General features: G+C 45.8%; 9 protein-coding genes, 1 non-coding gene and 1 pseudogene across 36 annotated transcripts; 5 read left to right on the top strand and 6 right to left on the bottom strand.

Annotated features, from left to right (window-relative positions):
* Positions 1–4,519: 4,519 nt before the first annotated feature.
* Positions 4,520–23,761, bottom strand: PROX2 (prospero homeobox 2). Its single transcript, XM_012498193.2, has 4 exons — positions 23,676–23,761; positions 14,727–15,477; positions 8,467–8,661; positions 4,520–6,970 (listed from the first exon to the last, which is right to left on the bottom strand). Exons 1-4 carry the CDS (start codon positions 23,759–23,761, stop codon positions 6,800–6,802), a joined length of 1,203 nt encoding a protein of 400 aa, XP_012353647.2. The 3' UTR covers positions 4,520–6,799.
* A 1,787-nt stretch (positions 23,762–25,548) lies between these two features.
* On the top strand, positions 25,549–26,482 carry LOC100582458 (annotated as a pseudogene).
* Positions 26,483–33,159: 6,677 nt separating this feature from the next.
* DLST (dihydrolipoamide S-succinyltransferase) lies at positions 33,160–55,312 on the top strand. The gene is made up of 15 exons (XM_003260759.4): positions 33,160–33,277; positions 33,864–33,897; positions 36,845–36,893; positions 40,356–40,408; positions 40,536–40,610; positions 41,160–41,215; positions 42,324–42,435; positions 44,104–44,256; positions 44,612–44,688; positions 45,544–45,641; positions 49,609–49,739; positions 51,169–51,242; positions 51,852–51,935; positions 52,627–52,794; positions 53,769–55,312. Exons 1-15 carry the CDS (start codon positions 33,215–33,217, stop codon positions 53,901–53,903), a joined length of 1,362 nt encoding a protein of 453 aa, XP_003260807.1. The 5' UTR covers positions 33,160–33,214; the 3' UTR covers positions 53,904–55,312.
* On the bottom strand, positions 54,285–74,106 carry RPS6KL1 (ribosomal protein S6 kinase like 1). 17 transcript variants are annotated; one of them, XM_030802637.1, is made up of 14 exons: positions 73,890–74,106; positions 72,691–73,198; positions 71,996–72,280; positions 70,564–70,688; positions 69,224–69,316; positions 62,601–62,648; positions 62,059–62,191; positions 60,349–60,954; positions 59,905–59,994; positions 59,653–59,735; positions 58,237–58,332; positions 57,820–57,926; positions 56,404–56,514; positions 54,285–55,804 (listed from the first exon to the last, which is right to left on the bottom strand). In XM_030802637.1, the coding sequence occupies exons 3-14, from the start codon at positions 72,258–72,260 to the stop codon at positions 55,675–55,677; spliced, it is 1,887 nt and encodes a 628-aa protein (XP_030658497.1). In that variant the 5' UTR covers positions 72,261–72,280; positions 72,691–73,198; positions 73,890–74,106; the 3' UTR covers positions 54,285–55,674. The 17 variants fall into 17 exon arrangements, with proteins under 17 accessions (XP_030658497.1, XP_030658503.1, XP_030658501.1 ...); XM_030802643.1 differs by having other exon boundaries at positions 55,713–55,804; positions 58,232–58,332; XM_030802641.1 differs by having other exon boundaries at positions 55,713–55,804; positions 56,404–56,558.
* A 17,594-nt stretch (positions 74,107–91,700) lies between these two features.
* PGF (placental growth factor) lies at positions 91,701–105,635 on the bottom strand. Of its 2 annotated transcripts, XM_030803551.1 has the most exons (7): positions 105,041–105,635; positions 103,780–103,822; positions 99,219–99,415; positions 98,369–98,445; positions 96,237–96,266; positions 96,071–96,133; positions 91,701–92,597 (listed from the first exon to the last, which is right to left on the bottom strand). In XM_030803551.1, exons 1-7 carry the CDS (start codon positions 105,113–105,115, stop codon positions 92,570–92,572), a joined length of 513 nt encoding a protein of 170 aa, XP_030659411.1. In that variant the 5' UTR covers positions 105,116–105,635; the 3' UTR covers positions 91,701–92,569. The 2 variants fall into 2 exon arrangements, with proteins under 2 accessions (XP_030659411.1, XP_030659412.1); XM_030803552.1 differs by lacking the exon at positions 96,071–96,133.
* Positions 105,636–149,772: 44,137 nt separating this feature from the next.
* EIF2B2 (eukaryotic translation initiation factor 2B subunit beta) lies at positions 149,773–156,467 on the top strand. Its single transcript, XM_030803386.1, has 8 exons — positions 149,773–150,017; positions 150,139–150,259; positions 150,418–150,566; positions 151,600–151,763; positions 152,745–152,840; positions 153,455–153,592; positions 154,599–154,665; positions 155,906–156,467. Exons 1-8 carry the CDS (start codon positions 149,855–149,857, stop codon positions 156,061–156,063), a joined length of 1,056 nt encoding a protein of 351 aa, XP_030659246.1. The 5' UTR covers positions 149,773–149,854; the 3' UTR covers positions 156,064–156,467.
* Positions 156,468–160,645: 4,178 nt separating this feature from the next.
* MLH3 (mutL homolog 3) lies at positions 160,646–198,617 on the bottom strand. 4 transcript variants are annotated; one of them, XM_003260762.2, is made up of 13 exons: positions 198,470–198,617; positions 193,471–196,813; positions 189,120–189,218; positions 188,355–188,440; positions 186,681–186,785; positions 185,155–185,227; positions 180,231–180,302; positions 178,869–178,980; positions 177,344–177,503; positions 169,836–169,859; positions 169,655–169,733; positions 165,699–165,850; positions 160,646–164,070 (listed from the first exon to the last, which is right to left on the bottom strand). In XM_003260762.2, the coding sequence occupies exons 2-13, from the start codon at positions 196,748–196,750 to the stop codon at positions 163,951–163,953; spliced, it is 4,362 nt and encodes a 1,453-aa protein (XP_003260810.2). In that variant the 5' UTR covers positions 196,751–196,813; positions 198,470–198,617; the 3' UTR covers positions 160,646–163,950. The 4 variants fall into 4 exon arrangements, with proteins under 4 accessions (XP_003260810.2, XP_003260811.2, XP_030659006.1 ...); XM_003260763.2 differs by lacking the exon at positions 180,231–180,302 and having other exon boundaries at positions 161,980–164,070; positions 198,470–198,557; XM_030803146.1 differs by lacking the exon at positions 186,681–186,785 and having other exon boundaries at positions 163,652–164,070; positions 198,470–198,547.
* On the top strand, positions 167,607–167,713 carry LOC115832541. The gene has a single exon (XR_004028073.1). It is a non-coding gene; the product is annotated as a U6 spliceosomal RNA (small nuclear RNA).
* A 2,017-nt stretch (positions 198,618–200,634) lies between the features above and the next one.
* On the bottom strand, positions 200,635–217,204 carry ACYP1 (acylphosphatase 1). Of its 4 annotated transcripts, none has more exons than XM_004091877.3 (3): positions 216,972–217,204; positions 211,288–211,379; positions 200,635–201,052 (listed from the first exon to the last, which is right to left on the bottom strand). In XM_004091877.3, exons 1-3 carry the CDS (start codon positions 217,051–217,053, stop codon positions 200,837–200,839), a joined length of 390 nt encoding a protein of 129 aa, XP_004091925.1. In that variant the 5' UTR covers positions 217,054–217,204; the 3' UTR covers positions 200,635–200,836. The 4 variants fall into 4 exon arrangements, with proteins under 4 accessions (XP_004091925.1, XP_004091924.1, XP_030659316.1 ...); XM_004091876.3 differs by lacking the exon at positions 216,972–217,204 and adding an exon at positions 211,771–212,358; XM_030803456.1 differs by lacking the exon at positions 216,972–217,204 and adding an exon at positions 211,832–212,358.
* Positions 217,205–217,367: 163 nt separating this feature from the next.
* ZC2HC1C (zinc finger C2HC-type containing 1C) lies at positions 217,368–226,066 on the top strand. Its single transcript, XM_030803454.1, is given in 3 exon segments — positions 217,368–217,451; positions 218,315–219,671; positions 225,502–226,066. Coding segments are annotated over 2 exon segments (1,602 nt in total). The 5' UTR covers positions 217,368–217,451; positions 218,315–218,333; the 3' UTR covers positions 225,766–226,066.
* Positions 226,067–229,612: 3,546 nt separating this feature from the next.
* On the bottom strand, positions 229,613–275,935 carry NEK9 (NIMA related kinase 9). 4 transcript variants are annotated; one of them, XM_030803450.1, is made up of 22 exons: positions 275,558–275,935; positions 272,931–273,108; positions 270,019–270,074; positions 269,425–269,495; positions 267,466–267,571; positions 265,825–265,956; positions 262,876–262,986; positions 261,713–261,777; positions 258,686–258,736; positions 258,052–258,244; positions 255,772–255,916; positions 254,901–255,137; positions 254,407–254,453; positions 252,300–252,455; positions 250,116–250,224; positions 249,458–249,619; positions 245,556–245,726; positions 243,864–243,923; positions 239,766–239,974; positions 236,668–236,829; positions 235,210–235,422; positions 229,613–232,917 (listed from the first exon to the last, which is right to left on the bottom strand). In XM_030803450.1, exons 1-22 carry the CDS (start codon positions 275,774–275,776, stop codon positions 232,795–232,797), a joined length of 2,976 nt encoding a protein of 991 aa, XP_030659310.1. In that variant the 5' UTR covers positions 275,777–275,935; the 3' UTR covers positions 229,613–232,794. The 4 variants fall into 4 exon arrangements, with proteins under 4 accessions (XP_030659310.1, XP_030659311.1, XP_030659312.1 ...); XM_030803451.1 differs by having other exon boundaries at positions 254,937–255,137; XM_030803452.1 differs by lacking the exons at positions 243,864–243,923; positions 245,556–245,726 and having other exon boundaries at positions 230,349–232,917.
* Between the last annotated feature and the right edge of the window lie 1,136 nt (positions 275,936–277,071).

Here is a 277,071-nt window from a genome sequence, read left to right as displayed (position 1 = left end):
AACCCACACTCATGGAAGAGCAGAGGAGAAGATAATCAACATTAGTGACTATAAATGAAAAGAACCAGAAAGGAGGCTGGATTACTTTCAATCAAAAAAAGTAGGTTGGGTGTGGTGCCTCATGCCTGGAATCCCAGTGCTAGGAGGCTGAGGTGGGCGGATCTCTTGAGCCCAGGAGTTCCACACCAAACTGGGCAACATGGTGAGACCCCATCTCTACAAAAAATAGCCAGGCATGGTGGTGCATGCCTGTAGTCTCAGCTACTTGGGAGGTTGAGGTGGGAGGATCCCTTGAGCTCAGGAGGTGGCAGTTGCAGTGACCCAAGATTTTGCCACTGCACTCCAGCCTGGGTGACAGAGCAAGACCCTGTATGCAAAAAAAAAAAAAAAAACCTATATGAAAAAATAATCCTGAATATAGATTTAACTGTTTTAAGAGGGGGGAAAGCCAGGATTCCAGTTATGTTTCCCTCTCCACTCCTGACCCATTCAAGAAGGCAATGAACCAGCCCCTTTTAACAAGTGGAACAACTACAGAGATGTTTTGAATAACTGTACAGAAGTTAAGAAAATATTCAAGCCAAAACTAGTCTACTCAATGAACATAGATAGAGCCCCAAAAAGCAGTGGTTAGAGATGGCAAGTTGCATAATTTTAGAAATACACATTAGTCACTGAGCTTTTAATTAAGAGGATGTCAAAAATGCAGTGTAGGCCGGGCGCAGTGGCTCACTCTTGTAATCCCAGCACTTTGGGAGGCAGAGGTGGGTGGATCACAAGGTCAGGAGTTCAACACCAGCCTGACCAATATGGTGAAACCCGTCTCTACTAAAAATACAAAAATTAGCCAGGCGTGGTGGCATGCGCCTGTAGTCCCAGCTACTCAGGAGACTGAGGCAGGAGGATCACTTGAACCTGGGAGGCAGAGCTTGCAGTGAGCCGAGATTGCACCACTGCACTCCAGCCTGGGCCACAGAGCAAGACTCTGTCTCAAAAAAAAAAAAAAGAAAGAAAATGCAGTGTATCCCCCTGTGTAAGGAAAAAGCAGGTCAGCGTCTGAGCAACCAACCAAGAAACAGCAACAGTCGTAATGCCATTTGTCAAGTAAACATGTCAACGTGGGATTGTAGTTAAAAAGTAAATGACGAAATGCATATAAACTTTATAGCACAAAGGTTTTTAGCTGGGTTTTCTTCTCAAACTATATTAACATAGTTTAAAGCTAAGTTTTATGGTTGCGTCAGTGTTACATGTCAGTGATGTTCTTAAGCTAAGAATTCTTTTTCACTGTGAAGCAGTGCAAATTCATGACTTTGCTAACAATTTATGACTGCTGAGCAGTAATACAGCTAACATTTACTGAGCACATACTATGCTGTAGAAATGTGTTGAGCATTTCACATGTATGGTTTTACCTGAACCTTAGAACAATATTATGACGTAGGTGCTATATTATTATCTCTGTTTTACAGATGGCCAAGCTGAGGCCAAAAAGAGTAAGTAATTTAGAGAGATCCGTAGCTGATAGGTGGTTGAGCCCAGATGAAAACACACCCCAAAGCCCATGCACCTAACAAACTACTCGACTTGGGAAAGGTATTAGGTGAGGTGGAAAGCAAATAGGGTGGGGGAAGCATTGTCAGATCAGATACCTGAGGATAAAGTGGGAAAAAGGTAAAGGGAGGAACAACATTCTTGCCGACAGCTGAAGCTCCAGTCCAGAAGCAGTAACTGAGGTCATGAAAGTCAGAGCCACAGAAATCAGTAAATAGGGGAAAGAGAAAGGTTTTCCTAAGGGAAGAAAAGGAATTGACATTTGTTTGAGGTGTGACTGGAGAATTGGAAATGGCAAAACAAGACTTTCTGAGCATGAAGGGAAGAGATCGTGAGAAATGAAATCACCCTGAAAAACTCTTGATGAAAGAAAAGCAGACCCCTAGTGAGCAGATGGACATGTAAAACTGGTGACAGTTTGGGTTGTTCCTTTACTGTGTTCATTGTTCACCTGCCTTCAACATTTCATCAGACACTCCCTTCCTCTGGAGGCTAGCATCTGTTTTGCTTTTTTTTTTTTTTTTAAATAGGACTGAGCATTCAACTCTTAGGCACATGGTTATATATAGTACTTAGGTTATTGAAAAGAGGGCCAGGTGTGGTGGCTCATGCCTGTAATCCTGGCACTTTTGGAGGCCAAGGCAGGCGGATCACCTGAGGTCAGGAGTTTAAGACCAGCCTGGCCAACATGGCGAGACCCCGTCTCTACTAAAAATACAAATATTAGCTGGGCATGGTGGTGTGCACCTATAATCCCAGTTACTTGGGAGACTGAGGCACAAGGATCACTTGAACCCAGAAGGTAGAGGCTGCAGTAAGCCAAGATCGCATCACTGCACTCCAGCCTGGGTGACAGAGCGAGACTCCATCTCAAAAAAAAAAAGCTTTTTCTTTGTGTAGGAATTGTCTAATCCTGAAAAATACTCTTTTCATGAATCATCTTCTTCCACAGGTGAGTGCTTAGTAACTCTTTGTAAATGTAGATACCATGATCTACTTCAAAGGTACAGCATGCATTATTAATACTCTAAAAGTGGATCATCTGAACTCGTACTTTACAGGTGTATGTGTGTATACTTGTGGTAAATCTGACCAAGAATATTTTATACAATACTTTCATGAAAAGCATTATATTTGCCATATTGTCACAAGTTCATTTCTATCCACCCCAAAGGTTCAATCCCTAAAGCAGTTAAGACTTGTACAGAACTCAAATTCAAATGAATATAATCCTCAGCCTGATAGAGCTATATTGTTCTAGCTAAAGTATTCAGTATCTCTTTCATGCCCATCACTGTTTCATTATCTTGTCTGATGATCTTGCTTTATGTGAACTCTGTGCAATATTTAACAGTTTGTGTAAAAACATCAAAGGATTTTTAAAATTTCTGTTTTGTTTTGATTGTATATATTATCAAACTGTGATCTGCTTTACAGAGCAAAGGATCAAAACTGTAAATCAAAGGACTAGAATCAATTACAAAAATCTGGACTATTTAGGACTTCAGAAAACTGGTTACCAAAATGTTGGCTAATTTTGTAAGGACTTTTTTCTTTTTTTGAGACGGAGTTTTGCTCTTGTTGCCCAGGCTGGAGTGCAATGGTGCAATCTCGGCTCACCACAACCTCTGCCTCCTGGGCTTAGGTGATTCTCCTGTCTTAGCATCCCGAGTAGCTGGGATTTACAGGCATATGCCACCATGTCTGACTAATTTTGTATTTTTAGTAGAGATGGGGTTTCTCCATGTTGGTCAGGCTGGTCTCGAACTCCCAACCTCAGGTGATCTGCCCGCCTCGGCCTCCCAAAGTGCTGGGATTACAGGTGTGAGCCACCGCGTCCGGCCTTTAGGACTTTTAAAAGAAATATTTTTTATCTTTTTCTTTCTTTTTTTTATTTTTTTATTTTTTTTATTTTAGACAAGGTCTCACTCTATCGCCTAGGGCTGTGCGGTAGCATGATTGCCAGCTCACTGCAGCCTCAACCTCCTGGGCTCAAATGATCCTCACCTTAGCCTCCCAAGTATCTGGGACTACAGGCACACGCCATTACACTGGCTCATTTTTGTATTTTCTTTTTTGGTAGAGATGGGGCCTCACCACATTGCCCAGGCTAGTCTCAAACCCCTGGGCTCAAGTGATCCTCCCACCTCAGCCTTCCAAAGTGCTGGGATTACAGGCATGAGCTATCGTGCCCAGCCAAAGATGTATTTTCAAAAGACACTTGTAAAATTAGGTTAGGGAAGTGCAATTTTAAATTTTTTTTTCTGAGGATTCTATATTTTGTCATTGAAAGCAAAGACAACATTTTAAAAGTGGACCTACGTAAGAGGGCTGGGTGTAGAGCTTTATTAAAGAGTGCTGTGCTGTTTGCTGTTTATGCTTTGCTCATTCTCTGATGGAAAATAAATTGTTTAGGTACCCCTTACATGTCCAGGAGATGCCTTCAGCGTCTCACCATTTTGAGTCTGGTTTGGGATTTGTGTACTATATGAAACCGTGTTTGAAATAAAGGTTCCTAATGAACATTTTCCTCCATGTGATACCGATCAACTACCTGCTTTTAATTGATAATTGGACATTAACTCCTCAGTAGTGCCATCATCATAAACCACAGTGCAGACCCTATAGTCCACCATTGAAAAAATTAGACAATTATGCAATATTTGAACTTGTCTAATCTAGGAGAGGGTAGCACCCAAGGCCGGGCACAGTGGCTCATGCCTATAATTCCAGCACTTTGGGAGGCTGAGGTGGGAGAATTGCTTGAGCCCAGCAGTTCAAGACCAGCCTGGGCAACATAGTGAGACCCCCATCGCTACAGAAAAACTTTAAAAAATTAGCTGGGCATGGTGACATGTGCCTGTAGTCCTGGCTACTCGAGAGGCAGAGGTGGGAGTATCACTTGATCCTGGGAGATCAAGGCTACTGTGAGCATGGCACTGTGCTCCAGCCTGAGTGAGAGAGACCCTGTCTCAAAAAAATAAAAGAATAGTGCCTTCATACACCTTAGTGGAAAAAATGACCAGATCTTTGGCAAAGTATGATTGCTAAAATAATAACCCACTCAGCTTACACTCCATGTGTTTCCAACAGAGAGGGATACGCACTTGGTAGAAACAGAAAATTGTAATCAAATAGAATTCTTCTGTTGGCAGAGCATATATATTTATACATTCTTCTGTGTTTAGCTCAGTGGTTAGAGAACACTTCCTGGAAAGATTGCAGTACACAAATGTTTTCAATTTGAGCTTGTACATTTCATCTAATTGGTCTCTGAGACAAGGTTCACTGCCCTGGAGGTGACTTGGCTCAGTCTTTAAAGACACACTAATGAATTTCAGGTTTGGGACAGAAGAAGGGCTGCTCTCTATTGGACAGTCATGTGAACTTGTTTCCCCTGTATGTCTAACTTAGGTATGTAATGTCACTCTGGATAGAGGGTTCTTCTACTGTGTCCAGACACAGAAAACTGATTGCTCTTGCTCAGAGCACTCCATGCTTGCCTGTGTTTAAAACTTAGGTTTGGCAGATTCCTTCATTTTTGTGAAAATAGGGCAAAGATCTTCTGAGTGCAATTGGATGTATTGGAGGGCACTTAACCTTTAGCCTGTAAAGATGGGTTTGGGCTAAGTCTGTTTTGTTTTTCCTTTCAGCTGTTTGAAGAGAAAATTCAAAGGAAAATTCATCTTTCATACTTTTTATGCTGATAGTTCTAGTAATAGTTTAGGGATTTTATCTCCTCTGTTCCAGCAGCACCCCACCAGAAAAATTATGGAAGTTGAGTAGCCGAATATGAAACTTGTTTTATATAGACAGGATAGAAGCTAATGAACTCACAGACACCCCTTATCAGGACTACAGAGCCCGAGCTGTGTATTACCCCCACCCCACCCCACCCCGCGTACCTTTGGCAGTGCTTACAAAGACTTGATCCTGACTAGCTTAGAAGACAGATGCAGTTACTTAGCTTTGTACATGTCTTGCCTATATGCTCAAGATTGGGTCACAATTGTGTTGGGCCAGCAGGGGGGGAAATGTTGATTTCAGGAATTCCTTCATCAGTGGAAGGTCAGCCATGGACTGTAATTTTGTTATGGAGTGGGAGAATTTCCATTTCTGTGTGATGCTGCATTTGTCCCAGTTATGCCATTTATCATCTGCAAAGCTGTGCACAGCCTGTGCAAGGCTCCTGCTGAACTGTGGTTCTTCCTCCCTCATTTAAGCAGCATGGGCCAGATGATCTCCTAAGGCCCTTTCTACCTTTCACAGTCTGAAGTTCAGCTTCTGCATATATGAGGTTGGGGCACCAATTGCAATGGTCAGCTGGAGACTATTTGCATTATCCAGCTGATAAACTCTTCCAGCAGACAAATGTGAATAAACAGCAACACTCAAGTCCTGCAGAAAGTTTGTCTTGAGTTTGCTGAAATGATCAGCAGAAATCTTGGGCGATGAAGTGCTCCTAAGTGCTGGGCAGGAGTTGTCAGGTGATGGTGCCCTGTCAGCGCTGGATGCTTACTAGGGGTGGGGTCCTGCTTGAGATCCTGAGTTAGCTGCAGGAGATGGGTCCAGCATGCGGTTGGGCATCAGAAAGTCTTGGTTCCCCCGGGCTCCTGACTGTCCCTATCAACCCAGATGTCCTACCCTCATAGGCTTTGGCGAGTTACCTTGCAGTTCTAAAGCTTCTGTTTGGTCATTTTTAAAATGATGGTAATAACTACTTTTCAGGGTGAAAAGCTTAAAGTATGTGAAAGTATCTAGCAAATAGATGGCGCTTTAATAAGTAGGTGACTAAAAACAGCAATTTGTAAAAACCCCAAATAAGATAACCTTATCTGAAAGAGGGACTCAAAAAACTGACATTTGTGTGTGAATAACATTGCATAGGACATACTGTCCTTTAATCCTTAACAACCTCATTTTACAGATACAGAGATACCAGGAAGGTCCCAGGGTCACAACACCTGGAAACAATGGAGTTGAGCTTCAAGTCTTCTGATTGGAAACTTGTGTTCCTTTTACAATATACTACCAATACACCAATATAGTTAGTACATTTTATAGTTAAATTTCTGATGATTCTGGAAAGGGAAATAAATGATCAAAATGGTAATAGTGCCTATTTTGGTAGAGGAGATTTCCTTGTGCCCTTTTTATATGACTACAACTAAATTGCCTTTTAAGACAAACCCAGGAAACCCTAGCCAGTCACTCCTCACGTTGTGGGATCTTAACTCCGAAACAGCTACGGGGGATAGCTGGAAGATTTGAATATCTCTGGGATGTCACTGTCCAGTTTCGAAATAATTTTATAAATGGGTTTCTTCCAGGAAGGATCTGAGTCTCTCCCTGCGGAGACAGCCCTGAAGAACTCCTGTAACGTCAAGCTGGCAATTTCCAAGAAGCAATCTGGAACCTGGATTTCCAAAGAGACCCACAAGAAAGAAAAGACGTGAGGTTGGGAAGCACTGGTGCCAGAGCCCTCACTAGCGGATGCTGCCTGTTTCTTAGGTAGTGGGCTAGGAGCATCCCTGCTCTACTGGCCCCTGATTCTGCAACCCTAGGAATCCTCTGCTCCCTCATCAGACACAAACCTTGATAAGACAGCTCCAATGAGAAAGCCCTGGGAGAAGGTGAATTAAGGACACTTCATTTGTAGGAGGAGCTGATCCCGCTAATGGGTGACTTTTTACTAAGCAGGTCAGAAAATCTTACTGAAAGTAAATCTGTGGCTCAAAGAGACTTTGGTATTATTTTCCCTAGTACTAACTGTGGAAAGGAGTGCCCCCAAGCTTCTGACTGTCATACCTCATTCCACTGCCTTTTAGGGCTGGGTCTGAAGAGCTTACACTCCTGCTTTCAGAGTTGGTTGACGGGGGTGCTGTTCTAGAATCCTAACCCAGACTGGCACCATGAATGATGGGTTGCCCCACTGCCAAGCTCCAGACCCAGCTTGGCCTGGGGCTTGCTGCCACTGCAGGTCAAATGACCACCCTATGTGGAAAGATGCAGCAGTGCTGCCTGTCCCATACTGGCCCTGACCCCTTGACCCTCAGAAAGGGAGACATGGACAATTTTCCCCACAGGTAGTCTTAGCTTTCCAAACATATTCTGACTGACCAGTCAACCAGTGGATGACCACAGTTCTTGTATTTTTTGGAGGTATCAATAAACCACTCTTTGTGATCACAGTCAAGGGAGAAATCAAGAAAAGGGAAGTGTAATCTGTGACCAGATATACCTGGCACCTGCAGAATCAGATGCCAGTCTAACAGCTGTCAGCTGTGCATGAGGCAACACGCGTCTCTTGATTAGGAATGTGCACCAGTGACACCTAGGCTCACCCTTCACTGATGCTTTACCTCTGAGGTGCCACCAGTGTGCCTTCATAGGGATCCCCGAGGGACTGAGCTTGAGTGTCGTTTATTGTTATTTCCAGGAAGGATTTGAGGTGACTTGCTATGGAAGGCCCACTGATACATTTTCAAGGGAAAATACAGATAAGAATCAAATCATGAAAAGCGTAGAAATTGTTGAGAAAACCTAGGCCAAGACTAGGTGCCACAACTGAGCTCAGCATTCAGTCCTGAGCCTCCTGCACTAAGGCAAAAAGGTCAGTAAGTTATGTAACTTGATAATGACAGGGGGGTATTCAGTCTAAGATGTAACACCTGGCAGACCTCTCACTAAGCTTCAGAATGAAGACTGGCTGTAGACTCAGTTTGCTGCTTCCACCTGTTGCCTAAGTGAAGCTGTTGAGGCTGTAATCTTTGTGGATGTTACAGAGATTGGCCCAGGCTGCCCTGGCTCTCAGTAACTTAAGGAGACACAGAAGGGGGATCTTTCCTACAACTCGAATCACGTAGGGAAGACACTCATCAGATCTCATGGGAACGCAGTACATGGTCTTACCTCAAAGTCATTTCCCTTGTTATAGTGCATATTGAGAGCTCGAAAAAGTTCTGAATTGCGGAGAACCACCAGCATTTTGGGATTTGTGACACCATCTGAAATTGCTTGCCGGGCAGATTTTTCCATTTGGATGTAATAAAACTCACGAAAGTTGCTGAACCACTTGATCATCTGGGAGGTAATGCAGCGGTTGAACTGTACAAACAAGAGGTCCATCCAGTCAGACATTTGCCACGAAGTGCTCAGAATTAGAACTGTCTGCTTCCAGCTCAGTATAGGGGTTCATATACATGGCTTTAACCAGCATTAACAGGGGCTTCCTTTAAAAAAAAGAAGCGAAGCCACCGCTATTTTCCAAGCCTATTTAGTTATACTCAGAAAAATCTAAATTAGCTACAGTGCCCATTAGAACATAACTTTTTTTTGATATGCTAGATTTATGAGGGTTGTTTTACCCATGAAAAACTTTTTGTGGTGTTTGAGTGGGACTTAGGGGTCAAGACCAGTGTGGTACCAGATTTTGCTGCACCCAGGTGGACTGCATGGCAGGCCTGTGGCCTTCCACCTGGATAAAGGGCCAAGAGAAGGGCAAGGTGTAGGTCAAGGAGCAGTTTATTAGCAACTTTGAATTGTGGAATGAATTGAAATCAAAATCAGAGGTTGCTTCAGGGATCAACCAACCAACTGAATATGAGGGAAAGAAAAGCTTGAATGATGTAGACCGTAAGTATTAACAGCCCCTAACCCAACACCCAAGGTGAAGGAAGCCCTCAGAAACCTTTTATGGGAACAGGAGAGGTCTGGTCCCAACAACTGGTTTGATTTTCCTTATTGTCACACTTCATCTGTATGTACTTTCACTCAGTTTTGAACTATAGCAATTTGAACATAAATTTGACAGTGTCTGACACTCTGTCTCTCCCACTCTCTCTATATATATTTTTTGTTTGTTTGTTTGTTTGTTTGTTTTTGTGTGTTTTTTTTGAGATGGAGTCTCGCTCTGTCGCCCAGGCTGGAGTGCAGTGGTGCGATCTCTGTTCACTGCAACATCCGCCTCCCGGGTTCAAGTGATTCTCCTGCCTCAGCCTCCGAGTAGCTGGGATTACAGGCACGCGCCACCACGCCAGCTAGTTTTTGTATTTTTAGTAGAGACGGGGTTTTACCATGTTGGTCAGGCTGCTCTCGAACTCCTGACCTCAGGTCATCTGCCCACCTTGGCCTCCCAAAGTGCTGGGATTAGAGGCCACTGCGCCCGGCCTGTATTTTCTTTTTCATAGTGTCCCCAGCCAAGGCAGAAAACTAGCCAAAAAGGCCACTAACTAGTGTTTCTGTTTCCCTCTACTTTTCCTGCCCATGTGTTTCTGTTTTGGGGATTATCTACAGCTCAGTATCTTAAGAATTTAGACAGCCAACCTTTCTAGCCTAAAGTTATTCATGGTTATTTGGGTAGTCTCAGCCCAGAACTGGACATTGCACCGCTTCCATCAACAACACTAAGGGGAGCTTGAAGTGCACATATGACGACCTAGGACTTGCCTCACAACCAGGCGAAACACACTGCCACTTGGGAGTTCTGCAGAAGCTGCCATTTAGTTGAGTGACTTTACCTGAACATCAGGAAAATAAGCCTTCAGGAGGTTGGAGCTGGGATATCGTGTGAAGAAAAACATTAGTTTGGCCTTCTTCAAGTGACCAGGGTTTAGACCTTCCTGGATTTATCTCAGTGTCAAGGAAAATGAATACTTTAAAATGCCAGTTTATCAATTAACTAGTGAATTCCTTGTTCCTGTGGTTTCTATTTGATTTCATTTTGTTTTTTTGTTTGGAATTGTGTATTTGCACCATTTTTCTGTCTCTGGAAACTCTGGTCAAATAAGCTGGATGACATATATGCACAGTTAAGTCGCAGAATGTAAAAATCATCTCGATGTGGAAAAGTTATGTAGTATAGATGTCAAATAGTTTGGTGTGTGTGTGTGTGTGTGTGTGTATGTGTGTGTGTGTGCGTGTGTGTTGTCCGAGTGGGATGGGAAGAGATGGCATTTCTATCCCAGATAAACCATTTCAAAGCCCCAGGCAGAGATTTATTTCCCCTCTCTGCCTCAGTTTCCTCAGCTGTAAAGAAGAGTAAACTAGGTGGTCCCCATTCTGGCTGTCACTCTTATCATTGCCTTCGCAGTGTTGCCTTTATAACCAGCAAACATCTAAGCGGGCTGAGTACCAGCTCATATTTTGCTCTTGCTCAAGAAGCTTGAATGATTGGGCGGCACCCGCTCTCCATTTGCCTGGCAGAACTATCCTTCATCCTTCAGGTCTCAGCTCAGAAGCTCCCGCCTCTGTTAAACCCTTCCTTGCCAAATTAGGCCTTCCTTACCCTGGGCTATGAAGACTCTTTGTACAAACTGTTGCAGTGATGACCTTACTGGAATTTTTACTGCATGTTTGTCTCCTTGTCTAGACTGTGAGCTCCTTGAGAGTGAGGACCTTATCTTTTCATCTTTGTGCCTAGCCCAGTGCTAGGAACATAGTAGGTGCTCAATAAATATTTGTTGTGTGAAGGAGTAAGTGAGTGAACGGTCAACCTTAATCCATACACATATATGGAAATTAGATTCCAAACTATACCTCACTCTGGGAACAGACAGATTACTTCCCCTTTAACAAGAGTCGGAGAGTTGTGATGTGACTGCTTAGCACTGGGGCAGGATGGAAATGAAAAAAAGATTCTTACACAAATATGCTTTGCATTTTTAGGGACAGTCCTTAGGCTGGGTGAGAAGCATTACACAGAGTAACCTGGGATCTCAGATCCGAGAGCTGTAGCTTAAGACAGTTAAGACTTCCACATAGGATGAATCTGTTTAACCAAAAGAAACCAGACTAACCGACTATGGTTATAGGTGGCCCAGGCACCTAGTTGCTGCACAGGAGAACCCTCCCTGCTGCCCCATCAGCCCTACTTATCCTTCCTACAGATCCACAAATGCTGTGGAGAGAATCCTGGATTGGGACTCTAAAGGCCCAGTTTCAGACACTGATTTTGCCACCTATTAGCTGTGTGACCTTGGGCAAGCCACTTAACTGCTCTGAGCCTCATTGCTAAGATGTGGAGTATAGTGGTTAAAGCTCGTACTTGGCCATCAGATCCCGGGTTTGAATCCTGGTTGCTTATTAGTGTGTCTTGGGACTTTGGGTGAGTTAGCTCCCTTCTCTGTCTCTGCTTCTCGGATACCCAATCTTAGAGTGGATGCTTGAGAACGGTGAGATAATATAGGTCTAAACCTCTTACCTGAAATGCTGGGCCAAATGGAGTTCGGATTTCAGAATTTGTTAGCTTATAAAGATAATATGATGTGTGTACCACACATTAACATCCACAGCTGAGACAGTCTATAATCCACTACATTAACATTTCTGCAGCAAAATGTATGACTATACTAAGTGGGATAAAATCTATTAATAGCCTCCAATAAGTGCAGGCCAGGTTTTGCTACCGAAAAAAAAAGATTACATCATTCTTGGGGAGGCGGGGAAATCATAGGGCTTTTCAAAGCTTTATGGATTTCAGAATTGTAGCTAAGTGGTAGTGGGCACATATGTGTGAAGTGCTGGTAGCCTGCCACCGAGAAGGTGTTCTGTCAATGCTCCCCTCATGATCTTCACATCTGCCCTACCTATGTCACAGGATATCATGTGAACGTGAACGTTCTTTTTATGCTGTAAAGCAGCTTGCTCTCAGGTGGCTTTCATGGCCCACAGGAATAAATCTCTGGTCTTGGACTATAGGCAGCAGGAATGAGGGAAGAGTTGAGGGGCCAGGGTGCTGCCAGGGGACCCCAAGTCATTCCAAAGATAATCAAGTACTTCACCCATGCAGCCAGTCCTGGCTTAGGTATTTCTTAGGATAGGCCCCAAACCTCCAGAAGCTCTCTGAGCCCAATCCCCAATTTAGGGGGCAGGAACAGGCACATGTAGGTGCTCAACAAATAGCAAATTCTGGGAGACCGTCTGTCTGAGGTGTTTTTGCAGCTGTCTGAATTTAATGGAGAGTCAACTAGTGGTTATCAGAGGCCCAGACAGGTAGCCTTTCTTATAAAGAAAATCTGTCTGTGGTGGAATCTCTGCCTCCAAGAGTGGTGGCAAGTGAAGTGTTCTCAGCATTGCTTTTACAGTTGCTCGTTGACTTCCAGGAAAGCTTTGGGGTGTTTCCAACACTTTTGACCGGCAGGGGGTGCTCATGACATTTAGGACACAAAGACAGGTTCTGGCATGGTAATGAACTGGTCCCACCCCATCCTGCTGCCCTCACAGCAGTTGCCAGGCAAAGGACACGACTATTCCCACTGGATATGCAACTCCACAGACTCATCAGCTTCTGGAGATTCGCCTCAAAGCTGCACACAAGAAGCAGCAGCGTAAGCACATTTATCTTAAAAAGCAACATCCAAAATATATTCTCAAGAACTGAAGTTCTGCAAGATGCTTGTTAGAAGTGGATTATTCTATGGGTCATATGGGTTTGGGGCTGTATACATTCTCCTCTTAGGGCTTCCATTTACTCATGTTAAAGGCTCTTGAGAATTCCTGCAGAAAAGAAACTATCTCAGTATTTCCCCAAGGTACTTTTTCTTCTAATTCAACAATTATTAATATCCTGAGGGTTACTCTGGGAAATACATTAAGAGAGTAGCGTCTACTTAAGGGTTGCAAAGATGATGCAATAAGATCCAGAGCCCTGCAGATCAGCCTGGGCCACTCGGGCCTCCTCATGGGGAGCCTCCTCTCCCTTCATATGCCCAGCCCCTAGTCTCCAGGCACTCCATTGCACCTTGGAAGTTGTTCCTTAAACTGAAGACTTCTGGCCGTTTCCAGCCACCCCTCTGGGTTTAATCCCCGAGGAAAACTCCTTTTCCATCTGGCCCTCTGGGACCAGTTTCTGGTCCCTCATCTGCTCCCCAGGAATTATCTACACAATACAGGATTTTTGCTTGTAGAGCTATGGGGTTGGGGAGGCCATACCTCAGATGACGTCATTCCTTTGACCCTCTCCTCCTAAGTGTATGGGCAGCTGACAACCAAATTATGGATTCTTTCTTTCTTAGGGTATTCACTGTATTTCAGAAGCCTATTTGAGCCTCAAAACAAAACCCTTTTAGACCCAAAGGAATAAGTCAAGTGGCAGAACCCGATGGGTCATAGAAGAAGGTAAGTGAACCTTCCCAGGTCCTTAAATTCCAGAATGTGGTCACCACTTTAAGCTGAAGGCCCAGAGCAACATTAAGAAGACCCTGAGTGATCTGTCCCCCAGCTCCTCTTCAACTTTCAGTTTTCTTGTTTCTCTGCACAGTGTCAATGATATTTTAATTTATTTATTGAGACATTGTCTCTCTCTGTTGCCCAGCTGGAGTGCAGTGGTGCAATCATAGCTCACTGTAACCTCAAACTCCTGGGCTCAGGCAATCCTCGTGCCTCCGCCTCCTGAGTAGCTAGGACTACAGGTGTGGGCCATCATGTGCAGATAATTTTTTATTTTTAGAGATGGGGTCTAGCTATGTTGTGCAGGCTAGTCTTGAACACCTGTCCTGAAGTAATCCTCCCACCTTGGCCTCCCAAAGCACTGGGATTACAAGCATGAGCCACACTGCACCTGGCCAACAATGAGAACTTCAATTGCTATTAAAGGATATGTGGACCGAAGAGAAAGGCAGTGCCTCCGTGACAGCATGCAGGCCTCTCTGTTCCATCTTCACCGAGGGAAGAAGGGGTAGACTTTCCAGATGGGCAGAGGTGAAAGGCAGGGGACACTGATGCTGGCTCAGGACCAATGGTTGCGGTTTAGTAGTTCTCCAAGGTCGTAGGGCAGGCTCTGAGGAGGGGTGCCTCTGGGAAGATGAGTCCTGGGGAGGACTGCTACTCCAATGGTCATTGTTGCATCCATGACCCAGTAGCTGGCTAAGAATCTGACTTTCCTGGACGTGGGAAGGTGCAGTCAAGGGACAGTTTGCTGGGGGATCCTGACAGGGTTTGGGGATCATTCTTGGAGGGATGGGGTACCTAGGAGAATCTAGAGGCTTGGCCAGTGATAAGTTTCCTACTGGGACCCCAGCTTGTAGCTGGACCCTCCTGGGCAAGGAAGCCAAAGCAAGTGGATCTTTACAGGCCCCTCCCACAGGAGGTGAGAGCTCGCTTCTACCCTCTGGCACCTGCCCCTGGAAGCTTCTGCCCAGCTGAGTCAGGCGGCCTGGTGGATCCAACAGTACCTTTTGTAATACCGAGTCCACAGCCTGGGACACTGCCCTGGTCAGCTCTTTCCTCAGAATCTCCAGCGAAGCTGGTGCTCCAGAAGGAAGGAACCTGGGCTCCTCAGACTCTTGGTGTTTTTCTGCCCCAGAGAGGTCCTTGCTGGAACCTTGCTGGTGGTCACTGTCCACAGCCCAGGGACGAGGCCCACAGCCATTCCCCTGCTTTGCACTCAGAGGGCCTTTCCCCGTGCCACAGCCTCCTGGCCCCTGAGCTGTGTCCCTGGGCTTGGCAGCCTGTAGGATGTGCTCTTGCAGATGTCTTAGCTGTTGCTTCAGCAGGTGAAGTTGTTCTCTTACACGAGGGCCCCCCTTCTTGTTGCCCTGGTCCTGGGCAGCGGCTGGCATCAGGAGGCCTTGCTGTGTGGGAAGGCTCTGCTTCCTCTTCCTCCCTCGGGCCTTCTCTGGGCAGCGTGGGCTGTCCCCAGCTTGCACACTGCCTGGCACCAGAGGATTCGGGGAGAGACACATGCCTCGGACGATGGTCTCCACTCTGGCCCTCTTTGCCTGGATGTGCTCATCACCAAACCATTCGGGGTCTGTAGGGCTGGAGCTGGGGACCTGATTCCAGGGCAACAGGAAGTCTCTATCCAGCTCTGGAGGGGATGAGTTTCTCTTGCCTTCCATACAAGCGTTTGCTAGGTGGGAGCAGATCTGGGGCTGAGGAGAAAGCAAGATGGAGTTTGGATCCACCCCAGGCACTTGTTCAGGGCTTCAGGAATTCCTCCTCCTTATTTCCTCAGCTGGAAGTGCACCCAGAATGAGCTGGGCTTCCTCCTGTGCACTTAGAAGGGTGAAGAGCCACTGTCGCTGAGGAAGGATTCAGATTCTGGGATGCCAGGGCTCATGAACCTCCTGGGCAGACTCCTGAAATTAGAGACAGGAAGAAAACAGTACATGTGACTTTGAACAGTCCTTTTTAAATGTGAATGTGCAAACATTCAATGCGGTCTCGTTAAAGTGCAGATTTCAATTCAGTAGATCTGGGGTGGGGCAGAGATTCTCCATTTTAAACCAGCTCCCAGGTAATGCTGATGCTGCTGGTCTCAGAACCCCACTTTGAGGAGATTCCCAGAGTGATCTTACAGGGAGAAAAATCTTCTCCTGCTTGGGCATAACAATAAAATAATAATATCGTAGTGGCAGCCGCCTGAACAACTGGCATTATGCCAAGAACTCTACATCCATTAATTTAATTAATGTGTCATAACAGCTCCATGAGAATGTGGTCATGCCTATTGTCTACAGATAAGGAAACAAGATCAGAGAAGAAGCTACTTCCCTATGGTCATGCAGCTCGTAAGTGACAGACTGGGGTCAAACCAAGCTTTGTCTGATTCGGAGTGACTTTTCTAGTGACTAAGGGCAACAGAATCACCCAAGGCACTTCTAAAAATAGCAATTTCGGCAGGGCACAGTGGCTCACGCCTGTAATCCCAGCACTTTGGGAGGCCGAGGCAGGCGGATCACCTGAGGTTGGGAGTTTGAGACCAGCCTAACCAACATGGAGAAACCCTGTCTCTACCAAAAGTACAAAATTAGCTGGGCGTGGTGGCAGGCGCCTGTAATCCCAGCTACTTGGGAGGCTAAGGCAGGAGAATCACTTGATCCTGGGAGGCGGAGGTTGCCATGAGCCGAGATCGCCCCATTGCACTCCAGCCTGGGTGACAGAGCGAGATTCCATCTCAAAAAAAAAAGCAAATTCAGGCCGGCCACGGTAGCTCATGCCTGTAATCCCAGCACTTTGGGAGGCCAGGGCGAGTGGATCACCTGAGGTCAACAGTTTGAGACCAGCCTGGCCAACATGGTGAAACCCCATCTCTACTAAAAATACAAAAAATTAGCTGGGTGTGGTAGCATGCACCTGTAATCCCAGCTACTTGGGAGGCTGGGGCAGGGGAATCACTTGAACCCGGGAGGTGGAGGTTGCAGTGAGCTGAGATTGTCCCATTGCACTCCAGCCTGGGCGACAGAGGGAAACTCTGTCTTAAGAAAAAAAAGAAAAAGAAAAAAAAAAGCATTGCCTTACCTAACTCTTGGAAAAATCAGATTACACATTCATTGTTCAACTATTTATTGAGCACCTGCTGTGTGTTGGGCCTTCTTCTGGGCTCATGGAGTGAGCAAGATCAGCATAGTCTGCCCTCCTGGAACAGGCAGTCTAGCAGGGAAAGCAGAGAATAAACAAATATATTTTCAGTGTGTGATACCTGCTGTGAAGAGAAAGCACAACAAAGGGTTGGAAACTGGAGAGAGCGGTTGGGGAGAAGGAGGGAGCTATTTCAGGAAAGACTGCCTAAAGCTATTTTATTCCCACAAAGCATCAAAGTACGCTATACTCCAACTACATCACTTGCTTTCTAACTAATAATAATCATTAAACTGGGCAGGGCACGGTGGCTCACACCTGTAATCCCAGCACTTTGGGAGGCCGAGGCGGGGGGATCACAGGTCACCATCCTGGCTAACACGGTGCAACCCTGTCTCTACTGAAAATACAAAAAATTAGCCGGGCGTGGTGGCGGGCGCCTATAGTGCCAGCTACTCGGGAGGCTGAGGCAGGAGAATGGCGTGAACCCGGGGGGCGGAGGTTGCAGTGAGCCGAGATCACACCACTGCCCTCCAGCCTGGGCGAGAGAGCGAGACTCCGTCTAAAAAAAAAAGTCATAATCATAATAATTAAACTGGTGGAATTGATATTTTAACCAACAGGGACACTACAACGATACCCTGGATATGTTAAATTTGATATCAGTACTAGACAGACATCTAAATGTCAAGATGTCAAGAAAGCAATTGGAGGCTGGGTGCAGTGGCTCATGCCTATAATCCCAGCACTTTGGGAGGCAGAGGCAGGTGGATCACGAGGTCAGGAGTTCAAGACCAGCCTGGCCAACATAGTGAAACCTTGTCTCTACTTAAAAAAATACAAAAATTAGCCGAGTGCGGTGGCGGGCATCTGTAGTCCCAGCTACTTGGGAGGCTGAGGCAGGAGAATTGTTTGAATCCAGAAGTTGGAGGTTGCAGTGAGCCAAGATCGCACCACAGCACTCCAGCCTGGGTGACACAGCAAGACTCTGTCTCAAAAAACAAAACAAGCAAACAAACAAAAAACAAACAGAAAGCAATTGTAGAAATAAGCCTGGGGTTCAGTCGGGGAGATCTGGGCTAGAAATATAAAATTGAGGGTGGTCAGCATGTGGCTGGATGAAGTCACGAAGGGAGTAAATGTAGACAGAGAAGGGAGGAGGGCCAAGGTCCAAGTTCTGGGACACAGGGACATGAAGAGGCTGGGGGCATGAGCTGGAGTCAACCAAGGCAACTGAGAAGGAGCAGTCAGAGAGGCAGGGGGAAACCTAGGGGTGTGCGAGGTCCTGGCAACCAAGTGAAGTAAATGTTTCTAGGAGGAGGGAGAGGCCAAGTCACAAAGGGACTGTAAATTGGCCATTTGAATTAGTAATGTGGAGTCACTGGGAATCTTGATCAACAGTTTTGGTGGAGTACAGGAGAAAAAAGCCTGATTGACGTGGATTTAAGGGAAAGGGCAAGAGGATTAGGTGACATTGAATTTGACAACTCTTTCAAGGAGTTTTGTAAAGAGGACAGAAATGAGACAGTGCTGAAAGAGAAAATGGGGTCAATGAGTTTTTCAAGATAGGAATAACAGCATATTTGTAGGCTGATAACAATGATGCTGCAGAAAGATGAAATATGTTAATGTAGGCAAGAGGGGGAGAATTTCTGGAGCCATGTGCTTGAGTAGGAAGGAGGGGAAGAAATCTAGTGCACACAAGGAGGGATTGACTTTAGACAGGGGAACGCTCAGTTCAACCATGCAGCAAGAGGAAGAGCAGTGGAGGTACACCAGTGCAGGCAGGTGGATAAATGTGATGGGAACTGGTGGAAGTTTTCTTTTGATTGTTTCCATTTTCTCAATGACATTGTCACTGGTATTAATCTTCTAAAATGTAGCTAGCTCTGCTTATGCCCCTCTATGGAATCAAAGTCTTTGCTAGCTTCCTGTGGACTAGAAGGTTCAGGTGTCTCAGCTCTTCACAAACATGGTCTCGATCTAACTCCTTTGGAGCCACTACCCTCAACACTTGCCTGTGTCCAGCTGTCCTGGACTTTGTGTTCACTGAACAGGCCAAGTTCCTTCCAGCCTCTGTGTCTTTGCACTTACATTCTCTCGGCCCGACCAGCCCTTCTCCCATTTTTCCACTGACAAACTCTTATTCCTGTTTCAAAATCCAACTGAAATGTCACTTCCTCTCTGAAGTGATCAATGCATCTTCCCTCTTAGACTGTGAGCTCCCTCTTTGTGTCCCCAAGTAGTGCCTGACTGCCAGATGTTACCAGATGTTTGCTAACTCCATTGAATAAATTGTACATAAACACTTCATTTATATTGATTTTTGTCTCCTCAATAGACAATACTTTATTTCAGATCTCTCTAGCACCTAGCATGGAGGCTTGTGTATGGAACAAAATCAATGCAGACAGAAAGACAGACGGGTAGATAGATTCATTGATTAGAAGGGCATAGAACCACTAACATTGCTGAATCTCCCTTGTGGGTTATTCAAGGTATTGTTTCTGAGGTTCCGTGTAGTCTGTGTGCTCCAGAAGACAGATCTACTAGGGTAACAGATGAGACCAGTGTGTTTAATGAAGCAACAGTGAACAGAAATATCTTGAGGCCAGAAACTGGAAATCCAGACAGACTCCACTGTGGTTGGGTGCCCAGAGATGTTTACACCCATGCAATCATGGAAACTCTGCCTCTGGGCTGCTGAGAAACAGGAAATCTCTGTGCTGAGGCTGGCGTGCTGCCCACAGCCCTTTATCTGGGTAAGTGTGCATGAAGCAGTGATACTTGCTGTTTGAAAATTAGCTAGTAGCACTCTCATATTCACTGATGGAGGTAGCAATTGTCACAATCCTTTAAAAATAGCTTTATTGCATCTCTTAGATGATGAAAGTAATGTAGGATCATTTTACTTCCCAAATATAGAAATGTATTAAGAGGAAAAGAAAGACACTCTAATGCTGCTCCCACAGAAAATCAGTTAAAATTTTGGTGTTCATCATTTTTGCCAAACTCTTTTCTCCATGTACAGAGAAGTTTATAATTTCTCGTAATTATATATATATATTGAAAAAAACAAAAATGGTATTATAGATATACAGTTTTATGCCTCCATTTTTTAATCTTTCATGTGGATGAATATCAATCTACAGCAACATTGTGAAAGCTGATAATATTCCATTGTATAGATGTACCCTAATTTACTTAACAAGTTCTCCTTTGATAGATTCCTTCTTCTATTTTCACTATTATAGAAGCATAGACAGGCCTGGCGCGGTGGCTCACGCCTGTAATCCCAGCACTTTGGGAGGCCGAGGTGGGCGGATCACGAGGTCAGGAGATCGAGACCATCCTGGCTAACACGGTGAAACCCCGTCTCTACTAAAAATACAAAAAATTAGCCGAGCGAGGTGGTGGGCGCCTGTAGTCCCAGCTACTCGGGAGGCTGAGGCAGGAGAATGGCGTAAACCCCGGGAGGCGGAGCCTGCAGTGAGCCAAGATCACTCCACTGCACTCCAACCTGGGCGACAGCGAGACTCCGTCTCAAAAAAAAAAAATAGCATAGACAAGATACTACAGAGATGGAGAACATAGACCCACAAGTCAGACTGCCTAGACTTGAATCCCTAGAGCCACTTGGCTAGCTTGGTGACCTCTCCATACCTCAGTTTTCTCATCAGTAAAATGGGCATAACCATAATATCTATGGTTATTGTGGAATTCACATCTGCATCCAATAAGTTAACACATGTTATATTTTTAGAACAGTTCCTGGCACTTAGTTATTGCTGATAAGTTGTAGCTATTGTTATTATGAATAATATTGGGATTAACACTCCTACATACATCTTTGGGGACTACATTTCTAGAAGTGAAAATATTGCATCAAAGGCTAAGACTATGTTAAACTGTTCTACTTCTTTTCTAACTGTCCTCCAGAAATGTACCAACTGATTGGGGGTAGAGAGGAGGGACTGAAGCAGAACCTTCAACTTTTTTTTTTTTTTTGAGATGGAGTTTAGCTCTCGTTGCCCAGGCTGGAGTGCAATGGCGTGATCTCGGCTCACCACAACCTCTGCCTCCCACGTTCAAGCGATTCTCCTGCCTTAGCCTCCCAAGTAGCTGGGATTACAGGCATGCACCACCACGCCCGGCTAATTTTGTATTTTTAGTAGAGATAGGGTTTCCACATGGTGGTCAGGCTGGTCTCGAACTCCCGACCTCAGGTGATCTGCCCACCTTGGCCTCCCAAAGTGCTGGGATTACAAGCGTGAGCCACCATGCCTGACCTCAACTTTTACTCTGTATATTTCTATATTAATTGAATTTTTACAAGAATATATTCATGTGTTGTTTGTATATATATACTTTTAAATAGCCAATTTGTGCTCCTACCAATGTATCTATAAAAGAACATAAATCTCCTTATCTTTATCAACACTGGGCATTGTCTTTTAAATCTTTGCCATTATGATAGGTGACAATGTTACCTCATTATGTGTATTTCTTTGGTTCTCAGTAATCCTGCTCAGTTTTCATATATTTTTTGGAAATATTAATGGATTGTATATTAAGAGACTTAAAAATGTTTATACCATTTGAATCAGTGAGTCTATGTCTATGAAGTTAAGCCAAGGACATGATGGCTAGACTCATAAATTTAAGTCAAAGATGGCCATCCAAGTATTATTAATAAGATTAGGCACAGTTAAAGTATGGCATAATCTACATGATGCCATATTATGCAACCATTTTGAAAAACAGTGTTTAAGTAAAGTTTATGTAACATTATTTTATAAAACTGGAGTGGGGGGTAAGAGAAAATTAGATATTAAAAATACAAAGAAAAATATGAGGCCAGGTATGGTGGCTCATGCCTGTAATCCTAGCACTTTGGGAGGCTAAGGTGGGAGGATCGCTTGAGCTCAGGAGTTTGAGAGTAGCCCAGGCAACATGGCGAAACCCTGTCTCTCCGAAAAAAAATCAGCTGGGCATTGTGGTGGCTTGTGCCAGTAGTCTCAGCTACTAGGGAGGCTGAGGCAGGAGGATCACTGAGACCAAGAAGTTGAGGCTGCAGTGAGCTCTGATTGTGCCACTGCACTCTAGCCTGGGCAACAGAGTGAAAGCCTGCCTCAAAAAAAAAAAAAAAAATAGTACACACACACACACACACACACACACACACACACACATAAATTATAGAGAAAGAAACACATCGGCCGGGCGCAATGGCTCACACCTGTAATCCCAGCACTTTGGGAGGCCGAGGCAGGTGGATCACGAGGTCAGGAGATAGAGACCATCCTGGCTAACACGGTGAAACCCTGTCTCTACTGAAAATACAAAAAATTAGCCGGGCGTGGTGGCGGGCGCCTGTAGTCCCAGCTACTCGGAGAGGCTGAGGCAGGAGAATGGCGTGAACCCGGGAGGCGGAGCTTGCAGTGAGCTGAGACTGCGCCACTGCACTCCAGCCTGGGTGACACAGTGAGAGTCCACCAAAAAAAAAAAAAAAGAAATACATCAAAATGTTGTTTATGGGTGATAGAACCACAGGTAATTTTTTTCTCTATTTTTTCTTTTTATTTTTCTGAATTTTCAATATTTTTAATGGATATGTTTTCAGTTTTGTAATGAAAAAAGGCAATCTTGCCTTTGTTAGTTAAACATTTGCATGTATGGAGAAGGCTATGCATGCATAACCTTGAAGGCAGGGGATATATGGGAAATCTCTGTCTGTACTTTCCATTCAATTTCGCTGTGAACCTAAAACCAATCTAAAAAATAAAGTCTAGGCCAGGCGCAGGGGCTCATGCCTGTAATCCCAGCACACTGGGAGGCCGAGGCGAGTGGTTTGCCTGAGGTCAGGAGTTCGAGACCAGTCTGGCCAACATGGTGAAACCCTGTCTCTACTAAAAATACAAAAAAATTAGCTGAGCGTGGTGGCGTGTGCCTGTAATCCCAGCTACTCGGGAGGCTGAGGCAGGGGAATTGCTTGAACTAGGGGGGTGGAGGTTGCAGAGAGCCGAGATCAAGCCACTGCACTCCAGCCTGGGCAACAGAGCGAGACTCCATCTCAAAAAAATAAATAAATAAATAAAGTCTAGACAGATGTGGTGGTGCTTGCCTGTAGTCTCAGCTACTCAGGAAGCTGAGATGGGAGGACTGCTTGAGCCCAGGAGTTCAATGCTGTAGTGTGCTATGATCACGCCTATGAATAGCCACTGCACTCCAGCCTGGGCAACAAAGTGAGACCCTGTCTCTAAAAAAAAAATAAAATAAATAAAGTCTATTTTTTTAAAAAAAACTGCACTTTTTTCTCATTAACTCTTCCCAGATACATATTCCTAGGTACCAGAAATAAAAAACCCCACTGGAGAAGCAAATTTAGCTACAAACACAAGCATAGAACACAAGGCTTATAAGATAACCGCGAAGGCACATAGGATTTTATAGCTGGAAAATGTAAAATGAGGGTGAGTTTGAATTTCAAGTATATAATGGACGACATAAGGCTGGATGTGGTAGCTCACACCTGTAATCCCACCACTTTGGAAGGCCAAGGCTCAGGGATCGCCTGAGCCCGGGAGTTCGAGACCAGGCTGGGCAACATATCAGATCCAATCTCTGCAAAAAATAAAAAAAATTAACCAGATGCGGTGGCACCTGTCTGTGGTTCCAGCTACTTGGGAGGCTGAGGTGGGAGGACCTCTTGAGCCCAGGAGGTCGAGGCTGTAGTAAGCCATGATGGCACCATTGCACTCAGCCTGGGCAACAGAGCAAGACCCTGTCTCAAACAAACAAACAAACAAACAAGAACATACGAGAGAAGTTGTGTGTTTTCTCCTTTCAGCTTTGTGTTGGAGCACCGGGGCGTGAGCTGAAAAGGAACAGCCAGTGTCTGTGGCATCATCACCTGCACAGATCACCTCCTACATGGCAGCCTTTCTCCCTGTGGGTCTGTGTCCTTCCATGGAATATCCCTGGAGAGCTCCTGAAGCTCTGCCCAAGTGGGACAAAGGGGAAGGGCTGCCTATGGGGCTAGCTGAGGTGAGACTGGCAGCTCACAGGCCGTGTCTCCCCTTCTGTGATGTGTACACATTTAGGGAACAGCAAACACCTTTGATGCGCTTCAGCTGGGTCACGGGAGAACCAATCAATAAAGCAAGGTGGGCTATGGAGAGTCCTTAGGTAAAAGGTACCTCGTGAAGCCCAAGAGATGCTAACTCATTCTCATCACTGTCATTGAAGCTCAAATCGGATTTATACAAGAAGTTTTATGGTTATTTCCTTGATAAAATTCCTGCCTGGTTTTTGTTGGGAAAACATGTTTTTCTTTGCAGTATTTTGTTCATTCATTTCCTAGATTCAGTTGGATTCCAACCGGACCAGACTTGTGCTTAGTAGATGACCGCCCAACATGATTGGAAAGGTATGGAGGAAAATGCCTTATCCTGAAACAGCTGCTTTTACCTTCATCAACACTTATCATGGGCTCTAAGGGCCCACCACTGGCATTTCATAATAATGACGACTTAATCACATCTGTATATGAATACATTTTTGCCTTACCTATTGTACTCCTGAATAGCCTCCCATCCAAATACATGCCAGACAGAGCTAACTTTTGCAACTGATGAAGACTTGTTCAGGGTAGCATATCTCAAAGTCACATAGTGTTTTTATGCTTTACAAAGGCATTTTCATATACAGCCTTGTCCTGTTTTATTCTCTACGATGAGAGGCCCCCTGCACTGTCCCCACTCTGCTGCAGGTCGGAGGCCACCCATCCATCTCCTGTCCAGCCCTGAGCAGCTTTCTTCACTGCACTGGCTAATGACAGAAATGAGGAGAGGGGGTCAGACTGACAGGCCCAGGCCACACAGCCCTGTCCATCCACAGACACAGACACAAAGGAGTCAGAAGTCCTGGTAGTCTGCATCAATGATGGCTGTGAACTATGGAATGATCTACCAGGTATCAGACCTGGGGGGATTTGTGAGCTACTTTTTTTTTCTTTTGAGATGGAGTCTTGCTGTGTCACCCAGGCTGGAGTGCAGTGGTGATCTTGGCTCACTGCAACCTCCACCTCCTGGGTTCAAGTGATTCTCCTGCCTCAGCCTCCCAAGTAGCTGGGACTACAGGCATGTGCCACCATGCCCAGCTAATTTTTTGTATTTTTAGTAGAGGCGGAGTTTCACCATGTTAGCCAGGATGGTCTCGATCTCCTGACCTCATGATCTGCCCGCCTCGGCCTCCCAAAATGCTGGGATTACAGTCGTGAGCTACCGCGCCCAGCCCTTTGTTAGCTCTTATGTAAACTTACACAAATTAGCTCTGCCTTTTCGCCTTCAGTTTCTCTGGCTGTAAAATGGGGTTGATAACAGCCAGTCTCCTAGGATTGTGGTGAGGATCACATGTGGTGGGCCCTGCATTCTCTGGTGCTGGAAATAGGCACTCCTTAAACTGGTTTCCTTTCCTCCTAGGGTGGGTTCAGAAGCCCCCACAGCCATAGAACTCTAGAGCTGGAAAGGGCTTAGGAGCATCTGGTACAGTGGCTGGTCTCCAGATTTTCATATTTTTAGATTTCAACCATTAATAAAATGAAGAGGTCTTCTGGCCCCGGCCAAGGTGCCGGTCGCCTCCTGAGATCCTGTGCCTTCAAACCCTGAGAGTCCATATTTTTAAAAAAACAAAATGAAGGAATTAAGGCTTAAGGAACTAGAGAGTCACCTGAAATAATTGGATGGATTCTAAAAGGCCAAGCTACTTCTAGAACAGTATCCCACCAAGCTTCACATTGCAGCATGTATGCTCTATGCAATCCATAACACTTATGATGACATTGAAAGTGAAGTTTTTGCAGATCTAGGCTGTAGTTGTGGAATGCTTAGCATCAGAACTGCAGTGTTAGGAGCAGGGTTGTGTGTTGGATTTGACAGAGATGAAGATGTATTGGAAATATTTAATAGGAATGTGGAAGAGTTTGAGTTAACAAATATTGACATGGTTCAATGTGATGTGTGCCTGTTATTTAACAGGATGTCAAGTCATTTGATACAGTAATTATGAATCCGCCTTTTGGGACCAAAAATAATAAAGGGATAAATATGGTTTTTCTAAAGACTGCTTTGGAAATGGCAAGAACAGCAGTATATTCTTTACACAAATCCTCCAAGAACATGTTGAAAAGAGAGCTGCAGAATGGGAAATCAAGATAGATATGATTTCAGAGCTTCAGGATGACCTGCCAGTATCATACAAGTTTTTTTTTTTTTTTTTTTTTTGATATGGAGTCTTGCTCTACTGCCAGGCTGGAGTGCAGTGGCATGACCTTGGCTCACTGCAACCTCTGCCTCCCGGGTTCAAGCAATTCTTCTGACTCAGCCTCCCAAGTAGCTGGGATTACAGGCGCCCACCACCACGCCCGGCTAGTTTTTGTATTTGTAGTAGAGACAGGGTTTCACCATCTTGGCCAGGCTGCTCTTGAACTCCTGACCTCGTAATCCACCCGCCTCGGCCTCCCAAAGTGCTGGGATTACAGGCGTGAGCCACTGCGCCCGGCCCATACAAATTTCATAAAAATAAATCAGTGGACATTGGAGTGGACCTAACTCAGTTTTCGTTTTAAAAGCCCCCAGAACAAAAGTAGTTTAAAACTGATTTAAAATGAATAAAAAATTGGTTTACTAAAAATAAAAAATAAAATGAAGAGGAAAGATATTGGACCAGTTTGAGAGTTACTGACATTTTATTTTGCAGGTAAAGGCACAAAAAATAAGTACACAAAAGACTACTATCTACCATCACTTTTATTTTCTCTTTAAAATTTTTTCATCTCCCTTCACTGACACACGATTTTTATTTCTTAAAGAATCTTAGCCGGGCGGGGTGGCTCATGCCTGTCATCCCAGCACTTTGGGAGGCTGAGATGGGTAGATCACCTGAGGTCAGGAGTTCGAGACCATCCTGGCTAACATGGTGAAACCCTGTCTCTACTAAAAATACAAAAATTAGCTGGGCGTGGTGGCACACGCCTGTAATCCCAGCTACTCAGGAGGCTGAGGCAGGGAGAATTGCCTGAACCCGGGAGGTGGAGGTTGCAGTGAGCCGAGACATGCCATTGCACTCCAGCCTGGGCAACAGAGCAAGACTCCATCTCAAATAAAATAAAATAAAATCTTAACCACTTTGTTTTTAAAAGAATAAAAGGGAGAAAGGCATAATATGCAAATAAGTTTAGCTTTGTGAAAAACTCTTTACATTATCTTTTCTCATTTTTCTAAAAACCAAGGGAAATGTTATAGACTGGCGTTAGGGGTCCTAGGATCTTCATGACATGCCTTTACTTTATGGATGAGGAACCAGGAGCCCAGAGAGGTAAGGTGACATGTCCAAGGTCACACAGCAACTGCAATGCCTCCTTGCTCTCTAGGAAAACACCCCTGGACATCAGAGGTCCTTTCATGTGGCTGTCCAAGCACTTGGGCTGGGAGTTAGGAGGTCTGGGCACTACTCCCAGCCATTGGCCCTAAAGCCGCACTTTCTGCATTTCAGCTTTTATAAAATGGAGATGATAATCACTCCTTCACTCAGAACTTGGGTGAGAATCTAATGAAAGAAGAGCTTCAAAAGGGCTCCAGAGATGCATACACTGTATTGTGGAGTGAGGAATTAGGGAGTGAAATGTCTCCATGTCTATAATTTGCCTGAAAGTATTTCAGCTAACAAAAATAAATGAAGCAAATACATATGAACAATTGTTAAATCTAGGTGATGAGTATAGGGGTGGGTATTGCTATGCTACTGTGTCTACTTCTCTGCATATTTGACAATTTTCATAATCTTCCATAATTTTTTAAAAAGTACTCTGGCAAGGTAAATGGAAAGGATGATGTTACTCACAGGGAAGAGGTCCTCCTGGAGGTCCTTGTCTTGGGCTCTGTGGCCAGGTGGGGCCAACCACTCTAGAAGACAGAGCAGCCCACTCTTCACCAGCCCTGGGCAGACAGAGCCATGGTCAGGAAGTGCTTCTTGTTTCCCTGCTACCTCTCCAGGCAGGCCGGGTGCCCGTGGCTGGGTGAGGGGAGCCTCTGGCCCCTTCTTAGCACAAGGCACTGTCTGACAGACTGTCTTGCTGCAGCCGCTGACTCTGGGGACAGTGGGGGCTGCTTAGCGCAGCCAACCAGCATGGGGGGCTTATGAATATGCAAATAGAGGCCAGCTGGTTGGCTGCCCCCATGCCATTTCTCAACGCCACCCCAACTCAAGTGCCCAGAAAAGCCAGCTCAGAGAGGGCCTTCCTGAAATGCCATCTCTTCTGTCCTTGCCTATGGACCACAGAGCCCTTTGAAAACTTGGGGACTGAATCATCCAGCTTCTCTCATTGCTCTGGCCTCCAGCGGGAAGCTCCTGACTTCTGCTTTCAAATTCCCCAGAGAGGCAGCTCCAATATGAACATCTTTCTCCCTGTCCTTCAAGCATCCTGAGAAGACTGGAATCAGCCCAACAGCAAACCATGGCATCTCAGATCTGCAGGAAGGAGAGGCTGCATGGTCCCTCCCTCCCGCAGAGGCCTGAACACTGCTGAGGAAGCTATTGCTGGGCCAAAAGCACCCATCCCTGACAGATCTGGGAGAACTCACTGGCCAAACCCACCTACTCCCGAATGTAACCCAAATTTTGCCCTCCCCTCCTCCTTCAGCTTGGGAAGTGGAGGGGATGTTGTGAAATATAGCAATGAAAATTAGTAAACTACAGCTCAACTCATCAACGTGGACAAATCCTCAAAATACAGTGTTGACTGAAAGAAATAAGTCACAGAGGCTGGGCTCAGTGGCTCACGCCTGTCATTCCGGCACTTTGGGAGGCTGAGGCGGGCAGATCACTTGAGCCCAGGAGTTCAAGACCAACCTGGGCAACATAGAGAGATCGCATCTCTACTAAAAATACAAAAAGAAAAAAAAATTAGCCAGGTGTAGTGGCATGCGTTTTTGGTCCTAGCTACTTGGGAGGCTGAGGTGGGAGGATGAGGATTGCTTGAGCCCGGGAGGCAGAGGTTGCAGTGAGCCGAGATTGCACCACTGCACTCCAGCCTGGGTGATAGAGTGAGACTCCATTAAAAAAAAAAAAAAAAGGATGGGCGCAGTGGCTCACGCCTGTAATCCCAGCACTTTGGGAGGCCGAGGCGGGCGGATCACGAGGTCAGGAGATTGAGACCATCCTGGCTAACACAGTGAAATCCTGTCTCTACTAAAAAACACAAAAAATTAGCCGGGCATGGTGGCGGGCGCCGGTAGTCCCAGCTCTTGGGAGGCTGAGGCAGGACAATGGCATGAATCTGGGAGGCGGAGCTTGTGGTGAGCTGAGATCACACCACTGCACTCCAGCCTGGGTGACAGAGCAGACTCCGTCTCAAAAAAAAAAAAAAAAAAAAAAGAAGAAGTAAGTTACAGAATGATACAGGCACTGTGATTCTATTTCTACTAAGTTAAAAAATAGACCAAAAAAAAAATACCCACACAAAAACATGTCTAGATTTTCATTGTGTATTCATCGGTCCATTATTTTGAATTACAACTGAATGAAGAGATAGATAGATGGAATCTAGGTATCATAGGTAACACAGAGCGAATATAGGGCATAGTCCCTATTTTAAGGAGCCCAAAGATGGAAGCATAGGCTATAGCCCCATCTACTAGCTGGCCAATAATATTCATAAATACATAGGCAAGGATGTGAATGTATGGTTCAGAACACACATAAGAAAACTGGGGGATTTGAGGTAAATGAGCTACTTAATCCTTTCTAAAAACACACCTTTTTTCTTATTTAATTTGAAAGTAAATACATCTTTCATTTTCATTGTTCATTTTTTTCTATATCAGGCCACTGCTGGAGACATCTTTTTCTTAATTTAAAAACATAGGTGAAAATGTGTATAGTTTAGAACATAAGCATATTGAAGCTATAAGGAAAACAAGGGGATGGTTAATATTCAGTATAGTAGTGGCTAACTGGGTGTGATGATGGAGGAGGCCACAGGGAACTTTTCCATTCCTTCAGCTGGGCAGCAAGTATGGGAATTCCTTTTATTATTTTTCTTTTAAACTGAACACATAGATTTTTATATCCTTTTTAATATGTATTTTATAATGATAATATTTTTAAAAATTATCTTTTGGGCCGGGTGCAGTGGATCACGCCTGTAAGCCCAACACTTTGGGAGGCCAAGGCAGGGGGATCACTAGGTCAAGAGATCGAGACCATCCTGGCCAACATGGTGAAACCCCATCTCTATTAAAAATACAGAAATTAGCCAGGTGTGGTGGTGGGCACCTGTAGTCCCAGCTACTCATGAGGCTGAGGCAGGAGAATCACTTGAACCTGGGAGGCAGAGGTTGCAGTGAGCCAAGATTGTGCCACTGCACTCCAGCCTGGTGACAGAGTGAGACTCCACTCAAAAAAAAAAAAAAAATTCTCTTTTGAGCCCTGCCACAATTTATATTCATAAACTCTTGCCCCAGTAGATGGTGCTGTGTCTTGGGAGGCTCTAAATGAAGGAGTGCACTAGCTTATTGCGTTGCAGCTTGGAGTCCATGGAAGCTCATATGTGAATCTCAAGGAAATCAATTTCAACTTTTACCCTCTGAATGGGATTTTGTATGAAACCATGCTCAAGTGTGTGTGTGTGTGTATGTATGTGTGTGTGTGTGTGTGTGTGTGTGGTGTCTTCAGACTGTAATATCTAAGATTAACTTGGGTGATCACTAAAACTCCAGAAGTGCTTTGCCACATTATAACCAGGCTTGAAGCCTTGAAGCCTCTACATCTTTTTTTTTTTTTTTTTTAAGACGGAGTCTAGCTCTGTCACCCAGGCTGGAGTGCAGTGACACGATCTCGGCTCACTGCAAGCTCCACCTCCAGGGTTCACGCCATTCTCCTGCCTCAGCCTCCGGATTAGCTGGGACTACAGGCACCCGCCACCATGCCCGGCTGATTTTTTGTATTTTTAGTAGAGATGGGGTTTCACCGTGTTAGCCAGGATGGTCTTGATCTCCTGACCTCGTGATCCGCCCGCCTCAGCCTCCTAAAATGCCAGAGTGGTCTCTTTCCACCTGCTGCTCTATGCAGCATGGGAGACAGACAGGTAAACAGGACATTACAGTACAATGCAATGTAGAGACCCAGACACAGTGCTTTGGAAGCATAGAAAATGTATCTGTTAACTCTGCCAGAGGGGTTAGGAAGGGATTAAGAAGGAGATTTAAAGGATGACTAGGAGTCCCTAGGCAAATAGGAGGAGGGAACAGCCCATGCAAATAGCTCAGTGAGGCTATGGCCAGTAGTGTGGTTTGACTAAAGCTCACAATCTGTGAGAATGTGGGGAGAGAATCAGAACATAATCAGAGGCCTGATTATCAGGTGCCTGGTCAAGTTGAGGAGTTTGTACTTTATCCTACAAGGGAGATAAACTTTATCTCCCTTGCTTTATCTGACAGGGAGAAGCAATGAAAGACTTTAATCAGGGGAGTGACAGGATTAGGTTTGCATTTCAGAAGGATTTTTTTTTCTTTTCTTTCTTTCTTTCTTTTTTTTTTTTTTTGAGAAGGAGTCTCACTCTGTTGCCCAGGCTGGAGTGCAGTGGTGCAATCTTGGCTCACTGCAACCTCCGTCTCCCAGGTTCAAGCAATTCTCTTGCTTCAGCCTCCCGAGTAGCTGGGATTACAGGCATTCGCTACCACACCCAGCTAATTTTTGTATTTTTAGTAGAGACGGAGTTTCACCATGTTGGCCAGGCTGGTCTTGAACTCCTGATCTCAAGTGATCCACCCACTTCATCCTCCCAAAGTGATGGGATTACAGGCATGAGCTACTGCACCAGGCTCAGAAGGATCTTTGACACAGATATAAAGGATGATGGGCTAGAGAAAGCGAGAGTGGAGGCTTAGAACTGCTTAGGGAGCTTTTCAAATAATTCAGGTGAAAGCTACTGAGGAGTTAATTGTGGGTAGCAGCAGGGCAGAGCTGTTTTCTCTATTTCTAGTTAGGACTTTGGCCCATCCTTCCAGAATTCCAGTGGCAGTGCTTTCAGGGTTCAGGTGAGTGAAGGCACTGTAAAGGCCCTGATGGAGTTTGAGGCCAGCCTGGGCAACATAGTGAGACCCTGTCTCAATTTATATTAAAACATAAATTAATTAGAAAAATAAAAAATAAAGGTCCTGAGGGCCAGGAAAAATGCCTCAGATAAAGAAATCATCATGAACAGGCACCAAGTGGTTAATTCATTCATTCATACATTTATGTGTTACTAATTCAGCCAGAGGTTTAAAGAACATCTTTTTTATTAGGAAGGTGAGCCTTAAAGGTGAATACTCAAGGGGCCTGAATACTTAAGAAGCGGAAGGGGATGCTATGTGCTTTCACGTCAAGTCAGCGGGAAGAATGGCACACTCAAAGTGGGGAGGTCAGCCTGGCATTGTGGCACCTGTAGTCCCAGCTACTCCAGAGGCTGAGGCAGAGGGATCGCTTGAGCCCAGAGTGTTGAGGCTCCAGTGAACTATGACCCGATTTCTTAAAAAAAAAAGCTGGGAGTTTATATTCTCGGGATAGGGTGACAAACGAACAACTTCCAAAATGCACAAGATGTATGAGGAACAATTAGTTTGGCTGGAATTTGCGTAGGGGGGAGATCAGAAGCTGTTGAGAAGTAAGGCTATAGTTGGTGAAGATATCCGGCTGGTAAAAAGGCAATGGGAGCCCTTTAGAAATTCCTGGGATTCTGTTTCTTTGACTCGGGGTTAGGAAGGCAGGGAAGTAACAAGCGCCTTTTTTTTTTTTTTTTTTTAAATAGTTAAGGAACCTGAGACTGGGGATGGGGGGCAATGTCATCTGCCCAAGGCCACACAAGTGTAAGATCAGGCATGCATGTCTGCCAAGGTTTCAGTTCACTGTCCGTGCCCCCCTTTCGCTCTCTTCCCAAGGTACAGAGGCGGAACGGCGCGGTGCCCTCGGGTCCCAAGAGAGAAGGGCGCCAAGCTCAGAGCCAGTTCTGTGGAAGTGTAGGGGAAACCCTGACCCCGGGGGCAATCTGGTGGCGGGACAGTCGTAGACACTTTCAGGAGAACCAGCTCAGGGTGACAGGCAGTGCAGAGGGCCCCGAGAGCGCCTTAGGCTTGCCTGCTCCAGAGAGCGGGACTCCTGGGCTGCAGCCGGGCTACTGGGCGCCGCCGTGCGCCCACCCCCCGCCAGTGGTTCGCTCCGAACACCCCTCGTCGGGCGGCGGGTACTGCGGCCCGCCCCACTTCCGGTTGTTGCCGGGCCCTATATCCGGTGTCCGCCCGCCCTCGGCTCCGCTGCCGTGATGCTGTCCCGGTCCCGGTGTGTGTCCCGGGCGTTCAGCCGCTCGCTCTCCGCCTTCCAGAAGGTACGGTCTGGTAGAGCCGGGGCCCGGACGGGTGAGGAGTCTGTTGGCGGGCGGACCGGCGGCCTGGAAGGCAGGGGCGCGGCGCGCCGGCCGGGCCGGGCACCAAGGGCACTGGGACGCGGAGGCCGCGCTGGCTGGGCGGCCCGGGGCCGTGGTTGCCCTCGGGACCGTTTTGCGGAGCCCAGCGGTCCCCTGCCTTCTTCAGGCAGCCTGCGGGAAACGTTTCCTGCTGTACCCCACCCTCCGCGCGGGAGCTGGGGAGCCGCGCCCGTCCAGATACTTGACACAGAGTTAGGGAGGAGGCGCGGCGGAGTCCTCCGGCGGGATTCGGCGGCCGTCTCCTCTTGCTCTGTTAAAATCAGTGGGTATTAATGAGTCCCGTTGGGAAGTTGAGATAGTTTGGCAGGCCCAGCGTGTTGATTGGGACCGCCAGCACGGTGTGGCTGCATTTACCTTCGGAGTTACGAGATTCACCTGTCACCACCACTGGGACAGCTTTGAGCGTGTACTTAAAAGAAAAAACTGGGTTTTTTTTTTTTTTTTTTCCATCTTGGGTGACGTCGATAAATGTCTTCTTTCTCAACAGGGGAACTGCCCTCTAGGGAGACGTTCCCTGCCTGGTAAGTTCTGCCCTTGCCGTCACCTAAAATGCTGTCCTCCTGGGCAGAGCAGTATGTGAGGAACTCGGGGGTGCCTGTGTTTCTCCTAATATTTAAAGACAGTTCGGTTCAGAGAGTAGTGAGATACAATGCTGCATAATCACGAGCTATCGCTTATTCATTTAGCTCGTAGTTGAGTTTCTACTGTGTTAGGCGCTGTGCTAGACACTAGGGATACAGGAGTGGATACAGAAGTGTACAGTTCTTGCCCTCGTGGAGCTCCTAGGCTAGTTGGATAGTGTCAGTTGCTAAACAAGCGAACAAAGGCAAATTTTTGTAACTGCTGAGAAGGAAACGAGGGTGGACAGAAGAGCCCTTTTTGAGGAGGTGACTTAAAAGTTATGGCCATGGCCGGGCGCGGTGGCTGACGCCTGTAATCCCAGCACTCTGGGAGGCCGAGGCGGGCGGATCACGAAGTCAGGAGATCGAGACCATCCTGGCTAACACGGTGAAACCCCATCTCTACTAAAAAATCCAAAAAATTAGCCGGGCGTAGTGGTGGGCGCCTGTAGTCCCAGCTCCGCGGGAGGCTGAGGCAGGAGAATGGCGTGAAGCCGGGAGGCGGAGCCTGCAGTGAGCCGAGATCGCGCCACTGCACTCCAGCCTGGGCGACAGAGTGAGACTCCGTCTCAAAAAAAAAAAAAAAAAAAAAGTAATGGCCAGCAGAAGGTGACGGAGCTAACCCAGTGAAGCCCAGGAGAAAGAGAATGGCATTCACAAAGACCCTGAGGAAGAAAAGAGGTTGGCAGAACTTAAGAACTGGAAAAAAGGTGATTTGGCCAGAGTATTTTGGTTAAGGGAGAGAGTGGCATGAGATAGAAGATGGTATAGAGACTGAAGGAGTTTAGATTTTATCCTAGTAGTTAAAAAGAAAAAAGTGTCATCCATAGCTTATTTTCTGTTATATGCCTAGCCTAAGTATTTGTTGAATGAGTTGACCTTGTGGGCTTTCTTCGTGCCAAGCATTTATATGAGTGCTTTCTGTGAATTTTTTAGTTAATCATCTCAAAACAATAAAATATTTTCTCTATTTTACAAATGCATAACCCAAGACAAGAGAGCTTAAAAGCCTTGACCATGGTCACCCACCCAGCTGTTGATCAAGCCAGGTCTACCTGACCCAGCCTGAACTCTTAACCCACCTGTTCTCATTTACTCATGGACTCAACAGATCATTTATTGAGTGCTTACTATATGCCAGCCACTGCTCTAGGTAACAGGGGTACAGATGGACTCTAGCCTCGAGATTTTATGGGCTAGCTGGAGAGAGAGCAAATATACAATTATGCTCCGACAAGGGCATAAATTGTGGTTACTACGAGAGAGGAATAAAGGGTGTGATGAGAGGGTGGGATGATGTAGCCCAGCTTGGGAAGGTTGGGAATGTCAGTAAAGGCTTCCCTGAAGAAGTGACATTTAACTGAGACCTGAATATAAAAGAGCCAAGAACATGTATTCCAGGCAAAGGGAATTGCTTGTGCAAAGGTTTTCAGACAGGAAAGGACTTGGCCAGTGATAGACATGGGAAGAAGCCTGTCTGGCAGGAAAGATAGAGCGGGCTGGACGGTACAGGATCGTGTAAAGTGTGGACTTTATCCTAAGAGTTATGAGAACATAAGGCACCTAGCACAATGTCAGCTTGTAGTGGACTCTCAATAACAAACATATTTTTCAAGTGGGAACCCTGAACAATGTCAGTAAACATTTTCTCCATAGGTGGGCAGGACAATGGAAAGAGCCTTGCACTTGGGGATTTGCATTTGGGCTCAAGGATTCACCTTGGGCTAGTCACTTAACCTCCAGAAGTCCTACTTAAAATGGGAATAATGGCAGATGGTTGTTCCACTTCAGAGAGTTGCGAGACTGTAAAATCAAAATGAGGTCATTATGGGAAAGCTTTTTAGAAACCCTAAAGCACTGTACAAATGAAATTTGCTGTAGGATGAACTCTGAATTGGACTCCAGGTTCCCAAAATCAGTGTGAGCCGCCAGCTATTCTAGTTCAAAAACATACTATGCTTAGAATTTGCACTGCATAGTCATTGGCTGCTGGACATAGAGGTGACTGGCTTACCTATCTTGGGGTGCTTGTGAGGAGGTGGGCATAAGAGAGGGCTAGCTCTCATTTGGTGTCTTCTGAGCCCATGGTTCAGAAAGAGTTGTTAATCTGAAAGAAAAAAGACATAAGAAAGAATTCAGAAGAGGCAGCTGTAGTTACTAGTCATCAGTTGGGGAAATGCAGTTAACTATGATAAGGACAGCTGGTGGGCAGAAAGGGTCTCTCACCTTGTTGAGAGTGACCAGGGTGGAAGACTTCAGAAAGGCATGGGAAGTCAATAAACTGAAAGATGGGGACATGATTTTCTCAGCTCTAGGACAAGCTGGAGACCCTGAGCCTAAAGTAGCCAAGTCTTTGCCACTAGGATTCAGGTGATAAGATTTCCAACCCAATCTTTTCAAACCCAGACCAAACGTCCTCCTTGCTTCTCAAATTGGGTTATGTATAGTTACAGGATAAGCCATCCCATGTCTTTCTCAAGCTTCAGTTGTATTTGAAGACTTGGCGAGTAGAGACACTTTATTATGAAAACATACCGGAATAAAGAAAAGTTCCGACTTTTTAAGCTAGATGAGATTATATAATCACTTTGGGCTGTGCCATCAAATTTTTTCTCTTTCCTCCCCAGCCAAACACATAACCACTCAATCTCACATACCCATTTGCTCTCTGCCACTAAGGCTACTTTGGGAAAGTTTGAGAAGCAGGACTCTATGATAAAGATTATATCCGTTGCCGTTGGTCCTGCTCTGTCTCAGGGTTGGGGGTGAGCAGACCTCTTTTCCATTCCCAGCATGTATCCTTTGTGAGATAAGAGTTGTTGGTTAAGAGTTATTTTGTTTCTTGCAGGGGTCTCCTTATGCCAGGGACCAGGTTACCCTAACAGCAGGAAGGTTGTGTAAGTATCACTGGGGAGTACAGATATGTGGCCACGGGTTATTTATTAAGACATGAAGTTCTAAATTTGACCATCTGATTTCTTCACTGGCCTCCAGACCTAGAAATTGAGGAGATTATGTTGAGTCCCTAGACTAACCTCAGTGTTCACTTTTCCCATGTGATGTTCCTTGAGCATCAGCTCCATGTCAGGTGTTGGACTGGGAGTGTGCCGGCTCTCCACAGGTATTTGGATTATAATGAAAGTTAAGTTGGAATCCTCTTTTTATGGGATATAGAAGGGTGCTCCTAGATATTCTATTTGGATGTAAGTGCAGCTGAAAGGCTCGAGGTTACATTTATTGTGGAGATTGAGAGCATCCTCTCAGTAGCATAGTTACTCATTTTTAAAAACAGTAAAAGCATAAAACTGGTTGGGTCCTGGGACTGACTAGTTTGGAGGGAATGCTGTTATTGCATAATGCAGAGTTTGGAGAAAGGCTACCCATGTGTGTTTCAGATTAACTTCTGCGTATGAATGTTGCTTAAATGCTGCTTTGCCTTCCAAGTATTTTCGTGGCAGTGCTAAGAGAATGCTCTCTAGTAACCTGTTCAACAGCTGTCAGGCTGCTTACTCTACAGGGAGAATCCTCAAAGTGAAGAGGTCAGCGGATGAGCTTCTTACTTACTCTACATCACAGTGAGGGTTTTTGTTGTTGTTTTGAGACAGGATCTTGCTCTGCCACTTTGGCTGGAGTGCAGTAGCCTGATCTTGGCTCACTGCATCCTCAGCCTCCTGGGCTCAAGAGATCCTTTCACCTCAGTCTCCTGAGTAGCTGAGACTACAGGTGCATGCCACCATGCCCGGTTGGTTTTTGTATTTTTTGTAGAGATGGGGTTGTTTTGCCATGATACCCGGGCTGGTGTCAAACTCCTGGGCTCAAGCAATCCATCCACTTGCCTTAGCCTCCCAAAGTGGAGGATACAGGTGTGAGCTGTGGTGCCTGGCTGACTGTTTTAAATTGAGTAAATGTTGCACTCAGTACTAGAAATATGAATCCCTGTGTTATTTTGGAGGGCAGTTTGATAGTCATAAGTCTTTGAAGTGTGTGTACCTTTTCTTTTTTTCTTTTTTTCTTTTTTTTTTTTTTTTGAGACGGAGTCTTGCTCAGTCACCCAGGCTGGAGTGCAGTGGTGCGCTATCGGCTCACTGCAGCCTCTGCCTCTCGGGTTCCAGCAATTCTCCTGCCTCAGCCTCCTGGGTAGCTGGGATTACAGGCGCACGCCACCACACCTGGCTAATTTTTGTATTTTTAGTAGAGACGGGGTTTCACCTTGTTGGCCAGGCTGGTCTCTTAAATTCCTGACATCAGGTGATCCGCCCGCCTCAACATCCCAAAGTGCTGGGATTACAAGCATGAGCCACCTCCCGGCCTGTGTGTTCCTTTTCATCTAGCAATTCCATCTCTAGGAATCTATACTGAAGAACTCCTGGTATATTTATCTCAGATTTAATATCTGATAATACAAATATTATAAGATTTATCTCAAAATGACAAAGAGCAAGGGATTGGCTAAACTATAGCATGTTCACATGCTCACACTATGAAAAGTGGGAAAAAGCAGGTTACAAAATGATTGCATTTTCTACTGTGTGGTATGATCCCATTGTAAGTATTCTTTTTGCTATTTCTAATATTCTGTAGTGAACATCTAGTTATTTAGAGATTCAAAATGTATTACTCATCTACAATCAAATGAAAATTGGGGCAATCATGAATCTCTACAATAAATACACTAAATATTTGAAAGTAAATAATGAAGAAAAAGTAAACTTTGTGTGGGATCACCCCTAATCATGTCACCCTAATCCAGTATCTTTGTGTATGTTGTGCCTTTTTTGTGAATAAGATACCCACTTTATTTAATAATCTTTTATTGTAAAACAACTTTTGGTTTTATGTTTTTACTAATAGTATTATATTTACATGATTAAAAATTCAAAAAGTAAAAAGGGTGTCCATGAGAAGACACTTTTTTTATCCTTGTCCTCTAGCCCCCCGAATGCCTCTTGGTAGTGGTGGCCACCGCTCCGGGTTCCCGGATGACTTGCAGAGCAGCCTCTGCACTTGCATGTTACCTGTTAGTTCTTGTCTGTGGGCATGTACTTTACAAGGTTACAAACTATATGTAGAACAATTTGTATTCCTGTAGTTTTTAAATATCTTCATTTTTTCTTGGTTATACATAGACCTTATTTTGACATTATAAAAGTAAAAATACCCAAAGGCAACTTAAATCTCTTACTTTTCTATTATAAAAATGCTTGTTGTAGAATATTCAGACAATCCTGAAGTGTAAAAAGTGAAAGTCCCCATCAATCCAAATCATTCTCCCAAATTGTGTAAGTGTGCAGCACATAACCAGAGATACCATATATGTCTACATCTCTCACCCCTCAGAGGTAACCACTGTTAATGGCTTTGTGCATACAGGGTTCGCTGATTCTCCAGTTTATATTATTTACTGTAAAGGCCATATCAGTAAACGCCTTGGTCTTTGAGGTTCGTTTTGAATGAGTCCGGAATGTATTGATGTGCTGTTTTCTAGCAAGAGAACCGAGTAGGAGATACCACATGGGGTTTGTGTGTGGTTTTTTTGTTTTGGGGTTTTTGTTTTTTTTTGGCATAACACCTTGTTTTACTTCTGAGTTAACCTTGTTAATCTTGCTGCCTTATCTGATCTAAATCTGTTATCTTGAGGGCAGAAATTCCATTATACCTTGCACAATGGCTTGTACCCTGGGCAGGCCGTATATCTATCTTGGATTTAGTTAAGAAAAAGACCTGGCTGGACATGGTGACTCACTCCTGTAATCCCAGCACTTTGGGCAGGATCTTGGAGACCCGTCTGGGCAATGAAATCCATAGTCTACAAAAAGTAATTAAAAAAAATTATCTGGGTGGCATGTGCCTGTAGTCCCAGCTACTCGGGAGGCAGAGGTGGGAGGATCCCTTAAGTCCAGGAGTTTGAGGTTACAGTGAACTATTATCATGCTACTGCACTCCAGCCTGGGTGACAGAGCAAGACTCTATCTCTTGAAAAACAAAAAACCAAATCAAGAAGCTAAGTCCTTTCGGTCTGCAAAGGACCAAGGTGCTTATTTTTTTCTTTAAAGAACCAAATGTAAGTCTGTTTTGTGAGAGCTGGCATTGCATTGCAACACAGGGGCCTGAGCATACTTGGGGAGCTCACCATTTAAGGTACCTGGGTCGTTAGGCTCTACTTCAGACCTGCTGAGTCATAATCGCTGGGGGAGAGGCCTAGACAAGTGAACTTTGAAAAAGTTCCTCCCCAAGTGACACTGATGGACACCCCTGGTCAAGAGTCACTGTTTAAGGGGAAGGTGACCCATGGGGCCTTAACTAGACTAAAATGTGAGTGGTTCACCTGCTAAAGGAGTTAACGTGTGTTTCTTTTGTAGCATTAACAACAGTGTCTTCAATGTTCGCTTTTTCAGAACTACAGCTGTATGCAGTAAGTACCTGCCTTCTTGGGAATGGAATTTTACGGGAAGAGCAACAATTGATTGAGTTTAATTAAAGAAAAATATTAAAAAGGAAAAATGAACTACTTGTGATTTTCTTTTTTGCATTTTTCCTAGAGGATGACTTGGTTACAGTCAAAACCCCAGCGTTTGCAGAATCTGTCACAGAGGGAGATGTCAGGTGGGAGAAAGGTAAGATTTAGTTTAATTTCCTCTTTTTTTTTTTTTTTTTCAGACAGAGTCTTGCTCTGTTCCCAGCCTGGAGTGCAGTGGTATGATCTCGTCTCACTGCAGCCTCTGCCTCCCAGGTTCAAGTGATTCTCCTGCCTCAGCCTCCCAGATAGCTGGGATTACAGGTGCCCACCACCATGCCTGGCTAAGTTTTTTGTATTTTTAGTAGAGATGGGGTTTCACCATGTTGGTCAGGCTGGTCTCAAACTCCTGACCTTAGGTGATCTGCCCACCTCAGCCTGCCACAAAGTGTTGGGATTACAGGCCTGAGCCACTGAGTGAGCCACTGCGCCTGGCTCGTCTCACTTCTTAAGTTTAAGTGCTATCTAAAATTCTCCCCTCCCCCCAGGATAGTTGTAGAATTTATAGCTGTGCCCTTTTCTTTACATATGTACTTTCTGCTGGCCCTGTAGGAAAGGGTTCTTGTAACATACCTGCCAAAATGGGTTTTGTGGCTATTGGAGGCTCCCCGCTAACAGGTAGCCTTGTAGCCTTTGATTGTCTTTTCAGCTGTTGGAGACACAGTTGCAGAAGATGAAGTGGTTTGTGAGATTGAAACTGACAAGGTAGGCTTATCTTATATTCGTACCGGTTTTTCATGGGCTTCCCTTAGTTAACCTAATGAAAGAAACAGGGACTTAACCATTGTTTAGAGATAATTTTTAACTAGCTCTAACGTCAGTTGTAAAATTATTGGATTCGTTCAATTAAAAAAAAAACTTTTTACATTTAACTTTTTTTTTTTTTTTTTTTTTTAAGACATAGACTTGCTCTGTTGCCCAGGCTGGAGTGCAATGGCCTGATCTCAGCTCACTGCAACCTCCTCCTCCTGGGTTCAAGCGATTCTCCTGCCTTAGCCTCCCTAGTAGCTGGGCTTACAGGCACATGCTACCACACTCGGCTAATTTTTGTATTTTTTGTAGAGACAGGGTTTTGCCAGGCTGGTCTCAAACTCCTGACCTCAGGTGATCTGCTCGCCTCGGCCTCCCAAAGTGTTGGGATTACAGGCATGAGCCACCGCCCCTGACCTGCATTTAACTTTAAATTGTTTGCTGTGTGTGTACTATGTACTTCATTTAGTAGCTTTAGTCTTGTAGTATGTGGTGAGGGGGTGGGCAGGGTAAATGAGCTGTTTGCAGTTTTTCCTGTATCACTTGGAAACCTATTAACTGAATATTGCCTGATTGTTTCTGAGAAAGGACAGAAAGAGTGAATCTTCACAATAGCGATGGCTTGTTATCACCCTTGCTCTGAAATTGTGGCCTTAGATGTTTGTGTGCAGGGCCTTATATATTGTGTTGCAGCTTTGTGACTCACTGGAGATTTGTTGTTGTTGTTGTTGTTGTTTTGAGACAGCGTTTTGCTTTATCACCCAGGCTGGAGTGCAATGGTGCGATATCGGCTCCACCTGCCAGGTTCAAGCAATTCTCGTGCCTCAGCCTCCCAAGTAGCTGGGATTACATTTTTGTAGTTTTTAGTAGAGATGGGGTTTCACCATGTTGGCCAGGCTGGTCTTGAACTCCTGACCTTAAGTGATCTGCCTGCCTTGGCCTCCCAATGTGCTGGGACTACAGGCATGAGCCACCGTGCCCAGCTTCATTGGAGATTCTATACAGCTAATTTTCTAATGCTGGATAAACATTTGGACTTCCTCCATCTGTCTTCTTCTTCCAGACATCTGTGCAGGTTCCATCACCAGCAAATGGCGTGATTGAAGCTCTTTTGGTACCTGATGGGGGAAAAGTCGAAGGAGGCACTCCACTTTTCACGCTCAGGAAAACTGGTGGTAAAGAAGTTCTCCTGGTGGTCAAAGTCTCCAGTGTTCCCTCTTGGGATTGGGACTGAGCATAATGTGCTAATTCCCTGATATGTCAAAGACTCTGTCATTCCAGCTGCCCTTAGTTGAGGGAATAAGGGGTAAATTTATATGTAGTGTGAACTTTAAATGTCAAATTCTAAAAGAAAAGTTTATTTTTTAAAAAATAAACCTTATACTCTGTTCTTTCCATGGGTGTTTTTTAGCAGGAGCTGAGAAACTGGACCTTTTCTTATAGATATACAGATTGAGCATACCTAATCTGAAAATTCAAAATCTGAAATGCCCCAAAACTGAAAAATCCAAAATCTGAAATGCTTCAAAACTTTTTGAGCACTGACATAATGCTCAAAGGAAATGCTCATTGTCTTTTATGGGGAATTCAGTGTTGTTTCTTTTCACATCTATTCTCTCATATCTCTAGGAAGGGTTGGTATTTCTTTTGGGAAGAAATGAGAAATAAATTTGTACTGGACCTGATAGGATTAGAGATTAATAACTTCATCTGACTCTTAGTTAAATTTTATAACCACTAAAAAGTCTATTTCTTTTTCCTAAGTGAGAATCGTATCTGTAGACCAACGAGTCACAAAAGTCTATTTCTTTTTCATTGTTACACTAATAAGGCAGATAGACCACATGATTGAGGTTAGTCAGGCAAGACCAGAAGCTCAGAGTTGAAAACATGTATGGTAGAAGGCTGGGAAATAAGGATAGTCTTCCTGTTGCAGAAGTTTGTTTTAGCACTAACCCTGGATATAATGTCCAGATGGGTGAAAAACAGAAACATTTCATTTAAAGTTGTGAGATTATTACTTGGCCACCTCAGTGATTTATGAGTCATCCTGGATGAAGCGCTTTCTTAAGCCTAAGTCAACCCTCGATGACTATTTTATTTTTTGAGACGGAGTTTCACTCTGTCGCCAGGCTGGAGTGCAGTGGCCTAACCTTGATTCACTACAACCTCTGCCTCCGGAGTTCAAGTGATTCTCCTGCCTCAGCCTGCCGAGTAGCTGGGACTATGGGCGCATGCCACCACGCCCAGCTAATTTTTGTATTTTTAGTAGGGACGGGGTTTCACCATGTTGGCCAGGATGGTTTTGGTCTGTTGACCTTGTGATCCGCCTGCCTTGGCTTCCCAAGGGGAGTAATCCCCTGGCCTGTAATCGTGGGATTACAGGCATGAGCAACTGCGCCCAGCCTATTTTTTAATAGTATTCTTGCATATATAATGTTAAAATAGAGGATGGAGAGTATCAGTAATTAGTATATATTATGTTTATGTATGCATTTCAATATTTTAAATTGCCTAGGTGTTTTTTTTTTTCCCTTGGAAGTTTACATTTTCTTGGACTTGATAGGTGCTTTGAAAGTACTTGCTGAATTTATTCAGTAGAAACCTATGAAATTGGGAAGGGAGCTAAATTGAGCCAGTTATCCGATGGACATTTAGGGACCCTGAGGACTAGAGAATAGTGCCTTATGTCATTGTGTGTGTGTCTCATAGTGCTTTGCGTATTGCCGATACCCAGTAGACATTTGTTACTTGATTGGAGCTAGAGTTTTTGCCACTAAATTTTGCTTGGTTGCTTCTCATTTCAGACAGTACCAGTGGCATATACTTTTCTTGTTTTTCAGCTGCTCCTGCTAAGGCCAAGCCGGCTGAAGCTCCTGCTGCTGCAGCCCCAAAAGCAGAACCTACAGCAGCAGCAGTTCCTCCCCCTGCAGCACCCATACCCACTCAGATGCCACTGGTGCCCTCGCCCTCACAACCTCCTTCTGGCAAACCTGGTAGGCTTCCAACTCCCACTTGTCATGTGGGAGAACATCTCGTCTAATATGTTCCCTCACAGGGTAAACTCTAAGACTGATGATGGTTCCGAACAGGCCAGGTTGGCTGCTTTGTAGAAAGAATTCTAGAATTTGTATCCGAAGGCCTGCTTTGCATCTCAGCTTTCTGTTACTAGCTGTGTGTCTTTAGGCTAGTCACTTAATTTATCTGAACAGATTGTTCATCTGTGAAGTTGGAGTGATACTAATATACCTCAGAATATCTTGAATATTAAGTAACAGTACATATGAAAGCACTGGCACAAACTCAGATGTTTCTTTGTCTGATACACCTTTATCCTCTTCTCATTTTCAGTGTCTGCAGTAAAACCCACTGCTGCCCTGCCACTAGCTGAGCCAGGAGCTGGCAAAGGTCTGCGTTCAGAACATCGGGTAAGCCTCTGAGGACCACTTCCAGGAAAGAGGCAGGGGGCAGTGTTGAGATTAGTGGAGTATGGGTGTGGTGGTGCCTCCCTGTGAATGGCTGGCAGCTCATTCCCTCAACCTTGACAAAGGGAGTTTAGGGTATAACTTCTTCATAGTCATATAACCATCAAATGATAGGACTAGAACCTGAGGTCTTCTGAACACTTGTTCAGTGGTTTTCCTACTATATTATGCTACCAGTGAAAGCCTTGGGTAAGTTAAATATTTGTAGGGGGTGGTAGCTTAGTAACTCACCCCCTTCGTCCCACGATGTCACACACTTCAGAGAGGTGGTTTAGTGAGCTCTATTCCTATACTTCCGGGATACTTAGCTGTAGCTAAGGGATAATACTCAGTAGCAATAGCTGTCAGGTGCAGACATAAAACCTCAAGGAAGTATGGTCATAAAATATGATAGCCTCGAAAGTTTGTTGCTCATGAGGTTCTGTTCCACAAATAGCTATTCTCATGCAAGTCTTTATCAATAGAAAGTGCCCTTTTTCTTATGATTCTTATGTTGGCTAGACTACACTACACTGCATTCTTTCATAAATGGGTTTTGGTTTTTAAATCACTGTTTCTGAGCCTTCATTCTTGGTCAAGCTTTAGGCACATCTGAGTGAGTAGTTTTGGCCTGTGTTTGCATGTTTTTGCTTGGAGGAGAAAGGGCCACCACAGGAAAGGGAAGCCTGGAGCTCTTATACTTAGATACTGTAGTCCTTGGCCATCCACTAATGGCAAGCCGTGTTCTTTCTGACTACACGGGGAATGCTTGACCCAGAGAGATCAGATTGTCAATGCTTGTTCCACTTTCGCTTTCAGGAGAAAATGAACAGGATGCGGCAGCGCATTGCTCAGCGTCTGAAGGAGGCCCAGAATACTTGTGCAATGCTGACAACTTTTAATGAGATTGACATGAGGTAGTGTCTCTAGTTCCTCTTATCCCCTAGACCCTTTTTTCTTAGAGAACACGAACTTGCCCCAGTCCTTATCTAGTGCTGATTCTAAAACTAACTTGTCAGGGAAGAGGTATTTATTTGTTTATTGTTTTTTGTTTGTTTTTGTTTTTGTTTTTTGAGATGGAGTCTTGCTGTCTCCCAGGCTGGAGTGCAGTGGCGCAATCTCGGCTCACTGCAAGCTCCACCTCCCAAGTTCACGCCATTCTCCTGCCTCAGCCTCCAGAGTAGCTGGGACTACAGGCGCCCCCCACCACGCCTGGCTAATTTTTTGTATTTTTTTAGTAGAGACGGGGTTTCACCATGTTAGCCAGGATGGTCTCGATCTCCTGACCTCGTGATCTGCCCGCCTCGGCCTCCCAAAGTGCTGGGATTACAGGCATGAGCCACCGCGCCTGGCCTGTTTATTGTTAACTTTCACAGAGTGACCCACTGGCTTCTTCTCTAATTGGCTTTCCTGATACTATGCCTGCCTCCTCCATGACCTTAACCTTAGCCTTGGCTAGGTGTAGGGGCTCACACCTGTAATCCTGGCACTTTGGGAGGCCAAGGCAGGCGGATTGCTTGAGTCCAGGAGTTCAAGACCAGCTGGGTAACAAGGCGAAACCCCACCTCTACAAAAAATACAAAAATTAGCCAGGTGTGGTGGTGCACACTTGTAGCCCCAGCTACTTAGGGGGCTGAGATGGGAGGATCGTTTGAGCCCATCACTTACATATTTTCCTAAGTGATTCAGAATCGAGTAGATGAAAAGGCAAAGATAGGCTGGGCTTGTCTTTCATTTTACCCAGCTTTGATGGTGAAATGGAAAACAAGTTGTGTTTTTAAATAACATTAGAATGTTAACCAAAGGTACTAATTCACTAGGTATGCCCATTTCTGTAGTGAGCTAATTGTTGACTTACCTGTTTTCTTCAAGATTTCGATGTGTTCCAAGTATCAGCACTGTCAGGAAGAGAAATTTGACAAACATGTTTTGAGTGCGTACTGTATACAGAGTACTGTACTGTGGAATTCAGTGGAGATACAGGCTGAGCACCATGGCTCGTGTCTATAATCCCACAGCTTTGGGAGGGTGAGGAAGGAGGATCGCTTGAGCTCAGGAGTTGGAAACCAGCCTGGGCAACATGTATACTGTCTCTACATAAAATTTTAAAATTAGCCAAATGAGGGCTGGGTGCGGTGGCTTGCACTTGTAATCGCAACACTTTAGGAGGCTGAGGTAGGTGGATCACATGAGGCCAGGAGTTCGAGACCAGCCTGGCCAACATGGTGAAACTCTGCCTCTACTAAAAATACAAAAATTACCCAGGCATGGTGGTGCATGCCTGTAATCCCAGCTACTTGGAAGGCTGAGGCACAAGAATTGCTTGAACCCAGGAGGAGGTTGCAGTGGCTGATACCGTGTCACTGCACTCCAGCCTGGGCAACAGAGTGAGACTGTGTCTCAAAAAAAAAAAAAAAAAAAAATTATGTATGGTGGCGTGGACCTATAGTCTCAGCTACTTGGGAGGCTCAAGTGATCCTCCTGCCTCAGCCTCCCAAATGGCTGGGACCACTAGGAACACAGGCGTGTGCCACCAGGCTTGGCCAATTTTTTTAGTTTTTGTAGAGACAAGGTCTCGCTGTGTTGCCCAGGCTGGTCTCCCGAACTTCTAGGGTCAAGCTATCCTCCTGCTTTGGTCTCCAACTGGGATTACAGGCATGAGCCACCATGCCTGGCCAAAAAAGAATTTTTAAACAAGTCTTCAAGAATGACTAGCATTTTGTCAGCCTTGTGGAGAAAGGTCATTCCTGACGATGTTAACAGTATAGACCATGAGATGGGAAAGTAGAAGACACATTTGAGAAATTGTCAAAAATCATTTCTGTTGTGAGGATTTTGTATAGCAAAGAATGGTAAAGAAGGTTGGATCCTTGTTTCAGAATGTTTTGAATGCCAGGGTAGGAGTTTATATTTAATTCAGGAAGCAAATCAAGTCTCAGGTCATCTCTTTGTTTCTTTTTGTCCTGAGGGTTTAGTCTGCGAATCTACTTTTCATTAGAGAAATTTGCTTTTCTTTGGAAAGGGTTTGAAAAATAGGGAGAAGGGAGTGTTTTCTTGATAGTGTGCTGTGGCATTGTTCAGAGTAGGGCTCTGTGACCTGTTTTACTAGATGTCATCCATTCTGTTGGGAAACTTTCTGAAGAGACTCGATGACATTCAAGCCAAAGATTTCTCTCTTGTTCATAGGATGTAGGGGAAGGACCTTGACTGATAAATCACAAAGGCTGCAGCTTATGTTTCAGTGCATTAGGGCCAAATTGTACACAAATTGAATTGGACTTTGAAATTCTACCCAATTTCTTAAGACAAAACATGTAAATATTTGTGGCCCTGAAAGATGCAGTTGGCCCAACAGCTTTGATTGGAAAGTAAGCATAATAGCTGGATCTCCTTTCAGCAGCTAATCAAGGTGTCACTTAACAATGGCCTGCAGTCTTGCTGCAGCCTAATTTGGTTTAGATTGAGTGCCCTCTGGGTCTTGTGCTGATCAGCTAACCCATAAGGGACCTTTCTGAGACCTTCTCCCTTCCTCTATTGTCCCAGCCTTTGCCTCCAAGGGCAGAGCTCTGAAATAGAAAACTACTTAATGACCAGACAATAACATTTGGGCAGGTTTGAGAGCAGAGATGTTTATCACATCTCTTTCCCTCTTCTGCAGCTCTTGTGTCTTGGGAACCAGTAATGTCTTTACAGTGGTAATCCTAGCACTAAATAAGGTTAGAATCAGGAAAACAAGCATTTTAAACCCAATCAGTCCCCCTTGGAAAAACTTCCTTTTTCAAAAACAAAAGATCTGAAGGGGGCTGTTAAAATTGTACCACATCTTACCTTTCATGCTAATGTTGAATTAGGCCATTAGAGGGAGAAAGGGAGAACTGAGCATTTGGCCCTGAGATAAAGTTAAATTCAATTTTCATCGTAGAACTGCATTACTGCATTCCGATAAATACTGAGGTTTCTGCAGCAAAGTGATGGGAAAGCCATTTCCCACTAACTCTGCAATGTGTCATTGAAAAAAACCAGTCCCAAAAGAATAAAGGCTGTTCATGTTGTAAAGGCTTTTCAGAAGACTTGCTGCTTAATCTGAAGGGGACCAGCCTAAACCACAAGTTGCCACTTTTCTAAATACCAAGGAAATCACAGCCATTAAACTAATCTTAAGGGCAAGAACTATGTCTTAATTAGCTTTGTATCTTGGTACCTGGCCCTGACCCTCACATGTAGTAGGTGTTAGTACCTGTTTGAAAGAATAAGTGGATGGAACTGTTAACTCTGGAAAGATGAAGAATGGATATGACTTTCCGTGAGCCTGAAAGAACACTGAGTTATACCCTTCCATGCATAGTCATGACTGCTTTTTCCCACATGGAGCCTCATGTACCCATGAGGTGTTTATTTTAGTCTCCACTACAAGAGATAGGAGGAATATCACATGGGAGTTATACTCGGATTTGGTGTGGTTTTTTTTTTGTATTCTAACAAGAAATAAAAAGAATATTGCTTATTTTGTAGATTTTGTTTATACTTTAAAACATTTTTTTTCAGGATGGATAGCTCAGTTATTCAGGGCAAGGATGTTGGTATGCTGTGTGATCTCTTGTTCATATGATGTGTCACTGAAATCTGTGACTTCTAGACCATGAAGGAGCCCTGTAAAGAGCTCAACCCACCTTAAAGACAGATTGGGCCTGATTCCTTTATATTTCTTTGTAAAAGAACAGAGTTATTGTGTTAACCTCAGGTAGACTATTTCAAAACTTGAACTAAGGTAATGGTCCAGAGTGAGGGAAAAGCTCTCACCTAATTGTGTATATGGAGTGAGAAACCTGTGTGAAGTCAAAATGCAGGCTTTGTGGTCAGTTTGTTTTGTAATGTTTTTCACAGTAACATCCAGGAGATGAGGGCTCGGCACAAAGAGGCTTTTTTGAAGAAACATAACCTCAAACTAGGCTTCATGTCGGCATTTGTGAAGGCCTCAGCTTTTGCCTTGCAGGAACAGCCTGTTGTAAATGCAGGTGAGTTGCTTGTGGCCACAATTGTAGAGGTCCTGGGAGGTACGTGTATGAGCGCAGACCTGTTCCCACATGCAGAGGACCAACAGACCAAGGCTTTTTATTTGCTACCTATAGAAATATCAGTATCTTCCCCAGGGATTTCTTGGTTCACCTTCCTAAAGCAGCATCATGATTACTTTCTCCCCACCAGCTGGGTAGAACAGTTTCTCCTCCCAGTGTACAGCTTGGCAGCTGCTCAGGCAGCAGGCAGTTCTGGGATAGCCCAGCTCTCCAGGCTGTCTCCTGTCAAGGTGGAAGTGCGTGTTCTGGCTTCCTCCCCTCCCCTAGCTCCACAGGCCCTGTTATCTTGGGGCCTGACTTCCACACTTGGTGTAGGCTCCTGACTGACCTTCGATCTTAGGTCGATGGGCCTCACTGGGAGCTTGGGCTTGGCCTCTCATGGACCTGGTGCTTATTTTCTTTCCTTTTTACTTACCTACGTCATTGTAGTGTTGACCTAACAAGCACTTTGTTTTCCTGTTGACACACTTCTCTGTTCCTTGGGAGATTGGAGAGGGGGCAGTGATACTTTTGCCATCCTCAGCAGTGTCAGGGGCCCTAAAGGTCTAGAAGTAGAAGCCCTAGTCCCTCCCGTTGAGTGGTGCTCTAGGGAGGTAGCAGGCCATCTTTGTTCTGCCCAAATGTATACCTCTTCTTGTTTTTCCCATTCTTCTCATGCCTCCCTGACTGGCTCTATCTTTTTCAGTGGCCCCCTTCTGCTTGCCCACACATGTAGGTGGCTCTCAAAAGTTCTCGTGGCCTCTTTTTCATGTTACATGCTTCCTCTGGATGTCTTATCTAACAATACAACATGGACCTTCTGTGGAAATGATTCCCAAGCCTTTATTTTCCCATTAGTGCTAGGTGTACATTTTCAGATGCTGGTTTGCCATCTCTTGAGGTAGCATATTTCAAAGCCAGATCACCCCGCTTACTGTTGGATCTCCCCTCTTCCTCTTGTTGAGAGTTGGAAGCAGAGAATGGGTAGTATCTCTATATCCCTTTTCCTTTGCTAATTTGCCCTTTTTTGGAACATTTGTTAACCCTAGTCATTCTCTGCTAAAGGAGGGCTTGAATAGAGCTACTTAATGAGAATTTAGTGCATACCTATCCTATGTAAGCCAGTGTGTTGAGCCCTTCTTAGGGCTGCCAAAGAAATGGATGCTCCTATGCCCAGGCTCAGTCAGGGGACTTGGGAGATACTCTACTTGGTTGGGATGGGAGTAAGTGGAATGCCAGCTGTCATGCGTAATGCAATGGTGTTCATGGTGGTTGGTCAGCCCACACTGTATCAAGCTCTGCAGATTTTTACTCTGTTAATGCACATATTACCTCATTAGTCTTGACCTTCCTGGGGAGTTGTATGTAACATGTATTTTCTCTCTCATAGTGATTGACGATGCAACCAAAGAGGTGGTGTATAGGGATTATATTGACATCAGTGTTGCAGTGGCCACCCCACGGGTATGTTGGGGCAGGAGGTGGGGAATGTTGGTCTTAGACCCTCACCTTATCTGTGTGAAGGAGATCACACAAGAGAAATCATTTCTTTAATTCTGTATTTTTAGAAGAGAGTTAGTAAAAGTAACCTTTTTTTCTTTTAAACCATGCCACATTGTCTTTTTTTTTTTTTTTTTTTTTTGAGACGTAGTCTTGTTCTGTCACCCAGGCTGAAGGGCAGTGACACGATCTCGGCTCACTGCAAGCTCTGCCTCCCGGGTTCACGCCATTCTCCTGCCTCAGCCTCCTGAGTAGCTGGGACTGCAGGCGCCCGCCACCACGCCCAGCTAATTTTTGTATTTTTAGTAGAGACGGGGTTTCACCGTGTTAGCTAGGATGGTCTCGATCTCCTGATCTTGTGATCCACCCGCCTCGGCCTCCCAAAGTGCTGGGATTACAGGCATGAGCTACACCGCGCCCGGCCCACATTCTTTTATCTTAAGATTTTCTGTTAATCACATTGAGTAATGAAGGTATTCTAGGGAGGGGATACCACTGGTTGAATCAAGAGAGTTGTTAACTATAAAGGGTACTATTAATTTGCAACTGAAAACAGCTCTTCATCCCCTTCAGGGTCTGGTGGTTCCAGTCATCAGGAATGTGGAAGCTATGAATTATGCAGATATTGAACGGACCATCACTGAACTGGGAGAGAAGGTAAAGTAGAAAGATGTATACAAGCTGCTGAGCAGGTGAGGGAAGAGAGCCTTCGGAAGGCTGGGCTCACCAGCAAGCAGTGCTCATGGAAAGTCAAGTGCATAGCCCCAGAGAAAAGCAGTGGCCCATGAGAGCTAAGTATTTTGTATATCTGGTGGAGTTTACCATGCTCTGGTAACTGAAATCTCATCAGATGAGACCTGCTAGAAAAGATCATCTTTGAAGTCTTCAACTATATGAAATTGTGCCTTTTCTGTGGTGGAGCACTGGTCATAGACACCTCAGCCAAACAACTGTCACATGGAAGCTAGCGCTTGTGCCATCGATCTCATGATACAAGCTTTCTGGACTTCCTTCGCTTGTTTTTAGAGGCAGGGTCTCGCTGTGTTGCCCAGGCTGGAGTAGAGTGGTAGAGTCATAGCTTACTGCAGCCTTGCACTCCTGGGCTCAAGCAATTCTCCTGCCTCAGCCTCCTGAGTAGCTGGGACTACAGGTGTGCACCACTATGCCTGGCTAATTCTTAAGTTTTTTATAGAGATGGGGGTCTCGCTGTGTTGCCCAGGTTGGCCTTGAACTCCTGGCCTCAAGCATTCCTCCTGCCTCAGCCTCCCAAAGTGCTGGGATTATGGACTGACTTTAGGTGAAGGAAGCTGGGTTGGCTTAATAGTTCAATGATGAAATCTGTTTTTAGGCCCGAAAGAATGAACTTGCCATTGAAGATATGGATGGCGGTACCTTCACCATTAGCAATGGAGGCGTTTTTGGCTCGCTCTTTGGAACACCCATTATCAACCCCCCTCAGTCTGCCATCCTGGGGATGCATGGCATCTTTGACAGGCCAGTGGCTGTAGGAGGCAAGGTAGGAACCGTCATTTCTAAGGTCCTAGTGGCTAGGTCTTGATGAAAGGGAAATTCAATTAAATGCTAAATGTAAAACATTAACAATAATTTCAGGCCTAAGTTCCATTTCTTAGTTTCTAATAGCTGAGGCACTGATTATCAAATTGTGGTCTGGATCAGCATCATCTGGGACCTTTTTAGAGATGCATATTCTTAGACCCCATCCCAGACTTAAAGAAGAAGTGCAGATGATCCTGATGCATATTCAAGTTTGAGAACCACTGAGCTGAGGCGGCTTGTTTGCTTCTTGTTTGCTTCTATGGAGTGGGGGATATAGTTGGAGACGTGGTCCCTTGCCCCTGGGAAACAGATGACAATTATGCATGTCAGTCTGTGAGCTGCCAAGTTGTATGATAAAGCTTGGAAATTTCCCGGGAGTTCAGAGAATTAAGTATTAAAAGGGGCTTGAGCTGGCCCTTAGAAGATACGTTGGTATCAAAAAGCTTTCTGGGAACTCCTGTGTTTAGAATCCTTTTGAGTTACTGACTCCTGTGTGAAACCACAATCTGTAGATCTTCCTGGGAAATGCCCATACACCCAACTACACATACAATTCCAGAATTTGTAGACCCCAGCTTAATTTTTTTTTTTTTTTAATTCTAACCCCAGAGAGAAGCAAGTACAGGCAGCCAGAACTGAAGGGAAAACTTTCCTTGTAGGCAGCAGATGCGTTAGAGGGCAGAGTATGTTTTTAAAAAATAAAAGGCAGTTGTGAGAAGACAGTTTTCTTGGCAAACTTTGTTTCTGAGTGGGGAAGCGTTGCATTGAGGGTAAGGCCTGGTCTTTGAAAATACTGTAAATATGCAGAGGCAACATCAGTTAGGAAAGGCTCTGGAATTAGGAACTTTGTTATGGGCTGTGCTAAATCTCCTCCTTTAGTGAGACTGGCTGTGGCTTGCTGGAGACAAACCTATTTACCTTTCCTTTCTGTAGGTAGAGGTGCGGCCCATGATGTATGTGGCACTGACCTATGATCACCGGCTGATTGATGGCAGAGAGGCTGTGACTTTCCTCCGCAAAATCAAGGCAGCGGTAGAGGATCCCAGGGTCCTCCTCCTGGATCTTTAGGAGGGACCCACACACTCTACAAGTTGATCATGCAGGAACTGAAAACCAGTCTTCTCCCTGTACCCTCATGGGTCCCGGGTTAGCCTGGTGACAGGCAGGCACATGCTATTGGCCTCAAGCAAGGAAGCAGAGCACTATGTAACCAGCAGTCACAGGTCTTTTCTTGGTGTTCCTGCCAGGCTCTCTCTCTCTGCACCTGTTTCATACCCTCGACTATCTTAATTCCTTAGGCTTGAGAGAGAGAGCCTTAATGGATGCTCATTCTTATTCCTGCCTTTCTTCCATCAGCTCTCTGCAAAGATGATTTTGCTTCTCCCTAGTGCTGGTATACTATAGAGAAACCCCCGGGGACCATGTGATTAAGTTCCTATCTTTTGAAAGTTTGTTCTGCAGAGACTTCTAGGAGGATGCTGTGCCTTCCAAGCTCAGAGCAGCCTCTGTCCTGGCTGTGCACATTCTCCCTTGATTCCACTTGTGTGGAGTGATTGAACACAGGCAAAGAGGTGCTGCTTTGCTTCTTCAGTGGCACCTTCATTCTCCGTTGTCATTGACTTCAAGATGCCTCTTCTACCTCTTCCAGGAAGCACAGGCCAGGGGATCTGGGCGTGTGAGTGGGAGGAGAGGGCAGAGGTCCCCTGAGGTCACGCGTTGTAGTCATCACAGAAGGAGAGCCCAGGCCTGCCCTCACGCTCTCCATCATAGGCTGACACCAAGAAGACTCGTCTTGGCACAATCTCACACAGCTGGGGCTGTAGCAACCCTTTCCAAACTCTTTGCTGGTTGCTGGGCCTCATTCTAGCACCTTGTTCTTAGAGCAGATTCTAGCACATAATGGCAGTGGGACCGAGCGTGGTCCCGAGGAAGGACCAGAGCCTGGTAGAGACTAGGGAAGGGAGGTCTCCTCTAGACTGACTCAGATTGCCTTGAGCTTTTCAATTAAGTTGCTGTAAGCACCTGGGCTGAGGAGGCAGTTTTTGTTCCTTCCTGCGTTATAGCGGGCCCTTGTCTCTTCCTCTGCAGGACGCAGATCTGGAGGACGTGGACTGGGGTAGGAAACCACCCTGAGGGTGTTAGTACATAGTGGTGAAATGGATGAGGTAATTTCTAAGGTGTGTTGCCCGTGGATCTGGGCACGATCATTGGAATTCCTTGGAGCCACTGGGATTAATGGCTTTGTATCCAACTGCATCCAGGCCTGAGGCTGCTGACATTTGACACCAGGGCCAGTAGAGAGTGCCCTTTTGTATCTTGAGCCAAGAAGTGAGGCCTGGGGGTGGGGGAGGGGGGAAGGGGTGGGAGCCAATACTGAGTGCCTGCAGCATCTACTACTCTGTCTTCACTATTCAGAACTTGTAAAGTATTTAAAGAAACTGATTTTAAATGCAAATTAAAGGGCAGATGTTCTCAAACAGGGTTCCTGTATCTGTGTTCCTTTTGGCTGCTGAGGTGGTACAAGTCCCCAGCACTGTTGCACTGAAATTACTGAAAGCCACTCAAGGTCCTGTTGCTTATCTTGTGAAATCAGAAATCCCTTATGTGGAAGTTAACACTGTCCTAATTCGACAGAAGGTAGAACCCTGACTGCCAGCCAGGAAAGTGTTGCCAAAGAGTCAACCTCTGTAAAATATTTGAAGAGATTTATTCTGAGCCAAATGTGACTGATGGCCTGTGACACAACTTTCAGGAGATCCTGAGAACATGTGTCCAGGGTGGTCTGGCTACAGCTTAGTTTTATACACTTAATACATTTTAGGGAGACATGAGACACCAGTCAGTACATGTAAGATGTACAGTGGTTTGGTCTGGAGAGGCAGGACAGCTCAAGGCCTGGGCGTGTTGTCATCGGCAGAATCAAAGATTTTCTGATTGGCAATTGGTTGAAAGAGTTATTATCTAAAGACCTGGAATCAATAGAAAGGAATGTCTGGGTTACAATAAGGGGTTGTGGAGGCTGCAGATGAAGCCTCCAGCCAGCAGGCTTCAGAGAAAATGTAAATGCTTCTCATCAGACTTAAGGAGCCTGTTTTAACAGTAATTCCAAAAGGGAGGGGAGTATAATGAGGCATGGCTGGCTCCCTCTTCCCACCATGGCCCGAACTAGCTTTTCAGGTTAACTTTGGAATACCCTTGACTGAGACAAGGGGTCCATACAGATGGTTGGGGGGGCTTAGGAATTTTTTTTTTTTTTTTTAGTTTCCATAAAGCATCATAGTCTCTTAGTGCCCCAGCTTCCTTGAAACTGTCAAGCTATACTCTAGAGAATTTGGGGTCACCATCTTTGTGAAGCCCTTTCAAAACACCAGTAGACTTGCATTTTTTGTGAGGGCTTACATTATTTCAGTGATGGATTTGGGAGGAGCGGGGGCATCTCATTTCATTTGGATTTGATTGCCTTGTGGACCAAGATGCCCAAGGCATCTTGGGCACACATGAACAGGTGAGGGTTGATGACCTAGGAGCAGTGGTCAGTGAGGGTGAGTGTACAGGGTGGACAGCTAACCTAGACTGCAGGTGGCAGGTGTGATGGATTCCAGGCTTAAACACAGCCTTGTCTTTCCAGAGTCCCTGTCTGCTGAGCTCTCTTGCAGTGAGACCATCCCTCTGTGAAGGTCTGTCACAGGAGGGAAGTGGGTACCAGAGAGTAGAACTAGAGCTCTAGTAGATAGAAAAACAAATTAGGTTGAATGAAAGGAAGAACAGGACTTGGTGTTAGAAGCTTTAATTTATCTGGTAAACCTGCAAAATAGGCATTACTTGCCCCATTTTATCAAAAGGAGGTTGACTGTAAGAGCTGGGACCCACAGTATTCTAAACTCAGGGCCCAACAAAGTGTCAGATGTGTAGCTTTGGGTGGATGAAGCACAGAAGTTCCAGAAGTGACTTGTGCTTCGTGAAGCAGTGGTTGGAAGCAGTGAAGCAGTGGTTTTTCAGAGACCAGAAGCAAGATATTTCTGGCTAAGAGCCATGGATAGTTGTTCCATGCGTTTTGTGGTTTCTTATCCCAAAAGGGCATGAAGTCACAGTAGGCAGTGACATAGTAAACAGCCAAGGCCTGAGAGGGAGTCCTGATGGACACACCTTGTCTCAGCTGCTTTGGCCTGGAGGCTGAATTGCTGTCCTCTTGCACCCCTGGGGCAGGCTGTTCCCCTTCCCCCACACAGATGGGCCCACTGGGGAGGAGGACTCTTGATTCTGGCTTCAGACTTGCTGTAAGGGGCAGAGCCGTGCATTCCTTCCTCCCCCCATTCCTCTTATTTTCTTTCCCTCCCTTTTGCTCTCCCAAGTCTGAAATCACAAGATAGGGGGCATAGTCAGGAATGCGGGGGGGGTCATCCTGTCCCCTGCCTCATCCTTCCCCACACAACAGATGGCATTCCTGCTTCTGGGCCTTCCCAGCTGCAGGAACGGCTTCTGGTGGAAGAGGCCTACTTGCTGTGTGACTAAGAGGACTAGCCAGGACAGTGGTTTGGGTCCACTGAGCCAGTGGGCCAGTGTCCTGAGATGAGTCTCCAGAGATGTCCTGAGTGGGGCACAACATGGCAGTGAGTGAGTCACAGAACCTCACAGTAGGGTGCAGCAGGTGGTCAACAGCTCAGCGCCAGTGCCACAGAAGGCAACCTTTAACATGGTGAGTCCGCATGCTCAACGGGTCTGTTGACTGATGGGTGGAAGGTTCAAGCTGCTTAGCAGGGCAAGCCTTGACTGCCCCCACCTCCAGCTTTTCTAGGAGCTGGCCCTTCCTGGGTGGTGACCATAATTCTGAGGCCCCAGTGGGAGCCCAGCAGGACAGACAGTGCCCTCCATTCCTCGCCCAAAGCCCACTGATAGAGGGCCAGCCCTGGGTTGGGTGTCAGGCAAGGAAGAGAGGCAATCCAGACCAGGCCAGCTGCTTCCGTCACCCGCTCTGCCCTCTTACCCCACCAGTTTGCTCCACTGGATGGTACTGAAAAAGGGATGGGACTTGAGTTTGCTGACACCACCTTCTCCCATGCCCAGGCGCCGGGTAGGCTCGAACTGCAGCAGCTGCAGAGAGAGGCCCAGTCAGCTGGGCCACTCCGGCTGCCAAGGCATGGGGTGACCTCCAGGGACTCCAACCACTATGGCCCCTAGGGGGCCTGCTCCCTGGCAGCCTGGCCCATGGAACCCCCATTTTATCCTGGGGACATTGGTGATGGTTGGCCACCAACATATAGAAATGTGTTGACCCTACTGCGCTCTGCACCCACATCAGACACTGGGCACAAAGCACACGTGGTTCAGACACAGTTCTGCGCCCCTCCCAGCACCTTCCTCAGGCTAGGCAGCTGCTTCCTCTGGCTGGGCTACACCTCACCTCAGTTAGCAGAGAGGCCGCTGGGCGACTGAGCCACTCGGGCAGCTGGAGCTGGGTGTGGGCCTGGATTCCTGAAGGGTGGCTCTGGGACAGTGCCTGGGAGGACACAGGGAAGGGCCTCTGAGGAGGCAACCCCAGGACTGTCTACACTCCAGTGGCAGCCAGGATTTTTTTTTTCCCCATGTCACATCCCATGAGGATGACGACAATAATGATAGTTGCTACAGCCAGACACAGTGCCTGATGGCTAAGCAGTGCCTTTACGTTATCCACAAAAGGCAAGAAACAGGCCCAGAGAGGTAAAGGGACTTGTGCTGAGTTCAGGGTTTGAACCTAGGTCTCTTGGCTCCAAGCTTGCTAGAAGCAACTATCCTGGCTTGCAATCAGGGCAGGCACTCTTGGGAACAGTGATGGAACTTGTCTCCTTATTTTAAAAATCCACATGGGCTATTCATTTGGCAGCAGGCCATGGCATGCTACCATCGGGGCCAAGGCAGGGGTGTGGCAATAAAAGAAAATAGAACCTCTCCACACCCCAGAAAGGCACAGCTTTGGGGAGCAGAGGGTCTGTCTGGAGGGAAGTATGAGTTTCCAGGAACCCCCAGGAAGAAGGCCAAGAGCTCTGGGCTGGAGAGGTGGGAGGAGATAGGAAAGAGAGCCACTCTGGGGGAAACTGCAGCCAGGACTCTCAGGGCCCTGTGCCATGGGACGAAAGCAGGAGGGAGCCTGGATGGACTGGTCAGCTCTGGACTTCAGTTCACGCTGCATCCATTCCGGCTATTTCCTGTTCAAATGCAGTTTGGCCTCCCCCTTGCTGCCTACATAACTGGCCTCAGTTGCGGTGCTCAGCTCATGAGTGGGGAGGACAGAAGGCAGAGCCATCAACTGTTCCCAAGAGTGCCTGCTCTGATTGCAACCTGCAAACACAGGTTCCCAGAGTGTTTGCAGGGGCATCTTTTGAGCTCTTGGTTGAGCCAGGCTGGACAGGGCAGCTGCTTGCGTGGGTGAAAGAGCCCCTCTCTCCCATCCTCCAGCTAAGGTCTGGGGGTGACAGCCCACGAGGTCATGGGTGGGAGGAGTGAACAGTGGGCTCAGGATGATTGAACAGCCTTCCAGGGAAGAAGGGCTGTGTCACATTCTGCGCTTCCTCCAAATCTGACACCACCTGGGCCCAGGCTCTCTGGCAGAAACCTTCCCTGACCATCCCACTCTACTCTCATTCATAGAAGTTGACAGTCTCCTTAGCTATAGCCAACTAATGTGTTGGGAGTGCTAAGTGTGTCCCTGGCTTCGGGGGCAGTTGTGCTGGTAGGACAGCCAGGCAGTCTCTGCCCAGACTGGCTGGATGGACTAAGCCTGTCCCATCCCACACTCAGTGGCACCCACCAGGGCACTACACCCAGCCCAGCCACTCACCATTCCCGTCAGCAGTTCATACAGTAGAGACCCAAAGCTCCACCAGTCACAGGCTTCCGTCAGCTCGGAAATCCCACCCACCTCTGTGGGAACAAGAACACAGGTGTCCCAGCCTCACCTAAAAGGGCCTCTTCCATTCTCCTCAGCCTACCCAGACACCACCCACCCCCTCTGTCATCCTCAGACTCTGGGTGCAACCCACACAAAGGCACCCAGGTGCTAGGGCCCCCACCCTGGCCTCCCCCTTCTTGCCTGGGGCGCTGTAGAGATTGTCCACGGCCTCCCCGCAGCACTGGGGCTCCACTTCTGACCACTGGCCAAAATATGTGAGCCGGATGTGACCTCCAGTGTGTGGGAGGAAAAAGGAGGGGACAAAGATTGAGGACAGCTGATACAGGGGAGGGGGTTGCAGGGCTTCCCCCAACAGTCATGCGGTGGGAGCCAATGGCCTTGCTGGACAGAACCTTGGCAGAGGCACAGCACCCTCCACAGGGGCACAGCACTCTGAGGCCCACAGAGCCCACAGGGTACTCCCAGGAGCCTCGGCCAACAGACTCCAGCCTAGGCCCACTGAAAGGCTCGTTGGGGCCAGGGAGGAGCAGACAACCTTAGAGGTCCGCTCGACTTTGGGGATCTCTTGTCCTCTGCCTGGAGGCTTTGGGGGCCGCCCCCCTGGGGGGCGGGGAAGGCACCTACCTGCCTGGTCCAGGAGCAGGTTCCCGGGGTGGAGGTCCCGGCACAGCACCCCCTGCTCGTGCAGTGCCTCCAGCGCTACCAGCATCTCTGCCGCCCACTGCTTCACCTGCTCCTCTCTCACACTCCAGGTGGCCCTGCCACAGCCCCGGCCGGCCTCATCTGCTGACAGGCAGCTCTGATCCATGCCTCGGCCACAGCCCCCTAGCACCGGGCCGGCCGCCTCAGGAACCCAAGTGAGCCCCCGAGGGGGCCCAGCATCTGAGTTCTGGCCAGCCCGCCTAGCTTGAAGGTGCAGGTGGCCACCTGGGGCCTTTGGAAGGTCCGAGGAGCCAGAGGTGCTGGTCCTGGCTGTGGGTTCACCTTCAGCCTCCCTCTGGGGTCTGGTGGATGGGGCCTCCCCAGCTAGGGGAAGGCTTGGAGAAGTCCTAGGAGGCTCCAGGGCGATTCTGTCCTGGCCAGGGGTATGGCCTGAGGGGAGCCTCGCTGGGGTCAGGAGGTTGAGGTGGGGGTTGAGCTGAGCCTTCATCCTCTCCTGGGTAGAGCCAGAGCTGAGCCCAGAATGTCGGGGGTGCGCCTGGGAGAGCAGGTGGGACCAGAGAGTGCCTCCTGGGCCATGCAGAGGGAGCGGTGAGCGTGGGGACAGGGAGAAAATGAGTATGGATGCCAGGGCCCGCTCCCACTCCTGCCTCCCCTCTGTCTTGGGCACAGACTTTCCGCCTCTGGGTGTCCTGGCCTAGTTCAGCCCCTCTCACCTCTGCTCCTTCCCACCCCTCAGCTTAGAATGCCCTCTGCCCTCCTCTTGACCCACCTAAAGTGGGCCCAGCCTTACAAACTGGCACGCCACCGATAGATGTCCAGCACTATCAGTGTCCGTGGTTTGGGTGGTGGGTTCACTAGTGTGAACACTGTTTTTAGGCAGACTGATATAAAGAAATTTAAAGAAAGTCAGGCACACACTTACGATGACTATGTGTCATGACCCCAGATGTGCACCTTACTTTAAAAAGTCATCAATATAATCATCAGTATCTGCTACGTGGCCCAGTTCCTGTCCTCATAACGTCAGTCACCACCACCCTGTCTGGCCACTCCCAAGGGATCGGCACAGCCCGGAAAAATGAAAAGAGCCAACGCTAGAGGAAACAACGACAGAGGAGACAGCTGTGATTCTCACGCCCACCCACGATGTGGACATCCTCCCCAGGATGTCCCCTGCCCCCTTGGTACCACACAGGGGCCCACAATAGCCTGACTGGCCTCCAGAAAGGCCGGGTCCCCTGGTCTGTGCTGTACATCTGGTGCAAGCTCCGCCCCTCCCCAGGAGTCAGCTTTTTTTTTTTTTTTTTTTTTTTGAGGCGGAGTCTTGCTCTGTTGCCCAGGCTAGAGTGCAGTGGCGTGATCTCGGCTCACTGCAACCTCCACCTCCAGGGTTCAGGCCATTCCCCTGCCTCCACCTCCCAAGTAGCTGGGATTACAGGCACGTGCAAGCACACCTGGCTAGTTTTTGTATTTTTCGTAAAGACGGGGTTTCACCATGTTGGCCAGGCTGGTCTCGAACTCCTGACCTCAGTTGATCTGCCTGCCTTGGCCTCCCAAAGTGCTGGGATTACAGGCGTGAACCACCATGCCCTGCCAGGGCTCCACATTTTAAGGGTTGACGACATACCCCAAAGGCCTGGGGAGCTGACAGGGGGCCCCAGGCCTGCTCACCTTGCACATGCTCTAGGTGCAGGAAGATGGAGTCCTCGCTCACGAAGTACCTGAGCAGCTTCGTCATGTAGGGGACTCCATGTGGGATGATGGTCAGCCGCTCCCTGCTCACCATGTGGCACCTGGGTAGGCTCTGGGAGGGGCAGGGCAGGCAGATCAGCTGGGGACAGGCCAGAGACTGCTGCTGTTAGGGGACCTCCTAGCCCTGGCTTCAGGGGCACCCGAATGAGGGTGCAGCAACTGCCTCCCTCATTTCCTGAACTGTCCTTACCCCCCTTGCCCTTGTAGAATCTGGGTCCTCCACCCTCTAGCCAAAGAGGGGGCAGTGTGTGTGCATGTATGTTTGTGTGTGTGTGTGTATGTGTGTGTGTGTGTGCACGTGCATGTGTGTCCATCTGGAAAGCAGGGCATGCTCAGGCAGAACAAGCAGCTTTTGGGGGAGGGAGTGCAGGCTTCAAATGCAGGTTCTGGGTAGGAGTTTCCAAGAGCCCTGAGAAAGATCCAAGGGGAACGCAGAGTGGCAGGGGCAGGGTGGCACCTGCCTTCACCACGAAGGTCCCTCCGGTTGCCGGGTCCTGGACCAGCTGCACCTGCCAAAGTCCAGGAGGCACTGGTTAAGGCATGTACTAGCTCCTGGGGCTCCGTGACCCCAGCCTGACCCCCTCCCAGGTTCCTCCACTGAGGCTGGCTCACTCCAGTGGCAGGGCAGGGAGGGCGGGCTTTGACGGCACTTCTGAAGTGGACATCGATCCTATCCTGCTCACCCAGCCCTGCTAGACCTGTGGTCTCAGATGCTGCCTCCTCCAGGAAGCCTTCCCAAGATTACAGGGGCTGGGGTCCCTAATCTGTCTCCAATGCTCTCTTAGTTCACCCTTAGGAGACCCTCTTCACACTGTCTAATCTGTCTCCCACTGGACTGTGAGCTCTGTATTGCCGGAGCCCTGCACAGTGCAGGGATATAGTAGGTACTGGACACACGCACTGTGAGCAGCCCGGGCCTTGGCTGTGTGCATGGTGGGCATGCGAGCAGAATGCCCTGCCCTCTCCCTGCCCATGCTAGGCCAGGCCTCACGCCACCTGATGGGAGGGCTGAGAAGCCCTGTTCCACCTGGACCCCAGAGATCAACTGAGAAGCCCTGTTCCACCTGGACCCCCAGAGATCAACCCCTCACCCAAGGCCTTGGCCAAAGCCCCACCATCCTGCAGGGTCTGAGGTGTCATGGCTGGAAGGGACCTCAGAGCCAGTCACTTCCTCTGATCTGTTTTACAATTGAGGAAGCCGCAGCTCCGAGGTGACTCCAGGTCTCCCCAGCGCAGCCATGTTGTGCAGGCTTGGCACGCTGCGTTCAGGCCTTTTTCCCATTCCACTCCACCCCCTTCATTTATACAAACCCCCATGATACAAGTTTATCTATGTGAAAAACCTGCACATGTACTCCTGACTGCAAATAAAAATTTAAAATAAATAAGTAAAGTCCGCTCGAGAGGCTGTCTTTGGACAGCAGCCTCTCCTTCTTGTGTTGGTTTCCATTAGAGGCAGATGCTGTCAATCGCAAGGTCAGGGCCATGTTTGGAGTTGGGCCCCTGACTCATCTGCATGGTGGGCAGGGGCGGGCCCCAGCAGTAGGAGCAGGCATACGGGTACGTCGAGGGCGGGAAGGCAGAGGATTCAGCCCAGGTGAGGGCGTGTGGAGGCAAGGCCAGCACCCTGGGGTTGTGACTCCTTGGCTGTTGGCCTGCCCTGTGGACATTCCCCAGGGAGGCCGTGGCCAGCCATGGTTGGGGGTGGGAACTGGGCCCTGAGGCCAGGCTGCTGGGCAGTGAGGAAGGCCACAGCTTGGGATCAGGGTAGGGGAAGGGGCACTGGGCTTCGATCTTGGGCAAATTGAACTGATTTTCTCATCTACCAACCAGGAATTCCAAATGCCTACCTTCCCTATATCTCTGGATTGTTGAAGCCATACAGAAAGCCCTTGGTGAGGGCCAGGTGTGGTGGCTCATGCCTGTAATCCCTGCAATTTGGGAGGCCAAGGCAGGTGGATCACCTGAGGTCAGGATTTCAAGACCAGCCTGGCCAACATGGTGAAACCTCGTCTCTACTAAAAATACAAAAATTAGCTGGGCATAGTGGTGCCCACCTGTAATCCTAGCTACCTGGGAAGCTGAAGTAGGAGAATCACTTGAACTCAGGAGGCGGAGTTGCAGTGAGCCTAGATCAAGCCACTGCACTCTAGTCTGGGCAACAGAGACTCCATCTCAAAAACAAAACAAAACAAAACAACAAAAAAACAAGAAAGCCCTTGGTGAGTGGAAAGGCTGTGAGAATGTCAGTGATCACATTTGCTAAGTCACATGGCCTCTCTGAACCTTGCTCTTTTTAACTACAAAACAGGGTCATAGCAGCACTTCCTTCAGGGGGTCCTGAAGAGGATTCTGTTAAACCAGGCAATTCAGGCAGAGCAGCAGCCTGCGCCTGCCGCGGAACACACCCTTGATAACCTGTTGTGATTATTACCAGGGTCATCTGAGGGGAAGCCCACCCTGGCTATAAAGTGGTTACTCTGTGCACTTTACATAGGTTGTTTAATTTTATCCCCACAATCCTGCCAAAATTCAGGCCTGAGCCTCAGGTTATGTTGCCTACTGTCCCACTGCTAAAAAGTGGTCAAGTCAGGACTTGAACCCAGACAGGCTGATCCCGGAGCCCTGCAGACTTTACTGGAACTGGGGGCACAACCAGATGACCTTGGTAAGGGCCTTCCCTCCTGAGCCTGTTTCTCCATCATCAGTGAAAGGAAGGCAGTGGACTAGATGAGCGCCCAGGACCCTTTTCTCAGCAGGAGCGAGGTGTCCTCTCTGACCACCAGAGGTCTCTCCTCCAACAGCCAGAGACCGAGTCCAGCCTGAGCTTGGCTCCCTGACCAAACTTGTGCAATGTTTGAAAAAGCAAGGAAGAAAACTCTGGAGTCATTTAGGAGAACAGAGTTTCCCACAAATCCTGACACCCCAGATAATTCCCCACTGTCCCTTGCCAAGTGGGATTCCCCGCCACCTTGTCCTGGGCAAGGGCCTCTAACTGACAGAGTCCTGAAAAACCAGCGAAGGAGGGAAGGCTGAGGAAGCCAGAAATAAACCTTGATCCATACCCTGAAAGTTTTCTGTTAACAACATATTAAAACCAACCTCAGTATTCAGAAATAATTAGACTAAAACATTAACAGTGATTATCTTGGAGTTTGGTAGGATTCAGGGGATTTTCTTTTTCTTCTCCTTTGTCTTTCATTATATTTCAAAAGGGCAGCAAAGCAGGAGGCATTTTCCCATTCATCCAACCAAACAAGAAACTCCTTTTACTCAGTGCTTTGGGGGGCAGAGGACTGTCTAGTGCCTTGACTTCTTTGTTTATTATTTATTTTTGTTGAGACGGAGTTTCACTGTTGTTGCCCAGGCTGGAGTGCAATGGTGTGATCTCAGCTCATTGCAAACTCTGCCTCCCAGGTTCAAGCGATTCTCTTGCCTCAGCCTCCCAAGTAGTTGGGATTCCAGGCATGCGCCACCACACCCAGCTAATTTTGTATTTTCAGTAGAGACGGGGTTTCACCATGTTGGTCAGGCTGGTCTCGAACTCCTGACCTCAGGTGATCCACCCACCTTGGCTCCCCAAAGTGTTGGGATTACGGGTGTGAGCCACTGGCGCCCAGCCCCATTGACTTCTTTGAACCTCAGTTTAATTCTCTGTAGGACAAGTATTAAAATGCAGCACTGTCCAGTTGAACTTCTTATCATGATGGCAGGATTATATGTCTGCACTGTCCACATGGGGCCATTGAGCACTTGAAATGTGACTGGTGCAACTGAGACACAGATGACTTCACTTTAATGAATATGAATGCACAGAGGCTTATGTGCCTAGTGACTACTGTGTTGAACAGCACCATATAAGGCTTCGTTCCCCCATGGTGACTGTGAGGATTTAATGCCACAGCTCTGTAAATGAGAAGGTTCCATACAACTGTCGGGTGAGCCTTCCATTTGGGAAGATGGAAGGCAGTTCTAGTGCTTTCTCTCACCTTTTAAAAAAGAGCAATTGTTTTAAATAAAGAGACCCACTGAATTCTTGGGACAGAGGGACAATTAAAGCTTTGGTGAAACACGGTAAACCTTTTCTTTAAAGATGCACAAAGCATCAAAATCTCAGGAGGAATCTCCCATGGAACAAACAAGCCTAAAGGTTTCAAACAAGTTCTTAAACTCAAAGGCCCACAGGGGCCAGGCATGTGAGCAAATAGGCAGGGTGGAGGCGCAGAAGGGAGGGCTGGTGCCCCGTCTAAAGCAGGCATCTCTTCCTCCACTCCCTGCTGCCACAGGGGAATGCGAGCCCAGTGTTTCCAGATCTGATTTTTTCAAGAGAAGCAGGAAATCTGGACTTTTATAAGAATCTGCACATTTTTAAATGTTGGTAACAACTAAAAATAAAAAACAAACAAAAAAAACAAAAAAAACCCACCCCTGTGTTTAAGCCAAATAAAAGAAGAAGTGACTTGGATGACCTTCTTTTTCTTCCTTCACCCTGTCTCAGAGCCTGGCTCCTGCACAAGGCTCAGCAAATACCCAGTGATGTCTCCCTGGCCCCCAGGCTCTGAGGCCAGGCCCTCAGGTATTCCGGCTGCTTACCAAGTCCCGACCCACCCACCTCACTGCTCCCTGCCACCATCTCTTCAGCCCTTAGTTATCCTAACAGCCGGACACATTAAGGGTCACTCAAGCATCATCCTAAGCAAGCCCTTTGCTTCCTCCCTGGGCCTGAGGGTTGCTGCTGGCTGGCACTGCCCACTTGCCCGGATCTGTCTGGGCAGAGCTGTGGAATGGAACAAGGGTGACACTATATCCAAGTCTGGCTGCAGGGACCAAGGCTCAGGGGCAGTAACACCTTTCCTAACTTGGGGAAAGTGATGCTCCTGGCTTGGGCATGACACAGGGAAAGGAAGTAGGATCTCAGGAGGGAGGTAAAGTCCTTAAGTACCCAAAACAGGATAAAAAAGAAAAAAAAGAAGGGTAGTCCTGAAATAGAATGGGGCGGGCCAGTGGCTCAGGCCTGTAATCCCAAGCGCTTTGGGAGGCCTAAACGGAGGTGGAGGATCACCTGAGACAAGGAGTTTGAGACCAGCCTTGGCAACACAGCGAGATCGCTCTACAAAAAATACAAGAAATTAGCAGGGCTTGAGACTGTGGTCCCAGCTACTCAGGAGGCTGAGGTTGGAGGATTGCTTGAGCCTGGTAGGTCGAGGCTGCAGTGAGATGAGATCACGCCACTGCACTCCAGCCTGAGCTACAGAGCGAGACCCTATGTCAAGAAAAAAAAAATGGTTGGGCTTGGCCTTAATTTGTGCTTTCCATCTGCAAGGGCCTCGAAACACTGGATTCCTAAACCACTTTCCTGAGGCTAAACAAGTTTGGGGAATTCTGTGTCACAGTGTACATCTGCATCTAAAAACTCTAAGAACTCCTATCATTAAAAAACAAAGCAATATAACTTTAACTCACTGTTTTCCTATCATACTCAGCTCAGAATCCCTCTCGCCATAACACTCATGGTTCAGCGGGATCTTACTGGGAGGCACAGTGTCAGTCACCTCCCGGCTGGTCCCTGGGAGCAGCTGTGCTCAGCCAAGGTTGGGTTGTGGCCACTGACACTTGAGCAGTAGGGAGGAGACCGTGGCAGATGGAAGCTGGCAGGGCCTGCGCTGACAGTCTGGGGACTGCCCCAGGGACCTAGGAGAAGCAGCTGGAGTAAGGCCCGGGAGCAGGAGCCTGCGTGCCTCCCAGCTCACTCCTGTCACTTGTATTTAGAGCCATCAAGCATGTACTCAGTGTCATAGCATGTGCCAGGTCTTTCCCCAAAATTGTTTTATTTTACCTCCCAGATCACCCCATAGGGGGAGAATTCTCATCTCACTTTCCAGAGGAAGAAACCACAGCTCAGAGAGCAGGGGGCTTGCCCATGGCCACCTGGGGTGGTGCCCAGCGCGGGGCCTTCCCGCAGGCAGCATGTCATCCTCTTGCCTGTGGGAAGCACAGTACTGTCTCCTTTTCTCTGTGGGCCCCCAGATCTACCAAAATCACCCAGCGAGTATGTTAAATAACAGATTCTTGGGCATCTGTATTTTTAGGAAGCTCTCCATTTAGCCAGCTTGGTAAAGAACTTCTTGGGTGACTATTCCAGGGTTCGGGGGAAGAGGGGAACCTCATACTGGCTGGACTCTCATTTGACCTCATTCTCTGTCCTTCTAATCAGAAGCACTCTAACAACGAGTGCCCCAAGTGACGGTTGGGACGTCGCCTCCTATCTTCTTGTCTGCCCTGAATAAGGCAAAGCATGCGAGATGGCATTGAGACAGGGTAAAGTTACAGTTAGTTCAGGAGAGGAAAAAAAGGGTAGACTTGCCAAGGCCCTGGGCAAGGACGAGCCAGTGCGGGCCCTCTCTGGACAGGTTTCTGGAATTGAGCACATCCCAGCCGCAGGAAGTCCCCAGCTGTGCTCAGTAGAGCGTCTTGGCTGCAGCCCTGGGGTTCAGGGTGAGTGTGGTGGGGGTGCTGTGGGAAGCGGGAAGTGGGAGTGAGCAGGGCCTCAAGGGCTGGCAGGGTGCCCTGGGCATAGCTCCTCGCTCCTCCTACAGTTTCTGTCCCAACTCTCCCGAGGAGCAGGTTTTCTGGATCTGAGCTGCAGGGCTGTGGAAAGGGCCTGTCTGCCTCTTCTTTTTATATTTTATTTTATTTGAGATGGGGTCTTGCTATGTTGCCCTAGCTGGCCTGTAACTCCTGGGCTCAAGCAGTCCTCTTGCCTTGGCCTGGTGCTTGGCCCAAAGTGCTGGGATTCCAGGTGTGAGCCACTGTGCCTGGCCAATCAGCCTCTTCTCATTCCCTGTATTTTCCTCTCCAGGACCCAGGACCAGAGTCATGCATGTTAGGGATGGGGGAGAGGTGGGAACTGCTGGACACAACTGCACTCGCACTCCCCACTGACCCCTGCCCACCTCCTCTGGAGGAGTGGCAGCCACTGCTACAGCAGTGGACCTGCTTTCAGCACATCACGTCTCTCTCCCCACCACCACCCCAAATTGCATACCCTGTCTCCCTCCTGCAAGGTGAGTGTCCACTCACTCACCTTCTCGATGACCCCGACCACCCTGCAGCCCCTCAGCTGCTCCACGGCAGAGTTCAGCGTGCGAATGGGCCGGAGCCTCAGGCTGCTGAAACCCTGCAGAGGAGGGAGACAGGCCACACACAGCCTCAGGGCCGAGCCCTCCTTGGCCATGGCCTTCTCACCAGGCATCAGGCAGGGGCTTCTGGATGCAAGGAGAGCAGTTGGGAGGGCAAGGGTATAGGCAGGCCGCACCCCACAGCGGCAGGCTGGGTGGAAAAGCTGGCCTTGACTGACAGGCACCTATACTGGTCCAGGGTGGTCAGGCCGACCTCTCTGCTGAGCCCGTCCAAGGCCCATGAAGTTCTCTGGGCTTCAGAAGCCCCCTCTCAAAAGCCCCATCTAGGCCAGGCGCAATGGCTCACGCCTGTAATCCCAACACTTTGGGAGGCCGAGGTAGGCAGATCACTTGAGGTCAGGAGTTTGAGATCAGCCTGGCCAACATGGTGAAACCCTATCTCTACTAAAATACAAAAATTAGCCGGGCATGGTGGCGCCTGCCTGTAATTCCAGCTACTTGGGAGGCTGAGGCAGGAGAATCGCTTGAACCCGGGAGGTGGAGGTTGCAGTGAGCCAAGAGTCACTGCAGTGGCGTCACTGCACTCCAGCCTGGGTGACAAAGTGAGACTCCATCTCAAAAGATGCAGATGCTCCCAAGGTGGGGATAGGGAAGTAACCTGGGAACCTGTGAGTCTCAGGGAACATGCCTTGAAGACCAAGCACCTACTTTGGGGAAAGGCAGCCGTACAGGATGCAGTGAGCCAAGGAGGGCTGTGTGAGTGCGCGCATCCGTGGGGTAAGAAGCGCGCATGCATTTTCCACCCTCACTGAACACTTACTGGTTTAGAGAAAGCCATGTGGGGAGAGTGTGTGTACACACACATGCACACAGATATGTGTGTGTGTGCACACATGGGTGTCGGGGTCTGCTCCAAATTGCATGCCGGTTCACAACAGAGAATCAGGAGGCTCTGAGTGTGGACACACATAAGCGTGTAAACTGAACGGTGTGAAAGGCTGGTAGATGCATATGTGCACACATGGCAAGTGCTCTGTGAGGGAGGCAGATGACTGGAGATGACTCAGTGAGTTGTTTGAAAATGAATGAACCATGAGGCGTGGGAGAGAGAGGAAGCCAGGAGGAAAAGAAGATGGGCCGCCCTGGCACACTCCAGCCCGACTAATGACTTCCACTGCCGGCCTCTGCCCTGCAGCCCAGGGCAGGCCTGTGGGTGTCGGGGCCTCCGCAGTCTCCCCTCAGAACCCTCCTCCTGCTCAGGCCTTTGGGTGGGGGGTCTCCTCACCGTGCTGGGGCTGGCTCCACTGCTCAGCGGCTGCTGCAGGTGGCAGTTGAAGATCTCCTCTGCCCGCCGCAGGTATTTGGTAATTTTCAGCTTCACAGCCTCACGTTGCTCCTTGTTGGGGTCAACTGTGGGGGACAAGAGTCACCAGGGTCCCCAGCCACGGCCTCGGAGGGCTGGAGTTCCAGCTCCCATTGCCTGCCCTCTGCCCTCCCAAGGAGAGAGCTCCTGTTTCTGAGGCTGGTTCAGCAGATTCTGCCCCCAGATTGCTTCATGAGCCCCTCCTCTGGGGTGAGGGACCAGCCAGGAAGGAGGAGGAAGGCAGTTGGCAGGAGGAGGTTAGGAACTAGGGTCACTCCTCAGCAGACAGCACTTCACCATTAGCACCCATTGCCTTGCTGGCGGCTGTCACACCCTGGGAAGGGACAGGGTGGGGATTTCCCTATCCATTTTTTCAGAGGAGGGGATAGAAAATTCCAGAGAGCATTGCTTCTTCCATCTCTGATGCCCAGTGTGAAGAAGGCTAAGGGGGGGACCAGGATCGGGGGATAAAGGAATTTGCTGGACAGACTGGAAGCCTAGGCTTGAGGGGTCTCTTCAGCCAGAGGGCAGGAAGGGCCCAGTGCCCACCTCAAGCCTGGCCACCAGAGCCCACAGGCGTCTCAAACTGGCCTCAGCACCAGCCTCTCCCCTGACATGGAAGTTCCTCACGCTGCCCTGGAGGGACCTCCCCTCTCACCTCTAGGCCTTGACTGTTCTCTCTCTGGAACTCTAGCCAGTCCTTCAGCTGGATAACGCACCTACCATTCTCCAGTGCTCCGATTAGAGATCTAACATCTAGAAAATGCTCTAGGCCAGCCCAGTCTGACCTCAGTTTCCCTCTTTCCTCTCTTCACTTCCCCCTAATCCTCTTCCTACCTGAGACTATAATGGTCCAAATCAACTCATCAGTCTCCCCCCACTAGAATGCAAACTCCCAGAGGGCAGGAGCCCAGCCCAGCTCCAGGGACAGTCAGGTGTAGTGGGCCAAGTACACAGCCTGTGAAGTCAAACCCCAGCTCTGCCATTTGATAGCTGTAGAGCCTTGAGCAAGCTATTGAACTGCCCCATGCCTCAGCTTCCTCATCTGGAACATGAGAATTTAAAAAATGGTTCCTGTGTACTTGGAACGACATACAACAACATGTATAGTAATTTCTATTACTGTGACGCTTAAATGAATGAATCTACATGAAGCCCTTAGAATAGTGCCTGGCATGCAGAAACTGCTTAATAAGTGCCAGCTATCATTGTCCTTTATGGAGGCCCTGCAGGCCAGCATAGTGCCCTGCTCACTCAGTACAAATGGACAGGGGACAAGACAGATGGGTGACAGGAGGAGCCCTGCACTGGCCCTTCCCCACCCACCCCAGCCCTGCCCAGCCCCGGTCCTCACCGTGTATGCCGCGGAGCAGCACGTCCACGCCATTCTGATAGTGGTTGAAGGCCGCCTCATAGTCCTCACTAACATCACGCTCCAGGGCCAGCCGGATCTGCGTGGCCGCATCCACCAGATAGTCACCTTTTGTCATGTCAGGCACTCCTAGAGCCACCCTGTTACGAATCTGTTCCAGGTACACGTGAGCCTGGGACCCTGCTCGTGAGCAAGGCTCAGGCTCCAGGCCAGGGCTGGGCAGGCACTCACAGGCCACCAGGCTCATGGCTGCCCTGCAGCTGGGACCTGGAATGGGCAAATGCATTAGGGAGGACCTAGCTGGGAGCAACACCCCTATCCACACCCCAGTTTCCTCCACTGAATGTCAGGGAGACTAATATTCACCTCCAAAGACTGAAGGGGTCAGAGCTAAAGTGGGTAAGGTCTTTTCATGGATCCAGGTCCTTCCTAAGTGGTAGTAATGACAGAATCATAACCAGTTCAGGATTCTGTCTTTTTTTTTTTTTTTTTTTTTAGTCAGAGTCTTGCTCTGTCACCCAGGCTGGATTGCAGTGGTGCGATCTGGGCTCACTGCAACCTCCACTTCCCGGGTTCAAGCAATTCTCCTGCCTCAGCATCCCAAGTAGCTAGGATTACAGGCACTCGCCTACCACACTTGGATACTTTTTGTATTTTTAGTAGAGACAGGGTTTTACCATGTTGGCCAGGCTGGTCTTGAACTCCTGACCTCAAGTGATCCGCCTGCCTTGGCTTCCCACAGTGCTGGGATTACAGGCGTGAGCCACTGCGCAGGCCTAGGGCTCTGTTTTCCTTTCCAATCAAGTTCAGTTCAGCAAACATTTCTGGAGCATCTGGTACTGTGTTGAGCTCTGGAGACAGCTGAGGATATCTGTGATCCACAGCCACCTTCACAGGGCCTCCATGGAGCAGGCTTGGTATCCAGTACGCATTCAGCACATGGAGGCCACACACGCTGGGCTCAAATGCTGTTCCTCATGCTGTTCCCTCCACCCTGCCTGTTGTCCCCTCCCTGCTCCTCCTGTGGGAATCTCATTTACCCTTTGGGGTTTAGCACTTCTCCGTGGACCGGATGGATTGCCCCTGCTGTGTTTTGTTCCCTTGGTCCTGAGGTCAGTGTGGTCAGCGAGTGAGGACCCCTCCTGGAGCCAGCAGAGAGCTGAGCACAAAGCTGGGCTGTAAGACCTGTTGGCAGACGGAATGACTGAGTGGCAGACTCGGTGCCACGTTGGATGTGGGTAGAAGAGGGCAGGGTGACCTAGCCCCAGGGAGGGTTGCTGTCCTCCTGTCTTTACTTTTGAGAAGGCCATGCGGCCTCCAAGGACCTGACAGCAGCTTCTTCCCGAGCAATGTGTGACCCAGGCGGCCAAAGGGATGAGAGCCGTGGCTGCGGGAAGGGAAGGGGCTCACAGAGAGGCCCGCAGAGCTGCCCCGCCTTTGCTCTCCCAGGTCCCATTGGGAATGGCCAGGGCCCGGAACTTCCAACCCCAGGTTATTTGGAGAGAGAATGGAGAGAGCAGGATGGGCGGTGGGGCGGGGAGGGAGACCCACAGCCTCAGCCGGCGGGGAGCTGAATCCGGGCCAGGATGCGGCCAGGAGGCGGAGGGAGGCCGCATCATTCCTGCTCGGCCAAGCCCAGGAGAACTTGAGGCTCTGACGCCTTGCTCTGGGGGGTGCCTGGGTGGGACTGGCTTCAGGGGCCACCCCGCCGGGCAGGGTCCTGTCGGGCAGAGCCGCCGGCCCCGCCTGGACACAGAAAGCGGCGCATGCAGCCCGCGGGGCCCCAGCCGCAAGGTGCACGGTCCCAGGGTGGAGGGACGGCCGAGGCGGCCCCTCGCCTGGGAGGGTGGAGAAGAGACCGGACAAAACACAGTACCTGCCCGAGCTGGTAGCCTGGTCCGCGGGCCAGGCCTCCCCCTCACGTACCGGCCCTTCACGCCAGAGCGCGCCGCGGGCAGCTGCTTTCCGGCATCCAGCGTGCGGGGCCAGCCGGTGCAGCACGGCCATTGGCTGCGGATGAGCTCATAGTTGAGCCTTAGAATAAACCACCAATCACCGCCCGGCTCGGCTCCTGCCGGCCTTAAAGCCGCAAGGTCTGCACGGCGGGGCTGTGAGGGGCGGGGGGCGGCTTAGAGAGGGGAGGGTGGGATGGGGTGTGGGGTGGGTGCGGAGAGCAGGTCTAGAATCATCCAGGGATGCGGAAGGGGCTGCTTCAGAAGTCTAGACCGTGCCACTTCTAGGACTTTTCTCATTCATTGCTTCATTCATTTATTCAACGATTCAATGCTATGTATTGAGAGTCTCCCATGCATGAGGAGCTGGATGTTGAGATACAGCCGTGAACTAGACAGCGCTGTTTACATCCGCATGGCGCTTACAGTCTAGTGAGGGCTACCGAGAGTAAAGAACCCAGCAATAAAGGCTTTTGATGTCGGAACCGAGCTTAAAATCCAAGACATAGGCCGGGTGCGGTGGCTCATGCCTGTAATCTCTGCACTATGGAAGGCTGAGGCGGGAGGATCATTTGAACCTAGGAGTTCAAGACCAGCCTGGGCAACATAGGTAGACCCAATCTCTATAAAAATTACAAAATTTAGCCGGGCATGGTGGCGTGTGCCTCTGGTCCCAGTTACTCAGGAGGCTGAGGTTGGAGGATGGAGTGAGCTCGGGAGGTTGAGGCTGCAGCGAGCCGAGATGGTGTCACTGCGCTCCAGCCTGGGTGATGGGGCAGCAGATCACAGGCAACCCTGTGACACAGATCTCACCTGCAGGTTCAGTGCTGACTGGCTTCACACTGTCCCCCAGCTGCACTTGCTCTACCCTAGACACCCTTTCATACTTTCTCCCTCTGACTCCCACCCGTCCCCCTATCCTCACTCTCAGCCAGCACTGTTGCTTCATCCTTCCCTTGACAGCAGTGGCGCACAGACTCCCACAGGCTTGCTCTTGGCCCGCGGGCGGGGCTGTGCCCACACTCTGCTTCCAACCTTTTTCCACAGGTGACTGTCTGTGCCCCATTGAAGGCCACCCTTCCAGGCGGGCATCAGTCCTGTGCCATCACCTACTCAGCGACACCACTCCAGCGATTCTCCCATCTCTCCCACTAGATAATTACCATCTGATACAAACATAATGCTTGTTTCTCCCCTCTTGAAAGCAAAACAAGAAAACAAACCAAAATACACTCCAGGCCTCACTTCTTCCTTTACCTACCACCCTAGGTTTGCAGTACGGCTAATTTTCATTTTTTGTTTTTGTTTGTTTGTTTAGTAGAGATGGGGTTTCGCCATATTGCCCAGGCTGGTCTCAAACTCCGGAGCTCACGTGATCCACCCACCTTAGCCTCCCAAAGTGTTGAGATTACAAACGTGAGCCATGACGCCTGGCCCAAAAGTAAACTTTTAAAACACATCCTATAGAATGGGAGAAAATACTTGGAAATCATATATCTGATAAGGGTCTAGTATCTAGAATATATAAAGGACTCTTAAATTCAACAATAAAAAGACATCCCATTTAAAAATGGGCAAGTAATTTGAATAGACATTTCTCCAAAGAAGATATGCAAATGCATGCCATAAGCACATGAGAAGATGCTCTACATCATTAGTCATTAGAGGAATACAAATTAAAATCACAAGGAGACACCACTTCTCACCCACTGGGATGACCACAACAAAAAAGACAATAATAACAAGTGTTGGCAAGGATCTGGAGAAATTTGCATATTGCTGATGAGAATGTAAAATGGAACAGCTGCTTTGGAAAACAATTTGGCAGTTCCTCAAAAAGTTAAACATAGAGTTACCATATAACCCAGCAATCTACTTCTAGGTGTACACTTAAGAGTATTGAACACATATGTTCACATAAAAACTTGCACATGAATGTTGATAGCAGCATTATTCATAATAGCCAAAAAGTGGCAACACCCAAGGTCCATCACCTGATGCATGCATAAAATGTGACGTATCTGTATAATCGAATATTATTCAGCCATAAAAAAGAGCGGAGTGCTGATACATGCTACGATATATCTGTTTCAATATAACCTTGAAAACAGTATACTAAGTGAAAGAAGCTAGTCACAAAAGGACACATATTGTATACTTCCATTTATATGAAGTTTCCAGAGACAGAAAGTTCATGTCAGGGAGGGGACAGTGTGTATGGGGTTTCTTTTTGGGGTCATCAAATGTTCTAGAATTAGACAGTGGTAAGAGTTGTACAACCTAGTGAATAATACTAAGGACCACTAAATTGTATATTTTAAAAAGGTAAATTTTGGCCGGGCGCGGTGGCTCACGCCTGTAATCCCAGCATTTTGGGAGGCCGAGGCGGGTGGATCACCTGAAGTCTCGGGAGCTGGAGACCAGCCTGACCAATATGGAGAAATCCCGTCTCTATTAAAAATACAAAAAAATTAGCTGGGTGTGGTGGTGCATGCCTATAATCCCAGCTACTCAGGAGGCTGAGGCAGGAGAATTGCTTGAACTCAGGAGGCAGAGGTTGCAGTGAGCTGAGATCGCGCCATTGCACTCCAGCCTGGGCAACAAGAGCGAAACTCTGTCTCAAACACAAACAAACACACAAAAAAATAAAATGGTAAATTTTATGGTATGTGAATTATATCTCAATAAAAAATTATTACAATAAAAAAGAAAGAAAAAACAATGCCTGAACTCTTGATCCTGCCCGGAAACCTTTTCCACCTGAAGCCTTTCCCAACCCCATCCTGATGATCCACCCATCCTGTTGTTGCTCAGGCCAAACATTTTGGAACCATCCTGATTTTTTTCATTTTCTCACACAGCCCCTTGCCCCTCTCCATTATTTTTCACCAACCTCACTCACTCAACTGCAACTCCTGGGACACACCAGGCAGCTCTCACCCCAGGGGCTTTGCCCGGCAGCTGCTTTCTGGCTGAAATCGCCTGCCATCAGGTATTTGTCTGGTTTTCCCTGCCCCTGACTTTTTTTGTTTTGTTCTTTTTTGAGGCCGAGTCTCGCTCTTTCCCCCAGACTGGAGTGCAGTGGTGCAATATTGGCTCACTGCAACCTTCACCTCCCGGGTTCAAGCGATTCTCCTGCCTCAGCATCCCAAGTAGCTGGGATTACAGGCGCACACCATCACTCCTGGCTAAGTCTTGTATTTTTAGTAGAGATGGGGTTTCACCATGTTGGCCAGGCTGGTCTTGAACTCCTGACCTCAAGTGATGCACCCGCCTAGGCATCCCAAAGTGCTGGAATTACAGGCGTGAGCCACCACGCCCGGCCCCTGCCCCTGTTCTGAGGCATTGCCCTGATGTGACTTTCTTGTGAGACCTACTCTGACCATACCTCACCCACAACACCTTCATTCCCCCTCATTCCCTCTGCTTTGCTTCTTTTCCATTGTACTTAACACTGTTAGCTACATAACTTACTATTGATGCTATATAACTTATTTGTTTTTTCTTTGACATGGTGTCTCATTCTTTTACCCAGCTGGAGTACAGTGGTGCAATCACAGCTCACTGCAGTCTCAACTTCCTGGGCTCAAGCAACTCCTTCCATCTCAGCCTCCTGAGTAGCTGAGAGTATGGGCACATGCCATCGTGTCAGCTAATTTTTTTTTTTTTTTTTGTAGAGACGGGGGTCTCACTATGTTGCCCAGGCTGGTCTTGAAATCCTGGGCTCAAGCAATCCTGCTGCTTTGGCCTCCCATAGTGCTAGGATTACAGGAATGATCCACCATACCTGGCCTGTTTTTATGTTTATTTCATTTCCTACCCCCAGTGTAAGATCCACATGGGCAAAGGTTTTTTTGTCTGCTTTGTTCATCACTGTATCCCAAGTGCCTAGAACAGCATCTGGCATATAGTATTATTCAATAAATATTTGCTGAATGAATGAGTGAACACTAAAGGATGATAAGGAATTAACCAGGAAAAGTGGTTAGAGAGGGCAGTGGAAGGAAATGTTCGGGGAGGACAAACAACATGTATAAATGCCTTAACAAACTAAGGGAGAAAAAAACAGCATTTGCTCATCAAACAGATGGCATAAAGTCGTTTGATAAAAGTCAACATGCATTCACGATAAAGACAACCTCTTAACTTGCTTAACAAACTAAACAAACTCATGAACGTACTTCTTAACTTTATAAGGTGTTATCTACCAGAAACTTAGAGCAAACACCATTTGTAATGGTGCAGCATTGGAAACATTGCCACAGTCCGACTGTTTTTCTGGTATCTGGAAGGATCCTACTCCTCTACCCCTTTAGAAGTTAGGCTTGGCCATGGCACATGCTTTGAAATGCTAGTGAACAGAATACGTGTTGCTTTAGGGTGGAAGCTTCCAAAGCCAGTGCCTAATTCATCTCGCTCCTTCCTCCTGCCTTAGTGATCCTGGAAGCAGCTGACCATGGAGGTGCAGAGCCTCAATTAGCCTGGATCCCTGAGAAACAACAATAAAGGGACACCTCCTTGGCCCTATGACTTGTGTTGGACATGAAATGTGAGTGAGAAATAAATTTCTATTGTGTTAAGCCACTAGATTTTGGGATCATTTGTTACTGTAATATACCTCGACCTATCCTGAATGTTACATCCAATGTAGTCAGAAATGAACCAATGCTTCTACTCTTCTACAATGTACTGGAAGTTACAACTAATGCAATAAAAATTTAAAGACAAGCAAGAGGTTTCAGGATTGGAAAGGAAGAGGCCAAATTGCCATAGTTTCTGGTGATGCGATCATCCACCTGGAAAACTCAACAGCAACAATTGGTGAGCCCAGCAATCCTCCTGCCTTGGCCTCCCAAAGCGCTGGGATTACAGGTGGTCCTTGAGTGTTTTGACTGCAACCCATCACATGAGGTTAAGTGTCGAATTTTTCACTGGTGGTGTCATGTCTGTGCTCAAAATATTTCAGATTTTTGAGCATTTTGGGTTTTAGATTTTCAGATTAGGGATGCTCAACCTGCACACGTAATCTATCAATTCTACTTCTAGATATTTAATCTAGGAAAATGCTTGCCCAGATACATAAGAATATATATGGATACTTATGGCAACATTGCTTGCAATATTAAGAAATGGAATAAATTCCAAATACAATATCATAAGTAATATTAATATGAAATGAATTAATAACATCTGCGATATTCATATATTATTATTTTCAGCATTTAAAAGAATGAAACTGAACCAAATCTATGTGCATGAACATGTATAGATCTCAAAAGCATATTCCTGAGTAAAAACAGTCAGCTCCTAAGTGCTACCTACAATATGATGCCATTTATATTTATATCTATATTTTAAAAATTGTTTTATTCTTTTATTAATCTTTATGCCTATGTAAACATCTTATTTTTTTTTTTTTTGAGACAGAGTCTTGCTCTTGTCACCCAGGCTAGAGTGCAATGGCGTGATCTCGGCTCATTGCAATCTCTGCCTCCCGGGTTCAAGCGATTCTCCTGCCTCGGCCTCCCAAGTAGCTGGGATTACAGGCTCCCGCCACCATGCCCAGCTAATTTTTGTATTGTTTTTAGTAGAAACAGGGTTTCACCATATTGGCCAGGCTGGTCTTGAACTCCTGACCTCAGGTGATCCATCTGCCTCGGCCTCCCAAAGTGCTGGGATTACAGACCTGAGCCACCGCGCCTGGCCTGTATTATTTTATATATATGAAATATTTCATAACAAAACTAACAAGGAGAATAAATGTAAATAAAAAATATCCACACCCTCTAAAGGGTGTGCAGGGAAGTCTGTATCCTATTCTGTGGCTCCAGGACCCACTACCAGGTGCAGTTATCAATTTACTGGGGCTCAGTCAATCAATTCTTCCCTTTTTTCCTGGGCATATTATACACTGTGTTGAACCTTGCTTTTTTTCATTAGACAATATATCTACCCAAAGGAAACCTGTATGCTCAATGGCAACAAATCCAAACTGTGTCAGTGAAACATACAATGTGTGTTGAAAACCCAGGAAACCGAACACAGAGATGACAGGAAATAAAGCTGCATCTCATGCCCCAGCACAACTGCAGGGCGTGGAAGCAGCAGGAAGAGCAAGTGCCCCATGTCTGTGGGTGCAGGAAGCGTGTGTGAGCGTGTAGGTGGCTCACTGCAACCTCTGCCTCCCGGGTTCAAGTGATTCTCCTGCTTCAGCCTCCTGAGCAGCTGGGATTACAGGTGCACACCACCACACCCTGCTAATTTTTGTATTTTTAGTAGAGACGGGATTTCACCATGTTGGTCAGGCTGGTTTCGAACTCCTGACCCTGTGATCCTCCTGCCTCGGCCTCCCAAAGTGCTGGCATTTACAGGTGTGAGCCACCACACCCGGCCGTTTTTCACTCTTAAGGGATACTCATTTCAGTAGCTAAAGTAACTGAAATAATTTCTAGGTTGCTTCTTGGTAAACAACATGGACTTGAAAGAAGTCTTTAACTTCTTTAACTTTTTGGTCTCATCAACACAGAGCTTTTGTTTATCTGGGTTATTTCTATTGATATTTATTAGAAATCATAAAAGACATTTAAGGATATTTCATTATTTAAAAATAACAAGAAATCCAACATACGGTAACATAAATGTTTTATGAAAATCTTTTAAAAGTATTCGGTGACAGGAGTAGAATTATCTTCCTTTTTGAAAACCTCTTTAATGCTGACCTTAGGGATAGAAGACCGCTGTGCTCTCATATCTGCTTCTGTGTTCAATCTGCTGTGATGAGTTGTTCTGGTTGAAGTAGGTGAAGAAAATCTGGCCTCACACAGAGATGTAGCTGGAAAAGGGAGGAGTAATTTAACAGCCACTTCAGACATTCTGGGTGTGTTTTGTTCTGTTTTGTTTGAGACAGAGTCTCACTCTTTTGCCCAGGCTGGAGTGCAGTGGCATGATCTCGGCTCATTGTAACCTCCGCCTCCCATGTTTAAGCAATTCTCCTGCCTCAGCCTCCTGAGTAGCTGGGATTACAGGCATGTGCCACCATGCCCGGCTAATTTTTGTATTTTTAGTAGAGACAGGGTTTTGCCATGTTGCCCAGGCTGGTCCCGAGCTCCTGGCCTCAAGCAATCCACCTGCCTCAGCCTCCTAAAGTGCTGGGATTACAGACATGAGCCATGGTGCCTAGTTTTACTGAAATCCTAAAACCACACTATTAGTTACTATTATTAATCTTTATAGATGATAAAATTGAGGCACTGGGAGGTTAAGTAACTTGCTTAAGTCTTACACAGCTAGGAATTGGGAGTGCTAGGAATCCAACCCTGGCAGTTTGGCTCCAGAACCCAAGTTTGGACCACTATACTGATTACATTAAGCCCCTAACAGTGTCATTCTCCAGGGAGGGGGGGAAGGGACCTCTTGGGGAAGAGAGTGGGCAGTGGTCAATTAGAGCTTTATAACACCTGTAGTTGTTCTATGCTTTTAAACAATAAAGTATATTGGCATATAATTTGTAATGTTAAAATTACTTCTAAAAAATTATATATGGAATAGCTAGGTGTGGTGGCTCAAACCTGTAGTCCCAGCTACTTGAGAGGCTGAGGCAAGAGGCTGAGGTGAGAGGCTGAGGTAGGAGGCTGAGGTGAGAGGCTGAGGCGAGAGGCTGAGGCGGGAGGCTGAGACGAGAGGCTCAGGTGCGAGGCTGAGGCAAGAGGCTGAGGCAAGAGGCTGAGGCGGGAGGCTGAGGCGAGAGGCTGAGGTGGGAGGCTGAGGTGAGAGGCTGAGGTGGGAGGCTGAGGTGAGAGGCTGAGGTGGGAGGCTGAGGCGAGAGGCTGAGGTGGGAGGATCTCTGAAGTTTGAATTCAGCTTGGGCAATGTAGCAAGCCCTTGTTTTCTTTTTTTTCTTTTTCTTTTTCTTTTTTTTTTTTTGAGACAGAATCTCGCTCTGTCACCCAGGCTGGAGTGCAGTGGTGCAATCTCGGCTCATTGGAACCTCTGCTTCCTGGGTTCAAGTGATTCTCCCGCCTCAGCCTCCCCAGTAGCTGGGATTACAGGTGCGCGACACCATGCCTGGCTAATTTTTGTATTTTTAGTAGAGACAGGATTTCGCCATGTTGGCCAGGCTGGTCTCGAACTCCTGACGTCAAGTGATCCACCCGCCTCAGCCTCCGAAAGTACTGGGTTTACAGGTGTGAGCCACAGCGCCCAGCCTGTAAAACCTTGTTTTCTTTAAAAAAAAAAAAATTATTGAATATATTTTTGGGATTATATACTTATTTTTCATAATACAGTGAGGAGAGCTGTAAGGGAGTAGACGGAGTTCCCTAAGTCTCTAGTGGTGGACCAGACCCAGCGTGATGCGGAGGAGTGTTTGGGAGGATTTCCTGAGGAAGCACCTTTTAGCTGAGTTACAGATGATGTGTATCTGTTAGTCAACAGAGTTGAGGGATTGGCTGTGGGAGGGAGAAGGGATTTCCGGGTAGAGGAAACAGTGTGAGCAAAGGTCCTGAGGGGCACTACAGATTCCAGAAACTGAGAAAAAGACAAGTGTGTTGGCCCTTAGAGAAAGAGAGGGCATGGCAAGAGACAGGGCTGCAAAGGAGGACAGGGATCAGACTTCATGGACTCTTCCAGGCTGAGGAAAGGACTGGGAGCGTATTCTAAGAGCCACACGTGCTGCTGAGTAAGATGAAAATGGAAAATGCTGATCGGCACCAGGGAGGTCCCTAGAGTCACTTTAGCAGGGGCTGTGTTACAGTAGTGAGTGGAACTGCCAAGAAAGAGACTGAAAGTGTACACATCTCTTTCAAAACGTGTTGCTCTAAAGCACAAGACCGGGATAGAGAGGCACCTGGAGGGAGAATGGGTTTGATTTTTTTTGCTGCCATTCCTACTTCTGTGATGGGAAAAACCTCTTCACACAGAGACACATCCACAAGGATGTTTATCACAGTATTATTTATTAAAACAACACCAAAAAAAGAGGACCTACATATCCAACAATAGACCCTTTAATCAAATTATGGGATCTCCAAATGATGCAATACAACTCAAGACTTAAAAATCATATTGTAGCAGAAGGGAAATACAACTCCGTATGTATGAGACAGAGTTTTGCTCTTCTTGCCCAGGCTGGAGTGCAGTGACATGATTTCAGCTCACTGCAACCTCTGCCTCCCAGGTTCAAGCGATTCTCCTGCCTCAGCCTTCTGAGTAGCTGGGATTACAGGCACCCATCACCACGCCCGGCTAATTTTTCTATTTATTTTATTTTTTTATTTTTTTTAGTAGAGATGGGGTCTCACCATGTTGGCCAGGCTGGTCTTGAACTCCTGACCTCAGGTGATCCACCCACCTCGGCCTCTCAAAGTCCTGGGATTACAGGCATGAGCCATCACAGCCGGCCAGTGTATCATATATTAAGTTTAGAAAGCAAGTTATAAAATAACAAATCTATTATGATCTCATTTTGGTATGGGGAGTTGAGTATATGTGACAGGGTGTCCTCCTTCATCTCTTCCTTTCTTCCCTGTCTTCATCCCTGGTGGTGATGGTGGTAGTGGGGTCTTTGGCTATAATGCACCATAATAAAAATTATGCCAAGAGATGTGATCCGCTTTATCAAAAGGGAAATGTATTTGTTTTGTAGGTGCTCCACGTGGGGACACACGAGGGTCCACCACAATCTCCCAGGAGGGAGCTGGGTCCTGGGAGGAGGGCAGAGGGATCAGAGAGAGAGAGACCAGGGGGAGGAGTTTCTGGTCCCAATTTTGTACCAAAGCTGGAAAAAACAAAGTGTTGCTTATTATTTGGATTTTGGAAAATTTGTGATAGATTATAAGAAAGATTTTTTGGGGGGGTATTGAAGAAAGGTGTAACCACTCATTATCTGAAACAAGAGGCTGAATTTATTGCATGCTTAAGCAAAGGACAGCTGTACTTGCAAGGCACAGCGTCTCTGAGCAAAGCAGAGAATTAATCCCATATAGGTTTTGGGAAGTGTGGGGTTCAAGGATGGGTCAACGTGTGCTGGTTGATCTTTGGCACAGTCACTGGCATGTGGCTGTTGCCGACTGGTTATTTTCAGAAGCGTGGGGCTAGTCCTGATTGAGTGCATAGTTTCAGCAGCACAGTTACTGAAACACATGGCCATATAAACCAGGTTTATAATTGGTTCTAAGAGTCACTTGATATCATAGCCACATACCAATTAGTCTTTTCCTAAGAGGGTGGGCATGTTTTATTCTAGGGGGAAGAAGAGGAAGGGCAGATAGCTCTACACACACACAAAGAGGAAGGTCTCAGTAAAGCAGCCTGTGTGTCTTCTCCGCTGCTGGAGCTCATCTTGACTGGCCAGGGCTGGTTCCTAAGAAGGATCCCAGGCACCCAGAGCCTCCTGGGTTTGGATGTGAGAGGAAAATCCTGTGACCTCCTCTGCCTCTCCCATGTCTGGAGAGAAGCTGTATTTCCAGCTAATCCAGGAGCGACAGCTCCAGGGTGCACCCCAGGTTCTGACATGGGGACCTGCAGGACCCCCCGGGTTGGACCCTGATGTGCCTGGCACCCCTTGTGAACCCAAAACCTCAACTTTAGCTTCTCTGCACAGCAGCCGTGGCCAGCTGTCAGCCGCCACCTCCTCCGAGAGGCTGGAATTCCTCGGGCAGATTTCTCACCCTCCCAGGACTTCCAGCGTGTCTGGCAAGTGAGACGGCTTCTCAGGCCCCAGGAGAGGCTTGTGGCAGAGAGGGCTTTGAAAGGGAGAGGAGGAGAGAGGGTATCGCTATTCCAGCCTAAGCCTCAGGCCCCCGCTGTGGACGTCAGGTGGCCCATGTCTGGAAACACCCAGCGCTGTGGCCCACGTGGTGACTCTTGGGTGGCCCAGGCTGGGTGTGCGGGGGCAGGGCCTCAGAGAAGAGAGAAGGAGAAGGGGAAGACCGAGGGCTGGGGGTGGCAGTGGAGAGGCCACTGAGGACAGGGAGTGGAACAACCTTGCAGAGAGTGGTGCAGGGAGAAGTTACTAGAATGGCAGCACCCTCTCCCGCCACCCAGGCAACACCTCTCGGGGAACCCACCTCTGCGAGGGAGCCCTCAACTTCCTCCCCGCCTGACCTGCCTGCTTGAGGGTTTCCACGGTCACAAAGTTACCTCAGGGACTAGAAAAGAACCATCTTTTCGGCCTGGAGCCTCTGAGGTGGGGTCTCCTCGGCCTCAGTCACAGCCAAGGTCAGGGGGAAGGAGAGCGCCCCAGGCTTCCCTCAGGAAAAGGAAGGGTCCGGCTTCTTTAGGGAAACAGCTGCTGGGATCTGGTGCTGACAGACGGCCATCTTTCCACACCAAGGCTCTGGCCTGTCACCACCGTCTGGAGCCTCGAGTTCCCACCAGAGTTTTCAGAGGGGCCTCTTCTGCTGACCCACCCAATCCACCCGCAGATGGTCTGGCCTGCCTCTCAGACTGGGAGCAGACCCAGCTCACTTCCCTACCGCCCCACTCCCCTTCTCGCTCTCCATCCTCAGGAGGAGGTGAGATGGTGAGGGGCAGTGAGCACAGGCTTCGGATTCAATTCCATGTCAGTCACTTATGGTACAGTTTTAAATTCTGACTCACTTAACTTACATGGCTTTGGACCAGCCTGGGCCTCAGCTCCTTCATTTATAAGATGAGGAGGTGGAAATGGATTATTTGTAAACTTTCTTTCAGCCCTAAATTCCATGATCATATCATATTATTGTTTAATTTCTAATTTTTTTTTTTAGAGACAGGGTCTCACTCTGTTGCCCAGGCTGGAGTGCAGTGACATGATCATAGCTCTCTGCAGCCTCAAACTCCTGGGATCAAGCAATCCTCCTGCCTCAGTCTCCCAAGTAGCTGGGACTACAGGTGTGCACCACCATACCTGGCTAATTTTTTTTTTTAATTTTAATTTAAGATGGCATCTCACTCTGTCACCCAAGCCGGAGTGTAGTGGCGCGATCTCAGCTCAGTTCAACCTCCACCTCCCATGCTCAAGAGATTCTCCAGCCTCAGCCTCCTGAGTAGCTGGGACTACAGGCCTGCGCCACCACACCCGGCTAATTTTTGTATTTCTTGTAGAGACGGGATTTCACCATATTGCCCAGGCCGGTCTCAAACACCTGGGCTCAAGTGATTCACCTGCCTCAGCCTCCCAAAGTGCGGGGATTACAGGTGTGAGCCACCCTGCTCAGCCGTAATTTTAAATTTTTTTATGAAGACCTCAATTGATTGCCAAAGCAATCCTCTCGCTTTGGCCTCCCAAAGTGTTGAGATTACAGGCGTGAGCCACTGTGCCCGGCCACATTATTGTTTAAAAAACATGCCTCTTGCAGCCTAGCACACCCCTAACTCCCCAACATGGCACCCGGGGCCCAGCCTGCCTCCCAGCCTTAGCCATCATCCTCTGCTTTACCTGCCTTAAGCATCAGCCAAACTGAACCGCTGGAGAGTCCCTGTACAGGTAGGGGTTTTGCCAGCTCTGGGGTCTTTGTTAACAGGTTGTCTCCACCTAGAATGGCTTCCCCAGACCCAAATCTTGCTTACTCTTCAAGTCACAGCTCAAATGCCACCAGCTTTGCAAAGCCAGTTCTGATTTTCCCCAGCTGCAGGTCATCTCAGGTGTCTTTAGCAGTGCTTCAGCTGCATTCGTTTAGCTACATGGCCTGCTTTCCTTCTATTCTAATCACCTGTGTATATCCAATTCTGCTGACGAACTTTTTAAGGTCAGCGACAATGTCTTATTTCTCTCTGCGTAACCCTAGCTAATCGAGGTGCTCCCCTGGGTTCGGTCTCTGCCTAGTGTCTCACTGAGTGGGCCTCTCTCAAAGAACATTCGGGCCTGCAATGTTAGGGAGCATGACAGTGCTTCCTCAAAGCCCTTCTTCCACTCCCCAAACTGTCTTATATCAATAGAGACTCCACAGCAAAACCCCAAACTCCTTCTCCAGTCCCAGCCCCGAGGCCTTTTCTTTCCCTCTGCCTCCCTGCTTGCTTTCTCTTTCCTAGCTGTTAGGTAGACCAGCTTAGCCTCTCCAGCTATGAGCTCTCTCCTTATTCTCCTTATTTATTGCAGAATAGAATTTTCTTTAGTAGATAGGGAAGACTTTTGCTTGCTAATATACTTTGCCTTGTCATACATGTATCTACTACAAAATACCTAGGCCTTGTAGACTCAAAAAATGCTCATGAGTGAATAAATGATCAGGGTTACCAGCCCACATGCATAATTAAGACCAAACAATCTACTTCTCTCTGTCCTCGTTACTTCTCCCTAGACCAAACCACCATAACTGGTTGCCTGGCTTCTCCACAGCCTTCAAAGTGGTATTTGTACTCTGAGTTTTACACTCCTAGAGACCATTTTCCACATAGTGGGCAGAGTGATTGTTCAAAAATGTACCTAATGGCCAGGTGTGGTGGCTCACACCTATAATCCCAACACTTTGGGAGGCTGAGGTGGGCGGATCACTTGAGGTCAGGAGTTCGAGATCAGCCTGGCCAACATGGCAAAACCCTGTCTCTAATAAAAATACAAAAATTAGCTGGGTGTGGTGGTGTGCATCTGTAGTCCTAGCTACTCAGGAGGCTGAGGCATGAGAATCACTTGAACCCAGCAGGTGGAGGTTGCAGCGAGCGGAGATTGTGCCACTGCACTCTAGCGTGGGTGACAGAGTGAGACCCTGTCTCAAAAAGAAAAAAATGTATCTAATGTCATTTAATTCCCCTGTTTGAAACTCTGTAGTGGTTTATCTCATATTATAACAACATTTGAACTCCTTACCCTGACTTGCAAAGCCCTTTATGTTCTGGCTCCTGGCTACTTCCAACATCACATCCCATATCCCCCCTCCCTGCCCATCATGCTCCAGCCACACTGGGGTTCCTTCCAGCACTTTCCACCAGCTGTGCCCTCTGGAGTGCTCTTATCCCTGATCTTTACATGACCAACTCCTTCTTGTCCTTCAAACTTTACCATCGATGTCATCTCCACAGAGATACCATCCACGACCTCCTGACCTAGAGTACCTTCGCCCCAACGCTGTCTCTTCACCTTTCCTTATTTTTGGTTCTGGTTTCCTATTGCTGAATAACAAACTACCTCGAAACAATTTGTTATTATAGTATTTTATGATTCTGTGTGTCAAGGAAATCAAATGGCACAGTGGATACAGCTTGTATTTGCTCTGTAAGATCTGGGGCATCTGCTAAGATAACTGTAATGGCTGGGGGTTGGAATAGCTTGGGGTTGGCTGAGTCTCTCTCTTTCTCTCTCTCTTTTTCCACATCTCTATATGGCCAGCTTGAGCTTCCTTCCAACATGGTGACTTCATGATAGCACAGGGTTCCAACAGACCAAGGTAGAAGCTGCCAGTCCTCTTGAAAGCTAGACTTGAAACAAGTATAGGGTGTGTTCTGCTATAGTCTACTGATCAACGCAGACCCAGGCCAATTCAGATTCAAAGAGAGGGAAGACACTTCACCTCCTAAGAGGAGGAATGTAAAATAATTCAAGAGTATCTCTAATATGAGAGAACACATTTTGGCAGCAAGACATTTTCTTATTAATGTATTTGTTTATATGGGTAACTTGCTTATTGAGCAAGTTTTTTTCCCCCTTCCATCATTGCTTCTAGATGAACTATGTTGGTTCTCCTTTTTCTGTCCCATAACAGTATCTTGGGCAGATCTTCTAGTGTTCCTGCTGCTTTAGCTTATTAAAGGCCCAGCCCCATCTAGGCTGGTCCATCTAACCAAGACTAACCATTTCCCTTCCCCAGGCAGGGTCTGGATTTGGCCCAGGGGAGTAGGGGAGGGGTGTAGTTTGCCCCTGTACCCCCACTCCTCTCTCTCTCCTCCTCCTCCTTTTCTCTCCCCTTTTCTCTTCTTTCACACAGAGGGGGAGGGAGAGCTTTCAGGAAAGTCCCTGTCAGCTGTGGCCATTTCTTCTCTGGCTATGAATGTTCCTGGCATGATGGCGTTCAGATGCTAACTCTCTTGTGGGTTCACCACAGGGCCACCCTGCACCACTGTTCCCTGATGTGAGAGGTCTCTTCAGCTCTGTATCTCTCACCCCACCATTCAGCCACTGCCCCAACCTCCACCCAACAGCCTACCAACTGTGGGTCTGCACAGCTGCAGGCCTCCCTCTTGGGGGGACATGGACAAGACAGCTCAAGGACATGCACCTTCCGCCATGTCCACCTGACCCATGGGCAACGACTGCTGGGTGCCCCAAGGAGTCCCTGCCCTCTCTGTCTCTGCCTCTTCAATCCTGCCCTCCCCCAACCTCCCTGTCCAGACAGCGCGTGGGCTGATCTCAACAGCAAATCCAGATCCAGGGAGAGGAGGGGAGGGAGTCAGCACCCCAGGACTCCAGTGACCCCAATCTCCCTCTCTCTTCCTTCCCCTTTCCCGGTCTTCTGCTTATGGAGACTGAGGAAGGGGTGCTGGGAGATTTGGGGGCATAGCAGAATTGCTTTAACCATCTCTTAATAAATCCTGTAGGCAAATGGGCCTAGTCCCAAACGGTTCCTTTGTTTTAGAATATGGGGTACTCAAGGCCCTTTTTCCTTAGCTCTGAGTCCAGCCACCAATTCGAGCAGCAGAAAAGGCCCACCCAGTACCCTCTGGCACTAGAGCATGGGCTGTCTCTCCCCTCGCAGGTGTGGTCCATGAGAGCAGGGTCCTGTGTGTCTGTCCCCACTGGATCCTCAATGCCTAGTCAGTGTCTAGGACATAGAGAGTGCTCCACAAATAGATGACAAGCAAATCCCTCTAGGACTTAAGTGGCTGGAACGGCTGCCAATATAGTCAAGTGGGCCAGCTGGCTCCTTCCTACCCATTCCTGCTGCGAGGCTCCTGCTCACGGATGTGGAGTTTTGCTTCCAGCTTCCAGGAGCTTTTCTGGTTTCTGTCTTGCTCGCTACAGGGGTCATTGGCCTGGGTTGGGAGGCTGCCTGCCATGTGGGTGACCTTATAGAGCCAAAAGCCTTGAAGATGCTACCAGGCCTGGGTTGGGGTCCTCAGGGCTGAGCTAGAGGCCTGGCCAGTGGGAGGGGACGGGTGCTCTTCTCAGCTCACAGTGGGTCAAAGGCAATAGCTCAGAACAGCTGCAGCTAAAGAGAGGAGAGGCAGGAGAGGAAGTGCATTTCTTTGGCGAAGTATGTCTCCTGGGGCTGACTCACACCCGTCTATGACCACAGCCAGAAGCACATTCTGACCAGCATGTCCTGCAGGGTCCCCAGGCCTCAGTGAACAGGGCACCAAGGACAGCTGCCTCAGCAGGGCCACCCCACTCCGCTGGACATCCCCAGCTCCCCTCAAAGCCCCAGGCAGGCCCCTGTCCCCCTGGGTCCCTGTGGGTTTCTCCTCAGCAGCCTCAAATGAGGAAGTGAGGCTGAGGAGAGAATGGGGGAACTTCTCTTCTCCCAATACATATAACAACATATAACATCAAAGATACACACACACACACACACACACACACACACACACACACACACACACCCTTGCAGGTCAGAAGCAGAGGGGAGTTTGATAGTAAGTGGTTTGGATTAAAAAAAATAGGCCTGGCATGGTGGCTCATGCCTGTCATCCCAGCACTTTGGGAGGCTGAGGTGGGTGGATCACTTGAGGTCAGGAGTTCAAGACTAGCTTGGTCAACATGGTGAAACCCTGTCTCTACTAAAAATACAAAAATTAGCCAGGTGTGGTGGCGCACGCCTGTAATCCCAGCTACTCAGAAGGCTGAGGCAGGAGAATCGCTTGAACCTGGGAGGTGAAGGTTGCAGTGAGCCGAGATTGTGGCACTGCACTCCAGCCTGGGTGACAGAAGGCGACCCCGTCTCAAAAAAAAACATAAAACAATAAAAAGAAGATTTATTTTTTTCCTGCCAAAGCACTGAGGAGGAAGACAGAAGGAACTAGGGGGTAAAAGGCAGATAAATCCGGGCAGCATCTGCTGGTCCCTGCATCTGTCTGGCAGCCCGAGCAGGCTGTAGGTGCTGCCATTCAGTGCCTTGAGACCCAGCCCAGGAAGTCTCTCGGGAGGTCCGGAGGAGTTTGGGGGTCCTTGTGGCACAGGGCTGGGGCAGCCCTAAGCCCTGGGAGAGGAGGAGATTGTGCTCTTGATGCTGTTAAAAAGTGGCTGGGACCAGCCTCTCCTCAACTTTGGAACCAAAACTACATCTTGGGAGCTCCTCGTTAGGGGAGGAGCAACCCCAGGGTGCTGTAGGAGCAGGCTGGGCGACCTCCAGGGCAGCCTTGAAGTGGCCTCCATAGGAACAGTCTCCAGTGACCACCCAGGGCCACTGAGACTTGAGCCTGGGCCCCAGTAGAAATGTGTCAAAGCCAGAAGAGCCATCTAGCCAGGCCCCTCAGGTCAGAGATGAAACGTGAAGGCAGAGGGAAGCCCAGTGCCACTTGGTGAGTTAGAGACAAAGCCAGGCCTCTGACCCCCACTTCAGTGCTCTCGACTCTCCATCAGCCATTTCACCTTCTTGGGCCTAAGTGTCCTCAGCTGTCAAACGGAGGAAGGAAGGAGCAAGCTAACATGTTGTCCTGAGCTGTGACATGCCCTCTCGTTGCCTGAGCGAGGTCTTTGAGATAAGGAAACTGAGGCTCGGAGAAGGTGCTGTGCTGTTTCTGTTACACCCCCATCCCTGGGTCTGTCTGGCTTCCGTTTCCAGCTGACGCTCACTGCCCCGGCAGACACACCCCCTAGATCAGCGTTTCCACACTAGAATACTTTATTCAAGAGAATCTGGCTTGGCAGTCAGATGGCCCTGCAGGGACAGCTTGTGGGGGTGCCAGGGCCCTCGGGGAACCTGCTCCCCTGCCACTGCCTTCAGCTGGGACACACAGGCTCCTCCCCTGGTGACCTCATCCCCACTGGCTGAGCTGTTTCTCATCCAGACAGCTGTTTGTCCAGCCCGGGGCCCACTCTGTGTGTCTCTTAGAGGGGGCAGGGTGGGGGTACCTTGGCCGGAAATAACAATGTTCCAGCACAAGCAGATGGCAAAGTGTGAGGGGAGATCACGGGGGACAAGGAGTGGCAAAAGCCCCCAGGCAACCACTGTTCTCCAGAGCTGAACGTTCTGATCTTCAGAAGAAGGCGGGGAAGTGGCTGGATCCCCTCCGCCGGCTGCCAGCCTTCCCACCAGCCAGGCCGTGGTGGCCCCAGCAGGATCCTCATCCCTACTTTGGACAGGAGCTCCGAAAGCGAGGGCTGCTTGTGTGTGCAGAGCCTGAGGCCCAAGAACAGGTAGCAGTGCCCCCTTCTTTCCTTCTCCAGGCCCCTGGAGACCTCCAGGGCCTCTGGGGCCTAGCTTGCCCCTCACGAGGCCACGTGTCTTGCTTCTTCCAAAGCGGAAGCTTCCAGGAGTCTGTGGCTGGCTTCTCTCTTTCTCTCACGTTGTTGAAGGCACTGAATTCCTGAGGGTCCTATCCTTCCCTGCCCCTCGTCTTGGAGGGAGCGAGGCATTCAGCAGGGAAACAGTTCGCTAATAAATAGAGGGCAGGTACCAGGAGGAGTCACTGAGAGTGTGACGGTAATAAATACACGAGCCGGGTGCAGGGTCTCTCTCCTCCAAGGGGCTGGTTACCTCCGGGGAACAGGATCGCCGCACCTGCCAGAGACCAAGCACAGATGGGGCGGGTATCAGCACACTGTGGAGGGTGCGGTCTCCTCCTATGGAGGAGGGGGCAGGCCCAGAGGAGCTTGGGCAGGGAGCATGGGGAGGGCGCAGCGCTCCTGGGTCCCTGCTTGCCTCAAGCTGAGGAGAAGCTGGGAGCTACCCTTCACCAAACACTTACCCAGGTGCCCAGCCCTGTGCCAAGCACTGTCTTCTTAACCCTCAACAACCTTCCATGAGGAAGGCACCCTGATTATTCTTGTGAAGATTAGGAAACTGAGGCCCAGAGAGGTGAAGAAGCTTGCCTGTGGTCACACGGCCAGTTGGTGACAGAGCCACATTTGAACTTAATCACACTCCATGCAATCATGCCTCTGATTACCCTAAGACAGCAGTCTCCAAACAGGGGAATGGGTACCGCTAGACGCACGTGAGGACTGAGTACCGATGGTTTTAAAGAAATCCATTTTCAGCCTCCAGGTCTACATTGCCTTAAAATTATTTTTGTGAGGCAGTGGCTGAGATCTGCTTCTCTGGCCACAACACATCTTGCTCATTCTAAATCCTCATAAAGTGCTTTGCTGCCAGGTAGAAGTATTCTGAGGACATGAAAAAAAGAACAATTTGAGATATTGATGTAGGTCTTGAGAAAGAAAATATGGCTAATGACTGGGTAACAAAGGCTTTCAACAAAACCAAAGAACAGCTTAACCAAATTGTCAGCCAGGATATCATGAGAAGTAATTTGTTCTTAGCAGAGCACCTTGAGATTTCTGGCAAATAACTTGGAAGGAAGGAGTTCAAGTAATTGAGTGACATCTAGTCTCATTTACTTATTTATGTGAACATGGTTTCTCAACCTTCTCATCAATAAAAAAATGATAAACAGGAATTAAATTAATGCAGAATCCTGTCTCAGTCTGGCAGGAAGTAACATTCATTAATGGATTCATTCACTAATTGAAACGAGGTAGCCACATCCATCTCGTTGAGATGCATTCCCAATCAAATTGATTGTATTTTTATATTGAACATTTATTAAAATAGGACGTATTTGTGCTGTTTTGACCAAATGGTGCTACTAAGAATTATTTTGATAATTTATTCTAGGAGAAAATTTAAATTAGGTTTATGCTCACAGGAAATTTAAAATAATTCAAACTCATATATCATTTTTTGTGGCAGATAAATATGACAAGGTAATCAATAAAAGACTTCTGAAAATTAAAAGCCTAGTGTATAGGCTGAAATTCTTGGGGGTGGGGAGTGAAATGGAAATACAAGTTCCAAGAAAAAAGAAACAATGTAAATATATAATTATGAAAGGAAGTGTTCGTGTATTTTTTTTTTTTGCTTGTTAATTTTCTTTTCTTTTCTTTTTTTTTTTTTTTTTTTTTTTTTTGAGATGGAGTCTTGCTCTGTTGCCCAGGCTGGAGTGCAGTGGCGTGATCTCGGCTCACTGCAAGCTCCGCCTCCCGGGTTCATGCCATTCTCCTGCCTCAGCCTCCCGAGTAGCTGGGACTATAGGCACCCGCCACCATGCCCGGCTAATTTTTTGTATTTTTAGTACAGACGGGGTTTCACCATGTTAGCCAGGATGGTCTCGATCTCCTAACCTTGTGATCCGCCCGCCTAGGCCTCCGAAAGTGCTGGGATTACAGGCGTGAGCCACTGTGCCTGGCCTGCTTGTTCGTTTTCCTAAAAGTGGATGATGGTGAGTATAACATTAAAATGGCCTATTTAATAGGATACACCTGGAGAGTGTTCTGTAATAGCTTTGTATTAAAATATTAATAATATGTCAGAAATTGTATCCTTTGTAATGACTTACACTTTTTTTTTCTGAGACAGGTTCTTACTCTGTCACCCAGGCTGAAGTGCAGTGTATCTATCTCGGCTCACTGCAGCGTTGACCTCCCAGGCTCAGGTGATCATTCCACCTCAGCCTCCTGAGTAGTTGGGACTACAGGCACATGGCACCACGTCCAGCTAGTTTTTGTATTTTTTTTGTAGAGACAAGGTTTCACCATGTTGCCCAGGCTGGTCTTGAACTCCTGGCCTCAAGCGATCCACTTGCCTTGGCCTCCCAAAGTGCTAGAATTACAGGCATGAGGTACTGAGCCTGGCTTGACTCATAATTCTGATGAAAATGTTCAATGTCAACTTAAAAATGGGCAAGGGAGCACATGGGCTTTTGGAATTTTTTTTTTTTTTTTTTTGACTGTCACCCAGGCTGGAGTGCAGTGGCATGATCTCGGCTCACTGCAACCTCCACCTCCCGGGTTCAAGCGATAGTCTTGCCTCAGCCTCTCAAGTAGCTGAGATTACAGGCATGCGCCAAGACGCCCAGCTAATTTTGTATTTTTAGTAGAGATGTGGTTTCACTGTGTTGGTCAGGCTGGTCTTGAACTCCTGACCTCAAGTGATCCACCCACCTCGGCCTCCCAAAGTGCTGGGATTACAGGCGTGAGCCACCGCGCCCGGCCACTTTTGAAATTATTTCAGGAGATTCCCGAGTGAAATGTCTGAAGACTGCTGCCTTGGGAATGGGAGCCACGGGACACTTTCTGCCTTGGGCTGCAGGCGGGTAATGCGGGCCTGGATGGACTTCCCTGCCAGCTTGTTCCCCAAATTGCCACGCGGGCCCAGAAAAGAGATGAGAGCATAAACCCCTAGGGGGCGCAGTCCCCAGGATCCCTGTCTTCATGGAGTGGGGCTCATGGGGTCAGGACTTGGGTCAACTCCACTCCACAGCACGAAATGACTTCCTGGAGTCATGTGCGTGGGGGAGGCTTAGCCCTTGAAGGAGAGCCACCTCTTCAGTGACTGACTGTGCATGTGAAATTTTTTTTCTATTTACTCTCACAGATTTGGGTTTTCCCTTCTCTCATCCTTCTCTCCCAGCCACACTCAGGCCTGGGGCTCCATTCTGCTGCCCACCAGGTACGAAGTGGGTTAGAAGAAGCAAGGGGACCCATAGGCAAAAATACTCCTGGGAGCCAGTGGAGAGGGGCATATGTTCCCTGGGGCTACTAGGAAGTGGCCCCAGATAACGTCTCAGCTGATGACAGACTTTTAATCACTAAAAGGTAAACACTAACGTGCAGCAATCCTGTTTGTTTGCTCACAGATGTACCTGACACACAGTAAGTGCTCAGTAAATGTTTGTAGAGTGACTGAATGTTTGCTGGACATCCTGCCCTTCATTCTACACAGAGAAAAGCTAGGCTGACAAAGGTGAAATGATTTGTTCAAGGTCACTGGAAACCTAGGGCTAAGCCGGGACAAAAACCAAGGTCCACTGATGTTTTCTGGGCCCTACAGTCTTGAGGAGGTGCGGCTCCCTGTTCTGCCCCCAAAACTGGCCTCAGTCCTGCCTCTCCCCCTCCCCAACCTAACCCTAGCGGCAGGGCGGGGCTCCCCTCAGGCCCAGCCTCCTCGCCATCCCTGGGACCCCGCACACTCACAGGTGGCAGTCTGTGGGTCTCTGCTTCTCTCTCCTCCTCTTCCCCCTGCCCTTGGGTCTCCTCCTGCAATAAGCCAAGCGTCAGGACAAGGTGGCTGGGGACCCCCATGCTAGGACAGAGGCTGGCAGGCCCGAGAATAGCCCCGAGCCCCAGCCAAACCACTTACCTTTCCGGCTTCATCTTCTCCCACAGAGGCCTAGGGAAACAGACGGAGAGAGGGGCAGAGGAACGTTAGGAACGCAATAAGTGGGGCTCCCCGCCACCCGGACAGGTCCCCTCCGACATCCCCAGTCCTGGTCCTGCAGCCAACACTGAGGCCACTAGGGGGTAGCATGGAGCTGGCAAGGGAGAGGTGGCCAGAGCCTCAAGGCTTTGCTCCCACTCCAGGCTCTGGTGACCCCACCACGAGAGGGACAAATCAACCTCCTGGGGACCCCTGCCACCCGCTTCTGCACTTCTCAGCCTCTTGGCATCAAATCTGGCGTCGTTTCTGTCTGTTCTCTGCTGCTTTTTCTTTCTCACTTTCTTTGCTGCTTTTTTCCCTTCCTTCCAAGGTGAATTCTGGGAATTTCGTCAGGGACAGGAGATGATGGCCAGACAGTGGACTGACTGCCTGTCAGGGCACAGCCCCCACTCCATCCGGAACAACATGGGGAGTGAATGACGGGGTGGGAGGAAGGAAGGGAGCATCAGCCCTGAAGTCACCAGGCATGTCTGGGCTCTGCCTCCCAGGCTGTGGCTGTTGGCCCAGAAGCAAGAAGAAAGGTGTCCCTGTTGCCTGGCCTCTGGCAGGGGACAGGGACTCAGTCTTCCCTAGGAACAGTGGGTAGAGACATGGGCCAGCATGGTAGCAGTCAGCTTTGGGGCCAGGACATGCTACCCTCAGCTGGTTCCTCCCTTGGGAGCCAGGGCAAGGTACCAGGGCCTCTTGGGACTGTCTGGTTGTACCTCTCCATATTGGGCAAGTGACAGACACTCTTGGAATCTCAGTCTCTTCATCTGCCTGCCCCAAAAGAGTGGCTGTCAGGGCAAAGGGGATGTAGAAGATGACTCTGGGTCACCACCCAGCATTGCACCCAGGAGGGTTCATTACCGAGCTCTTGTTATATGGCTAAGCTCTGGCTTGGAGGGATGGGTGGAAACAAGTTGAGGCAGGGCCTCCAACACTCCAACAAAAGGGGCAACCATAGCCCTGCCCAGGAGGCAAGGCTAGGCCTGGGGGCTATTAGAAAAGTGGTCATGGCCGTGAGAGGTAGCCTGAAAAACAAAGGCTTACGAGTTAGGTCAGGGCTCAGAATCCCTCCTCCCACACTCACTAGCTGTGATAAATCATGAAACTGTATTGAGCCTTGATTTTCTCATCTGTAAAATGGGGATGACAATAGGGTCTACCTCCCAGGGTTGTTATGAGAGCAGGAAACTTGCTCACCACTGCATCCCATCTAGGACAATGCCTGGCATGCAGTAGGTGCTCAATAAATGTATGTGACTAAATGAGAAACATTCAAGTGCCTCCTGCAGGGCTAGGCACAGAATAGGTACACAATAAGTGGTAGTCTTCCCTCCTCCCGCCCCTGGCTAGGGCTCTGGACTTCTAGTCTGATGCCTTCATCCATGGCCCAGTGGTACCAGGAGCAGCAGCTCAGCCCATTTCTCTCTTCCCTGAACCTGGTTGGCAGTGCCAGGCCTGTTGCTCCTGCTAACCAATGTTCCAAGTGCCCCCGGCACAGGCAGCAAGACTGGTGGTGGTCAGAGGCTCTGCGGATTGGGAGGGGCTATAGCGGGGTGCTGCAACATCAAGGAAGCCACGGTGTCACTCTTCTTCTGCCCCTTTTCTCCTACCCGAGCTTGTCCTTCTTGCTGCTTCTCAGCCCGATTTGCCCGCTCCTGTGGGCACGCAGCTTGGCCCAGAACGAAGTTCAGACTTGCAATGTCTTTGCCTCCAGGCACCTCTTTCAGAGGCCCGTGGCAGCTGCCTCCCATCCCAGAGAAGGGGAACGACACGCACCGAACCCCTGCGAGGCTGGGAGGGACCCACCCTCTCTCTTCCCTTGCAGTATCTCAACAGCTGTACCCCAGCTGCTGGGACCAGCTCCCTCGGCAAAACTGGCTCGTAGGGGGACAAAATGAATGGTAGCCACCCCTGGTCCTGCCCTCTTGGTCTCCCTCAGTCTGGAAAAAAGTGCAGCCCACAGCAGGGATGAGCAGCCTTTGCCTCTGCCCTGGGATCCATCTTTGCTGAGGCTGCTAAGAGGACTGGGGCCTTTCCCTGCTACCCACCCCACCCCGGAGACCTACCGGCACTCGCAGCGAACGTGCTGAGAGAATGTCATCTCCACGTAGGAGGGCGGGTCCCCAGAGCGGATCTTTAGGAGCTGAAGGAAGAAAGAGGTGATGCCTGGATTGGGGAGTGGCCCATGAGTTTCCGGCACTCTTCTCTCTCTCCTTGTAAGGAGAGCCCGACTCTGTTTCCTGCTAGCCTGTGGACTACAGGCCCTCACTCCACTCTGAAGGTGGGGCAAACAGCTCTCTCAGCTGCATGGGGATCTGAGGTATCCCCTGTCCCTCCCTACCCAGGGAGCACTAGCACAGCAATAGCGCAGGAAGAGGGCTCATGTTCTGGAGTCAGAGAGACCCCTGTTCAGATCTTGACTCTTTTACCTGCTGAACAAGTGAAATAACATCTCTGAACCTCGAGTTCCCCATCTGTGAAATGGGAATGACACCAGCCTTGAAGGATTGAATGACACACCACTTGTGGCACGCCTAGGACAGTGCTTGGCATCACTCAGTAAGTGCTCAGTAAACCACTGAGCGTGTGACATGTAAGCTGCACTTGCTTGAAAAGGCACCAAATGCTTCTGGTGTCAACAGGGACTTTATACAAGCAGATTTCTTTCCAGCTTTAACTAGACACCCTGAGTCTTGGGATAGGACTCAGCGTGAGGCTAAGAAAGCTGGTGGGGGTGGAGATGAGTGGGCTCAGAGCCATCGGAGAGCTCAGGAAGGAGGGGCCCTGGGCTGGGGTGGTAGGAGCACTGGCCTGGGAGTCAGGCTCCAGCCCTGGGACCTGGGCCTATCTTCTTCCCTCTCCAGGTCCCTTCTAGTGGGCAGATTCGGTGGCCCCCTGGGCAGGGTGTGGACCTACCTGCATGGTGACATTGGCCGTCTCCACCGGCACACAGTGCAGGTTCTCATCGCCGCAGCAGCCGGTGCAGCGCAGCAGGGAGACACAGGATGGGCTGAATATGTGCTCCACCTCGCTGGGGTACTCGGACACAACATCCACCAGCCTCTCCAGCGCCCGGCAGTAGCTGCGGCCCCACACTTCCTGGAAGGGCACCACTGCGAGGAGGCAAGGGGGCTGGGTCAGGCCAGCAGAGACCTGCCCCTTGAAGCCCTAAACCTGGCTCCCAAGGCCCTGCTGGCCTTCCAGGTTCAGCCCCCAGCCCCATCCGAGCTCCCTCAACTCTGAACTCCTAATGTGATCCCTCCGAAATGCCTGTGGGCCCCTTAGCTCATCTGCTGGATGGAAATCCCCATGGAACAGAATCTCTCAGGGTCCCAAGCTTTGCTCTGTCCTCAACTCGGGCAACCACATCTGCCTTAGCTCCCTGGAGCTTTGAGGATTGTAGCCCAGGCAGCTGCCCAGGCCCTCTGGATCTTTCTCAAGCCCGACCCGGTGCTTCCTCCACCTTGGAGAACTGGCAGAAAACAGTCATTTCTGGAGTCATGCAGGGAGGGTGGGCCTTCCCTTATTCCTCTGCTCAAACACCTTCCACGGCTCCCTCATTTCCTGCCCCACTCTGTGCCAGCTCCTCTGCCTGGCAACCAAGACCACATCCAGCAATGTGGCCCGACCCTCCTCTCCATTGAGTCCAACCAGCGCTCACACTGAGCCACGGCAGCACCACATTCACTCCCAGCTCTGGCTTGTGCACTCTGCAGCCCGTACAGCTGCTCTTCTTCCCCCTCCTCTCATTTCTATCCAAATAAAGCCCACCCACCATTTTCCATGACCTGCCTCCCCATCTCCTCTTTGAAGCCTTCCCCAGCAATTCCAGTGCACACAGATGAGCCTCCCTTGGGCACTGCTTGGCCTCTGGCCTCAAGGGGTTGCCTTATCTCCGGCACTGGTGGCTCTTATCTCCTTTACAACCAACCAACTCGAGGCTCCATGAGGGCAGAGATGGATGTACCCGTAAACACAGGCTAAGTCATTCCTGGTTGATTAGATGACATTTCACTGAGAGTCATCCGGGACATCCCTGACCTCACGATGTCCTGGCGATCGTGAATGGGATGTTTTGGGGGCTGATCTGGAATCCCTCAAAAGATGCTGCTCTTTCAGGGGAAGGCCTGGGACCAGGCCCCAAATAGAGGCTCACAGGGAGAGTGGCTAGAGTCAGACACCTGGCTTCCAGTCCCGGCCCTACACTGGCTGTGTGACCTTGGGGAGATCACTTAACCTTTCTGGGTAGATCAGTTTCCTCAGGTGGGAAAAAAGAAGGTTGGGAATAAATGGTTGCTAAGGTCTTTCCCTCTCTGACCAACCGCCTGTGAATCAGTGCCTGCAACCCAGCCCAGCCCAGAGACCATGGACAGAGAAACACCCCCGGGCCTGGGTCATCCTGCTCTGCATCTGATAGTCATCGTCAGCTAGTGGGGAAGAATGGGGAGCTGGGGGCCCTGCAGCCTCTGTCATGGAACAATGGCCTCTCCCAGCAGCCCCTCATTTCTTCCATGCCTCTGCCTAGGAGGCAGAAGGGGCCAAAGTCCATTCCACCGAGCCTATGAGGACATGAGCCTCCTGGTAATCTCGGAAGAAAAATAAACTTCAGTCCTAGCAGAGGCCCTCGGGAAAGGCTGCAAACTGGTGGAAAATACCCAGAGGCGGTATGTCCATGTGGAGCTGGCTAGGCAGTCATAGAGGCAATAAACAGTGTTATCTGCTTGTTTGCTGCTCCATTCTGCCATGCTCTGCTTAGAGGGCACTAGGGCTGGGCTAGGGGCTGGTGGTGGGGGGAATCCATAGGCCTACCCTGACTACCACTCCACGCCACTGGATACTGCCCTGGAACCCAGTGGGAAACAAGGCCTCTCTCTCCAAAGGCGCCCAAAGTGCAGGGAAGCCTGCCTTTGCAATCCAGGGTCAGAGAGCACCTCCCTATCACCAGCTCCTTGAGCTGTGTGTTCAGTTTAAAATCTTCATGAGCACTACGTGACTCTGAACGTTTAATCTCCACCTTGGAAAACATAAATAACAGCAGAGGAATAATGAGCTGCCAAAGCACCGCAGAAGATTCAGGTTCCTGCCCTGGGACCAGCTGTCAGCGAGGGGACAGCAACAGAGAAGGGGCACCCCAGCCCCCTTCCATCCTGCAAACAGACACCCACCCAGCTGGGCTGCGGGGCCATGGCCACCTTTGGCAGAACTGGCTGGTCCTCAGTGGCAGAAGAAGGGATTTCCTTTCCTCACCCCACATCCCACCATGCAGACTCCGGGTCCCTGAAACCCTGGAATCTGCCACTTTCCCGGCCCTGTGGCCGAACCACGTTGGGGGAGGGCTGAGAAGGAGGTAGGCTGGAGCCTGGTTTACCTGGCAGCCACCAGGAAAGAGGGCAATTCATCCCTGAAGGCCCCGGTATGGGTGTGTGGGAGAAACAAAAGGGGCTGGGTGAGGGGCCGGGCTGAGGGAGTACAGTGACCGCTCCCAGATGTGGGCTGTGTCCCTCAGGAAAGACCTCTGCTCAGCTGTCCCCGAGAGCACTTCCAGTGGCCCCAGACCTGCTCCAGGAGGGGGTGGAGGTGAGAGAAATGGGAAGCTGTGGCCCTCTCGGGCACTGCCAGGGCTGGGTGGTCCCCAGGGCTGCTCCTGAGGCCGAGAGTGGGCCCTCAGCTCTCTCGCCAGCCCTGTGAGTGAGCCTCCCACCTGCCTACCTACCACCTGGGATGGGGGAGACCCCAGGAGAGAAATGCTTAATCCTGAGAGCAAGTTTCTGCGGAGGGCACTGGGTATGGGCCACAGGGCTGGGCAGAGCCACTGGCCACCAGCCCAAGCCCTCAAGTGTCCTCTCCATGGTCACTGGCAGGGCACACAGACAGCCTGCCACAAGGGACACCCTGCTCATGCCCACTCAGCCACGGAGCTATTGGGAGCACTCGGTTCTGCCAGATCCATGAGGAGTGTCTGAGGCTTGGGGCGACCCCCAGAGCCTCTCTGAGCCTCAGGGCCTGCATCCGTAAAAATAGAGTACAACACCTTCCTACTTCACAGCCTGTGGTCAAAGCAGAATGACAGAAAATGCCTAACACTGTTACCGTGAATAGTAATAGTAAAAATCAACGCCCATGGCTGGCCATGCTGTCTCTTGCTCTGGTGTTAACAGGTGGGGATGCCATTTTCAGATTTTGAGAGCTGGGGTGCAAAGCTCATTGTACTTCTCCTGGTCAGACTGCAGACTCCCTGATTGATAAGTGTGACAGGAGAGCTGACCTAATGAATCTACACTTCCAGGCCTCCCCACCTCAAATCCTGGGTGATATGTACACCCATTTCTCCTCCCTGGAGTCAGAGGACAAGTTCCTTTTTCAATCTCGGAAAAAGAAGAAACCACAGACATCACGTAGTCTAAGGCTCCCATTTTACAGATGAGAAAACTGAGGCTAAGGCATCTTTGGTACCTGTGGCCTGTGGCATCTTTGGTACCTTTGGTACCTTTTACCTACACTAAAAGCACCAAAAAAGGCATAGTGTGGAGGTAGGGGATGGGTCCTTCCCCAAATCCCAAGGAGCATAATGTTGTGCTGGTTCCAAAGGCACAGCAAGGGAGGCATCCATGAAGTCAAGGGTAGCTACCTCCTCTACCTGCTCAGGGGTCTAGGGGCCTAAGCCTTAGGTGTCAGAGTATAGCCAGGCCCGGGAGAGGCGGGCTGCCAGGCAGGCAGGCCAGCAGAGGGTGTTCCCAGCACACAGATGGCTATCACGCGTGTGCGTGTGCATGTCCCTACATGCCCACTCTCCCATGGCGCAGGGGAAACCTCAGCGGTGGTGTGTGGCCACTTTGCACGTCTTGGAGAGGCAGGGAGGGAGGAGCGAGGTAGGGGGCCTGGCATGGGCCTCCTGCCTCTGCACGTATGTCTCTTTGGCAAACGTCTCGTTGCCCTTTGAAGATTCCCTCTTGATGCAACCAGGGCGGGGAGTGGAGGGGCCAGGGAGGGCACGACTCATGTTCTGTCTGTTTATAGTCAATGGAAAGGCATGGTCAGATCTCGGCAGTTCCACCAGGGCTGGGCTGCTGGGGAGGGCCCCTCACCCATTCCTGATCCTCTTGACTGCCCACTGCATTCAGCTCCCAGACCCCCATTCTGGCCCCTGGCACTCACTCCCCACCCTGTCCTCCAAGACCCCATCCATACCCTTAAATCATGCTGGGGAAGGGCTCTGAGCCAGCTGGATGAACCCTGGCTATACTGGCCCCAGCCCCACTCTCCGTGTGCTGGTGACTCCAGCCCACACCTCTCTAGTCTCTGGGTCACCATGAAGGGATCTCTTAGGCCCTGTCAAAGTCATCAGCCAGCATGTCTAGCTTGTTGGCTCTCCCCAACTTTTATCAACCTGCACCCACGCTTCATGCCATGCCTGGGCTTGAGAGAAAGGAAGAGAGGGGCTTGGGGAGCATGCATACCCCCAGCCTGGCCAGCTTACCTTCCACCTCTGACGAGCCGTTCCCAGCAGACAAGGCCCACTGCTGTGGACAGAAAAGTGCAGAGATGAGTCGGGGATACCTTGGAGCTCTGCACTCTTGAGCCAAGTGTGATGGCAAGAAGGTAGGGGCCCCTCTGGGTTCCTTCCCACTTGCTGCACACGCTCTGCCCTGTCTCAGAGCAGCCTGAGTACAACTAAAAACTCACCGGACCCTGGGTAGGTTAGGTCCCACCCCTCTCTGGCCTCAGTTTTCCTCATTTGGAAAAGGATGGGAGGCTAGAAACTTTTGGAGACCCTTGGCCTGCTGCATCCCAAAGATCTTCCAATCCTGCGGGTCTGCCTTCTACCCAGCCCCCAGGCCAACCCTGCTGGGCCCTGCACAGCCCGCCTTGGCTGGGTGCCAGAGCCCGGGGGAGGTGATCAGCTGGTGGGAGCTGAGGGGCTGGAGCGGGTGGCGCCATGAGCTGGTGCAGCCGGTAACGTTACACCTCTGGCCAGCCCTGCAGCAGGCAGGCGGGTGGCTGGGCTGCTCGGACTCCTCAGGGACTGCCCAGCCCACTCCTACTCTTGGGCTGGGGCTGGGGACTCCCAGGGCAGCGGGACAACGCAGTGGGAAGGCAGTTCATTGGCTTTGTCAGGATTTCACTGCCCAAGCTGGCTCCCAGCCAGACTCACCCGGCTCCTGGGAAAAGGGCCCTGCTCACTTCCCCAGGCCCTGCACTCAGGACCTCCGGCCACTCACCCAGGAGAAAAGGCACAGCAAGACCCCTTGTCTCGTCCCCAGCCCACCCAGGAGCCCACGGCTCAGTCCTGAGCCCTGGTGGGGGCAGGGCCCAGCCTCCCCACCATCAGCTTCTTCAGCTGGCTCCTCCGCCACCCCCACCAGGCCAGGTCAGAGGTCCTGGGGACGCCTGGTTGGCCATGGGGCCTCGACCCTGACCACAGGGCCAGGGACCCGCCTGGAATTAGTGGACAGATGCTTTTAGCAAAGCCACCAGGGCTCCAGGGGCCAGACAGGAAACCTCCCTCCCTCCCTCCCTGTGGCTTCCCTGCCCCCCACCAAGACAGCCCCCAGGACGTGGGGGACAGCCAGCCTAAGGTCTCTTCCCAAACGAAAGAAGTCCAGCCTGGCCTTTAGGAAGTGTGTGGACATCCATGGAGTTGCTGTTCCCTGGAGTGGGTCTGTGATTTCAGAGTCCCATGCTTCCAGTGCTGGGATGGGGAGGTCGGGGGAGCCGGGCTAGGTGGGGGTAGCTCTTACCTGGGAGGGCACAGCAGGCAGCACCAGCCCGGCCAGGAGCTGCAGAAAGCAAGGGAACAGCCTCATGGCCCGCATCTTCTCAGACGTCCCGAGCCAGGGGGCTCTGAGGGAAAACCACCATGCTCATCCCCCGGGGAGCCCCTGGCACAGGAGGAGAAGAGCTGAGTGGGGGGCTGGACGCGCCCCTCACTGCTGCCCCGAGGCCCCGGTCGGTGGTTCGAGCATCTTCTGGAAGCCGTGCGGAGTCAGGAGCCCGTAGGTAAGGCTGTGGCTGGGGAACCCGACGAGGAGCGGCCCGGCGGGGAGGGCGCCGAGGGGCAGGCGGGTCCCGGGATGGTCCGTCGGGCGCCCAGTGCCACCCCAGGTCCTCCCGTAGCTGGGCGGCCGTCCGTCGATGCAGTTTCCTCCGCAGACAGCAGCTCCCTTCTGGGACTGCAGCCGGTCCGCGCCTGGGTTTCAGGGACTGAGCCGGGGCGGGGCTCCGGTCCGGCCCCGCCCACCGCAGACGAGGTTCCCGAGCCGAGTTCCCGGAGCGCCCGGCCAGCCCGCAGCGCCCGGCCAGCCCGCAGCGCTGGAGCCCGCAGTGCGTGCAAGGGGCGCTCGGCAGGTCCGGACGCCTCGCCGAGCCCAGCCCGCAGCTCCCCGGGCCGCGCCGCGCCCGCCCACAGGGCCCACAGCCCAGCTCCGGCTCTCGGGGCCGTCACCTGGGATGGGGGCATCCAGGAGTCCAGCGTCAGCCGTCAAGGCTCATGACCTAGCCGCCTCTGCAGGAAGGGCCGTCCCGGATCCCTGGGAAGGCAGCCATGCCCACACCCCTAGGGGGCCAAGGGATTCCTAGCCAGGTTGTATAGATGAAGAAACCGAGGCTCCGAGAGCACCCCTGCCTGTATATGTCGAATGGACATAGGCATTCTTGGAAAGTGTGTGTGTGTTGTGTGTGTGCGCGCATCTGTGTGTCCGAGGAACTGGCAGAGACAAAACCGAAGCCTACGTGACTCCAGAACTGTCTCTCACCCGACCTACCACCCTCCTAGCCAGGCACGGACACAGTGGGCCTCCCACAGGAAACCTCTCAGGGCACCTGGCTGGAGGATCAGGCCTGTTGCCTCCTTGGGAAGCAGTCTTCCCAGGCCCTCCTTGCGGGGCCAGCCTCCTGGGGTAGAGAGTGGCCTCACCCAGGCATCTCCTCCTGGTCCCTGGCCGAGGAGGAACTGTACGCTGCGCGGGGGTCTGTGTGCATCTGCGCGTGTGCATGGGCATTTGCGAGTCTGTGAATATCCACGTGTGCTGTGTGTCCGAGCCTCTGTGTGGTCTGACTACGTGTGACTACTGTACATCCAAATACGACTCTGTGTGGGGGTCAGGTCTCTCTGTATCTCTGTATGCTTGTGTGATTTGTTCGTGTCCGCTGTGTATCTGGGTGTGTTTGGAAGTGTCTGAATGTGTATCAGTGGGACTGTGAGTCTGCACACCTGCCTGTCTCTGCTTGTGTATGTCTGTCTCTGTGGGTGAAGACTGTGCCTCTCTCTGTGCGTTTGTGTGTGCCCTCCCTTGGTTCTGGATCTTTCTTTACCACCATCCCTCTCACTGCCTTCTGTGTCCAGCTCCCAGGCTGCAGGAACCTGGCAGGATTGGGAGTCACGAGTTGGCTGGGCCTGGGGCTGGTGGGTGGCTGTGGGGGAGGAGTGAGGCCTGGGAAGTGGCCCCTACAGCTCACATTCCAGCCAGGAGCAGGGAGGCCAGGGCAGCCCCAGCTCTCACCCCAGTGACCTCTGCGTCCACTGCCTGCCTGCCTGCCCACCCACGAGGGGCTGCCAGAGATGCAGCCTGCCTGCCTGGCCAGCCCTCAGCCTGGAGGTTCAGGAGGCGGGGGCCAGTCACCAGCCAGCTAAGCAGGGTCTGCAAGGAACATCCTGACAAGCTTCAAAGAAGCTTGGGGTTCTTGGGGTAGACAAACTCCTTCCTGGGCCCAGAGTCATTGTAGAGGGTAACTGTGCATGTGTGTGAGGGTGAGTAGGTGTGTGTTTGTGCATATCTGTATTGTATATGTTGCCCATAACATCTTTGTATACATACACATGTGTTTGTGTGTGTCTTTAGTTTGGGTATGGGTTTGTGTATATGGGCACAGGTGTGTATTGTGCACAAGTGTGTGTGCGTGTGCTTGAGTATCTTCATCGTATATGCTTATCTATAACTGAGTGTTTCTAGCACTTATGCATGGGATGTGTCTATTGTATATGAGTTTGTATTTTTTTTTTTTTTCTGAGACAGAGTCTTGTTCTGTCACCTAGGCTGGTAGACAGTGGAGCAATCTCCGCTCACTGCAACATCTGCCTCATGGGTTCAAGTGATTCTTGTGCCTCAGCCTCCCAAGTAGCTGGGATTACAGGTGTACACCACCATGCCTGGCTAATTTTTGTATTTTTAGTAAAGACGAGTTTTTGTCATGTTGGCCAGACTGGTCGAGAACTCCTGGTCTCAAGTGATCCACCCACCTCAGCCTCCCAAAGTGCTGGGATTGCAGGTGTGAGCCACCACGCCCAGCCTGTATTCATTAATTTGTTTTTTTATTTGACACGTATTGCCTGAGCCCTACCATGCTCCAGGCACTGCTCTAGGTGCTAGGGATATGATATGGAGGGTCTCTCTAAGTTTACATTCATGGAGTGGGGGGATGCCGAAGGCTGGGGATGCCGAAGTTCTCTTTCCTGAGTGAACTCAACACCTTGGGCGAAGTCTGTGGTTCCCACAAGTGCACCTCAGTCCTTCATCACTAAATTGGGGACCATACCCTTCTAAACCCAGCTTCCTGGGTTGTGAGATGAATTAGCCTAGGGTAGGCTCAGTGGCAGAGACCAAGGAGACGCTAACATTTCCATGGATTGAATCGAAGTTTGTTCTTGCTCACCTCCAGTCCAGAGCAGCTGTGGTAGTAATTCTGCTCCCTTGGGGTTTTTTTAAAATTTTTTAAATTTAAATTTTAATTTTCAGAAACGAGGCCTTGCTCTCTCTCCCAGGCTACAGTGCACTGTTGTGATCACAGCTCACTGCAGCCTCCAACTCCTGGGCTCAAGGGATCCTCCCGCCTCAGCCTCCAGAATAACTGGGACTACAGATGTGTGCTATCATGCCCAGTTAATTTAAAAACTTTTTTTTTTTTTTTTTTTGGTAAAGACAGGTTCTTGCCATCTTGCTCAGGCTGTGCTCCTTTGTACAGTGGCCCCACTATTGACCAGCCACATCGCCTCAAGCAGCTTCCTTTGTTTTCAGAGCCCCAGCTTCCTCCATCTGTAAGAGTGGGAATGATAACTGTACTTACCTCATAGGGTTGTGCAAGGACTGAGAAAGCACCTGTGGTGCAAAAAATGGTAGCAATTGAGCACGATTTCTAATTTAATTTTTGACTTGTATTAGAGAAACAAAAATACTACAGTTAGACCGGGTGCAGTGGCTCACGCCTGTAATCCCAGCACTTTGGGAGGCCAAGAAGGACAGATCACCTGAGGTTAGGAGTTTGAGACCAGCCTGGCAAACATGGTAAAACCCTGTCTCTACTTAAAATACAAAAATTAACTGGGCGTGGTGGGCGGCGCCTGTAATCCCAGCTACTTGGGAGGCTGAGGCAGGAGAATCGCTTGAACTCAGGAGGCAGAGGTTTCAGTGAGCCAAGATTGTGCCACTGCACTCCAGTCTGGGCGACAGAGTAGGACTCCGTCTCAAAAAAACAAACCAAAACAAACTACAGTTACAGAGCAGAGTCCTGTAGCATGGACATGAGATAGAAAATAAAGAATCTTATGCTTCTGCCTGTGGCAGTGGAGAAAGAAAATGGAGTGATTTGCATAGGTGCACACGAACACTAATTCTCACCATCACAGTGCAGGCTCTCAATCCTCAACTGTCATTGAGGCCCTTGAAGTAGACCCAGGTGCTTAGGGGGTGGCAGTCAGTGCCCAGAACTCAACACTTAACTGTTTATCACCACAATCCCTTGCTGTTGTTTCAGGGAGAGAAGTAATATTTATTGAACATCTGTTATATGCCAAACAGTGTGCTTGGTGCTCTAACCACCTTGACTCATTGAATTCTGATCACAATCTTGTAGTGGTAGGTTTTAATTATTTCCATTTTGAAGATGGAAAGATGGAGGCCCAGGGAGTTTATGTAATTTTCCAATAGTCGTTTAGCTACTTAAAAAGGAACAGTGATGGGGATTGAGCCGAGATCTTTCTCCAAAGGTCTTTCCAATGAACCTAAGCGCTAGCTCCCAACCTTACTGCAAGGATGTTGAAGGTGAGGGCTGATGTCTTGAGCCTTTTCTGGGTCTTCCCCATGCTGGAGCAGAATGAATGCTTGACAGACTTGGGATGGTTGATGTGTGGAAGGAAGGAGCCCTGATCTCAGGAGCTGACTCTTACGTGGGGCGTCGGGCAGATACAGATAAACATGAGGGGCTGGCTGTAGAAACACTGGGCCACGACAACGCAGTGGACCCTGAGCAGTCATTGCTTCCAGTCTGCAGGCCAGCCCCTGGCCCCCAAGGCATCCTGCAAACACAGTTTCCCATACTATTAGTCATGGTGTTAGCCTGAAACACCTGCCCCAACCCATCCCAGCTTGTAGGCTTTCAGCTTCCTGACTCATTTCCCCATTTTCTAGCCATTTTCCCATTTTCTAGCCTCTTTTTTTGTCTTGGGCCTATGAACTTTTCCCCAGTGATGACTTGTCCTGTCTTAACGACAATTCAGCACCTGCCTCTGGAGAGGTGTCTCAAGTGGTCCTGGCTAAACACCCTCTGCTTCTGACCTTGTTCCTGAGTCCTGGACTTGGGTGGCTGAGAAGTGTAGCATCCAAGGATTAAAATCTTCCCCTTCCTGGCTGGTAGAAAGGGAAATAGTGGGCAGCTCTGGGCCAAGGGCCTTTTCACTTTATAGACTGAACCTGCATTATAGCCAGCAGCTACTCAAAGCTGCTAGCAAGCAGATGCTTGGTTGGCCTCCTCTGCCTTCTCGCCCTGCCTCCTGGGCTGCGATTTCCTGTGGACCCACCCCAGCCTCCATCCTGAGCTCTTCTTCTCTTTATGCACTTGTTCTAGGCAGGAGTCCATGGCTTCCCTGGCAACCAGCACTGGGTAAGACATCCCTGGTCCAGGTTCCCACAGTACCTTGAATTCCCCTCCGTCATGGCACCTGGCCTTCAGTATCACAATTGCCCAGTTGCTTATCTGTCTTGCCTAAAAGATGGTAAGACCTAAGAGGGCAGGTACTGTGTCTCTTGTTTACCCTCGTAGCCTCCACACCTTGCTCAGTGCCTGGGACATAGTAGGCCTTAATTGATATGTTTTGAGTTGGATCAATCCTCAGAGACTAGTCCTTTCCCCAACTAGTCCTTGGGGAAAATGTCCCAAGTCTGGCCCTCCCTTACTCACGTGCCCTTCAGCTGTTCAGAGGTGCCCCCTCCTAGACCCCATACTCAAGAACTTTCAACTTGGGTGGGCCCCTCTGATGGTGAGGGATGGGGAGTGTGGGAGAACCACCTCTTGTTACTGTGTAATCATGTGCTGGGTTGGTCACCACAGCCCCACCAGCCACCAGGGGACACGGCTTATGTCTCAGGCCAGAGCCCAGAACCCAGTGGGAGGCCTGGGGTGGGGCCCTGTTGGAAGGGGGCCGGGAGAAGAGCCCATGGGTGTCCAAGTGTTTCCAGGGGTGGGAAAGAAGATGGCATCTGCCACAAGAGCTGGGAACGAGGGAAGCCAGGCGAGGTGCCCACGGCCTTGTCCCAGGCTTCTGGGGCGACGTGTCATCACCAAAGGAATGGAAACCTGTACTTTGGGAACTTGGCAGCCAGGGCTGGGTTTTTCGTATTTTCTGTAATTATTTCCCTTTTGTTCTCCCTTAGTATTTAGTAAAGCCCTTTGTGAAAATGCCAGCTGGTCTCAGCTGTGCTAAGAGCGGTGACAAAGGGGGACTCTGTGCATGCTTGGCCCTAAGCTTTAATGGAGGGACCTGGCTTAATGGTGGCAGCAAAGTCGAGGACCATCAAGGACATAGGGAGGCTCTGGGAGCCACGTCCTACACTCATGTCCAGACAGCCTCCTGAACACTGAGTCTCCTCCCAGGCTCTTCCAGGACCCAGCTTCAATAGCCTGGGCTTTATTGAAACCTGGGGGGAGTTTGAGACCAGTCTGGACAACATAGTGAGACCCCATCTCTATAAGAAAAAAATAGCCAGGCATGGTGGCATATTCTTGTGGTCCCAGCTACTCAAGAGACTGAGGTAGGAGGATTGCCTGAGCCCAGGAGGTTGAGGCTGCGGTGAGCTGTGATAACACAACACCACTGCTCTCCAGCCTGGGCGACAGAGCGAGATCCTGTCTCCGGAAAACAAAAAACAAAAAGGAAAAAGAAAGAAAAAAAGAAAACTGGAGGACTGGAGTGCCAGCCATGGCTGATTTGAGAGAGGGTGTTTGTATCCCAGTGGTGTAGAAAGCTCTCCTGAAATCCAGGGGCCGGGCACCTGCTGTGTTCCAGGTACCCCATAGGGTGGCAATCACTCCCCAGCTGGGGATGGCTTGGTGAGCTGCTGTTCAGGAGTGAGGCCTCTGAGCTATCTTCGTTTTCTGCTCTTACAACACAGGGCCCTTTCTAAGCCTTGGACCCCTACCTGTCTGTTGCCCACCAGGGGTGGACACTCAGCCAGTCCCTTCCCACCTGCCTGGGACCCACCACATCCTTAGTTCCCGGGACTGTGCCCCTCTTCTCCTAAGCCCCTTTCCCATCCCCATTGCAGCTCTCAGCCGCTCTGGCGAGAGGGGCCCAGGGAGACCTTCTTCCTCAGGAACAATCACCCCTTTCTGTCTGTTGTGTAAGTGATATACGAGGAGAGGAAGCTATTTGTAACTAATTGGCTGTGATGAGGAATGGAGCCTTTGGAGAAATGGAGAGCCTGCGATCGCTCGGGGCGGTCCCACTTCGGGTTGACAGCTGGGTGGTTCTCCTCAGACGGGGCAGTAGGTCACCCCTTCCTCTGCCCCCACTCCACTGGGGAGGCCTGGGAGATGCTGGCAGGTGGTAGCTCCTGCCGTTTGCACCTACTGTGTGCAGGCTCCCTGCTTAACATGCTCAATACTTGGAAATTTCTCAACCACCTTCAAGGGAAGTATTATTGTGCCCACATTTCAGCTGAGCAAATGGAGGTCGAGAGAGGTGAAGTCACTCATGCGAGGTCCTGGGTCCCGCAGCCCGCTAGTAACAGAAGCAAGAGAAATGGACAAGAATCAGCTGAGGCTGACCTAGGAGACAGTGTCAGGGAGGGATTAAGATCCTGCTTCTTACTGGCCGTGTGACCTTGGGCAAGTCTTTGCAGCTTCCCAACCCATGTCAGGGGCGGGCTGTGTGACTTAAATAAGAAAGAGGAAGCCAATCATGCAGCACAGTACGTTGTAAATGCTTAACAACTTCAGTGATCTTATTTCCGGGAGAAAATGCATTTCCTCCAAGCTTCTAGCAGACCTCACCCTGGTCACCTGTCAGGAAAGCCATCCCAGAGCAGGAGAGTCTCTGGGTTATTTCTCGGCCCTCCAAGGGGAGGAGCCAACCTCCAAGACCCTCTTCTCCGTAGAGAAGGATCTGGGGATAAGATGAGAGAGAAGAGGGCGCCCATGCCCATGGGGCCTGTTCTCTGTACCAGGCGCATAAGGAGACAGAGGTGGTCCCAGTTCCTAGAAAACCACAGATAATTGTGAATCAGCCTCTGATGAACACAACCAAGATACAAAGTGCTAAGGGAGCATAAACGGTGGGGAAGGTGATGCTAGGCTGCGTGTGCGCATGTGTGTATAAAGGTGGGGGATCAAAATAAATATTGGATCTCCCTGGCCTGGGAATCCTGACCATCCCTTCCCTTAGGGAAGGCATCCAAGCCCTGCTAGAAGATTCTGTGAAAAGGGAGAGGAGATGGGCCCCAGGACCAGGGCCTGAGGCTTCTTGGAGAAGGAGGTCTTAATGCCCCAGCATGTCTTCAAGGTGGCAGTGTGACTAAAGTCTTCTTCAGGGGACTTCCCCAAACGGGGGAGGGGTGGGGGGAAGCAATGCCTGCTTTCTGGGTGGTAACTGAAGGACTTCCCTGAGCGACTGTGGGAGGGGCTTGGGGTCCTCCCATGTCTCAGAGGCAGAGGAAGTGGCCCCTCACCCTCCGCATACTGTGTCCAAAGGCTGCAGAGTCGGGAGGCAGCCAGTCTGGCCCCGAAGGCTGTCATTCGGCATCCCGGAGCTGGCACTGGGGCGAAGGTCTGGAGTCTCCGCTTGGCAGGAGATTCAGTGCTCATCTTGATCCGGGGAGCCTGGGGGATGGCAAGGGGCTAATGTGCTTGTTGGGAGTGACACTGTCTCTGCTAGGGAGCAGGAGGTCAGTGGGGACAGTATGGACTAAACTCATAATTGGAGCAGCATGGATCTGGGTGAGGACGCTGGGAGAGCTGGATCTGTTCCATTTTACTGTCATCCCTTGGAGCATTACAGCTTGGTCAGTTGTCCTCTGTGCTTCAGAGAGAGGGAGGCCAGGGTGGGTGATTCCACAGGACCAGAGCACCTGCGTGGCAGGCTCTGATTTCATCCCTGACAAAGAGCAGAGGCTCCTGGCAGGGGTGGCCTGAGCTAAGGAGGGAGACAAGAAACTGAGTGTTCTATGGGTTCTTCCTGCATTCAACCCTGTACGGTGCCAGCTCTGGCTCAGTGCTGGGGACACCAAGACAGTGATGGCTCTCGAGCAGCTTCCAGTCCAGGAGGAACAGCTTAACATTGGCTTAATACCAAGTCTGTGCAAAAAAGAGCTTCCAGGGACTCTGACGCAGACTTGTGGTTGCAGGCAGCTGAGCAGGTCTGCACGTTCCGGGTGGCCTGTCCTCTCCGGCACATTCAGGCGTGTGGAAGACAGAGTGTTCGGGAGACTTCTGAGGAGGCCCACAGAGGGAGCAGGAAAGGGGTCAAGAGAGATGTGACCTGGAGAAAGTAATGCTTGTGTAGCATCTTACAGGACGGATTGAAGCTTATGAGGAATAGAAGGGCAGAAAGGGCATTATAGTCAAGGAGTGAAGCTGGACACAGTATGGGTTATTTGAGGAACATCTAGGAATCTGTTGGGGCTAGACTGTGTGCAGGGGAGGGGAAGGGCTATGCCTGGAGGTGAGGCTGGCTGGGGTCAGGTTGTGTAGAGCTTTGAAGACCAGACTGAGAGTTCACAGTTTATTCCAAGGGCTCCAGGGAGCCATCGCAGGTTCTTGAGCAGGGGAGTGATATAGCCAGATGTGTGTTTTGGAGAAACAACTGAGGACAGGTGAAGGGTTTGTCCCAGAGGCAGGTTTGTACCAGAGGTTTGTACCCAGAGGCAGGTTAACCACTGCAAGACCTGTGGTTACTGCAGAGCTGAGTAGCCTGAATCAGGACAGTGACCGTGGGAGGAGAGGGATGGGACCCAGTGTCATCCTGATAAAATAATTTGTTTCTCAGCCTTCTTTGGAGCGGGCTGTGGCCTTGGAACTAAGTTTTGGCCAATCCCTGACCCCTTAGAACTTCTTAGGGTCTGGGTGTAAGTGAAAGTGTTAGGCTTGACTTTTGGGAAGTATCTTTAAAGGAAGGAGCGTGTTTCACTGCTTCCCTATCTGCCAGACATTGCCTGGAATTCAAAACTGATGGTAGGAGCTCTTGCAGTCATCCTGGGCCATGAGAATTAGTTGCAAGGAAATTGGTACCCTGAAAACTGTGTGGAACTGCCATACTGGCCCTGACCTGCTTACATCCAGAATTATTATTATGTGATGGAGAAATAAGCTTCTATCTTGTTTAAACCACTATTATTTTGGAGTTTTCTATTAAAATGTGTTGTTTCCCATTTTTGCCTTCTAAAGGTGAGAAAATTAGTCCCATGGTTCTATATAAGTGTCATAGAGAAAAGATTGCATTCTTCTATGGCTCCTCCTGGGAAGTGAGTCACATCAGTTTCCTGGGAAGAACTGGGGCTCTCCCGTTCCCTCCCAGTGTGAAGCAGGAACGAGGAGGCCACAGCTAAGGATACAGATGTTGTGGTCCAGCTGAGCTAGACCAGCCTCCCCAGATGCATCCCTCCCTTCCAGCTCTCATCTCCCATGGAGCACAGGAAGGAAACTGTGTTGGGGGCAAGGGGTGCAGAGGGGAGCCAGATTAATTCCTCTTATGGTTGGATCTCCAGGGGTGGAGGAGACAGAAAGTCTAGCTGAGCTTTCAGCAGACAGACAGTGGACCTCCAGCTGGCCCCTCGGGCCTTGGTCTCTTCTATGAGTCAAAGAACACTTGGCTGCTTCTCCAAAGATCCTCCTCTGCCTCCAGCTTCCTTCATCTGAAAGAGCAAGGCCTCGAGTCTATAGCCCAAGAGATCCTAAGGGGCAGGATTGGGCCCTACTTTGGGTGTAATGAGGTGGGGGTGGGAGGGCGTGGGGTGAGAATGGAGGTGGAGTTGGAAACTGACATCTGCGATTTTACTCTCTTACTTTCCAGCTCTAGCTTCAGATCAGGAAAGCTCTGGGGAGTCCAGTTCTCCCAGATGATGAATTCAATGCTCCAGATGACATCATGCACCTGAATCATTTCCGTATCTTTCTTCCAGGAGCCTGCAGAATTCCCTGGAACCCATATTCACCAAGCACTTACTACGTGTCAGGGCTTGTGTATACATGTGTGATCTTATTCATTTCTCACAACGGGCTTGAGAGGTTGGCATTGGTCCCACTTTAGTGATGAGAATCATGAGCACAGAGAGGTTGGGTAACTTACCTCAGGTCACCCAGCCAGTAGGTGGCTGAGCTGGAACTTGAACACTAGTTATATGATGCCAGACCATGCTTTTTGTATTAGACATTGCCGGGGTCCCGTGTTGGGGACCGCCTATGCTGAGGTCACAGGGGGCAGTATATTAGTCCATTTTCACACTGCTCTGAAGAAATATCCGAGACTGGGTAATTTATAAAGAAAAAGAGGTTTAATGGACTCAAGAGTTCCACATGGCTGGGGAGGCCTCACAATCATGGCAGAAGGGGAAGGAGGAGCAAAGTCACGTCTTACATGGCAGCAGGCAAGAGAGCATGTGCAGGGGAACTGCCCTTTATAAAACCATCAGATACCGTGAGACTTACTCACTATCACGAGAACAGCATGGGAAAAACCCACCCCCATGATTCAATTACCTCTCACTGGGTCCCTCCCACAACACGTGGGGCTTATGGGGGCTACAATTCAAGAGGAGATTTGGGTGGGGATACAGCCAAACCATATCAGGCAGTTTGCAGGTGATCCCACACTCAGATCAGATTGTAAAGGAGGGGCCCAATTCCCCCTTTCCAGGCCTCCTGCCTCTCATTCCCTCTCAGCACCTCCCTTTTTTCCTCATTTTTACTTCTGGTTGTCTGCACTGGAAAGATTTTCAGTGACAATAGATTTGTGATTCAACCAATAATAGTATTAATAATCCCTTATAGAGACGTATGATTTCAGACTCCTTTCATATACTTTGTGCTGGAAACACCACTGTGAGGCAGATGATTGAGGAGATGGAGACTCAGAGAAGCTGAAGAACTTGTCCAGGCCCACACAGCTAGCAAGGTTAGGGGTCAGAACCAGAACTCAGGCTCCTGGTTCCTTACGCTGCATGGAGTCTGACTTCTGACCTCAGGCCTTTTAGCATTTTTTTTTTTTTTGAGACAGAGTCTTGCTCTGTCACCCAGGCTGGAGTGCAGTGGCACGAGCTCAGCTCCTTGCAGCCTCAAAATCTTGGCTCAAGGAATCCTCCTGCCTCAGCCTCTCAAGTAGCCGAGACCACAGGGGTGCACCACCATGCCTGGCTAATTTTTTTATTTGTAGAGCTGAAGTCTTACCATGCTCCCCAGTCTGATCTTAAGCTCCTGGGCTCAAGCAATCTTCCTGATTCAGCTTCCCAAAGTCTTGGGATTACAGGTGTGAACCACCTTGCTCGGCCACTTAGTGCTTTTTGAATGACATCTACCTTGTTCTAGGCCCTGTGCTGGGTACTGGGAGAGATTCTGAGGTTTAAGACACACTCTCAGCCTTTGAGGAGCTGAAAATTCAGCAGTAAAAGAAAGAAAAGCCAAGGAATCACACAGAGACAGTAAAGCAGCAATTGGCAGAGGTCTCAGAAGAGTCCATTGGAGGTATCACTCCTCCTAGGGATGTCTGCGTCTCGCTGGAGACCAAAATTATCAATAATCATGTGCTACATTCATGCTGCTTGCCATATCCAAATACCATCTCTATTAGTCTGTTCTTGTGCTGCTGATAAAGACATACCCGAGACTAGGTCATTTATTAAGGAAAGAGGTTTAATGGACTCAGAGTTCCACATGGCTGGGGAGGTGTCACAATCATGATGGAAAACGAAGGAAGAGCAAAGGGACATCTTACATGACGGCAGGCAAGAGAAAGCTCGTGTAGGGGATCTCCCCTTTATAAAACCGTCAGTTCTCGTGAGATTCACTATCACGAGAACAGCATGGGAAAGATCTGCCCCCATGATTCGATTACTTCCCACTGAGTCCCTCCCATGACAAGTGGGAATTACCAGAGCTACAATTCAAGATGAGATTTGGGTGGGGGCACAGCTGAACCGTATCACCATCTGTAGTATTACTTATTTACAGTAGTCCCCCTTATTTACCGAGGATATGTTCCAAGACCCCCCGTGGATGCCTGAAATCATGGATAGTACCAAACCCTATATAGTCTGTTTTTTTCCGTAACTACATACCTGTGATAAAGTTTAATTTATAAATTAGGCACAGTAAGAGACTAACAACAATAAGTAATAATAAAATAGAACAGACCAGGCGCAGTGGTTCATGCCTGTAATCTCAGCACTTTGAGAGACTGAGGTGGGAGGATTGCTTGAGGCCAGGAGTTTGAGACCAGCCTGGGCAACATAGCAAGACCCTGTCTCTCTCTAAAAAAAAAAAAAAAAAAAAAAAAAAGAGGGGAAAAAAAAAAGACCAGGCGAGGTGGCTCAAGACTGTAATCCCAGCACTTTGGGAGGCCAAGGTGGGTGGATCATCTAAGGTCAGGAGTTCGAGACCAGCCTGGCCAACCCAGGCCGACAACCCTGTCTCTACTAAAAATACAAAAATTAGCAGAGTATGGTGGCGCACACCTGTAATTCCAGCTAGTCAGGAGGCTGAGGCAGGAGAATTGTTTAAACCCAGGAGGCAGAGGTTGCAGTGAGCCGAGATAGCACCACTGCACTCCAGCCTGGGTGACAGACAGAAACTCCATCTCAAAAAAAAAAAAAATAGAACAAGGATAACAATATATTGTCATGAAAGTTATGTGAATGTGGTCCATCTCTCTATTTCTCTTTCAAGATGTCTTACTGTACTGTACTACAGGTAATGGAAACCATGGAAAGTAAAACTGGATAAGGGGGACTACTGTATTTGTTGCTAATTGACTCTTTTTTACTTAAAAATATTTTTAAAGGAAACTTTGTATCACTACCTTAAATAGAAAGGTAACTATAAAAATCAATTAAATTATAGCTGGATTTGCTGGCAGAGAATCTAAGCCCAAGGCCCACTTTCTTTTTGTTTAAAAGGAAAATTAGCAAGTGTTAGTGAGGTGTTATAGACATATTACCTCCTAACCAAGGTTTTCTTTTGGCTCATTAAAAGTTTGGAAAGAGAACTGGAAATGGGACAGCTTTCTCACTCCATGATTCAATGTTATTAAAGGCTGTGTTTGAGTCCAGCTAAATTCATCTTAAACACGCCCCCAAAACATCTCATATGTTCATGCTTGAGATGAACCAGTGACATAGAAAAATAAACATTTTAAGCTCACGGTCTGGGTAGGGGTGACGTCTAGGGGAGCAGAACCTCAGCTGGTAAGCCACCGAGGGCAATAGGAAGGTTCCTGCCATCTCTCTGAAAAAGAACAAGAAGGATAGGGAGATTTTCAGCCTTGGCACATCCTTTTACAACGTGCAGAGATTTTTTTTTTTTTTTTTTTTTTTGGCAAAGTCTTGCTCTATCACCCAGGCTGGAGTGCAATGGCACAATCTTGGCTCACTGCAACCTCCGCCTCCTAGGTTCAAGCGATTCTCATGCCTCAGCTTCCCGAGTAGTTGGGATTACAGGTGCGTGCCACCATGCCTGGCTAATTTTTTTTTTATTTTTGAGATGGAGTCTCGCTCATTGCCCAGGCTGGAGTAAGGTGGTGTGATCTTGCCACACTGCAACCTCTGCCTCCCGGGTTCAAGCGATTCTCTTGCCTCAGCCTCCTGAATAGCTGGGATTACAGGCGCGCACCACCACGCCTGGCTAATTTTTACATTTTTAGTAGAGATGGGGTTTTACCATGTTGGTCAGGCTGGTCTCGATCTCCTAACCTCATGATCCACCCTCCTCTGCCTCCCAAAGTGCTGGGGTTCCAAGACCCCCCGTGGATGCCTGAAATCATGGACAGTACCAAACCCTATATAGTCTGTGAGCCATACAGGCGTGTGCCACCACGCCTGGGTGATTCTTTTTTTTTTTTTTCAGACAGGGTCTCACTCTACCACCCAGGCTGGAGTGCAGTGATATGATCTCGGCTCACTGCAGCCTCCGCCTCCCAGGTTCAAGCGATTCTCCTTCCTCAGCCTTCTGAATAGCTGGGACTACAGATGTGTGCCACCATGCCCAGCTAATTTTTGTATTTTTAGTAGAAACAGGGTTTCACTAAGTTGGCCAGACTGGTCTTGAACTCCTGACCTCAAGTGATCCGCCAGCCTCGGCTTCCCAAAGTGTTGGGATTACAGGCATGAGCCACTGCTTCTGGCCACATGCAGAAATTAAAAAAAAAAATTGAGGCCAGGTGCGGTGGCTCACGCCTGTAATCCCAGCACTTCAGGAGGCTGAAGCAAGCAGATCACTTGAGGTCAGGAGTTTGAGATCAACCTGGGCAACATAGGGAGACCCCATCTCTACCAAAAATACAAAAAATTAGCCGGGTGTGGTGGCGCGTGCCTGTGATCCCAGCTACTCAGGAGGCTCAGTGAGAGGATAGCTTGAGCCCAGGAGGCGGAGGTTGCAGTGAGCTGAGATCACACCACTGCCCTACAGCCTGGGTGACAGAGTGAGACCCTGTCTCAAAAAAACCCCAACCAACCAACCAAACAAACAAAAAGGCCATTTGAAGCTCACAGCCCTATGAAGCACACAAAATAGTACCTTCTGTTATGGCTGAGAAAGCTCAGCTGGTGAGGTTTTCGGGGACCACCCAAGGTCATCCAGCAGGTTATCCCACAAAATACTGAGCAAATGCTTGATGCCCCTCTCTGGAATCACATCATCCTCGAGCAGGAGCATGTAGTATCCACTTTGCAAGAGAAACCTGTCCCCCACTGAAGCAAAATCTGGACTTTCAGAGGTTGGTCCTAGAGAAAGAACTTCTGCAGGAGCCATCCTGGGAATCTGATCTCTGCCATCAAAACCAGATTCACCTTCCCTTGGGGGGTCTCTCTCTTTCTGACTCCTGCTGCTACCACCTCATTGGTCCCAGTGTTTACTCAAGGTAGGCAAGATCAGAGGGGAAACAAACGCCAAGGGGTTGGGAATGGGTCGGCATCTGGAGCCTGAGACAGCTGCCCTCCTGCGTCAAGGGCTGGGGGCCTCAGTTTCCATCCTGTGCCAGCCTCCATGTGGACAGCTCGGCTTCTTGTCCACCACCTGGAAATTCCTCAAAGCTTCATGGTCCAGGTCAAGAGAATCCTGTTCCCAGACCTCTGCCCAGCCAGACCTTCCCAGCTCAGGGCTGACTCCTGCACCAAGTGATGCACTTTTCATAACTGGTCCACCAATGCCTCCCCTTCAAGTGAGAACTACCCTTTACATTCAGGAGTGTGGCCCCACAGTAAAAACACACTAACTTTGTCTTAATTAAATAATTGATATATATTCATTGTAGAAAATACAAATTAGCATAAATAATAAAACAAACATTATCCAATCTTATTACTCAGAGAAAACCCTTATTAATATTTTGTTATATCCTTGTGGATATTTTCTGTGCATGCATATATTTTTTTCCTTATAAAAATGGCATCATGGTAGGTGTGGTAGCTCACACCCGTAATCCCAGCACTTTAGGACGTCAAAGTGGGAGGATTGCTTGAGGCTAGGAGTTCAAGACCAGTCTGGGCAACATAGTGAGACCCTCATCTCTACAAAAAAATTTAAAAATTAGTTAGTCATGGCAGTGCATGCCTGTTGTCCCAGCTACTAGGGAGGCTGAGGTAGGAAGACCACTTAAGCCTAGGAGTTTGAGGCTGCAGTGAGCTTTGATCTCACCACTGCACTTCATTCTGGGTGACAGAGTGAGACTCTGTCTCAAATAAATAAATAAATAAACAAATAAAATGACATCTGTTTTGCAGCATGCTTTTCTTCATTTTATCATATTTTGGGAAGGCCTTTTCATATCAATGGTGAAAATTCTACAGCTTTGCTGCTCAAACTGTGGTCTAAGGACCAGCAGCATTGGCATCACCTGGGAGCTTGTTGAAATGCAGAACTTTAGGTCTCATCACAGACCTATTGAATCAGAATCTGCATTTTAACAAGATTCCCAGGGAATTATTGTGCATATTGAAGTTTGAGAGTGCACTGTTTGGCATTCTTCTTAACACTTACGTATTGTTAAATACTTACCACTTACCCAGGGGATACTTAAAACTGAATGGCTAAATTTTTTTTCTTTTCTTTCTTTCTCCCTTTCTTTCTTCTTTCTTTCTTTTCTTCTTTCCTTTCTTTCTTTTTTTTGAGACAGAGTCTGCTCCTGTCACCCAGGCTGGAGTGCAGTGCCACAATCTCGGCTCACTGCAACCTCCACCTCCCAGCTTCAAGCAATTCTCCTGCCTCAGCCCCCCGAGTAGCTGGGATTACAGGCACCTGCCACCACGCCCAGCTAATTTTTGCATTTTTAGTAGAGACAGGGTTTCACCATGTTGGCCAGGCTGGTCTCGAACTCCTGACCTCAAATGATCCACCCGCCTTGGCCTCCCAAAGTGCTGGGATTACAGGTGTGAGCCACTGCGCCTGGCTAAATTTTTCTTTTCAAACTCACCTATAATTGGGTATTTAGGGTTTACCTAATGTTTTCTCCATTATTAACAATGCTGTGATGGACATCTCTATATGTAGTTGCTGCTCATGTCCTTTAAATTCCTAGAAGTAGAATTTCTGGGTCAAAGGCTTTCCATACTCATTGTCAACTTGCTCTACAAAAAGATCATCCTAGTGTGGAGTCCTTCCTGCAACATCTAAGAGTAATGAGATCCCTACACCCTGACAGTCCCTGGTACTATCATTCTTTGACATCTTTGCCCATGAGTTCCATGGAAGTCATGCCTCAGGGTTGGCTTTGGACATATTTCCTTTGTTATTGGCTGGTCCAGTTGAACATTTCTCTGTGTCAGTGTTGGCCATTTGCATTTCTTCTGGCTGTGTGCCTGCTGGGGTCTTTAATGCCTGAAGCCCACCAAGATAGTGGGAGATGTTGCCAGGGAGGGCTGCAGGGAGTGTGGCCCAAGCCCAGCCCTGATGCAGAGTCCTGCACATAGTGGTTGCTCATGTTGCTGCCTGGCTGAGGGTACAGCCAACTTGGGCCAAAACTCAGACTCAGCCTGGCGGCTCTCTTGCAGTCCCAGCCTTGTGCTGTGTCCAGACCCCAGAGCAAGTGCCCAGCCAAGGTCTCGCCTCCTGGCCTGTGAGGCCTGGGTGCCGGCTGCCACCCAGGATGGTGCTTGCAGGCTGGGCCAGGCACCCCATGATTCCCCAGGCAGCAGGCGGGTGGCCAGGTGTGCTGGGAGGAGCCAGCGGTGAGGACAATTCAGGGAAGTGACCCTGCCCAGTCCCCGAGCTCCTACCGCAGCAAGCATTGTGAGCCTCCCGCTGGCCACGGTGGCTGAAGCTGCTGACAGTGGCGGCAGGAAGTAGGGCGCTTACTCAGCCCAGGCCGCACGTGGCTGGGCCTGCTGCCTCCCTCCACCCAGCCTTCCTCCCAGACACAGCCTGCGCAGCCAGCAGCTGGCGGAAGGAAACAGGAGGGACCGCCCCCCACATCCCCTGCAAGGCTGTACCTGTGCCCTGCCGGCTCTGCCACCTGTTACTGACTGGGCATGAGGCCTGCCCCAGGGCCTCTGCGGCAGAGCGAGGAGTGGGGATGGGGTGTGGGGTGGGCAGGTGGGCTTGAGGTAGGATCTGCACTGACATCTACTGAACGTACCACCCTGAGGGTCTCACTCCACCCAATCCCCACAGCCCCGGGACTAAAAGTATTATTCACCTCCCTTTCACTAACAAGGAAATTAAGGCTCAGAAAACAGGAGTAATGATAGCTTAACCTAGAATTACTTCCAGGTGCCAGGAACTCTGCTGCACACCTCATATGTGTTCGGTTATTTAAGCCTCACAAGAAGAGTGGGTGCAATAGGAGCCCCTTTTTCCAGATGAAGAAAGCCAGGCATAGAGAGGTGGCAGCACACAGCCTATTAGGGGCAGACCTTAGGGTCTGGCCCCGAAGCTCACACCCTTAACTGCCTCCCGCACTAGCAGGTGACCTACAGCCTCAGGCCTGGATGAGAGTGGCAGTGAGGAAGGGGAGGGGGCCAGCCCACTGCCCTCATTAGATTGTCTTGGCGCTGGCCACCTGTCCCCCACAGGAGCACCCAGGTTTCACCCTACTGTGTCGCCCAACCCTCGGCCTCTGTCTCCAGTCCTCTCCTGTGTCTCCTGCCCTCTAACCAGGCAGCCTTTGGGGACTGTCTCTCAGGTGCTTGTCTCGCTCCTCCTCTGGCTGTCCCTGTCCTGCTCTTTGACCCCTGACCCTGGGTTTCTCTGGCTCTTCTTTTTAGTAGGCAAAAGGGGGAAAGAAGGAATTTGCATGGAATGTGGCAAACATCCCGTCAGAGGGCATTTCTGGAGGTGCCTCTAATTATGGCCCCCAGTTGCTATGGGAAGCAGAAAAGCGTGTCCCAGCTGAGAGCGGTGTGGATAAAGGATAAAGCCGAGGGGAAGGGAGAGAGGAGCCTCTTCAGGAGCTGGAGGCCCGTGGGACTGGGGTCTGGAGGATGAGCGCTGCCTGCTGCCCAGAACAGGGAGGGTGGAGCAGCCCTGGGCCCCACACGCCTGGCCTCCTTCCACCTCCCACTGTGATGGTGGTGGCCCCAGGCTGCCCCTGGGCCTGTAGCAGCTGTTGCTGCTGATGCAAGCTGTTGGCTGCAGGAGGTGGGAGGGTGATGAGGAAGGAGGGAGTTGTTCTCAGGGTGAGGGTCTCTGCGTAAGCCTGTTGACAAGCTTTCAAGTCTGCAGGACAGGGCTCCCGGTTTCCAACCAGATTCACTTCTGTCCCAAGGCCAGGCCTCCGGAAGCCTTTTGCGATCAGGGTGGAGTCCAACCACCAGCTGTTATGGCAACCTGTATCTCTTCAGGGCTGCAGGGAGAGGCCTGGAGCCCACAGCCCAAGGGACCAGGGGCTCAGAAGTGAATGGCAATGGGCAAACCCATGGGTATGCCAGGAGGAACCCTACTGGGTAAGCCCCAGAGAGGGGCCCGTCTCTGGCCCAGCCGCTTCCTTCCAGTCCTTGCCTCTTCCCGGCAGTGTCTCCTGGGTCTGGCCTAACTAAGCTGGGCTTCGGCCAAGCTGGCTGGCCTCCAGGTGGATTTGGGACAGACAGCTGGGATGTGGTGTTTCCCGCTCTGAAGAGATAGAGGCTGGAGGGGGCCATGATGGGGCTGGAGTCTGGAGTGCTGGGCCCTTGGCCACTTGACCACAGCAGGATGGTGGGGGTAGGGTGGGTGGGCTGGCGGGAATGTCTTTGGTGGAGGTTTCCCAGGGAGGGGAGGTGTCAAAGGAGTAGGGCCAGGTAGCTTCCCATACCTCCACATGTTCTCTATCTGGGTGGGGAAACAAATGGCTGTTACCCCTGAGACCTAAGTGGGTCTCTCTGGTGGGTCAGCCAGCTGGCCTTGGCACCTGTCTTGTGTCCTCCCTAATGGCTCTCACTCACTCAGCTCCTCTCCTCCCTGGGTCAGGTCAGCCTGGCCCAGGGTAGCATCAGGCAATGTTCACTTGCTTTTTTCACATGTCCTGGGGGACCGTCACAGCTGCCTGGACTCCTTGATTCTGGCACAGACACTGTGTTCAGCTCCTCAGGACAACCTGTGCTTGGCTCTACGGGGCACACATGAATGAAGACCACAGCCCTCCTTCCCACCACACATACACACAGCTGCCAGGTTCCATCGCCAGCTTTGGTCATCCTTCCTGTCCTTCCTTGTCTGGATGACTCCAATCCATCCTTTGAGGCCCATGTCAAATGGGGAGCTGTTCCTGCCCTTCCCACCTGCTCCAGGCAGAATCATCCATCTCCCCTCTGTGCTCCCTTAGACAAAGCACATAGGAGGCACTGAGTGAATGAAGCTTCCCGAAGGACCATTCGGATCCTTCCAGTCTCCTGCTTCGAAACGTTCCCTGGCCCCCATTGCAAAAAGCCCTTTTGCACTCTGGCTTCATCATCCCCTAGGCTGAGCCAGACAACCCTCTGCTCCAATAAAGTGGTCTCCTAGCCTTCCACCAAACTTGGCCTGAACCTTCCCCACTCCATCCCTTGCTCAGGCCACCCCTTGTCCTGGAATGCACTACCACCATGCTCACCTCTTGAAACTCCACTCTGCAAGGCCTGGTGTCTCTTGGTGTCCTGGGAGGCCAGTGGCTCCCAAAGGGCATGGGAGAGACACCCCCTTAGGGGCCTGGTGTTCTTCTTCCTTTCCTTCCCCTTGCTTCTCCTCTCTACGGACTTTTGAACAACTTCCAGGATACATTCCATAAGTTTGAAGGAAGCAGTAACTAACAGCCTCCCATTAATGTTCCCGTGTGCGCACACATGGAGTGTGCCATTGTGTGTGGATGAACATATGTTCATATGAAGATATGAGCAAGCATGTACATGGAGATAGGACCTATGTGCAAAATGAGCATGCCTGTGCGTGTGTGAAAGTGGGCACGTGCATGTGCATGTGAACATTTTTGTGCAGGTGAGCCTGTGCAGACATGCCAAAATGTGTGCATGCATCGATGTGCATTGCAGGTGTATGCTTGTACATGCTGGTGAATCTCTATGTGCATGTGGGGTGTATGTGTTCTAGTGAGCTTCCTTTTGCCCAGCCCAGGGGTACTGGGGAAGGCCAAGGCCAGTCTGCCTTCCACACCTCGCCACCCTCAACCTCCAGGGAAGTGAGGAAGGCTTCACATTGCATCCTGACTTTTGACAGAGATAAATGAAATTCCTGTGAGGTTGCCAGGCTGCAGCAAAGAGCAGCTGTGAGTGGCAGGGGTCCAGCCCCAGAGTGGCCTGGCCCTTGGCCTCCAGCCCTTAGCACACCGTGTCCCCCATCGAAGTGGTACCCAGGATGAGGAGGACTCAGGACAGGTTCAGCAAAGGATAATGGCTCTGCCCTGGTCCCCAGGCAACAGGCTCCGTTTCTGGGCCTGCAAGTTTGTGCCTGGCGGTGGGGATGGTGGTGGGGCCAGAGTGCCTAGGAGCTGCCAGATTGAATGGTGCTCTTTCCTCTGGGGAGTGAACTTTGGAGGAACAAAGCAATAGGTTAATGGTGCAGGAGGATCCATTTATGTGAACCCACTTTAGATGGAACAAGGAAATACAGGTTTAAAGTGCAGCAAGGAAGGTTTAGCTAGACTTAAGGAAGGAGTCCTTCAGTGGCAAAGGCCACAAAATCTGTGTCCACAAAGACCCAGACAATCCTGTCCATATCCACCCATGGGGCTGGTGGAGGTGGTCGGAGGCAGGAGACTGGCTGGGATGACCTTTAGAAGTGCTCCCTCCCCACACAGTCCTGGCTCTGTCTCGGGGTCTCTGCAGCTCCGTGGGGACCCAGAGGGGAGTCTGGCGGGGAGGATTGGCCAGGCACACTTCTGGGCACTGCTCCCAAGCTCCTTCCCTTCTCTGCTTCCTCCAGAACCTTCTTATCCTCCATTTCCTGCTGCCCTCCTCTCACCTCCAAGTGGCTGCCCCAGCCGTGCTCCCAAAGTGGCTTCCTCACTCCCTCCCTGCGCTCCAGAGTTTGGGAAAGAAGCCACAAATTCCCCCAGCGGACCACCCCCAAAGGCCCAGCCCCGTCCCACCCACGAGAGGTGCTTAGAGGCCCAAATCGGGTGCGGCTGCGGGGAGGCGGGAGCCAGGGGCCTCGGTAGGCATCATCCCTCCACCAGGGTGGTCTCGAGGAGACAAGGCCAACTGAACAGAGAGAGTGCGCCCTGCGGGCAGGGTCACAGGAGCCCTGAGGCCTCCCTCTGTCCGGGGCCTCCCTCTCTGGGGGGCTTTGGGGCCTCTGCTTACCCTCTCTGGTGGCTTCCTCTTGCTCTCTAGGGAGTGGCCTGTGGGGAGGACATGCAGAGGTGCTTGGGGAGGATGTGGAGGGAGAGAGGGTGCCCCCTGCACCCCTTGCTCCCCTCCTCCTCCTCCAGGAGCCCCTGTGCCTTCCCTGGGAGGTCTGACCCAGGCGAGCCCAGGGATGAGGGGAGGCAGTCATTAATCACCGTTATTTATTGTTTCTTATGTAACAGGGTGTTATGAAACATGCAACCCTGTACCAGGCACGACTGGGAATATGGGAAAGACAGTCCCTACCAGTAAGAGCTTCCTATGGGATGACCAGGTAGGTCCAGGAGCCACTGAGCAACCTGTGGACCAGCCTGGAATGTGGGGGGCAGGCCAGGCTGGGCTCTGGCTGGAGGTGGGATGGTCCTGCTGCAGCTGAAAAAAAGGAAAAAGGAGGGGAGTGGGCAGCGGGAACCTCAAGGTGGGAAGGGAGCTGGGTTTCCACCCCCACCCCCCCGCACCTCGCCAGGCCAGGCCCAGACCAGCTCTGGCTCTGGGGTGGCCTGGGTCACAGCTGGAGTTGTCACAATATTGACCCAGGAGGAGATAACATCCAAAGGGCTTGGAGTCCCAGTCGGACAAGGAGGGGGATGTCGCCGGAAAAGATCCCTGGCCCCCAGGGGGATCAAACTAAATGGGGCTTTAATAGGTCTCTTCCAGCTCAGATTTCATGGATAATTGGAAGCAGGTCTCCAGCCGGGCAGAGTGGGCGGCCCTAGTGGCCTGCCGGGCGGCCACCGCAGCCAGGAGACAAGCAGGGACAAGGCGGGGTGGGGGTGCCGCCTCCATGCCACCCCATTGTGGCCCAGTGGGCCTCTGGCCTCGCTGGGGCTTCTGGGCTCCCTTCTGTCTGTTCCAGAAGTGCTGCTGCTTTAACCCCCTCAGGGAAGGAGGTGGACGAGTGAGGAGACCTGAGTCAGTTAGCTCCGGGGAAGGAGAGCAGCCTGTCCCAGCTACACATGCCCGAGGCTCCTTCTGTCATTCAAATACACACAGTTAAAGCTGGGAACAACTCTGAAAAATAATGTCTTTATTTTTTTTCTTATCACAAAAGGGGTACATACTTGCTGAAACAAAATTCAAGGTTTTTAAGTAAAAAGTGAAAATTCTCTCCCCACCACACACCCATTACTCCTCTGTCCCTCTCTCACCACCCCAGACTCTGCGGGTAGCCTCTGACTGCAATTTATTGACTATCTTTCCAGAGCATCTCCAATGCCTTCTGAATTACATCCTGCTGCTTTCGCTCAGCAATGCATCATTGATATCCTTCCAAGACCAGTAATTAGGGTGTGGACATTCGTCACTCCCATTTTAAAGATGAGGAAACCGAGGCTCAGAGAAGTTTCGTGGCTGTCCTGGGCTGCACAGCCAGGCCTCGTGCTCATCCTACCACAGCTTTCAGCCTCTTCCCTGGGGGCGGGAGGATGTGAGGAGCAGAGGGCTGGAAAAGCCCTGGGGCGGGGGTGGTGGGTTGGGATGGGGGAGAGGGGCCGAAGAATAAGAAGGAAGCAGCAGCAGGCGAGGGAGGGTGTGAGGTCTCCTTGGAATGCGGGGTGCCCCTCCTCCCTGAAGGATCCAGGTTTTCCTCAGGCAGCGGAGCCTGGGGCCCTGGAGGCCTGGGCTGGGCAGAGCTGGGCAGCTGGCAGTGGAGGGGTTTTCAAGGCAAACCTGGCAAGAAGGCAAGACAGATTGCATTTCAGCCTGAACGTGCCTGGGATATGCACGTCTCCCCAGGCCTTAGGGGCATTTCTTGCCTAACACCACCAGTGGGAGCTGGCTCTGCCCCTGCCTACTGAGGCTGACAGCTGGGCCTGTGTGCTCCCTCCACGGCTGCTGCCGTCTCTAGCGCCCTGGCCTCCAGCACATCCAGCAGTGGAGGGGATGCCCCTTATTCCAGCCACAGCCCAGAGCAGCCAAGAGCCAGCTCTTACTCACAGAGAGCCTGGGGCACTCCCTCAGGGAAGAGCCTGAGGGAAAAGCAGGTGGGGGACCAATGTGGCCTGGGCCTCGGCCTGAAGTGTAAACAAGGAAGGCTCTGGAAAGCTCGTGACCCAGAGGCCTTCACGCCAGACACCTAGCCTTCCTCCTTCCTGCCTAGGACCTCCAAAGGAGGGACCCCGGGAAGCCAAGAGGACACGGAGGATGCGTGGGGAAGAAAATAGCCAGTATCCCTCCTGGGCGGATGTAAGCACACATCCCCAGGTGCATGCATGCACACACATGCTCATGCACACACATGCTCATGCACACAGGCACGAATGCAGGGGGGAGAACTCAGAAGTGTGGAACAGCTGCCCAGCAGAGAGGGCTGGAGGGATGCTCTTGGAGGGGCAGGGCCAGGGACCTGTGGTCTTTGGAGAGCTCTTCACTCCTGAGATTGTAAAAAAATGCTCCCACAGGTACCACCCAGACCTTAGAGGGGGTCACAGAGATTCTCCCACAAGGCACTTAGGCCAATCAGGGAAGAGGACATCCATCCATTCCGTTTGCCAATATCCTTAGTAAACTTACTCTGTGCCAGGCTCCATGCTGGGAGTACAGAGGCCACCCGCAAGGCTTGACTAGTGCCAGGCACCAGTGGGAATGTGGGAAAGACGGTCCCTACTGGAAAAGCTCATCCTCCACATGGAGCTGGCTGGGCAGTTGCGGAGGGACTGCAGAGCAGGCTTTGGCCAAGCTTAGTCCTGGATGAAGACCCTGCACCCCCACCCCATCTAGTGGCCAGCTTAAAAGGAGCCTGGAAAGGCTGATGTCTGCTCTCTGCCCACAACCCACCCCCATCCCCACAGTCCTGGCCTTGGCTGGGGCCCCAGGAAGGAAATCACTAAGGAGGATTGAGTGTCAATTCACAACCTAATCCCATCAGCGCACACAGCTACAGCACGGGCCGCCCCCTCCCCTACTCTGCAGACCCTGCCGGCTGCCGGCTGTCAGGCCCGGCCCCTGCCTGGCTGCGAGGCCAATTACTGCGGCCTTAATCACCACGGTGGCGGCGGCGGCGCGGCGTTAACAACTGTCTGCTCATCAGTCTCCTTCCTGGGGCGTCGTGGAGGGGATGACCCCATGCAGCTCTCCTCGAAGGAGCTTGAAACTGGATCCCAACAACAGCCCGATGGCCGCCGTCCAGGGAAACGCCTGGCTCCCTCCTGCTGCCTGCTGGTCTCCTGTGCGTTTGCCCAGCTCCTCCTGTCCTGGGGCTGAGAGCCTACGAGGACATGCCCGGGGACCCCGCATCCCCTGAGCGAGCACTAAAGCCATGTTTCCCTCTGGCCGGCACTGCCAACAACTGAGCCCGGGAAGGCTGACGCTCCCTGCCGGCCAGAGCAAATTGGGTGCCCAGATGTTGAGGTCTGGTTGGCATTTCCTGTGTTGGCTTTGGCTAGTGAGGCCAGGCCAGTGGGCTGCCCTCTTGACCTGAGCGGAGTCAGGCAGGCACGTCCCAGACTCTTGAGCCCACTGAGTTCTGCCCTGCACCCCACAGGGAGTCTTGTTCTGGAAAAAAGGTCTCCCTCCCCGCCTGGGTTCATGCTGAGCAGCCTTCCCTGCCTTGTAGGGTGCTCTGACAGCCTGAGGCCTCGCCGGCCCCCAACGTGGCTGCTTCCGCGCCTGCTCCTTGGGCTCAGGCAGATCTTGGTGCTTCCTGGATGTGGTGAGGCCCCTCTGCACATGGCCCTCAAGGCTGTAGTCCGGGAGAGGACTCCGAGCTCCTCGATCTGCTCCCACCTGTATGTGGAATAATTTCCCCAGCTCAAGGCCTGGATCTCTAGGAGCCTTCAGCACCGGGTTCCAGCTTGGAAGCCTGCAGGAGCTCCCATTCCCCACCCCTGAAGGGCCAGCTTCACCTGAAGGCTTCAACGGTGCTGGCTCCAGTTTCTCAGCCTCCCCCCCGCCCCCCCCTTTTTTTTTTTTTTTTTTTTTTTGGCATTGGGTCTCTGGGACATCAGATTGTCCAAAACAAGACAACTTCATGATACTTGTTTTTCCAAAGAGCACAGTCTGTACACAATCAGGCTTTCTGTGTGCAGCGTGGATCCCGCTGCCCCTGCCCTAGTCGCCCCATTCCTGCCCTAGCCAGGTCCCTCTGGGACATGGAGTGTTCCTCATTCCCTGTGGCTAGAGGTCTCTGGCCTAGGGCTGAGCAAGGCTGGGCAGAGAGGGCAGAGCCGATCCCACCCCACAGACCATCACTGGCCCCCAGCGCTTCCTTTTCTTCTCCCAGACTTGGGATGCCAGGAGAGCCCCTGGGAGAAGCAGCAGGACGTGGGAACCATCTAGAGCACGAGCTCTGGAGTTAGACCTGATTATGAATCCCAGCTCTACTGCACACCAGCTGTGTGCCTTAAACACAGTACCAAATGGAACCCGGTCCCTTGCTCAGCAAAACGGAGATAATAAAGGTACTTGTAGCACAGGGTTTGTGTGAGGGGTCAGTGGGCCTGGCCTATAGTAAACCCTCAACAGCTGTCATTTACATAGCTACTCCTCTGCATGGGGCTGGCTGGGCAGCCACTCAGGGGTCTGCAGAGTGGACCTAGGCCAGCCTTAAGCCACACCTGGGATAGAGATGCTGTACCCCCACCCTACTAGTTGCTTCCTTGCCCCAGGCTGGCTCTCTCCTGAGCCACTCGGCTCCATGGCCATCAAGGATTTAAGACAGGGAGCTGCAGGGGGCACTGGAAGGAGATGGTTGGGTCCCTGAACCCCTGTTTGTAGAGCTCTCCACCTTTCTCCAGGGAGAAATGAGGCACAGCATAGCACCCCAGGTCCTCAGGGCCAGGCCCATGGATGCTCAGAAATTTGCTGAATGTGTGGTGAGCAAAGGAAAAGGCTCTGGATTTCCTACCCTGCTCATGGAGGAGCAGTGGGCATGATTTTTCTGGAAAGTTTGGGGGGATATTTATCAAGAGACTGAGGAGTGTTTATCACTTTGATGAGGAATTTTCCTGCTGGGGTTCTCTCTTGGGAAATCACCTGAGATGTCAGAAGTCAGGCAGGGCCACAGGAGGGCCCCCCAAAAATTTCTACCAAGATGTTTTTCTCGGGGCCATTTATAATAGCAAACAAACAAACCAAGCAGACAAAGAAAGTATCTCAGTATTTAAGAGTAGGATACTGGTGAAATATGTGCTATTCCATCTACGAGGAATGAAAAGGCAGCCCTAAAAATCATGTTTAGGGCCAGGCATGGTGGCTCACACCTGTAGACCCAGAACTTTGGGAGGCTAAAGAGGGTAGATCACTTAAGTCCAGGAGTTTGAGACCAGCCTGGGCAATGTGGCAAAACCCCGTCTCTATGAGAAATACAAAAAATTAGCTGGGTGTGGTGGCATGTACCTGTAGTCTCAGTTACCTGGGAGGCTGAGGTGGGAGGATCACCTGAGCTTGGGACGTCAAGGTTGCAGTAAGCTGTGATTATGCCACAATCATCCCAGCCTGGGTGATACCCTGTCTTTAAAAAAAAAAAAAAAGAATCATGTTGAGAAAAAAATTTTAATGACATGGCAACAGCTGAGTTAAAAAAAAATCAAGGTATTTAACATCTGACAAAGTATAATCTTGAAAAACAGGTTATGAATGGATAAACAAAATGTGACACACAACAGAATATTACTCAGCCTTTAAAAGGAAGGAAATTCTGACACATGCTGCAACATAGATGCACCTTGAAGCTAATATGCTCAGTGAAAGAAGCCAGACAGAAAAGGACAAATACTGTATGATCCACTTAGGCAAGGTACCTAGAGTTGCCAAATTTGGAGAGACGGAAAGTAGAAAAGTGGTTGCCAGGGGCTGGGGGGAGGTGGGAATGGGGAGTTAGTATTTCATGGGTACAGAGTTTGGGAAGATGAAAAGACCAGGAGCTGGCTGGTGATGATGGTTGTAAAACAGTGTGAATGTACGAATGCCACTGTACACACAATAATGGTTAAAATGGTAAATTTTAGGGCCGGGTGCGGTGGCTCATGCCTGTATTCCCAGCACTTTGGGAGGCCGAGGTGGGCAGATCACAAGGTCAGGAGTTCGAAACCAGTCTGGCCAATATGGTGACACCCCATGTCTACTAAAAATACAAAGAAAATTAGCCGGGTGTGGTGGCACATGCCTGTAATCCCAGCTACTCGGGAGGCTGAGGCAAGAGAACTGCTTGAACTGGGGAGGTGGAGGTTGCAGTGAGCTGAGATCGCACCTCTACCCTCCAGCCTGGGCAACTGAGCGAGATTCTGTCTCAAAAAAATAAATAAATAAATAAAATTTTTAAAAAGGTACATTTTATGTTATGTCTATTTTACCACAACTTTAAAAATAGCCTATGGGGAAATATGTCAAGATGTTCATAATGAATATTTTTGAGTGAAGGGACTGGGGGTGATCTTGGTTTTATTCTTTTTAGTTTCCAGCGTTTTCCCCTTAGTAAATGAGATGTTTTGTTGTGTTTGTTGTTGGTTTTAAGGAAGCTTTCTCCAGCATCTCCCAGATGTGTGCGGGGGCTGGGCGAGCGGGGAGAGGCTGGGTCCAGCTGCAGTTAGAAACGAGGGAAGCCACAGTCATTTGGGGAGGGGTGGCTCAGACAGGGCTTGGGGCTCCTGGGCTCCCCTAAACTCTCTCAGCCCTACTGGCTGGCCTCCTTCTCTGCCTGCCCTCTACGCTTGGGCCTCACCCATGGGCCTCTCTCCCCAGGAACAGCTCCGTCACTAGCCTGAAGGGGCTGCCCTGGGCCTAGTGGGAATGTGGGCTCGGGGCTTTCTCAGACGGTCAGTGCCCGAGACGCCTTCCCGCTGCTGCTCCGCCCCATCCCAGCTGCAAAAACAACAGCCCATACCCAAAGCCCTGTTATTGCAGCCGAGAGTGGAGCCTCAGTGGACAGCGGAAGGAGTGGGGATGGGGCCGGCCAGCCCTAAATGGACCTGGGGCAGGGGGTCCTTGGGGAGGGATAGAGTCCCCTCCTGCTCCTCCTGGGGAAGCCTGGCTCTGAGGTGTGTGGGGGAAGGGGCTTGCAGGGGCCTGTGGGACTCGGGGACTGAGGGTCAACTCTGCCAGTGGCCTCCCTGTCTCCCTGGGGACTGTGGGAGGTGGGGGCAAGAGGGGGGAGGAAGTAAAGCCACTTGGGAACCCGCTGAGCCAAGCCGTGGGCAGGAGGCGGCACCAGCGTGGCTCCCAGGGGGGCCAGGGCCAAGGCTTTCCCACGGAGTGTGACTGGCCACTGGGCTCTGCAGAGCTGTCCACCCCAGGCTGGGGCCTATGAGCCTTGGGAAGTTTCTGTGCTCTCTTCCCTTAGGGGATAGGGACTGGCGGCCCCACATTCAGAACCCAGCAGGACTCTTCCTCTCCACTCCCCGGTGCCCTCAGGTGTGTGCCAGGCATCTTATCAAGGCTGGGACTCGGCTCTCAGAAGCCTGACGCCCAGCTTCCTCGGCACCCATTCCAGTTTCATCTGTCAGCTTCATACTCGGGGGCAGGGAGAGGGATGCAGAGCTTCTATCACCAAGGTCCTGAAGGCGTCAGAGGCTGGTGGGAGCCTGGCCCCTGTCTGACCCCTCAAGGCCATTCCTCCCATTCTAACAAGAAGGATGTGGCCATGGTGGAATTAGGAGGCACTTTGGCAGTCTCTGGAGACAGACACCCTGGGTTAGAACCTACACTTGGTCCCCATCAGTTGTGTGGGCACGCCACTCAACTTGAGCCTCAGCTTCCTCTGCTGTAAAATGAAGATGTTAACATTTACCGTACAGAGCCCTGGGAGGCTTCGAGGTGATTATAAAAAGTCTCTGGCACAATGCAGGTGCTTCATCAGTGCAGGCCACTGTGATTCTTCTTCCTCAAGCCCCAAGAAGGGAAATTAGCTGAGATTGGAAAGAATTTTCTGACCTCAGTTATCCCCACCTCCACATTCTGTGCAATGGAGAGAGCAGCTTCAGAAGTTTTGCCTTCTTGCCCGAAAACCCTGCTCAGAAACCAGTTAATCAACCTATCCTCTGAGGTTAGACAATGACTGTCTGTTAGGATATTCCTGGCCACGGCCATCAAACCAGGGACAGAAACTATTCCTGGGACAGAGGGGAGTCAGATGGGAGTGAGGGAGTGTTGAGCCTCTGGGGTCCGCTGCCTGCAGGTTGGTCGCCGAGGGCCATGTCTGCTCCAAGAGTGGCCGGAATCTGCTGGGACCCAGGACACAGGCATCTGGACTGGGCTGTACCACCATGCAAGGAGTCCTTGAAAGGGACGTTCTAAGGTAGTTAAAATAACTGGGGAGTCCTTGAAAGAGACGCGTTATCAAAATAAAAGTCGATATTATTTTTCTCTGAATTGTCCAGTCTGAAATTACAACCAGGTATACCGGAATCACCTTTTATGGAGAGTTCTAAAAATTCTCTCATGTAATGGGTATCCAGACCTGCTGCTTTAAAGATCAGTAGTAGGTCAGGTGCTGTGGCTCAGCCTGTAATCCCAGCACTTTGGGAGGCCAAGGCCAGTGGATCACCTGAGGTTGGGTGTTCAAGACCAGCCTGGCCAACATGGTGAAACCCCATCTCTACTAAAAATACAAAAATTAGCCAGGTGTGGTGGCCCACGCCTGTAATCCCAGCTACCCAGGAGGCTGAGGCACGAGAATCACTTGAACCCAGGAGGCAGAAGTTGCAGGGAGACGAGATCGCGCCTCTGCACTCCAGCCTAGGTGACAGAATAAGATTCTGTTTCAAAAAAAAAAAAAAGGCCAGTAGTAGTACATGTCTCTAAATGTTTGAGATCCTTAACATTTATCAAAGGTCCCTGTTACTAACATCTCCGCTGACAGACAAGACTACGCAGCTTGTGAGGGGCAAACTCTAGGAGATGTGTGTGACTTTCAAACCCCAGCTTTTAAATGATTTAACATTCAGTGACTAAGAGAATAACTGCCTACTGGGGCTTGATCTCCACTTTTTTTTTTCTTTCAGAATCTCAGACTATATTGTTTTGTGTACCTAAATGATTGGACATTCTCACTTAGCAGAGGGACCTATCAATTGCAGAATAACTATCTGTTGACCAGAACCAACCCATCTCGTAGAGATAAGGAAAATGAAAGTCTCTAACCAAAAACCAAAATCCTCTAAAGTGTAAGCGATGATCTGTTTATTAGTATTGAGTTTCTCCTTGTACAGGGTCTGTTTCCAGTATGCAATGTTGGTGCTTGGTATAAAGGTGCATAATAAATATTTGTTACATGTTAAATATGTTGATCTATAAAGAGCAACAGTTAATACACAATCATACTAACAATAGGGTAAGATTGGTTTTTTTCTAATCACATACCCTGGGTTCCACTACCTGTGTCTGTCATTAGACTTTCCCTTCAAATTCCTAGCAATTGGCCTGGCGCACGCCTGTAATCTTAGCACTTTGGGAGGCCGAGGCGGGCGAACCACCTGAAGTCAGGAGTTCGAGAACAGCCTGGCCAACATGGTGAAACCCCATCTCTACCAAAAATACAAAAATTAGCTGGGCGTGGTGGCGCATGCCTGTAAATCCCAGGTAGTCAAGAGGCTGAGCCAGGAGAATCACTGGAACCCAGGAGGCAGAGGTTGCAGTGAGCTGAGATTGCACCACTTCACTCCAGCCTGGGTGACAAGACCGAGACTCCTTCTCAAAAAAACCACAAAAAAACAAAACAATTCCTAGCAATTGACCATGATCAAGTGTCAGGGAAGCTCAAGAGCAGAGCCAGATGCCACAAAATATAAATCTGTACTTAGAGCAAGATTAGTTTCTTGTTTAGCAGAAGCAATCAAATAAAGCACTCCTCCCTTGACTGAAAATAGGCTTGGGCTCTTGGGAGGACACAAGAAGCTTAGGCAAGGCTCTAGCAACTCAAAAAGTTAAGCCAAAGGGGTATCTGTTGAGAAGTCCAAGGGTAGCTCTACCTTCAGGCATGGCTAAATCTAAGGGCCCACATCAACTCATCTCAAATCATCAGCTCATTTGTTCTTTCTCCCTCCGAGACTGGGCTCTACTTGCTTCTCATGGAGCAGCTGGCTGACTTTCTCCTGCACTAGACAAGCTCTCCCCATGAGGCAGGAAAGGTAGCCACTGCCAGTCCAAAGCCAACCTCTTTACAGCAGATGAGGACAGAAACCTGCTTTCTTCCAGGGTCCATATAGCAAATCACAGGACTGAATGGCTTTGCATGACCAATCAGCGTGGAAGTTGGATGATGGACCAGTCCCAGGTGTGGGGGGCCAGGCCTGTGGTTAGGGGCCACTTGGGGCATGAGGAGGTGCTGGAATTGACAGTTCCACCCAAATCACATGAGATGAGGAAGGGCAGTTCCCAACAGAAAGCGGGTGCAGGGCAGACAAAAACAACAGGTGTCTACTACAATAGCACTTGTTCTCAGGTTGCGTAGAGACATGACTTAACCACCAAAACAATCAGAGAAGGATAAAAACAGTAGTGCATTCACATGCCCAAGTGTTGACTCAAAGGCCTTCAGGAAAAGGAAGTGATCCTATGGCCTAAAGGAGATTCTTTAGAACAGGAGGATAAAGACACAAACATTTTAGTAAGCCTCCCTGCCCCCAGTTGAGAATCATCATCATAATCACTGTATTCTCCAAATTAAGTCCAGGAAACTGTTATTTGATAATTATGCAGACAATCAGCCATAATGTTTGGAATTGGGACATTTCTGGAAAATCTGGAAGATTTGATCAACATAATATTTCTGGCTGAAAGAATGGACCTGATGGATTTCTTATGTTTCTTACAAATAGCTTTTATTTCTCATTATGAACGGCATATGTTAACCGTAGAAATTTTAGAAAACACAGAACAGTACACAAATAAAAATAAAAATCATTCTTGCATTTTATTAGAGTTGGATGTGACTGCAAGTGATGGAAACTGCAAGATAACTGTGGAAGTTAAACAAGACTGAAGTTTATTTAGCTGTCAGCTATATGAAGCCCAAAGGTAAATATTCCAGGCTGGTATGGGAGCTCCACTCCGCAGAGACCTCAGAGTGTGCAGGCTCCTTCTAGCTCACTCCTCTGCCATCCCTACAGTAGGACCTGTATCCTCATCACCTAAGCTGGCAGAGCAGAAATGCAGCAAGAAAGAGAAAGTGATGAAGAGGCCAAAGACCCATCCCAGCTATCTCCTAGGGAAGGTTCTCAGAAGCAGCAACAAAATATTAATACTTCCACACCTTCCCATTGGTAAGAACATAGTCACATGGCCACATCTACCTGTGAAGGAGACTGGGAAATGTAGTTTCTATTCTGGGTGGCTATTTGCCCAGCTAAAACTCTTATTATAGGAGGGGAGAGTGGCTTTGGGAGCAATTGTCTCTGATAAACCTGCAATTGTACTATCCAGAGATAGTCACTGTTAATGTCATGGTATATGTCATTATACACACTTCACACACACACACCTATATACATATATATATGTAGGTGTAAGAATATGTGTATTGTGTATATTTTTATATATATATATATATAATATATACAAATAACATATATTTTTAGAGTGAAATTGAGGTCCCACCAAATATACTATTTTTACATCCTGCTTTAAAAAAATTATAGACTTTAGGCCAGGCACGGTGGCTCATGCCTGTAATCCCAGCACTTTGGGAGGCTGAGGCGGGTGGATCACGAGGTCAGGAGTTCAAGACCAGCCTGGCCAAGATGGTGAAACCCCGTCTCTACTAAAAATACAAAAATTAGCCAGCCGTGGTGGCAAGCACCTGTAATCCCAGCTACTCGAGAAGCTGAGGCAGAGAAGTGCTTAAACCCAGGAGGCAGACGTTGCAGTGAGCCGAGATCGCACCACTGCACTCCAGCCTGAGTGACAGAGCAAGATTCCATCTTAAAAAATATGTATATAGAGACTTTAAACAGCCTCTTTCAAGATCTATTTTAGCATTGCGTCATTTAACAATTACAGCTAGAGTTATTTTAAAAATTCACTGGGCACAGTGGCTCATGCTTGTAATCCCAGTGCTTTGGGAGGCTGAGATGGGAGGATCTCTTGAAGCCAGGAGATCAAGACCAGCCTGGGGAACATAGCAAGATCCTGTCTGTACAAAAAAAAAAAAAAAAAAAAAAAAATTAGCCAGATGTGGGGGCCCACACCTGTAGCTGTAGTCCTCACTACTTGGGAGGCTGAAGGGGGAGGATCAATTTGAGGCTACAGTAAGCTATGATTGGACCCCTGTACTCCAGCCTGGACGACAGAGTAACCCTGTCTCTTAAAAAAAAATGACCAGCCCCCAAATGTAATGCTTTATAATTTTATAATTTTCTTTTAAATAGATGTTTTTATTTCATAAATCCTGGTTTTAATTTGTTTGTTTAAGTATTTATTTTGAAATAATTGTAGATTCACAGGAGGTTGCAAAGAAATGTATACCCTTCTCTCTCTTGCATCCTTCCCCCCAGACTACTCCAATGCTAACATTTTATACAACCACGACACAATGTCAAAACCAAGAAAATGATATTGGTACAATCCATAGAGCTTATTCAGATTTCACCAGTCATACATGCATTGTGTGTGTGTGTGTGTGTGTGTGTGTGTGTGTATGCACAATTTTATCACAGGTAGTCTTGCATAACCACCACTCCAATCAAGAAACCCAAGTGTACTATTAATGTCACAAGATTCCTAGTGTTACTCCTTTGTAGCCACACATCCCACCCATCTGTAACTCCTGGAAGCCACTAATCTATTCTTTATTTCTATAATTATGTTATTTCATGATTGTTACATAAGTAAAGTTATGCAGTATATATATATATATATATATATATTTTTTTTTTTTTTTTTTTTGAGACAGGGTCTTGCTCTGTTACCCAGGCTGGAGTACAGTGGCGTGATCTCAGCTCACCGTGACCTCTGCCTCCCGAGTTCAAGCGATTCTTGTGCCTCAGCCTCCTGAGTAGCTGGGATTATAGTCATGTGCCACCATGCCTGGCTAATTTTTTTTTTTTTTTTTGCATTTTTAGTAGAAACGGGGTTTCATCACGTTGCCCAGGCTGGTCTTCAACTCCTGGGCTCAAGTGATCTGCCTGTTCCAACATCCCAAAGTGCTGGGATTACAGGCGTGAGCCACCACTCTTGGCCTATACTTTTGAGATGGGTTTTTTTCACTCAGCATAATTTCCTTGAGGTTAGTCTAAGTTGTTGGATGTATCGATATTTCATTCTTTTCTATTACCGAGCTGTATTCCATGGTATGGATGTACAGTTTGTATAAACATTCACTAGTTGGAAGACATTGGGTAGTTTCCAGTTGTTGGCTATTATGAATAAAGCTGCCATGAACATTCACCTGCAAGTTCCTATGTGGACGTTCTTCATTTCTCCGGGATAAATCACTAAAAATACAATTGCTAGGTTGTATTATAAGTTCATTTTTAGTTTTGAAAGGGACTGCCCAACTATTTTCAAGAGTGATTGTGTGCAATCTGCCTTTTAAAACTGATAATACAGCTGGGCGTGGTGGCTCACACCTGTAATCCCAGCACTTTGGGAGGCCAAAGCAGGCAGATCACGAGGTCAAGAGATGGAGACCATCCTGGCCAACATGACGAAACCTCATCTCTACGAAAAATACAAAAATCAGCTGGGCGTGGTGGTGCGCACCTGTAGTCCCAGCTACTTGGGAGGCTGAGGCAGGAGAATAGCTTGAACCCAGGAGGCAGAGGTTACAGTGAGCCTAGATTGCGCCATTGCACTCCAGCCTGGTGACAGAGCAAGAGTCCATCTCAAAAAAAAAAAAATAAATAAATAAAAATAGAAAATAAACAAAACTGACAATATGTTATCAACAGTTCTCCTTATTGTTAAGCATTTACCATATCAAAATTCCAAAAATTGATATTCCATTGTATGACTGTACTATAACATTCTGTTTTGAAAATAATTATAACAAATACACAATCATAATTTCCATTTCAGTTTTGAAGAATCACAAAGATACATGGAAACTATAAAGCACCTGAGGTACCTTTAAGCTTTCAAGTCTCAAAAACAAGAATTACTTTCAATAGAAAGTAGCTCATCTTCCGAGTTTAAGAGAATAAAGAGAATAAAGCTAATGCCATTTTAGCTCCAAATTTTAATCAGACTACTTTATATTAAGGTAATATAGCTTGCAAGAATGGTAACAGCCAGGTCAAAAGTACTTTTTGTACTATAATGTTCTAGACCAATCTCCTAATTTTTAATATTTAGGTTTATTTCTGATTTTTGTGTTAAAAATAATAAAGTGAAAAATATTACTGTGGGCTGGGCGCAGTGGCTCACGTCTGTAATCCCAGCACTTTAGGAGGCTGAGGTGGGTGGATCATTTGAGGTCAGGAGCTTGAGACCAGCCTGGCCAACATGGTGAAACCCCGTCTCTACTAAAAATACAAAAATTAGCTGGCCATACTGGCTCAGGCCGGTAATACCAGCTAGGCAGGAGGCAGAGGCAGGAGAATCATTTGAACCCAGCAGGCGGAGGTTGCAGTGAGCCGAAATTGCACCATTGCATTCCAGCCTGGGTGACAAAACCAGAACTCTGTCTCGAAAAGAAAAAAAAGAAAAGAAAAGAAAAGAAAAGAAAAGAAAACAACAAAAATAAAAGAAAAATATTATTGTGGATAACTGTATGCCTATTTCTGATTATTTCCTTAGAATGCATTTCTAAACATGGATATGCTGGCTCAAAGGGTATAAATGAACATTTTAAAGTCTTTTGCTGTTTTCCCAACTAAAACAGCTAGTAAAAGGTGCTTTAATTTGCACTCCCACAGGAATATATGAGAATTGGGACAAAATTTCTAAAAATACTAATATTGCAACACAAACGGCAGTCAAATGGTTGGTATCTTAAATCCAGTATATAAATAGATGTTACAAATCAACTAAAAACAGATAAATACCCAATATCAAGTCGCTTTGGACTGCAAGTGATAGAGAACACCATTCAAAATTATATAAACAATAGAGAAATGTATCATTTTATATAATAAAGTCTAAAGGTAGGGCAACTTCTGGTTTTGTTGATTTCATACAAATTTAAGAAAAGATACCACAGTACATAGACTAAAAGTGCAGGCTCTGAAGCCAGACTGTTGTGTTTACATTCCAGTTCTTCCACTTACTATGTGTGTAACATTGAGCAAGTTACCTACTTTTGCCTCAAGTTTCCCTTTTGAAAATGGTTACATTAAGAGCACCTATCTCAAGGTTTTTGTAAGAATGAAAACAGTTAATAGATATAAAATGCCCATTAAGTGTTGATATTGTCAAGAGCCTAGGTCCTTTCTGTTTTTCTTTTCTTCTTTTTTGGTAAGGGGGAGGCAGGGCTCACTATGTTGCCCAGGCTGGTCTTGAACTTCTGGCCTCAAGCGATCCTCCCACTTCCGCCTCCCAAAGTGCTGAGATTCCATGTGTGAGCCACCACACCCAGCTTCTTTCTGTTTTTCTGTTCTCCCATCCTCAGCATGTTAACTTTATTCCCAAGTCTTGAGACCTCAGGTCACAAGATAGCTGCAGTATGTCCAGGCATCATATTCAAAAAGACCAGCAATAGAAGAGACTAAGTAGTCTTCTCTGCTTCCTTCTTAAGAGCAGGGAAATCTTTCCAGGTAATCTCAAACAGATCTCTTTCATATCCTGCTGGCTAGAAAATAGGTTACCCCACACCAATTTGTAAAAACAGGAGAATGGAATTACCATGATTGGTTTAGACCAATTAGGGTTTACCCATGAGTTACAGTCACCTTATCTGTAGACAGAAACCAAGCAAAATCAGTTCTGTTAACAAGGAAGAAGAAAGAAATGAATTTGGGTGGATGACCAAAATATCTGCCACACATTGCATTAGAAAAAGGGGCAAACCATATGACCAGAAATTCATAAGAGAAGAAATGCAAATGGTCAATAAATATATGAAAAAATGTTCATCTTGACTAATAAGCAAAGAATGTAAATTAAAAGGAGTTGTATTTTCACTATCAAGTTGGCAATGACGAAAAAGAATGATAATCATCTACAACAGCAACAAACATAGAAGGTGGCTAATAATAGCTCTTACATGAGATGTGCAAGGCCTACATGGAGAAAATTATAAAATTTTACTGAAAGATAGTAAAAACCTAAATAAATGGAAATATATACCATGTTCATGGAAAGACTTGGTATCTTATTGTCTTAAAGTTGTCAATTCTCTTCAAATTGATTAATAGATTTAAAGCAATTCCAACCAAAATATCAATAAAGTTTTTAATTTAAATATATTTTAGCAATGCTGTTTCTAAAATATATATGGAAGTGGCTGAGCCACTAGCCCATGCCTGTAATCCAAGTACTTTGGGAGGCTGAGGCAGGATCACTTGAGGCCAGGAGTTCAAGACCAGCCCAGAAACATAGTGAAACCTTGCCTCTACAAAAAATAAAAAAATTAGCTGGGCATGGTGGCACACACCTAGGGTCCCAGCTACATGGGAAGCTGAGGCAGGAGGATTGCTTGAGCCCAGGAGGTCAAGGCTGCAGTGAGCCAAGATTGCACCATTGCATTCCAGCTTGAGCAACAGAATGAGACCCTGTCACTAGAAAATAAAATTAAATATTGGCCAGGCATGGTGGCTCACGCCTGTAATTCCAGCACTTTGGGAGGCAGGGGTGGGTGGATCACACCGAGATCGTGCCATTGCACTCCACCCTGGGCAAGAGAGTGAGACTCCATCTCAAAAAATAATAATAATAAAAAATAGGCCAGGCGCAGTGGCTCACACCTGTAATCCCAGCACTTTGGGAGGCCAAGGCGGGCAGATCATGAGGTCAGGAGATCAAGACCATCCTGGCCAACATGGTGAAACCCCATCTCTACTAAAAATACAAAAATTAGCTGGGCGTCATGGCACATGCCTGTAATCTCAGCTACTCGGGAGGCTGAGGCAGGAGAATTACTTGAACCAGGGAGTTGGAGGTTGCAGTGAGCCAAGATCACGCCACCTCACTCCAGCCTGGTGACAGATCAAGACTCTGTCTCAAAAAATAAATAAATAAATAAATAAATAAATACAATAATAATAATAATAACAATAATAAAATAAAATATAAAATAAAAATGCAAAGGCTCAAAACTAGTTAAGTAATTTTTAAAGAAAAGAATTAAGCAAGAAAAAATTTCTTACCAGAGATAAAAACTTTTCAATAAAACAATAGTTGCTGGGTGCAGTGGCTCATGCCTATAATCCCAACATTTTGGGAGGCCAAGCGGGGTGGATAGCTTGATCCCAGAAGTTCAAGACCAGCCTGGGCGACCTGGCAAAACCTAATCCCTACAAAAAATACAAAAGGCTTGTGTCTGTAAATCCCAGTTACTGGGGAGGCTGAGGTGGGAGGATCAATCACCTGAGCCTGGGAGGTCGAGGCTTCAGTGAGCCGTGATGGCGCCACTGCACTCCAGCCTGGGCAATAGAGTGAGGCCCTATCTTAAAAAAAAAAAAAAAAAAAGACAATTGTTAAGATAATATCATATTGATTCAGAAATAGGCAAATTCAGCAATGAAACCAAGTAGCCACCAAACAGACTCACACATTATAGAAACTTTACATATGACAGTGGTGACATTAAAAATCACTGGAGAAAGAATGGAAAAATAAAATTGGATTCACACCTCTCACCTTACATAAAAAGCAATTCCAAATTATATGTAATTCCAATTCCAATTATATGTAACAATAAATGTTTTAATAATCAGAAGAAAATATAGGAGATTATATTTATAATTGTGGATCAGGGAAGAATTTCTTCTGTTTTTTTTTGTTTTTTTGTTTTTTTGTTTTTCAGATAGGGCCTCACTCTGCCACTCAGGCTGGAGTGCAGTAGTATGATCACGGCTCACTTTAGGCTTGACTTCCCAGGCTCAAGAGATCCTCCCACTTCAGCCTCCCAAGTAGCTGGGACCAGAGGTGTGAGCCACCATTCCTGGCTAATTAAAAAAAAATTTTTTTTTGTAGAGACAAGGTCTTGCTCTGTTACCCAGGTTGGTCTCAAGCTTTGGAGCTCAAGTGATCCTCCCACCTTAGCCTCCCAAAGTATTGGGATTACAGGTGTGAGCCACTGCACCTGGATGGATTTTTAAATTTTTTTATTTTTTTGAGTTGAAGTCTCACTCTGTTGCTTAGGCTGGATTGCAGTGGTGCTATCACAGCTCACTGCAACTTCAAACTCCTAGGCCCAAGCAAACCTCTCACCTCAGCCTCCCAAGTAGCTGGCACTACAGGCACATGCCACTGTACTTGGCTAATTTTAAAAATTTCTTGTAGAGATGGCGTCATGCTATTTTTCTCAGACTTGTCTAGAACTCCTCGCTTCAAGTGATCCTCCTACCTTGGCCTCCCAAATTGTTGGGATTATAGGTATGTAATCCCAACACCTGGCAAATCCACTGCACTTGGCTGAATTTCTGAAATAGGACAGAAAAGGCATTACGTATAAAAGACAAGGTTGATACATTTTAACACATTAAAATCAAGAATTCTGTTCAAAGACATCTCAAAGTAAAGAAGACAAGCCATAATTGGGAGAAGACATTTATTTATATGATAAATAATTGAAAGAAGATTAGTATCTAGAATATAAAAAGAACTCTTACAAATCTACTTGGAAAAATTTTTAAGCCAAAAACACTAGGTAAAAGGCACAAACAAACAATTCACAAAAAACTCATGGCCAACAAACACATGAAAATATGAGCAGTAATCAGGAAAATGCAAATTAAGACGACAGTAAAATATCCTTTTATACCTACCTGATCCCCAAATAATAAGATATTTGATAATATCACATGTCAGTAAGGATGTGGGTCAGCTGAAACTCTTTAAATATCGCTGGAGGGAGCATACATTAATTGAACCACTTTGTGCAAATAGATCTATTTGTAAAGTTGAACATTCATATAGCCTCTGATCTAGCTGTTCCACTTATATAAGTGCCAAGACATACACAGGACTATTTATAGTTTATGTTCACCCACCCCCCTAAAAAGATTGGAAACAACCCAAATATCTGTTGAAAAAAAATGAATACATAAATTACGCTATAGTCACATGAAATATTAGTGCAAATAAGAGAACTACAAGTTCTCACCAGTACAAATTCACCAGTGCAAATAAGATAATTACAAGTACATGTAACAACATGGATAAATTTTATGAATGTCATATTGAGCAGAAAAAAGTGAAATATACCACATATTTCCTAAATTGTAAAATAACACAGAACATAAATTTTACCATCTTAACCTTTTTAAGTGTACAGTTTAGTGAAACTAAACTGGCATGAAGTACATTCACATTGTTGTGCAATATAAATGCACAACCATTATCCACCATCTATCTCTAGAACTCGACTTGCAAAACTAAAACTCTGTAGCCATTAAACAGTAACTCTCTCCCTCCCCTCAGACCCTGGCAACCACAGTTCTACTTTCTTTCTTTTCTTTATCTTTTTTGAGACAGGGTCTTGCCCTGCTGCCCAAGCTGGGGTGCAGTGGCAGGATCATAGCTCACTGCAGGATCATACATAGCTCACTGCAGCCTCAACCTCCCAGGCTCAAGAGATCCTCCCCCCTCAGCCTCCCAAATCGTTGGGACTACAGACATGCATCACCACACCTAGCTAATTTTTAAATTTTTTGTACAGATGGGGGTCTTGATATGTTGTCAGGGCTGGTTTCAACTCTTGGGCTCAAGCCGTCCTCCCACCTTGTCCTCCCAAAGTGCTGGGATTCAGGTGTGAGCTACTGTGCCTGGCCAACACAGCTTTGCTTTCTATCTCTATTAATTCGAATATTTTAGTTTCAAAGTTTAGGTTCACATTCCTCAACCTGTTCGTCGTCATGCTTTATAACTTGCATACACACACATATAAATTCTTTAGTATATATAAAATACTATATACCTTGTTTTTTGTTGTTATTGTTGTTTGTTTTTGAGACACAGTCTTGCTCTGTCACCCAGGCTGGAGTGCAGTGGCACAATCTCAGCTCACTGCAACCTCCACCTCCCAGGTTCAAGCTATTCTCCTGCTTCAGCCTCTCTAGTAGCTGGGACTACAGACATGTGCCACCACCCCCAGCTAATTTTTGTATTTTCAGTAGAGACAGAGTTTTGCCATGTTGGCCAGGCTGGTCCCAAACTCCTGACCTTCAGGTGATCTGCCCACCTTGGCCTCCCAAAATGCTGGGATTACAGGCATGAGCCACTATGCCTGGCCTATATACCTTATTTTTTAATGACTTGATATATGAAAAAATAATGACAATATCCAAAATTGGCTATAATATGGTAAATGCTAGCCAGCATGTAAATTGACACAATTTTAAAGACATTAAAAAATTAACACACAATTAGCCAGGCATGGTGGTGTGTGCCTGTAGTCCCAGCTACTCAAAAGGCTGAGGCGAGAGGATTATTTGAGCCAGGGGAGGTTAAGGCTGCAGTGAGCAGTGAGCGTGCCACTGCACTCCAGCCTGGGCAACAGTGTGAGATCCTGTCTCAAAATAAACAAACAAATCAATAAATAAAAACTAACACACAGCAAAATTGACAAATATTTTATGGCTTTTTAGAGCAACTGTGTTTTCAACTTCAATTTCTGATGTTCATTGCTAGTACATAGAAATATAGTTTTTGTATCCTTGCTAAACTTATGTTCTAGGAGGTTTTGTTTTTGTTGCTGTTGACTCTAGGATTTTCTGTGTAGACTATCATATCTTCTGTGAACAGGGACAGTTTCTTTCCATTCTGTATGCTTTTTCTTTTTCTTGCCTTATTGCAAGGGCTAGGACTTCACGTATGATGTTAAATAGGAGTGGTGAAAGCAGACATCCTTGTCTTGTCTTGATCTTAGGGAGAAAGCAATCTTTTACTGTGAAGTATGATTTTAGGTGTAGGATTTTGTAGATACCCTTTATCAAGTTCGGGAAGTTCCCTTTTGTTCTAGTTTTCTGAGAGTTTGTATCATGAATATTGAATTTTGTCAAATGTTTCTTCCTGCATCAATTGACATGATCATGTGGTTTTACTTCTCAGATTGTTAATATGGCGTATTACATTGATTTTTAAGTGTTTAATCAGCTTTGCATTCCAGGTTTATGTTTTACTTTGTAATTACATATTATTCTTTTTTTATGTATTGCAGGATTTGATGTGCTAATAATTTGTTGCAATTTTTGCTTCTATGTTCATGAGAGATATTAATCTGTAATTTTCTTTTCTTTGTACTACCTTTGGCTAACTTTGGTATTGACATAATCTTTTTGGAGGGCAATTTGTTAATTGTAACAAAAGTCTTTAAAATGTGCTCGCCTATGGATTCCACTTTGAAGAATTTATCTTAAGGAAATAGAGATTTCTATTACACACATACTTTGGGTTCAAGTAGACCTGGATTTAAGTATGAACCCAATCCTTTATTAACTGCTTAAATTCTGTGGGTCTGTTTTCCAATCTGTAAAATGGGGATAAGAGGACCTATTTCAGACCTTATTAACTGAGACAATTCACACACAGTGCCCAACATCCAGTAAGCTTTAAGTAAATGGTAACTCTTGGTATTATGTTATACTCTCTGGCCTCTCTGTAGGAGGAAAATTCTGTCCAAATCAGAGGATGTCATCTTTGCTTCTGTATTGGCTCCCACTTTGAATCTCCTTAATCTTCCTCATCTCTAATTTCGCTGTCTTCTATTAGACTTGTTAGGCCTTGAGAATACAAAAGCAACAAAAGATATCGTACTTGTTTTCAGAGAGATGAACCTCCTAGACCCAGGCGCAAACGGTACCAAGCAATGTAACAGAACAAACGACCCTGGACACGCATTCAGAGCGTCAGTGTCAGCTGACACTCGGGAGTGACAGCTCGGGCGGTCACCGAGCTGGGAAGACAGGAGGGAGTACCGCAACTTCTTCAATGTAGCCTTAAGTCGCGGTGAGGGGCGCGTAGAGACTTGCTGCTCCCATAGCAACGGGACCAGCCAGCCTCTACAGGCCGGACGGGTTACTTCCGTTCACCGTCGGCTGAGCCAAGAAAGGCCGCTTCCGATCCTCCAGCCCCCCGGGGGGGGGGGGGGCGCGCGGACGCCCGGTTGTAACTGAACAACCCGAGTCCCACGTCTCTGATTGGCTCAGGCAGAGGAAGGGGGCGGGAGAGCGGCAACGAAGGGCGTGGCCTGCTTCCCCCCTCCCCTCACAGCGGAAGCCGACCTCGCCCGCCCCGGAAGTGCAAACTGTGTGGTCTGGCTGGTGTGGATTCCGCCGGTAAAGGCTGAAGGCAGCTACCTTAAAGATGCCGGGATCCGCAGCGAAGGGCTCGGAGTTGTCAGAGAGGATCGAGAGCTTCGTGGAGACCCTGAAGCGGGGTGGTGGGCCGCGCAGCTCCGAGGAAATGGCTCGGGAGACCCTGGGGCTGCTGCGCCAGATCATCACAGACCACCGCTGGAGCAACGCGGGTGAGGCCGGCCTGCCTCCGCCGGCGAACCTGGCCCCTGTCTGTTCCCGATCCCAAGGCTGAAAGTTTCCCAGGCCTCACTTCGCGTTGGCTCCTCTTATCCTCTCTCTTTTGGACTGTAGGGGAGCTGATGGAGCTGATCCGCAGAGAGGGCAGGAGGATGACGGCCGCTCAGCCCTCCGAGACCACCGTGGGCAACATGGTGCGGAGAGTGCTCAAGATTATCAGGGAGGAGTATGGCAGGTCAGGCTCACGTCCTGGGCTCCGGGTTGGATCCAGTGACACTTTTTGCACGGGCCCCTCTCCCTGCTCGGAGACTTTATTGGAGCTGAACAGCCCTTGTTACCTGCCTGACCACTCCTCCTCCCCACCTCTCTCTTTGGGTCTTGTTGCCTCTATAGACTCCATGGACGCAGCGACGAGAGTGATCAGCAGGAGTCCCTGCACAAACTGTTGACATCCGGAGGCCTGAACGAGGATTTCAGCTTCCATTATGCCCAGCTCCAGTCCAACATCATTGAGGCGATTAGTGAGCTGCTAGTGGAGCTGGGTAAGAGGCCTGATCGCTGGGAAAATGGGACTGGTCACAGGCAAATAAGGGAACAGAAGCCCCTGAAGGTTGTTCATTAGCAGAGATGGGAGATTAGCCGTCTTCTGGTTCTCAGAGGTTTGTCCTCCTTCCTGATTAGGAAATGTTGCAGCAGGTGACAGGACCAAAGTAACCCTCTCTACTTTTCCTTACAGACCAACCCTTGATATCTGTGGAGTGGAACAGACTCTATTAGGACAGAGTTTTGTTTTCATTGTAAAGAAAGAAAATGAACTCCCTAGAGAACCAAGGTCGATAGACCTCCTTCACTGTCTCTGAATTTTTATACACACGTACACGTTCACCATTTCTATCCACCTTGTCACTGCGGTCCAAGTGACTTGCAGATATTCATTATAATCGGAGGGTGAAGAAGCTGCTTCCAAATTCCTCCCCCATTTTTCTTCTCTGGCCAGTCTCTCTCACGTAGAAGTGTTGTGGCCACCTTTTGGAGGAAGAGTTCTTTTAGGCAGAAGTTCTGTTTACCCGATTCTCAGCACTTTAGGATTTCCCAGATTGCCATTCGTTGGCTGAATTCACTGTCTTCAAAATCAGTTGTAAGAAGCTCTGTAGTGACCGAGGTGGTTCATGGGTAGGGGTACTTCTGAAAGAGGGCAGGCAGAAAATCCCAGAGGAGTGGGGCTTTTAAGAAATTGTGACATAGCTGGGCGTGGTGGCTCACACCTGTAATCCCACAACTTTGGGAGGCCAAGGTGAGTGGATTGCTTGAGACCAGGAGTTCAAAACCAGCCTGGGCAACATAGTGGGACCCTGTCGCTATTAAAAAAAAAAATTGTGACATTTCACTTTAAGCACATTAACCCTGTGGTACCAGGGATTGCTAGGTGGGCAGTGCATGTGAAGGGCAGACTTCTTTTTCTGTACACGCATAATGTGTGTTTGTGATATAGCAGTTTCATATATATGTGTGTGTGTATATATATATATATTTTTTTCTTTCTTTTTTTTTTTTTTTTCAAAACGGTTCTTACAGAAGGGACAACGGAGAACATTGCAGCCCAGGCTCTGGAGCACATTCACTCCAATGAGGTGATCATGACCATTGGCTTCTCCCGAACAGTAGAGGCCTTCCTCAAAGAGGCTGCCCGAAAGAGGAAATTCCATGTCATTGTAGCAGAGTGTGCTCCTTTCTGCCAGGTAAGGAGACTGCTGGAGTTGCTACTAAGAAAAATGAAAAATGAAGAAGAAATAAACAAGGGATGGGTAGGGCCATTCCAACCTTGAATTTATAAGCAAGACTTTGAGATACTGAGAAGATAAAGTAAAACATTAAGGGAATTTTCAAGTTGTTCGTCCTGTGAACATTCATAAATAGTGGTTTAAGAAAGTCGGGGCTGGGAACGGTGGCTCATGCGTGTAATCCCAGCACTTTGGGAGGCTGGGCGGGTGGATTACCTGAGGTCAGGAGTTCGAGAGCAGCCTGGCCAACATGGCAAAACCCTGTCTCCACTAAAAATACAAAAATTAGCTGGGCGTGGTGGCACATGCCTGTAATCCCAGCTACTCTGGAGGGTGAGGCAGGAGAATTGCTTGAACCTGGAAGGCAGAGGTTGCAGTGAGCCAAGATAGCGCCACTGCACTCCAGCCTGGACGACAGAGCAAGACTCTGTCTCAAAAAAAAAAAAAAAAAAAAAAAAAAAAAGATGGTGAACTGCTGGGTTCAAGGAAAGATAGGTTGGTTCTTTTAGGAATCAAAGCAGGGTAAATTACCTTGGGGATGACTGATGCTTGGTCTGACCTCACTCAATCCTAAGTAAATAATAGGTCTCAAAAAGGAAATATGTAAGGATGCAGGATGTTTTAAAATAATGAGCCAGGAGCTATCTTGTCAGCAGTCATGATTATGTTATACATGCACGTTGTATTTCCAGTTTTATGGCTGCTCTGGTGCTGCTGTGGAGCATTAGACATTTATATTAGCTTCCCCTGGGCTTCCCTACAGCTTACCAGAGCTATGATAGTCTGAAAAATCAGTTGTCCAAAAAATGAGTTATCTATTGGAAATTATGTGCTGGATATGCCCATATCACACAATTCCCCAGATCCAGTTACGTTTGAGAGCACTTTTCACTATTTCTCACTCTTTCTCTTAGAATCAGCCTTTCCCTCCCATTGCAGGGTCATGAGATGGCTGTGAATTTGTCCAAAGCAGGTATTGAGACAACTGTCATGACTGATGCTGCCATTTTTGCCGTTATGTCAAGAGTCAACAAGGTGGGTATATTTGGAGTTATGTTGAATTCATGAAGATTATGTTTCTAAAATATTGATTTTTATCTCCTCCTGTAATATCCATGGTGAGAGAAAAAAGTTTCTAGCACCTTTCAAAGTACATACTTAGGCCTTTTTAATCTATTAACTGAATTTGTTTTCCCTTTTTCTGCATCATTGTTCCTCTCTTGGAGTAGCCTCTAAATTTGGTTGAAGCATTGAAAAGAATGAAGTATTAAATAGAACTAAGGCAAGAGTGTCAGTTTCTAGGGATTGGCTACAGGGCTTCTGCTTTATGCTCAAAGAGCTTGGCAGTTGTGGATAGTGAATGAAAAAGATTCCTGGCTTCTCAGAAGGTATGGCATCTCAATTTCCAGAAAATATGGGACTGAGAGCAGTAGGTTTTACAGTTTCTTGTCCCATTTTACATTCATTCTTACCTTGCAAACCTACTTTTAAGCTAGAACTTGTACTGAGCCAGGGATCCCTTCCCCTCTACCAGTCTGTGACCCCTCGCAATACCAATTCTGAGGTCTGAGCATTTAGCTTTTTGTGGCTAGTGGCCCTTTTAAGGCTCCACCCCCAGGATGGCTCACATTTTTCGTCTTGTCCCAAAGGTGATCATTGGCACGAAGACCATCCTGGCCAATGGGGCCCTGAGAGCTGTGACAGGAACTCACACTCTGGCACTGGCAGCAAAACACCATTCCACCCCACTCATCGTCTGTGCACCTATGTTCAAACTTTCCCCACAGGTATGTGTGTCTGTCTCTAGCTAGAAGCCAGCAGAAAGAAGGAAGCCAAAGGGTAGGCTTGAACTCTGGGACTTCAACCAACTCACTCCAGGGCCTCCATTTATCTGCATTTACTCAATGGATTACACCCAGTGGAGGCTGGAACGAACCACAGAAGTCTTGATTCAGTAAAACAGTTGAGAGTTCTAAGCTGTCAGCTTTAGGAAGTCAAGATTGTAAGGACAATATGTAGTTGGGAAAGGTCCTTTGCTTACGATTGGCACCACTCCCTATCACCTGACCATTTCTGAAAATGCTAAGCAGGTTGAAAGTAGGATCATAGAATCAGTTTTGTTATTGTTGCAGGGCCTGTCCTTTGTAACCTGAATACAAGCAGGGACTAAGTGAAGAGCCATTTCATCAGTGATAGAAGCTATTTGCTTTCAAAACATCAACCTATTTATAGGTCTCTTTTTTAAATTGAGGTGAAATTCACATAACATACAATTAACCATTTTAAAGTATACAATTTAGTGGTATCTAGTACATTCACAGCATTGTACAACCACCACTCTCTAGTTTCAAAACTTTTTCTCCACTCTAGAAAAACACCCTGTACCGATTAAGTAAACTCTCCCTATTTCTCCTTCTCCCCATCTCCTCTAATCTGCTCCTGTCTATATGGATTTGCCCATTTTGTATAAAAGGAATCATATAATATGTGACATGTTGTGCCTGACTTTTTTCACTTAGCATGATGTTTTCAAAGTTCCTCCATGTTGTAATGTCAGAATTTCCTTTCGAGGCTGAATAATATTCCATTATATGAACATACCACAATTTATTAATCCATTCATCTGTTTATGGGCATTTGGGTTGGTTCTACCTTTTGGCTTTTGTGAATAATGCTGCTATAAGCATCTGTGTATAAGTTTTCTGTGTGGACATATGTTTTCATTTCTCTAGGGTACATATCTAGGAGTGGAATTGCTGGGTCTCTACTTTTTAAAATTTTTTTCCATTTTAGTTCCCCAATGAGGAAGACTCATTTCATAAGTTTGTGGCTCCTGAAGAAGTCCTGCCATTCACAGAAGGTACAGAAGTTGTGTGTGCATGCGTGCATGTGTTGTGTGTATTCGGGGTTTGTGTGTGCATGTGTTTTGGTCTTTTTGTTGTTTTGTTGGTCAGTAGAACTGAATGCTGTCAGGTTGTGTTTTTTATCATACTTCTTGTGCGGACTGTTTTCTTTAGCAGCTCAAAGTGCTTGAGGACCTGATCAAGTCCATGTTAATTTGTTCTGAGACGAATATATTTTAGATTTATTGGGGCTATTGTGGGTTGGATCATCTAGCATTGTCTGGGTTTGGCTTTGCATGCTGTTTGAGATATAGACAACAACCAGCTGGGAAAATGTACCTGTTTTCCTGCTATAAGGAGCCATTTTGGTGAATTGACTCCCAAAGGAAGCAGGTTGTGAAATGTTCCTCCTTAGAAAACTCGCATGTAGCCTGGATAGTCTCATGTGTTGGGGTTCTTTTCTCTGGCTTCTTTTGAAGGCAGCAGCTCAGCTCATTACGCCTGCAGCCTCATCAGCAAGGGTGGCCTTACACACCCTCTGAGAGCAATGCATAGTAGTTGGGGTCCTAGTTCCTCTTGGAAGTTGAATGACTTCATCCCTTTATTTAAATAAACATTCAATCTTCAAGAAATAGTTATTGAGCACCTACAATGTATCCAGCACTCTTCTAGGCACTGAAGATATAACAATGAATGAAAAATATAAGGCCCTGTTCCCACACATTCTATTGTGGAAGACAGATGAGAAAGTATCAGGTCGTGGGATGCCTGAGGACAAGCAAGGCTGATGTGGTAGAAAGTGGCTAGGGGCCTGAGATTGAGGAAGGGTCTTAATGAGATGACATTTCAGCTGAGTCCTGAATGAACAGAGTCCACCATATGAAGATCATAGAGTTTTCCATGAGCTGATGCAGGGGCTTAGCCAGTTAGAAAAGGATGGCCATACATGGCTAGACAGTAATGAGCAAGGGGGAGAGTGGTCCAAATTGTAATTCATGTGGTGTGGCAGGGAGGGCCCAGATCTTAAACTTGAATCCTGAGTTTGAATTTTATTCTAAGGGCTGTGCAGAGGCATGGGAGAGTTGTAAGCAGGGATTGTCATGATCTGAAGTCATCTCTTCTGGTTTGCATTTTTCCATAGCTTCCCATCCTTGGGGAGCTAATATGCCTGCATTCTCAAGCCTGGAAACTATACGCTACTTAATTATGAGAGAGGGAGCCTCAGTTTTACCTTTAGTATGTGTGCTTGCCTTTCAGGGGACATTCTGGAAAAGGTCAGCGTGCATTGCCCTGTGTTTGACTACGTCCCCCCAGAGCTCATTACCCTCTTTATCTCCAACATTGGTGGGAATGCACCTTCCTACATCTACCGCCTGATGAGTGAACTCTACCATCCTGATGATCATGTTTTATGACCGACCACAGGTGTCCTAAGCAGAGATTGCTTAGGCAGATACAGAATGAAAAGGAGACTTGAGTGTTGCTGCTGAAACACATCCTTGCAATGTGGGAGTGCACAGGAGTCCACCTAAAAAAAAATCCTTGATACTGTTGCCTGCCTTTTTAGTCACCCCGTAACAAGGGCACACATCCAGGACTGTGTCTTGCCTTTCAGATCTTAACAGAGCAGCAGGGCTTAACCTGTTGATTTTGGAGCCTCTTAGTGACCTGGTTGTGTCTGTGTCAGGAACTTAAACTTTCTGGTTCAGTAGTGTGTTAAACATAACACTGAATACCTTGCTGGGATACAGATTTTTGCTCAGAAATGGCTACGATACTTCTTCTAGGCTCTAGCAATAAAAGCCACTTGAAGGTTCCATAGCTGGTTTATTTATTGTCCTACTTTGACGGAACTGCTTGAAACAGTAGCAGCAGAGCCTTTTTTGTGTTTGCATAGAGGGCTGTAGTTAGCGGGAAAAGTGTACAACATGGAAGTACTGCCCAGATGCAGTGGCTCCCACTTGTAATCCTGGACTTTGGGAGGCTGAGGTGGGAAGCTTGTTTGAGGCCTGGAGTTTGAGATTAGCCTGGCAACATAGCAAGATCCTGTCTCTACAAAAAGATATTTTAAAAAATTAGCCAGACATGGTGGCACATGCCTGTGGCCTCGCTATGCTGGAGGCTGAGGTGGGAGGATCACTTGAGCCCATGAGTTCAAGGCTTCAGTGAGCTATGATTGTACCACTGCACTCCAGCCTGGATGATAGAGCAAGACCCTGTCTCTAAAAAAATAAAAAAACAGAAGTACAAATGAAAGTATAGTTTCCTTTACAATTCACTGCTCCTGGCCCCAAACAGCTTGTTCATAGGCTAAAACGGTAGTTCCAAAACCTCGCTGATCATCAGAATCACCTGAGAGTGATTCCAGTCACTCACTCACACAGTCTTGGGTTTCATCTCAGTCCTACTGCATCTGATCTCAGGGTTACTACCTGGGAATCTGTTTAAAGCTTCCCAGAAAAGGATAGTCTCATGTAGTGTTTATAGGACTATAAATTAGTACAACCTTTTAGAGGGCAATTTGGAAGCTGTATTTCTAGAATTATTTGTACAAGCAGAAAGATTTATACAGAGTGTTCAGTGCAGTAGTTGTAATGTCATAGCCTGAGTGTCCAGCAATAGGAGAAAGGTTGAGTAAGTCTTGACAGTTACACCATGGAACATTATACATGGCAATAGAAGTTTCAAAAGGATGGCTGGAGGGGCAGTGTCTGAATTGAAGACATTTGGGCTGGTTCACTGCATTTAATGTGAATTTGTTACCAATATTTAAAAATCTGGAGATTGTACATTTCAAAAATTCAGATTTCTTGCTTTTCTTGAAAACTCAATGGGCCAACATTTCCAGATGGCAGTAGTTAGTTTGTGGTTGGGTAACATCTGATGCCATTAGATGGAACATCTCCAGTTTTCTGCAGTTCCTACTGGATCCATTTAACTCATTTGTGTTATCTGCCTAACCCCTGTAAGCATTTGAGTTGTGATCCTGGTGTTAAAAGAATGGGACAGATTTGCAAGGAAGTCCACTTGATACTCTGTTAGTTAAAAACAAGCTGGGGAAAAAAACACAACAAGCTGCAGAGCAATATGCATAATACAGACTCATTTCCATAAAACAAAACAACACTGGATGGGCGCAATGGCTCACGCCTATAATCCCAGCACTTTGGAAGGCCGAGGAGGGCAGATCACTTGAGGTCAGGAGTTTGAGACCAGCCTGGTCAAAATGGTGAAACTAAAATACTATAATAAAATAAAATTTTTAGTCTCCACTAAAAATACAAAAGTTAGCCAGGTGTGGTTGCGGGTACCTGTAGTCCCAGCTACTCGGGAGGCTGAACTTGGGAAGTGGAGGTTGCAGTGAGCAGTGCCATTGGGCCACTGCACTTTAGCCTGGGCAAGAGTGGGTGAGACTCTGTCTCACAAAAACAAAATTATATGTACACGCATAGGGAAACAGTATAGAAGTATAATACCAAGCACGGCAAGCAGAGGGACATCCTCTAATTTTGTTGACATGTTTATGCTTACATATTGTTTCCGGTTTTTAACCTAAAAAGTCTCCCAGGTGATCCAGATTTTCTGCCATGTTTAGGAACTAGCGGTCCAAAGCAGGGCCTCTTGTGCAGTGTCTGTGTGGGTGGAGGGAGCACTAAGAATCTGCATGTTTAACAAATAAACACCCTGTGGGCTTTGAACAGGTGATTTGAAACCACATTTTGGTTAACACTGGGCAGAGGTAGGTTCTGAGGGAAAGGTCTCTATTCTTTGATATCTCTGAGAGATCTTTGCCTTAGGTCTTCCAGAGAGGGGAAAAAAGTAAGACCTCAGAAGGTCGGTATTTTACACTGACCTAAAAGCTGTATGACTCAGAAGAGCCTGACTCACTCAGGCTCAGTCTTTCTACTATTTCTTAAAGCATCATGCTTTCTCAGTGAAGTGGCTTGTAGCTACCAATTACGAGCAATTGTCTCCTCCAAAGGCACCAATTCTAACAGCAATTCACTTGGGTACAATTGTGTGGTTTGGAGTAAGAGCAGCAGTGAGGCAAGGAACTTAAATCTGTTCCTGGCTCCAAAAATGCTTTATGATACTTGTCCTTTGTCCATCTTAGTCTCTGTGTCTAAAATTAGCACCAACATCCTTCCCAGGCATGACTGAGATGGATGAAGGTTATAAGGGTAGAAGCTCTCTTTCTGGTCAGCTCTTACAGTGCCTAGAACAGAACTGCAGGAATGCATACTTTTTAGAATCTTTATGACCCCAATTAAGTAAACCCTATTAAGGCTCATCTTCCTATTTCCCCTCTCTCTGTTTCTCTATTTGAGGAGGGGTAAGTATCAGAAAGAGAGAACCTGAACTGAACAGGAGGAAACAGAAGTTCCACGTCAACTCACTACCTGTCAGCCTTGGTATCAGGGGTGCCCACCTCCCACCCCTGCCTTGCTGGCAGAACCGAGAAACTCGGAAAAAACAAACAAACAAAAAAACAATTGTTGTAGCTTGGAGAGAATTAATAGAACTAGGATTCCATGGATGTGAAAGTCTTCCTGAATATGCTAAATAAACCAAGTTAGATAACAGTGCAGTTTGTAAAGACACTTTTTTCCCACGGTTTCTATCTTCCAGTTTGGGCAGAGGGCAGGAGAGGCACAATTCTTGGAACTTGAATAAGGAACAGAAATTCCTAATTTAGCCTCAGAAGAGACGTCTCTGAAAAATACTCTACCAGGAAAAACTGAAGTGTAAAATGATACCTCAAAGAAATCAATGCTGGAACCCATAGGATCATATGTTTCATGGATGTGCTTCAAAACTACTTCTCAAAGCAATCTGTTGCATCAGTCTTTGGGCTAATGAAGGCTGCCAGTCACCGTTCCATCATGGAATGACTGGCATAGTCTGTAATGATCTGTAATACTACAACTATATCAGAACTGCTCTGCCATACAGATAGTACCAGATGGTGATGTGATTATTGTAAAGGCCTCATACTAGCCACCTGTCCTTGCAAAAACTCCCTTAGCAGACATGCACCTAGTTGACATGAAAGAACAATTTTGAAATGTGATTTGGAAGTGTTTTATATCTGGCCTACTTTGCTTTGAATTATTCTTTCATTCTTTTATTCAAAGAGCTCTTGCAAGGTACTGCACAATGGCTAGGCAATTATTATTATTAATGGTAAAAACTGCAATTACTTTTGCACCAACTTAATCATAAAGAGCTAAAGTCTAAGCTTCCAGTCTCTCGGCATCCCTCACACAATGGAGGGCAGCGCTTGAGTCTAATCATGCTTGAGATGGTGATTGCCTGATATGCATATTAAATACTATGCTGAAGAGACGGATACTTTCAATAGTGATTTTTTCAAACATGTTACATTTAGAATTAAGACCTGCCTGGAAAATAAGCTACGTAGTGCTGAAGAAACAAAAACTTCACAAGATTCCTAAGTCATCATTTATATGTAATATTCTTCCTACAACACTGGGTTTGGAAGGATAATAAATACATAAAAATAAAATTCTGCAGTTAACTAATATGAAAGAGGTAATGCAGTGTTGAATAATGAGAAACTGCTAATTGTGGTAGCTAACTGCAAGCCACTTTTTTTGGACTGCTCGGCCCATCATGGGGCATTCCTTACTTTGGAAGTAGATAAGAGCAAGTTGCAAGGCCAGAGTCAGGCAAGGCTGGCCAAATCCCACTTCTGCAGGCTGCTGCCCAAATCATGCTGGCCGGATAAGATTCCCATATGCAGCACACTGCGATTCCCACATGCTTGGATCCGGTTGCCTGGACTATATCTGATGCTTCTGGGTAACACTGAGTGCTCTGTAACTAATGGGCCTGGGGTGAAAATGATCCAAGCGTTGGAAACATCCTAAGCCATGTGATAACCTCTTTTTTTCCTTTATATCCCCCACAAGTTCTGATACAATACATTTAGAAGGGAACTCACTAAAGATTTGCTGAATGAAGAAGAGAGGGATGGAAGGAAGAAGGAAGGAAGGGTTTATTTGGTGCAGATTCTTCAGCATTTTGTTTTCCCAGACTTCCTTCTTTTCCCCTCTTCTGGACCCAGCTTTTTGCCATCTCACCATTGACGAGCAGCTTCAGCTTAGAGGGTAAAGACAGGCATGATCGCGACTGGCCAGCATACTGGCCAGTTCTCTCTGTTAGCAGACTTTCGCAAAGTGGATGGAATGGGTGGCTGTTCAGGTGGAAAACAAGTCGTGGGGGTCAGGTTCTGGGTGCCTGAAACTGCTCTTCCTTCACTCCACTGTGCCATGACTGGCTCCCACCCGAAGCTTCAGCTCAGCTGGCTTGTCAGGGCTCACTAGGAACTGCTGAGCTGCATCTGTTCTCACTTGGCATGGCTTCCTCAGCCCCCTGCACATCTCAAGAACGTGGCCTTGGGCCCCCTCTTGCTCTGACCGTTTTGCTTGCCTGGGTTTTTTCACTGTCTGCCATGCCCAGATCCCAGCTGTTCATTTGTACCTGACCTCTGACTGCTAGAACCTCTCCATTCTTACATCTCATGTAGTTCCAGGTCCCCAGCCAGATTCTGGATATTACCCAAGCCCCCTCCCCATTCTCCAGCTTCATTCTAGCCTACACTTTATGCTTTGCCTTAAGCTTTTCTGATATTAGCTCCTATTGCCATCTCTAGTCTTAATTCTGATAGTGCGACTGCTAGTTCCTCTTCTTTCAATAATAAAGGGCTAGCTGTAACTAGCTGTGACTGTGATATCTAACGCCAGAGGAAGCTACTATATTCTATCATTAGTTTCCTTGTCTTTCTCAGTGACTCAAGTTAAGCCTCTTGAAGGTAGAGACAGCCATAGGAACCTTCACTTCTCAAAGTGTTGATTAATGTTACAGAAAAAGGAACTCTCAAGAATGGCTGCATTTCACATCTCATCTCTCAAGTTTTACTCTGAAGTTACTAAAGCCTTCAGCGACCAGAATCTAATAAAGGTGAATCACCAAGTTTATAAATGAATGAATTCCTAATAAATTAAAAATATAAGGGATAGCATATGGGTAATAATGGGAAGGACTGTGCAGTTTGAAGTCACTCAGACCTGGGTCTGAATTCTGGCTCTTACAGCTAAGCCTTCAGCAAACCAGTTAATAGCTCCGAGCTTCAAAGTTTTATTATACAAAGGTGACAACCAGGTTCCTAAGAGGAACCTTCATTTCCCACTTTGTAAAATGGTGATAAAGCTACCACCTTACCTCATGGACTGTCAAGAAATTAAAATAAGATAAAGTATGAGAAAAATTATTTTGTAAACCTTAAAGCACAATATAGGTATTAATGATTACTATTATAAATTACATGTATCTTTGTTCTTATGGCATCTGAGTTAAAAACAACATAAAACCCTAACAGGCGATAAAGGTAATCTATTAGATATTTTTCTCTAATAGGTTGTTTTTATGCTGAGGCATGCCCCCACACTTATAAATTATGGAAACAGAATAATTATCTCTTACATTGCTTGAGTCAGGCTAGTCAGGAAGGCTGGTTACATAATTTATGGAGGACTTTTTCTAATCCTCTGCTACTCTCAAGAAAACAGTAGTTGGGATTACATATAGCAAAACCTTCTGAAATCATAAGAGGCATTGAGACACTTTTTAAAATCCCTCAAATTGGTCTGACCTTAAAAGATTTTTACAACTCCCAGGACAGTTGGCCTCCGTGCAGCCCTTAAGCAGGGAGGCGGAGGCCCTGAGGCCACACTGCCACACTGGGCCTGGAGGCAGAGCCCCTGACAGCCTGGCAAATCCTCTGCAAACTCTCTCCCTTCTAAGGTCATGTCTTCCCATCTATAAAACATCCGTTTATAGGTATTTAGAAGAATAAAAGCCATTTTTTAGACAGTAGGGCCTGTTCTTCAGGATTCCAATTACGTAAATCTACAAGGATCCCCTTGAAAACAAGTGAAGGTTTTCTCTGAACCTTCTCTGGGGCAGACGCTAATGAATGCAATACTTTCATTGCTCCTGTAAGATTCACTTCAAGGCTGCTGGCAAAGGAACTTTTCTTCCATGAGCACGAATTGGTTTCCTGTATTAAAAAATGAGGAAAATCATTCCATTGATATAAAAGCCACTTTGGGCAGGCTGGTCAGGAAATACAAAAGTAGAAATTCTCATTGCATCATCTTACTAACTGTATAGCACCCCAGTTGCAATAAACGTTACCAGCTGGCTTTTTGCATTTTTTTTTCTACTATGCAATTTTAGTCTATTGAGTCCTATTAACCACAAATCATGTGAAAAGGTATGGGAAAAATAGATTGAGAATGGCATAACAAGCATTTGCAGAACGATCAGTCCTGGTCCCAAGTGAAATTATAAGGGCAATAGATAGGCATAATGTAGTAACACCAAGATACCATTTGAAAGGGACCCAAAGAACCCTTGTATCCTGAAAGAAAAAGTGTAAAGATATTTGGTTAGGATTGAACATATATATGCTGTGTTTTGATATGACAATTACTTTCACATAAAGAGATACTTTATAAAGTACCAAAAAAAATCATATTTTAAAAAACAAGCTCATAGTATTTTCACCATTTTACTGGTTTGGGATATTGAACATCAGTCTCCGAGTTTTTAAAGAAAACAAAACAAAAAACTCGGAACAGGACTTTAAATTTTCTCTGTTCTATCCTTGTCCTTTTTATCAATAGTTTTTATCCCTAAAATAACTAAAGGCCTGATGGAAGACCCTAGAGAATGTTTTCACTGTAGTAGAGAAAGTCTTTAAGTCTGAGATGTAGCACATGAAGCAGCAGCACAGGGAAGTGAAGAAGACTGAAGGGAAAAGGGGACCAGTGGAGAAACCCTGGGGGCAGCCTGGGAAGGCAGACTACCCCTTGGACTTGAGCATCAGCTGAATTAGATACATGCAAATGTGAAGCTTGAAAAAAAACTGTACGAAAACAAAAATCACACCCTTCAAATAACAAACCAAGCAACCAATCAAACTGTCATTAAATTTTATCATTAAATAAGTAGCAAAAGGTAGATATTATATGGCAATCTTCTGTGTCCATGGATGCAAATGAATGAATTGTCTTTAGGCTTGAATTTCATCTGGCTACTCAACTAGAGGAATCATCTGCTCAAGAAAGACTGATACAGAGAGCCCTGCTGTCTAAACTGCTCAGGGACACTGGGCTGATTCAATCAGGGCCGTGCTGGTACCTGCTGCTGCTGCTCTCTGCTCAGAGGCATACAGTGAACATCCCTTTGTTCCTTTTAGACCAGTGATTCTGTTCTCATGGTGGCTCACAGGGAGGCATGGATTGCTGCAGGCTCTGCCTTGTATCACACTTTGCTGTTCCAAAGAGACGCCAGGCCTGGGCCATTTTGCGAAGTTTAGCGAGATTGGGTTTAATCTATGGGAAGAAAGAATAACTTCAATTAGCAATATGAAAATGTAGGTAGCATACAGGCCGAGCGTGGTGACTCACACCTGTAATCCCAGCACTCTGGGAGGCCGAGGCAGGTGGATCACAAGGTCAGGAGTTTGAGACCAGCCTGGCCAATATGGTGAAACCCTGTCTCTACTAAAAATACAAAAAAAATTAGCCGGGGGTGGTGGCGCATGCCTATAATCCCAGCTACTCAGGAGGCTGAGGCAGGAGAATTGCTTGAACCTGGGAGGCGGAGGTTGTGGTGAGCTGAGATCGTGCCACTGCACTCCAGCCTGGGCGACAGAGTGAGACTCCGTCTCAAAAAAAAAAAAAAAGAAAATGTAGGTAGCATACAAATATTTCCAAAGTCTGGCTGTTATAACCTGTTTAGATTTCTAACTTCTGGATTCAATAGAGATTATAGATTGTTTTAAGGATCAAAGGGGACTGAGAACTTTAAGTCTAGATTCCCAGCTCTTCAGCAATGGAGAAAAACTTTCTTCATATTTTTCTTTGTGAAACAAAGAGGTTTTAATGAAGTAAAATCAGCTAGTTGAGTCAGAAAACATCAGTACCTGAAAACTCCAGGCAAGAAAAGATTTTATATCCCTTAGCAAGGAAAGGTTAGCAAAAGAAAAGATTTTGGGCAGGGCGCGGTGGCTCATGCCTATAATCCCAGCACTTTGGGAGGCCAAGGTGGACAGATCACCTGAGGTTGGGAGTTCGAGACCAGCTTGACCAACGTGGAGAAACCCCGTCTGTACTAAAAATACAAAATTAGCCGGGCATGGTGGTGCATGCCTGTAATCCCAGCTACTCGGGAGGCTGAGGCAGGAGAATTGCTTGAACCCGGGAGGCAGAGGTTGCGGTGAGCCAAGATCGCACCATTGCACTCCAGCCTGGGTAACAACAGCAAAACTCCGTCTCAAAAAACAAAAAAAGGGAAAGATTTTGGAAAGCAGCAACAGGGACATTCCTGTTATGTTCTCCATGTTCTCCTTCACTGAAGATTATAACAAGGACAGAAGTTCTTAATTTAAGCCATTCTGTGCCTTTACTGCATTATCCACATTGTAGTTTGCAGGTTGCTGGGTAATTAGGGCCAAAGCATAACGTAGAGATCCCCAAGCTTGGGTCCCTGTCTGATGATCCTCAAGCCATAACTCAAGATCCTTGGGGATGGCCAGCTACAGTCACAGATCACCGTTTCCAGCAGGTACTATCAAGAAACTGGAAGTTGAGGTTCTATATTGCCAACAGTGAATTTGCTGTGCTTCTACCAACTTTCAGTAGCTTCAGGAAGAACTGCATATTATGAAACCTAGAGCCAGCAGGCAATAGATATTCAGGATACGTAAGTCTGTACGTGTGTTAAGTTTTAAAATACAAAGCCATTAGGTAGGTGACCTGACAGTTCAGTCTAAGCTCCATTTTGGATTTGAGCTGGAAAATGAAATCGGTGAGGCTTTATGTGAAACTTCCAATGCAGATTTTGCAAAACTCTCCTATTTTGGAAAGGATTAAGACAGACTACAGTTACGTAGTAAAAGCCAGAAAAGAAAGAGAAGATAAATTTTGCTCCCTCCTGCTCCTGTTAGTCATTAATGTACCTGTTTTTCCTGCTCCAAGTGGTCTATGTCAGCTAATGGCAGCATAGAAGGTCTCCCATGAGCACACTGGAATGGCAGCTGGCATGAGGACAGAGCTTCAATAAGGCGGCAACTTTCCTGTAAGCTCAGGCCATCATTAAACTTAATGGCCCCTAAATGAAAGAGAGAAACAAGAAGGTTATAGTGTATATAGTGGGAAACCAATGCTGACCTTGGGTCACTGCCAAATATCTGGAAAAAGTAACATGTTTCTTAGGCTTCTTTAATGAAGCTTTAATCCTGCTTGAAATTGGTGCTTATAGGCCGGGCACGGTGCCTCACGCCTGTAATCCCAGCACTTTGGGAGGCTGAGGCGGGCGGATCACGAGGTCAGGAGTTCAAGACCAGCCTGGCCAATATGGTGAAATCCCGCCTCTACTAAAAATACAAAAATTAGCTGGGTGTGGTGGCACGCGCCTATAGTCCCAGCTACTTGGGAGGCTGAGGCAGAAGAATCACTGGAACCCAGGAGGCGGGGGTTGCAGTGAGCCGAGATCATGCCACTGCACTCCAGCCTGGGCAACAGAGTGAGACTCCGTTCTCAAAAAAAAAAAAAGGAATAAATTAGTGCTTATGACCATGGATGAAACTAAGGCTTCAGGACTGACCTGTCTCTCAGCTTTTTCTTATGGAGTATTTGTCTTTCTAATCTCTGTAGGAGGCATTCCTTAACTTGTTAGGATCTTGCTTTCAGAGTTTTTCTCCAAGAGGCAAGAGCAGTATTTTTGCCTACTCTTTATGTGTTTGTGAAGTTGGGGTTATCTTTTTCCATGGATCGTCCAACAGCAATCTCTGATTGTTTCCTTACAATGTTCATTTTATTTGCTTCTTTTTTTTTAATTTCCATAATAATCTTCCTAATCTAAACTCTCATATAGTTATAACCTGCCTTTATGAATAATTTACCCAGTCAACAAATATTTATTAAGTATATACTTTGTATTGGGAGCTTTGTCAGGCAGTTAATGAGACAGATAATTTCCATCCTCATGGCACTTATGGTCTAATAGGGGAGACAAACATGAAGCAGATAATTACACAATAATTTAAGTGATAAATATAGGTGCTATAAAATACAGGATATGAATATATAATAGAAAGACTAAACCCAGTTTAGGAGCTTAAGGAAGGCTTTCCTGGCAAAGTAGTACTCAAGCTGAGACTTTAGGTTAAGAAAGACGTGGCTAATTGAAGAAGGAGAGAAAAGTGTTTCAGGTAGAGGAGAAGGCCAGTGCAGAGGCCCCGACACTGACAGATGTTTAGCACACAGGAAGTAGAAGACCAAAAAAGCAGGCTGGGATGTAAAGAACAAGGTGGAGAGTGATATGACGTGACACTGGAGAGGCAGGCAGGGGCCAAATCACGAAGACCCTTGTGGGCCACAGTAAAAAATCACATTTCTATCCCAAGAGCAATGAGTCATCATTGACACATTTTAGTTAGAAGAACAACATGTGTGGAGGGATGTTTCAAAAAGATTCCTCTGGGTGCTGAGAGAAGAGTAGCTTGAAAGGGAGCCAGAGTGGATGTGAGGAACTAAGAGAACTCAACAGTGGCAAAAATGAGGGAGGAGCCAGAAAGACTGAATCAGACGGATTGAAGATACATTTTGAAGGTGGCAATGATGACATTTGGTGATAGAGGAGTATAAGTCTGTTCTCACACTGCTATGAAGAAATGCCCAAGACTGGGTCATTTATAAAGTAAAGACCATTTAAATGACTCACAGTTCTGCATGGCTGGGGAGGCCTCAGAAACTTACAATTATGGTGGAAGGCGAAGGAGAAGCAGGCACCTTCCTCACAGGGCCTCACCCAGCTCCCCATTTTCTATATTGTATCATATTACCCTGCTCAAGAACCCTCAATGGTGTTCGCTTTGGCAGCACATATAATAAAATTGGAGTGATACGGAGAAGATTAGCATGGTCCGTGCACAAAGATGACACGCAAATTCATGAAGCATTCCATCTTCATTATTATTATTATTATTTTGAGATGGAGTCTCACTCTGTCACCCAGGCTGGAGTGCAGTGGTGTGATCTTGGCTCACTGCAACCTCCACTTCCTGGTTTCAAGTGATTCTCCTGCCTCAGCCTCCTGAGTAGCTGGGATTACAGGTGCCCGCCACCATGCCTGGCTAATTTTTATGTTTTTAGTAGAGATGGGGTTTCACCATGTTGGCCAGGCTGGTCTCGAACTCCTGACCTCAGGTGATCCATCCGCCTTGGTCTCCCAAAGTGCTGGGATTACAGGCGTGAGCAACCGCGCCTGGGCGCATGCCATCTTTTTACAAAAACCCTAGAAGAAAACCTCAGAAATACCATTCTGGACATAGGCCTTAGCAAAGATTTCCTGGTAAAGACTCTAAAAGCAACTGCAATAAAACGAAAATTGACAAGTGAGACTTAATTAAACTAAAGAGCTTCTCCACAGCAAAAGAAACTATCATCAGAATAACGGACAACTTACAGAATGGGAGAAAATATTTGCAAACTGCATCCAACAGAAGTCTAATATCCAGAATCTATATAAGGAACTAATATCCAGAATCTATAAGGAACTTAAATAAATTAATAAGCAAAACCCAAAAAACCCTATTAAAAAATGGGCAAAGGACATGAACACACACTTCTCAAAAGAAGACATACACATGGCCAACAAGCATATAAAAAATGTTCAACGTCACTAATCATTACAGAAATGCAAATCAAAATCACAGTGAGATACCATCTCACACCAGTCAGAATGGCTAGTATTAAAAAGTTAAAAAATAACAGATGCTGGGGAGGCTGCAAAGAAAACGGAACACTTATACACTGCTGGTGGGAAATATAAATTAGTTCAGCCACTGTGGAAAACAGTTTAGAGATTTCTTAAAGAACTTAAAGCAAAACTACCATTCAACCCAGTAATCCCATTACTGGGAATATGCCCAAAGAAACAGAAATCATTCTACCATAAAGACACATGCATGTGTTATGCTCACTGCAGCACTATTTACAATAGCAAAGACATGGAATCAACCTCAATGCTCATCAATGGTGGACTGGATAAAGAAAATGTGGTACATATACACCATGGAATACTATGTAGCCATAAAAAAGAACGAGATCATGTCCTTTGCAAAAACATAGACAGAGCTGGAGGCCATTATCCTAAGTGAATTAGAAAACCAAATACTGCATGTTCTTACTTAAAAGTGGGAGCCAAACATTGAATACACACAGAAACAAAGAAGGGGTAACAGACACCTGGGCCTACTTGAGGGTGGAGGGTGGGAGGTGGGTGAGGATCAAAACTACCTATTGGGTACTATGCTCATTACCTGGGTGACAAAATAATCTGTACACCAAACCCCTGTGACATGCAACTCACCCATGTTACAAAGTGCACATGTACCCCCTGAACCTAAAATGAAAGTTGGAAAGATAAAAAAAAGAACCCTTGCTAATTCGAATACCTTCTGTATCAAATCCAAAGGTTTTGCTGTGACCTTCTAGGTTTCTGTTCTCTTACCTGCCTAGTTTCTTGATACTCTTTGCTGCTTCTCATATAACTAACTTGTTTCTGTTCTGCCTCTCTGCACAGGCTGTTTACTCTCCCTATAGTGAATTCCCCCTTCCATGCTATGAACCTGTGTCCACCAGCTCATTCAAAATTCAACTCAAAATGTATCTCCTCTAGGAGTTATTCCTCCACTCATATAGGTCAGGCAGCACTATAGTCAAATTTTTGTGTTGGGATTTTGTTTTTGTAAAAGTGATTTTTAAAAATGTATATTCAGTTTCTTGATCTAAATTGTATTCTCCAAGAGTCAAGTAGTAAACGTGCCCTCTGCCTCTTTCATAATCCCGGCAGCCCTGCCAGGGCTCTGCATGCAGAGGCGTTTGATCACTGGTATGTTGAAGGGCTTACCATGGCAGGCTTGGGATGCCAACACCTTCTGGACAGTCAGTGGCAATGTCCCTTGGATGCCTCCTGTGGTCTGGAGTAGCTAATGCATAAACACATTATTAACAGGAAAAGAAAATGGAACAACGAAGCCTTTTATGTGTGGTGCTTCTGTGTGAAACCCCAAAATAAAGGAAAAGCTTACCTCCACTTGTTCTCGGATAAATTCCTACAAAGTAAAAGGAAAATCGGCTTTAATCTACTGTTTTGTTTTACTTGCCCTTATCTCAATTTTCTTCTTTAAATCATGCCTGCTGAAGGAAAGAGTTCCAGCAATACAGCACTTGGGTACAAATTTATTTGTTGTAAGGCACTTTGAATATGAAAAAACTAAGCAACTGAATGGAACTCTTATTGACACAGAATATATTTAGCTACTGAGACTTCCTCCAGAGATAGCTTCTCAACTAATGAGGTTATGTAGCTGGTGAGAGTAGCCTTGATGATTCAACCAATTCAAAACATCAGGAAGGCTTCTCACTAAAAGGCTGTCTGTTTGTGTGTGTAATCTTAGCCAGAACAAGTGTAATATTACACACAAACTGAGAATACACAACAACCATCAACACAACCACTGCTCAGTATAACACTTGCTTAAATATCATAAACATAAGTAAACAGTCACTTTAGTTCCCACGGGCTTTTTGGGACAATTCCCTTCAGGTCAGAAAGTTTATTTTCTGAGGCCCTTTGTTGAGAAACTTCTCCTCCCTTGCATGTCTCTGTCCCTGGGGTAACCTTTTCGATAGTTATATCCCTGTGGATATTAATATTTACAAAAGAACTTTAAAGAAATTTAAAGCAGACACTATTTCATGCTACCAATTTGTTTAACCTCTGGAGGTAAAAAGAAAAAAACCTGTTGCACATTTAATGATTACTTTATAAGAAAATCATTTCTTTACTCCCGGAAAAGGCTATGTGTAAATCTGCTCCTAAGATTACAACATGGTACATTCTTTTAAAACCAGACTCAGGAAATTCTCTTCCCTCCTTCATCTAACTGTGCCTATAAATGAGCACAGTTACCAAGAGCTAGGTAGTAGATACTATATTACATATAATTTAAAAATCACATGTTTTCCCAAACAAACCTAAACAGAAAGATGGTCTCATAAGACTCAATCCACTAAGAAAGCTTAGTGTGGATGGAGTGCAAACATTCTTGTGTTTGTATATCTCGGACGGTAAAACATCTGTTTGTAAGCTTAGTGAAGGGGTGATGGGTCTCATCTCAGTCCATTTTGTATTCCAGTGGTCTGTTTAATGCTGGATAATTTAATATTTTTATTTTATTTTATTTTTATTTATTTATTTAGTTAGTTAGTTACTTATTTTGAGATGGAATTTCACTCTTGTTGCCCAGGCTGGAGTGCAATGGTACGATCTTGGCTCACTGCAACCTCTGCCTTCTGGGTTCAAGCGATTCTCCTGCCTCAGCCTTCTGAGTAGCTGGGATTACAATCACGCACCACCACACCCAGCTAATTTTGTATCTTTAGTAGAGACAGGGTTTCTCCATGTTGGTCAGGCTGGTCTCGAACTCCCGACCTCAGATGATCCGCCTGCCTTGGCCTCCCAAAGTGCTGGGATTACAGTTGTGAGCCACTGCACCTGGCATTATTTATTTATTATTTTTAATTTTTTGAGACGGAGTCTCGTTGTTGCCCAGGCTGGAGTGCGATGGCACAATCTCGGCTCACTGCAGCCTCCACCTCCTCAACAGGCTGGAAGATAGAGCTTTATAGAAGGATGTATTAATGATCTTTCAACTGCTAGGATTCAAGTAGCTACCTCCTCAAAACACCAAAACTGTTCCAGCTTCTTCCAGAATCACACAAAATCTCTCCTGATCAGCCTGACATAGGATAATCAAGATTTTCTGAAACCAGAAGTTTGTTTCCATTTGAAGCAAACTCCTTAACAGTAGTCTTTGAAGTTCCTTCAGGAAAAGTTTTTCTTATAATTTTCTGGTTACATATTTAGGGATTTAATTACAATAAAAGACTCTAACAGATCCTATCTTTTGTATTTAGGACAATTTGGAGCAGGGGTCTTAGAGAAAGTATGTCTGCGGGGAGGAAAGAGCTTTGCTGGAAGCAGAGGAAAGTCTGTCTGATCCAAAGGCAATTCTGGAAAGGGCAAAGCCAAGATGATCCAAGAGCTGACTGACAGCTGCTCTTCCTCTTGAATGTTTCCCCCTTGGCCTGCAAACGTGCTTAGGTCTTTTTTTGTCTTAAAGCAAACAAACACCTTTCCTCAGCCTTGAATCCCACCCCACACTTCCCAACCACCTCTAACCGTTAGCTCTCACCCCATCTCTTTTTCTGTGTGTAGCCAAAGTTCTTGAAAGATTTGTCTACTTAGCTTCACTTCCTCCCGCTTCACGTGCTCCTGACTCACTACACTCTATCTTCTGCCCCACCTCATCCCCAGGAAATTATTCCACAAGACAACTAATGTCCTCATGACAGTCAAGTCCAACGTTTCAGGCTCTACTTCATAGCCATTATTGACCATTCCCTCCTTGCCTAAAACTTTCTTTAGTTTTGGCAGTATTACTTTTTCCTGGTTTTCCTCCTCCCTCTCTAACCAAGTATTTTCAGCCATCCTTAGAATTTCCTCTTTTCAGCAGAGCTTTCCAGACCTTTGCCAAAGCATATGGACCCTGGATACTGATGTTCCACAGGCTCCACTCTTTTCTCTCTTCCTTTTCACTCTCCATATTCTCCCTGGACAACCTCGCTTCCTCAAGGCCCTTCTCCAGCTTCTGATACTATCAATATATATATATACTGTTAACTCTCAGATAGATATGTACAGCCCAGATTTCTTTTCCAAGTACCAGATGTTTTAAGTCTGCCTATCCACTGGGCATTCCACCTGAAGGCACATTCACTGTGTCTAAACCCAGCTTCACGATGGGACTCCTAGGCAGGTTTGTTCCTCCTCATCTGTGTTTCTTCTCTGTCAATGGCACCACCATCCTTCCAGCCACCCATGCTACAACCCTCAGAATTACTGTTGCTTTTGTTTTCTCCTTTATTCCTTTCACATTTTATTGCTCACCAAGTCCTCTTGCTTCTGCCTCCCAAATTCCGTCTCAAATATGTCACTCCTCTCTACTCCCTCTGCTACTGACTCAGTCCAATCGTCATCTTCTCTTACCTGAACCACTGCAATAACCCCTCAGCTGCTCTCCCTGACTCAAATCTTCCCATATCAATCTATCCCCCAATTTATCTACTACATCTATCCTCTAATTTTAGATTTTACTATTTTAGATATGACTAAAGCACTTCAGACTTCTAGACGAGGTGGATGTGGATTTGTTTGTGCTCCAAATAAAGAAAGCTAGCGATAAAGGAGTAGGAACAATCATGAAAAAAGCAGGACACCATGAAAAAGGAAGAGTGAGATTTGGGGAAAAAAAACACAACTTCTGGAAATAAAAAATATAGTCATTGAAATTAAAAATTTAGTCACTGAAATAAAAAACTCAGTGGATAAGCTAAACACATAATTAAACAGAAGATGAAGAGATACTTTAGTTCACTGGAAGATAAGTGAGGAGATTTCACAGAATGTATCACAGAGAGAGAAAGCAATGGGAAATATGGAAGAGAGTTGAAGAGGCATGCAGAGTAGAAAGATAAGGCCCAGTAGATATCTGACAAAATTTCCAAGAGATAAGAGAGAGAATGGGAAAGAAACGTTTGAGGTGATAATGACTGCATACTTTCCAAACTGAAGAAGCGTAGTGAATCTCCAGAAGGAAATGAAAATAAATCCATACACAGATACATCAAAGGGAAATTGCAGAATACCAAAGACAAAGTGAAGCATCGTAAAAGCAACCAGAGGGAAAATCAGATTACCTACAGAGTAATAATTGGATTGACAAAGGACTTCAATGGCTAAAACAGAAAGTCAGGCTGGGTGCGGTGGCTCACACCTGTAATCCCAGCACTTTGGGAGGCCACGGCAGGCGGATCACCTGAGGTCAGGAGTTTGAGACCAGCCTGGCCAACATGGTGAAACCCCATCTCTACTAAAGATACAAAAATTAGCTGGGTGTGGTGGTGGGCACCTGTAATCCCAGCTACTTTGTAGGCTTAGGCAGGAGAATCGCTTGAACCTGGGAGGCGGAGGTTGCAGTGAGCTGAGATCACCCCATTGCACTCCAGCCTGGGTAACAGAGTGAGACTCTGTCTCAAAAAATAAAACAAAATAAAATAAAATAAATAAAATAGAAAGTCAAAAGTAGTGAAATATTTTCAAAATGCGGGGGGGATAACTGGCAATGTGAAATTCTGTTTTTAGCTAGATAATCATGCAAGTATGAAGGCAAAATAAAGATACTTTAAAAGACAGCTTATCATTCATGGACTTTTTTTTTTTTTTTTTTTTTTGAGACAGAGTTTCACTCTTGTCACCCAGGCTGGAGTGCAATGGCGTGATCTCAGCTCATTGCAACCTCCGCCTCCCGGGTTCAAGCGATTCTCTTGCCTCAGCCTCCCAAATAGCTGGAATTACAAGCACCTGCCACCATGCCCAGCTAATTTTTGTATTTTTGGTAGAGACAGGGTTTCACCACGTTGGCCAGGCTGGTCTCAAACTCCTGACCTCAGATGATCTGCCCACCTTGGCATCCCAAAGTGCTGGGATTACAGGCGTGAGCCACCATGCCTGGCCCACAGACTCTTACTAAAATAACTTCTACTTATTTTTATATATTTGTATTTTTTGTCTCAAGATCTGTTTGTGGATAAAAGATCTTGTAAGAGATTTACTTCAGTAAAAAAAACAAAAAAAAAAACAGAACACAAAAGAACAGAATAAGTAGGATGCAAGAGGCAATGGTGAACAAAGACTCTAGTGAACACTTTTTTTAATCTAAATAAAGATTGACTATAAAATAAATGACCACCAGGGGATTAAAAATAAGGTGGAATTAAAGTACTAGACGGCAACACGGAAATGGGAGGAGGGTGATGGGAGATGAACGGTTTGTAAGATTTTGGTACAGTTAGGAAGAGGATAGAGAAATGAATAACTTTTAAACATTGATAAGTATGCATGCTAAAAGTTAAGGCTAATCTCTAAAAGGATATAAATGGAATATATAACTTCTAAACGAGTAGAGCAAAAAAAAAGGAAATACAGAAAACTGTAATAGAAAACAGGAAAGGAGAGGAAAAAGACAATAAAGACAAAATAAATGATATTTGCTATAAAAAAAGAAACATATAAATAATCAAAGTAAAAAGTAATATATAAATAATCAAAGTAAAAAGTAATAGTTCTCTCTAATACCTCTAATGCCACATCCCAGTAGTAGCTTTCCACACCTTTACCAAAACATATATGTAAAGTAATCATATTTGGAATGCAATCTAAAATGGACCTTACTCTCCTGCTTAAAATTTTTCACTGGCTGCCTATAGGATAAAATGCAAACTACTTAGTAGAATATGCTAAATTATTTTATGATTTGACCTTGACAACCCATCTAGCCAGCTCCCATCCAGTCAAAGATCCAAGTATAACTTCTGATTTCCCCCCCAATTTTTTTTTTTTTGAGACGGAGTCTCACTGTGTCGCCCAGGCTGGAGTGCAGTGCATTGAACTTGGATCACTGCAACCTCTGCCTCCCGGGTTCAAGCAATTCTCATGCCTCAGCCTCCCAAGTAGCTGGGATTACAGGCACATACCATCATGCCTGGCTAATTTTTTTATTTTTAGTAGAGACGGGGTCTCATCATGTTGGCCAGGCTGGTCTCGAACTCCTGACCTCAAATGATCTGTCCACCTTGGCCTCCCAAAATGCTGGGATTACAGGCGTGAGCCACTGTGCCTGGCCTCATTTCCCCAAATCTTAACTACCAATAGCCTACCGTTGATCGGAAGCGTTACCAATAATATAAACAGTTGATTAACACATATTTTGTGTGTTGTATATATTACACACTGTATTCTTACAATTAAGTAAGCTAGAGAAAAGAAAATGTTGGCCAGGCGTAGTGGCTCATGCCTGTAATCCCAGCACTTTGGGAGGCCAAGGCAGGTGGATCATTTGAGGTCAGGAGTTCAAGACATGCTTGGCCAACATGGTGAGACCCCATCTCTACTAAAAATACAAAAATTAGCCAGGGCGTGGTGGTGTGCACCTGTAATCCCAGCTACCTGGAAGGCTGAGGTAGGAGAATCGCTTTAACCCGGGAGGTGGAGGATGCAGTGAGCCAAGATTGTGCCATTGCACTCCAGCCTGGGCATCACAAAAAAAAACAAAAAAAAAAAAAAAAAGAAAAAGAAAATGTTAAGAAAATTGTAAGAAACAGAAAATATATTTATTATTCATTAAGCGGAAATGAATCATCATAAAGGTCTTTACCCTCATCATTTTCACATTGAATAGGCTAAGGAGGAGGAAGAAGAGGAAAGGTTGGTCTTGCTGTCTCAGGAGTGGCAGAAAATCTGCATATAAGTGTACCCCTGCAGTTCAGACCCAAGTTGTCCAAGGGTCAACTGTAGATCTTACTTTGAGCCATATCTATTGATAGTTCCCTAAACATAGGATGTGTCTCAAGTCCCCGATATGTATTCCTCTGTCTAGAATGCCCTTCTCCCCTCTTCTGTACTCAGCGCTTTCCCACTATTCTTTTTTCTTTTTTTTTTTGAGACAGAGTTTCACTCTTGTTGCCCAGGCTGGAGTACAATGGTGCAATCTTGGCTCAACGCAACCTCCGCCTTCCAGGTTCAAGCCATTCTCCTGCCTCAGCCTCCTGAGTAGCTGGGATTATAGGCATGCACCACCACGCCCAGCTAATTTTCTATTTTTAGTAGAGATGGGGTTTCTCCATGCTTGTCAGGCTGGTCTCGAACTCCCAACCTCAGGTGAATCACCCGCCACGGCCTCCCAAAGTGCTGGGATTACAGGTGTGAGCCACTGCACCCGGCCTAGTTTCCCACTATTCTGTAAGACTTTTCTGGCTGTGTGCAGTGGCTCATGCCTGTAATGCCAGGGGTTTGGGAAGCCAACGCAGGGGGATTGCTTGAGGCCAGAAGTTCAGGACCAGCCTGGGCAACATAGTGAGACCCCCATCTCTACAAAAATAAAAAGGAAAAAATTAGCCAGGCATGGTGGTGCGTGCCTGTAGTCAGAGTTACTTGGGAGGCTGAGGCAGGAAGATCGCTTGTGCCCAGGAGATCAAGGCTACAGTGAGCTATGATTGCACCACTGCACTCCAGCTTGGGCAACAGAGTGAGACCTGGTCTCTCAAAAGTAAAAACTTTTCTTAAGAAAACAGCTTTTCTGTGACATTTTCATTGACTTCACCTCCCCAGGCACAGAAGTCATTCTGTGTTTCCATAACACTTCTGAAAAACTATCTTGGTGCATTCTAGACTCTTAGTTTTCATTACCGTTATCATATTGGGAAGAAAGCAAAACACATACCTCTACTAGCCAAAGTTTAAATGCCCTTCTTCCTTATTTTGAGCTAATTCATCTCTGAATTTCTAGCTCCTGGCACACAGCAGGTAAATACCATGAATACTTGTTGAAGAAAAGATGAATTCAGAGAATCTACAGACAAAATATGAGGTTACCATCACTCAGCAATTTCTTTAACATCTGCAGCTGTGTCTTACCTCCACAATACTCTTGGTCACAGTAGATCTTCCTCTCCGAAGTTCATTGGCTTCTCTTTCCACAAAACAGAGTGGTACTTTTCCCACAAGGACCAGAGAATCACTAGTGTCTGGAAATACAAATTCAAGGCCCAGATCTTCCAAATTTTTGTGGTAACACCTAAAGAGATAACCTCAAATGTAAAAAAAAAAAGAGTGCTACTTCATTTGCACTTCAGTACTGGTTCCAAATACTACTTAATAGTTTTTCAAAAGCTGCCACAGAGCTTAACAACTGTATTGTTTTTCTCACACTTATGTGTGGGTGTTTGGGATTTTTTATTATCAAATTTCCTTTTTGAATTACAGTAACCTTTATTGTTTTTCTCTTTTCCATTGGGAATCAATCTGTGTATAAGTCTTGTTTCTAAGTGTGTTTTCTTCATTGAGGAACTGCTAACTTCTGGCTGCTGGCACTTAATGGAGTCTGGCATGAAGAAAAGGTCTGAGAGTGATTTGAATCAGCAGTAAAGCAGGGAGGTAATTAACAGCCCAAGGAATTGAGAAGTCCTGACTAACGGGATGTAAGTAAATAGATTTGCCTCTAATATAAATTATGTCATAGGGAAAAAAGACTTACTGGCAGTATCATATTCCCAAACCTGAAACATATTGGGAGAAATTTCTCTTTTTCATTTTCAATAACTTGTGCTGCCTAGAAGAGGAAAAATGTCCTATCTTGTGACTCACTATATGATTTGCCCCTTCCTTACATCCCAATGTTTTACTTTCTTCCCATTATGATTACGGTAATGAAAACTAAGAGTCTAGAATGCACCAAAGCAAAGCAGAATGGGACCAATTACTGCAGAAACTTTGCTTTCACAAAGCACGGCATAAACACAGACTGTTCCAAGAAATGAGAAGAGTGTTCTAAGCCAACTGCTGGAAAAAATTATCAGGGAAACTCTATCCTATACTCATCAGCTGGGATACAGTGGAAAGAATAGGCTGGGTGCAGTGGCTCATGCCTGTAATCCCAGCACTTTGGGAGGCCAAAGTGGGAGGATCGCTTGAGCCTAGGAGTTCAGACCAGCCTGGGTAACATGGCGAAAGCCCATCTCTACCAAAAAATTACAAAAATTAGTCCAGCATGGTGGTGCCCACCTGTAGTTCCAGCTACTTGGGAGGCTCAAGTGGGAGGACTGCTTGAGCCTGGAAGGTGGAGGTTGCAGTGAGCAGAGATTGTGCCACTGCACTCCAGCCTGGACAACAGAGTGAGACCATGTCTCAAAAAATAAATATTTTAATGGATGATTGGATGCAGAAAAAAATATATTTTAAAAAAGGAAACAAACAGCCTGTGGAGTCAGATGACCTTCCTTTGAGTGCCTGCTCCACTACTTAATAACTGCTATGACCTTAGAAAAGTCTTGTAACCTCTCTTGGTCTCATCTGAGAAATGGAACAATAGTTATGCTTATTCCTCACAGAATTATTGTGAGAACTGATACCATCAACATCACATTCTCATGGTGGTACTGACCATAAGAGTCTCCTTTGTTCCTCTGTCACTGTTATCTCTAGTGGAGGAATTAGAGTAGAAGACAGTAATTTTTTCCGACCAGAGCCTTGTGCCTGGTGCTTCTCGTAGGAATCTATTGGCAGAAAGATGAATGGGTTAAGAGTAGGAAGGGAAGTCTTCTAGGTTCAGATAAAAATAAAGCACAGCCTTGAGATAATCATTCTAATGCAAAGCAGAATGTTTAATGTTCAGTTTTAGATTTTGGATTTCCATTTTTAAAGTCAAACTAATAAATATTCAGCCTATTAACAACTTTGGTAGTATTTTTCAAAATAAGAAATATAAGACTTGCATCTTACATTCAGATGAACAAGGCAATGTTCCTGTAGTTAATAAATGTTGTTTTGATGACAGAGGTGAATAATGTGCATTACCAGGAACATACGTGGGTTTACCACACAGTCTTATGGCTCTAGAAGGCTTCCCTTTCCTTGAGCAGGGTCTCCCAGTCTCTGGAGAGAATGAGTACTATTCTCAAATGGTGCAGGGCCTGTAGAGGTAAGTTTTTCTAACACTGTTTTTACTGCATCTTTCCCAACTCTTAGGCCGTCATTTTATAAGGAAAAGTGAAAACAGTAGTAATATCATTGCCATTCTAGTCCATGAAGCACTCCTTAGGTCCTTGCCTAACTCTTTGACATTACTCATTGGCCACAGGAGTAAAGACTTTCCTGGTATTTTACCACTTGGCAAACATACTACCTCATGATGAGGAAAAGGGCAGCAAAAAAAAAAAAAGAAAAAAAATTTAAAAAGCATATATTGCTTTGGAAAAATAGATTTAAAAACCAGAGATATTGGTTGTCTCTGGGGAGAGAAACTAGAAAGGGTGGGGACAAGGATAGAAAGGACACTTTATTATATTCCCTTTTGTGCCTTTCAGAATTGGATCTATTTGATTATGCTGCATATTCAAAAGCAAAATAAATTTTAAAATCAAAACAGCATACTGGGCCTTCTGAGCTGCCACTGGTCTCTGCCTGATGGAGTGTGGGAAGGCATGCCAAGATCACCGGGCATACAGAGGGGCAGATCTTTGTGCTGGATGTCAGAGTAAGCAGCTATCCTCAGATACCTCTGGGTTGTTCATAACATCTGGCAAATATGCCTCTGACCACATAAATAAGACCCACATCTTTCAATTAGTGAACTGCCACATTCTTTCAGTTATAACACAGGCCAAACTGGAGGACTTTAGTTTAATTTTTGAACATACAGTACAAAGTGTGCTTTCTCACAACAGTTGCAGTTAGAAAAGCTCTTTGAGGTGTACTGATTCTGCTGGGAGTCTCAAATTTTTTCTGGCTGCAAACAGATCCTTACCAATGATAAGCTGCTCCAGACGTATACGCTCATGGGCAGCATGCTGATCCACCAGCACGAGCAGGTTCCCACCTAGATGAGCAAGGATTGTGAACTTTCAGATTCTCAGAGCAAGATGACAAACCATCATGTGTGTTGAGGAGACAGAAGGCTTAATTCAAACTATCTAACAACAGCATAAGACAAAACATTCTGAGTATTAACAATTGTACCTTTTATTTCCTAAAACATGAAATCATAGGGAGAATGATAGCAAACTTATCCCATAAGTTTGGATCCCAGATCCAATTCTGAAAGGCACAAAAGGGAATATAATAAAGTCTCCTTTATACCCTTGCCTCCACCCCTTCTAGTTTCTCTCCCCAGAGATTACCAGTATTACTAATTTTTATCCTAGTTTATTATTTTCCCCATAATTTCATTTTTTAGGAAACAAAAGGTAAACTAAGAAACTCTTTAGTTCACCAGTATCTCATTTAGAAAACAGAGTCAGGGCTGGGTGCGGTGTCTCACGCCTGTAATCCCAGCACATTGGGAGGCCGAGGCGGGCGGATCACGAGGTCATGAGATCGAGACCATCCTGGCCAACATGGTGAAACCCTGTCTCTACTAAAAATACAAAAATTAGCTGGGCGTGGTGGCACGCGCCTGTAGTCCCAGCTACTTGGGAGGCTGAAGCAGGAGAATCGCTTGAACCTAGGAGGCGGAGGTTGCAGTGAGCCGAGATTGCGCCACTGCACTCTAGCCTGGCGACAGAGTGAGACTCCATCTTAAAAAAAAAAAAAAAGTCAAAGTGGCATTTCCTCAAGTTTGAAGCTTGAATATATAATTCTTATGTTTAAATACTGATTTTGCCTTATTAATTCAACTTTAATATGATAAAGAATCATTAAACAACACATTGTTATAATCAGGTAACCTTGGTGTACAAGCTACTTGGAAACCCACAAAGAATGTACTTCCAGTGCACTTTAGATCACAAGCCGGTGAACGTTTTCTGAAGGGCCAGATCATAAATATTTTAGGCTTCTTGGGCCACATGATTTCTGTCATGACTACTCAACAATTCTTTTTGAGCCAAAGCAGCCACAGACAATATGTGAATATTGTAGCTGTGTTCCAATAAAACTTTATTTATGGACACTGAAATACTAATTTCTTATAATTTTAATGTGTCAAGAAATAGTCTTCTTTTTTTTTCCCAACCATTAAAAAATGTAAAAACCATTCTCGTCTTCCTGGCTGTATAGAAAGAGGTGATGCCCAGATTCCCCTCGGGCTGTGTTTGTCCTGCCTTAGACTTGGGCTTCTCAAACGTTCATACCACATACCACCTGGGGATCTTATTAAAACGCAGCTTCTGGCTGGGCCTGTGGCTCATGCCTGTAATCTCAACACTTTGGGAGGCTGAGGAGGGCAGATCACTTGAGGTCAGGAATTCAAGATCAGCTGACCAACATGGTGAAACCCTGTCTCTATTAAAAATACAAAAATTAGCCGGGCGTGGTGGTAGGTGCCTGTAGTCCCAGCTACCTGGGAGGCTGAGGCAGAAGAATTCTTTGAACTCGGGAGGGGGAGACTGCAGTGAGCCGAGATTGCACCACTGCAATCCCACCTGGGCGACAGAGCAAGACTCCATCTCAAAAAAAAAAAAAGTAAAGAAAAAAAGAGAAATTTCAACAGATCCATTTTGCTTCTTTTGACATCTGCAGATTTTGTAGTTACACCCATCTTGAGTATCATTAGTAGAGATTCTGACATCTCAAAAGCAACAAAGAATTCCAGATAATGAAAACTTAAAAAAAAAAAAAAACTGGCCGGGCGCGGTGGCTCACGCCTATAATCCCAGCACTTTGGGAGGCCGAGGCGGGCGAATCACCTGAGATCGGGAGTTTGAGACCAGCCTGGCCAACATGGAGAAACCCCATCTCTACTAAAAATACAAAATTAGCTGGGCGTGGGTGGCGGGTGCCTGTAATTCCAGCTACTTGGGAGGCTGAGGCGGGGGAACCGCTTGAACCCAGGAGGCGGCAGTTGCAGTGAGCCGAGATTGCACCATTGCACTCCAGCCTGGGCAACAAGAGTGAAACTTCGTCTCAAAAACAACAATAACAACAACAAAAAAACTATTACTTTTCTAGAAATAGTAAAACTATAGGAATTTGATCTTCACAAATTCTATATTCATGATAATTCTGACCGAACTTTAGGTTAATTTGCCTTTGATCTACTATGACATTTACTAAACAAGGTAAAGGGAATATTTTGAAATACATAGAGAATAAATGCTCTAAAACTGTAGAAGCACTTGCCTGCAGGTACTATCAAGCTGGGGCCAGCCCTCCACTGCTGCTCAGGGCTCAGCCACTCAGGCCTTTTCAGGGACTTTATCCCGTCAGGCATCCCTTGTAAATGTGCTCAAGATTCTCCCATTAAAAAAAAAAAAAAAGGTCCTCTGTCACCCTCACCCTCTGTAGTCCCTCTTCCATGTCACGGGCACATTTCTGAGTATCTCCTTGCAGTCTCCATTAGCACCATCAGCATCTCGTCCTGTCTATTCTCTGAAACAGCTCTCACTTGCTAAAATCCCTGATCTCTACTGTCACAAAATCAGATGGTCCTCATCTTACTTAATGTCTTGGCAGCGTTTGGCATGACATCTTGGTTTTCCAACATAACATTCTTCTGTTTTCTTCCTATTTCTCTAGCTGTTCCTTCACAGTCTCTTTTGCTGGTTCATCCTCTTCTACCGAGCTCTTAAGTGCTAGAATTATTCTAGATTCAAGACCTCTCCTCACTCTTCTTTTTTCTTGGTGATAACATTTATATCCAGGGTTTCAGTGACCACTTTTCTGCATCTGATGGCTCAAATTTGTACCTCCACGTCAGAACACTTCTCTAGGCCACACTTGTAATATCCAACCACATTCTTGACATCTTTTTATTTTTTTTGACAGAGTTTCACTCTGTCGCCCAGGCTGGAGTGCAGTGGCGCGATCTTGGCACACTGCAACCTCTGCCTCCCAGGTTCAAGCAATTCTCTGCCTCAGCCTCCCGAGTAGCTGGGATTACAGGCATCTGCCACCATGTCCAGCTAATTTTTGTATTTTTAGTAGAGACTGGGTTTCACCATGTTGGCCAGGATGGTCTCGATCTCTTGACCTCGTGATCCGCCTGCCTCAGCCTCCCAAAGTGCTGGGATTACAGGCGTGAGCCACCGCGCCCAGCCACCTTGACACCTCTTCTGGAGCATTTCAAAGACTGAACTCATGATTTTCATCCTCTCTGCTCTGCCTGCAACACGGGTCCTGTAACATCATCAACTCAGCCATGGAGGCCAACCAGAAGTCATCTTTTACATACCTTCCCCATATCCAATCCATCATCAAGCCCTGCTGACTCTATCTCCTAAATATCTTTCCAATACATTCACTGCTCTCTAGTCCACCCTGGTCCCATCTAACCACGTCTCAGATATTGCAATATTCTTTTAACGGTCACTCTACAGTTAACTGGAACTCCACCCCTACTCCTACTCCATTCTCCACACTGCAACCAGAGCAATCTTTTTAAAATGCAAATGTGATGTGACATGTACCACCCCCAAAACAACATCAAAATACAAATGATAAAAAAAGAAAAAAAAAAAAAGCTTTCAATGGTTTCCAATGGTGTTGGGACAAAGCAAAGCTTGTAGCTGGCATTTAAGATCTGACTCCTACCTACTTCTCTAGCCTCATCTCCAGTTCCCTTTGCCCTGTTTCCACTCACTGAGGAGAATAAATCACAAATTGCCTATGTTGTTCCCTCCTTTCTTTACTTAGTTAACTCATATTCATATTCAGACCTCATTTTACCAAGAAGCACTTCCCTGAACTCCCTGATGAAATCAAATCTCCCAGTACAGGTTCTTAGAGCATCTTGTATCTCCTTCTCCATTACAAAGGCTAGAATTAAAATTTTATGTTTGTGTAATTATTTTTTTCTCTCGCATATATATCTTTTCTCATTATTGTATCCCTAGGGCCTGGTACAGTCCCTGGCATACAATGGGCACTCAATTAATACTTGTTGAATGAGTTAATATATTTACAAACTATTATTGTTTCATTAGAGCAGGTCACCAAGAGATTCTTTACAAATATTGACAAACCTAGCAGAGTTCATTATATACACCTCCTATTATTATAAAGGGAAAACATGAAAATATTATTAAAAAGTCAAACGATAGAAAATATTTAAAAGAATAAAAGATGGGCCAGGCATGGTGGCTCACACCTATAATCCCAGCTCTTAGAGAGGCAGAGGTGGAAGGATAGCTTAAGCCCAGGAGTTCGAGACCTACCTGGGCAATATAGCAAGACCCCATTCTCCACAAAAAGGAAAAAAAAAAGACAAAAAGAGTAAAAGTTGAAATACCTCCTTTGCACACCCTCATTTTCACTCCCAAAGTAAATACTCTTGATAGTTTAATGTGCATCCTGAGTGTATGTATGTGTATGAACATAAAACTACATGTCTGTCGCCCAGGCTGGAGTGTAACAGAGCAATCTCGGCTCACTGCATCCTCTGCCTCCCAAGTTCAAGCGATTCTTGTGCCTTAGCCTCCGGAGTAGCTGGGACTACAGGTGCACACCACCATGCCCAGCTAATTTTTGTATTTTTAGTAGAGATGGGGTTTTTCCGTGTTGCTCAGGCTGGTCCTGAACTCCTGGCCTTAAGCCATCACCTGCCTCACCTCCCAAAATGTTGGGATTACAGATGTGAGCCACCGCACCCAGCCTTCATAATATTCTTAGTTTTAGATTGGCTTTCCCTAATCCATCCAAATGATTGAAACTGTATTATACACCAAAAAAAATCATTAAAAAAAGGTTACAAGAAGACCAGCTGGTTAGTCACTCAGGCTAAACTCCATTCTTACCTGCCTCGCCATTCTCTTCAATCTTAGTGCTCATCAAACAGGCAATAAACTTGTTATCCACTTGCTGGAGAACCTGTCAGACATTCAAAGAAGTGGTACAACACTAAATAAAAATTAACAAAGGCTTATCTGCATAGAAAGATATAGAACTGTATTTTATTTAGAGTTGTTTGCCTTATCACACTCCTTTCTTTGAGACTGGGTAAGGTTGTGATGAACCAGAAAAAGTCACTAGGAAGGATGAAAGAATGGGCAAGTGGAGTGATCAGAAGATGTAAGGGGAGGGAGGCGACAGGGGAAAACAGACTCCCACATCTCAGAGTGGTGTGCTAGCAATACTTTAGAGAAGGCCTGAGCTGTTCCCAACAGAGTGACTCTTGAGAATAGGTAATGTGACCAGAGATTGCTAACATACAGGCTGAAATAAATTTTTAAAATTTATACGAAAGCAAGGAAAACTATTTTGGAGGAACTAGTCTATTTATTTTTATTTATTTATTTATTTTTAATTTTTTTTTTTTTGAGATGGAGTCTCACTTTGTCACCCAGGCTGGAGTGCAATGGCGTGATCTCAGCTCACTGCAAGCTCCACCTCCTGGGTTCATGCCATTCTCCTGCCTACCGAGTAGCTGGGACTACAGGCGCCCACCACCACGCTCAGCTAATTTTTTGTATTTTTAGTAGAGACGGGGTTTCACCGTGTTAGCCAGGATGGTCTCAAACTCCTGACCTCATGATCCACCCACCTCGGCCTCCCAAAGTGCTGGGATTACAGGCGTGAGCCACTGCACCCAGCCGCTAGTCTATTAAAGAAGTAAGTTAAAAGCCACTGGTGGCTTTATACCTTGGTGGTTCCTCTCTGTCTGGGCACATGAGGCTCCCCAATACCCCCGAGCCTATACCACTGCCCCAGGGTCTATTTCTGGATCAACTGCTTGCCTGCTGTGGTACCAGGTCAATGCCAGGTTAGGAGTTTACCTAAATCTGTTAGCCTCCTAATTTGTTTCCATACTGAAAACAAAGGAAATAAGACAGCCATGGTGGTAAACACAAGGCAAAATAGAAAAGCAGATCAAAGGGACTTTGTCTGGGACTTTCCCAAACCTGTGTAGGCTCACACAAAAGAAGGTAATTTCTAAAAGGGCACTGTTGCACACTTAAGGACAAGGTCACTAAAGGACTTTATTGATTTATAAATTATTGCCAAATATAAAGTCAATATATAATCTTCTGCAGGAGAACCTTGAGACTCCTTGAAACTATCAGCCTGAATCCATAATTCATTCCCTCCAAACCTACTTACACTACTAAAGACATTTCTTTCATTGTAATTATAATTAATCCCTTGCTTTTTCTTCTGATGATAAAAGTTCTAGTAAGAACACACACACACACACACACACACACACACACACACACACACGTGCCTTGACCAAGGTGGTCTATATCATTAAATAAATCAAATTTTAGAAGAGTTAGGCCTTATATATATATATATTTATGAAATTTTGAAGTCAATCTTTTACCTGCATTGAATGAATCATTTCTTTGGTGAAACGATAGGGATACAAGATGTTGTGAATTTTAACTGCTAAGCTCTCAGCCTGGCCACTGCTTACATCAACAGCAACCTAGAAAGACTCAGCAAAATATAATTGAAATTTTAATTTTTGTGTCAGCAGAACTGTTTTACCAAAGATATCAGAGTGCTTTAAAAGCATTCATTTTTATTTAGCCTACTAGAGGTGGGTTTAATTCAGGGAATTTATAGAAATTCAAAAGAATCGGCCGGGTGCAGTGGCTCGCACCTGTAATCTCAGCACTTCGGGAGGCCAAGGCGGGCGGATCACGAGGTCAGGAGTTTGAGACCATCCTGGCTAACACAGTGAAACCCCATCTCTGGTAAAAAATACAAAAAATTAGCCGGGCGTGGTGGCAGGCGCCTTTAGTCCCAGCTACTTGGGAGGCTGAGGCAGGAGAATGGCGTGAACCTGGGAGGCGGAGCTTGCAGTGAGCTGAGATCACACCACTGCATTCCAGCCTGGGCGACAGAGCAAGACTCTGTCGCAAAAAAAAAAATTCAAAAGAATCTATGAATAATGAGTCTTACATAAAAATTTTTGCTTATAAACAAAATTACTGACAAAACAAAAATATTGTTTCACAACAGCAATTTGTCTATGTTCCATGATCAAGTCCTCAAATGATATCTTGAGAAAAGAATTGGTAAACAAATGCTCATCTATTATACACCCTGTTTATAACATGCACAGTACATTCTGTGAAAATACACTGAGGAGAGAACATCCATGCAGGGCCAATGAGGAACTGTTCCTCCAGTAGAAGATGTGTGGCTTTATCTAATGATAACAATTTTATTATTACCACCCTGAATACTGTGCCAAAGCTACAAGTCAGGGTTTCTGAGAGTGGTAAACACATTCACTGTTCTCACATTGATTATACATGTTTAATCCAAAATGCCTGAGCTCCCAAAATGCTATAAATTTCATTTCTCCTCTCTACATTAAACAGTAATTTCCAAATAAATTATTTGGAAATATGCCCAGTTTCCAATCATAATTACAAATTAGTATAGTCTTGCATGCCCATACCCAGCTTAAATAAAATTCAAATTTTATTTTTAGCTTATTTACTTATTTTTTAAGAGATGGAGTCTCACTATGTTGCCCAGGCTATAGTGCAGTGGCCAGTCACAGGCGCAATCAGCACACTATATAGCCTTGAACTCCTGGCCTCAAGTGATCCTCCCACCTCAGCCTCCTGAGTAGCTGAGACTATAAGTGCATGCCACTGTACCCATCTTGAAACTCAAAGTTTAAAATAACAGGCAAAGAAAGGCCGGGCGTGATGGCTCACGCCTGTAATCCCAGGACTTTGGGAGGCTGAGATGGGCAGATCACCTGAGGTTGGGAGTTAGAGACCAGCCTGACCAACATGGAGAAACCCCATCTCTACTAAAAATACAAAATTCGTTGGGCATGGTGGCAGGTGCCTGTAATCCCAGCTACTTGAGAGACTGAGGCAGGAGAATCGCTTGAACCTGGGAAGAGGAGGTTACGTGAGCCGAGATCATGCCATTGCATTTCAGTCTGGGCAACAAAAGCAAAACTCCATCTCAAAATTAAAAAAATAAGAAGAAGAAAAAAAAAGGCAAAGAAAAACTGCTACAGACCCACCTCTGGATAACGGGCAAATACTGGATTGTCCCATTCTGAGAACAAAGACTGAAGCGATTCGCTACTAACAGTATCATCCACAGTATCTAGGGCAAAACGGAACAGGTAAAGTTGGCATCCAGAACCACAGGGAAAGGAGGGAATGGCATTTCCTGTTTGGTGAGCCGTAGCCTCAAGACCAAAGGTCACATACATTGTTTCTATGTTCTACAAATGTTCAGTGTTTGCTGTATCTCTAAATTATTTTGATCGATTACTTTTTAAACTAGAGTTGGTGACTGTGTCTTCTGGCATTACAGCTTTTCTCCAAACTGTTTACAAGAAATATTTTGGAATACTGACAGAGAAGCTATGGCTCAAATTTATAGCCTTACTGCCTTTAAGTAAAATATACCTTATCTGTTTTTAAACATACACACAAAATTGATGCCTGTAGCTTTTTTTGAAGAGTTTTGCTTACATAAAACTACAGCAACTTGGAGTGCAAGTCCAGCCTTTTTAAAAATAAGAAACATGTTCCCTAATCACAAGACACCACAGACTATGCATAATCAGCAAATAGTGACCTCAAGTCTGGAAAAGTAATTTCTGATCTAAATGCATGCACTGAATTAATTAGTTCCGCTGTTAAATAGGGCCATGGGGAATTCCTGATTCCAGTACAGCACAGCTGGCACTGATCAAGCTTAATGCAAGCCTGCTTTGTTTTTTGAGTTAGGTGGTACGATGTGTACTGGGTGCCCCAGCAGTCTCTGCCACCCCTACCTCTGTTATCCTGTCTCATCACAGTCCTCTCTGCTCGAGCTCTCGGAAGGAAAGGAAGAACAAGGTCGCTTCTAAAAGGTTGACACCTGTACTGAGACCCTAAATATAAGAAAGAAAAACCTGGAAATGTGAACTTAAAATACAAGTAAACTCTTTAAAATTTTAATCACATAAAACCTCTTTCTGCACAAACTGAGTCAAGATATAAAGCAGACTACTAAACACTAGATTGAGAATCAGAAATCCTTTAATGAAATTATGCTGTCAATATAGGACTCTACATCAATGCTTAGTTCCGTTATCTATTCACACCAGACAGAATGAAGACCTAGAATAGGTCACTGTGATTCTCACTGGGGGGCAATTTTGCATGAGGGGACATTGGCAATGTCTTGAGACGCTTTTTTTTTTTTTTTTTTTTGAGACGGAGTCTCGCTCTGTCCCCCGGGCTGGAGTACAGTGGCGTGATCTCGGCTTACTGTAACTTCCGCCTCCCGGGTTCAAGCAATTCTCCTGCCTCAGCCTCCCGAGTAGCTGGGATTATAGGCATGTGTCACCATACCCGGCTAATTTTTTTGTGTTTTTAGTAGAGATGGGGTTTCACCATATTGGCCGGGCTGGTCTCAAACTCTTGACCTTGTGATCCACCCGCCTCGGCCTCCCAAAGTGCTGGGATTACAGGCGTGAGCCACTGTGCCTGGCTTGAGACACTTTTCATTGTCACAACTTGAGTAAAGGGTTCTACGTTCTACTAGCATCTAGCAGATAAAGGCTACGGATGCTGCTAAATATCCTACAATGCATAGGACAAACCTTACAACAAAAAATTATCCAGAGAAGCCCTGTGTTAGACATACAGCAGTACTTAATTGTCACCCATAACTTGGTGCAACCTTCACAAATCTCCAACTTATGTCTCTTATCTCCAATGTATGTCTCTATCCTAACATTTGTCTCATTATAATACAATTATGTTTAGATAGCTATCTTCCCTAATAGTACTGTGAACTCCTAAAAGCCAAAAAAATAGTACTGTGAACTCCTAACCTGCAATGTGACAGCACCTAGCACAGTGTGGATGATCAACAAATGTTGCATGAAAAAGTGAACAGGTAGACGAAAGGTTCTCAATTCAAACTCCAGAGTCTAGTAAGATCTGGCCCAAATGCTATTCTTCTCCATGAAGGATAATAGATTTGAGTTTTAGAAACAATGCTGAATTTGACAGCTTTAGAACAGGAGGAAAACATGAGAGATAAATCTGTTGGACTAAACTTGGAGAGGTTAAGAATGATAAAATTAAGATAATGAAGTGAAATAAGGTTTATAACTACAATAGGAAGAACTGCATTAAATATATTTTAAAGAAAAAATTACCAAGGCTTGGGGACTTGACACTACTCCTCAAAATCACCTTTATAGATCCTCTCTTCTGTATATTAAAATTTATCTTTTAGGCCGGTGGCTCACGCCTGTAATCCCAGCACTTTGGGAGGCCGAGGCAGGCAGATCACCTGAGGTTGGGAGTTTGAGACCAGCCTGACCAACATGGAGAAATCCCGTCTCCACTAAAAATACATAATTAGCCAGGCGTGGTGGCACATGCCTGTAATCCCAGCTACTCAGGAGGCTGAGGCAGGAGAATCGCTTGAACTCAGAAGGCGGAGGTTGCTGTGAGCCGAGATCGCACCATTTCACTTTAGCCTGGGCAACAAGAGCGAAACTCCGTCTCAAAAAAAAAATTATCTTTTAACAATTTATTTCATGTAACACTTTTATGTAAAGTTTGACAATGTCCTGATGTCATGATACATATCAGCCATTTCCAGAAAGGTAGCAGGGTACTGAGGAGCCATCTGTTCATGGAACTTCTTTCTATACCAAAAATATTTTTCATTAGGAAACTATCAGTTAACATGACCCTCAAAAGTTCATAAAAAAGTATGCTAATCCAGAATGTTAAGTAGGTTAAAGTGTTTTAAACATCTATATTCAAAAGGAAGAAATATTTATGTTGAATATGGCAGCTAAGATTTCCCCCTTTCTTTTAGCAACAGCTATCTCACAGTATAATGTAATCCAGTTATTTTTTGGCACCATATCAGAAGCAGTTGCATTTCAGGAAGATGACGTGTCAGTGCTGTGGATTTACCTCTGAAAAGCCTTCAATGTAAGTCAGGACATAAAACCACATAAATTGAAAAGCACATAAAGTGGCTTTAAGAGCAACTTGATAGTCTCAGGAACAACAGTGAAAGAAATGAGTTTTCTCCTAATGAATACTACAAAATACTACGAAATACTACTGAAGTTACTACAGTGATTTTTTTTCACAAGGAAAAAACAGAAAAACACTGAAAAGTAAAGGTCTCATTTAACCTTAAAGAAATCACAGCTTCCTCCTAGAGATACTTATCGTCAGGAGAAATTAGAAATTGACTTATAACTACATTTATACATGTTCCATTCTTCTGCAGCATTCAAAATTTTAAATACGGATACAGATGTAATGTTTATCCTCCTAGTGCAAAGCCAAGATTATAGCCAGATGGAAATCAGCTTTATCACCTCCCAACATCTGGCTCTCAACACACTGCCAAAGCAGTATCACTTTAAATGTGGACTGAGAACCCAGAGTCCTAGTGCAGGCTCTAATGTAGCCCTGTGGTACGATCTAAAAGTTATACTGGCTGGGTGCGGTGGCTCAAGCCTATAATCCCACCACTTTGGGAGGCCGAGGCAGGTGGACCACCTGAGGTCAAGAGTTCGAGACACGCCTAGCCAACATGGTGAAACCCCGTCTCTAAAAAAATACAAAAAATTAGCCGGTTGTGGTAGCAGGTGCCTGTAATCCCAGCTACTTGGGAGGCTGAGGCAGGAGGATCCCTTGAACCTGGGAGGCAGAGGTTGCAGTGAGCCGAGATCGCGCCACTACACTCCAGCCTGGGCAACAAGAGCGAAACTCCATCTCAAATAAATAAATAAATAAATAAATGCCATATGATTGTCTTCCTGAATAACAGCTACTTGTACCATAAACAGATCAAGGAGATTTTACCATATGCATTACAATAAAGTACATTTGAAAAGCATAGTCATGAAAGTATATACTTGACCTATATTTTGAAAATTCATGGAAAGTCCTACTTTCTAGAAAGAAAAAGCTCATAAATGTAGTACTGTACTAAGCCAGAGTTTACTGGGAAACCTAGGATGATTACAGAATCATTCTGGCCCTTAACCTGGAAGCCACGCAGAGAAATTTCCAGTAAAATACCATGCTGACACTGCAGGTGCCTTTAAAGACACATTTCTAGGAAAGTTGGGCATTTAACAGGAAGGGAAAACAAGGTAGGAAAGTACTGTGGATCTTCCCAACTATTAATAGTATCATTTTTATTAAAATTGGACAGTCTCATCCCCTTTTTTTGTTGTTGTTCTGGGTATATACCCATCACCCCCTTTCTTACACATACACACACCCATAGACAAATATACACACACTGACATCCTTTCACTGTACTTCTCCATTTAAATAGTGTTGGACCTAGAGGCTGTGCATGGGCTCACACCTATAATCCCAACACTCTGGGAGGCCAAGGCAGGTGGATCACTTGAGGCCAGGAGTTTGAGACCAGCCTGGCCAACATAGCGAAATCCTGTCTCTACTAAAAATAAAAAAATTGGTCGGGCGCGGTGGCTCACGCCTGTAATCCCAGCACTTTGGGAGGCCGAGGCGGGCGGATCACAAGGTTAGGAGATCGAGACCATCCTGGTTAACACGGTGAAACCCCGTCTCTACTAAAAATACAAAAAATTAGCCAGGCGCAGTGGCGGGCGCCTGTAGTCCCAGCTACTCGGGCTGCTGAGGCAGGAGAATGGCGTGAACCCGGGAGGCGGAGCTTGCAGTGAGCCGAGATTGCGCCACTGCACTGCGGGCTGGGTGAAAGAGTGAGACCCGGTCGCACACACACAGAAAAGCAAAAATAAAAAAATTTAGCTGGGCATGGTGGCATGCTCTTGTAATCCAAGCTACATGGGAGGCTGAGGCAGGAGAATTGCTTGAACCAGGGGGGTGGAGGTTGCAGTGAGCCGAGATCGCACCACTGCACTCCAGCCTGGATGACAGAGCAAGACTCCATCTCAAAAAAAAAAAAAAAAAAAAAAAAAAAAAATTAGTGTTGGACGTAGAGAATCTTCATATAGCATGAAAATACAACGCATGTTTTATAAGTGGTCTTCAAAATGTTCTATCTGTTGAGGTAATCTCCTTGGATAATGAAGATCTTACTCCTTGACCAGCATTCCCATCTTCAAAAGCATCTCATGCACATGAACACTACGTACTTACCATTCTCAAGTACAACATCCACAGCCACAGTTGTCAGGTCTTTAGTACAAGCAGCCTGAATGTCCTCAGTTGGGGCAATGAATGTGCTGAGTCCAGTCATTTTGTTGACATAAACCATTCTTCCCAGGGCTACATCAAAATGCTGCTGCCAATCTGAGCAACACGTGTTTGACTCTTCAGTTTCAGAACAAGCTCTCGCTTTAGATTCCTCACTTTGAAAACAAATTCCATTTTGGTCACCTGTGGCATCTTCTACCAGATTCATTAACATTCCACTGGGAGAGTCAGGACTTCCTGTCTGTTGTTCTGAAGCTCTGATAAAAACATCTGAATCTTTACCGGTAGCTTTAGAATTATTATAGGGCAATACCAAAGGAGTTTCTGATATCACACGGTTCTCTGTTGTATTGCTGTTGGAATGTGTTTTACTGTTTTTATTAAAGGAATTATCCTGTGTGGTAGAATCTGATGTTGGGATGACACCATTCTCTGTTTTTTCATGGTCGTTTTTAAATAACATACAAAAATCTTCTGTTAACACACTGTACAACTTGCTGTCTTTCCTACTGGAATCTGAATTTGGAAGTTCATTAAAATGACTCATCATCCCCATCGTTTGACTTTCTCTTTCAGAACCCTTCAGTCTGGATAATTTAGAGGCTAGTGATTCAGATGACTTCTCAAGGTCCAAAGGTTTTCTATTAAAGAGAGATGACTCCTTCAGGGTCATAGGGCTTTCTCTCAAACTAGGCATCTGTTGTTCTAAACAATCTTCATCCTTGGAGAACGGAAACTTCTCTGAGTCAAGGATGTGGCTTGCTGGTTGACAACTACTATCTGAATCACTATGCTTCATAGTAGTGATTTTACAAACATCAGAGTTGTCTAAGTGGTTCTTGTCCTTCAGTAGAATGTCAGGTTCAACTTGAGGACTGAGATTGGTAGTGACTCCATTAGTTTCCTCTACTTCTATATCCAGAGGATTTTCAATCTTCCCATATTGCCTCTTAAACTTCTCTAAAGATCCTAGCTGTGAACTCAACCTTAGCTTCTTACGGACGATTGGTTTGGAGGAACCAATTAATTTATCTGTTTTCCTACTATTATTTGAAACGTGTCTATACCAGGGGAAAGAGGGGGATGTATCAGATAATATGCAACCTGTTTGTGATTTTTTGCTACCTTCCTGAAAAGTAGAAAACATTGTATAAGTTGCTGTAGGTTCATTCTCTAGCCCATAACTTATATTTGTTCTGCAATTTTTTTTGTTGGGCAATTGACCAGATTCTTTACTTAAAGTGCTGGCTAAATCTTTGATGTCTGGAGTTTCAACTGAATGATGTATTCTATTTCCAAATGTTTCTTGGGCACATGTGGGACCAGGTCTAACATAGTTTTTAAATGAATGCTCTGTTTCAGTTGATTTAGTTTTCTCATTTTGTACTACATGAGTTATAAAGCCAGTGGAACATAATTTAACTCGTCCATAACTAAAAGCATTTCTTCTTCCACAATTGCTAGGTTCTTTTTTTTTCTCTTTCTCTGTCTGAGCACTATGTACTCCCAATAATGTTGTTGCAAAAGGCAGAGGCTGGCATCCCACTTCAGTAGCATCTTTAAATCTCTCTGGTTGATTCTGAATTCTATTATTTTTCAAGATGTTGGCAGCCATGCCATTAACAGTAGTACTTTCTTTCCATATTTCTAGATCCTCCCTACTCTCCTCAAAGTGACATGGTGTCTGAAAAGGGCTTAAAAACATTTCTAAACTGGTTCCACATGGATTTTCTAAAGAGCTATGTTCCAGGCAAGATTTTTTATGTTTCTCATTTTCTCCTGCTTCTGATGCTACAATTGTCTCTTGTTCTAACATCTTTGATTCTGAGCAAGAGCTGTCTTTGTTTTGTAAAGATGGCTCTGTCATTTTGCTATGGCCTGGACCACCTGATTCATAAATGTACAAAAATGCATCATTTGTATTTTTTCTGATAGCTTCTAAATCCCTAGAATTCTGTGTGTTTATGTTTTCTGCAGTAGTTTTTCTTTTCACAGCTTTTGACTGCAAATTAAACATCTCATAGGAATCTAAAATATTATTACATGCTTCCTGGAAACTGTTCCTCTCATCAGAAGTCACACGCTTCTGAAGAGTAGCATCAAATAAACTAAAACCATTATCTTCACTAAATTCCTTAATATCCTCACCTGATAATTCCACAAATAATTTTTCTTGCTTTAAAAACATTTTCACTCCTTCCTGAATGCAAAACAAGAGAGTGTCCCAGTTCTGAAACTCAATCAGAGTTTTGGCTGGCTCCATGCACACATCATACTCACAGAATTGGCACTGCACATTAATTACATATATGCCATAGAGTTCTGGGGTAGACCGGTGCCGAAGACTTGAATTCATTTGCCTACTGGTGGAACCATTCTTTGGCTTGCATATAATACTTTCTTTCCTTAATAAAAAGTCAACGAGTTTATGTAGCTTTGTCCTTAAAACTAGTCTTTTGTTCACAAACAAAAACTGCATATTCTTGTTGTAATGTGCTTCAGAGCTGATATAGCCACTAAGCTCAAACTCTTTATATTTAAAACTTATTTCTCTCAGCTTTTGAGACTTACCCAATCCATAAATTTGACAAAATCGGGAACATACGTCTTTGGTTTTAGGGAGCTGAAGAACCATGGAACCAGAAACATCATTTCTCAAGGAGAAAGAAATGGAAGGGTGCATGAGTGAGAGAGCTTCTATCCTCTGCCTAACCTTCTCAAACTCCAGTCTAGGGTCCATGCATTTCCTCCTTACAGGAAGCTGGTAAAATAGGTTATACACTGTTACAGTGGTCCCAGCGCTTGGTCTAGTCACATCAGCTTCACAAGCTTTCAGGGCTTTTCCACTCTGAAACAGTTTCACAAAAGTTTTCATTGTCCTGTTTTTCTTGGATGAAATTTCCACAGCACTGGCCATGTCAGCAATATTTGCCAAGGCCTCTCCTCGGAAACCATAAAACCTTGGATTCTCCAAGTCCTGTACCGAGTGGCATTTACTGGTGAAATAACGATTTCCCACTTTCTCTACATCATCGCTCCCCATCCCAAATCCATTGTCTATCACTTGAACTTGGAAGGTTTCCATATTCACCCTGACAGCCACACATTTTGCTTCAGCATCAATACTGTTGAGGGCAAGTTCCTCAACACATTGGCCCAAGGAGCTTATGGCCAAACCAGAACGCAATTTGGCTTGTACTTCAACTGACAAGCACTTGATCATGGTAGGTAGAAAGATGGTGAGAATGCCAGGCACTGGTTTCCTTCTTTGACTGGAAATAATTGCCTATAGGAGAAAAAAACCACACACACACATAATCAAAGCTTTAGCATTACACAGCATTATGAAGAAATAGCACTTGAGGTAAATGAAATCGCTCTTATTAAACCAAATTGTGAAACAAAGCAAAACAAAGTTATGCCGCTGATCTCTAGGCAGAGCTCATGCTTGGTGCAATGGATTAACATCCAAAAAAAATTCATAATTTCATAATTTTCAATGCTCCTTTCTAAATCCCACGTCCTAAAGTGAAATCATAATTACACTTGAAGTTGACCGGTAAACACAGTATTCGAAATTCTAACCACTTCACCAAAAACAGATGCCTAAATTAAATACAGCTAAGGAACATTAGCTAGAAATTATTCATGACAAAAATGTCCAAGCTAGTTTCATAACATTTATACATTACACAATAACCATGACTTTTAGAAAAATACTTATAATGAATTGCTAAGACATTGTAATAAGGTGAAGCAACAGGAAGAAATTTTAAGAATCAAATTGTATCAAAGAGAGATTGGGGGCATTAAGAGATTATTATTATTATGGTTAAGTATAGTCACCTCAGGGAAAGAGGCTGGGAATGGGAAAAGATAAAGCAGGAAAATTCCTTTTCATATAAACCTTTCTTTGCCATTTGATTGTTAAATCCTGTTGATGTATTACTCTGATGTTTTTAGAAGGTCGTTATTATTCTTTTTTGAAACAGGGTCTCACTCTGTCACCCAGGCTGGAGTGCAATGACACAATCTCGGTTCACTGCAGCCTGCACCTCCCGGGCTCAAGCAATCCTCCAGCCTCAGCCTCCGGAGTAGCTGGGATTACGGGCGCTCGCCACCACGCCTGGCTAATTTTTGTCTTCTATGTAGAGATGGGGTGTCATCATATTAACCAGCCTGGTCTCGAACTCAACTCAAGTGATCCTCCCGCCTTGGCCTCCCAAAGTGCTGGGATTACAGGTGTGAACCACCGTGCCCGGCCAGAAGGTCATTATTAATATTCTTTTGGTCTTTACAGATGGGCATAAACTACCTTGGTAATAATAATGATGGCATGGGGCTGCCTGAACTTGATTTTAAGTTTTCCTGCAAGTAAAAACACAAAAACAAAAAACAAAACAAAACAAAAAACCAAACCCTAAGATTCTAGTGCCATTAAAGGTCTCCCCTTCTTCATCAGTGAGAGCCGCGTGGGTGGGCCCCCTGCAGGCGGTGAGGCCGGTTTTCCAAACCCGGGAAAAATCAGGGCTCTTAACTGCAGAACTGCTGCTTTCTGAGCTAATGTACTAAGCAGCCGGCAGCAAGTGAGGGGTAAACGTTTAACAAGTATTCCGATTAATGTAAACCCAACGATTTCCTGATGACGCCTCCCAGCGCCTGGGACTGACGGGACGCACGGGCCTGGATCCAGGTCCCAGGGGCCTGGGAGCGCCGCGCGGGCCGAGTCCGGGGCAGCACCGCCTTCCCGCCAGGCCCAGCCCCTCCCCTGCCAGCCCCGTCCTTGTCCCCAAACTGGGCCCGCCCGGCCGCCAGGCCGCCGGGCCTCCGGGGCCCTCGCGCATCCGGCTCCGAAAGCTGCGCGCAGCCATCATCAGGGCCCTTCTGGTGTTAGAAGAGACCCTGGCATCATCTTTTCGTCGCGTGCTTCCCCCAGAGTCACCTCGAGTCCCGCTTAACCAATTCTCAGACACCAACCGCCTCGGACGCCGACGCGCACACCTTGGATCTTGAGGCTTGTGCGTGCCCACGAGCATGCGCTTCGGAGGGGGCGCGCCAAGCCGCGACACACCAGTGCGCATGCGCACCGGGTGTTCCAGCCAAGGATCCGATCCCGGGATTCAGTGAACCGGTACCTACAGTCTCAATCCTTATTCCCTTTTGACATGGTGTGAAAGACTATGTCGTAACTTTTACATCTGTTTTTATGTTTGCTTTTTTTTTTTCCCGTGTTTTCCCTTTCCTTTTTTTCTCATTTTCACCTTTGCTCTTAACTACCGTTTAATTAAATATATATTTTATGTGTTTGCTTATTGTCTTCTCTCCCTAGAATGTAAGCTATGTGAAGGTAAGGAGTTTATATATTTTGTTTACTGCTGTATCCCAGTTACCAAGAACAGTGCCTGGCCTGTGGTAGGCACCGAATGAATGAATAATTCCAGAGCCTTCCATCTTAGAATTATGGCATTTGGAGCTGGAAAAGGCTGAGAAACTGTCTAACTCAACTTTTTTTTTTTTTTTTTGAGACGGAGTTTCGCTCTTGTCGCTCAGGCTGGAGTTCAATGGCACGATCTCAGGTTACTGCAACCTCCGCCTCCCGGGTTCAAGCGATTCTCCTGCCTCAGCCTCCCAAGTAGCTAGGATTACAGGCATGCTCCACCTTTGTATTTTTAGTAGAGACAGGGGTTTCTCCATGTTGGTCAGGCTGGTCTCGAACTCCCGACCTCAGGTGATCTACCTGCCTCGGCCTCCCAGTGTTGGGATTACAGGCATGAGCCACCGCACCCGGCCTTTGCTCAACTCTTAATTTACAGATGACAACACCAAGACTCTCTTCACTGACTTGAATCTCCCCAGTGCCACCACAGCTTCTTTTATAACTAAAGGAGAGCAGAACTCTGAGAATGCTGTGAGAATAAAGTGTTTTGGAATTTTTTTTTTTTTTTTTTTTTGAGACAGAGTCTTTCTCTGTCCCCCAGGCTGGAGTGCAATGGCGCAATCTCAGCTCACTGCAAGCTCCGCCTCCCGGGTTCACGCCATTCTCCTGCCTCAGCCTCCCGAGTAGCTGGGACTACAGGCGCCCGCCAACACGTCCGGCTAATTTTTTGTATTTTTAGTAGAGACGGGGTTTCACCGTGTTAGCCAGGATGGTCTCGATCTCCTGACCTCGTGATCCGCCCGCCTCGGCCTCCCAAAGTGCTGGGATTACAGGCTTGAGCCACCGCACCCGGCCATTGTTTTGGAATTGTTAACCAGTCCTTAGTTTTTGCTTTCTATCTCATTTTCATTGACAATTTATTTAAAGTGGAATTTATAACAAATTTGTCAGACCTGGTAAGCATTTGATATATACTAGTTTAGTGACTAACCAAACCCAACCAACCAGTCTTCTAGGGCTGATTAAGCAAAATCCCGATAACTGTTTATGATTATTACTATAGCTAGGGCTGCCATAACAAAATACCTCAGACTGAGTAGCTGAAGCAGCAGAAGTTTATTTCCTCTCAGTTCTAGAGACTGGAAGTCTGAGATCAAGGTGTTGGCAGCAACGATTTCTTCTGAGGCCTCTCTCCTTGGCTTGTAGATGGCCATTTTCACAGGGTCTTTCATTTTTGCATACGTGTCTATATCCAGTAAGTTCTCTTATAAGAACACCAGTCAGGTTGGATTAGGGCCCACCCTCACAGCCTCATTTAATCTTAATCACCTCTTTAAAGGCCCTGTGTCCAAATACAGTCACTTTCTGAGGTACTGGGGACTGGGACTTTAACATACGAATTTGGTGGGACACAGTTCAGCCCATAACATAACTTTATGTGAATTCCTTACCCAGAGAAAAGAAACAACAGCAGAAGTAATTCATCCAAACATCAGGTGAACAGTGCTAACAAATTGAACTTGTGGTATTTGTTCTTATTAGGCATGGAATTTCTTGAAGAACATTTCATAAAAACCATTTAAAGAAATGACTTAGAGTAACACAACTTTTTTTCTTTCAGATCTCTTTAAATTACCTCAAAATCCTCTTCCTACAAATATTTACTGAATAAATAAATACCTCTTATTTCACCCAAAAGGAAGTTCACTGAAGATTTTTAAAAAGTACTCTAAGCAGAAGGTTCTAACGTTTTTATTGATTAGTGTACAGTTGTAATCCTTCCATCATACAGGTAATATATAATAACATTCAAAAATCTGACATTAAAATAACTTACTGACTAATGCTAATATTAACACACAATAGTTCTATCTCTATTAACAATAAAAACCAAACCACTGAGTTTATCTTAGAAAACTTAAATTCAGGCCATTATTTTACAATTTGGAAGTCTGAGTAATCCAACTTTAAGATGACTTTTTCATTGTTGAAGTTTGCTTTGTCGATGTGTGATTTGGGACTTCCTCTTGTTTCAAGCCATTCCTGCATATGACGCACCTTGGAGATGGGACCTTGCAATTGTCCTTGCACTGTGCCCCGGTCAGTGTTCTGGACCCAGCCTACCAATCCCAGCTTTTTACCCTCAGCCTAAGGGGGGTAAAAAGAGAGACAGATCCAGTGAGATTGAAGAAAACAAGGTAAGACTACAATCTGTTTCCAGAATCTTGGCCTAGAATCAAGCCACTGAAACTAATTTGATATTGCCCACAACAGTCAAAAGAAAGACAGCAAGAAGGATCTCATTGCTTATCTTCACATGAAGTACTGGCCACTTGACTGAATGTCTTTCTTCTACCCTATAAAACTCAGGCACTAGAATTTTTCAGTGTGTAGTCAATTTGGTTAAGTATCAAAGACTTAAGTCCAAAACAGATGCTTTTGAAATGATCCCCTAAGGCTGATTGTTTTTAGAATACTGGACTGTATCTTGCTCATTTTCCTTTCCCCTAATCAAGAATCTGTTGGGTATGTTAAATGGAAAAAACATGAAGTTATCTGATCCTTCCCTTTGCCTTTAACCAGGACCACACCTAAACAAATCCAGATGAATTAGTATTCATTATATCTTTAAAGATCATTAGAAAGTATTTCACAATTTCCTGGGCAACTCATCCCATTGTTCTTACTGTAGTGAAACTGTCTAACCCAACATCTTTATGTCATAGCCAAAGCCCACTTTGTTATCTTCCTTGAAAAGGAAAGCAGCTGGTGATCAGCCTCTCAACAGCAAACCATGAGACTACATAACTATCAGGTTTTCACTTGACTTTCTTCTCTTCTGTCTAAATAATCACAATGCCTTTAGGCTTATAAAAAGCATCTAATCATTACAGTGGCTTATCCTTTTTAATGTTCTTTCCTTTTATTAAACTGTGGCAAGACTGAATGTTTAGGAAAGGTAGCAATGTTTTGGAGGTAATTTTATTTTTGTATAAATTTATGATTAGAATATTAAGTCATTGTTAATTATCTAAATAGAAGATGTTGGATTACAAAAGAAAATGGGAGTTAACATGATTGCATGTCAAAATGTGGGAAATTGCTGGAGTTGGCCAAAGAAAACGTTATGCATAGCAACAAAATGTTTGATGAGGAATTTAAGTATCCATCAAATCAAAGACATGTTCAAAGCAAAGACATGTTTGCTTAATGAACAAAACAGACTCCAGCCAAATAAATAACCATTTGAGGGATACAAAGGAAATTAAGGAATGAAGAAAAATAGAAGATGCCTACCCAATGCACTGCTAAGTGCCAAAGAAGATACCATAAAAGAAGAATGCTGGGAATGAATTTTGAGTAAGAGTCCGCATCCGACTGACAGGGCAGTATAACAACTGCCCTCTTCTGCTTCAAATTAACCCAGGGGAGCTGACTATCTCCAGTTCTTAAGAGTTATCTTAGGCCAGGCGCGGTGGCTCACGCCTGTAATCCCAGCATTTTGGGAGGCCGAGGCGGGTGGATCACGAGGTCAGGAGATCGAGACCATCCTGGCTAACACGGTGAAACCCCGTCTCTACTAAAAATACAAAAAATTAGCCGGGCGAGGTGGCGGGCGCCTGTAGTCCCAGCTACTCGGGAGGCTGAGGCAGGAGAATGGCGTGAACCCCGGGGGGCGGAGCCTGCAGTGAGCTGAGATCGCGCCACTGCACTCCAGCCTGGGTGAAAGAGTGAGACTCCGTCTCAAAAAAAAAAAAAAAAAAAAAAAAAGAGTTATCTTATATGGTAAATAGCTGTAAGAATGTGCAGTTTTAAACAGGAGGTTGTCACAGTCAAATAAATCTTTAAAAATTTGCAATGTGATTTATCTGAACTCTGTTTTTTGAGACAGAGTCTCGCTCTGTCGCCTAGGCTGGAGTGCAGTGGCGCGATCTCAGGTCGCTGCAAGCTCCGCCTCCCGGGTTCACGCTATTCTCCTGCCTCAGCCTCCCCAGTAGCTAGGACCACAGGCGCCCGTAACCACTCCCGGCTAATTTTTTTGTATTTTTAGTAGAGACAGGGTTTTACCGTGTTAGCCAGGATGGTCTTGATCTCCTGACCTCACGATCCGCCTGCCTCGGCCTCCCAAAGTGCTGGGATTACAGGCATGAGCCACTGCACCTGGCCTTATCTGAACTCTTGAGAGTTGAACAGAACACTCCAAAATTTGACCAGTGTTGCGAATGGGCGTTTCCTACTGGTTTCATTTACGTGCTCAACTCTGTTCTTATTTTTTTAATGATGACATAATGTTATTGACTCATGTTCAGTTTTGAATATCTATTGCACAAACAGGGTTTTTCTCCCCTAAGAAAATTCCAAAAAGTGAATTCTACCTCATAACCATATTTTTGCTTAAACAATCATCTGACAACATTTTAAGGAATGTAATCACCACCTCTAGTTGCAATCTAAAAAGAAACTCTTTTCAAATCAATAACTAAGATTTCCACCTTAGGATACTAGAAAAAGAAGAGCAGACTAAATTCAAAATGAGCAGAAAGAAGGAAATAAAGATTAGAGCAGAAATTAATGGAAAGCAGAAGAATAGAGAAAATCAATAAAACAAAAGTTGCCTCTTTGACAAGATCAACAAAATTGACAACCTTTAGCTAGACTGATAAAGAAAAAAGGATGAAAGCCTCAAATTACTAAAATCAGAAATAAAAGAGGAGACATTACCACCAACCTTACAAAGATAAAAAGGATATAAGGGAATTCTATGAACAATTATATGCCAAAAAATTAGATTAACTTGAATGAAAAGAAACCTAATACCTAGAAAGACAAACAATCAAAACTGAATCAAGAAGAAATAGAAAGTCTGAATAGACCTATACCAAGAGATGGAATTTTTAATCAAAAAACTTCCCACAGATAAAAAGCCCAGGACCAGATGGCTTCATGGGTAAATTCTACCAAATGTTTAAAAAACAATCCTTTACCAACCCTTCACAAACTCTTCCAAAAAATAGAAGAAGATCCAAACCAAGAATTAAGGGTTAAAAATAAGAAGAGGAAACACTTCCCAACACATTCTATTAAGCCAGCATTATCCTCATACTAAAACTAAAGCTAAAAAATAAAAATGAAAAATAAGGAGAAAAAAAAAACAATGTAAAAGAAGAAACAAAGAAACCCCCAAAAAACAAAGCTGTCACGAGAAAAAACAACCAAAAAATCATAGACCAATATCTCTTATGAACAGAGATGCAAAAATCCTCAGCAAAATACTAGCAAACCAAATCAGGCAACATAGAAAAAGAATTGTATACCATGACAAATTAGGATTTCTTTCAAGGTTGGTTCGATATACAAGAAGTAATCAATTTAATACACCATATTAATAAAACAAAAGCTATATGATCATCTCAATAGATGGCAAAAAAGCATTTGACAAAAACCAATACCTCTTTTATGATCAAAACACTCAACAAACTAGGAACAGAAGGAAACTTCCTCAACCTGATAAAGGGAATCTGTGAAAAACCCACTGCTAACATCATACTTAATGGTGAAAGATTGAAAACGTTCCCACTAAGATCAGGAACAAGACAAGGATGTCTGCTGTTACCACTCTACTCAATATTATACTTGAGGGTCTATCCACAGCAGGAAAAAGAAAAGGCATTCGGATTGGAAAGGAAAAAGCAAAACTACCTCTACCTGCAGATGACATATCTTGTATACAAAAAGTCCTAAGAACATACACAGGCACACACTAGCGCTAATTAACAGTCTCACAAAGTTGTAGGATATGAGATTGATATACAAAAATCAATTGTATTTCTATACACTATCAATGAAAAACTGAAAATGAAATTAGGAAACAATTCCATTTATAATAGCATCAAAAAGATAAAGTGTCTAGGAATAAATTTAACGAAAGAATTGCAAGACATATACGGAAAGCTACAAAACATTCTTGAAAGAAATTAAAGAGTATCTGAATAAATGGAAAGACATCCCTTATTGATGTATTGGAATACTTAATATTGTTAAGATCATATTACTACCCAATTGATCTACAGATTCAACTCAATCTCTATCAAAATCCCATTGCTTTTGCAGAAATCGAAAAATTGATACTAAAATTTACATGGAAACATAAGGGACCCAGGATAGCTAGAAATAATCTTGAAAAGGAAAAACAAAGTTGAAGGATTCACACTTCCCAATTTCAAAACTTACTACAAAGCTGCAGTAACTGAGACAGTGTGGTATTGGCATAAGGATAGTGGCTTAGACCATTTCGTGTTGCTATAAAGAACTACCTGAGGGCCAGGCGTGGTAGCTCACACCTGTAATCCCAGCACTTTGGGAGGCCGAGGTGGGGGGATCATGAGGTCAGGAGTTCCAAATCAGCCTGGCCAAGATGGTGAAACGCCATCTATTAAAAATACAAAAATTAGCCAGGCGTGGTGGTGGGTGCCTGTAATCCCAGCTACTCAGGAGGCTGAGGCAGGAGAATTGCTTGACTGGGAAGTGGAGGTTGCAGTGAGCCAAGATGGCACTACTGCACTTTAGCCTGGGCAACAGAGCAAGACTCCGTCTCAACAGAAAAAAAAAAAAAAGAACTACCTGAGGCTGGGTAATTTATAAAGAAAAGAGGTTTATTTGGCTCATGATTCTGTAGATTGTATAAGCATGAGACTGTCACTGGCATCAGGTGAGGGCCTTAGGCTGTTTCCACTGTGAGGCAGGGGTGGGAAGAGGTGGGGTACCAGGCTTTTTTTAACAACCAGTTCTCACCAGGCTCGGTGGCTCATGCCTGTAATCCCAGCACTTTGGGAGGCCGAGGCGGGCGGATCACCTGAGGTCAGGAGTTCGAGACCAGCCTGGCCAACACGGTGAAGCCCCGTCTCTACTAAAAATACAAAAATTAGCTGGGTGTAGTGGCGGGTACCTGTAATCCCAGCTACTTGGGAGGGCGAGTCAGGAGAATTGCTTGAACCCTGGAGGCGGAGGTTGCAGTGAGCCGAGATTGTGTCACTGCACTCTAGCCTGGGCGACAAGAACAAGACTCCGTTTCAAAATAAACAAATAAATAAAAATAACAACCTGCTCTCCAGGGAACTAATAGAGTAAGACTTCATTGACCCTCCCCCCAACCCAGGAAGAGCATTAATCTACTCATGAGGGACCTGGCCCCATGACTCAAACACCTCCCATTATGTCCCACCTTCAACACTGGGGATCAAATTTCAACATGAGATTTGAAGGGGACAAACATCTCAACTACAGCAGGCAGACATACAGATGAATGGAATAGTATTGAGAGTCCAGAAATAAACCCTACATTTATGTTGATTTTTGAAAAGGGTGCTATGACAAATGAATGTGGGAAATAATACTTACTTCAACATATGGTGCTGGGACAACTGGAAATTCATATGCAAAAGAATAAAGCTGGATTTCCTACCTCACATCACATAAAAATTAACTCAAACTGGATCAAATACCTCAATTTAAGAGTGTAAACTACGAAACTTTGAAGAAAACATAGGCGGCTGGGTGCGGTGGCTTACGTTTGTAATCCCAGCACTTTGGGAGGCTGAGGCGGGCGGATCACGAGGTCAGGAGTTCGAGACCAGTCTGACCAACATGGCGAAACCCCGTCGCTACTAAAAATACAAAACCCAGCCGGGCGTGGTAGCGCACACCTGTAATCCCAGCTATTCAGGAGAATCGCTTGAACCCTGGAGGCAGAAGGTTGCAGTGAGCCAAGATCGAGATCGCGCCACTGCACAGAGCGAGACTCTTGTCTAAAAAAAAAGGAAAGAAAAAGAAAACATAGGCATGACAGCTGGGTGTGGTGGCTCACACCTATAATCCCAGCACTTTGGGAGGCTGAGGTGGGCAGATTGCTTGAGGTTAGGACCAGCCTGGGCAACATGGGGAAACCCAGTCGCTACAAAAAACAAAAACAAAACAAACAAAAAACATAGGCATGAACCTTCATGACCTTGGATTAGGAAGATTTCTCAGATATAACATTAAAAGTACAAGCAAAGAAAGAACAGATAAATTTGATTTGACTTCATCAAAAGTAAAAACTTTTGTACTTCACAGACACTATCAAGAAACTAAAAAGACAACCCACAGAATGGGAGAAATATTTGTATATCATACATCTGATAAGGGACTAGTATCCAGAATAAAAATAATTCTTACAACTCAAGAATAAGGAGGCAAATAACTAAAAATGGGCAAAAAGATTTGAATGGACATTTCTCCAAAGCAGACATAAACTATGCCAGTAAGCACATGAAAAGATGCTCAACATCATTAGTCATTAGGAAGGCAAATCAAAACCACACTGAAAGTATACACGTACAACAGGATATTATTCAGTCTTACAAAGAAAGGAAATTGTTTTTACTTTCATGATATAACACAGATGAACCTTGAGGATATTACGCTAAGTGAAATAAGCCAGCCACAAAAGGACAAATACTGTAAAATTCCACTTATGTGAGGTAACTAGAGTAGTTGAATTAATAGAATGTAGATTTATGATTGTCAGGGGCATGGGGGAAGGAGAAAATGGGGAGTTAGTGTTTAATGAATACAGAGTTTCATTTTTGCAAGATGAAAAGCGTTCTGTAGATAAACAGAACAATGTGAATGTACTTAAGACCACTGAATTGTACATTTAAAAATGGTTAAAACAGTAATTTCTGTGTTATATGTTTTCTACCACAATTTTAGAAGTGTGCTATATGGTTTCCAAATATTTTGGGATTTTCCAGTTATCTTTTTAATTTTTTTTATATGGTTTAGTTCCACGGTAGTTGGAGAACATTCCTTGTATGATTTAAATCCTTTTAAATTCATTAATACCTGAAAAACAAACAACCACAATGAGATATTACCTCATACCCACTGGGATGGCTAACATAAAAGACAGTAACCATTGTTGGCAAGGATGTGGACAAACTGGAATTCTCACACATTGGCAGTGAGAACGTAAAATGGTATAGCTACTTTGGAAAAGTTTGGCAGTTCCTCAAAAAGTTAAATATAAAGTTACCATATGACCCAGCAATCTACTCCTAGGTATGTATATACTCAATGGAACTGAAAACATTGTCTACATAAAAATATGTGCATATGTGTTCACAGCACTATTATTCATAATGGCCAAAAATCAGAAACCCAAATTTCCATCCATTGATGAATGGATAAATAAAATGTGGTATATCCATACAATGGGATATTATTCAGCCATAAAAAGGAATAGGATACTAATACATGCTACAGTGTAGATAAACCTTGAAAACAATATGTTAAGTGAAAGGAGCCAGTCACAAAAAAAGGCCACATTTGTATGATTCCATTTATATTAAATATCAAGAATAGGCCAAACATGGTGGCTCATGCGTGTATTCCCAGCACTTTGGGAGGCTGAGGTAGGTGGATCACCTGAGGTCAGGAGTCCAAGACCAGCCTGGCCAACATGGTGAAACCCCATCTCTACTAAAAATACAAAAAGTAACTAGGTGTGGTGGTGCATGCCTGTAATCCTGGCTACCTGGGATGCTGAGGGAGAAGAATCACTTGAACCCGGGAGGCAGAGGTTGCAGTGAGCCGAGATCACGCCACTGCACTCCAGCCTGGGTAACAGAGTGAGGCAGAGTTGAGACTCTGTCTCAGCAACAACAACAAAAATCTAGAATAGGCAAATCCATAGAGACAGAAAGTAGGTTAGTGGTTGCCAGGGGCTCAGGGGACGAGGAGTGAGTGCTAACCTAGGTAGGGGGTTTCTTTTTGGGATGATGAAAATGTTCTGGAATTAGTGCAAAACTTTGTGAATATACTAAAAATGACCAAATTATACACTTTAGGAGGATGGGTTTTATGGGATGTAAATTATATTCCAAGTTTTTAAAAGTCCCTGAATTATTATTTGCCACTTCTCTAGAAATGAAGGAATTTAAATAAGAGGCTAGATAATATCAACAGCAAACAGATTGCAGCAAAACAACTGTTCAAATGAATGTATATATTTAAATGATTATAAATAGTAAAGAATAAGCTACAAGCCTAATTAAGAAAAAAAAAGATGTCATTTTATATGCAGTTTTCCAATCAATATTTGTTTTTCTGCATTCTGTTATTCTCTCTTTAAACTGGGGAGAGGGGCAGATAGAGAAAGATGGGCTATATATACCACTATCTGGCCCTTTTCCCTTAACAACTTTGACTAACCTTTGAAGCTGTTATCTCAATCACCTTAATTTACAGGAATTTACCTGCATAATTGGTAGCAAAGCTAATTGGAACACAGCTCTTGCTATGAGTTTCGGCAATTGTTTTCAACAGTCATTTCCTATTTGAGTGTCAGATGGGAAGAAATGATTTTTGAATAATTAAAAAAAGAGGTATTGGCCGGGCACAGTGGCTCACGCCTGTAATCCCAACACTTTGGGAGGCCGAGGTAGGCGGATCACCTGAGGTTGGGAGTTCAAGACCAGCCTGACCAACACGGAGAAACCCTGTCTCTACTAAAAATACAAAATTAGCGGGGCATGGTGGCACATGCCTGTAATCTCAGCTACTTGGGAGGCTGAAGTAGGAGAAACGCTTGAACCTGGGAGGTGGAGGTTGCGGTGAGCTGAGATTGCACCATTGCACTCCAGCCTGGGCAACAAGAGTGAAACTCTGTCTCAAAAAAAAAAAAAAAAAAAAAAAAAAAAGAGAAAAGAAAAGAAAAAGAGGTATTGGCTGGGTATGGTCACTCATGCCTGTAATCCCAGCACACTGGGAGGCCGAGGCAGAGGGATCACTTGAGCCGGGGAGTTTGAGACCAGCCTGGGCAACATAGCTCTCTATTAAAAGAAAAAAAAAAAGGCTGGGTGTGGCGGCATGCACCTGTGGTCCCAGCTGCTTAGGAGGCTGAGGAAGGAGGATCATTTGAGCCTGGGAGGTTAAGGCTGCAATGAGCTGTGACTGTGCCACCATCCTTCAGAAAAAAAAAGAAAAAGGAAAAGAGGTATTGACAATTCACATTCATATTTCAAAGATTCCTTCCAGGTTAGAATTTGAATTTTAAGTACCACAGTCCCAGGAATGAGACACTTAAGAAGTTCTGCAGTCCTGGCCGGGCGCGGTGGCTCACACCTGTAATCCCAGCACTTGGGGAGGCTGAGGCAGATGGATCACGAGGCCAGGAGTTCAAGACCAGCCTGACCAAGATGGTGAAACCCCGTCTCTACTAAAAATACAAAAAAAAAAAAAAAAAACAAAAAAAAAAGTTCTGCGGTCCTAACTCATTATCTGTGGGATTAGAGACACACTGGGAAGGCAATAGCCAATACCTACAGAAGGCAGAGGGTAAATTGAGCTTGCATTTGTGTGTGCCTGTTGAGGGAAGATTAGCCACATTAAAGCAGAGGTAAGGCCGGGCGCGGTGGCTCACGCTTGTAATCCCAGCACTTTGGGAGGCCGAGGCGGGCGGATCACGAGGTCAAGAGATCCAGACCATGGTGAAACCCCGTCTCTACTAAAAATAAAAAAAAAATTAGCCGGGCGTGGTGGCGGGCCCCTGTAGTCCCAGCTACTGTGGAGGCTGAGGCAGGAGAATGGCGTGAACCCGGGAGGCAGAGGTTGCAGTGAGCCGAGATTGCACCACTGCACTCCAGCCTGGGTGACAGAGCAAGACTCCGTCTCAAAAAAAAAAAAAAAAAAAAAAAAGCAGAGGTAGAGGCTACCAACAGTTTGTCCATCCCCTCAAATACTCCTTTATTGCTCTAGGAAGAATACCAGGCTCCACATTCAGTGTTCCCATCACCTATTCTGGAATGGATAAAGAGTTTTTAATAAGAAAAACGTCAGCTGGAAAAGGTAAATGTTCTTTCAAAACCAAAAAAGAACAGAAAGGAATTAAGTGGAGAATTGAGGGAAGCTTGGAGAAAGAGGTCTGAAGAAAGTGCAGCAGCTGCAGAGGAAGCATTTATATATGTTATATACATGACATTAGGTCATCTAAATGCCATCTCTTCAATCAATGTTAGCCTTTCTATAAGAAATCTAACTTGGTTTGATGATGCCACAACAGCGAGAACTGGGGAAGCCCTCTATTTCCCTTGGAAGAGAGAAGCTCATTATGTGTGTCTAGATGCTCAGGCACCACTGACTAATAGTAACAGCAGGATAATCTTCCATTTACACCATGTTTTACCGATTGCACAGCATTTTCATACTCATTGCTCTACAAACTACCTCTTTGCCATGCAGCTACCAAATAGCCAGAGGCTTCCAGTTCACATTTGTCAAGAACATGTCCCTTGTTCCTATGCCCACAACCTAGGTTACCACCCCAAAGCCTGCAGGTCACATACCTGAGTATGCTTGCGGAAAAACACCCCTTGCACCTTCCCAAAAATTTCATAATCCACTGATATCAGAGTGTTTCCTTCTGCCATGCTCAAACCTGTCAGAAACCAGGAAAGCAGAAGAGTGAAGGGCTATTATTCCAAGACCCGCAAGCCTGAGTCAGAAAGGGCCACACGCACCCCTGTCCATCCTTAACCACTGCGACCTCTCCCCGACCTCAAGGTCCTGGAAATGGAATCGTGAGTGGATGTGATAAGGTGTGTGTGAAGGAAGAACCAGACGTCGGGAGAGGGAGCTTCGGATCGCAGCTGCCCGCTGAAGCCTCTTCTGGGGAAATAACCTGCTGACCGATGACCTCCTTATATCCATGCCCGGTCCCGCTCCCTCCCTACCAGAATTCCCTGCTACTAACACCCAGAATCCCCTGCTACTAACATTTTAGGGCTAATCGACCTGACAAGCACCCCCGGCGGCCCCTGGCGGCTCACCCTCCTTGTCTTCCCCACCGGCCGCCGGGATCACTCCGGGACCACCAAGCCAACGGCTCACCAAGGCGCGCAAACCTCCGCGCCCGGAAGTTTAGTGTGTAGCTGCTCCTTCGCTGTCTCTCATGATCATCACCTCCAGCTGACCAATCAGAGACGGCGCCTCGGCCCGGGCCCTCCCAGAAGGTGGGATTTCAGGACGCGGTTGTCCGGCAACCCAAAAGCTTTGGGGTGGGAATCTGTCCAGAAGCTTGGCTGGGCCTCCACAAACCTAGCCCTCATCCAATCTCAGTCAACAAGCGCACCCCTCTTCTCATTTTCTCATGGGGAGAAAGGCATAGACGAAGAATTACATTGGGATACATTCAATCATTCAATTAAATACTGACTGACAGCTACTGTGTGCTAGGCACCTGTTCTGGGTGACCTGGCAAACATTAGTGAACAATGTTCTGAGGATCCCTGTCCTGAGAAGCTTAATTCTGGAGGTGAGAGACAAACAGTACACATTAAACATCATAAATAGCTTGTAATCTCAGCACTTTGGGAGGCCGACACGGGCGAATCACTTGAGGTCAGGAGTTCGAGACCAGCCTGGCCAACATGGTGAAACCCCGTTTCTACCAAAAATACAAAAATTGGCCGGGCATGGTGGTGGGCGCCTGTAATCCCAGCTACTCGGGAGGCTGAGGCAGGAGAATCGCTTGAACCTGGGAGGTGGAGGCTGCAGTGAGCCGAGATTGCAACACTGCACTCCAGCCTGGGCAAAAGAGGGAGACTCTGTCTCAAATAAATAAACGAATAAATAAAATAAAAAATAAACATCACAAATATGTTGAGTAGGATACATTTAACCTTTCTGTCCTTTTTCATTCAGTTCTCCTTAAAGTTTGGGTCATAACTAATCTGGAATAGGGGATTACAGGGGCATAAGTGCACAGGAGGTCCCAATGGAGGTTATGTCTGCTTGTGGACTTCTGGAAGCTACTCACTGGTCTCCTTTACTAAGAAAATGTCAAATAATGCTTGAACAAATAACCAACTAACTAAAATAAAGCAAGAGCACAAGCAAAATAACTCATGGCTCCAGAATTATGGTTGAATCAGTCAATCTAAGCCAAATGGCCAAACTACACGAATTTATTTTGGGAACAGGGAATTGTCAAAGGGGATGTAGATGAAGATGGTTAAAATTAGAGTTGATGTGTAAACATTTGAATCCAGCTACCCTTATTATTCATAATGTGTGTGAAGGAAAACTGTGGTGTTTATTGATCCTCTGTGGATTGACTGTATACATTACACCTCTTCATAACGTAAGACTCCTTATGTGAATATGCCAGGTTGGCAGACTTGACAATGAGATATGGGTTTGTGACAGTAGGCATGGAAATTCATCATTCTGCTAGTTCCCTGCAGAGTGAAGATTCATATCCTAGAGAATCATACAACCTTAGTGCTGAGAAGTGGGGGGTTGGTGGTGAACAAGCTGGACTGAATGTTGTACTTGGCAATATTTGAAAATAACTCTAAATCTCGCTAATGGTATTTCTTTCTCTAAAATTCATTTAAAAAATAGTTTCTCTATAGAATTCAAAACTTACTGAGTGTCTAATATGTATGGGGCACTCTAGGATATACAAAGATGAATGGTATATAATCTTTGCCCTCAAAGAGTTTTTAATTTAGTGTAGGGGCATAAATGCATGCAAATAATGACAATAAAATGTACGGCATGATAATTTAATTCCATGAAAATCCATTGAGAGCTCATCAGGAACCAGCCCTGTGCTATAACAAGGACAGAAAACATTACAAAGGAGCAAACAAATTAATTCTGATTGGGAAGACTGGGAAAGAGTTCTTGGAGGAAACAGCATTTAATCCAAGGTCAAACAACTAGTAAGTGATGGAGCTGGGATTTGGTTCCAGAGTCAACCCCCATGAATGATATGCTCTACTAGCTCCCAGTATGTGGAGCTTACAGTAAGGTAGTACCATGGAGATGAAGAAGTACAAGTAGCCAGTTGTGGCTAGACCAGGTGTTTGCTACCCTGTTTGTGCATCAGGATCTTTGGGGAAGCTTTAAAAATGTTAATCCTCAGGCCTCACCCCTAGATATTGCTTTCCAAGTAGTCTTAACACACAGCCAGGGATGAGACTCACTGGGTTGAACTCTGGCTTATTAAGGGGAGGCAAAACTGAAAAGGTAGGCTGGACCTAATCTGGGAGGTAGAGATGTCATGCTAAATTATGCATTTCAACTTTATTCTATAGGTAAAGAAGAAGCTACAAGGGAGGGAAATGGTAGGATCAGAAGCATTTAGTAATTAGCTTGATTTAATCACTGCACAATGCATACATGTATCAAAACATCACTTTGTACACTGCAAATATAGATATAATTTTTACTTGTCAATTATATTTTAATAAAGCTGGGGGGGTGGAGAAATATTTAGACTGATTATTTCGGCTGCAGCATGAAGGATGGGTTTGAAGGGCAGATACTGAAGGCAAGAGCAGAAGTTAGGAGGGCTATGCCATCCCAAGGAGAAGTGAGGAAAAACTTACCTGGGGCAGCAGAAATGTAAAGGAAGAGTCATATATGAGAGACATTGCAGAAGTAAACTCAATAGGCCAGGCGTGATGGCTCACGTTTGTAATCCCAACACTTTGGGAGGCTAAGGTAGGTGGATCACCTGAGGTCAGGAGTTCGAGACCAGTGAAATCCCATCTCTACTAAAAATACAAAAATTAGTTGGGCGTGGTGGTGCGCACCTGTAGTCCCAGCTACTAGGGAGGCCAAGGCAGGAGGATTGCTTGAACCTGAGAGGCAGAGGTTGCAGTGAGCTGAGATCGTGCCACTCCACCCCCGCCTGGATGACAGAGCAAGACTGTCTCAAAGAAAAAAAGGAAGAAAACTCAATAAAACTTGTGATTAGTTAGAAGAGGCAACAAAGAGGGAAGCATGGAAGACTGATCAACTGTGAGCATGCAAGGGCACACTGGAGAGGCAGATTTGAGAATGCGAGAGGATCACAAGTTTATGTTGTCTTACAGAATTTGAGGTTCCTAAGGAACAATCTTGTGGAGGTGTCAAATGGGCAGTCCTGAAATTTGAGTCTGTAACGAATGAGAAAGACTAAAGCTAAGCTGGCTGTCATTTAAACACAGGTGAAACCTGAAATTTCAGCATTTGGTTGAAATCATTAAAGAACAGAATGTCTGGAACTACATATATATGTAAGAAATAAGAGGGCTTCAGAAAACACTTAAATTTAGGGGGTAGATGGGGAAAAGATAAATGCCAGAGACTTGGAAGAAGATGGAGCAAGAACATGAAAGAAGAAACCAAGAGAGCACAGGAGAACTGAGAAGAGCGTTCTAAGAGGGTGGATAATCAATAATGTCACATGAGTAGGCTGAAAAAATGAAGCTTTTGTCTTTGGAAAGTCACTGGTAGCTTTGTAGTTAAATAAAGTGAAGAAAGTAGAAGCCAGGCCACAATGAACTGGACAATGACGGGGAGATGAGGATATGTGGGCAGCAATGTGGAGATTTCCATTAAGAAGTCTTGTGGAGAAGAGGAGAAATGAATGGGAACACAATATGAAAGTTAGGTCAAGGGAAGTAAGGTTTGTTTTGCAGGGGAAAGTTGAATATATTTTAAAACCAAAGAGACGGAGTTTATGGAGAGGTATAACTTGAAGTTAACAAGATGCAGACAGGGTGCCGGGGCTCACGTCTATAATCTCAGTACTTTGTGAGACTGAGGCGGGAGGATCTCTTTTGACTCCAGGAGTTTGAGAACAGCCTGGGTAACAAAGGGAGACCCTGTCTCTACAGAAAAACAAAAAAAAAGTAAGCTGGGTGTGGGGGGCACACATCTGTAGTCCCAGCTACTCGGGAGGCTGAGGTGGGAGGATCGCTTGAGCTGTGGAAGTCGAGGCTGCAGTGAGCAGTGATTGTGCCACTGCACTCCAGCCTGGGCGACAGAGTGAGGCCCTGTCTCAAAAACAAACAAAGGCCAGGCCCGGTGGCTCATGCTTGTAATCCCAGCACTTTGGGAGGCCGAGACAGGCAGAACACCTGGGGTCAGGAGTTCAAGACCAGCCTGGCCAACATGGTGAAACTCCGTCTCTACTAAAAATACAAAAAATTAGCCAGGTGTAGTGGCAGACGCCTGTAATCTCGGCTACTCGGAAGGCTGAGGGAGGAGAATCACTTGAACCCAGGAGGCGGAGGTAGCAGTGAGCTGAGATTGCACCACTGCACTCCAGCCTGGGCAACAGGGTGAGATTCCGTCTCAAAAAACAAAAAACAAACAAAAAAAACCCCAAAAACCAACAAAACAGAAAACAAAACAAAACAAAAACGCAGGGATAAAGTGATGGAGTCAATTCCCGGAGAGTACTCAGAAGGACTAATTCAAGAGAACCCATGGAAAGTCGCCCTTCTTTCTCACAGAGGAGAGGGAAGGAGAGAGAGAGAGGAGAGAGGAGAGAGGGAGAGAGACAGAGACAGAGGAGAGAGGGAGAGGAGGAAGAAAGAGACAGACAGAGAGAGAGAGAGAGAAAGAGAAAGCCGGTAAATTCTGCTGAGGGAAGCTGTGGGAGTTGATAATCGGGACCCTGAGTGGAGTGGGAAACGTCTGGAGCTGCATATATGGAGAGGCGGTAGAGTCAACTAGGGATGAAAACAAGGAATTAAAAAAAAAAAAGATTGATCTGGAGGGTCCACCAAGGAATTTCCTTGTAACGGGTAACAGCTGTAATATGACATGTTTAAGTATTAACACTGACGACTGCGAATACATTATTTTCCATGTGCATGAATTGAGTAGTTACAGGGAAAAAGCGAACTGCCTGTTCCAAACGGCTTACACTGATGAACTAAAGTGAAGAAGAAAAATAAACGTTCTTTTGATGTCAGCAAGTTAGAGTATCATTTACTGTTGAAACCAGGTTATACTGATTATTTTCGATCTGGTAGTTAACTTTATTATCATTACATTTGGCTGAGTCATTCCTGGGCCCTAAGTAGAGACGGCTAGAATTACCACGTGAGAGTAAAACATTATAATATCAAAATAATTAGATTGGCCACAAAAACTACCCTGGAAAGATACTGCGTAGCAAAAACGTTGGCAGCAAGTTCCAAAGCCTTGGCGAGGACAAGCAGAGAGCGCGCGCGTGCAGCCATACCTGGGGCCCGCCCAGCGCAGCCGAGCGCGCCGAGAAAGGCCAGCAGCAGCCCCGCTCCCGCCAGGCGGGCGGACGCCGGCATCCTGCGGCGGAAGCACGCGGAGGCACAGCCAGGGCCTCCGCCCTTTGCCAGAGAAGGGCACACCCCAAGGTCTGGGAGCGTCGTTCTCAGAAAAGTACAAGTTCTTCTTTGAAGGAGCCCCAGAAAAGCCTCTCCCCCCCTCCCCGGCTCCCCAAGGGCAGGGCTGGACCGAGCTGCAGAGTTGGCCGGAGACTGACTGGGTCAAGTGACCTTGGGCTGACCGCACCCCCACTCCAGGTCGCCCCGGGTCGCTGGTGCACTGCGCCTGCGCGCGTCTCCCCGAGGATTTCGCGGCGAGGGGCGGAGCTTGGCGCGCCAGTGACTCGGTCTCCAGGCACCGGGAATAACAGAAGCCAGCTGAGAGCGCCTGCGCGGCTGTCGGTTGAGGGGGAGGTCGGGTATGGAAAACTAGGCCCTGGGGTTTCCCTGAGAAGGAGCGGTGCCTGCGTGCCTCAGGTACGCAGAAGGGCGGGGAGACATGGGGTCAGCACCTCCACCTCCTAAGGGACCGAAGGGCAGGAGAGCGAGAGGACTTGTCCCCAGAGGTGGAGTCCGCAGTGGGGGCGCCCCAGTTGACCCTTCGGTACAGAACGTGACTTCAGCCTTAAGGATCTAAAACCGGCCGCGGTCAGGTCAGGTGGCCCTCAACGCTCAGGTTACAAAACTTTTACCGTCTGTGCCACGGGGACTCCTGGGATGAGGGTTTGACAACCAGGCACCTGCTCCAGGCCCTAGCAGCTTTTGTGCTCTTTGGAATCAAGCACAGTTCCAGCAGGAGGGAAGCCCTGAGAGTTCTTTGTGCCAGTCACTACCTCGGGGCCACAGCTTTCTCACCTGTAAAATGGTGAGGCTGGACTCGGGAGGGAACCCTTCAGTTTACAGGTGAAGAAACGGGGGCCAGCAAGGGAGAAGTCGCTTGTCCTGTTACAGGCTTAGAACCTGACTTTCAATCCAATGCTCTTTCCACCTACTATAGAGTATACTGTGCGTGGCAGAGGCTGGTGCTGGAGGAAAGGAAAGCTAGGTGGCAGGAACACCTGTAGCACCTTCGTTTTTGTACCCTCAGGGCCTAGCACAGTGTCTTGTGCATAATCACTCACCAAATGGTTTTTGAAGGGAAGCTTTGGCAGATCCAGCACCACTGTCCCCAGAAAAGTTTAAGGAAATGTGGGCAGGGCAAATGTAGAAATAGTTTGCTTTAGCAGCCGAGAGTGAACCTCAGACAAACTCTTCCCGTGTATCTGGTTTAAATCTCTCGTAGGCGTCAGTCCAGGCCCTGAATGGCTGATCTCCAGCGGTTGGCGTCACATCTGCCTGTGGGCGTTATGCTCCCACATAATACAACAGAAGCTCCAGGGCCCCACTCAGCCAAGCAAGACTCTTACGAACAAGGTGACTCTTCCTAGCAGTCCTTGAAGGGGCACCTGAGGAACAATTTCCAGAAGCAGCTTTTGAGCAACAAAGAGTTGACTCTGGATAAAGTCTATACTCACCCCAAATGGAACACCCACACAAAAGCCCGGAGCTACTCCTATCCCCACCGTACTGGAATCAGCCAGCAAGATCCAGAAAGTGATTCCCAGGGCCAAGGAAATGGTTTGTTTTACTCGTCAGGCCTTCAATCCTGGTATCCCAAAGCCAATAACCAGGACTTTATCCCCTTTACAAAGAAACGAGTTGGAGTGGACCGGGCGTACCCACTGAAACCCGTGGTCCACAGGAAGTCGTGCAGTACAGGTGAGGCTGGCACTGATGGGGACCATAATGTCTACCCAAGGCCCCCCGAGCCGAGAGAGTTTTCATCCAGGAACTTTGGTGTGAGGAACCAGGTCAACTTTTCTGTGGCTGGTACTGTTCTTGCTGCCATGCAGGCGGAGAAGGCCGTGGCAAACTTTGACAGGATGGAGTGGGTGCGGATCCGAAGACTAGAAGCTGCAGGGGAGAGCTTAGAGGAGGAAATCCGAAGAAAGCAGATTCTCCTGAGGGGAAAGCTGAAGAAGACAGAGGAGGAACTCAGAAGGATCCAGACACAAAAGGAACAGGCCAAGGAAAATGAAAACAGAGAGCTACAGAAAATTACACTCCCCAGGAGCAGAGTTAAAGGTAATAACAGCAACACCATGTACAAACCTATCTTCTCCCCAGAATTTGAGTTTGAGGAAGAATTTAGTAGAGACAGGAGAGAGGATGAAACTTGGGGACGGTCTCAACAAAATTCAAGTCCATTCCAGCTCTCTGATTATAGAATCCAGAGGCTCAAAAGGGAAAGGCTGGTAGCAAGCAATACCAAAATTCGAGACCGAGTCTCAGAGCCGTCGATGGAGAAGTTCTCCCCGCCTTCAGAAACACCAGGTGGTGCTTTGCAGGGATCCGCCAGAAATTCCAGCCTGTCCATGGCACCATACTCCTCAGATTCCAGCGGCTCCACTGAAGAGCCACAGATGGGTGAGTGCAGCCACTGTGGGCGCAAATTCCTCTTGTTCAGGCTGGAGAGACACTCCAACATCTGCAGCAGGATGCAGGGTTCCAAGAGGAAAGTGTTTGACTCTTCCAGGGCCCGGGCTAAGGGCACAGAACTAGAGCAGTACTTGAACTGGAAGGGGCCAGCTTCAGCCAAGGTAACAAGAGCCTTATGGATGTGACTTGGTGTGGCGATCATTGTAGGGGTCTGTTTTGTCATCATCAGTTTTCCTTAGGGAAGATTCATGTGTCATGTAGGAAGAATTGATGTCTAGGATTAACATTTCTTGATTACTACTGTATGCCAGCATTGTGATGGGAGCTTTTCATGTGATCCTCGCATTATCTCTCATTGTATCAGTTCAAAAATCAAGACTTGGACAGGCTAAGTAACTTGCTTGAGGTCACAAACAGCTTTAAGTCGCAGAGTCAGCATATAAATCTTGGCTGGAATGACTAAAAAATCTAGACATAGAATCTGTGTCCTTTGGATTATAAAAGTAATACAAGTTTACTGTAGAAAATTTAAAAGACACAAAAAATCTAAAGAAAAAAATGCAGCCTTTTGTCACCTGGAGAGAACTCCTCACTCTTTGCAATGTATTCTGCCACTTCCCAAGACTAGGATCTGTGACCATTCCTTTAACTATTTACTCTTTTAAGATTAGCTCAGTGGTGACATAGCTTCTTAGTAAATAGATGAAACACAATTAAGTTTGGAATTCTTTTTCTGCCATTTAGAATGTAAACACCTTGAAGGTAAAAAGGACTTTCTTTCTGGTTATCTTACAAACCATGCCCTTGCCAATTATTTCTCACTTTAGAAAAACCAGGTTGGAAAAAGTAAGGGTTTCGTGACACTTACATGATAAATTTAGGTGAACTTCATAGGCACATTTGGATATATCTGGAGAAGATTGTCTCATAAATGACATGTCAAGGTTGTGCCACTTGGTTTATAAAATGGTTATTTCTCAAGGCGTGGCATGCTGACAAACTTTATTTTAGTAGTTTTAGTGTTTAGTATTTTATTAGAAAAATTTATTAGTCGTTTAGTATTATATTAGGAAAATATAGCAATATATTATGCCCCTGATTTCCAGGGATCATGAATTTACAGACAAATATTAATTGTGAGGATAAAGTGAAAGTGCAGATGATTGAAGTTTGGGAAAGCGTAGATCATATGATCTCAGAGGCCCCATCTAGTTCTAATATTCCAGAAGAATAAGAGAGTGTCATTCTGTTTTCATTTCTTCCCAACCCTCCCTCCGCTGTGCTGGCACCTCTTGTCCATTGGCACTTTACAGTTTCTGTGTATTTGCTGGAGCCTTTAAAAACTCACGTTTATATGATGGTTGTTAGAAGAAATTGTTTACAATTAGAGTTCTTTCTTTCAGTACAGTTTGGGGAAATCACAAGGAAGTCCCATCCATGCTCAGAGATCATCTCCCTGAAATCGTTTCCAAAGAAGAAATCAACATTTTGCTCTTGCAGATAATAATATGATCGCCACTTACTGTTTTTTCCTGTTTTCTTTCAGTTCAACCCAATAATCCACTGGGAATTCACTCTATGTCCCACTGTAGCGATTTATTTTTGGCCAGAGCCTAAAAGAATCTTGTGTTTCTTAAATTTGTAAATACAGTTACGGTGAAGCAAAATAATTAGGTTCCTGAGATCAGATGCTCCAGCTTTATGGCAACTAGTTTGGGGGAATGTGTCACATTGAGGAAACCAAGACAGAAGGGACCTAGACTAAGATGCACCCGCACCACCCTGGTAATGTCTCAAATCTTATTCCACAGTGCTGTGCCTTTGGAAGCTGAGTGGTTGTACCTTCCTGTCATTCCTCTAGAGTACTCAAGAACAGGTGATTTTCCTGGTATCCTTTAATCTTCACGTAACTTCCAGCAGATGTGCACCCCGTCTCTCTCCTGGACCGTAAGCATTTTTGAGGACAGGGAACATATTTTGTGCTTTGTGCTTAATAAGTGTTAACTGAATAGAGTGTCAGTACAATGAGGAATAAAATTATAGGAATTAGAGTATAAGAAGTAAATTACTAAAGTATCTCATATACTTGAGGAACTTTCCCCTGATCAAATTCTTTTTTTGAGACCGAGTCTCGCTCTGTTGCCCAGACTGGAGTACAGTGGTGCGATCTCGGCTCACTGCAGCCTTCACCTACCAGGTTCAAGCAATTCTCTGCCTCAGTCTCCTGAGTAGCTGGGATTACAGGTGCCCGCCACCACACCCAGCTAATTTTTGTATGTTTAGTAGAGACGGGGTTTCACCATCTTGCCCAGGCTGGTCTTGAACTTCTGACCTTGTGATCCACACACCTCGGCCTCCCAAAATGTTGGGATTACTTGCATGAGCCACCGTGCCCGGCCTTCGAATTCTTTTAAAGTTTCCTGGATACCATTGCTAATACTCTCTTGCCTTCTTGTCTGTTTCAGCAAGAGACTTTCCGGAAGGATCCTTTCTTTTCCTTTGATAGTATCTCTTCCTATTATTCATCATTAACAATGCCAGATCACCAAGAGCTAGTTGTCTTTTTTCTCTTTTAAAAATTTAATAGTGTTTGCATGCATTTAAAAAACATGTAGTACTGAGTGACCTATACATATATAGGAGCCCCTAATTCAGCCCCCGGAGGCAGCCTTCAGTTCTGTTAGATGGTTCTTCTGGTCTGCCTTTCCATATTTCTAAATAATATGCTTATTTTCTTGATTTATCAATTTTCTACATTACTTTTTTTTTTTTTTTTTGAGACAGAGTCTCTGTCGCCCAGGCTGGAGTGCAGTGGCTTGATCTTGGCTTACTGCAACCTCCACCTCCCACGTTCAAGCAATTATTGTGCCTCAGCCTCCTGAGTAGCTGGGATTACAGGTGAGTGCCACCACGCCCGGCTAATTTTTGTATTTTTAGTAAGACAGGGTTTCACCAAGTTGGCCAAGTTGGTCCTGAACTCCTAACCTCAAGTCATCTGCCCACCTTGGCCTCCCAGAGTGCTGGGATTACAGGCGTGAGCCACGGTGCCTGGTCTACCTGGTAACTTCTTATGGAAGCTGGGAGTGAAGTTCTCTTTCGTATTCCCTCTCTCCTGTTCTCCTTCTCTTATCCTTCCACTGTAGTTGAATCACAATTTTTGGTTAAAAGAAGTTAGCTTTCACATTGTAATGATCATGTGAATTTTGTTCATTGAGTGAACAAATTCTGTCTCTGCCCACATGTACCTAAAGTTAATAATGGACGTATGTTTTCATTTCCTTCATTTTCTACATACCTGTCTTTTTTTCCCCCGCAATGATCCATCTGATATCAGACATCTGTTAATGTTTTTGTAATGCTCAAACACTTCTCATAATCTATCAGTTTGATTTTTTAATTATGAAAACCTCCCTTCAGCCACTCTGATCCCTTCTGCTCCAACCTGGACTGGTTATTCTCTAGGCCTGGTGCAAACTCATTGTCTTGGGACTTCTCTTTGCTTCTCTTCTTTGTTGGGTCCCGTTTCCAGCATCCTGTGTCTTTTTTTTTTTTTTTTTTTTTGAGACGGAGTCTCGCTCTGTCGCCCAGGCTGGAGTGCAGTGGCGCGATCTCGGCTCACTGCAAGCTCTGCCTCCCGGGTTCACGCCATTCTCCTGCCTCAGCCTCTCCGAGTAGCTGGGACTACAGGCGCCCGCCACCACGCCCGGCTAATTTTTTTTTTTTTTTTTGTATTTTTTAGTAGAGACGGGGTTTCACCGTGGTCTCGATCTCCTGACCTCGTGATCTGCCTGCCTCGGCCTCCCAAAGTGCTGAGATTACAAGCGTGAGCCACCGCGCCCGGCCGTGTCTTCCTTTTTCTTGCATTACTTCCTTTGCTGAAGCTAAGAAAGGTGAACAGCAGGTATATTGCCTTGGAATGAATGACACTATCTGTATAACAGGCTCCCATTTGATGATTTGGCTAGGTACAGAATTCTAGGAGGAAAATGATTATCTGTTAGAACTTTTAAGGTATTTCCCACTAGCTTTTAGCATCCAGTGTATTGTTGAGAAATCTAATGCCATTTTGATTCCTGTTCCATTACAAGAACCCCCTTTTTTTTTAAAGGCTACAGGATTCTCTATTTATTTTGAAATTCTGAAACTTTACAATAATTGTGCTAGATACTTGGTAAGCCATTTCAATCTCAAAACGTGTGACCTTTAATTCTAGGAATGTTAATTGTTTTATTTCCTTAATAATTTTCTCCTCGCCAGGTGCTGTGGCTCACGCCTATAATCCCAGCACTTTGGGAGGCTGAGGCAGGTGGGTCACCTGATCTCAGGTGTTCGAGACCAGCCTGACCAATATGGTGAAACCCCATCTCTACTAAAAATACAAAAATTAGCCGGGCGTGGTGGTGCACGCCCGTAGTCTCAGCTACTCGGGAGGCCAAGATAGGAGAATTGCTTGAATACAGGAGGCAGAGGTTGCAGTGAGCTAAGATTGCACCACTGCACTCCAGCCTGGGTGACACAGCAGGACTCCATCTCAAAAAACAACAACAAAAACAAAACAAAACAATAATTTTCTCCTCGTGCTTTCTCTGTTCCTTCTGGAACTCTTACTGGTCACATGTTGGATTTCCAGGATTAACTTTCTAATTTTCTAATCTTTTCTTTTTACTTTCCATCTTGATCTTTTTTCCCACTCTGAGAAATTTTCTTGACATTAGTTTACAACATTTCTATTTAACTTTTTTTTTTTTTTTGAGACAGGGTCTTGCTCTGTCGCCCAGGCTGGAGTGCAGTGGCACAATCTTGGCTCACTGCAAGCTCTGCCTCCCAGGTTCAAGCAATTCTCCTGCCTCAGCCTCCTGAATAGCTGGGACTACAGGCGTGTGCCACCACGCCCAACTAATTTTGTGTATTTTGAGTAGAGATGGGATTTCACTGTGTTAGCCAGGATGGTCTTGATTTCCTGACCTTGTGATCTGCCCACGTTGGCCCCCCAAAGTGCTGGGATTACAGGTGTGAGCCATCACGCCCGGCCTCTATTTAATTTTTATTTTTAGCTATCAAAGTTTTAATTTATAATAGTTCTTTCTGGTTCTCTGGTTGTCTTTTTTCACAGTATACTCTTCTTGTTTTATGGACACATCTCTTCTAATACTCATTTTGTTGTTATGGTCTCATGTTAAAAAAAAGTTTTCTTCTGCCACCTGCCTTGTTGCTGCTTCCTAGGTTTTTGTTTGTGGACCTTTTGGCTCTTTTTCTTGTTAGAGCTTTTAGCAAATATCTGACGATTCCTGGCTGTCCTTTCATATTTAAGCTTCAGTGGGGCTTACTGACTAAGGATCTTCATATTAAGGTTACCAAATAGTGAGTCTTTTAATTAGCGTTTCCCAAGGTCAGTATCTGAAGGCTTTTCTCTGGACTGCTGTGTGTATCCAGAGAACCCCTCTTTTTCCTATGAGGATGCCAATATGCTTGGTACTCTGGGGGCTGAGTGGGGGAAGGAGGCTGACAGTTCCATAATTTGGTATGTACACTTGTACTTAATCCCCATTTTCAGCCCCAAGATTAACCCAGTTTCACCTGTCTAGATTTCCTGAGTCAGAAATCTGTCTGGTTCAATTTCTCCAGAGAATAAATCCTTGCTCTTCTGTGAGTGTGCTTGGGTGTTGAACACTTGGAGGCATAAGGTGGGAGGAGCCGTGGGGTCCTACTTGTTTTCAGTCTTGTACCTCCTTACTTTCCACTATCTGGTACTTCCAAGCACTGAACCTCTCTGGGTTCTGTTGGGAAAGTGGCTTGCTTCTCAGCAGTACCTCCTTTGCAGGCCCTTGATTTGCCTCAACACTGGCAAGTCAGTTACCACTGTTGCTCCTTTCCTGTTCTCTTTGACCTTGCAGATTAGTACCCTTTTCATTTTCTTACTGTTATTCTAAAAGACACTCAGGAAGGAGATAGGTGCCAACTTGAATGATCAGTCTCCTTTTTACATGACAGGCTGAACCTCCTCAGAAGAGCAACTGGAGACAGAAGCATGAATCTTTTATCCATATGCTCCGCCAGGCTCGAGAGGTCCAGCAGGTAACTGCCAAAGGTGGAAACCGTTCACACTTGCCTTCCATCCTGCCTGCAGAAAACCCAGACTACATTCAGTGTCCTCACTGTAGCCACCACTTTGCTCCCAAGGTGGCTGAGCAACACATTCCCAAGTGTAAGACCATCAAGAACTGTCTTCCACCTCCAAGGAAGCATTATAGTTGAGCAGACAACAATGGAAACTTCGGGATAGTTCAGAAAGCTCTGCTTCTCTTCAGCAGTAAATGGGAGTAGAATTTGATGCAAAGCAGAAAGAAATCAAACAGCTCCCAGATCTGTCTGCAGAGCTAAAATCTGTGAGGAGAGAGCCACTGCTAAGCAGCAGGAGGCAGAAGGAAGCCCCAGCTTCCCACTAAATTACAACCTTGGGCTGGTATGCTTTATGTTATTGTCCTCAGAATTGATGGGTGAAGACACTGAAGAGTCGTGAGCAGGCTCCATTAAAGCTCTCTTCTTGCATGCCTGACTTGTGGTTTGTGCTAGTTAAGTGCCTGCATCTGGTTGTGCCTTCTTGTCACTGCATGTATGTTCAGAGTTCCTGTTAACTCTTGCTTTTGTAGAAGCTGGAGTTATTAGGATGTGTTGGTGTCAGAGGGGCATGATCACCCAGATGGTAACTCTTACAAAAGATAATACAATTTTGCTGTAAGGTATTATTAATGAAAATCTATCCTTGGTCTCCCTGGTGCATGATCCTGGCCAAAAACCAATACAAGTATGTAAGGTTAAGGCACCAATGTCTCCTAAACCTTCCCTATGGTGTACTGTGTAATAAAGGAAAGATCTTTATGTACTTTACAGGGTAGGGATGGGTGTTGGGGGGGAAACACATTATACTTCTCTCTACTTGTTCTTTTCTAATGGGTTTCACATGTTAAGAAAGAAACCTTCATTTTAGCTGTTAGTAGCACTCTACTTTCAAATCGGTTTGGCTAAATGACTGTTTAGAGGCAGCAAAATCTACCATCAAAGTAAGCTGAGACAGGCTGGGCATGGTGGCTCATTCCTATAATCCCAGCACTTTGGGAGGCTGAAGTGGGAGGATTGCTTGAGGCCAGGAGTTCAAGAGCAGCCTCGACAACAAAGCAAGACCCCCATCTCAAAACAAAACAAAGCTGGGACATTGCACAGTGTCACATGCCCTTGGCAATTATAGCATAGTCAACTTCTAATTCAGAGAGTAAACTTTGAAGGGAAAGGGATCAAATCTTTTTAATTTTCTCTGTGTAGAATATTTTTTTTTTTTTTTTTGAGACGGAGTCTTGCTCTGTCACCCAGGCTGGAGTGCAGTGGCGCAATCTCGGCTCACTGCAAGCTCCGCCTCCGGGGTTCACGCCATTCTCCAGCCTCAGCCTCTCCGAGTAGCTGGGACTACAGGCGCCGGCCACCACGCCCGGCTAATTTTTTGTATTTTTTAGTAGAGACAGGGTTTCACCGTGGTCTCGACCTCCTGACCTCGTGATCTGCCCGCCTCGGCCTCCCAAAGTGCTAGGATTACAAGCGTGAGCCACCGCGCCCGGCCAATTGCCTAGAACAAGTTAGACTCTCAATTAATGAGGTCCGGAGATTTAAAATTAAATAAGAAGATGAGTGAGTCCTACACTAGTGAAATGAGAGAACTGATAAGTTAATGTCTGCCAGAGTATTATCAGTTCAAATAGGAGTGAAATTAGCACAACAGATAGAAATCCTAGGATTACTGTTCTGTATTACTCAAATTGTTAGTTTAAAATACTGGAGAAAAACTGCTCAATTTGAGCTAGTCAACAGGGCTAGACAGACAACAAAACCCTATTTTACTAAGTAACAAATGGCCACTCACTCTTGCTCCATTTCCACTGCACTCCAGCCTGGTGTCCTAGTGAGACTCCATCTCAAAAAAAATGAAAAAAAAATTGGGCTAACAGATCAGACCAATTTGAATTGTGAGTTAAGGCTTTAGCAGTGAAGCTGCAGGACACAGGCTGGGAAAAAATCCTATATATTTAAATAGGAGCACATATTTCTTTGCACTCTTTTTAATTGTTCCAAAGGAAAGGAGGTATCACATAATAAAGCTTTATGGTTAGCCCCTTAAGGAAACCTCACACAGACATAATGGATATTTAACCTAATAGGTACATTCCCTAGGCAAGTTCAATGAAGTGTACACTTTAAGTGGGAATATAAACTAGTACATTGCAATAGATGGCAAGAATAAGCTGTGGCCAAGGTCACAAAATGGCAACATGTGGATTGCTCTGCTCCACACATGTTTTATTTGGCTGGCCTAGCATTCATAATTATGATCTGACATTTAAAAACTGGGATATGGAACATCTCTTGAAAAACTGGAAGTTCTAGAAACACTGGGCCAGCAACCCGCATGGCACAAATTGGGTGGGGTTTAGAATCAGATGCTCCTACAGATGGGAATGGTAGCACCAGACCACTGCACTCTCACCTGGCTTGCTTCACTTCTTTACCTTATCTGCCTGGTACCACAGGCACCTGGATTCGGGATCCCTGGATGTTAGTAAGGTCATAGATCAGGGCCCTCCAGAGAGAACAAATTGTTGTTATACGTGGGGAGTGCTTTCTATAAAGGAAGCGTTATTTGCTCTCATTTTGCTAAAGAAATAAAACAATAGTCAATACCTTAGTGTTCCCTTTAATCTCTACATGTTTAGGCCTTGGTTATATTAGAAATATCTTTCAAGGCCGAGCATGGTGGCTCATGCCTGTAATCCCAGCACTTTGGGAGGCCGAGGTGGGCGGATCACAAAGTCAAGAGATTGAGACCATCCTGGCCAACATGGTGAAACCCCGTCTCTACTAAAAATACAAAAATTAGCTGGGCGTGGTGGCACACGCCTGCAGTCCCAACTACTCAGGAGGCTGAGGCAGGAGAATTGCTTGAACCCAAGAGGCAGAGGTTGCAGTGAGCTGAGATCGCGCCACTGCACTGCAGCTTGGTGACCTAGTGAGACTCCATCTCAAAAAAAAAAAGAAATATCTTTCATCTTTTAAATTTATCTTGATCTGGTCTCTGGGAAGAGGTAAGAACCTTTTTTTAAAAAAATCTGAATTTCTTCCTGGATAGCTCAGAGGATGACAGTAAATAAATGCATGCTGCTTCTTAATGTCCGTATTTTATATAACTTTATCCAAGAAATGTTTAGTGCAAGTAAACATTATAAATTCTAAAGTTCATAAGGTTACACCACAGGAGAAATTTCATGGGGAAACTCACATGGAAACTCATTTCATTAAAAATGTATGCAGATGCACCGAGACAGTATTTTTTTTTTTTTTTGAGACGGAGTCTTGCTCTGTCACCCAGGCTGGAGTGCAGTGGAGTGATCTTGGCCCACTGCAAGCTCCGCCTCCCGGGTTCATGCCATTCTCCTGCCTCAGCCTCCCGAGTAGCTGGGACTACAGGCGCCCACTACCACGCCTGGCTAATTTTTTGTATTTTTAGTAGAGACGGGGTTTCACTGTGTTAGCCAGGATGGTCTCGAACTCCCGACCTGCCCGCCTCAGCCTCCCAAAGTGCTGGGATGACAGGCGTGAGCCACCGCGCTTGGCCTACCAAGACAGTATTTTTTTTTTTTTTGAGATGGAGTCTCACTCTGTTGCCCGGGCTGGAGTGCGGTGGCGCGATCTCAGCTCACTGCAAACTCCACCTGCTGGGTTCACGCCATTCTCCTGCCTCAGCCTCCCGAGTAGCTGGGACTACAGGCACCCACCACAACGCCCAGCTAATTTTTTTGTATTTTTAGTAGAGACGGGATTTCACCGTGTTAGGCAGGATGGTCTCGATCTCCTGACCTCGTGATCTGCCCGCCTCGGCCTCCCAAAGTGCTGGGATTACAGGCGTGAGCCACTGCATCCGGCCCGAGACAGTATTTCTTAACAGCAATGTATGTAATGCAGCACAGCACCTTCTGGCCAACGTTTGCTTTCACTATCAATTTATCACTCTCCACAGCTACATAGGAGGTAACAGAGATGTGACATAGTGGAGTTTTTCTCCCTAATGTTCATGATTCTGTGAGGTTTAATGATCAGCATGTTTATTTCCACAGTTGATCACTGAAACAATAAATGATTTTTGGCTTTGCAGCAGTTAGGAACATGTTTTATAGTCCTGATTACAGCCCACTCTGCCCTGACCACCATGGATACTTTTTTGGAGGTTTAGGGATTTCATCTGAACAAATTTATTTAAAATGCATTCTTGCCCCTGAATTGTTCTATTATGAATGTTTGTGAACATATGGCAAGTGAAATGCAAATTTTTAGTGTACTTTTGCTTTAAACTTCAGTGAAATGCTCAGCCAAGAGAAGTTGTAACTTGGCTGTGCTATGCCAGGGAGACCAAATTCAGTTCAGTCTCTTTGAGGGAAAAGTTTTACAAACCATAAACTGGCATTATCACTTGGAAAGGCCCCCACTGAGACTGAGGAGGTAGGTACAAGAAAGGATCATCCTTCTTTTAGTGGCTCATTTTTTCCCTCCCTCTGCACTTTCGGCACTTTTAGACGTTTTTGGGAAAAAAGCTGTAGCAGCAGAAATGATTCTGCTGGCAAGAATAAGAAACTGGAGAGAAGCAAAGAATATTTCTGTGCAAATGTCCCTTGCATTGTTTCTGTTCCAAGAACATTATTTATATAAAGACTCACAGAATCAAAGATTCATGGAGGCCTAGAATCTGGATGTTTTATCCCCAGAGACTAAGGTCCATGCACAGGCTTACTGAGGCACAGTACTGATTAAGAGCTTAAATGTTTATTTAAAACAAATGCCAAACCACTCCACTCTCAACCTTTCAAGCAACCTGGCTAACAATAAACTAGTTCTTCTGCAACAATGTTAGAGCAGAGGAGTAACTCAGGTTATACTGTAACTCAAAAGCAATACTACTAGAAAACTTAAAACACCTAGCACTGCATAAAGAAAAAAAGCAGGACAAAATTTAAAGAGAATTAGCGACAGAAAACCATTCAAAGGCATTTCTACTGCCTCATCTTTTACTCCATCCCCCTTTGAACTGGTTTCTGTTTGCATACTTGTTTGGTGGGAAAAAAAAGTCATATGGCTGTCCCAGGCACAATATGGGAAAGTGCAAACTGTCTCTAAGGCACAGAACTTAGATTCTCAGCCAGATTAATAGCAAATCTAGACTTCCCAAGGGAATATGCTAGAGAAAATGACCACAGCGTTCCACTGCTAGGGAAAGGCTCCCCTATGAACAAGACCAGGGCACTCACCCACCCCTGGCACTCACTTTCACCCCACCTTCTCAGCAACATGCTCATGTCCATCAGCTCCACAGCAGAAGCAATCCTCATGATGAACACCCAAATTGACTCGGCCTCTCAGGCCTGCTGAGATGATGAGCATGAGGATACAGGGACATGACAGGCCAATCGGTCCTTAAGAAAATCAAAGTTGCATTTACATGCTGAACCAAAACCCACTGTTACAGTTTATGGCAACCCCCGCAAGTCCCCAGAACTTGCAACTTTAATCGAAGTTTGGCTGCTTCCCTTATTTCAAGAAAAGGTTTCAGTGATTACATTAGTACTAATGTACTAGGCTTCCCAGAACTGAGAAAACAATGGGAACATCAAACCAAAGAAGATCCCATTGAACAGAGTTGCCTGTCCGCAGCAACGGGGTTCTCCCCGAGCATCAGCCTTTATGCCACCAGTTTTGGAGAAATGGCAAAATTTCCATTGCACAGGACCCTCCACAATGTTGAACAGATTATCAAACATTTTGATCTGGGGAAAATGAAACAAAATTAATTTAGCTGTTTGTAGGAAGGTGGGATGTGAGACTCATCAAAGGTAGGATGTGTGACACAAAATACCACAGGAACATTTTACAAGGCTAAGTGGAAACACAAAGCTCACATCCTTAAGGAAACCATCAAATACTTGCCTAGAACTTTCTATATGGAGTTTTGTTCTTCTATGATACGATTTCTCTTTGGTAAAGCTAGCTTGTTTCTATCTACAAAGACACAATGAGTACAGGATTAGAAGTGACCTCTCAGCCAAATACCTTTTGCAAGTTCTACCTGTTCTGTTAGGCTTCAGGGACTCCCAGGGTTTGGTGCTGGCTTTGGCCAACTCAGGTAGGAAAAATGATACAGATTCATTCATTATCATATGGCTTCATAAAACACCAAAAGGGGAAAAATACTGACTAGACATACAGAAAGAAAGTGGCTGGGGCTGCTGATATCAAGATCAGAACCCTAAGAGCCATGAAGGCAGAGGCTCAAGAAGTCTTTTCACGGGCAGAAGACTGAGAGCCCTCTAAGCCCTCTCTAAGATACCAACTAGAGGCAGCTAGAGGAGGACCTCTTCTCCTTCATGATTTTCTCTTAAGGCTATTCTGACCACCCCATGGACTCAATTCTCTGAGACACCTCATCCCTCAGAGACACCTCATCCCCTCATCCAGTTAGGAAATCCCACCCTGCATTGGTCACAGCCTGAAACACCAGCTGTGTGATGAGGAGGGTCCTGCCCTTTCTCTACTCCTCACTGAAGAAATTTCAATCAACCCTCAGAGGAAAAGCAACCTAAGCCTACCTTTCCTCCTAAAGCATTTAGCTGCACAGAGTAACTGAACTTTCTCGAAACAAGCCCTAGATTGACTCCATCAGACATATTTTCCTGGACTCAGGGCTCCTGAGAGGGCTCAGATTACTTCACCACTCTGCAGAGGACACTGGGCGGGCCACACCTGACTCCAGCCCACTCCAACTTTACACTTTTCCCTCTCCCACCCAGAGGGGTAAGGCCTGGTACTGAATTCCCAAGGCAGCTTCCAATCAATGGTGAAAATGATACATGGGATATAAGCTGCTACCAGCGCAATGAAGGTGAGCACTGTGTCTCCTCTTCAAAGGTGGGATCAACAGATGAGGTACAGAGCTGCTGTTGCTATGGCAGTCACTGATGACAAAGCCAGGGCCATGGGGGCCCTTCCATTCTCCAAAACAATAAAGTCACTCCTAGATCCTATCTAAAAGGCAATGCCACTCTCCAAATGTACAAGGAAAGTGCTTCAGAGCCTCTGCCTTGCGCTCCTTTTCTGCAAGTGAACAAAGCCAGGAAAGCTGCTCTCTGCATTTGGTAAGTGTGCTGTGAAGTTCTTTGGGTCCCAGTTTCCTGGGGGCTCTATAGGCTCAGGAGACTAGAGGCTGGGTCGACAGGAGTCTGTTCCCAGGAGGCACCAGGAATCTGAATCTAAGTCAGGCTTTGGATCCATTTCCATCTCTTCCTTTGCTGTCTGAGTTCCTTTGGAATGCATCCCCACCTGTCCAGATAAAACACATTCCACATTAGCAACAGTGCCACCTAGTCACAGCAGTAGTTCAGTACTATTATTTTCAATGCCAACCTCTAAGGATTTGTAGCCACGATCTTGTGAGACGCTCATGGCACTATTTTAGATACAGTCCATACCTTTATATTTACTGCAGGTAGGGTGACCAACTATCCAGGTTTGTCCAGGACTGCGGGGTTTCCTGGGATGCAGAACTCTCAGTTTTAAAATGGAAAAAGTCCTGGGAAAACAGTCTTCTCCCTGCTATAGCTGCCAATCTTACCTTGTGTGTGTGTGTGTGTGTGTGTGTTTTTTTTTGAGACAGGGTCTTGCTCTGTTGCTTATGCCGAAGTGCAGTGGTGTGATCACAGATCACTGCAGCCTTGACCTCCCCAGATTCAGGTGATCCTCCCACCTCAGCCTCCTGAATAACTGGGACTATAGGCGTGTGCCATCATGCCCAGTTAGTTTTTATTTTTGGCAGAGATGGGGTTTCACCACGTTGCCCAGGCTGGTCCCGAACTCCTGGGCTTAAGCAATCTCCCAAAGTGCTGGGATTACAGGTGTGAGCCATCGTGCTCAGCCTGTATATTATTTTCTAAAGTAATTTCATAAACATTAGTTCATTTAATCCTCCAAAGTACAATACAAGGTGTCTATTATTTTCTTTCAGGTGAGAAACCAGGGCTCAGAGAAAACAAAGTAGCCCAAACACCTACAGCTGGCAAATGGCAAAGCCAAGGGCCTAACCCTATTTCTCTGCTTCTACTTCCCTCTGTATAAAATAATAGCATGGCTCTCAAAAAATAATGCAAGCAGCATCACCTTTGAAGTATTTTCACTAAAAATGTTTAATGTGAATCTAATCAAGCCTTAGGTTAAACTTCCAGTTTTCAGAAAAGACAGGGTGACAGAAAAACAAGTTAGACAACACCCTGAGAAAACAAGACAAATCTAGAATGTGGGACATTCTGTTGAACAACTGCCCTGGTTTCTTCAACAAGCCAATATCATAAAAGTATTTTGTAAAAAGGTGAAGCAGAGCATGGTGGAACATGCCTGGAGTTCCAGCTACTCAGGGGGCTGAGGTGAATCACTTGAGCCTGGGAAGTCAAGGCTGCAGTGATCCATGTTTGTGCCACTGCACTCCAGCCTTGGTGACAACGCAAGACCCTGTCTCAAAATAAATACATAAATAAGGCCTGGCGCAGTGGCTCACACCTGTAATCCTAGCACTCTGGGAGGCCAAGGCAGGTAGATCACGAGGTCGGGAGTTTGACACCAGCCTGGCCAATAGGGTGAAATCCCGTCTCTACTAAAAATACAAAAATTAGCTGGGTGTGGTGGTGGGCGTCTATAGTCCCAGCTACTCGAGAGGCTGAGGCAGAAGAATCGCTCGAACCCAGGAGGTGGAGGCTGCAGTAAGCCGAGATCACGCCACTGCACTCCAGCCTGGGCAACAGAGTGAGACTATCTCAAAAAATAAACATAAAAATAAAAATAAAATAATTTAAGAAAGGTGATGGTGGTGGAGGGAACTGTTTTAGATGAAAAGAAATAAGAAACATAAATATAATGTGGGATTCTTGACTGGATTCTAGTCTGATAAAAAATGGTTATAAAGGACATTTTTGTGGGGAAAACTGGGAAAATTGGGGTATCAGCTGGATACTAGATGAGAATTGACAATAGTATTAATTTTTTTAGGTGTGGTTATAGTATTGTGGTTGTTCAGGAGAATGTCTGTATTTTCAGAGGTATGTAATTAAGTATCGTAAAAGAAGAAACATACACTAAGAAAAAGCTATGCAAGTGATGAAAATGATTCAATCTAGGTGCCTGAACAAGGCCCAAGGCTTCTGGGATTATAATTACAAAAATGGTATCATTAAAAACTAAGGATCGGCCAGGCGCGGTGGCTCACGCCTATAATCCCAGCACTTTGGGATCACGAGGTCAAGTGATCGAGACCATCCTGGCCAACATGGTGAAACCCCGTCTCTACTAAAAATACAAAAATTAGCCGGGCATGGTGGCACACACCTGTAGTCCCAGCTACTCGGGAGGCTGAGGCAGGAGAATTGCTTGAATCCGGGAGGTGGAGGTTGCAGTGAGCCAAGATTGCGCCACTGCACTCTGGCCTGGCAACAGAGCAAGACTCCGTCTCAAAAAAAAAAAAGTAAAGACCTGCAAAGGAACAAGTCTATTTCAGTACTTCGTGTCTTGTTTCTGTGATTCTTCAAAACAGGCTTAGAAATTGGATTATTCTTTTAATGCTCTCACCTGCTGCCCTCCTTCTAATTTCTTGTTCAACTTCTGCAGTTGGGTAAAAATCTGGAGGTTTTCTTGCTGTAGCTTCTGTTGTTCAGCCAGACACTTTAACACCAGACCCTGCAATCTCTCAACCTCCACCTGCAGAGAGCTGCACGCACACGCAGGAGGAGTCAGTGGTGTTCCCTTCCCAGCACAGGTTACTGCAGGATTCAGCCGAGGTGACTAGAGAGACAAGAAGGAGATTGCAGGAGGTTCTGCCCAGGTGTCATAGCTCCTCAATCCAAACTTCCTCTAAGTGCAATCAGATTTTACTTTTAAATTAACAAGATAAATCATATATACACATGAATATATGAGAAACAGAAATGCTAGAATTATAACAGCGATGGGCACTGACATAATATGGAAAGTGAACTCTCTGCCTCCGTCCCCATTAGGCCAAGGTGGGAGACCAATCATCTATTTTGGAGGAGTTTGTGAAAAATTTTAAAGCACCTTGGTATCTTCTCGTTTAAAATGCTGAAGCAGGGAAAAGCAGGATTTGGTTTGGAACAAGTCTTTCAGATCACAGACCCAAAGGGTCAATATTCATGATATGCAGTGAATCACACTTTAGAAAAGATTTGAGAGGTGGTCAGTAAACAGGACCACCAACACAATTTAAGAAGGTGAACTGACAGAGAAATTAAAACATTCACCTTGAAGTTTCAAAGGTATTATTACCTCTTCTGGGAAGCTTTCTGATGATCCTAGTCTGGATTTTTCTCTTTTCTACTGTACTTTGTTTATAGGAGGGTTCAGCAAATAGCCCATGGGCCAATTCTGGCCCACTGCCTGTTTTTGTAAATACAATTTTATTGGAACACAAGGATGCCCATTCATTATGTATTACTCGAAGCTGCTTTTTGTGCTACAATGTCAGAGTCGAGTAGTTGCAAAAGAGGCTGTACACATTTCTGTTTAAAATGGTCTAAAATAATTACTATGTGGCCTTTAATAGGAAAAGTCTAAAATAATTATGTAGCCTTTTATAGAAAAGGTTTCATGACCTTGGCTTATAGTTTTATTGAGGTATTTACCACAATGTCATTTTTACCAAGGTTAGGTGTACATGTGTTGCTTCCTCACTAGAGTACCAGTATTACTTCTTTCTTATATTTAGAGCCTCTAACCCACCCTGCTAACGTCATGAAAAACTGAATTTGAATTTTGGTATTTCTGAGGCAGAGGGAAAAGACAATCCTTTTAGAAAGGTGTTAGCCTGTCAGAAATGTGGAAGGGTAAATACGTTTCTGAGGTAACTCAGTTTAGTCTTGGGTTGAGGCTTTAAGTACTGCTGAATAGACAGTATAATGAGTTGATGCAGGGCAGCTGAAACCCAAAAGCTAGAGCGAGGCCAGAAGAACCAGGCAGAGCTTGCAGTGACTGTTTACCTAGTTGTGATTCAAAGGCAAAAAGCTCAGTTACCGAGGCTTCTACTTGGGGTTTGTGTTCCAAAGGAGCTTCAGAGGCCACTTTGAGTCCTTGCAGCTCTTCATAGGGCAGGGTATCTTTCTCAGATTCTGAAAATGCTGCACTGAGAGGAGATGGGCTGTCAGGCATGGGGATAAATTCTGCATTTTCCAGCTCCTATGTATATGAGAAAGAATCTCATTAGTCTGTTTGCAGTATTTGCTTCCTCCCAAATTCCCTTCTCCTTTTTGCTATAGTTTTCCCTCTCTCAAGACATCAGCACCCTCTAGTGGGCAAGACAGTTGGTTAACAACATATCACAGCCTACCTGTGAACAAACTGCCACCCCTTCATCAGAGGAACAGTGATGCAAAGGCAAACTCAAAGAACACAGGCTGGAGTGTCTGGTGTGTCACTCCAACATGCTTATTCTACACAGGCTATTCAGTGAGCTGGGAACCTCCAAGGAAGTGTCAGTGAGGCTGGCTGCCACACTGCTGAAAGCTAAGGCTAAAGGTACAGACAGAACAGCAGGCTGCTTCCTCTGTTCACGCTCCTCAGATCACTAGCAAGTTTAGTCTTATTAGACAGGGAGCTTTAAATCTACAGACTTTTTTTTGAAACAGGGTCTTGCTCTATTGCCCAGGCTGAAGTGCAGTGGCACAACCATGACTCACTGTAGTCTTGACCTTTGGGACTCAAATAATCCTTCCACATCAGCCTCCTGAGTAGCTAGGACCACAGGCATATGCCACCATGCCCGGCTAATTATTATTTTTTTTTTGAGACAGAATCTCACTCTGTCACCAGGCTGGAGTGCAGTGGCACAATCTCGGCTCACTGCAACCTTCACCTCCCAGGTTCAAGTGATCCTCCTACCTCAGCCTTCCAAGTAGCTGGGATTACAAGTGTGTACCACCACAACTGGCTAATTTTTTGTATTTTTAGTAGAGACAGAGTTTCACCATGTTGGCCAGGCTGATCTCAAACTCCTGACCTCAAGTGATCTGCCTGCCTTGGCCTCCCAAAGTGCTGGGATTACAGGCTTGAGCCACCTCACCCAGCCTTATTTATTTATCTGTTTATTTTTTGAGATAGAGTCTCTGTTGCCCAGGCTGGACTGCAGTGGTGCGATCTCGGCTCACTGCAACCTTCACCTCCTGGGCTCAAGTGATTCTCCTGGCTCAGCCTCCCAGGTAGCTGGGATTACAGGTGCATGCCACCATGCCCAGCTAATTTTTTTTTTTTTTTTTTGAGACGGAGTCTCGCTGTGTCACCAGGCCAGAGTGCAGTGGCACAATCTCGGCTCACTGCAATCTCCACCTCCTGGGTTCAAGCGATTCTCCTGTCTCAGCCTCCTGAGCAGCTGGGATTACAGGCGTGTGCCACAACGCCCGGCTAATTTTTGTATTTTTAATAGAGATGGGGTTTCACCATGTTGGCCAGGATGGTCTTGATCTCTTGACCTTGTGATCCACCCGCCTCGGCCTCCCAAAGTGCTGGGATTACAGGCGTGAGTCACCTCGCCCGGCTAATTTTTGTATTTTTAGTAGAGATGGGGTTTCACCATGTTGGCCAGGATAGTCTTGGTCTCGAACTTGTGATCTGCCCGGCTCGGCCTCCCAAAGTGCTGGGATTACAGGCGTGAGCCACCGTACCTGGCCCTGGCCTTATTTTTTTTTTAATTTTTATAGAGATGGGGTCTCCCTATGTTGTCTAGGCTGGTCTCAAACTCCTGGGCTCAAGCAATCCTCCTGCCTTGGCCTCCCAAAGTGCTGGAATTACAGGTGGGAGCCATCATGGCCAGTCTTTTTTTTTTTTTGGTAAAAAATTTAAAATTTCACAAACCATAAATATTTACTGTAGGAAATGAGAAAATACAAATGGGCAAAGGAAACTAATAAAATTCACCAGCAATTCCATCACTTACAGACAACCACTTTATTTTTATTTTATTTTATTTTTTTTGAGACGGAGTCTGGCTCTGTTGCCCAGGCTGGAGTGCAGTGGCGCGATCTCAGCTCACTGCAAGCTCCACCTCCCGGGTTCACGCCATTCTCCTGCCTCAGCCTCTCCAAGTAGCTGAGACTACAGGCGCCCGCCACCACGACCGGCTAACTTTTTGTATTTTTAGTAGAGACGGGGTTTCACCGTGGTCTCGATCTCCTGACCTCGTGATCCGCCCACCTCGGCCTCCTAAAGTGCTGGGATTACAAGCGTGAGCCACCGCGCCCGGCCTGACAACCACTTTAAAAACTGTTAATACATAGTCTTGTTGACATTCTTTTGAGTATTACATATTTCCTAAAAGAATGAGATCATACAGATATATCATCCTCTTCTGCATAGCCATTATGTTGTGACTAACTTTCCATGAAAATAAATATACTTCAACGTTCTTACTTTCTTTTTTTTTTTTTTTTTGAACAGGGTTTCGCTTTGTCGCCCAGGCTGGATTGCAGTGGTGCAATCATGGCACAGCTCGGCTCACTTCAGCCTCGACTTCCCAGGTTCAAGTGATCATCCTGCCTCAGCCTCCTGAGTAGCTGGGACTATAAGTGCACACTACTACACCTGGCTAATTTTTAAAATTTTTTATACAGACAAGGTCTTGCTGTGTTGCCCAAGCTGGTCTTGAGCTCCTAGGCTCAAGTGATCCTCCTGCCTCAGCCTCCCAAAGTGCTGGAATTGTAGGCATGAGCCACTGTGCCCAATCCAACATTTTTGCTTTCTGTATCTCAACTTTCATCAACCATTTTCCTATTGTAAGGCATTCCAATTGCTCCAATATTCCATTTCTGTAAATGACAGTATAAAATCTGTAAGCTTAATCTTTATATACATGTACTACAAAAACTGCCATCAAGGTAGGTTATAGTAACTTATAATACATTCACTTAAGTAACAAGCGTATGAGAACATTTTGTATCTTTTTGGAAAGAAAAGAGGATTCGTGATTAGGCAATTTCTTTCCAGGTAGAAATCAGAAGGCTGGATTCAGGATGCACAGCAGTTTACTAGGTACTTGGAAAACTAAGACACCCTGACAGCTCTTTCTGGTTCCTGCAAAGGGCCAGATATTTTATCCACGTTACTTCTTCCAAAGGAATTACCTTTCGAAGCCAGCCAGGACAGGAGCTGCTGGCCCCATTACTGTTCCCCATGGCCTCTGTGGGACTGATTAAACCTTCCATTCCTCGGTCTGCTTCCATTGTTCCTCGGAAGCCTCCACTTGGGTCAGGAGTTTCAGATTCCTGCTGACTGTCCTCTTCTTCACCACCGCCGCCCCCGCCGCCTCCTCCCGGGCTAGAGCTCTGAAACACTGAGAGATACACAGCACAGAAATAGACAGCTTTGCTATGCAGAAAGACAGATTTACCATCTGAAAACCCCACTTACCCTGGAAAGGTGCCTATAAGCTGCAAGAAGTGCAATGGCAACAGTGCAACTCAAATGTTAGGGACTAAATTTTTGGTTTTCATACAAACTATGTTTTGTAATTTTGTATAGTTGTATTTGTATATCAGGATGCTCATAATGATAATTCACTTCCATTTACCAACTTTATCTTATATCCATAGCAGGTTATCGATATTCTAAAAGCATTACCAAACAAACCCCCCAACCACAGCCCACCAAATCTAGCACCCATGCTTACTCTGCTTCTTTAAGAGATATATTCAGATTCCAGCATCCTCCACAGACACTTATCTTATATAAAAAGGTTTTTAATATTTGAGCCAAACTCCTCTTAAAGTTGCCAGATAAACTTACCATTAACTCCCTGTCCGGGGAAAATCTGAATGTTGAATTCTTCAACTTTTTTTTTTAATTTGAGACCGAGTCTAGCTTCCATTGCTCAGGCTGGAGTGCAGTGGCCTGATCTTGGCTCACTGCAACCTCTGCCTCCCAGGTTCAAGCAATTCTCCTGTCTCAGCCTCCTGAGTAGCTGGGATTACAGGCACACACCACCATGCCCAGCTAAGTTTTGTATTTTTAGTAGAGGCGGGGTTTCACTATGTTGGCCAGGCTGGTCTCGAACTCCTGACCTCAGGTGATCCACCTGCATTGGCCTCCCAAAGTGCTGGGATTACAGGCGTGAGCCACTGCACCCAGCGATTTTTTTTTTTGAGGCAAAGTTTCACTCTGTCATCCAGGCTGGAGTGCAGTGGCGTGATCTTGGCTCACTGCAACCTCCACCTCCTGGGTTCAAGTGATTCTCGTGCCTCAGCCTCCTGAGTAGCTGGGATTACAGGTGCCCGCCACCATGCCTGGCTAATTTTTGTATATTCAGTAAAGACAGTGTTTTGCCATGTTGGCCAGGCTGGCCTTGAACTCCTGACCTCAAGTGATCCACCCGCCTCGGCCTCCCAAAGTGCTGGGATTACAGGCGTCAGCCACCATGCCCGGCCAATTCTTCAAAATTTAATGTGAACATTACATTCTCTGATGACTATCTGTATGAATTTTTATAATATAATGGCTGATTCTTTCATTTCATACAGCATATTCCAAGCAACCTTAATGAAGACTAGCTGATGTGTGGTCAGGAAATGAAACTGAATTTTAATATGGGCCAAAGAAAAATATAATTAAGAAGATTAATTTGTCAAAATTTAAAAAAATTGCCTGGTATTTTCTTTTTTTTTTTTTCTCTTACTCCTCAGAGATCCTTGTTCTCATGCCTGGTATTTTCTGAGGCTAAATGTAAAGAAGGGTTAATTATCACCTGCTGTGCTGGCCTGGGGACTAACTGGGTCATGCTGAGATCCTAGGGAAGCAGAACTATAGTTACCAAAGTGAGTTCTGAAGCTTACTTTTTTGTTTTAAATAGCTTTTTAAGATTATGCTGCACTTTAGATATACCTAAGACTATTTTAACATACGTGTAAATTTGCATGCCTAACAATAAACATAGGTCTATTTGCCACTAGAACTAGAACTGCACTATCCAATATGAGTTACTAGCCATATGTGCCTGCTTAAACTTAAAGAGAATTAAAAATTCAGTTCCTCAGTCACACGAGCCACTCTCTGGAGTGCTCAATAGCCACAGAAGGCTGGTAGCTACTATACTGAACAGCACAGATATGGAACATTTCCATCGTTGCAAAAAGATCTACTGGACACTGCTGAACTAGAGCATTACCTATATCACTGTATTTGCCTTGTGAATTCCTTCCTTCTCTGGCCTCCTACCCAGATGAAACCATTCTGTTTAATTTTATATTTATCATTTCTTCTTAAAAACTTTATCGCCTTTATGCATCCTTAAATAATACATTACTATTTATTTTACTTTTATTTTTTTTGAGATAGAGTCTCGATCTTTTGCCAGGCTGGCGTACAGTGGTGCAATCGTGGCTCACTGCAACCCCTGCCTCCCAGGTTCAAGCGATTCCCCTGCCTCAGCCTCCAGAGTAGCTGGGACTACAGGTGTGCACCACCACGCCTGGCTAATTTTTTTTTGTATTTTAGTAGAGACATGGTTTCATCATGTTGGCCAGGATAGTCTCAATCTCCTGACCTTGTGATCTGCCTGCCTTGGCCTCCCAAAGTGCTGGTATTACAGGCGTGAGCCACCACGCCCAGCCTATTTTACTTGTTTCTAAACTTTATAAAAAGCCATGTAGTCTGCTGCAACTTGCTTTTTACGGAAATATTTATGGAAATATTTGGAGATGTTCACTTTCACTCCAATGGATAGTCACAATGCATTTAATCAACAAATAGTTACTGAGCATTTACCACTTGCCAGGCACTGTTCTAGGGAAGTAGATAAAATTGATAAATAAAAAAGACAAAAATCCCTGCTCTTCCTCGAGTTTACATCTTCCCACCAAGGGACATTTGCTTTCAATTTTATGTTTTTCCTTTAAATACTGTCCTAGCAAAACAAAGTTGTAGTAGAACTGCTGTGCTTAGCGAAAGATCTTTAGTCAGTTTTGACAGATATTAATATACATAAACAGAGATGCCAAGCAATGGGCTACTTAACTATACATAATATGGCGTAGTAAGTCGGTGTATATGTGTAAACTGAAGTTCAACAAGTCTAGATCATGTTTTCAGCTGTTTCTTTTTGGAGGTTTAATCTGTTTGATTGACTGATTGTTTATGTATTTATTCATTCATTCGAGATAGGGTCTTGCTATGTTGCCCAGGCCGGATTGCAGTGGCTATTCATAGGCATGATGATAGTGCACTGCAACCTTGAACTCCTGGCCTCAAGTAATCCTCCTGACTCAGCTTCCTGAGTACCTGGGATTAACGGCTGTGCCACTGTGCCCAGCTTTAATCTGCTTTTATTCTGGGTGTTTATGGGTTTTGATTCCAAACAATATCAGAATCTGGGCCGGGCATGGTGGCTCATGCCTGTAATCCCAGCACTTTGGGAGGCTGAGGTGGGCAGATCACTTGAGGCCAGGAGTTTGAGACCAGCCTGGCCAAACCTACTAAAAATACAAAAAATAGCTGAGTGTGGTGGTGCATGCCTGTAATCCCAGCTACTTGGGAGGCTGAGGAAGGTGAACCACTTGAACCTGGAAGGCAGAGGATGCAGTGAGCCGAGATTGCGCCATTGCACTCCAGCCTGGACGACAGAGCAAGACTGTGCCTCCAAAAAAATAAATAAATAAAACAAATCAGAATCCTGGTTCTGAGACACCAAAGACTACAGGGACTCTAGCAGGTAGAAAACCAAAAAGGAAAATAGATTCAATTTCCTGGCATGGTCCCCAGTAATAGAGAACCATGAAGACAGCAGTCAAAGGAAATCTATCAGAGATCTTTGGGATGATTCTCCTAACCACACTGAAAGTTTAGCCGAGTTTTATTCTGAGTGCCTGTTTTGGTGAACTATTTCTTTAGACTGGAATACCCCTGGGAATACCGTGGAAGTAAAGGACTCATTACCCCCTAGAATAGTAAGGAAAGGAATAATACATAAGTCATATTACAGTACTGGGCAAGCTACTTAATTACTTCCATATGCGTTGGAGGCAAAGATGATGTACTGTCTCTCTGACCACAATGTAAAAGTTATAACTTACTACGAAACCAACCAAAATATGATCATCTCTCTTAACCACTGTATTCCTCACTTCCCAAAGACATTTCCCATTTTCCTTTGGGTTTTGGAGTCTACATGGAATCTAACCAAAAGACCCACACTTCAGAAAACCACTGGTACCTGAAACATTGGTACTTACCAGTTCCAATGGATAAGCCACTGCTATTGGAACGGATGGTCTTAGAATTCAATACTTTCTCTGAGAAAAAATATTTGGTAGGTAAGCACTGTATACAGATATAGGCAAGAAAAATGAGAGAAGACTAGGATAGGGAGATAATTGTTCTCCCTGACTCCAGATAACTTAGAACTATAACTTACAGTTTTAGAAATTAGTATCATAAGCTAAGCACCACTTGCTATTCTAACTATATTCACTATCTACATTAGCAACTGTCTGCCTTGGCTGGTCACTGGAATCACCTGGGAAGTTTTAGAAAGTAACCATGTGTTTGAGACTAGCCTAGGCAACATGGCAAAACCCAATCTCTAAAAAAAATACAAATCTAGCCAGGTGTGGTGGCACTGGCCTGTAGTCCCAGCTACTTGGGAGGCTCAGGTGAGAGGATCAATTGAGCCTGGGAGAGGGAAACTACAGTGAGCTGTGTTTGTGCCACTGCACTCTACTCTGGGTAAAAGAGTGAGGCTCTGTCTCAAAATTTAAAAAAAAGGAAGTAACATCGCATAGGTCCGTAGGTTCCACCCCAGAGATTCTGATTTAATTGGTCAGAGATAGGGTCTGGACAATGGTATTCTTAAAAGCTTCTTGGCCGGGTTCACTGGCTCATGCCTGTAATCTCAGCACTTTGGGAGGCCGAGGCGGGCAGATCATGAGGTCAGGAGTTCAAGAACAGCCTGGCTAATATGGTAAAACCCCATCTCTACTAAAAAATCCAAAAATTAGCCAGGTGTGGTGGTACACTCCTGTAGTCCCAGCTACTCGAGAGACTGAGGCAGGAGAATCGCTTGAACCTGGGAGGTTGCAGTGAGCCGAGATCGCACCACTGCGCTCCAGCCTGGGCGACACAGTGAGACTCCGTCTCAAAAAAAAAAAAAAAAGCTTCTCAAGGATTCTAATGTGCTGCTAAGGTTGCAAACCACTGATCTAAAAGTAGACTTATAAACCCTTACACAGGCATTTATAAAGTAGTTCATAACAAATTAATCTTTATGCAGAAAGTGCTTATAATTTAAAGTTTCTTTTAAAGGATGTGCTGAATATTTCTCATGAAAGCATGAGCACAGACAACAAATTAATTGGTGGATGATTAGAAGTAACAAATTCTAGGGCCAGGCACGGTGGCTCACGCCTGTAATCCCAGCACTTTGGGAGGCCGAGGCAGGTGGATCACCTGAGGTCAGGAGTTCTAGACCAGCCTGATCAACGTGGTGGAACCCTGTCTCTACTAAAAATACAAAAATTAGTTGGGCGTGGTGGTAGGCGCCTATAGTCCAAGCTACTTGGGAGGCTGAGGCAAGAGAATTTGCTTGAACCCAAGACGCGGAGGTTGCAGTGAGCCGAGATCACACCATGGCACTCCAGCCTGGGCGAAAAGAGTGAAACTCCATCTCAAAACAACAACAACAAAAAAACAACCAAAAAGATCAATTCTAAGGGGGGTGGCAGAGCCCAAAGTTATATTAAAAAATAATCAAGAGATGGCAGATGGTTCTGTTCTCACCACTAGGTATGGCATCCTTGACCATTACAAGACTTACAGAAATGGCTTCTTCAGGACATTTCTGTTTCCAACAATGTGACCAACAATACTCAGACGTGGGTCTATCCTCTGTCAAAGCCATCCCAACCCCAGACATATGAAACTCTTACCAACAATGAGAATGGTATGCCAGCCACGGCAAGACAGGTCCGGGACATGATGCAGAGATCCAAAAATAGGCCGAGGCCATGAGGTACAGATATCAGAGCCATGTGGTCTCTCTGTGGGGGTCATTGCCAGGCGGCCATTACCACCATTGCCCCAGGCAAAAATGTGATTATCTAGAAAAAAAGTTAAACAGCAGACCATTTAACAGAACACTGGCTTCCCAACTTTCTGGGTTCCCCATCTTTATATCCTAGAGCTAGAAAGACTTCCCACTATGTACTAAACAAGGGAAAGCTGTTTATTCTCCTATATAAAGCCTAAACTCTTCCTGATTCCACTCGGGTAAAAATGCCCACTCTTCCTATGTATTGCCATTCATTCATTCATTCATCCATTCATTCACCTTTTTCTTCAACAACTTTTTATTGGTCATTCATTCAAACAGTGACTGAACATCTACTTCAAGACAGGTACTGCATGGGGTGATAGAGCAGTGAATAAAACCAAGTCCTTGCCCTGTGGAACTGACATTCTAGTAGGGGAGACTGATAATACATAAATACACACTTAACATTTAAGGTGGTGATAAATGCTATGAAGATAAATGGTGGAGAAAAATAAGTGGAAACAAAGAGTAACAGTGGGGTGGGATATTATTATTTTAGATAGGGTAGGTCAGAGGAGTTCTTTCTGACACTTGAACAGAGATCTACTGGAGTGAGGAAGAGTTTCCAGGCAGAGAGAACAGCAACAGCAAAAGTAATGTCAGTAGCACAAACAAGGAACAAGGAGACCCCTGCAGCTGGAACAAAGTAAAGGAAGGGACGGGATAACAGAAGGGGTCAGGAGGTGGCTGGGGTCCTGCTCACATAGGGCCAATCGGGCCACTGTGATGACTCTGGTTCTTACTGACTGATAGAGGAAGCCACTGGAGGTTTTGAGCAATAGGTATTTAAGAGAATCCCTCCGTCTACTGAGGAGAACTGATGGCAGGGGAGCAAGGATGGAAGCAGGGAGACCAGTTGTAGTGGAGATGGTGAGAAGTGGTTGGATTTATTCTGAAGATAACCAATATGGATGGGATGTGGAGTGTAGGATGAAGTTGCCATTTACTGAGACAGGAAGGCTGCAGGAGGTACAGGTCTGGGCAGAAAATCAGAAGTTTGATTTTGAGTATACTAAGTTTGTCTGAGATGCCTATAACTTCTTATCCAAATCAGGCCTTTTTTAAAAAATGAAACAGGGTGGCTATTAATCATTAAGCCAGGACAACAGGCATGAAGGCATGAATCAGGATTGGTCTAAGATAACTGGGTTATATGGCCCGCCCTAAATTTAGACATCAAATTGAGGAGCTGTTGAATAAATTAGTCTGAAGATCAAGGCTGGTGATATAAAGCAGTCAATGTATAGGGGGAATTTAAGGGAACGAGCTCACTTTGGAGAGACAAGTGAGCCTTGGGGCACTCCAGGACTTAGAAGACTAGGCTGCTGCTATTACAGCACCTAACACCTGCCTGTGCTAGTCCCCTACTCTACTAGAGTGTGAGCTCCTTGAAAGCAGGGGTTTTCTGAGACTCATTTCTGTATTCCTAGAGCCTAAAAGAGGACTTGGACATGAATGAGGCCATCAAGTACAGTTTAGAGGAGTATAGGAACATCAAGAGGTAATATGCCCAGCCACAGAATCCAAATTTACATTTTTCATTCTGAAGTTAAAGTCATGAGCTACACAGATTTATTCAAGAAACGTGAGCTCTCTGAAGCCCTGTCAGAAACTGCTACTGCATTTGCTGCACTAAATTTATCTTCAGTGACATCCTGACTCTGTCCTGTGTAACGTTTCCATTTATCCAAGTCTGACTTAAACAGTTTGCTCCTTAAAGTCCCTTATTTTGGGACAAGCAGAGAGAGTTAATGTGCTGTTCTGAATGCTGGTTTATTTAAATATGGTAACAGATCACCTCATCGACAATATCCCTGAGACCCCTCATGAGTACAGAACAGGCATGGACCAAAAGAAAACAAGGGTATCTCAGAGCACAAGCAACAACAAAAAAGTTGATGAGTCAAAAGATAAGAAGATGAAATATATTGGCTGGGCATGGTGGCACACGCCTGTAATTCCAGCTACTTGGGAGGCTGAGGCAGGAGAAGCACTTGAACCCGGGAGGTAGAGGCTGCACTGAGCCGAGATCACACCACCGTACTCCAGCCCGGGTGACACAGCGAGACTCTGTCTCAAAAAAAAAAAAAAAAAAAAAAAAAAAAAAAAAGAAAATGAAATGTGAGTTGTTACCAGTCAAGTGAAAAAAGTGGCTACAAAAATTTAGAAGTTCAGATGATGACACAGGAAAAAGAAAAAAGAGGAAAAAGCAAGCAAAGAAGGAAGGGAATGTAGGATAGCAACAGCAGCAGTACAGAAGAGAAGGAGTGACCAGGCATGGTGGCTCACGCCTATAATCCCAGCACTTTCGGAGGCCAAGGCGGGTGGATCATCTCAGGTCAGGAGTTCAAGACCAGTCTGGCTAACATGGCAAAAACCCATCTCTACTAAAAATACAAAAATTAGCTGGCCATGGTGGCGAGTGCCTGTAATCCCAGCTACTCAGGAGGCTAAGGCAGGAGAATTGCTTGAACCTGGGAGGCGGTAGTTGCAGTGAGCTGAGATCACGCCACTGTACTCCAGCCTGGGTGACAACAGGGACACTGTGTCTCAAAAAAAAAAAAAAAGGAGTGAGGAACCAGACAATACTGCAGAAAGAAATAGCCACAGAGGACCAGGCACAGTGGCTCACACCTGTAATCCCAGCACTCTGGCAGGCCGAGGTGGGCAGATCACGAGGTCAGGAGTTTGAGACCAGCCTGGCTAACATGGTGAAACCCTGTCTGTACTAAAAATACAAAAATTAGCTGGACGTGGTGGTTTGCACCTGTAATCCCAGCTACTCAGGAGGCTGAGGCACGAGAATCACTTGAACCCGGGGGGTGGAGGTTGCAGTGAGCCAAGATCACGCCATTGCACTCCAGGCTGGGCAATAGAGCAAGACTCTATCTCAAAAAAAAAAAAAAAAAAAAGGCCAGGCACAATGGCTCACGCCTGTAATCTCAGCACTTTGGGAGGCCGAGGCAAGCGGATCACCTGAGGTTGGGAGTTCGAGACCAGCTGACCAACATAAAGAAACCCTGTTTCTACTAAAAATACAGAAATTAGCCAGGTGTGGTGGCACATGCCTGTAATCCCAGCTACTCGGGAGGCTGAGGCAGGAGAATTGCTTGAACCTGGGAGGCAGAGGCTGTGACGAGCTGAGATTGTGCCATTGCACTCCAGCCTGGGCAACAAGAGCGAAACTCTGTCTCAAAAAAAAAAAAAAAAAAAAAAAAAATCGTCTCAGAGAAAAGAGAGGAGAAAAATCAATTAGACCAACTCAGAAATCTGAGAGATACATAATATAGAGGAAAGCTGCCCTTCAAACCTTAGCAGTCCCTATGGACATCACTGTAGTACAGTTGACCCCAGCCAACAGAGAAAATATGCTGTTCTCTCCAGCTACCCAATAAATGTTTATTGAAATCAATCAACAACATACTGAGCAAGTTATATAGAAGTACTTAATAATTCTTACAACATTTTACCAAAAAAGTGAAAGCTGAAATGAAAAAAGGAGGAATGTAGAACATTAACCTATCATTATCTAGAAATCTGGCCTTTAAAAACAATCACTATGTTGAATACATGAAAAGTTCATAAAGCTCAATATATATAACCGGCCACCAATTTAATACAAATAAAAAAGTACATCCACAATTCAGCTATACAAATAACCAGTCCATCTCTTTCCCAGCCAAGAACTGAAACACAGCCATGTGTCCAGAAAGCTTGAAATGATATGTACAGACTCACCATCAGTGGCAGCAATGGTAAACTCATCACCACAAGAGACCCTGATCACTTGCTTCCCACCTAGGGGTCCCCCCAACAGGTTGATTCCGAGACGCTTCTTGTAGTTCCCAACACCCAGCTGCCCACACTTGTTGCAGCCAAAGGTCAGCAGCCGGCCTCGCTCTGAGAAGCAAAAAGAAATAACAAGGCACAAATGAGTCCTGGAACCCAGAGAAGATGCAGCCAAGCAGACTTCACGGATTAGCTTCCGGTTGTTAGAATATACAAATACAATACATGATCCTGGACCTAGGACAACTACAGTATCTAGGTACTATAACTAATTAGATCCAGTCGGCGACTCGATATTGTATTCTCTCTCCAGCACAGTATTTTTAGTGAGAAAAATGAGTACTACCTTAGAATAAAGTACCTTATAAAAGGTGCTAATCAGACAACAGATGTCTGGAATCATAGGTGTGGTGTTCTCATAACAGGATGTATTTATTATGCATTTATAATAATTATCAATAAAAATATGTACCTGAATACATTAATGAGATAATACTAGATGTTCAGGGGAAATCAGGATGACATACATATAAAGAAAACCTAATACCTGATAGAATAAAAGAGGCTCAGCTACTAAGGCATGTGATACAGTTGTAAATCAACTTACCATCAATAGCAGCTGTGTGAGTCTTGCCTGGGGCAATGGTACGGATCTTATAAAAGGACAACTGCTTGGCCAAGGTAAAGGACATTGTGTAGGGAACTTCATGGTATGCCTGAAACAAAATAAAACACAAAGCAGATGGATGATGTAAGAAAATCGAGGGAAAATCAGGCTGAGAATGGAAAAAAGTCCTGGTGACCAAAAGGCCTTTCAAGTGAGTTATATTACCAAGAAGAGGGTGCCAGGTAGTTTTCCATCTCCAACAGAAAACAAGAGGAAATAAGCTCAATATGTAATCAGAGAATGCAGCACATGAGGCAGAACTTTCTGACAACCAAAGTTTTAGATTCTGACTTAGGGTTTATAAAACTGAACTTTCCATCCCAGAAGGTATTTATATAAGGAGAGAATCGTTGACATTTACCTTGGTTATACACTCTGCATATCTAACAAGGGCAGGGCAAAGAATTAAAGTCCTGAGGACTGTCTCCAGCCCATAAAGGAATCAGTTTACTGTGATCTAATTTCATCTATAGGGTAGTGTTTCTCAACTTAATTAAAACCCATGTTCCCTTTGAATTAGTATTAAAAAAGAATCCTCTCATTTAAGTTTAAAATTTCACAACAAATCCACTGCTATAATGAAAACATAAATCAAGTAGTAGTAATTCTGAATATTTCTTTGTTTTTTTATTTTGTTTTGTTTTGTTTTGAGACGGAGTCTCGCTTTGTTGCCCAGGCTGGAGTGCAGTGGTGCGGTCTCAGCTCACTGCAAGCCCCGCCTCCCAGGTTCACGCCATTCTCCTGCCTCAGCCTCCCGAGTAGCTGGGACTACTGGTGCCCGCCACCATGCCTGGCTGGTTTTTTTTGTATTTTTAGTAGAGATGGGGTTTCACCGTGTTAGCCAGGATGGTCTTGATCCCCTGACCTTGTGATCCGCCCGCCTCGGCCTCCCAAAGTGCAGGGATTACAGGCGTGAGCCACCGTGCCCGGCAACTGAATATTTCTTTTCAAACTACAAAGACACTCTCTCCAACCTTGCCCTGAATTTGTACTCTCCTAATTGAAAATCACTACTTTAGAGATTGCTTAAAAATTAATTCTTACCTTTTTCATTGAGTCAGAAAACTTCTGTCTCTTAATTTTATTCTTTGGAAAATGACAAAACTCATTATATTAACACAAAAAGGAAACTAAGACGCAGCCATAAAAAAGGATGAGTTCATGTCCTTTGTAGGGACATGGATGAAGCTGGAAACCATCATTCTGAGCAAACTATCGCAAGGACAAAAAATCAAACACCGCATGTTCTCACTCATAGGTGGGAATTGAACAATGAGAACACTTGGACATAGGAAGGGGAACATCACACACCGGGGCCTGTCATAGGGTGGGGGAAGCGGGGAGGGATAGCATTAGGAGATATACCTAATGTAAATGATAAGTTAATGGGTGCAGCACACCAACATGGCGCATGTATACATATGTAACAAACCTGCACTTTGTGCACATGTACCCTAGAACTTAAAGTATAATTAAAAAAAAAAAAAGGAAACTAAGACAATATCAGTGGTGAATTTGCTAACATTTTTGAAGACAGAATGGTAATTACATTCAATAAGCCTAAACAGGATCAGTGATTTGGGAGAAATAAATCTAAAAAACTCCAATCAATCAAAAAAACTCCAGGAAGGTGATGCATGGAAATATGTTTTTTTTATAACATTAATTTGCTTATTCCTATTTCAATAAGGTAAAAGCTGAATTTCATCATTTTATTCTTTGTAATCAATTTATTTGTTGAAGTATAACACACTGCAAAATATCACACAGCTTGACACATTTTTCTATATACATATACTTGTAAAACCATTACAGATCAAGATATAGACCATTCCCATTACCCTAGGATCCCTTCCACCTCTTCTGTTAATACCCTTCCTTCCATAAGTAGCCACAGTTTTGATTTCTGCCAGTATAAGTTAATTTTGCCTGTTCTTAAATTTTACACAGATAGAGCTATATAGCATGTACTCTTTGTGGCTGGCTTCTTTTGCTGCATACAATGCCTATGAGACCATAACTAAAGTCAAATTCCATGGTCACTAACCAATAATGGCATCTCAAAGAAATTCCAATCTAGACAAATTCTGATGATGTGGTTAGAACACCAATCAGGACACTCACTTCATGGTTGATAATTCCAGACATGCACTGATTCAGACCCAGCTTATTGAATTCATTGAGTCCACAGGCCAGCACTTTGCCTGACTGGGTCAAGAGAAATGTTCCATCACAGCCACATTGAACTGCAACAATAATCAAGGCCTTGGGAACATCCACCTGCAAGAAAAAAATCAGAAAAAGAAATCCCAAACACATAATTCGTATTAGAAAAAAAGCTCTCAAATTCTTTCAAAAGAGACATGCTGCATTTAGCAGAATGACTACAGGAAAGTGAGGACTGCTCTATTCTTTTCAGATTTGCCCAGTGTCTTAGAGACTATTTTTTCGTTTCTTTTTTTTTTTTTTTTTGAGATAGAGTTTCCCTCTTTTGCCCAGGCTGGAGTGAAGTGGTGCGATCTTGGCTCACTGCAATCTCTACCTCCCAGGTTCAAGCGATTCTCCTGTCTCAGCCTCCCAAGTAGCTGGGATTACAGGTGCATGCCACCACACCCAGCTAATTTTTGTATTTTTATTAGAGATGGGGTTTTGCCATGTTGGCCAGGCTGGTCTCGAACTCCTGACCTCAGGTGATCTACCCACCTTGGCCTCCCAAAGTGCTGGGATTACAGGTGTGAGCCATCACGCCTGGCCGAGACTACTATTTTTTTTCTTTTCTTTTCTTTTTTTTTGAGGTGGAGTCTTGCTCTGTCGCCCAGGCTGGAGTGCAGTGGTATGATCTCGGCACACTGCAACCTCTGCCTCCCAGGTTCAAAGCGATTCTCCTGCCTCAGCCTCTTGAGTAGCTGGGACTAAAGGCGTGTGCCACCATGCCCGGCTAATTTTTGTGTTTTTAGTAGAGATAGGGTTTCACCATGTTGGCCAGGCTGGTCTTGAACTCCTGACCTCAAGTGATTTGCCCGCCTTGGCCTCCCAAAGTGCTGGGATTACAGGCGTGAGCCATTGTGCCCGGCCAAGGCTACTATTGTCAACGAAGAGCTCAAGTTTTATAATATCAAGGAAAAGGTGACAGTTCCAGGTCAACTAAACAAGACAGCCCCCTCTGTTTGTCTTAGTAATAGGTCCTTCCTCAAAAAGTTGAGAAAGAAGCTTCAATTCATTGCTGATTTTGTCCTTTGAGATGGAAGGCTGCTTGACAGTTACAGAAATTCAACAGCCCTGTGGGGTCCCAATCTGGTCATTTTATAGGAGAGGTGACAGGGTACTGAGGTAACATCTAGGACTTCCAAATGCTCATATCTTTTTACAGCTAACTAGACAGGACTGGAGAAGGTGGGGTGATGCATGTGTGGGGTCACAATGGATGTGTGTAAAACCTGAAACCTCAACCCTCAGTTTCTGCCACAGCCTTTCCAGGAGAAAAGGAACAGCTGGGAATCCCATTGAGGATGGTCCCTAGAAACGCATAATAATTTAATTTTTAAAATGTAAATAAAAACTGGTTTGGCTAAAAGTACCCAAGGGAAGAAAAAAGAAGAGAAAAGAAAAGAAAAAACCCAAAACAGTGGTAACAATAAATGGTATAGCTGATTTAGCCAACCCTCCAATAGGTAAGCCTGTGCCCTAGGGTAGGTGGGAGAGATGTGACAGTGCTTTTCCCCCAGCTGGTATCAGCCTCTATGAGCCTCTCACAGGGCCAGCTCTGGCAAGGCTGAGAGTAATTTGATAGTATGTTTCATGCAACATGACCGCTAAACAAAAACAACTATTAATATTTCATCTGGTGGTCAATTGTAGAAATAGGAGAGGAAAATGGCTGTGTTGGGTTAAGAGACAGTATACTGCTTTACAGTATCTTCTCGAGTTTTCCAGTGTATTTGTAGCTATATGTGACTTTTCTGCTGTACACGCTGATTTTAGCTGTCATCCCTGAGTAAGATGTGACTTCACAATGTCCACAGTCGCTGTATCCACTTTCTTAATTTTCTATGATTTGGTCAGATGGCAAGACCACAGGGTGCTAAATCAAGAATCCTAGATTGTCGGTCTCCCAAATAGGAAACACTTCGGAAATAAACACCTTGATACAACAGAGCCAAGGAAAGAGGACATATTATTGGAGTCTGTGCGACTTAGATAGGTTTTAGAAATAAGTTGCTTCTGATTTTACCTTTTGTGGTGTATAATAATCCTCTTCTGAATCCAAACCCAGCCGTCCTGAAACACACATAAGAATGAAAATCATTATAATGAGGGCTTCCTTCCCAGTGAAGAGGTTCTGTAAGATTCTCTTTTGCCAGGTGCGGTGGCTCACGCCTGTAATCGCAGCACTTTGGGAGGCCAAGGCGGGCGGATCATGTTCCAGACCAGCCTGGCTAATGTGGTGAAACCCCATCTCTACTAAAAATACAAAAAATTAGCTGGGTGTGATGGCGTGTGCCTGTAATCCCAGCTACTCGGGAGGCTGAGGCAGGAGAACCGCTTGAACTCAGGAGGTGGTGGTTGCAATGAGCCCAGATCGTGCCATTGCACTCCAGCCTGGGTGACAGAGAGAGACTCTTGTCTTGAGGAAAAAAAAAAAAAAGATTTACTGAATTAACACTTCTCATTTAGGGGCTGCATGATGTGTTGAGATGCATACAACTTTTAAGTCAGGTTGTATACCTGTGAAGAAGTGGACAGAGACAAGGCTACCCCTACCATATTCGCCACAGCCCCAAGAATAGACTTCCTTGTTTCGTGTCAGAACCACCACATGATTATCTCCACAGGAGACCTGCTCCACTGGATTGCTAAGGAAGAAGTTCAGCTGCATGGGTTCTAGCACTTCAGGGCCAGCAACTTTGTCCACCCCCATGCAGCCATAATAATCTGATCCAAAGGCATACAGCTGACCCTCATCTGCAAAAGAAAGGAAAACAGAATCCATCAAAGGACTGACTTATTTTATCTAATCAGAAAGTTGGGCAGGGCTGGAATGAGGACTACCCCAGCAAATGATCTCACATGAAATGATTACATCCAAGAAATTAAAAGGACAGACTGTGCAAGTCTAGAGTTCTATGTCAGAGAGTCATGTGTACTACTACTACTATATTAAACAATTTAAAAAGTGGTAGCATTATCACATTAAAAGGACTTAAAATTTTAATGCGGCCATCTTTGTTATATAGATAAAAAATAAGTCCCAAGGAATCATTAAGTAATGACAAGACCAAAACTAAACTTAGGTCTTGATCCTAATTTTATGTTATCCATAGCCTGATGAGGTGGTAAGATTATTTTTCCTGCCAACCAGGAACACATTTTCTCCTGATCCCACCTCTTCTCTGTTACCCACCTGTCTTCTCCTTGCTCACCACCCCCTAATACTATAGCAAATTTGGTATGTTATTATTAATGAGTATATTTGCTCAAGGTCCTCTGGTTCTTTGTATACTGTCTTTTGTTTTAAAATCCCAACTAAGATTGCACAGCATTAAGCAAAATACCCCTACATTACATGCTCTTAAGACACTTTCTGCTGATGGCTTACCAGTCACACAGACAGTGAAATCATCACCACATGACACCTGATGGATAGCTTTGCCTTGCAACTTTTCCACATGCTTTGGCTGTCGATAGGAGGCTTTGTCTCCATGGCCCAGCTGACCATGGAGTTTAGTGCCTCCTTGCATGTTCTGTGAAATAAAGAGGTCTTATGACTTTTTTTTAAATTACATTTTATTAAACTTAAATTTTAAAAAGAGATAGGTTCTCGCTGTGTTGCCCAAGCTGGTCTTGAACTCCTGAGCTCAAGTGATCCTCCTGCCTTGGCTTCCCAAAGTGCTGGGATTGTAGGCATGAACCAGCATGCCCCGGCTGAGAGGTCTTATGAAGTTTTAATTTTTCATGCCAAAAGCTGAGCTTTAATGGAACTTCATATGAAGAAAAACAGTAGAACAAAAGAGCTAGAAATTTAGAAATTAGAAAAAAATGGGCAAAGGGATTAAACATTTTAATAGCAAGTAGTATAAAGATCCTGCCAACAGGTAAAGAAAACTTAAAAAGTATCCAGATTAATATCCATTAATCTAATCTTTGTCCTTCAAGTCTAAGGTAAACTATATATTTAATTACTGGTGATGGTGAAAAAAATTCTTTACAATATAGTCTAATTTTTTTGCTTTCTACAGGAATATAGCTTCTTGAAAATCTGTACCAGAAGTTTCATAAATTTTGGTCACAGTTTCCCTGAAACATGGAAGAGTTATAAAGAATCTGGCTATATCAAAGAGGCTGCTATACAGCAATGAGACTAGTCCTTGATGACTTTTCAACTTTTTTTTTTTTTTGAGACGGAGTTTCGCTTTTGTCACCCAGGCTGGAGTGCAGTGGCTCAATCTCGGCTCACTGCAAGCTCTGCCTCCTGGGTGCAAGCGATTCTCCTGCTTCAGCCTCCCAAGTAGCAGGGATTACAGGCACCTGCCACCATGCCTGGCTAATTTTTTGTATGTTTAGTAGAGATGGGGTTTTGCCATGTTGGCCAGGCTGGTCTCGAACTCCTGACCTCAGGTGATCCACTCACCTCGGCCTCCCAAAGTGTTGGGATTACAGGTGTGAGCCACCATGTCTGGCCTTTTCAACAGTTTTATAGAGAAAAATAATTCTATTAAATAATTCTGTACTTATATACACACACACATATATATGTGTGTGTATATATATATATTTTTTTTTTTGAGACAAGGTCTTGCTCTGTCACTCAGGCTGGAGTGCAATGGTGCAATCTTGGTTCACTACAATCTCCACTTCCCAGGCTCAAGTGATTCTCATGCCTCAGCCTCCTGAGTAGCTGGAATCACAGGCATGCGCCACCACTCTCAGCTAACTTTTGTATTTTTAGTAGAGACGGGGTTTTGTCATGTTTGCCAGGCTGGTCTCAAACTCCTGGCCTCAAACAATCCACTCGCCTTGGCCTCCCGAAGTGCTGGGACTTCAGTTGTGAGCCACTGCGCCCAGCCAATAAATGTTTAAGATACTAATTTCTCTCCAGCAGCCTGAAATGAGCCTGAGGAGGCATAGCAAGAGACAGGAGGAAAGCCAAAAGAACACGCTATCACAGAAGGCAAGTGAAGACAAAACTTCAAGAAGGAGGGAGTGGTCAACTATTTCAAATGCTGCCGAGAGGTCAAGCTAGGTAAGGACTAAAAAGCATCTGTTTTATTTTAGCAATTTATGGGTCATTTTGTCAAGACTAGTTTCAATTGAGTGGCAGAGATGGAAGCTGCATTGTAGGTGAATGAAGAGAGAGTGGGAGATAAGGAAACAGCAAACACAGACAATTTGTTAAGGAAAGTGAGAGGGGAGAATCTAGAGGGCAACAAATTCTACACAAAATATACCTAGCCATCTTCAATCACTGCTGTGGGCTTCAGGGGTTTCCTGACATGGTATAGTGCTTCCTTTGTTTACAAAGCTATTTCACAGATAATAGTTGCTCTGAACCTCATGGTAATGTAACAGAGTAATTGAGTGACTTGTCTGAAATCATCCAGCTGTAAATGGGAAAGCCCAGTCTCCTGAGTCTTTCAATTTTTCTCTCCCTCTCTCATTCATTCAAAAAACCTTTATAGGTGACCTAATACGTACCAGCCCTGGGCATACATCAGTGAACTAAACAGACAAAAACCCTGCTCTCATAAGAGCTTCCATTCCATCACCCCATGTTGCCACTCCCTTAGTATAGGTTCGACTAATAAAATGCTTAGACATCGTGGGCCCAGTAAACAATTAGGCTTACAGCACCGTTCCAAAATGCTTAGCGTTCACTTACCACCCAAGTGTACAGTTCCTTCTCCACTGTGACCACAGCAAAGTGGGTATTCCCTGCACACACCTGCCGGGCACTACAGCCACTCTTGATAACATCCAGTTTCTGAGGGGTGGATTTTCCACCACCCCAAACATAGACTTCACTGGTTCGTGATGTTACTACAGCAATGGGTGCTTCAGTCACAGTGCTTGACCTGCCAACAACCCCCAGAACAAAGGAACATTTAACATTAAAAACAGTATCAAAGAAAAATGCTTCCAGTCTGTTCCTTGAGAAGAACTGCCAATTATGGTATGAGAAAGTATGTTCTTTCTCGACAACTTATTTCAATGTGCTCTATCACTGCAGACTTTGCGATTCCTGCCTCAGGGCTTCATCACAGCTTGGCCAGATCAGATTCCAGTATGACCCATAACACCTACACTTTTCCACATTCATCATGGTAATGATGGCCACTTAAGTGTGAGGGTGAAATTATAGCTTTCTTCTTAGAAATGCCTGTCTGACATTTAAGCAGATGCTGGCTCCTGAAAGGATGCCAAAGTATCCTGGGATCGAATAATGCCTACTCAAGAAAGAACCCCCTGGTTGTAATTTTGGATATATTAGTTTTTAAGAGTCTCTTGAACATTACCTTGGTCTCTTTGTAGGTGCATTAAGCAGAGTGACTTTTTCCTCCATCTCTCTACCAAAAGAAAAGCAAAGATACATGAGTGAAATAATAGGTTTTTATATTGCAAAGGTGTCTGTTTAATACATTTCACAGATTTAATCCTCTTATAAACTGTATGCATCCTACAACATCACAATACTTTTAGCAAAGTACCTCAATACAACTCAAAATAGTTATATAGTCCTTTCATTAGACAATTCATTAAATACCCAAAGGCCAGCAGTTTGGGGCCATTTGCTTTCTATCTCTGAGAAATGGTCCAGGCTGGAACAGAGAGCCTTGAGAACCTCTGATGTACATATTTAGTATCTGATGGACACCTTCATCTAGTCTGCCCACTGACTCCCAAACTCAGTATCTCCAAATATGAGCTTGTTAGCTTTTTCCCAAATGAGCTTTTCTTTCTGACTTCTCTATTTCTGTAACTAGCCGCAACACCCTTCCCCAATTCTCCCAGTCAACTGGGCTTAAAACCTCAGTCATCTCTGATTCATCTCTCTCCCTTTCTTTAATATTCAGGTTCTACAGATTCTACCTATATAGTACTTTTTGTACTCACCTCTTCCTTTCCAGTCTCACCACCTTAGTTCTGGGTAGCTCTACTTCCCACCTGTACTGTGATAATACCTCCTAATCAGCCTCACTTACTACAGTCTTAATCATTTTACTATACTGATTTAACATAGATACTAATATTGCCAAATAACTCTTCCTTAGGTATGCCTCTCATCACATGAACTACCCTCTCGCAAACATCCACTATCTCTCGTCGGTGGATGTGATATCTACTCTATCTTTTGCACTACCTCTTGAATTAACCACAATTTTCTTGGCCTGGCATGCAAGATTTCCTACCTATTTTTCCAGACTTCCTTCCTTTTGTTTGCACCCCATGTTCTAGCCCAGGGCTGTCATCCTACCTAAACCAATTATAGCTGAGCTCCTAGAGTAGTGCTCAGGCATCAGTACTTTTTGAAAGCTCCTGATATTTTGCATCAAAAATCCCAGGTCTAGAACCACTAATCTAGCCAAATAGAATTTTGTGTTTCCTGAATATTTTCCACAACTTCCTGTGTCTATGATTTTGCTTATGCTATATTCTCTGTCTGGAAAACTCTGTCTTATGTTTTCCATCGAAGTACAAAGTTCCAACAAAGTATTGCAGGTAAATCTATAATTATCTCAGTAACAATTTCATGCCTACACTCAAGAAATAAGAGATTAAAATAGTGACTTAAAATAGTGATTATGCCGGGTGCAGTGGCTCATGCCTGTAATCCCAGCACTTTGGGAGGCCGATGCAGGCAGATCACTTGAGGTCAGGAGTTCGAGACCAGCCTGGCCAACATAGTAAAACTTCGTCTCTACTAAAAATACAAAAACTAGCCAGGCATGGTGGCGCCTGCCTGTAGTCCCAGCTACCCGAGAGGCTGAGGTAGGAGAACTGCTTGAACCTGGCAGGTGGAGGTTGCAGTGAGCTGAGACTGTGCCACTGCACTCCAGCCTGAGCAACAGAGTGAGACTCTCAAAAAGTAAATAAAATAAAATAAAATAAATAAAATAAAATAAAATAAATCATTATATTGCTGTGAAATAAGCCAGATAAAAATTTTAAAAATGCTTAACCAGATCAAAAGGGTGATACTGCTTGCACATGCACAAAACATAATTGGAAGGTCATGGTGCTGTATCTGGAGTACTGTACATAATTTCAGGCACTAAAACACTGGCTACAGACCAACTAGAGAAGAACCAGAAAAGATTAATTAAATGGCATAGTAGAATAAAAGTACTGATGAAACAACAAATATGGAATTAGGGATGTACAGAATGTATCCAAGAGCAAGACTTGAAAAGAGCATTGTACGTGAATATTTGGAAGACATAAAAACAAAAAACTGGTAGTGGAGGAAGAAGGGTAGCAAGGCAAAAATAGTGTAATAGGATGAAATACAGATTCAAACATTTAAGGAAGATAAACGTTTTAAATTAAGGTATGAAACCTCCTAGAGGAACCGAGGGATAAAGGATGTTCTTCCTATCTCTAAAGATATCTGACAGAATAAATCTCAGGAAATAACCTCTGAGGAGTCAATAAAACTCTACTTCAAATATGGGCAAAATGTACCTGAAGAGGATTCCTCCAACTCCAACCTACCACCTAAACAAATGCAGTGAAAAACAAAGGCTCAGGCCGGGCATAGTGTCTCATGCCTCTAATCCCAACACTTTGGGAGGCTGAGGCAGGAGGACTGCTTAGGCAACAGCTTTGAGACCAGCCTGGGCAACACAGTGAGACCCCGTCTCTATAAAAATAGAAAAATTAGCCAGGCATGATGGTGCACACCTGTAGTCCTAGCTACTTGGGAGGCTGAGGTGTGAGAATCACTTGCAGCAGGAGTTCAAGGCTGCAGTGAACTAGGACTGTGCCACTGTACTCTAACCTGGATGATAAAGTGAGACTCTGTCTCAGAAAACAAACAAAAAACAAAAAAACCAAAGGATCAGTCCAATTCACACTACAATTGATAAGCACCCTATGCCAGGCCCTGGGATGACCACTTTTTATGTGTTATCTTCTTTAATCCTGACCTCATCTGACTTTATAGAGGAGAAAGCTAAGAAATAAGGATGTTAAATAACTTGACAAAGATAATGACAAAATTCAGATACAAACAGAAGGATGTCTGAGTCCAGACACCCCTCTTCCTTACTGCACTCTAATGCCTCAACTCTAAGGTTTAAAACCAATGGATCAGGAGTGAAGGGCTCTTGGGCCTCATCAGTACAAATTTAGAACAAAACAGCACAGGCTAAGGAGGCAAAAGTCAGAAGCTACCCCTAAGCAATAAAAGCAGGGATATTGGTAGAAAATAGCACTATTGCAACCAAGTCAGGAAACACTACTCTTTCTTGTAGTACTCTGATCAAGCCTCTAAAAGTCAACTATCTCAGAAAAGACAATGGAGTGACTTCTTCATACTTTACCTCCTGCGTTTCCTGAGAAGAGGGCGATCTAGAAGTTCATCTGCAGTAGGTCTCTGCTCAGGATCCTAAAAAGTAAAAATAGGGTTAGTTTTCACTTAACAGAAATGGGCAACATGGGATCTAAAGAGGATAATTAGTCAAAGACCACTGCATTACCCTTTTGTTTTAGAAATCATTTCTTATGTGATACTCCATATTTTATGCTTCTCACCTCATTATAATCAACACTTGTACATGAAGGAGAATGTTTATAATGCATCTTCCTCACTTGTTCAATTAGGGCAGTGGCTCTCAAACCTCAATATATACAGAACAGAAGAATTACCTGACGTGTTTGTTACAAATAAAGATTTCTGGGCTTTATCCACAGAGATTCTGATTGAGTTCGTCTGGGGTGGGGCCCAGGAATCTTCTTTTTACTTACAAAACTCCCCCACTCCCTGGTGATTCTGACTCCAGTGTTTCATGAAACATACTTTGAATAACACTAGAACTACACAGCAAGGGAACTATGAGATATGAGAAATACAGACATTCTGTATTAGAAATGGTAAATTATCTTTCATTGCAGTTTTATGAAATCTATATTCAGAAATCACTCTTGGTCATAAAAATGGAGCACAATTAGGCCAGGCGCGGTGGCTCACGCTTGTAATCCCAGCACTTTGGGAGGCCGAGGCGGGTGGATCACGAGGTCAGGAGATCGAGACCACGGTGAAACCCCGTCTCTACTAAAAATACAAAAAAATTAGCCGGGCATGGTGGCGGGCGCCTGTAGTCCCAGCTACTCAGAGAGGCTGAGGCAGGAGAATGGCGTGAACCCGGGAGGCGGAGCTTGCAGTGAGCTGAGATTGCACCACTGCACTCCAGCCTGGGCGACAGAGCGAGACTCCGTCTCAAAAAAAAAAAAAAAAATGGAGCACAATTTAGAAGGGAAATTCATTTCACAAACTAATACGTACAAAACAGAATAAAGTAAGAATTTGTTCACTGAAGCACACAACTATAATGAATTACCATACCTATTCTGGGTATAGCCACAAATACACTCTACCCTGGGGAAGTGCATGTGGTTTTGTACGGTTTATAGCTATGCCATATACCAAACACTGAGGCTGGAAGGGGAAATACGAAACTGAAGTGAATATTTAAGTCACACCTACCTGGTCAAGGCATGAATGAACCATTTGGATCAATTCCAAAGAGTACTGGCTAGAGTCAACTTCCATGGCCCGAATTCCTTGCACGATCTTCACACACAGGTTGAGCGGGTTCTATGAGAAAATGATGACTGCATTGTTCCTGGTTATATAAAGATGATGCTATACTGTACTGGTTGGGGCTCTCAGGTGTCTGTGACCATTATTTAAAGAATTGGCAATAGGTCTGACTTCTTGTTATAACTACTAGTATGCATCAACAAGAAATAGTTAGGGATGCACTGATGCTATCAGACAGAATGAAGCCAACTGGCCATACAATCTATAACTATGTGGCCAATAATATAATGCTTAGAGTATATTATAATCTGACCTTTCAACTGAATCCCAAGAAGAAGGAAAGCAAGATTAGCCATGCTTCTTGGCTTCATGCAGTTCCCTTGCCAACTAACTTGCCTCCTAATTTATATATCCTAATTGTGGCTGTACAGGCAATACTCTGCTGTGACAGACAAGGCAGTGAATAATAAGAAGATGATAACACTAACAATATTATGGTAATACCACCGCCACGTTATTGAGAGACTACTACAAACTAGACAGGCACATTACATATATGATATTTTTTAGCCTCACACCATTCAAGGAAATTATTATTATTATCAATTTATATATGAGAAAAATGGGGCTCAGAGATGTAAATAACTTGCCCAAAATCACAGATAGTAAAAATGGAGCTATAACTCCAACCAAAGCCTGACTCCAAGTCATATATATATATATATATATATACACACATATATATGTGTGTGTACATATATATACACACACACCTATACACACACACACACACACACACACACACACACACATATATATATATATTTCTTGAGACAGAGTCTCACTCTGTCACCCAGGCTGGAGTGCAGTGACACGATCTCCGCTCACTACAACCTCTGTCTCCTGGGTTCAAGTGATGCTTGTGCCCCAGCCTCCTGAGTAGCTGGGATTACAGGCATGCACCACCATGCCTGGCTAATTTTTGTATTTTTTAGTAGAGACAGGGTTTCACCATGTTGGCCAGGCTGGTCTCGAACTTCTGACCTCAGGTGATCCGCCCGCCTCAGCCTCCCAAAATGCTGGGATTACAGGCATGAGTCACCGCGCCCAGCCTCTGACTCCAAGTCATTTTTCTTCCACCATACTATTTAAGAGAATTAGATGATATACTAGAACAACTTTCAGGATTTAGAAAAATGAATAGGTCTTATGAAAAGGCAAGGAATTTGCATTATCTTACATTTGCATTTTTCATATATATTATGAGAGAATCTCTGTGTGGGGAATATATATTGTTACCATGTTATAGATAATAAAAAACAGAGGATCAAAGAGATGAAGTGATTTGCCTAAATTCTCACACCTGGTTGGTACAGGCAACTGGCTATGAATCCACTTTAGCCCCTCAATGTGCTCCATGGACCAGCAGCATCAGCATCACCTGGGAGCTTGTTAGAAACACAATCAACCCTGCCCCCCAAAAAATCTGCATTTCAACAAGATGATTTTGTATGCATATTGAAGTTTGAGAAGCACTGCTTTATATCAGGTTGTACTTTAATTTACTTAAAAAAAGAAAAAAAGACTTAAAGGGATTCATTGTCCATAAAGCAATGACAATCTTTATTTATTTTTTAACAGATAAACTTTTTTTTTCCTAGTTAATGAATATTTTTAACACCTACAATGTGTTAGGTATTGCAGAAAATAAAGCAAACATTTGGAAGGGTTTTAGACTACCTGGCAAAACCACAGCTATATAAAAAAAGTAAGTACAATAAAGTGATACTGGTGCTATGTCAGAAGTGTTTACAAGATAGAATAAAGGCACAAAGAAGTAACAATTAAGAAAAAGGCATAAATATGCTGGGCATGGGGGCTCACACCTGTAATTCTAGCACAGGCCAAGGCAGGAAGATCAGTTGAGGCCAGGATTTTGAAACCAGCCTGGGTAACATAGTGAGAACCCATCTCTACAAAAAATAGCCAGGTGTGGTAAGGCATGCCTGTAGTTCGAACTACTCAGGAGACTGAGGCAGGATGACCGCTGGAGCACAGGAGTTTGAGACTGCAGTGAGCTATGATCATGACACTGCACTCCAGGCCTGGGCAGCAGAGTGAGACCCAAATAAAACAATTATTTTTTGTTCCCTTCCATTCTGTTCACTAGATTTGCATCCTTTTACACGTTTCTAAGAAAGTGATGCAGTCGTTGCATGATCATCTGGCTGCTGTTAATAATGTTCCAATTCCTACTGCTTGAAAAAGTGAACCATCATATTCCATTTTTTGCTTTTAAGAGATGAACTTTTTAATTTAATTTAATTTTAATTTTTTTTTTTTGAGACAGGGTCTTGCTCTGTTGCCCAGGCTGGAGTATAGTGGTGTGATCTTGGCTTACTGCAGTCTCCACTTCCCGGGTTCAAGTGATCATTTCAACAGGGAATTCAAGTTGGAGATTTTTTTGAGACAGAGTCTTGCTCTGTTGCCCAGGCTGGAGTGCAGTGGCATGATCTTGGCTCACTGCATCCTCCACCTCCTGGGTTCAAGCAATTTTTGTGCCTCAGCCTCTCGAATAGCTGGGATTACAGGTGTGCGCCACCACACCCAGCTGAGTTTTCTATTTTTAATGAAGACGGGGTTTCACCATGTTGGCCAGGGTGACCTCAAGTGATCCACCCACCTTGGCCTCCCAAAATGCTAAGATTACAGGCGTGAGCCACTGCGCCTGGCTGGGTCTATAGCATTTTAGTAATAGATTACTAATCTTGTACCTGAATACTGGTTATTTTTGCCAGAAATCAGAAGCCTGGGAATAGAGTTGATCTGCTTAGTCAAGCTGTACCATTTGCAACCTGCTAAATGCAATATGGGGATAATATGCCAACTTACTGTAGCATCAAACGTCCTCTTTAAGGTAAGCAGTTCAAAAATGACGCAGCCTACTGCCCAGATATCAGACTTGAAATTGTACTTTACTCCTTGACAGAGCTCTGGAGACATGTAATATGGGGTTCCCACAAGCTGAGCAACAAAGAAACAATCAAAGAATAACTTCTTTTCTGAGGTAACTATGTTAACATTTCAACAGCTTAATTAAATTTCCTAGGAACTAGTCATAACAACCATAAAACATTCATCAGCAGATTCCAAAATGGTTTTTATGAGATGATGCCACTATGGAAAGAAATCTTATTCATATCAAACCTCTTGGGTCAATTATAAAGGGACAATCTCTGTGATAAAGGGACTGTGGTAACTTGAGGGGCTCAATAGCTCTGTGATTCCTAGATCACAGAGGCTTCAGGCATTCTGTGAAGACTGAATGACTTTACACATACTTAAAGACATACTTAGTAAAAGTTCACCAATGGGAAAAAAACCCAAACACTGGCAGTGGGGAGATGGTAACTGAATGAAGGAATTAGATGTTCTAACTAAAATACGCATAATGAAACTTTTAAAATGCCCAATTTGGCATCTGTTATACTAACACAGCTAGTGAATTTCCTTTGAATTTGAAAAAGATTTTCTGACTTCAAAAATAAATTTGGAAATAAAAATGTCCTAAGAAGTCATGCCTCTCCTAAGATGAGATATAATGAATGCCCTAGCAGCTCTAATAAAACTCACAGTCAGCTTTAATCAGCAAAGCAAAGCAAATTTCAGATGGCTTACATGGCTTTTATAAATTTTCGTATCATTCCTTCTTTGCATTTAACTAGCTAAAAAAAGTCAAGTCTTGGTTTTATCAGATTGTTCTTGATGAGAAAAATCCATATAAAGACATGATTGCTTCTTCAGAAGCTCACTTTGGCCTCCATCATAGAAACATCTGAGTCCCTGAAGCAGAGACTCCAAACCCTAAACATCTAAATTGCTTGCAGGCAAACCTTGACATTATTAAAAAAAAAAAAAATTATTGGCCAAAATCAGTTTTCAATTTCTTTTAACGACAGAGCATTGCGAAACTAGAATAATAATAACTGGGTTTTATAATTCCTAAAAGGATAAGATTACTGTCCTAAAGATCAACTTATGTCTACTCTTTACCAATGATCTTTCTCAAAATCACGTGAGAGGGGACCCCTGTGCAGTTCAGACTGTGTATAATATTAAAGAATAGATTGTTCTCTGAGCATCAGCCTTCACTTGTAGTATAAGGGTTCTCTTTGAACCAGAAGCATTCAAAGGAAAAACAAAGAGATGTCTAACACCTTGAGCTCAAACATTAAATAAGAGATAAAGTGAAATCTACTAAAGATCCTAACCTGGACAAAACAGTAAAGCATTTTGTTGCTTTTAGATAAGTCCCTAATCAGTGTTGGAAAAAGGCTATGAGGTCAGAGCTGTAACGTGGGCAATGACTTAAATGCCTGCTAGTGGGCCCAGGAAAAAGACTTCTGAAGACATGCATTAAAAGTATGGAGAACTTGCAAGAATACTGAGAAAAGTATGCAAGATTTAGGGAGTATAGTTATATTTCACAGTGCTAGAAAAGAAAATAAAAATTAAGACAAGGGCAACACATACCGTCTCAGCCATGGAATACTCAGAATTAAGTTTCTTTGCTAGGCCATAATCTCCAAGTTTTATCAGGTTTGCCTTGGTCAGAAAAATATTTAATGTCTTTATATCTCTGAAAAAAAAAGATGCTGCAAATTAAGTTCACACAAATAATTGTTTTATTTCACCCCCCGTCTTGCCCAGGATTGTTACAGAATAAAAATGAGTGTGGGCCGGGTGCAGTGGCTCACATCTGTAATCTCAGCACTTTAGGAGGGCAAGGCAGGAGGATTGCTTGAGGCCAGGAGTTCTACACCAGCCTGGGCAACATAGTGAGACCCCATCTCTACAAAAAATAAATTAGTCAGGAGTGGTGGCATACACTTGTAGTCCTAGCTTCTCGGGAGGCTAAAGCACCTGAGAATCAGTTGAGCCCAGGAGGCTGAGGCTGCAGTGAGTCATGATTGCACCACTACATTCCAGCCTGGGCAACAGGATGAGACCCTGTCTCAAAAACTAAAACAAAATAAAACAAAAAATAAAACAAAAAAAGAGTGTTACCCACAGTGGTCATCACTTTCACATGCTATTTAACACTGAAGCGGGGACTTTAAAGGAGTGAAGGCGGAGAATTAACTTCATCCTCTAGGGCTTCACAGCATAGAAATATCTCCCATACTACTGAAGCTATTAGGAAAAGTTGAGAGGGTCAGATGAGGAAAATGGTGCTCTAGGTAACCATAATTCCCATAAGATACCACACCTCTTCAACTATCACTTATGCCTTGAATTAAGTGGTATCAAGGCAACTTTAACAAACTTGGTTGGTGTCAAAGTTTCAAATAATCTGCTAAGGCAAGAGAAGAGGCCTACATTTCCCTGCAACGATATGATTAGGCCATTTAGTCATCTAAATAAAATCACAGGCTATTTTTCTAAAGATGAATTGACCATATGTAAAACAAAATGAACTGTGCCTGGTTCACTATGGCTTCCTTTATTGAAAGATGCAAATAAACCAGAATAATATACTTTGTTATGTTTAAAAAGAAAATAACAACATGCAACAGAAGCCATTTAATAGCTATCAAGAAATATATGTTAACTGAATGAACAAACCAATAAAAAAAGAAATCTTAGTGTATTATAATTAATCTCTGGCACCAGTCAATGACTCACTTAAGAAGGGCATAATGATGTGAAAATGTTATTGAGATGCTTCTCTTCTATAGCTAGAAATGAATGGAAACGTGCTTGTTTTTAAAGATCTGGTAAATTTGTATAATTAATTGTACAGAGTGAAGAGGCTTTTATTTAAATTAAAAGCGCTTAATTATAGAATTAAAAAGAATTGCCAATTATTATTGCTGTGAATTCTTTTTTTTTTTTGAGATGGAGTCTCGTTCTGTCGCCCAGGCTGGAGTGCAGTGGCGCAATCTCGGCTCACTGCAAGCTCCGCCTCCCGGGTTCACGCCATTCTCCTGCCTCAGCCTCTCCGAGTAGCTGGGACTACAGGTGCCCGCCATCACGCCCGGCTAATTTTTTGTATTTTTAGTAGAGACAGGGTTTCACCATGGTCTCGATCTCCTGACCTCGTGATCCACCCGCCTCGGCCTCCCAAAGTGCTGGGATTACAAGCGTGAGCCACCGCGCCTGGCCTATTGCTGTGAATTCTTACCAAACACTACTTCTCGTGGTGTCCTTCTAGGCTTTACTGATGAATTAACAAACTGAACTCTAAAATGTTTGTCTGTAAAATGACTAAGTAGTACTTGGCTACTGAGGAGACTCTTCTTAGATCATAAACATGGTTTAACCTCAGGGAGTGAAAATAATATTCCTCATTACTTTCCTTTCCTAATGATATCAATGGAAAAACTCTTGGCTGCTTAACCAAGAAAATAAAAGTGTTGTTGTGGGGGGTATCCAGGGTAGGGGCTGAATTGGTAGAGAAGAATCCATCCATAAATTTTTTTTACTTCTTACCTATGAAGGATTCCAGCTTTATGGATGCAGCTCACTGCTGAAACAATCTGAAATAGGTACCACACCACCATCTGCAGAGAAAAAATAAATATTTGGATTAGAAACAAAAAGCTCCATTTAAGTAAATACACACACACAAACAAAACAAAGAAAGCTGCAAACAGAAGTTATAATTCAACATGACTTGACATCTCCTCCTTGCAGGTTGAGTAGGCAAAGAAAAGTGAAGGGGTAAAAAAACAGGTTCCTCATAAAATAGTTCCAATGTCATTATAATATATAGTATGGTAAAGCAGACATGTGGAAAAACTCAGGAAGAATGCAAAGTTATAGAAAACTGGGCATACCAGTATGCAGTAATAGAATCAGGAAAGAAAGCCCACAGAGAATCATGATGTGGAGGTAAAACGTTTAGGAAGCAGCTATAGACAGCTTCCTTGTTAGAGGTTTCCTTTCTCATGAATATCAGAGCCTGGAAGGAGTCTGAACAAAAGGAAAAAAACACTCTTCATTATTGGAAGAGTAAATACAGAACTAGAATGCAAGAATTACAACACTACAATTCTAACTTCCTTCCATAGAAATATGAATTACCTCTTCCTCAAACAACTTGTCCTTCTGACGAAGGATTTTGTCATACAGGTTCCCTCCTGCAATTAAACAAGACACAGGTTTGAATTGTTTAATACAGATCAAAGCTTGGCTCCTGTAACAGGATTTTTTAGGTGACACAAGGAAATGAAGGATTCTGCTTTCTCTTCATAGGCAACTACTTCTTTTGACTTTTCACATGGGCACAAAACTCTTCCCATCTCTCAAGGACTGCATCAGAAATATTCTTCAAAGATCTCCCTCTCTAACACAAGAGGCTTAATAAAAAAAAGACATTTTTAGAAAAGATGTGAGTAAAGACCATTCTTGTTCCCAACAAGTGAAGTATATTCAAAATCAGATTTCTTTTCTAGAACTCTCCTTTAAGGACTCTACAATATTTTTTGTAACAACTCTCCCAGTTGTGACTACTATAACATTGGGATTAGGCTGGGCACATTGGCTCACGCCTATAATCCCAGCACTTTGGGAGGCTGAGATGGGCGAATCGTTTGGGTTCAGGAATTCAAGACCAGCCTGGGCAATACGGCAAAACCCTGTCTCTACCAAAAATACAAAAAATTAGACGGCTGTTGGGGCACGTGCCTATGGTCCCACCTAATCAGGAGGCTAAGGTGGGAGGATCGCCTGAGCCTGGGAGGCGGAGGTTGTAGTGAGCTGAGATCGTACCACTGCACTCCAGGCTGGGTGACAGTGAGAGTCTATCTCAGGAAAAAAAGAAAAAAATTGGATTACACCTGTGATGCAATGTTTTGTATTTATAGGGTATATATTGACAAATTTTCTACTTCACACCAAAAAATTTCCCAAAATTTAGAGTCTACCCCTAGACTGTTTCCTATCATTACTCTCTTTACTAATTCCTTTCTGTGGAATAAGTGTGAATTTACTTCTCTCTTTCCTTTACCAAGTAATACAGACTGCAAGTAATCATGGTTCATCTTACATCCCACCTGCAACTATAACTTACACTTTAGCCCTGGGTTTTTACAACTTCTTTTCCCCTGCAACTTAGTAAGTCAGTTTCAATAAATGTATCATGTGTTCCAATTCTTCCTAATCACAAAAGAAGTTAACTACCTAGGGCTTCTGCTACTTGGAAAATTTTTAACAGAACCTTGTATATGGCATTGATCACCAATGATCATAATATACAAGAGTTTACACAAGAAAGTCATAAGTGACGAATATGCTGGGACCTCTTTAGCATGCAGTTCAGAAAAGGGCTTTGGAGGTTCTCTTGTGCAACAAGATGATTAACAGCTAATACAGTACGTAGCAAACACTTTCTACCTACCAAGCAGTATGCATGTAATACAACAATCCTAGAAAGTAGGTACTGTTATCAACAAACTTTTTTTTTTTTGAGATGGAGTCTCGCTCTGTCACCAGGCTGCAGTGGCATGATCTCCACTTACTGCAACCTCCAACTCCCCAGTTCAAGTGATTCTCCTGCCTCAGCCTCCCGAGTAGCTGGGATTACAGGCACGCGCCACCATGTGCAGCTAATTTTTGTTATTTTTAGTGGAGACTGGGTTTCACCATGTTGGCTAGGATGGTCTCGATCTCCTGACCTTGTGATCCGCCGACCTCAGCCTCCCAAAGCATTGGGATTACAGGCGTGAGCCACCACACCCAGCTTTTTTTTTTTTTTTTTTTTTTTTTTTTTTTGAGATAGGGTCTGGCTCCATCGCCCAGGCTGGAGTGCAGTGGTCTGAGCTCACTGCAACCTCTGCCTCCCAGTCTCAAGCTATCCTCCCTCCTCAGCCTCCCAAGTAGCTGTGACTACAGGTGCACACCACCCAGCTAATTTTTTTGTATTTTTGGTAGTGACAGGGTTTCACTATGTTGCCTAGGCTTTCCTCAAACTCCTATGCTCAAGTGATCTGCTTGTCTTGGCTTCCCAAAGTGCTGGGATTCCAGGTGTGCACTGTCCCTGGCCAACAAACTCATTTTAAAATGAGGAAACTGCTGGGCGCAGTGGCTTAAGCCTGTAATCCCAGCACTTTGGGAGGCGGAGGTGGGCGGATCACCTAAGGTCAGGAGTTCGAGACCAGCCTGGCCAACGTGGCAAAACCCTGTCTCTACTAAAAATACAAAAATTAGCTGGGCATGGTGGCGCATGCCTGTAATCCCAGCTACTCGGGAGGCAGGAGAATTGCTTGAACCCATGAGGCAGAGGTTGTGGTGAGCCAAGATGGCGCCACTGCACTCCAGCCTGGGCAACAAGAGTAAAACTCCATCTCAAAAAAAAAAATAATAATAATAATAATAAAAATAAAATAAGGAAACTGAGGCACAGAGACGTTAAGTTTCTTGCCAAGGTTATAGAGCTAGAAAGTAGAGAAACTTGGTTTTAGAGTCTATTTTCTTAACAACTAGGCTATATTTCTATCTTAGAAGCAAAATGATCTGAAGAAATCAGGGACCAGATAAATAGGGCCATGCTTTACCATATATCACTTTCACTCAGTTATGATCTTTGGACCACTTTTCAATAGGATAGCTTTAGCTGAAGATGATATAAATAAATATCACCTATAAGACCTTATTAAATACTGTATCAAGTGCTGCCAAGCCACACTCTGGTTAATTAATGTCATTTCATAAAGAAAAACCTTGAAAAATAAATGTAAAATCCAACTGAAGAAAAGATAGTTTGAAAATGGAACTGTAATCACAAGAGAAAATTTGGGTATGCAGGGGAAAATCCCTCTCCTTATTTCGTACACCACTTCAAAAATTCTCCATGGCCTGAAAAGTTTCTCTTAAACTCTAGAAATTCATTTAAAGTTTTTATCACCGTATATGGCTCTTCTTATATTCTTCTCCTCAAGGTAATTATGAGTCTAAGAAAGTCTTGCTGGAGAAAGTCCCACTGAACTCTATCTTACCATTACAATATTCCAGCTCAATCAGCAGGGTGGTATTGTCCATGAAGTGATTGTAGTAGGCAATAATGTTGTCATGCTGCAGCAGTGCCAGAATAACAATCTCATTCAAGGCATCACGACGTTCCTTCTCAGACAGACGGGTCAAATCAACTTCCTTCCACACAACCAGTGAGTCATCCTAAACACAGTAACAGAGGTATCGTGCTTTTCCTCTTGCCTGGCAGCAAATGAATCCACACCTAGATCTGCAAGCCTAGAAGAAAACTTCCTAGAGGGGCAGAGACTGACTCCTCTTATTTTTTCCTTTTAACAGACTTTAAAAGTTATGTGTACAATTTAGCATTATAATTTATTGCAGGACAGGGGAAGTAAAGCATTAAGACGTTGTTGTCACACTTAATTTGCATGATGTCAGTTCCAGGTAAAAATATGGGCTGGGGATAGATCTCAAAAAGATTCTATTGAGGATACTATGACAGACTGCTAATCATGATGGTGATTATGGCAGGGCAAGAATACTGGAGAAGCAGAGAACTGGGGAGCAATTATCTATAGCTGGTCACAGCTTCTAAAATGAAAATACTAAACTTGCCTCTAGTTTTATAAATTTAGACTTCCCTAGTGATTTTCACTTACCCTTTCTGGATAAGTCATGCACCCTTTTGCAACTCTATAATCTCCTCTCACACTTTTATGTATCCTGTAGCTCCTGATGTCTACTATCTTTTTTTTTTTTTAGAGATAGGGTCTCACTCTGTTGCCCAAACTAGAGTGCAGTCATAGCTCATTTCAGCTTGGAACTCCTGGGCTGAAGCAATCCTCCCACCTCAGCTTCCCCAGTAGTTGGGACTACAGGCACGCACTGCCACACTCAGCTAAATTTTTTTTTTTTTTAAGAGATGGGGTATCACTGTGTTGCCCAGGCTGGTCTAGAACTCCTGGCCTCAAGCGACCCGACCACCTTGGCCTCCCAGGTGTTGGGATTACAGGCATGAGCCACTGTGCCTGGCCTCATTCTTTGCTGACACTGCTTCCTAGCCCAGGAGCATCTCCACCTATGTAACCCTCCCCATCCTTTTGAATGCCTCTGCCAAGCCTTTACAATGTTTTTGAAAAGACTCTGATGAACCTTTTACTGTAACCATGTCTTTAATTTTTAGAACCCATACACTGAAATATTTGTCCATTCTTTTCATATCTCTACATATGCAACTTAATGCTATTTGTTTACTAACAATGGTCAACTTATTTTCCTACTGAAATATAAGCTTCTAGAGAAAAAGAGTGCTTCTGAACTTTTGTAATTCACAGATCTAATAAATATTTGGTGATAATGGATAATGCTATGCAATTTTTGGGAAGTGTAATCAAATTTAACTCAAAACAAACCCAGTAATAAAGTTCAACAGGATAATAACAAAAAGGCAATGGGCAAGATGTAAGACTTTAGTTCTAGTCCAAGATTTACTTATAACTTAAGTGAGCAAGTCACTTAAGTATACTGTTTTAGCTTCTCTAACTAAAATATAGAAATAACGATCCTTATCTCCTCTTTCTCATTGAGTGCAAAAAAGAAAACAGACTACTAAGAATAACTCTAACATCATATATTAACGTGGCATCAGTATAAAAAAGAACACTTAAAAATATTCTCTTGCAACCACTTCTCTCCATCTTTCAGCCTTAAAAGTATGCTGGCTTGGAACACACACCAGAACTGCAGATGGATTTCTGATGGATGAATCACCTTCAGCAACCCCAGCAAGTTCTCATTAAATGTTTACCCTAAAGTAAGATTTTATGATCAAATCCAATGTATCGTTAGTTTTTGGAAGTAGAATAATCACTGTAGGGTTTTACACTAGTATATATTCACTTGGGATTCCGTGATCCATGGATCTCTCCAAAGGATGTGCATATGTGCAAATGTGTTGATAGAGGGGGTAAGATTACTTTGCTTATGTTAGGTTCTCAAAGGGGTCCTTGTGCCCCCCAAATTAAGAATGGCTTAGAATATACCAACAAAGTATTTCCCATGCATAAACCCTGCAGGATAAACACTGATAAAGAACCAACACACAAAGATCTTCCCAATAAGCTTCAAGAAAAGCTTGCAACTGAGTGATCACTGCTGAACTTAAAGATAATGACAAAAATAACGGAGTTGCCACGGGTGTGGGGATTTTGAAGCTATGCCCCTCCTCCTCACCCCGACCTTGAAGAACTATATATACAGCATGAGAGGAAGGAAGTTTTGGCAATACCTCACATTCGTATACCACTTTAATTTACAGAACAAGAGCCTTCGTTTGATTCTCAAGATAATCTTAAAAAAAAAAAAGAAAAGATGATTTCAGGGTATTATCAGTAAGCCCATTTTACAGATGGGGAAACTAAAGCTCAGAGACGGTTAGGTAACTTAGGTCCATCAAAAATGACTAGTCAAACCAATGATCTAGCCAATTTCTAGTGCCGGTGAGTGGGAAGAGTGGTGAAGACCCTAAGACATATACCCTGTGGGCGCCTAAAGCACTAAGCTCACGACGCTGGGAAAGCGGGGCCGAGAAGGAGGGACTCGCGGCGACCCGACAGCGCCAGACAGGGCGGCCGGTGCCGAGGGCCGCTACCTCGGTGCGGCGGTACAGCGTGGCTTCCCCGAAGGCGCCGCGGCCCAGGACGCGGATGGGGATGTAGTGCAGCTCCTCCTGCTCCGCCGCGCCGCCGCCGGCTCGCGGCCCCTGACTGGCGCTAGGCCCCGGACTCGAGTCCCCGCAACCCCCGGACTCGCTCCCAAAGTCCGAGTTGATGGAATCGCAGTGTCGCTCGTACTCGCCCAGCACCGACATGGCGGCGGCCGCGGGCCTTGGGGACCAGCCTGCGTATGCCCGGAGGCGCTGGCCGCGCTGCGTCCCGCTCGCTTCAGATGCCGGCCCGCGGATCCATCAGCCCAGCAACCCCGCGAAGCTCCATGGTGGCTCCTGCCCCCCGACCCGGAAACAGTTCTCTGTGTTTCCGGCCTGGCTGAGTTTCCTCCGCCTTTGCTTGCCCGCTTGGGTAGTCCAGCGGCCAAGGCTTCCCGCTTTCGGGGAAGGCCTGCAAAGTGAGGCCTCGGGCTGGGGTTGGCGGGCGCGTGGTGGGAACCGCGTGGAACCGAAGGGCTCCCACGGGAACAAGGGCTTCACTGACGGTACGGCCTCTCGGGTCTATTGACCCTCTTCTGCCTCCCCGGTCCAGACCCATACAACTTCGAGGTCCAGAGGTCGTCCAGTCTCATCTTGACGTCAGGTCTGTGACAAGAGGGTGATTGGGGAAGCATTCCCAGTGTACACATTCCCCATTCCAACGTTGGACAGCATTCTTTTTTAGAGAGATAGTATAGTAAAGATAATATGGCCGGGCAAGGTGGCTCACGCCTGTAATCTCAGCATGTTAGGAAGCCGAGGCGGGCGGATCACCTGAGGTCAGGCGTTTGAGACTAGCCTGGCCAACTGGTGAAACCCTGTCTCTATAAAAATACAAAAATTAGCCAGGCGTGGTGGCAGGCACCTGTAATCCCAGCTACTCGAGAGGCTGAGGCAGGTGAATCACTTGAACCCGGAAGGAGGAGGTTGCAGTGAGCCGAGATCGCGCCACTACACTCCAGCCTGGATGGCAGAGCGAGACTTCGTCTCAAACAAACAAACAAACAAACAAAAATATAGACAGCCTAAATGTCTGCCTCCTGTCGTCTCGGTCCCTGGGCCGAGTTCTTCCTCCCAGGGCCATCCTAACTCCCTCCCTCTTCTACACAACTCCAAAAATATTTTAAGCAAACTCTCCTGACACTTTCCTTCCCCCCTGTCTCTTTTTCCAGATACAATTTATTCTATGTGTTTTTCCAGATATTTGACCATATGATCTCATGAAACATTCTTTGAGCACTCGGTGCCACACACTGGGAACAGAACATCTGCAATAACGTTCTCCATACCGTCAAGTAGGAAAACAGCAATACGGTGAACAATAGGTGTTCCATCAGTTATGTGACCTTGGGCAACTTCTCATCTCCAAGCTTGTTTTGTTGTGAGAATATGGTCTACATCACAGACATAACAGCTAACATTTATTGAGTGTTATGTTCTGGGTACTATGCTAAAGGTTT

This window comes from Nomascus leucogenys, chromosome 22a, assembly GCF_006542625.1.
Source record: "Nomascus leucogenys isolate Asia chromosome 22a, Asia_NLE_v1, whole genome shotgun sequence".
Lineage (NCBI taxonomy): Eukaryota > Metazoa > Chordata > Mammalia > Primates > Hylobatidae > Nomascus > Nomascus leucogenys.
This window is presented reverse-complemented; position numbering and strand designations above follow the sequence as displayed.

Excerpts from the sequence above, each read along its gene's own strand:
- PROX2 (XM_012498193.2), bottom strand. The coding sequence starts at position 23,761 with ATGCCACAGACACTGGCTGTTCCTTTTCAGCTCACGCCCCGGTGCTCC. Across the intron at positions 15,478-23,675 it reads GAAAACACACAACTTCTCTC|CCCTGAACAAGTGCCTGGGG; the intron begins GTATGTTCTTGT and ends GAATTCCTGAAG. Across the intron at positions 6,971-8,466 it reads ACAAGGGAAATGACTTTGAG|GTTCCAGATTGCTTCTTGGA; the intron begins GTAAGACCATGT and ends TTGGAAATCCAG.
- DLST (XM_003260759.4), top strand. The coding sequence starts at position 33,215 with ATGCTGTCCCGGTCCCGGTGTGTGTCCCGGGCGTTCAGCCGCTCGCTC. Across the intron at positions 33,278-33,863 it reads CGCTCTCCGCCTTCCAGAAG|GGGAACTGCCCTCTAGGGAG; the intron begins GTACGGTCTGGT and ends CTTTCTCAACAG. Across the intron at positions 33,898-36,844 it reads AGGGAGACGTTCCCTGCCTG|GGGTCTCCTTATGCCAGGGA; the intron begins GTAAGTTCTGCC and ends TGTTTCTTGCAG.
- RPS6KL1 (XM_030802634.1), bottom strand. The coding sequence starts at position 72,260 with ATGAGCCTGGTGGCCTGTGAGTGCCTGCCCAGCCCTGGCCTGGAGCCT. Across the intron at positions 59,736-59,904 it reads CAATCTCTACAGCGCCCCAG|AGGTGGGTGGGATTTCCGAG; the intron begins GCAAGAAGGGGG and ends TTGTTCCCACAG. Across the intron at positions 57,927-58,236 it reads CGGCCTCTCTGCTAACTGAG|CTGCTGCAGTTCGAGCCTAC; the intron begins GTGAGGTGTAGC and ends CTCTCTCTGCAG.
- PGF (XM_030803551.1), bottom strand. The coding sequence starts at position 105,115 with ATGCGGGCCATGAGGCTGTTCCCTTGCTTTCTGCAGCTCCTGGCCGGG. Across the intron at positions 103,823-105,040 it reads TGCCTGCTGTGCCCTCCCAG|CAGTGGGCCTTGTCTGCTGG; the intron begins GTAAGAGCTACC and ends TTCTGTCCACAG. Across the intron at positions 98,446-99,218 it reads CGGCCAATGTCACCATGCAG|CTCCTAAAGATCCGCTCTGG; the intron begins GTAGGTCCACAC and ends TTCTTCCTTCAG.
- EIF2B2 (XM_030803386.1), top strand. The coding sequence starts at position 149,855 with ATGCCGGGATCCGCAGCGAAGGGCTCGGAGTTGTCAGAGAGGATCGAG. Across the intron at positions 150,567-151,599 it reads TGAGCTGCTAGTGGAGCTGG|AAGGGACAACGGAGAACATT; the intron begins GTAAGAGGCCTG and ends CGGTTCTTACAG. Across the intron at positions 151,764-152,744 it reads AGTGTGCTCCTTTCTGCCAG|GGTCATGAGATGGCTGTGAA; the intron begins GTAAGGAGACTG and ends CTCCCATTGCAG.
- MLH3 (XM_003260762.2), bottom strand. The coding sequence starts at position 196,750 with ATGATCAAGTGCTTGTCAGTTGAAGTACAAGCCAAATTGCGTTCTGGT. Across the intron at positions 165,851-169,654 it reads GGCATCCCAAGCCTGCCATG|GGGCCATTAAGTTTAATGAT; the intron begins GTAAGCCCTTCA and ends TCTTTCATTTAG. Across the intron at positions 164,071-165,698 it reads ACTTGGAGCAGGAAAAACAG|ATTAAACCCAATCTCGCTAA; the intron begins GTACATTAATGA and ends TTCTTCCCATAG.
- ACYP1 (XM_030803455.1), bottom strand. The coding sequence starts at position 211,651 with ATGGATATAAGGAGGTCATCGGTCAGCAGGTTATTTCCCCAGAAGAGG. Across the intron at positions 211,380-211,461 it reads GTGGTTAAGGATGGACAGGG|GTTTGAGCATGGCAGAAGGA; the intron begins GTGCGTGTGGCC and ends GGTTTCTGACAG. Across the intron at positions 201,053-211,287 it reads TTTTCCGCAAGCATACTCAG|GCTGAGGGTAAAAAGCTGGG; the intron begins GTATGTGACCTG and ends TACCCCCCTTAG.
- NEK9 (XM_030803450.1), bottom strand. The coding sequence starts at position 275,776 with ATGTCGGTGCTGGGCGAGTACGAGCGACACTGCGATTCCATCAACTCG. Across the intron at positions 262,987-265,824 it reads AGAGGACGTTTGATGCTACA|AACCCGCTCAACCTGTGTGT; the intron begins GTAAGTTGGCAT and ends ATTTTCTCATAG. Across the intron at positions 235,423-236,667 it reads AACCCCAAGTAGAAGCCTCG|TCACCTCGGCTGAATCCTGC; the intron begins GTAACTGAGCTT and ends TTGTCTCTCTAG.